The sequence below is a fragment of the Lathyrus oleraceus genome, chromosome 4, assembly GCF_024323335.1.
Source record: "Lathyrus oleraceus cultivar Zhongwan6 chromosome 4, CAAS_Psat_ZW6_1.0, whole genome shotgun sequence".
Classification (NCBI taxonomy): domain Eukaryota; kingdom Viridiplantae; phylum Streptophyta; class Magnoliopsida; order Fabales; family Fabaceae; genus Lathyrus; species Lathyrus oleraceus.
In genome coordinates this window covers 169564423-169852780 of record NC_066582.1, presented here as the reverse complement: position 1 = coordinate 169852780, position 288358 = coordinate 169564423, and the positions used below count along the sequence as shown (strand labels likewise).

General features: G+C 37.4%; 1 protein-coding gene and 1 non-coding gene across 2 annotated transcripts; both read left to right on the top strand.

Annotated features, from left to right (window-relative positions):
* The first annotated feature begins 103469 nt into the window (after nt 1–103469).
* On the top strand, nt 103470–104599 carry LOC127136554 (uncharacterized). The gene is made up of 2 exons (XM_051063100.1): nt 103470–103718; nt 103784–104599. The coding sequence occupies exons 1-2, from the start codon at nt 103470–103472 to the stop codon at nt 104597–104599; spliced, it is 1065 nt and encodes a 354-aa protein (XP_050919057.1).
* A 124864-nt stretch (nt 104600–229463) lies between these two features.
* LOC127077420 (small nucleolar RNA R71) lies at nt 229464–229571 on the top strand. Its single transcript, XR_007787233.1, has one exon. It is a non-coding gene; the product is annotated as a small nucleolar RNA R71 (small nucleolar RNA).
* The last annotated feature ends 58787 nt before the right edge of the window (nt 229572–288358 follow it).

Below are 288358 nucleotides of genomic sequence, written 5' to 3'. Positions count from 1 at the left end.
ATGTTTTATAATATTCCAAAATCACTTAAGAGCGTGGTACCTTACAATTTTTCCTATTCTACTTAAGTACACCGTACCTTACGATGTTCTACAATTCACTTAAGTGCACCGTACCTTACGGTGTTCCTTAGTTACTCTATCTCTCATCAATCTGTCCTTTTGTGTGTGACCCTGTAGGTTTTCGCGGCATTGGCAATTATATTAAATCACGCATTTAATATAATAAACAGTGAGCGGTATCTAGCAACACATCACTGCTAGCCAAGACACGAAAATGTCATGTGATCTGACAAATCCTTCTATGATAATACTTATGTGTATAATTACCCTTTTGCCCTTATGCCTATATTAAACACAAGGCATAGACCGTGTCATCCTTCTCCAGTTTAATATTGGGCCCATAGACATTTATCCTGTTACGCAGGATGGGCAAATTCCATCTAGGTCACTCATGTCCCTTAGCATGCTTCGTGGAGTACCCATCAACTGTCTTTATGGTTATCCAGTTACGGACAATGTTTGATCAACAATAAGGCACTCGACTCTACAACTAGGGTCCATAGTGTTTTCAGGTCGAAGGGTTGTATACACCATTATCACCATGAGAATAACTTATGACACTTTGCATAACATTCTATATAGTATTCTCATAGAGGGTCAATCCAATATAAATATTACTCTTAATATTCATGCCTATGTTTAAGACTTGATAACTCCTTATCCATGATCCATGAGATGTGATCATCAGTCTATATACATAATAATATTTATGCTTTAATGTTATCCCACTTCATAATAAAGCTCGACTACAGATACTTTAAGAATAGTGTCCTTATGTTTAATATGATCTCATGATTAGGTCACACTTGATACATTAAACGGACTAGCTATTCTAGGGACTTTATTAAACAAACATAATAAAGAAAAAGCCTTTTAATTATTAATAAATAATTCGATACAATTACCAAAAGTATTTGCCTCTAGGGCTTACACCAACAATCTCCCACTAGCACTAGAGCCAATCAGGCATACCCCTAATGCCCATAGATCTAGTATGGCCATCATGCTTCTGCTGCGCAAGAGGCTTTGTCAGTGGGTCAGAAATATTGTCAAGTGTAGGTACTCTGCATATTTTCACATCTCCTCTATCTATTATCTCTCGAATGAGGTGATAACGCCTAAGTATGTGTTTGGATCATTGGTGAGATCTAGGTTCCTTAGCTTGTGCGATAGCACCATTGTTATCACAATAGAGACCAATGGGATCCATAATGCTAGGAACCATGCCAAGTTCACTAATGAACTTTTTGATCCAAACAACTTCCTTTGCTGCACTTGAGGCAGCAATATACTCGGCCTCGGCTGTAGAATCAACAACTGTATCTTGCTTTGAACTTTTCCAGCTCACAACGCCACCGTTTAAGCAAAACACATAACCAGATTGTAATCTAAAGTCATCCTTATCTGTCTGGAAGCTAGCATCGGTGTATCCAATTACAGCCAGCTATTCCTGACCTCCATATATCAAGAATGAGTCCTTAGTCCTTCTCAAATACTTAAGGATATTCTTGACAGCTACCCAATAAGCATCACCAGGATCAAATTGGTACCTACTCATTGCACTCAAAGCATACGAGACATCTGGTCGAGTACATAACATGATAGATCCTATTGCAGATGCATATGGAAACTTATTCATGCGATCCCTTTCTTCCTTAGTTGAAGGGGATTGTGTTTTTGATAGACTCAGACCATGTTGCATAGGTATGAATCCTTTCTTGGAGTCATGCATATTAAAGCGTCTCAGCACTTTGTCTATGTATGTACTTTGACTTAGGCCAAACAGTTTTATGATCTATCTCTATAGATTCTGATTCCTAATATATAGGCTGCTTCACCTAGGTCCTTCATAGAAAAGCATTTCCCCAACCAAGACTTTACTTGTTGCAGGGTAGGGACATCGTTTCCAATGAGTAATATGTCATCTACATATACTACCAGGAAAACGATCATGCTCCCACTAACCTTCTTGTAGACACATGGCTCATCTTCGTTCTTGATGAATCCATATTGTTTTACTGTTTCATCAAAATGAAGATTCCACCTTCTGGAAGCTTGCTTCAATCCATAGATTGATCTTTGTAACTTACACATCTTTTGGGCTTCTTCAGGTATGTCAAATCCTTCAGGTTGTGTCATGTACACGTCCTCAAGAAGATTCCCATTAAGGAAAGCAGTTTTGACATCCATCTGCCATATTTCATAATCATGATATGCAGCGATAGCAAGTAAAATCCGAACAGACTTAATCATTGCAACTGGTGAAAAGGTTTCATCATAGTCAACCCCATGAATTTGTTTATATCCTTTTGCAACCAGTCTTGCCTTATAGGTATGTACCATACCATCAATCTCAGTCTTCTTTTTGAAGACCCACTTGCATCCTATAGGGTTAAATCCTACAGGAGGCTCTACCAAGGTCCAAACCTGGTTTGTGTACATGGAATCCATTTAAGATTTCATGGCTTCTAGCCACTTCTCAAACTCGGGACCAGTTATGGCCTCTTGGTAGGTCACAGGCTCATCTTGATCCATGAGTAATACATCACCTTGATCAGTTATGAGATATCCATATCTCTCAGGTAGGTGACATATCCTACCTAACCTACACTGGTCTTGTTCTACTTGAGCAGGTTGCTCTTCCACAACTACTTGTGTTTCCTACTCTAATTCCTCCATAGGTGTATCAATGCTTTGTGATTCTTGAATTTCTTCAATCTCTCCTTTCCTCCCACTGATTCCTTTGGAAATAAAATCTTTTTCTAGGAAAATTCCAGTTCGAGCGACAAACACTTTTCCCTTAGAAGGAGTGTAAAAGTAATACCCTCTTGTTTCTTTAGGATACCCCACAAATAAGCATTTTTCAGATTTGGGCTCAAGCTTAGTTGAAATTTGTCGTTTCACATAAACTTCGCAACCCCAAATCTTCATGTAAGACATATGTGGTTTCTTACCACTCCATATCTCATATGGTGTCTTCTTAACCTTTTTGGATGGAACACGGTTAAGTGTGCAAGCTACTGTCAATAGTGCATGTCCCCAAAAGGAGTTTGGAAGATCAACGTGACTCATCATGGATCGGACCATGTCTAACAGGGTTCAATTTCTTCTCTCAGATACACCATTCCATTGGGGTGTTCCAGGAGGAGTAAGTTTGGATAGGATCCCACACTCTTTCAGATGGTCATCAAACTCTAGGCTTAAATACTCACCACCTCGATCTAATCGAAAAGTTTTAATATTCTTACCTAGTTGGTTTTGTACTTCATTCTTGAATTCCTTGAACTTTTCAAAGGACTCTGATTTGTGGTTCATTAAATACACATAACCATATCTATTGAAATCATCAGTAAATATGATGAAGTACTGAAAACCTCCTCTGGCTGGTATGTTCAGTGGTCCACATACATCAGTATGTATGAGGGCCAAAAGATCATTAGCTCTTTCACATTTTCCTATGAATGGAGACTTTTTCATCTTTCCAATTAAACAAGATATGCATGTCTCATATGATTCATAACCAAAAGAGTCCAAGAGTCCATCTTTATGGAGTTTGGAAATGTGTTTCTCATTTATGTGGCCTAATCGACAATGCCAAAGGTAAGTTGGATTCAACTCATTAGGTTTCATTCTTTTAGTATTAATGTTATAAATAGGCATTTCAAGATCAAGGACATATAGTCCATTGTTCATTTATGCAGTAGCATAGAATATATCATTCAAATAAATTGAGCAACAATTGTTCTTTATTATAAATGAAAAACCAAACTTGTCCAAACAAGAAACGGAAATAATATTCCTGCTAATTGCAGGTACATAATAATAGTTCTTTAACTGAATTATTAAACCACTAGGTAAAGTCAATACATAAGTTCCTACAGCTAAAGCAGCAACCTTTGCTCCATTGCCAACTCGTACGTCAACTTCACCTTTTGCCAAATCTCTACTCCTTTTTAGCCCCTGCACATTTGTACAAATGTGAGAACCACATCCAGTATCTAATACCCATGATGCAGAAGTAGATAAATTAATTTCAATAACAAAAATACCTGAAGTTGAAGTCTCCACTCCATTCTTCATATCTTCCAGGTACTTTGGGCAGTTTCTCTTCCATTGTTCGGTCTTACCGCAATGGAAGCAGGTGCCTGCCTTTGCTATTCCTCCACTAGGCTTCAAAGTAGCAACAGTGGGTCTGGGTTTGGCAACTTCCTTGCCTTTCCCTTTATCACCCTACTTGGTGGGTCTTTTGTTCTGTCTCTTTCCATTTCCGATCATTAGAATGGACTTCCCTTTTGACTTCAGATTCTGCTCAGCAGTTCTTAACATGGCTAGCAGCTAAGGAAGAGATTTGTCCATATCATTGATATTGAAATTTAGGACAAATTGACTGAATCTATCTGGCAACGATTGCAAGATCAAATCAGTCGCAAGTTCCTTTCCGAGGGGAAAACCCAACCTTTTAAGGTTTTCCACATACCCAATCATCTTGAGCACATGGGGACCTACAGGGGCTCCCTCAGCTAACTTGCCTTGAAAAAGGGCTTTTGAAACTTCAAACCTTTCATGCCTTGCTTTCTCTTGATAGAGCATCTTCAGGTGTTCGATCATATTGAACGCTGCCATGTTCTCATGTTGCTTTTGCAACTCTGAGTTCATGGTAGCAAGCATGAGACAAGCAGTTTCATTGGCATCATCAACATGCTTCTTATAAGCATCTCTTTCTGCCTTAGGTGCAGAACTAGGAGGTTCCTCTTCAGGAACAGGTTTCTCCAAGACATACAACTTTCTATCATGTTTAAGGACAATCCTTAGATTTCGGTGCCAATCCAGAAAATTTATCCCAGAAAATTTTTCCTTATTAAGGATTGATCGCAAAATGTTGTTAGAGGTGTTTGTTGTCATGGTAAAATACATGAAATTAATGAAAATATAAGTATCAATAACATATTTAATTAGGCCTTTAATTAAATATGCTCCCACTATTTTACTCAAAACAAATGACCCTCACCATTTGATTCGGAAAATCCCGTTGGAAGATTTTCTAGTGGGTCGAGATCCACGTTTCACTTTGTTTTAAGTCCGTGTAGGCGGATTACACAAAACTAGGTTATTTAGGTAGGAACTCCTTCCAGTTGTGTCTAATACAACTCTCGAATATTTTAGTAGGGTGAATAACTCCTTATTTCAATCCATCACTGTCGCATTACGCGAAAAAACCGGCGGGAAACAAGAACAACAGAGCCGCCACCGTGCGTTATTTATCCCAAAAGAGGGAAAGGAAACGCTCGAAGTAAACCTGGAAAATACATGGTCTCGCGACCAAAGAGAATGGGTTCGGGAGTCAGTTATGCGAAGGGAAGGTATTAGCACCCCTACGCATCCGTCGTACTCGACGGGATCCACGCACAAAAGGAAGGATAAATGGTTGCTAAAACACTGCTCACACACACACACACACTGGCTGAAAGAGACACAAGAAAACAGACAAGACTGAAACTGACTCGGCAGGATATCGCATCCTGGGCCTACTTAGTCTATCAGGCATAGACATCAGAGTCGAAGTAGTTCGGACTGGGGAAACGACACATGCTCGCTAGGATGTCGCATCCTATGCATACGTATCTCCTTGGACGAAGGAGAATCAGAGCATTCGTAGCTCGGCTGACACGCACGCAAACAAACAAAGGCAAAGGCAAACATGGAGCCTGAATGCCAATCACTGGACTTACATCAGCATCCGAACCAACAAACACCAAGGAAACCAACTGCCAATCGCTGGACTTACGTCGGACTCCAACTAGAACACACACAAGGGTGGTTAAGACACAAAGGGTTGAAAAAGAAAAAGGGCGGAAAAAGAAAAAAGGCGCCCGGAGAGATCAGCTCATCTCCTGCCTACGTACCTCATCTGGTATGAGGATCAGGGCGACGTAGTTCCCCTACGCAGGGAAAAAGGACTAGCCTAACCAGATAACAGAGGGAGACACAACACTAGGGAGACTACGACTCGAGCCTAGATGTTGTCATGCAAAGTCGTCCCTAAGTTAAGGTTTCTAGCTAACTTGCACAGGAAGCAAGCCTATCCTAAACATGACTTGCACAGGAAGCAAGCCACACCTAACCTAACTTGCACAGGAAGCAAGGGTCTCGATTGCAACTAGGGCAAGAGAAAGGGGAGGTCTCAATCGCAACGAGGGCGAGAGAAAAGAATTAGTGTTAGTTGTTAGTCAAACTCGACAAGACATCGCATCTCGTGCCTACGTATCTCATCTGGACATGAGAATCAGAGTTGCCGTAGTTCGGCTAAACTATTCCTGTTGGTTTGTGTTTTTTAAGTGGACAACGTCACTGCGCAATCTACCTGATGCTCGACCTTTGGAGACTTACTCACCTGTAGTAGAAGGAGTTAACGTATCCTTAAGAGGGGATAATGTTTGTTTGTGTTTTAGGAAAGCTCAAGCAAGAAAGGAAGTCCTATACGAAGGAACCGTGCTACCTTAATTGACATGCAAACGAGACTACGCGGGGTCTAGCAAACCTAGGGGATACAATCACACCACACAAGCACATACAGCATGAAATAAACACACCAACAAGGGGCTCAAACATCAAGGCTAGGTTTTAGTCGAGGGGTCATATCAACCTCAACAAACAAACCACTGGAACTGGGTAGTGTTAGCTCTTAACCTTGCCATTGAGGGGCTAAGGTGAAGCAGATGAAAGGTGAGTGAAGATGAGACTTCACAGCTCTTATCCCTGGCCTGGGAGAGCTTAAGACAAGAATGTGTGGGTTCAGAAAGTGGGAACCCTTCTACACATTTGAAACTGACTCAACTGTACAATGGTACAAGATCTTGGGTTTGTATCTGCAATGCATCAACACAGCGGTGTGAGCAAAGTAGATGACACACAGAATAGCAGGGGATAGGTTGCATATCCCTTGGGTTCTGCCAATTGCCTCTTCACTTAGGAGGTCTTTGAATATGTACAGGGACAAATTGTAAACATACACAAACATTGCCTCTTAAGGAGGACTTCAGACAGTTGTCTGGCCAAGTAACAGGCCAGGTCTTCCAGACTACATGAAGATCAGAAGTATACCTCAATGAAAATTGCTTAATAAGCAAAGCAAAGCAAAAGTTCACAAGGAACTGAGCAACTAAAAGCACCTGAAATAGTCAAGCAAACATTAGTATGCAACTTCAAAACAAAGCAAAAGGAAACAGACATCAACAGTTAATCATAAGCAAGTGAACGTGCAAGGCACAAGGCTCAAGGCATGTGAGCCAAGCCACCTACAAAACAAACAAGTTAATCAATGATATTCAAGCAAGCTCAATCAAAAGAATTGGTCTCATTGGTCATTTGTTGGTCAACCTGAAAACATGAGCTCAAAGGTGAGTAACAGGACCACTAGGACAAGCCTAGGATCAAAAGGGTATGAAAAAAGTCAAAACAGCAAAGGGCAAGTATCCAAAATCATGTTCAAACAATCAAGAAACAAAACCAATTGGGTTCACATTCATATCAATCATCATCATCATTTCATGAACAAATTAGGTCAAAGCATGGCATTTAGAAGCTCATAGAAGTCAACAGCAAGACTTGAATCAAAATCAATCTCAAACATTTCCAAAAATTACCAAATAAACCATGATCAATCATAACCCACAGCATGGTAAGCATGTCAAATTTCGTCTCATTTGGACAAGTGGAAGGCAGCCAATGAAAATTAGAAAGGCAAGGCAATTTTGAACATGCTCAAAGAAGTCAACCAAACATGCATCAACTTGAAAAATTCATAAATCAGAGATGGCATAAGATAAATGAATGGGACTAAAACCATGTCAAATATTAAGATGTCTAGTTATCACATACCAAATTTCATGTCCATCTAATAAAGTATGAGCATTTAACAAAACAAATGGGCACAAGTGTCACACAAAGTCAACATATGATCAAACAGGGGACAAAAATCTCAATCAAATGGGAAATGCCATAAACAAATCCACAAAAAATCACATATAAAATAGACATACACAAGCTCAATCATGCAAAAATTCAATCCATTTTGAGGTCAATAGGCATGGCTATGAAAATCAACAAGTTGCACATCAATGGTGTGACACAAATTGTCACACCCTACTTCAAAAAATCATAACTCAAAATCCAGATAAGATAAATTCATGATCTTTATACCAAAATCACCAGGGATATGTCTAGTTTGTGCACAAAAAATTCCAAAGTCAAAGGATAAAGCATGACTATTTCACAATGGTTTTGGTAAAATGTGCAAAATGTGGATACATGTTACAAACCCTAATGCCAAATGAAATCCATTCATCATAAAAATCTGGAAAAAATATGACAATTAAGTAGAGACCATGATGAAAAGAATGCAAAAAATCCCATTCAAATTGGACTTAAAATGATGAACTTATGATTTTTACAAGTTTGGTGATCAAAAGTGAAATTAAAATGAAAAAACAACATATTTCAATATGTCACATGCCACGCCAGTGGCAATTTTGTAAATAGCGGGTCACTTAAGCAAAACGGACGCGTTTAGGGCAAGGGCATGAAATGTTCTGATTGGTTATCATGAAGCTACAGGACCATGCACGCACGTGGGAAAGAAAAATCTGGGAAAAGCTCAAGAACAACCTAGGGTTTATGTACAGTGTAGCAACATTCATCACTTCAAATCGCGAAATTTCAAAATGCCCAGAAACACAAATTGAAGATACCAACATGACCAGCAAGCAATGTACATGCATAATCCAAGCATCATTTTCATTGAATCAAAACAACACGCAAGCAATAGCCAAGAACAAGTTTGTACATGAATTTTAAAATCCAGATTTCTCTCAAAATATTCAATCATTTTTGATGGTTCAAAGCTCATAATGACCAGGGTAACAAAATCTACACATTGCATATCATGATTTTGAGAAATTAGAGATTCGTGTTCTTACTTGTTTTTGAAGAAATGAATGAAACAGTGGTTGTTTGGTGATGCCTTGCTGAAACAGGTGCTCTATAACCCTCCAAGTGATGAATGATGAAGAAGGTTTGGCTTGAAACAGCTTGGTTTGGCTTCAATCAAATTTTGCCATTAAAGGAGCTTAGCAAAAACAGTCCACGAAATGGCCTTCCAGTTGTGAAATGGAGGTGGAAACGAGCTCAAGATAGTGGTTAGATGATGAAGCAACAAAAGATAGCTCGAGTTCTCTTGAGGTTTTTGCAGAAAAATTAAAAATGCCAAGAATGGAGATTTGAGAGAGTGAGAGAATTCTGTGTATTTTGGAGGCAGCTAGGGTTGCAAAATGATCAGAAAATGAGTTAATATACTTCTGTTTTAAGTTGCATAAGTGGATGCTAAACATGATTAACTTAAATGAAGCATTTTGCTAATTGACCACTTTTGTTCACATGGTGAGGTGTAAGGGCAAAAGCCACAAATTTGGGCTTGCAACAAGTCATAAACAACATTTCAGACCTTATTTGAAAGGCCAAATAGAATGGAAATGGTTATTTGAAAATTTCACTTTTCACCCTTACTTGAAAATAAAACATGTAAGTGCAAAAATGCCATTTTGATCCATGAGGTTTTGGTGCATGAGGGTTACATTTTTGGAAAGAGGAGGTCAAATGTGACTTGTTGAAAAAAAACCCCACCAAATTTGGCCAAATGGTTTGAGAGATATGGCCTTTTGAAGTTCAAGAATTTTTGAAAATGAATTGATCATAACTTGCCAACCATACATGGGAATTGAGTGTTCTTGGACTTTTTGGAAATGGGAGAACATGATCTTCAACTTTCATGTTGGGAAAAAATTCATTTGAAGCTTTTATCATGATGTAAGTTTGGGATCAAGAAGTTTCCATTTTTGGCAAGTTTCAATTACAGGTCCAGTTTCTATTTTTGGAAATTTCTTGTCTGGCTTCCAATTCTTCAATAATGGTCTTTGACATGATACATGAGGCCTATTTGGACATGAATAAGCTCTCTCAAACCAAATCCAAACATCAAAACCATAAAATCAGACACAGTTGACCAAGTTTGACTTTTTTAGGGTTTCTGGCAAACTGTGCATTGACTGGAGACTTCTGAACATCCAATCCTTGGCCAAAACACTTCAAATGGATCCCCAAGGTCATGTGAACATGTTGGACCAACCCTAGGGCCTTGGCTCAATGAAAATTGTACTTGCTTGCTTGATTGACTGATCTCCTGACCAGTTTGACCTAATCTGACTGGTGATCTTGCACTTGGGGCAAAGGACAATGCAATGCTATGCAGTGGACTATGTTAAATGTTATGACCTAATATGAGAATGTATGTACAATGATAGGTGCAAATTTGAGGTGCTACAGCTGCCCCTATTCAATCAGCTGGGAACCCGAACGGATGATAGCAACGGCTGTCAGACTTTCAGGGTAAACAGGGATTGAATACTAAGAACCGTAGAATTTGCACAATGCAGGGATCCAATAATGGAAACGTCCACTGGGACCTGATACTTATTACTGGGTTTTTTTTTTTTTTCAAAGGATACGGCCACATCCAGACATCACAACGATGATGAATGGGAATAAAAATCACAACTAGATGCCGACGGACAACTAGGAAAAACTCAACGTTTACCAAGACCAACGGAGAGGTAACCAGACATTAATGAATGACTGGAAGAGATACAACCATACGTCAACGGACGAAATGGGAAAAACTCAACGTTTACCAAGACCAACGGAGAGGTAACCAATCATCATCGGATGAATGGAAAGAGATATACAACCATACGTCAGCGGACGTAATGGGAAAAACTCAACGTTTACCAAAACCAACAGAGAGGTAACCAATCATCATCGGATGAATGGAAGGAGATATACAACCATACGTCAGCGGACATAATGGGAAAAACTCAACGTTTACCAAAACCAACGGAGAGGTAACCAATCATCATCGGATGAATGGAAAGAGATATACAACCATACGTCAGCGGACGTGATGGGAAAAACTCAACGTTTACCAAGACCAACGGAGAGGTAAATCCACGTGGGGGCAGGTACAACTAGACGTCATAGGACAAATAGGAAAAACTCGACGTTTATCGACACCAACGGAGAGGAGAAAACTCAGCCAGACGTCATAGGACGAAAGGGAGACTCAACGTTTATCGACACAAACGGAGAAGGAGAAAACTCAACCAGACATCATAGGACGAAAGGGAGACTCAACGTTTATCGACACCAACGGAGAAGGAGAATTAACTGGGGACGACCCTGCGGGGAAAGATATCAACTATACGCCAACGGACGCATAGGAAAAACTCGACGTTTATCGACACCAACGGAGAGGAGGAATACTTCACTAGGGAAGAAGGACACAACCAAATCATCAACGGATGATCGGGAAAAACTCGACGTTTATCGAAACCAACGGAGAGGTAACTCTGCATGGAGAGGGGTACAACTAGACATCATCGGATGACTAGGAAAAACTCGACGTTTATCGACACCAACGGAGAGGAGGAAACTCTACTGGGGAGAGTGAACACAACCAAATCATCAACGGATGATCGGGAAAAAACTCGACGTTTATCGACACCAACGGAGAGGAGTAATCTTCACTAGGGAAGGGATAACGACGTTATGAACATCGAAAGAGGATGTTTACCGACATCAAAAGAAGACCAGACACTTAAGCATGACTGGAAATCATCGAAAGATGGTGTTTACCGACACCAAAGAAGACCAGACACTTACGCATGACTGGAAATCACCGAAGGATGGTGTTTACCGACACCAAAGAAGACCAGACACTTACGCATGACTGGAAATCACCGAAGGATGGTGTTTACCGACACCAAAGAAGACCAGACACTTACGCATGACTGGAAATCACCGAAGGATGGTGTTTACCGACACCAAAGAAGACCAGACACTTACGCATGACTGGAAATCACCGAAGGATGGTGTTTACCGACACCAAAGAAGACCAGACACTTGCGCATGACTGGAAATCACCGAAGGATGGTGTTTACCGACACCAAAGAAGACCAGACACTTACGCATGACTGGAAATCACCGAAGGATGGTGTTTACCGACACCAAAGAAGACCAGACACTTACGCATGACTGGAAATCACCGAAGGATGGTGTTTACCGACACCAAAGAAGACCAGACACTTACGCATGACTGAAAATCACCGAAAGATGGTGTTTACCGACACCAAAGAAACAACACACGCGGGTGCTGACGGGATACTGACATCCACAAGATGACAGGGCAAGGCTGAACACTTGTAGGGGGTCTCACTGGGGAGAAGCAGGCTTTCCTTTCACCAACGGATGAGGAAATAAACCTCTGTGGGGATTATCAACACCAAATGTTGACTGGAGCAACTGTAGCAAATGTGTTGTACAGGTTGAACAAAAATCCGTCGCTGCAGGGGATACGGTTTGATGGGGTTTCGAACACATGAATGCATATGTTTGAATTTTTCTATGGCGTAATGCTCCATATGGAATGGAAATGCTACGCGATTTGAGGATGCGATGATCACTACATGCAAAAATGCAAAATGATGAGAACTCCGCCGGGGAATACACAGGACGACTGTGCTGAGAAACCTTCAATACAACTCCGCTGGGGGAAGAACAAGGCAACTGTCGGGGAACCAATCAATACAACTCCGCTAGGGGAGGACAAGGCAACTCGCTGGGGAGTAATAAAGCAGCTTGCTACTGACAAAAGTAAAATTGCTGGGGATATCCCAATCAATCCACAGGTAGGATAAACTCCGCTTGGGGAAATAACTGCTCCGCTGGGGAAGATAAACCAGGCAACTCTTTGGGGATAAGGCTCATACCAACCTCAGGTGTGATAAACTCTGCTTCGGGGAATATCTGTTACTCCGCCGGGGACGACCCACGCAATCCACAGGTAGGATAGACTCAAGCTGGGGATGCAGATATCAGTCTGCTACGGGAATTCGTCCAATCCATTGGTAGGATGAACTCTGCTGGAGAAAACAATCGAGTGCATGAGATATATTATCTATAGCTGTCAAAAACGTAGATAATACACTCGCATGGAAAATTATCCATAACCGGGTTGCAGGTTGTTAAATGGATAAACGACCGAAAAGAAAGGCATCGGTACCAGGACTAGGTATGCAAAGATGACCAATCAAAAGAGGATAAAGTTGCTAACTCGGAGCAAATATCCAAAAAGAAGGGGAAGACCCAAAGGGGACAATACTGCTTGATCAAGGCAAGTATCCAGAGGGGAAAAGAATATCAACACCGCAAACCGGATACTGATAACTGCAAGGAGGGGATTACATCTACCGGTTTGTAGGTAGAAAACCACAGAAAAGTAACCAGTCATCGATAGGATGAGCACACAGGGTTAACTCCAACAAGGGGAGGAATGTGGGATTTTACAACTACCGGTTTGTAGGTAGAAAACCACAAAGATAGGACTTACAACTACCGGTTTGTAGGTAGAAGCCACAAACAGTCTGCTGAGAGACAGAGTGAGAAAAAGGATTTACAACTACCGGGTAGTAGGTAGAAGACCGAAAAATCCGCCAATAATCAGAATGAACCACAAAGGTTACCTCTGCTAGGGGATGAAAGTGGGATTTTGTAACTACCAGCTAGCGGGTAGAAAACCACAAAGATAGGACTTACAACTACCGGGTTGTAGGTAGAGGCCACCAAACGATCTGCTGAGAGACAGAGTGAGAAAAAAGGATTTACAACTACCGGGTAGCGGGTAGAAGACCGTAAAGAAAGGACTTACAGCTACCGGTTCGTAGGTAGAAGCCAACAAATTCCACTGAGGATAAGATGAATGAGCGCCGGTTAGTGAGCGACTATTCATTTATGCCCCAGGGAAGCACAGGAGACAGCCAACGGAAAGCCAATTTAGGATCGATCCAAAAAGGCAGACTGAATCAAGACTCGTCCTAATGAGGAAAGAACTCAATAGGGAAAACCCATCCCGTTATGTGTGGGAGGGAACGGAAACAACCGTCATCCACGAGGATGTATCTCAGTGGGGAAATGGCAAGAACGGGTAGACACTTTCTGCTTAAGGGGTTGGCTCTACATGGAGAGATCAGACACACCCACTTCTGCTAAGGGAAGATCTACTGGAGAGATCTGTATCAACAAATGGCAGGAGACAACCATCAACAGATACACGGCAATAGCTGCAACATGAGTATCCAAATGCTATGATTATGCATGTATGCATTATGCATGATGAATGTATGATGAATGCTGACAAACAGACATGTAAACACATAGGTCCAGGAATCAACCACCCGGTACCACTCTTCTTCCATAGGGAAGGCCAAAAACACCAGAGAGCAACGCTATCTGCTGGAAACCGGGATATCAGGGAACAACACCATTCTGCGGGGGGAGGAGAAGACTGCTCTGCTGGAGAGACGAACGCTAACGTCTTCAGTAAACACTCTGCTTGGGGAACTGCCCCACAAAACATTTCAAAAGCAACCTTGCTGGGAATGCCCCACGGTAGGGCTCGAACAATCCTCTACTGGAGATGCCCCACAATAGGGCTAACAGGGACTTGGAGAAAGAATGTTGTACTGCCGGGAACATGAAGATAAACAACTTCAACCAACACTGCACTGAGCAACCTTGCTGAGGAGAAACCAAAAGAGGTTCGACGGGAAAAAGATACAGTTATGCTCGAGACATGAACAAATGTCTTACCTGTTGGTAATCATACCACCCTCGGGAGAGCACTGCGGATCTCCTAAGTATCCTCCCATCATTGTGAATGTTCACTTTGTTTAAGAACAATTTTTTGAAAAATTTGTTTATTTTGAAAACAATGATACTTTATCAATTAAAACATGCAAAACATTCGTTGAGTTGAAACAAATAAGAGTGCAAATAATTGGATAAAAGCTCAAATTGATGTGATGGAATGGTAGTCTGCAAAGGGCGAGACTCCATAGATCTGTACAAGTTTGAAATCGGTGATATATATTGAAGAGGGCTACATTGAACATAATGACCTTTCCTCTACCATTCCGAATTTTCGATGTATTCGGAGCTTCAGTCGACGACGAATCGAGAACCCCTGACGGATGACAGATATAGAGCACAGTCTTGTCAAGATGCATTTACTTGCCAAATCCCTAATTTTTGCCTAGATTGCCCCAGTATGAGGTGATCAATCTAGCGGGATGCAAATTCTTTTTTCAATGTCTCTAACTTTTGCCTGGATCGCCCTTTCGGGTTTTCAATCCACCGAGACGCTCCTTTTTGCCTAAGTCACCCTTTGGGGTGTTCGACTTAGCGAGCTTTTGCTTTTTTTGTTTTAGGCGAAGTATTTCTTGACTGCATCGGAATTCACAGGACGAGTGAACTTCTCCATCCATTGTTGTAAGTGTCAAAACATTGCCTGAAAAGACTCTCTTGACAACATATGGACCTTCATAGCTTGGAGTCCACTTGCCCCTGGAATCGGGCACGAAAGACAAGACTTTCTTGAGCACAAGGTCCCTCGGAACACACAAGGCTTGACCTTCTTGTCGAATGCTTTCATCACTCTCTGCTGATATAACTGACCATGACGCATGGCAGTTGATCTCTTCCTTTCGATCGAATTCAGCATCAGTCAACTTGGGACTTTGAGGGTGCTATTTTTTCTTTTGTTTTCTTTTGATTTTGCTTTTGATTTCTTTTGATTTTGCACCCTCTCTTTCTTTGTTTTTTTTTTATTGACTTTTTTTCTTTTTTTAAATGCCCTAGTTGGCTGTTCTGCTGATTCTCGAGATGCAGCTGAGTGATCTTCTTTTCTTGCTCAAGAAGTCGGGAAATCTCGTCAGGAATCCCTTCAACATCATCTTCGTCCGCTTCGAATACAGGGATTCAAAATTGGGAGATGACGTCCGATCATTACGTTCAATGGGTTTAAGAGACAACCTGCATAAAGATTTTGAGTATAAAAGGCACTTTGAAAATTAAACAAGACAATCGTTATGCAGATGAAAAGATTGCTTTTATTCTTGTTTTTAGGGTCTTTTGTGATCACCAATTTCATGCAAAAAGCGAAAAGGGAAAACAAATGGAAAAACAAATGTTTAACATGAATTTGTTTGAATGAAAATATCATTGCACAAAATGTTGCCAACAATGTCATCACTTCTCCTTTTGGCATGGGAGAAGGGTTTTTAAACAAAGTGATTATTGCTCTGACTTATGAACAACTGTAGGAACGCCCACAGTGACCCAATTGTGATAGATCCCCCCAGGGATGACAACTGTCAATATCTTTTGCATCAGCTGCTTCTGTTTTTTGAACAATCCTTCGGAAGAAAAGTCGGCGCCAGCCCAGGACTTGTTATCTTCAGGCTTGATTGTCACGGGGACCCAAGTCTTCAAAGTTCAAAATACCTGACCTCACGAGGTCTTGAACCTTCATCTTCAACTGAAAGCAACTATCCACGTCATGACCAGGAGCACCCGAATGATACACACAATGCTGCTCAGGCCTATACCACCATCGAGGGTTGACGGGTATAGCCGGCGGGTCTCTGGGAGTAATCAAGTTCCGCTCTATCAACGAGGGATACAGCTCTGCGTAAGACATAGGGATCGGGTCAAAAATGATCCTCTTCCTCTCATTACCCATATTGGCTTGATTACTGTTGTGAGGCTGGTAAACCTGCTGTTGAGGACGATGTTGCTGATGTTGATACTGCTGAGTTGGCCTTCTCTGCTGTTGGGGTTGAGTAGCTGGGATAGTCACAGCAGCGACCTGACGATGTGGTCCTCTGTTTGCACTCCTTCGACGGTGCACAGCATTTGTTTCACTTTCTCCCCTTTTGGGTGCCCCAGAGGATGGCTTCTTAGAACTGGAAGAACTTGAAGAGCCAGGATGGCGAACCGGAGCGCGGGTTGCTCTGACATTAATAGTCTCTGCAGCAAGAGGTTGTTCACTGATTCTGATCCCCCTCAATTCATCACCCACGGCATGATCATTGACGAGAATAGTGACAGCAGCATTCTCATGAACGGGTACACCCACTGGTGAAGCACGGTGGACTGGTGGAATCACGGCTTCCAGTCTCTGGGCTAAGGCACGCAGCTCCTCTTGCCCCTGAACAACTCCTTGCATCATCGTCATAAACTGGTCCATGTTTGCCCTCATCTCAGCCAACTCTGTCTGAACCTGGTCCATAATCCTCTGATGATTGAGTCTGGTTAAGTACCGATGCGGACGACAATCAGCAATCCTGTCTCAGTCAGGAACCAGAGTGAGAAGTCCCTCCAAAGCATGTCTGTAATGCAAGGATGCTATGTGCATGATATGCATGATATGGGTATTATTTTGTCATGAATGATCCTGATAAAGGATATGCGTATGCGAGTTAACTTTTTCTGTTTTTTCATGCATTATTATTTTTTGGAAAATAAACATGCCATGATGCAAATGATGGAGCCAAGACTGGCAGGAACTGGCATCTGAGGAACCATCTGAAACCCCAAAGTCATCTGAGGAGCTGGCATTTGAAACCAATCTGAGGAACCAAGTCACCATAAATCCGACTTGGGGAGTTCCGAAATAAACGAAACTGGAGATTACATCACTATCATCACAGGAACATCCACTGAACGGATGACAGCCAGCTCCTCTGAACAGGTACTCTCAAATTCAACCCGGGGATCCGAAATAAACGGAACCCGCTGATAAACCACGGACAGAACTCCGGCGTCCCAAAAATAAATGTCCATAATTCATAGTCACCGTCAGTACCGAGAGTCACCAACTGTACCTGTTAAAATGATCAAACCCTCCCCACTCACGGGTGTCATCTAGGCCAAGGTAAGGTCGAGAGAAACGCAGCATAAATAACCTTTCGCAGAATATCATCCTGTGCACACCCGATGTATGCACCGATAATATCCCACCAGGGTCTGAACTGCTCGTGATATCAATGTTCCGCTAAGTGGCGTACACCACCCGCTTCCCATGAATCACTCTATTCCTAGGTTTCCTAGATTTCACTCATAGCCTGGGTATTGGGCCTTTTACCTCGAGTAACTCCCACCCCAAACAGAGAAACACAGCATAACCAGCAGATGAATATGAATGAATGCAAACATTAATGCAAACAATAAATGCAAACAGTAAATGCAAATATATACAAATGAATGCAATAAATAAAGCAGCACAAAGCAACCAAAACCCTAACCTAGAGAGCGCTAGGAGAGACTCGCTTAGGGAAGACGGACCAGCACAGGTCAACTTCTCTGTTTCCCCAGCAGAGTCGCCAGCTGTCGCATTACGCGAAAAAACCGGCGGGAAACAAGAACAACAGAGCCGCCACCGTGCGTTATTTATCCCAAAAGAGGGAAAGGAAACGCTCGAAGTAAACCTGGAAAAGACATGGTCTCGCGACCAAAGAGAATGGGTTCGGGAGTCAGTTATGCGAAGGGAAGGTATTAGCACCCCTACGCATCCGTCGTACTCGACGGGATCCACGCACAAAAGGAAGGATAAATGGTTGCTAAAACACTGCTCACACACACACACACACTGGCTGAAAGAGACACAAGAAAACAGACAAGACTGAAACTGACTCGGCAGGATATCGCATCCTGGGCCTACTTAGTCTATCAGGCATAGACATCAGAGTCGAAGTAGTTCGGACTGGGGAAACGACACATGCTCGCTAGGATGTCGCATCCTATGCATACGTATCTCCTTGGACGAAGGAGAATCAGAGCATTCGTAGCTCGGCTGACACGCACGCAAACAAACAAAGGCAAAGGCAAACATGGAGCCTGAATGCCAATCACTGAACTTACATCAGCATCCGAACCAACAAACACCAAGGAAACCAACTGCCAATCGCTGGACTTACGTCGGACTCCAACCAGAACACACACAAGGGTGGTTAAGACACAAAGGGTTGAAAAAGAAAAAGGGTGGAAAAAGAAAAAAGGCGCCCGGAGAGATCAGCTCATCTCCTGCCTACGTACCTCATCTGGTATGAGGATCAGGGCGACGTAGTTCCCCTACGCAGGGAAAAAGGACTAGCCTAACCAGATAACAGAGGGAGACACAACACTAGGGAGACTACGACTCGAGCCTAGATGTTGTCATGCAAAGTCGTCCCTAAGTTAAGGTTTCTAGCTAACTTGCACAGGAAGCAAGCCTATCCTAAACATGACTTGCACAGGAAGCAAGCCACACCTAACCTAACTTGCACAGGAAGCAAGGGTCTCGATTGCAACTAGGGCAAGAGAAAGGGGAGGTCTCAATCGCAACGAGGGCGAGAGAAAAGAATTAGTGTTAGTTGTTAGTCAAACTCGACAAGACATCGCATCTCGTGCCTACGTATCTCATCTGGACATGAGAATCAGAGTTGCCGTAGTTCGGCTAAACTATTCCTGTTGGTTTGTGTTTTTTAAGTGGACAACGTCACTGCGCAATCTACCTGATGCTCGACCTTTGGAGACTTACTCACCTGTAGTAGAAGGAGTTAACGTATCCTTAAGAGGGGATAATGTTTGTTTGTGTTTTAGGAAAGCTCAAGCAAGAAAGGAAGTCCTATACGAAGGAACCGTGCTACCTTAATTGACATGCAAACGAGACTACGCGGGGTCTAGCAAACCTAGGGGATACAATCACACCACACAAGCACATACAGCATGAAATAAACACACCAACAAGGGGCTCAAACATCAAGGCTAGGTTTTAGTCGAGGGGTCATATCAACCTCAACAAACAAACCACTGGAACTGGGTAGTGTTAGCTCTTAACCTTGCCATTGAGGGGCTAAGGTGAAGCAGATGAAAGGTGAGTGAAGATGAGACTTCACAGCTCTTATCCCTGGCCTGGGAGAGCTTAAGACAAGAATGTGTGGGTTCAGAAAGTGGGAACCCTTCTACACATTTGAAACTGACTCAACTGTACAATGGTACAAGATCTTGGGTTTGTATCTGCAATGCATCAACACAGCGGTGTGAGCAAAGTAGATGACACACAGAATAGCAGGGGATAGGTTGCATATCCCTTGGGTTCTGCCAATTGCCTCTTCACTTAGGAGGTCTTTGAATATGTACAGGGACAAATTGTAAACATACACAAACATTGCCTCTTAAGGAGGACTTCAGACAGTTGTCTGGCCAAGTAACAGGCCAGGTCTTCCAGACTACATGAAGATCAGAAGTATACCTCAATGAAAATTGCTTAATAAGCAAAGCAAAGCAAAAGTTCACAAGGAACTGAGCAACTAAAAGCACCTGAAATAGTCAAGCAAACATTAGTATGCAACTTCAAAACAAAGCAAAAGGAAACAGACATCAACAGTTAATCATAAGCAAGTGAACGTGCAAGGCACAAGGCTCAAGGCATGTGAGCCAAGCCACCTACAAAACAAACAAGTTAATCAATGATATTCAAGCAAGCTCAATCAAAAGAATTGGTCTCATTGGTCATTTGTTGGTCAACCTGAAAACATGAGCTCAAAGGTGAGTAACAGGACCACTAGGACAAGCCTAGGGTCAAAAGGGTATGAAAAAAGTCAAAACAGCAAAGGGCAAGTATCCAAAATCATGTTCAAACAATCAAGAAACAAAACCAATTGGGTTCACATTCATATCAATCATCATCATCATTTCATGAACAAATTAGGTCAAAGCATGGCATTTAGAAGCTCATAGAAGTCAACAGCAAGACTTGAATCAAAATCAATCTCAAACATTTCCAAAAATTACCAAATAAATCATGATCAATCATAACCCACAGCATGGTAAGCATGTCAAATTTCATCTCATTTGGACAAGTGGAAGGCAGCCAATGAAAATCAGAAAGGCAAGGCAATTTTGAACATGCTCAAAGAAGTCAACCAAACATGCATCAACTTGAAAAATTCATAAATCAGAGATGGCATAAGATAAATGAATGGGACTAAAACCATGTCAAATATTAAGATGTCTAGTTATCACATACCAAATTTCATGTCCATCTAATAAAGTATGAGCATTTAACAAAACAAATGGGCACAAGTGTCACACAAAGTCAACATATGATCAAACAGGGGACAAAAATCTCAATCAAATGGAAAATGCCATAAACAAATCCACAAAAAATCACATATAAACTAGACATACTCAAGCTCAATCATGCAAAAATTCAATCCATTTTGAGGTCAATAGGCATGGCTATGAAAATCAACAAGTTGCACATCAATGGTGTGACACAAATTGTCACACCCTACTTCAAAAAATCATACCTCAAAATCCAGATAAGATAAATTCATGATCTTTATACCAAAATCACCAGGGATGTGTCTAGTTTGTGCACAAAAAATTCCAAAGTCAAAGGATAAAGCATGACTATTTCACAATGGTTTTGGTAAAATGTGCAAAATGTGGATACATGTTACAAACCCTAATGCCAAATGAAATCCATTCATCATAAAAATCTGGAAAAAATATGACAATTAAGTAGAGACCATGATGAAAAGAATGCAAAAAATCCCATTCAAATTGGACTTAAAATGATGAACTTATGATTTTTACAAGTTTGGTGATCAAAAGTGAAATTAAAATGAAAAAACAACATATTTCAATATGTCACATGCCACGCCAGTGGCAATTTTGTAAATAGCGGGTCACTTAAGCAAAACGGACGCGTTTAGGGCAAGGGCATGAAATGTTCTGATTGGTTATCATGAAGCTACAGGACCATGCACGCACGTGGGAAAGAAAAATCTGGGAAAAGCTCAAGAACAACCTAGGGTTTATGTACAGTGTAGCAACATTCATCACTTCAAATCGCGAAATTTCAAAATGCCCAGAAACACAAATTGAAGATACCAACATGACCAGCAAGCAATGTACATGCATAATCCAAGCATCATTTTCATTGAATCAAAACAACACGCAAGCAATAGCCAAGAACAAGTTTGTACATGAATTTTAAAATCCAGATTTCTCTCAAAATATTCAATCATTTTTGATGGTTCAAAGCTCATAATGACCAGGGTAACAAAATCTACACATTGCATATCATGATTTTGAGAAATTAGAGATTCGTGTTCTTACTTGTTTTTGAAGAAATGAATGAAACAGTGGTTGTTTGGTGATGCCTTGCTGAAACAGGTGCTCTATAACCCTCCAAGTGATGAATGATGAAGAAGGTTTGGCTTGAAACAGCTTGGTTTGGCTTCAATCAAATTTTGCCATTAAAGGAGCTTAGCAAAAACAGTCCACGAAATGGCCTTCCAGTTGTGAAATGGAGGTGGAAACGAGCTCAAGATAGTGGTTAGATGATGAAGCAACAAAAGATAGCTCGAGTTCTCTTGAGGTTTTTGCAGAAAAATTAAAAATGCCAAGAATGGAGATTTGAGAGAGTGAGAGAATTCTGTGTATTTTGGAGGCAGCTAGGGTTGCAAAATGATCAGAAAATGAGTTAATATACTTCTGTTTTAAGTTGCATAAGTGGATGCTAAACATGATTAACTTAAATGAAGCATTTTGCTAATTGACCACTTTTGTTCACATGGTGAGGTGTAAGGGCAAAAGCCACGAATTTGGGCTTGCAACAAGTCATAAACAACATTTCAGACCTTATTTGAAAGGCCAAATAGAATGGAAATGGTTATTTGAAAATTTCACTTTTCACCCTTACTTGAAAATAAAACATGTAAGTGCAAAAATGCCATTTTGATCCATGAGGTTTTGGTGCATGAGGGTTACATTTTTGGAAAGAGGAGGTCAAATGTGACTTGTTGAAAAAAAACCCCACCAAATTTGGCCAAATGGTTTGAGAGATATGGCCTTTTGAAGTTCAAGAATTTTTGAAAATGAATTGATCATAACTTGCCAACCATACATGGGAATTGAGTGTTCTTGGACTTTTTGGAAATGGGAGAACATGATCTTCAACTTTCATGTTGGGAAAAAATTCATTTGAAGCTTTTATCATGATGTAAGTTTGGGATCAAGAAGTTTCCATTTTTGGCAAGTTTCAATTACAGGTCCAGTTTCTATTTTTGGAAATTTCTTGTCTGGCTTCCAATTCTTCAATAATGGTCTTTGACATGATACATGAGGCCTATTTGGACATGAATAAGCTCTCTCAAACCAAATCCAAACATCAAAACCATAAAATCAGACACAGTTGACCAAGTTTGACTTTTTTAGGGTTTCTGGCAAACTGTGCATTGACTGGAGACTTCTGAACATCCAATCCTTGGCCAAAACACTTCAAATGGATCCCCAAGGTCATGTGAACATGTTGGACCAACCCTAGGGCCTTGGCTCAATGAAAATTGTACTTGCTTGCTTGATTGACTGATCTCCTGACCAGTTTGACCTAATCTGACTGGTGATCTTGCACTTGGGGCAAAGGACAATGCAATGCTATGCAGTGGACTATGTTAAATGTTATGACCTAATATGAGAATGTATGTACAATGATAGGTGCAAATTTGAGGTGCTACAATCACATGGATCATTTCCAACTCTTGCTTCTAAACACATATAATCTTATTATAATTTGTTTAGTTAAGTTTGACCCATTGTTTTAGAAATTGGATATTACAATTATCTCATCGCACCTTACTAATATAGAACATGCACCTCACGTAGGTGAAACCTACATTATCCGATACTAGTCTTGATGAGTGCTAAAACATGGAAAGCATAAACTTAATATTTAATTTGAGGGCATTTGCAATTATTTTGATCTCACCGGCTTATTTATCATATAAATCGTCTCTCACATGCATCAACATTCATTCACATGCATCAACATACATAATGAAACCGTTATGCCCCCCTAGCGCAATTGTTCTCCCAAGCCAATGAGAGAACCTAAGCTAACCTAATAACGATCTAAGCTTCTCCAAGCAAGATCTTCAAGGTTGTCCTCCTTTGATATTTAATGCTTCTCTTTCTTCATAACATTACATTACATAAAAGAAACTCGTTTTGGATACGAGGGAGTGAGATGAGAAAAGAAGTTACATTAAGAGATTAAAAGAGAGGCACGACACGCAGGTCGTATTTTAAAATCCCAAAACAAAATAAAGGAAAACTAAGGCCATAACCGATCACCACAAGACAATAATAATAAACACATTATTATTATTAATTTTAATTCTTTTAATTAATTAAAACCAAATTAAGTTTCGGCGACCGATCATACTACGCAAAGTTAGCCGGGGTCCGCTGTCCGGTCACAAAACAGAAAAATAGAGAATACAAACTCTGTGAATGTGACGACCGTCACAAAGCATGTTACGACCGTCACAGGCCCATGACGAACGTCACGCGGCCAAAATCAGCGCTTTGAAACAGTCAACAGACGTGATCCAACAAACCCTCAATTCACAACTCTTTGACAGCATAACCCTTGTGCCGTCACTAACCCTAATGCACCAATTTCAGACCGTCAAACACACCTCGATTTTTGATTCAGTATGATTGATCAACAGGTCATTGCTTCACCATACTAATGTCGGATCAAGAAGCAAACGACCATTGATCGCTCAAAGGAAAACAACCATTAAGTATTTGAATGAACGAAACAGAAACAACATATCATATATACCGTATTTTGCATTAGGATTACTTATATCATATATATAACTTGATCGATCTTAATTGTGTAACCTATGGACGATCGATGTATCGCTGCTTCACCATACTAATGTCAGATTCAGAAGCATAGTCAACATGAATAATCCAAACCGTACACACATGATGCCAAATTTAATTACTTTTTTATTCTTTGATTCATTCTGTCTTTTAATCATATTAATACAGAAAATAAACAGCAATCACATGCATGGTTTCGTAAGTGGCTCTGATACCACTGAAGGAGAATAGCGATCCAAAACGCAACGGAATTTAAAATTTTATCCTTTAGTGATCCTTACGAATGGGCATGATCAGTGATAAAATTGTTACCTCTTGTGACGATTGAAACCTTTGATGCAGATTTACGGAGCAATCACGAACATTGAACAACGACAACTCCTCTACTCAGTCCCATCGAACGGATTCCTTCAATCTTAGTGTTAGCTGCTACGAATGAATGCTTTGAGTGAGAGAGAGAGAGAAACGAAATTGCAACTACACTAAATGCTTCTGTACAAGGGTTCTATTTATAGAACCACTTGTGTGGGCTGCAAGCTAAGAAGCCCACTTAAGTGTATGTGGCCCATATTTTATGATATGCCTAAATCACTTAAGCGCGTGGTACCTTACCATATTTCGTATTCTACTTAAGTACACCGTACCTTACGATGTTCTACAATTCACTTAAGTGCACCGTACCTTACGGTGTTCCTTAGTTACTCTATCTCTCATCAATCCATCCTTTTGTGTGTGACCCTGTAGGTTTTCGCGACATTGGCAATTATATTAAATCACGCATTTAACATAATAAACAGTGAGCGGTATCTAGCAACACATCACTGCTATCCAAGACACGAAAATGTCATGTGATCTGACAAATCCTTATGTGATAATACTTATGTGTATAATTACCCCTTTGCCCTTATGTCTATATTGAATACAAGGCATAGACCGTGTCGTCCTTCTCCAGTTCAATATTGAGCCCATAGACATTTATCTTGTTACGCAGGATGGGCAAATTCCATCTAGGTCACTCATGTCCCTTAGCATGCTTCGTGGAGTACCCATCAACTGTCTTTATGGTTATCCAGTTACGGATAATGTTTGATCAGCAATAAGGCACTCGACTCTACATCTAGGGTCCATAGTGGTTTCTTGTCGAAGGGTGGTATACACCATTATCACCATGAGAATAAGTTATGACACTTTGCATAACATTCTATATAGTATTCTCATAGCGGGTCAATCCAGTATAAATATTACTCTTAATATTCATGCTTATGTTTAAGACTTGATAACTCCTTATCCATGATCCATGAGATGTGATCATCAGTCTATATTCATAATAGTATTTATGCTTTAATGTTATCCCACTTCATAATAAAGCTCGACTACGGATAATTTAAGAATAGTGTCCTTATGTTTAATGTGATCTCATTATTAAGTCACACTTGATACATTAAACGGACTAGCTATTCTAGGGACTTTATTAAACAAACATAATAAAGAAAAAGCCTTTTAATTATTAATAAATAATTCGACACAAGTACCAAAAGTATTGGCCTCTAGGGCTTACACCAACAAGTCTCCCCTCTTTCATGGTATTGTGTGGAAACTTGGCCTTTTTTCCTTCCTTTGGAAGATGTCTTGGCTCAAGGATTCATGCTTGTGATAAGTGGGTTGAGTGTTCTCCAAAGAATGACTTAAAATGAAAAGCAAAAGCAAAACAATACTAACTTCTAACTCATTAACAACTAACATTTAATTTCAAGCCATATACTTTAATTCCATTTAATTTCAAGTCCATATTCATTTGCCATTATTCATACCATTCTAATTGTTTATGTTAATGCTATTTTCACTTTGTCCATTTGGACCATATTGTGTGATATATCTTGCTTGTGTATATTTTTGTTTGTTTGTGTGTCTTTGACCATTAATGTACATAATAACAACAAAAACCCTAAAAAACTTTTGTGTGGACTGTTGACTTGATCTTGGACAACTGGACTTAGAATTTAGTCAACATTCCTATGCTAAAGGATTTGGCCAATGCCAACTTTCATGTAACCAAGTGCTTGCAAATTTGAAATTTCATCTGATACATCATTGAAGATCCCTTTGAGTTCATCTGCAACATGATCATTGTGAAGCTGTTATTTTGAATCTTTGACTTGTGGGATTTGTAGCGGGGTTTTTGTTACCTTTAGGTTTATTGACTAAACCAAAAGTAAACATACAATTCGAGTCACCACCGCACTTTTATTTGTCCAAAGGAAAGGCTAAAAAGCGAACAAAAGCCAAGTAAGAAGTTTTTCAAATCAAAAACTAATAAAAATGTCAGAGATCTGGGTAAGGGGGTTGGTTATGAAATGGGAAGGTTTTACGCACCCAAAACATCCTTAATACTCTAATGGAACCCTTTTTGCAAACATGTGTTATAGGTTGGTATTTGTGAAAAGATTTATGCAAAAGATTGGGGGGATGAGAAGAGAATAGATTATATTTAAAAATTTTGTTGTTTGAATGGATGAACCCATTGCCTACGTACCATCACAAAGGAGGATCAAAACCTCGTAGTTCGGGGTAAAAATCTCAAATATTGGTGAATTGATTCGACCAAAAGTCTTAAGATCTTTTGTTATCAAAGGGAGAAAACTCAACCTAAACCAACAATCCACCATGTGAGGAAAGGTTCAACATACTAGTGAGGGGTTAACCCTATAATAAGTATGGAAGACTTATAATCCAATCACTAAGGATGAGGTGAGATTTACATCAACCACTATGATAACTCAAACCTATGACTAATGTTTATGATTTTTTTTTAAAAAGGTGGCCATTGGAACCACAAAAACAACTTGAAGTGAGTTACATTTACAAGTTAGATTTATTTACAAAATAAAGTCAAAGTTGGATTAAGGTTTATTCACAATGAGTATTGATGAAAATGGTTTTGAAAAGTCAAAGGCATAAGGCCTAGGTTTCTAGTTTTGAAACAATGTCAAAGTTTGAAGAAAAAAAGATTTTGGCTTGGTTAGAGTGGGGAGAAGAAGATAAGGGCTAGTCCTAAAGCAAACGAAGATAAGAGAGGAGAGATAAACCCTTGGAGTTCCTTTTCTTGAAATCATAAAGATGATTCAAGATGCTCATTTCCTTTGGACTTAGTAAATAATCAACCAATCAAACAATTTGGATTCAAGCTCCTAGGATCTCCATTTGGCTTGTCTCTCTTAACTTGGCTACTCATGACAATGGTCCTCTTTTCACAAACTCAAAGTAAGATCCCTATCACACAAGAGCAAACATCAAAAAGTTCATAAACACAATAAGGGGAATGGACAAAGAATAAGTTTATATGAAAAGTCCTTTAAAGTCAGCTTTGAAATTTAGCATTCTAAAGGCATGAGGCCTAGTTCCTCTTCAACAAGTTTAGCATTCAAAAGGCATGAGGCCTAGTTGCTCTTGAACTCCTTTAAGCATAGGTAGGTCATAATTCTAAGTCCTTTCTCCTTTTGCAATTTGGTTCACACAAAACAAACACACACAAAAAACACAAGACAACAATATATGTATATACAATAATGAGCTCAAATGAGCAAAAGAAAAATGACATAAGCATAAAATATGTGCTCAAGTGAGCAAAGGGAAAATCAATATGAATAATGAGCAAGAAATAAATGGCATTGAAAGTAAATGACGAGAAATTAAATGCTCAAATTAAAGTTAGTAATTAGTGGAAATTATGTTAGCTTATCATAAGACAATGTAGCGCTATGTTAAGCAATCGTAAGTGGACAAATGTAGTAGTCACACCTATCTGAGGCCGGTCAATAAAAATATAGGCAAATAACACAAGTTAGAGATCATGACTAGTAAGCCAAACTCCATAAACTTTCCATGCCAAAACAAAAAGGGAAGGGCCTTGTATGGACTTTAGGTTATTTGCTTGACCAAGAAGCAACCTATCTTGGACACAAAATAACTCATTTGATCATGGATCAAGTTGAGTTTGGTTTGGATCAAAGCAGGTTAAACCTCTCATTTGTCAAGACCAACCATAAGACATTAACTCATTAGCCATTAATGAAAAGAAAGGGATGAAGATGAAAGGGAGGGAAAAACAATACAAGTATCAAATCCAATTGATCAAATATGGATCAAACCAACATCAATCAACACCAAACAGAAAAGAAATGAAGATTAGAAGTCAACAAGTCAACCATAATTTTTTGGTATTTTTTTGAATTAAAATAAAATGCAAATAAAAAATAAATAAATAAGGTCAAACCTCAAATTCAATTCAAATCAACTTCAACAAGTCCAATTAAATTCTTATAGGTCTAACATGGTCAAAAAAACTTTGACTAATTTTCTCAATAATTTTGGAAATCAGAAAGTATTTAAAAATAATTAAAGACAATTAAAAATAGCACAAAATGGATTAAAATCTCAAATAAATCTCAAATCAAATAAGAAATTGATGAGACTATTTTTCACTGACTTATCATGATCCATAAATGCTAGGAAAACATTTTGGGATTTTTCAAATATCAGAAAGTATTTTAAAATGAATTAAAACTATTAAAAACCAAATAATTCACAAAAAATATTAAATGAAGTCACAAAAATAATTAAAAATCAAAATATGAAACTAGATTTTTCAAGAAATTTTTTGGAATTGGTCTCATATTTTTATGACTTCAAATAAATTTTTTACGAATTTTTGAAAATACAAGGAATTAACTGAAATTAAAAGAAAATAGAAATAATAGATAAAGCGCAGCCACAGGATCAGGTTCATTAATTGACGAGGCAGGAATTAAAGGCCCAGATTTGAGGGCGCATGGTGGACATAAGTCAAACGCGCAACAACACGTATTAAATGAAGTAAGCAAAATGAAAGATCAGGATTAAAACGTGACAAAGCAATCCAATGGTTAGAAAGATGCACACGTGGTGATGGTGGTGGAAACCACCATCTTCTCCGGTGAGCTACCAGAATCTGGCCACCACTTGCAAGAAATAAAAACTTCATGAAAATAAAAAACAAGGTCATGGAAATGACGCTCTTATGATGGAGATCAACACTATATCCATGGAACTTCCTCACTCTTCCTATATTGAGAGGAATGTGAAGTAGAAGATCATGGTGTTCAAACTGAAAGTGCTCGAAAGGGAAAATTGAAACCACCATTGGCTTGCCTCAAGTGTGAGGACTTCAGAAAAACACACAAATAAGAGAATACTACATTGAATTGCAAGTTCTAGATCCAAAAAGTTTGAAGTTATACCTCTGAATTGGAGCTCTTAAGGCCACGAATTCTTCAAGATGTTGATTCCTCTTTGTTCTAGGGATGCAGTTGAGATGAAAGGCTAAGGAATTGAGCTTTGAAAATCAACTAATGATGTTGAATTTCAAGCTTGAAAGTAAGGAAAAAAATATGGAAAATTCCTTTGGTATTGGTTAGGATTTCAGTGTTGCAGTGTTTCAGATCTCCAAAAGGCTGATGAATGAATGAGAAGGAAGCTTTATTTATAGCTGAAGAGGGTTGTACATCATGCTTCACTCGTGTGCATGGCAAATGGAAATTGGATGCATGGGCCTGTACAGGCGCATGTGAGGCCCAATGATGGGTGCAAAACCATGCTGAGTTCATTTGAAATGGAATTGGACGTGTAATTTGGAGGGAACTGTCTTGCACATTAAGTTTCATCATGAAATGCCAAAATGAACATAAAGAAAGAGGTCTCTGAAACCCACACATGGTAAATCCAAAATAGCATTGTGAGTAATGGTTGGAAAGCCCTTGAAATAAGGAATAAAAGTCATGTTGGGAAAAAAATCCATTTGGCATTTGGAAATTAATGAAAATTGGCCTGAAAGATCCAAGTACAAAACATGTTTAAGTCACCTTTGAAAATTTTCACCAAAAGCATGCCTATTCAAACCCCTTTGTTTGCATGATGAAAGCTTCAAATGGAAAATCCTCTAACATAAAAGTTGTAGATCTTTTCAACATGATCAAATTAGACTCAAATGTTTCATCATTTGGGTTTTCTATGACAAAGTTATGGGCGTTTAAAGTTAGGTACTTTTTCAAATTCAATGACTTAGGTCCAATATGACCTATAATGTTTTGTATTATCACATGTATTTATTTTAGGATTATGAAATTTTGTCCAACATAAAATTTTAAGTATACATCTCAGGCTTTCCAATTAATTTGGTCTCACCTTAAAATAATAAAAAATAAGGAAGTTATGACCTTGGTAAGTTGACCCAAAATTAGGGTTTCAGTCAAAATGACCTATAATGTTTTGAAATTAATGATGACCTTCCAAGTTTTAAATGGATTTGTGATTAACATGAAAGTTGTTCATATGGTTCTTAAGAACATTTTATATCTTGGGGTCATCTTCATTTGCCAAACACATAAGAAGTTATATCTCAGTGAACGTCAGTTTAGTTAGATGACTTGACTGGTCAACTTTTCAAGGCCAAACTTCCAATCTTGATGAATAAATGATTGAGGATCCTCAAATAGGATCATATATGCATAAAATAATTAATGAAAGAACTTACCTTGATTAAATTTGATCATAGGTTGAGGTTGCTTCATGGACAAGGCACAGTTGAATTAGGGTTTCCTTGGGAAACAATCCTCAAGCCCTTTGGGTTATATTGATCAAATTGGAAAATTGAGATACTTGGGAGACATATATGGTGATTAGGAGCTTTTTGGACCATTGCCATGATTTTTCTCATCTTCATCTAGCCATTTCATTGGGCTTAGGAACCTCCAAGGAGCATGGGAGTACATGATCACTTGAGTATCAAAACAAAAAGAGTTAGTGACATATTTTTTGTGCTTTTGGTTAGCAATTAAAATAAGAAAAGAAATAATATACAATGCAAGTATGCTTGGTGGTCTCAAAACCCGTCACACAAGTCCCTAACCCCAGGGTTAAGGAGCCAAACATGCTATGATCCTTGAGGCAATGCACTTGTGCAATAACATGATGCCATGAGGGATCTTAGGGTCAAAATTAGGGTCTTACATGATTCATCTGCTACATGGGAAAACTTGAAAGACATGATAGAGTGGCTAAGGCTTAGATGGGGCTATCTTTATTTGATGCCTTGCTCTTCAAGATAATATTGTATGCATTGTTTGTGGCTTGATTCTATATCCAAGGGAATTTGGGGTTTTTATAAGACATTCTTGTCTATTGGATTGCTACTCATTGGTTAGATATTTTAAACTCATTACTTTTAATATTGTGTATAGTATTAGTCTCTTCATCTCCTCCTCATTTCTTTAATTTCAAAATCTCTCCCTCTTTTTAAAAATTCTTCTTTGCTTGAACTAGTTATGTTCTAAACTTAGACCACTTTGTAAACTAGAAACTTTGGCCTTATGCCATTGCATTTTTAAACTTCTTTTCTTAATCAAACTTGTAAATAAACTTAATTATACTTGGCCTAAACCTTCAAAGAGCCAAAAAGAACTAATTCATTCAAACCATTTTTAGGCCTTTGTGCCTTTCAAACTTAATTTTTGTTAAAAACAATGCATCCACTTTGAAATTTATATAACAAACTACGCGGTTTTGATCCCTCATTTTTATGTTGGTACGTAGGCACAAGTCCGAAGGTCTTGTCAAACACAAAAATATAATTAATGAATTCTTTTCTCATCCCTCCATTCTATTTGTTTGTAAACATCACTTTGTCCAAAATACATATGCACACAAAAAGGGCTCCCTAGGAGTACCTAGGACACTTTGGGTGCTAACACCTTCCCTCTGTGTAACCAACCCCCTTACCTGTAATCTCTGACATTTTATTAGTTTTGATTTGAAAACTTCTTACTTTTGGGTTTTGTTCGTACTTTTCCATTTTCCCTTGGAAACAATAAAAGCGCGGTGGCGACTCTGGTTTTATTGATGTCGAGCTTATCCATAGCTTAATGATCATGAATTTACCGCTACAGTATAATAGGAAAAATAACACTAATGATTCATTGATATTATAAAAAGACTTATGTTGTGGTACAAAATATTTTCCCAAAGCAACTTATAATAAAAACGGAGGTAGTAGTTTTCTTTCAATCTTTGACATGAAGGTGTTAGGTTCTAAATTTCTTTGACCTTTTGACCTTTAGATCATAGTGTATGGTTTAATAAAAACCACTAACTTTGAGATCTCAGGTTCTAACTTTTACAAAAAGTTTGACCTTGAGGTCTTCGTAACTATATTAATCAGAACCTTTGACTTTTCTATTATTGACTCTGATAGGTTCAGAACTTTGATCCTTTCAGCAACACACACACTATATTCATTAACCCCTTTATTAGCATAGATTGAAGAAGGTGGTTCTAAGGGTTTCTTCCATGACAGGGTTTTGAAATTAAAACATTTTTCATGATAGCCCAGACCTTATCCTTTCCTCTTGCTTCTTCCATAGATCATGGATGCAATCTTAGTTCTGTTGAGACCTATTCTAAATAAATCTTGGAGAGCCATATCTTTCTCATTTAAAGGTTTCTTGGAATACTTTTTTTTCATTTGAGCAACTAGATTTCTTTCCAATGTCTTAACAGTTTCTTTAGAAGAATTTAATTCTTCTTTAAGAAAATCAAGTTGTTTCTTAACAACCTTTATTTGTATTGCCTTATCTTGACAATGGCTCATGAAATCATGAATAAGATCAGAATAAGATAGGTTTGAATATACCTTATTTTCTTATCAGATTCAGAGCCAGGACCTGACTAGGATTCTGAATCATAGAACGTGTGAGCCATCAGTACATGGTTGGCTTCTTCAACTTCTCTGTCAAAATCTTCTTTATCATCAAGTTCATCTTCTAGTCATCTTCCCTATTTCTGAAATTGGGACCTTTGAAGTTAGATCTTCTACCAAAGAATCTCTTATTTCTCTTGGTCAACTATAGAAATCTCTTAATGATGAAAGACATTTCCTCATCATCAGAGTCCTCATTAAAATCTTCTTCATCATAATCCTCTTCTAGTTTTCTGACTTTTCAGGATCTAGAAGTTTGATAAATATTCCTTTTAAACAAGCAGATCAAGATTAAATCCTGATTCTTGCAACAAGTACATTTCCCTCACAAGTTAGTCTTAATGATGAAATAATCCTTTCATACTTACAAAGTAAATGACTTAAAGCAGAAAAGGTTCCATGATTTCTTCAACAAGCACACTTGTTCCATGAGTCAGTCTTAAAGATTAAAAATACTTTCATACTCACAAAACAAATTACTTAGAGTAGAAACAAGTTTTCTTGATTTCTTTAGCTCATATTTCTTTACCTTATGTAGTTTGCATTCTTTGACTAACGAAGGAAACTTCAAAGAAAGCTGAATCGCTAATTGAATAACTTTTCTGACCGTATCTTTATGTTTCACTATTAAGTGACAGAGCACAACCAGACTTTGATACCAGTTCAAGGTGAGAAAAATATACACAAGAAGGGGGGTTGAATTGTGTAAATGGATATTTACTTCTTTTTCTTAAACTTGTTCAGAACCTGAGATGTCAAGCTTAGATTTTGATCCAAGTAAGAGTCTGAATCAGATTAGAGTCTGACTTCAGAGTTTTTTTGCAAATTTAGAAGTAAATAGAGAGACACACAATATATCATGGTTCCTCTCAAAGCGAGAGTAGTCATGTCCCCTTGCAGCATAAGATATTTTCACTATAATCAATTAGATTACAATTTGCTCAATCAAACTAGAAAGAGACTTCAGCTCAAGCCCTCAAGCAAGAGACTTCATTTCCTGAACAACCCATTCAGGACTTCCTGCTCAATCCCACACAAAGAGACTTCATGGTCAATCAATCATTGAAAGAGGCTTCTTATTCTACCCTTAAGCACAAGACTTCAATGCTCAATCTATCCAGAAAGAGACTTCTTGCTCTTCCCTTAAGAATTAGACTTCAATGCTCAATTTATCTAGAAAGAGACTTCTTGCTCTTCCCTCAAGCATGAGACTTTAATGCACAATCTATCCAGGAAGAGACTTCTTACTCTACCCTCAAGCATGAGACTTTAATGCTCAATCATCAAAAAGAGATTTAATTGCTCAATCATCAGAAAAAGACTTCCTTGCTCAAGAACTCAGCAAGAGACTTCTTACATATTATAAATAGTGGTTTATGATAGTAATTACAAATGCACTTAATACTTTTATCAGTGATGCATAGTTACAAAACAGATTCTGATGTCTTTAATATTTCTAAGATTAACAATGATAAGAAATCTTAAGACCCTATTGTACAAGCTAACAGATATACAAAAGTGTTCTTGCTTGTATCAGATCCTCTTTGTGATATGTGGTTATTTTTAAAGCTTATTCAAAGACTTCCACAATATTTGAATCTTTAGCATATGCATAGTTTTCAACCATAGTCAATGAACCCATATTGATCAACTTGATCAATTATCTTCACCTTCTTTACATCATTTAACTTCCTTTTATAGGACTAGGAAAATAGTCGTTGGAAGATTTAAATTATAAAGGGCAAGCTTGGTGAATAAGTATGCCAAGAGAGACATTGGAAACTAGCATCTGGTTTGAAGCTTTGTCCAACAGGTAGAGCATACTAAAGATGTCACATCTATATTTCTTGAGCCTTAAAAAATGAAACCCTAGTAGACTTTGTCCATACTTTTGAGGCTTTGATAAGACAAGACTGATTTGGTACAGTGTACGGATCAAATGCTCTTCAGTCTTTTAGAAGCTTAGATGTCATCAGAAGCTAGGTCGATACCAGAGTCTGAAGCCTTTAGGTGCTGATGAACAACTACAAATTCTGATCAATCAGAATCTGAATCACTTCTTTACGGAACTGGGTCTTTTGATAGGCTTGAAGCCTTGATATAGTTTGACTTCAGAACCTGCACACTTGAACAACTATTAGCAAACCCTATTGTTTTTTAAATACTTTGTTAGCATCAAAACCTTTTAAGGGCATGAACAAATCTTGTTCCAACAATCTCCCCTTTTTTGATGATGACAAACAAATGTATTTAGGAACGATGGTTGATGATTTAATTAACATATTCTAACATTAGAGTCTGAGGTTTGTAAGCTCCCCTTAAGTTAGACATTCCATTAAGGTGAGGTTTGCAAGCTCCCCCTAACTCTGATAGTCCATTAAGATGAGGTTTGTTAGCTCCCCTTAACTCTTTATCTATGTTAATTGAATCCTATAATTTTAATCAACAAATTCTAGCATCAGGGTCAGAGGTTTGTAAGCCCCCCCCCCCCCCCCCCCCCCTGAGTTTGACAGACCTTAGGTTGAGGTTTGTAAGCTCTTCCTTTAGTCTTACAGTTCATTAAGGTAAGTTGAGTTGTCATCAGAAGTTGGGTCAAGACCTTGATACAGTTTTGAAACCTTGATATAGTTTGACTTCATAACCTGCACACTTGAACAACTATAAGCAAACCCTATTGTTCTTGAAAGACTTTGTTATCATTAAAACCTTTTAAGGGCATGAACAGATCTTGTTCTAACAAGATTATATGAAAGAAATGCTCTCATTTACTATCGCTACTGGCCAGTCATACCAGGTAGATGTTATGACACGTCATCTAAAGGTCCTCAATCTTGGGAAGGTCCAACATCATCTAAGTAACCACTCTTAGTAACCATCCATACAATATCTAGAGAACTGCACCACCATTGCATTCTCTCTAATAACAATGACACTGGTGACAATGTTAGACATAAAGCATCTATCAATGTCCCTATATGGCACGGTAGGGAATGGTCTAGAAATGGCCTGGACATACCAAAATTGGCACATATACCACTTAGGGAAATATCTAGACAGAGAACTCTCCCATCGTAGATAACCCGAAAAAGGGCTATGTCATCGAACTCCAGATGCACTCTATGGTATACATATGATTTCCATATGACATCACCTACGGTCAAAGCATAGATTCTCTGCCTGTAATTCTAAAGAACGCCTGAATGATAATGTTTGTACCTCTTTTTGGTGGCCTCTAGGGAGCTATCAGTGATATGACCACGAACACGATTGTCAAAAATGGACGAGAAATACTCATATATCCAACACTGCATAAGAAACACAAATTACCTATACGAAACGTATTTGATAAGTAAATAAATAAAACATAATAAATATATATATGAATTGTTACACTTTCTTTGACAGTCATGCACATTCAATGCTTGGCATTCATGCATCTAACCCTAATACGCCTACTAGCTCAAGTAATGAACCAGTACATGATGAGGTATCATAAGAGTTGTCACCTGTAAATATCCAACAAGGTGCAGACAAACCTATCACCCTTACACCTGTAATGGCCTGCATTGATCTCTCTCCACATGTCTCACCTCAAGTGATGAACCAGTCCATGATGAGGTCTCATGGGAGTTATCACCTGTAAATATCCAACAAGGTGCAAACATAACTATTACCCTACACTTGCAATGGCCCCCTTTGATATCTCTCCACATGTATCACCTCATTATTCAAAAGACTCACCCCCTATCTCTATCCCTAATGTAACTGATTCCTCTACACATGAGCACATTGTGAACCATCTTCCTATTCTTAATAGGATCGGAATCGGTTACTATAAGCCTAAAGAATTCCTTTCCGTCGCTAAGCTTACTTGAGTAAAAGAAGCCTTTGCTAATCCTTAGTGGACCAAAGCCATGGGAGTTGAGTATAATGTTTTGCATTCTAATAAGACCTAGTCCCCCACCATACTTCCCGCACATAGGAAAGATGTGGGTTGCAAAGGATATTCAAAGTCAAAGAATACTCTGATGGAAATATTAACACGTATAAGGCTCGCTTGGTTGCTAAAGGTTTTCATCAACAACCATCATTTGATTACAATGAAACATTCTCTATTATTGTGAATCCTACTACAATTAGGGTTGTGTTAACTTTGGCTATCACTCATAAATGAGAGCTTCTATAGGTGGACATCAATAAGGCATTTTTGAATGAGACCTTACAAGAAGAAGTGTTCGTGATCCAACCCGCTGGCTTCTCAAGTTTTCAAATTGTATAAGGTCGCATATGTACTCAAGCAGGCTCATAGGCAGTGGTATGAGAAACTGCACCAGACCCTCTTTCAGTTTGGATTTATGTCAAACAAGTGTGACAATTCCTTGTGTGTTTATTCCCATTAAGGAATTGTGCTATATGCTCTTGTGTATGTTGGTGATATTCTTCTCATTGGATATTCCTCAGTCCTCATTCATGATCTCATTGATAAACTACATCATAAGTTTGCTTTGAAGAAATTGGGAAAACCTGAGTATTTTCTTGACAATGAAGTCATTCATCATGCCCAAGGATCCATGGTGTTGTGTTAATCTAAATATATTAAAGATCGTCTACTTCGTGCGCATATTCCTAATGCATATGAAGCTCTCACCCCTATGCTTAACACCCTGAAGCTCAGCAAGTTTCGCTTAGATGTGTTTTCATATCCTTGTCACTACAGGTCCATTGTTTGGGCATGACAGTATGTCACTTTAATACGCCTTGATATAACATTTAGTGTCAATAAGGCATGTCAATTCATGGCCTCCCCTCTCACTTTCCATTGGACAACAATTAAGCGCATTCATAGGTACCTCAATGGAACTATCCATTTTGATCTCAATCTTGTTCTTTCCAATCCTTTGCACACACGTTGCCTTTGTGAATACAATGATAATGATTGGGCCAGTGATGTGGATGATAGAAGATTTACATTTGGCTCGTACATCTTCTTTAAACCAAACTAGGTGTCTTGGAGTTCAAATAAATAATCCATCATCGCCAAGTCAAGCGTAGAAGTTGCGTACCATGTGTTAGCTCATTCAACTTCAAAACTCATGTGGCTTGAGTCACTATTCACTGAGCTTCTCATGCCATTTCTTCCTCCCATGGTTCTATGTGACAATTTGAGTGCAACTCATCTCTCTTACAACCCGATCCTCCATGCACACACAAAACATATGGAACTTGATATTCACTTTTTTCGTGAACATGCTGCCTCCTTAAAGCTTGTGGTTTAACATGTTCCGGCTGCCTTTCAAATTGCAGATGTGCTTACGAAGCTTCTTGGCTCTGTAACGTTTCATGACCTTCATATCAAGCTTAAAGTGGATTTTCCACCCCCTAAACTTGAGGGAGAGTATTATGAATGATGAAGTAAAATGAATTAGTTGAGTTAGTTACTATAATTAATATAGTGGTAAAAATTCAGTTAGAAAAGTGGTTACGAAGAATATAGTTTGTTATCTCCTAACCAACTTTTCTCTAAGTCTATATATAGATTGCCTCTCTCTTGTGTAAAGTTTGATCTTGAAATGAATACAATATAAATGAAGATGAATCAGAGATTCAATTCATCCAAACTCCATTTGAGTTTCAACAAAAACTCACGCAAAATCTGAAATGCCTTGAATTATCATCTCACGATGAAAGAACTATACAAAATATTATAAATAACTTTGCGAGACTTCTTGGCACTTGGAAAAGCAAAAACTCATTATGTTTTACAATAAACATTAGTCTTAATTTGGATTTATATTAATCTAATGATTATGCTTGATTTAAGCAAGATCATAACATCGACAAAAACATGTTAATTAATAAAATATCTCCTATGAAAGCTTCAAAATAATATGTCAGTAGTTGAGCTCCTTTGAGTCTTAAAAACCTTACCACGTATCATCCAAAATCACAATGTAAACACAAAATAAGAAAGTCTTGCTACTATGAACAATCACACCATAAAGTTAGACATATGTATATTGAAACTAATCTTGTGAAAAATGTTTTATGTATTGTTTCATTCAGTTGCCATCATGAAAATAAAATCATATATTCAAGAAATTATAATGAAAACTAAAATCCATAAGTGTCAAAATCTTGTAAAAACTAGTACAGAAGATCCTTTCTTCATTTGAATCACAAAATAAGCAAAATAAGCAAATTGAAAAAACGTGGACATACTCATGAGACATAAAACATAGTCACACTAGCACTTGTTTGACTATGCTCGTGCAACAAAAACAACTAGACTCAATTCATCTGAAGCAAAATTAAGGCAAGGAGTAGTAACATCACATTAACAAGTAAAATAAAACAAGATGTGTGACAAAACTTTTGTAAAAGAAAACATGATTGTGATACTCTTTATAAAGAGGATTCTATAGAACAAGTATTTTATATTTCTCAAACTGTTTCTCAGTTCACCATTTTTCTAAGCATAATTCACAACAAGAATCAATTCAGACTTAAACATACAAGCAAATAACTAGTAACATTTGGATTTTCTTCCTTGTGTTGATTCAAACTAATTAGGCATAAAGTGCATTGAAGCTTCCATGCATAATATCCATGAATTAATATAACACAACGGACATGGAGTTACACGTTTAAAGAATATGGAGTAATCCACCACCCTCATAATTTTAATAAATAAAAAACCTGTAACTTAGCATAAACTTCAATTTGAAAATAAATCAATGGAAAATTAAACCTAAAAAAATACATAAATAAAGGCAATGAACAATATGAAATATATGTTAACAGTTTTAACAACTTATTGATTAAAATAATACATATATAGTCGGTTACCTCTCCTCGTGTTCCTCCTCGTCCACATCGTTCTTGTTGCCATCATCATGGTCATGACCACACTTAATATGACCTACCTCTTCATCATGGTGACACGAGTAGAACAAAGGGGGTAGAACACACCTATGTTTAGCCATTGTAAGTAGAGCAAACATGACAATGACTCCTTATCAGGTCCTTCCCAATATAGATCCACAATTGAAGATTTAAAATATGTCACTGTTACACGATTTAGCATCTCTTTTTGTGTTAACAAAGACTTCCAATTCATGGAAAATCCTCTTGAGATGCATTAGAGTGTTGTCAAAGGTGTTATACGATCTCTAAGTGTGATTGTCACTCATGGTTTGACACTTACACCATCCAATCCTTAGCATAAGTTTTCACTAAGATTTTATAATGATTCAGATTGGGGAAGTGACCCTGATGATCGAAGATCAACTTCAGGATCTTGTGTTTCTTTTGGACCTAACTTGGTATCGTGGAACTCAAAGAAGCAATCTCTTGTGGCATGCTCAAGCGCATAAGCAGAATATCGAGCTTTGACTTACACAACTTCTGATTTATTATGGCTTGAATCATTCTTATCTAAACTTCATATTGGTTACTTAATGCCTATGTTACTATGTGATAGCCTCGGTGCAATTATGTTATCTCACAATCTGATTCTACATGCTAGAATAAAACACATATAACTTGATATCCATTTTTTTCGTGAAAGAGTGGTAGCAAGCAAGCTAGCTGCATATTAAAAATGTCTCAGTTCATTCCTAAATCACTGGTATGTTAACAAAACCACATCCAACCAATCTCTTCATTGGCTTCATAAACAAACTCAAGGTAGCTTCACTTCAACCTCCATGTGTTTGTGTGGGAGTGTTGGAGTATAGTCAATCATAAATATTATTGCAATGAAATGAAATTAAGGTTAATTCTATTGTGGAGTGCTTAATATAAGTTGTTTTTTCTTCAAGTTCCACTTGTTTTAATTATAAGTACCACGAGAAGTGCTAGTTAAAGTCAAATTTGTGTAGAAAAATAATAGTTTTTCTATAGATTTGTTTTGACCTTTAGAGTTAAAAAATAGCAAGTACAGTTATGGAGGACGAAGATCTGTTTCCTAGCTTGTTCTATATTAAGGTGGGATTACGGTCATGCGACCATAGTTGTCGGGTATTAATGGGGCTACTAAGTCCTAATTAATGTTATCCTTAAGAGGTTTATATAGGGTTAAATCTAAATTGTTGTTAAAACAAAAGGGAAAGCTAAGAGGAAAAAAGCCTACTACAATAGTAGATTGTTTGTCCTAAATTGAAATTTTTTGTACTTTATAAGACCTCGTTAAATTTTTTATATTGTTAACTATTTATTTTCTAATATATCTTTAATTATTTTATAGTTTTTTTTTCGGTAATTAATAATAATCCTAGGATGGTAAGATAAACTAATTATATCTTCTAAAGTACTATTCCGGCCTGATATATAAGAAAAAATATATTTTTCACGTTTATTAATAATGGTAATTAAGTGCATTTAATTTTCTTGATTTTATGTAAAAGACATAACACAATTATTAATATATCCTTAATTAAAATGCAATTAAATGCATTAAATGCAATTAGATTTGTTGACATTTACTTATATTTAAGGCCAAATTTTTTAAAAAACTTTTGCTTATAAATAAGGCTGGAGGGAGTATAATTTTTAAAATATTTACTATTTATTAATTTAATACCATTCAATTTTTTTAAATAATTTAACAAATTAATTATTTAGAGAGGAATGTAGTATTATAAAAAGGATTACATACTAGGAAAAAAGAGATAGTTAGTCTGTGAAACAAGTGTTGGTTGTCTAATAAGAAAAATAAAAAATAAAGGGCCAACCTATTAAGTCTAAAAGAACCTAAGTTGTGAGTTTGCCCAAGCCCTCCAGCAGGGCTCAACCTTGATGGGCTTTGCAGGGTTAGTTTTTTTTATTGATTATACCAAGCATCTCCTATAGTGTGCATAGCACCCGTACGCTTTTGATAATTTGACCAAAATATTCTTTTAATAAAGAAAAGTTAAATTATAAAAGTAAACTAAACATTTTAAATTTTTCAAAAAATATTGTATCATTTATTTTTTGTGTCGAATTATTCGAATATTTACAAGTAAGTATTTTTTTTAACTATTTAAGTTTTTATTAAAAATTTTGCATAAAATATCTGCCACAAATGCATATATTTATGCAGTTTTACTGAATTTTTAAAAGACCGGTATCACAAATATTGTGTTTTATCAAAATTTTCAACAAGTCCACTATAAATTTGTATGTAAGTACAAAGTTTTTCTAAAATTTTGGTATAAATGATTTGGTTTATATCGACTTTTTTAAAAATATGGTGAAAATGCATGGGAGACATCAGATTTTTTGAAAAATGCGGTAGTTTTGTAGGAGTGACACCAGATCTTTTAGAAAATTAGGTAGTTTTTTTTTTTTGTTTTTAGTGAGACAACGAGGAAGAGATGGTAAAATCATAGCTAGACTAAGCGACACACATGTTAGAAATGTTGCAGAGAGTTCTTGTGGAGACGGAGCATATGATGGTGATGGTCAATAGTGCACTATGACGAGTAAATTAGCTCACATCGGTTATCACCAGAGGAGGATCAAGGAGACTTGCGGGCCACGTACTATCCGCCGTAGAAGAGGTAGAGTTGGTCGCTCTAAAGGTGACGATGAGGAGGAAGAAGATGTTGTGACCGATTTTGTTGAGCTAAACACGCGTGTAAACGTGTCTGATTAGGCTATAGAAGTGATGATTGGGATGATCCTGCAGATGAGGGATTCCCTGGAGGGCTTTCCGACCTTACATTAATGACCAGGTATGCCGATAATGTTGCCTTCAGATTATGGTAGGGACATGTATAAATATTTTAATTTAGGTTGATTTTATGTATTAGTGATTATCCAAACCATACAAAAATGTTAGTGAAATCCTAACCATACATAAGTGTCGATGCAATCCCAATTAGGTTGACTTTCTAACTTTGTTTTCCTAATGCCTTATACACCCTGCATACATTATTTCCCATTCACTTGCACCTTCACTACATTTCTCTCCAACAGTTAGTGACGATAGACAATGGACAATTAGCCTTCAACTTCAATAGAACCAAGTGACTTTTGTTGACAAAACCAACTGCAATAAGTTTATGTCTATTCGCTGACCTAGATGGAGATAACACAAGCGCAAAGAATTTGATGTTAATGTTATGGGACAATAAGACAAATATCACATTGTGTCCTATAGGAATATAATAACTCGTATCAAGAATCATCATCCATTTGTCACACCCTTGAACACCCACGCTAGAGATTTATAATGAACTTCTAACTTCTAAAAATATGTCATAAAACATCATGAAAAGTGACTCTAAACCCAATGGGGGGATTGTAATATTCAAAATTCGTGAATAATTTGAAAAATATTTTACTTTAAAAAACAATTTATATTAGTATAAATATAAAGTAGCAAAAAATAGAAAGGAAAGAAATAGAGAGGAAAGAAAACAAAATGACAAAAAATAAAGAAATAGAGATAGAGAAGTCACACCAAGATTCATACAGGTTTGACCTAACCACTTGACCTACTCCTATCTCCAAGAATTTGATCTTGAGAGTTCCACTAACAAAATGTCTAGAGCTTTAAAGGAAATGCCCACAAACCTCTTTAAAATAGATAAGAGATTTTACACAGGCAGGTCCTCTAAACCAAACAAAGCTATTAACAGATGAGCTCATAAACCAAGCATAAATTTTAATCAGTTACCTTATGTTAAGACTAAGACCTTGTATTTAGAAGCTTGGAGTTTTGACATTTTCATTGAGTCTCTGGTTTTGGGTTTGTAATACTCTATTCTAGGGTTATCTTTCTAAGTTAGAAGAATATAATATATGTTTGGTAACTATAATTTATCACTTCATATATTTATGTAATTGGACAAACACTAGGAAAAGTGTTTGAGTGAAAGTGAGAGGGGACTCAGGTTCAGGGGGGGCCTAGATCGAAGTTCACAAGTAATATTAGGAAAAAAAAGGCATTGAACTGTGAGAATTTAGATAAGACTATTGAGTACCTTTGACTACTTAAAGTGAATTTCCTTTGATTGGGTTGATGCCCTATAGACGTAGGTGACTGTATAATGCTTGTGTGGTTTACTTACAGGAATTATGACTGATAACATAGATAGATTGAAGCACGAAAGAGTTGCGTAGTATGAATTAGTTATGAGGGAAAAAATTTATCATCATAGGCATCTTTCGTTTCTAGCACAGTTGATGCGGGGGTGTCAACTTCTACGGCTTGTGCATCTCCGCCTTTGTCTTCTCATAGGATACTGGTGTATCTTGAGAAATCGGACAAATTATTTTCCATAGATATAACAACATGCCGACAAAAGCAGGTGTTGTCCACATCTATCTATTTTCCATAGCTGTGTTAGAATTCTCGTAATAGAAGTGAAAGAATCATATGAATGTATCAGAGTGTGGACTATGAACCATAAGTCCTATTTGTCTTAGAGTATTTTAAGTGATTTTTATTTAATATATTTTTCCAAAAATGCTTTTTAATTTAAGTTGTTTTAAAAAACACATATTTTCGGTCACTCTAGATAACACCGATAGAACAAAATTCGGTAATCAACCTTTGGTCTATATGGTCCGATAACTCTTTTTACTACTTCACACAGTCATACACTTGCGGTGTGTCAAGACACTTTTCTGCTTCTTCCTTGTTAGAGGATTTCACATAATTGTCACCCCAAGATATGTAGGCTCTCTAAACTTCTTTTCATGGTTTCTTGGATCTTCTTTGATTTTGAGGGCAATTTGGTTTTATGGGCCCTTTCTTTCGCACAATAGAAAATTTGTTTTTAGTGCCTTAGGAACTCCTTGAATTTTTGAAACACAAGTTTCATGTATTTGTTAATCTCTATTTGACAGTCTTCATCTTTTGATTCCATATATTTTATGTTAGTAGTCTTTAGTGAAATATTTCCCTCATTTTTTTGCCATCTTCTTCGTCATCAACAAGTCTTTCCAGCTCCATCTCATGTTCCTGCAATTTACCAAAAAGAATGTGTGTGTGTGTGTGTGTGTGTGTGTATGTGTGTGTGTATGTATGTGTGTGTGTGCGTGTTTTTCCATGGTTGTTAAACCCATAGATTCATAAATCACAGTGAATTTAGGTTGTCAACTCCGATTTAGGCATCTAATAAATTTCACAACCAATTCCTCATTTGAAAACGTTTTGCATAAAGTTCTCAAATGACTCACAATATGAATAAATTATGTTTGCATCTAATTTATGTTCTCTTTAGATTTCATTATGAAAAGTTCATACTTATGAGTAAATGTACCCAACATTTCTATCCTTACCTCAGTTGTTCCTTCATAGGTAATTTGGAGGATACCCCTCATTTTTTTACAGTCTTATGTCGTACCTCAAAAAATGAGAACACATCGCTCATGAAGCATAATCGCACGCTCGCGGGATGGGCTAAACAGAGTACCCACCGAACTTTATTTATTCCCAAAGAGGTAAAGGAAAAATATTGATAAAATCCCTAAAACAAAGACAATGATATTGGTCATCACAACCAAATCAACGTTCGGGAGTCGGTTACGCAAAGGGAAAGTATTAGCATCCCTCACGTCAATTGTACTCAACGGGAACCGTTTGGTTAGTTGTGCATGTTAGTGTTAGCTTAAAATGTTAGGCTTCTCGAGTTAATAAGAGGGGGAAAGAATGGACAAAAAGGTTTATTTTTTATTAGGGTGCTTGTGTTGAAAAGCATATTTCCGGCAAATATTTTTATATCGTATCCACAGAGATTGGTTGATATTACCGCCGTTCTATAATTTTACTTGTTGTAAGTTTGAAAAGTAACCAAGTTGTTTTTGAGTGAATAGTTATCTCTTAATTAAAATGACACTAAGACAATGAAATTAGTTTTAATCAAATATAAAAGGCTTGTCAAGATTGGAGTTCACTATCCCAATTTCTTATGTCTCCTTAATGACAACTATATGGATTCAAGATTATTGATGATATTCAAGTATCCTCTCAATAACATTTATTTCTAAATGAGATTATGATAATCATTATATTAATCTTTAGACGATTTCTCCACCTAACTATTAATATAACAATCTTTAATGTTTGATACAAAAGAAGAGTAGTGTATAAATCTATTTCTACAATTTATTCACTACTTGAAAGCATATTTTAAGTCAAGACTTGAATAATCTTTCTCAACAATAACTCAAATCTGAATATTCAAAATAGGGTGAAAATATCAATCATTACATCAATAATCTTTTGTCACATACAAGATTCAATAGGAATACATAATCAATAAGGGATAGCTACTACCTCTAATCTTGACAAAGTGGGGTTTAGCTCCTCATCACCATGCTTGACAGCAAAATGGAATACACAAAATAGCCTCTGTTTTTCTTCTCCAAAACTTGTGAATAATTTCTCCTTTTCTCCCATTGTGTGTTAAAAGAGTTCAAACTTTCCCTAAATATCTCATTTTGGTCTAAAACAGAAAAGTGATCTCAAAATGTTCTAAAACTGGCACACTTAAGTTGGGCTACAAACATAACAAGTGGCCCAAAATAATTAAGGAGCTTGCTGTCTTCGCAGGGTTCGCGGCGCCAACAAGGATCGCGGCGCGAACTGAAGGAAGTTCAACTTCTTTGTCTTGCAAGCTTCCTTCACACCATTTCTTCTAAGCTTTGTTCTTCAAATGCTTCCAAAATGCCCATCAAACTCCTTCTAAAATTTTCTCATGCAATCCAATGCTCTCTTGTCCAAAATTTCTACAAAACTAACAAACAAGTGAAATATCTAATCAAAACATAATTAAAATAAACTTAATTGCATATTTACTAAATTGTGAGAATAAAAGTGTGTAATTCAATAAGAAAATGGTAAAAGGAACCAATAATAATATATGAAAAGTAGTGATAATTGGTCCCTAACACTTGACAAGACTTTGAATCTTGCTCCTACGTATCTCCGAGTGCGATGGAGAACTCAAGGCTACGTAGTTTTTGGTAGAAAATGTTTCTTTTTTTGTCGATTTTAGAAAAATCTACTTTGTGTCAATTGACAAAAAACATTGTTTGCTACCCAAAAGAAGTGAAGAAGGGAACATTTGCATCACGACCGAATGGATTTACAAATCAACATTCACGGGAAACGTCGCTAGCTTACTCACACGTTCAAGTGAACAAAACATTATTTTTGCATCATCTTGAGTTAAAATACCTTTCGTTTATGTGTTGGATGTATTTTGTATGATGGCAGGAGATTGGATGAGACATATCCATATTGAATCCTAACCTCAGGAGCTAGTGGTATCCACCACATTCCTTTTTCATCTTATTTACAAAAGGGTTTGATATTTTTAGATGTTTTAAGTTTTTTGTCTGAGAAAAGGTTTGAAGAAGTCGCATGGAAAGTTTTGAGTGATGGCGAGAACTTGGATGGGGAGATATACATCTTGTATCCTAGTCTCTAGAGCTCGTGGTATCCATCATGTTCCTTTTCCATCTTTATTAAAAAGTGTTTAATAAGAATTAATTGTTTTTGAATTTTTATTTGGGAAAATGAACTTGACGTTGGATCAACCATTTTGTTTGTGATACGAAAATGAAATGGTTTGAGAAATGGCTTGAGGTGCTTAATAAAGAAAAGAGCTTGGTGTTGACCAATTTGAATTTTTGAAAGGATTGATTTTATTTGTGAAAGTTAATGGATGTTAAGCGATTAATTTTGGTTTGGAAAGGTTTTGGTGTGATTTTGAAAAATGTACTTAATTTTGATCAAACACATTTGATTTTTAGTATTTTTTGAAAGGTTAATTTTAAGAGTCATTTTATCTTTTTGGATTAACAATTATGCGTCAACTAAAACTACAATAAAATAAACTAAAAAATAAAGCAATAATAAAAATAAAAAAAGATAAAATAAATAGTAAAAGGGAGAGGAAACACTATCAATACAAGAGGTAAAAAAAATCAAAAAAACTAAAGAAAATAAAAGATCAAACAAAAATAAATAAATCAATCAATAATAAGAAAACAATAAATAAAAAAATATACAAAAGACAAAAACATGGTGAAAATTGAGGGTGTAGCTAGAAAAATGTTTTAGGCTTAAAGGAGGGAGTCTTGCAGGGGTGCATTTAGCAATTAGGGGGTGTGGGGGATACTTCATCTTCCCAAACGAAAACGTAAAAACATCATAACTTTCTCAATTTTTCACGGAATTAAGTAAATAAATAATGAAAATTTATCTACTTGATCTCACAAACATAATGATATATTTAGAATCAACAAATAAACAACAAAAAAAAAAATCAAAAATCAACAAAAATGCAGCAACATATATTTGTTTGGTTCGATTATCTTATACACCCTCATGACAAATGAACTATGTATTCATGCTCGGAATGATGTTGGGAAACTATTAGATACATTATTTATGTAAAACAAACATCACTTTGCATTTTACCCTTTTTATTCATGGAGGTTCAAGAACACTTTAAACTCTTGATTTTGAATCAATGGAGTTTTCATACAAAATACTGGTGATTGATAGACTAATTAAGTGCAATAAGCATAATGATTCAAATAAAATTAAATAAATGAAAATTAAATCATATTGAATCACTTTTGTTCATGAAGGTTTAAGAACACTTTAAACTCTTGATTTTGAATCAATTGAGTTTCCATGCAAAATGGTGATGATTAAGATACTAATTAAGTGTAGCAAAAATAATAATGCAAAGAAAATTAAATAAACAAAAAGTTAAATCACATTTAATCAATTTTGTTCATGGTGGTTCAATAACATTTTAAACTCCTGATTTTGAATTAATGGAGTTTCCATGCAAAATGGTGATGATTATAATACTAATTAAGTGCAACAAGAATAATAATGCAAAGAAAATTAAATACATAAAAATTAAAAGTCTACCTAAATAAAGAAGAAAAAAAAGTGATTTGAAAGTTGGAGAGAAATTTGTGCAAAGTTTTGACTTATTCTTGTGAGTGATTCTTGGTGAGGTTTATGAATGAGATTGATTTTATTTATAGGCTCTAAAAGGATAGTTTAGAAATTATGCAAAGAGTGAGAGTGACTTCTAAAAAATTATTTTAATTAAATGGTGAATAATGATGTAATATATGCATGGAATAATGATGTAATATATGCATTGAATAATGATGTATGAAATGAGAGATATTTTGGACCTTTAGAAACATCGATTTTTGTTTTATGATGCATGAAAATGATTAATAAAATTCAAATGGATATTTTGATGATAAATCAAATGATCTTGAATTTATTTTTCAAAATACATAATGAAAGAAATGCAATTTTAGTCAATTTCTTCAACATATAAAATGTTGACTTTATGTTGACTTTTTTACTATAATCCATATATGCATGATTCTGGTGATTTTTTTAATGATAAAAATGTATATGGATAAAAATACAAAACTTGAAAAATGAACATGTATCAGATGAATTTAAAATACCCTGACAAAATTGAGGTATGACAGCTCCCCTATTTAAATATCTTCAACCAGAGAATATAAAAATGTCATTCTTCATATGATCGTGATGGGAGATAGTTAAGTACTAAAGGACCCAAATTTTGTCCCTTGATGAAATGATATGAGATGTTATGAATAAACGAAGCATTCTTTTTTGTTTTTGGTTTGTTAGGATTATGGTGTGATATGAGATGAACCCTAGTAGGATATTTTATGATGGATGATAAGTAGAATGGACAATGGAAGAAGACTCACTTGGGATAACAATCCTGCTAGAGAAATATATTGGGGAATATTAAAAGTGAGTTTTATCAATAGGTTCATACATGACCTGGCGACACCTTAGAATATGTCTGGCAGTTCTGGAGATTTCTCACAAGAAATTCATCAAATCAAAGATTTTGGAGATTCCTAACAGGGATTCCATCCAAACAAAAAGATCGAGAGTCTTCTTACGAGAAGATCATCCATACAAAATAAATTGGAGTTTTCTTATGAGAAAACCATCCAACAAACATGATCGAAAGTCTTCTTAAGAGAAGATCATCCATACTAAAAGGATCGAGAGTCTTCTTACGAGAAGATCATCCATACAAAAATATATTGGAGTTTTCTTACAAGAAAATAATCCATAAAATAGGATCAGGAGTCTTCTTACGAGAAGATCCTCCACACAAAATATATTGGAGTTTTCTTACGAGATAATCACCCAATCTTTTGGGTAATTCCTTCCAATGAAAGAGTCAAACTGACAACTTTCTAGGAAACATTAGGAAAAACAAAGTATAATTTATGAATATGCTAGACAAAGCTGGACTTTATGCCAATGAAAACCAGAATATGGTTCAAGGGTGCTAGATAACAACTGGACTTTGGGAGATGCCTGCGAAAATCGAACAAGGGTTTAAGGGCGCCAAATAACAATTGGACTTGAGACAATGAATTTCCAGATGAGAATTGGACTCGAAGGATAGATTACTAGACGAGAATTGGTGTTTTGTCTTATGTTTGTCATACGAGAGCCGACTTTCATATAGTCTACTAGACGAGAACTAGTTTCTTTTAATTTATTGTCATGCGAGAACTGACTTAAAAAAATGGGCTATCAGACAAGAACTGTTTTTGAAAAGAAAACTGACTACCAAACAGGATTTGGAGTAAAAAATAGGATACCAGACAAGAACTGGTTTTAAAAACTGATTGTCAGACGGGAACTGACTTTAAAAACCGTTTGTTAGATGAGAACTGACTTTCAAATTATTTACCAGACGATAATTGGTTTATGATTTTTTTATTTTTCATGATATGAGCATATGCTAGATGAATGAGATGATATGCATGACTTAACACTAGAGCTAAGAGACATGATTAATGCATGAGAATGATTATGCAATGACTTAAAGGTTTCCAAAGATTCCCTTGTGGTGGGTAATTCATGGAAGGTTTCTTTTGCAGCAAAGATTCTTGTCAGAAGGCAAAGGATTATTGGATGGGGTAATAGTATGATTCCTCAACACTCGTCTTGAACTCAATAGTTGTTGACGATAGCAAAGTTTGCTTGAGCAGCTTGAAGGTATGGAGAGAACTTCCCATCTATGGCTCATCTTGCCCTAGTCTGGTGGGTCTTTGAAGATATTCACCTCAAAAGGAGTTTGGAAGCAACTTGCCATAATGTGACCTTGGGGTAGCTTGCCCCAATGTTTGAATCTTGCAGTTGTATGCCCCTGATTAACCAATTCTTGGACAGGGAGACTTCTGTTTGACCTAAATTTAGATAGTTGGAATCATTGAGCTCTTGGTGGTAGCTTTCCCAAATCTAAGTCTTGAAGTGAATTACTTTCGACTAACCGACTCTTGGGTGGTTGGCTCGGATTGACCGACGCTCAAAGTGATTTTCCCCTGACTGGACTTCTTTCACGTGATCAAGTGCCTCAGATGAATGTACATTGTTGGAATTCCTTGATGTTAAACGCTATCTTACAAATAAAATTGTTCATTCAAAAATGGTAATTTTAATGCAATGTAAATGCAAAATTTGAAACCAATCATTATTGAAATAATGGTGATACACAGTGAACGAGTCAGTTATCAGAACACAATGTTAATCTAGCCATTAACATTATGAAAGATGATGTGATCAATACAAATGATTAGGAAAGATCTTTGGAGTTAGGTTAATACAACATTGCTATAACATGGTTTCAGAATAAACCATATCTCAATTAGGTCTTTCAAGGGTTGTAACGTGGTCTGGTTCACGTTTTTTTGAATAAAAGGATATAAGGCTCAAATTTTAATTTTATCCCACCTCTTCTTCATGATGATCTCCATTCCTACGTTCAGTTAATTCAACACACACACATTCAACTTCCAAGAGGATTCGAATGTGTGATGGTAAATATGATGATTCAAGATGAGATTTTCTTGAAATGGCAGTCACTTTATTTTGTTTTTGTTGAGTATTTGAATGACCTCTTTTGGTTGACTTTTTATTTTGACCCCTGATTTTCCTGGACTTCTTCTTTGAAGCTTTCGGTCCATCGGGATGTCCTAACTTTTGTCTAAGTCGTCTTTTGTGGTGTTCGACTTAGCGGGCTTTTTCTTTCTTTTCTTTTTTTTCTTTTTTATGAAATATTGTGACTTCCATGTTATTGGTTGATGAGGAACAACCACTATAAATTTTTGGATTTTTCATGTCTTCTTCGACACTTTAAGATGTGTGCGAAGTGTGTGGTTATCCTCATGTGATATGTTTCCTCTTGCAATTTGAGTGCAAAGTCAGATTAAATGAACAAACTACCATGCCCCTGATTAAGATTAAGGGTTTTTAGCTCCGAAAGAAAAACCAACTTCTATGCTCAAAGTGGTTGTCCAGGGATTAACTCCTTATCTCTTTGGTGTTTGAGGATTTGAAACAATGCCTTACATCATCGGCAAAATTCTGCTAGAAAGCATACCACAATAATTTCGGTATTTTCTTTTCATCACCCTCCCTCAAATATTTTCTTAAATAAGAGTTTGATAAAAAAGTGAATGGGATAAGAGTTGATTTTTTTTGCATGAATGAAGGGAAAATATCAAGAGTGAATACAAATGGGTTAATTCAAAAAATGCACGATCACTCCATTAATATTACCATTAAAAAGGAATAATAAAGTTTGAAAACAAGTAGCATTTAACAGACAAAGAAGATACAAATGCAAATAATAAAACAACCAAATGATTTCTAGTGCAGAGGAAGATCTCTGGTGCTTGATTCACTACTGGGTTAGCCCTCTTCAGATTCGGAGCTCGCCATGTTCATTGAGACTAGTATGATAATCAACTCATCACCTACTGTATGCAATTTCTTCTACAACATTGTCTGATGGACCTGCATGAACTGGTGAAGAATTGTTGTTGATTCTAAGGCCTTGAGGCGTAAAAAAAATCACTTTAGAATCAATTAAATTGTGTAACTTACTCTTGAGTGCTTTGCAGTCTTCAGCTGAATGTCCTGGTGCGCACCGTGGAAAACACATTGGGCGTTAGAGTCAAAGCCGAGTGGGTACGGAAAAGGCACTGGATTCAACTCCTTCGATACTATTAGTCCATAGTTGATCAAGTATTGAAGTATATGACTATATGTATTTGGAAGAGGATCAAAATATCTCTTTGGACTTTGAGTGTACTAGCGTTGCTGTTGTAGAGTATACTGATGTTAGTGTGGATGTTGATGTGACATTTGTTATCTATGATGCTTTAGAGCTTTAGCCAGTTGATCTTGTGGTCTTGGCCACTATCACTTGCACTGAGGTCTGATAAGTAGTGGCTACTGACAGGGTACACTTGGCATTACAAGTTGCTCATTTTTAACCATTTGAAGATTGGGGTCAGCAAACTTGTCCAAGTTGGCATACCGGTCTTCAAGTTCTTTTCCTTCAACCTTATCGATGGGAATAACCCTTTTTGATCCATATCCCACTTCTCCTTTGCTTCTGGTGGCGTGCGTCATGACATTGGAATTCCATCGTGGTATCGCAATGCTCTCACAAGGAAACAATGGTATCTCGTTAGTGACATCCTCAACCTTTTCCTTATGGAACAAAACCTTAAGGGGGTTTAGAGGTCCCTTGCCTTTCTCATTATTTGGCTCGAAAATCAAAACATTTGCACCTGAGCCTTCTTCCGTGAGTGCTGGTGACTTTATGTCAGCCAACTTTTGCAACTTGAGCTTAAAACTCTTGCATTCCTCAATGGAGTTCCCCACTATTCCGGTACGAAATTCGCACTTGACCCTCAGATGGTCTTTTTATAAGATTAGGCTCTTGTTGTTAATCAGATATCATACCAAGGATTCTAGCGCAAAACAAGTATCTAGATCGTGTCCTTAGGCCCCTTTATGGAACTCAAGTGTTACATTTGGATTGTACCATGGCGGGTATGGTGTGGGCCTAGACGTGAGAGCTCGAGGAGTCAACAAATAATTTTTGGATCATATGCAGGTAAAGCTTACTACAGGGCATCGGAATCGGTTCGATGTGATCTTTGTTCCCCTTGTTCTAATTCTGATTCTTGTCCTGACCCTGACTTCAACAATTTTGAGGAGGAATATCCAAAGGACGTTGATGTTCCAATTTGGTAGTCAATGGTTGAAGATGACATCCTGAGGGAGGGCCATATTTCATTTAATGAGGAGTTTCCAGATGGAGGTTCCCTTGACTTAGGTTAACACTGGATGGATGTAGAGCATTAGACCCCTCTGTTGTAGCAATGGGTACATGGTGGCCCTCTTTTCTTAACAAGGCTTGTAGGGTTTCCAAGACACATCCTATCTGACTCTTTAAAATGTCTACCTCTTCTTTCAATGCTTCATGACCTATTTTTAGCCCCTCCATCACCTTCTGAGACATGGTTCTTTGTTCTAAGTGTGTGTCGGGAATCACCTTGCTGGTCATGGACAAAGGATGGATGAGTTTTTTCCTTTTTTTAATGATATACAATGCATGATGATGAATGCAAATGTGATGATATATGAATGAATACAATGTGATGCCATGCATATTTTTTGTTTTTTTTGATACATGGGTTTAAAGGTCTGAGATAACAGATGAATTTGATTGCTCTTCCATGAAAGGGTTCTCACCAGGAATGGTCTAGGGTTTTTACAAAGGACCCCAGAGTCATAGGTCCATAAGAATGTTTTTCGCTTATAGAAAATACTTGTCAGCCGTCAACTCTTTCAAGGAAATCTATTCTGGGTGAGGTTCTCGTACCGACCCTTACAAGGTATCCACCTCGAGAATCTACACTATGCAACCATCAACTTCAGTTAGAGACAGGTTCTCAGAGTCATGGATTCGCAAGAATGTTTTCTGCTTATGGAAAATACTTACCGATCTTCAACCATTGTCCCATCTTATGTTTTCACTCTAGACTCGGGTAGAGAGTCTTTCCTAAAAGGTTTTTGCATTCAAAGTATTAATCAAAAACCACATCATAGTGGAACCATACAACATATTATATAACAATATAAAGATAACAAAATCATAATATAAATAAAAGGAAAACAAGTAAAGCAATCAAAAGGAACATAAACACACCAAACTAGGCTTGACTCACTTAGGGAGGAGTCCCCATCAGATTTGCTATCTGTCAAACCTCGAAAAATAAGAACATAATGCTCACAAAGTGCAATCGCATGCTCGCGGGATGGACTAAACAAAGTCGCCACCGAACTTTATTTATTCCCAAAAAGGGAAAAGTAAAACATCAATAAAACCCCTAAAAGAAAGACAATGATATTGGTTTTCGCAACCAAATCAGGGTTTGGGAGTCGGTTACGCAACGAGAAGGTATTAACACCTTTCACGTCCGTTGTACTCAAGGGGAACCGTTTGGTTAGTTGTGCATGTTAGTGTTAGCTTAAAAGTGTTAGGCTTCTCGGATTAATAAGAGGGGAAAAAAAGGGAAAAAAGGTTTATTTTTTTATTAAGGTGTCTGACGAGACTTTGAATCTCGCTCCTATGTATCTTTAGGTGCTATGGAAAACTCGAGGCTACGTAGTTTTGGGTAGAAAATGTTTCTTTGTTGATCAATTTTAGAAAAAACTACTTTGTGTCAATCGACGGAAAAACATTGTTTTCTACCCAAAACAAGTGAAGAAGGGAAAGTTTGCATCACGACCTAATGAATTTACAGATCGATATTCGCGGGCAACATCGCTAACTTACTCACACATTCAAGTGAACGAAATATTCTTTTTTGCATAGTCTTGAGACAAAATACCTTTCATTTATGAAAAGACTTTGAGAATCAATCGCGTGGCAGCGAGAAAAGATTTTAATGTGTTAAATGTATTTTGAATGATGGAGAGAGCTTGGATAGGAGAGATATCCATATGGAATCCTAGCCTCAAGAGCTAGTGGTATCTACCACGTTCCTTTTCCATCTTATTAACAAAAAGGTTTGATATTTTTAGATGTTTTAAGTTTTTTGATTGAGAAAAGGTTTGAAAATTTTGCATGGAAACTTTTGAGTGATGCAAGAATTTGGATGGGTGAGATATCCATCTCATATCCCAGTCTCTAGAGCCCGTGGTATCCATCATATTTTCCATCTTTATTGACAAATGTTTAATAAGAATTAAGTGTTTTTAAATTTTGATTTGGGAAAATGAACTTGACGATGAATCAAACGTTTTGTTTGTGATACGGAAATGAAATGGTTTGAGAAATGACTTGAGGTGCTTATTAAAGAAGAGGGTTTGGTATTGACCAAGATGAATTTTTGAAAGGATTTATTTTATTTGTGAAGGTTAATGGATGTTAAGCAATTGATTTTGGTTTGGAAAGGTTTTGGTGTGATTTTGAAAATGTACTTAATGTTGATCAAGCACCTTTGATTTTTAGTATTTTTTGAAAGGTTAATTTTAAGAGTCATTTTATCTTTTTGGGTTAACAATTATGCGTAAACTAAAAATACAATACAATAAACTAAAAAATAAAGCAATGTTAATTAAAAAATTGAAATATTAAAAGGGAGGGGAATATTATCAATACAAGAGGTAAAATAATTAAAAAAACTAAAGAAAATAAAAGAACAAACAAATATAAATAAATAAATAAATAAGAAAATAATAAAAAAAAGATAAAAAGACTAAAACAGACTGAAAATTGGGGGTGTAGCTAGAAAAATACTCTAGGTCAAGGAGGGAGCCTCATAGGGGTGCATTGAGCAATTAGGAGGTGTGGGGAATACTTCATCTTTCCCAACCTCACATTTGGTTACTATTCTCGTAACAAGAAAAATGGAAGAGAGTTTTTCCAACGGAAACGTAAAAACACTAATGAAATTTTTTCTACTCGATCTCACGAACACAATGATATATTTAGAATCAGCAAATAAACAACAAAAAATCGAAAGAAAAATATGTAGTAAATATATTTGCTTGATTCGATCATTTTATCCACCCTGATGACAAACAAACCATGAATTCATGCTTGGGGTGATGTTGGGAAGCTATTGGATACATTATTTATGTAAAACAAATATCACTTTGCATTTTACCCTTTTTGTTTATGGAGGTTCAAGAACACTTTAAACTCTTGATTTTTAATCAATAGAATTTTCATAGAAAATAATGGTGATTAATATACTAATTAAGTGTAATAAGCATAATAATGAAAATAAAATTAAATAAACAAAAATTAAATCATATTGAATCACTTTTGTTCATGGAAGTTCAAGAACACTTTATACTCTTGATTTTGAATCAATGGAGTTTCAATGTAAAATAATGATGATTAAGATACTAATTAAGTGTCACAAGAATAATAATGCAAAGAAAATTAAGTAAACAAAAGTTAAATCACATTTAATCACTTTTGCTTATGTAGGTTCAAGAACACTTTAAACTCTTGATTTTGAATCAATAGAGTTTCCATGCAAAATGGTGATGATTAAGATATTAATTAAGTGTAGCAAGAATAATAATGCAAATAAAATTAAGTAAATAAAAAAAATTAAATCATATTTAATCACTTTTGCTCATGGAGGTTCAAGAACACTTTAAACTCTTGATTTGAATCGATGAAGTTTCCATGCAAAATGGTGATGATTAAGGTACTAATTAAGTGCGATAAGAATAATAATGTAAAAAAAATTAATATACAAAAATTAAAAGTCTACCTAAATAAAGAAGAAAAAATATGACTTGAAAATTGGAGATAAATTTATGCAAAGTGTAGCGGTAAATTCATGACCATTAAGCTATGAATAAACTTAACGTCAATAAAACCAGAGTCGCCACCGCGCTTTTATTGTTTCCAAGGGAAAAGGGAAAAGTACGAACAAAACCCAAAGATAAGAAGTTTTCAAATTAAAACTAGTAAAATGCCAGAGATTACAAGTAAGGGGGTTGATTACACAGAGGGAAGGTATTAGCACCCAAAGTGTCCTAGGGAGCCCTTTCTTGTGTGCATATGTATTTTTGTACAAAATGATGTTTGCAATAAATAGAGTGGAGGGATGAGAAAAGAATTCATTAATTATATTTTTGTGTTTGACAAGACCTTCAGACTTATGCCTACGTACCAACATAAAAATGAGGGATCAAAACCTCGTAGTTCGTGGTAACAATTTCAAAATGGATGCATTGCTTTTAACAAAAATTTAAGTTTTAACAAAGGCATAAAAGGCCTAAAATTTTTTGAATGAGTGTTAGTTCTTTTTGTATTTTGAAATTTTAAGTCAAGTATAGTTAAGTTCATTTACAAATTTGATTTAAGAAAATAGTTTAAAAATTCAATGGCATAAGGCCAAAGTTTCTAATTTGCAATATGGTCTAAGTTTAGAAATCCCAAACAAGGAAGATTTTTAAAGAGGGGAGAGATTTGAAATTAAAGAAGTGGGAAAGAGATGAAAAGACTAATCCTAAGCAAAAATTTAAAAGTTAAGAGTTGAAAAGATCTGACCAACGGGCTGCAATCCAATAGACAAGAATGTCATATAGAAAACCAAATTTCCATTGGACTTTAGAATCAAGCAATATCAATACACAAATAGCAAGATGAAGAGCAATGCATTAAATAAAGATAGTCACATCCAAGCTTAGCAACTCCATGATCTTCTTCATAATCTTCCATGTATCAAATGAATTCAAGGATAGGCACTAGGCACATGTTCAAAGTAACAACTTCAATAAGACCATGTAGCAGATGAACTCAAATGGGATCACAATACTTGCTTCAGATGATGTTTTAATTCACAAGCACTTGGTTTCATGAAAGTTGGCATTGGCCAAGTCCTTTTGCATAGGGAGTGTTGCCTAATTCTAAGTCCAATGTCTCAGATCAAATCCAACAGTCCACACAAATGTCTTTTAGGTTTTTTTTGTTATTATGTATATTAGGGTCAAAAGACCACAAAAACAAACAAGTATATACAATCACAATATAATCACAAAATAAAGCTCAAATGAGCAAAATGAAAATGACATTAAAGTAAACAAGTTGAATGGTATGAATAATGGCAAATGAATAAAGACTTAAAATTAAAGTGCATAAAAATAAATGACTTGAAATTAAATGTTAGTTGTTAGTTGTTAGTTGATTAGAAGTTAGTATTCCTTTTGCTTTTGTTTAAGTCATCCTTTGGAGAACACTCAACCCACTATTCACAAGCGTGGATCCTTGAACCAAGACATCTTCCAAAGGAAGAAGAAAAGGCCAAGTTTCCACAAAATACCATGAAAGAGGGGAGACTTACAATCTCACTTACTAGAATGATATGCCTTTTGTGTCAACAATTTAGCGCTATGTTAAGCAATCGTAATTGGACTTATGTAGAAGTCACAACTATTTGAGGTCAGGCAATAGAAATTTTGGTGTTAATGCATTTTAGAGACATAGTATAATGAACTATGCTCCTAAAATACACCACACACAAAAAGAATATGCAAAAGAGGCGGATATAATCTCATCCATACTTATGTTGATTTTGCAATCAACTAGTCTTAGGATATAGAAATATCATAGGTCCATGACATGAATGAATAAAGAAGGGGATTGAGATGAAGAGGGAGGGGAAATGGAATCAACACAAATTGGTCAAAGGAGGATTTTTACCAAATTAAAATCATTCATTTATTTTGCGAGATGAAATGTTTATTTCATCAATCCCCTAAATCCAATGATTTTAACTCAACCAAGTCAAATTAACCTTGACCAAGGCCCAACAACACAAGTCCATTTCAACAAGTCAATATTAGAAGCTCAACACAATTTATTTAGCATTTAAACAATTAAAATCAATTAAAATATGCATTAAATTAAATTATGGTTTATCAAAATCCTAAAACCTCATCAAAACACCAAAGAAATGACCATGAGATTTATCATAGGTCAAAGGATCTTGGAGAGAAAAATTCATAATTTTTGGAAACTTAAAAGTATTTTTAAACAATTAAAAATATTCACAAAATCAATTAAATCATGAAAAATAGTAATAATGATCCAAAAAATAATTTAGTTCACAAAATGTAAGAGGAATTTATTTAAATCTTTTTGGTGAAACTCTCATATTTTTTGGATCAATATTAAAATTAATATGAATTAATGAAAATAAACCAAATAAAATGAAAATCAGAAAATAAGAAAAAACATGGACCACTTGATCTCCCTCATTAATTGAGGTGGCAGATCAAGTGGCTGCTAACATGCATTCCACCATGGTCATGAGTCAGCGTGCAACACAAGTGGTAATCAGTTCAACGCGCGAGATTAGAACATTTCAAATGGATCATGTGGTTATGATGAGCGCCAACGCATCACCGGAGCCAAAGCTCCGGTCTCCTTCTCCGGTGAGCTTCACCGGACTGGTTCACTCACAACCATCACCAAAATTAAAAATGAGGACATGAATTTAAAGTAAAAATGCTCAGGAGCTCGAATCTGGCCTCAATTTATCCTAACTTCAAGTATATTGAAAGATACAAGGAGTTGAAATTTGAGGTGCACGATCTGAGTTGCTTCGATTTGACCTCAAAGCAACTCAATCTTGTTGCCTACATTGGTAGGACTTTAAACAATCAAAGATCCAAGAGAATTATGGAGAATTGAGTGAGAATCAAAGAGATGAAAAATTCTGGAAAATACCTTCAATGCAGGTCTGTGCTCGATTGATCTTGTTCTTGCTTGCTCTTTCTGAGAACACTTGATAGAGTAGAATTGAATGGACAAAAGGCTCAGGATCCTTGGATATTTGAATCTCAAAACAATGAGATTCAAACTCAATTTCCGATGGAAATTATCTAGATTATCCTTTGAAATGAGAGGGTTTGGAACAAATTTTCAAGACTGTCGGAACAAATTTTCAATCGGACGCAATTTTCCCAAATACCGATTTTTTTTCACTTTTTATACTCTAAAACGCGAGTTGGGAAGAACCGTGAGGAAACTAGGACCTAGACGCATAGACACTAAACCTATGACTCTAAAAACGATTAATATAATCAAGAATCCCCCGCAACAGCGCCAATTTAATTCGATGTCGCGCGCGGGTCAAAACGAGTGTTTTTCAAAAACGTAGTACGACGACAGTTTTAACTCGGATATCGTTCTCACAAGGATTCTTGATTATTATTATCCAAAGGTAAATCGAATTAAGGGGGGTGGGGGGGGGGGGTTATTTGGTTTGGTGTTCGATTAAGAAAAAGTGATTATTAAAAGCAATTCTTGAAATAAGCTGTTATGAAATAAGTGATTATGAAATAATTCAATCTACCGATTCAGTTCCTACTATCATCGATTAATATAATTTTAATACCCTAAGCGGATTGTCTATTCCTATTTGGATACAAACTCAATGACAAACGCGGTGAAGTTTGTGAGATGTATGATCCTATTGTCCGAATTAAGCAAACGGGATAAGTTTTCATGGATTAAGCAAACATGATTGATCAGACACAAAAACGAATTAAGAAAACGTGACGTGCCTATGTTAGGATCATACAATCAACCAAATTGAATCAATATATTTCATGCAATCGAATTAAGCATACAAGAACACAAAATATCATTGAAAGGAATTAAACTAAAATTAACATTATAATAATCTCAAGTTTTGGAACCTGAAGTACGACATATCGAATAAGAGGGATTAGTTCTCCATGGAATTCGTACAAGCTTTCAAATTTTCATCAATAGTGATCCCGTGTATTGTTTTCGGCTGCTTAGGTTATAGGAAAAGTAGAATAAACCTAATTTGATCAAAACATAACCCAGACCCAAACTAAATAACCCAACACAAAATATAAATCTAGTGCTGAAGGCTTCAACGGATTTTTCAACCATGCTACAGTCCGAATTAGCTTCTGACTTCTTCATGAAAGTTGTAGCTCTTTCTCTTAGATTTCTAACATCTGGTAGCACGCCTCGATTCGATACTCCTAGCTCCAGTTATGGATTTATTTGTGCAGACTACTAATGCTGAAAATAAACTGTGAAAAACAAATAAGTGTAAAAATAAGATAAATTATAAAAACACATTAAAAGGGAAAAATAACCAAACTAAAACATGGAAATGCATAAGTATAAATATAGAAGAATATGCATCAAAATGCATTGATCAGTATCATTTTTGTTTCATCCTTTGTTATCATCAAAATCTTAGAGATACATTGTAGAACCAACTTTGTTCTTACAATCTCCCCCTTTTTGATAATGACAAAACAAGACAGAGTAGAGATGAAACAGTAAGAAAAAATCTCAGAGAAGATAAAGAAAGGGGACTCCCCCTGAGTTAGATCATTAAATTTAACAGAAGTTCTTACCGGACCTTCCTTGGTTTAGTGCCTTAGCTATTTTCCTGCATATCTTTAGTCATCAGTTTATTAATATTTATTAATGTTTGCAGTGCCTTGAGAGGTTTTAGTTATGTTTCCACCAGAGCTGTTTTAGTTCTCCCCCTTTTTGTCAGAATCAAAAAGACATAGAAAAACATAGGCAGGAATTGGATATTCATAAAGAGAAAACAGGTACACACATGTAGCAAAACAAACATAGATCAGAAGGTAAAAATATCAGAGGCAAAACAACAATCAAAATAGCCTAGGTGCCTAAGGGTTTGGGGGAGGAGGCATACCTTGGAGAAGCTGAGACAACATGTTCTGAATGTTAATGTTGACGGAATCCTGTTGATCCAACCTAGCTCGAACCACTTGTTGTTCCTTTTGCAATTCCTCCAGAGCCTTGAAGACCAGAGGGGCAAACCTAGAGTTGGATTGCTCCCCCTGAGTCAAAACATTAGCCCTGGCCTTGGCAGCTTCCTCTACAGCAACACGTGATGCTTTTTCAGCTTCGGCTTTAGCTTTTTCCTCAGCCTCAGCAGCAGCCGCAACATCAGCTTCAACAACATCCTTTTCTTCAGCTTCTTTGATCCTCTGTTCTTCTTCCAAGCGAACTTTCTCTTTTGCTTCCTTCCTAGCCTATTCCTCAACCTCTTTGGCAAGGTGACCTTGGAGCCTTATACCAGCATCTCTGATGAAGTCGTTACGGACTTGTTCAGAGAGGCCTTTTAGTTTGAAGGCTTCAAAGATCATCCAACTGATCACTCTGTTCCAGTGGATCCTTACTACAGAGGGATCATCACTGATGCCAGAGTTGATAGTCAGAGACTTGATCTTCTCTACTGAAGACTCTGCAAAAACATTTATTGCTTCTTCTAGGGTAGGGAAGGAAATTTCTGGTTCAGGGGCAGAGGTTGGGGAGGATGGAGAGGGTGGATTGGTGGCATCAAGGTTTAGAATGGGAGTGCTGGAGTCAACGAAAGTTGGTGGTGTAGGAATGGTAGAGGGGGATAATGTTGTTTGTTCAGGTTGTGGATTTGGTTGAGGTTCAGATGGTGAGTGGATTGGTTGTTCAGGAGGTGGGTTTGGTTGTTGTGCAGGTGGTGGTGTTTGAGGCTGTTCAGATGTAGTTGGATTTAGTTGTTCAGGGGGTGGAGAAGTGACTTCTGGTTCAGGTTTAGTTTGTGATGGCTGTTGAGAAGCCAGAGAACGAGCGTGGAGCTGAGCTAGAGTTGGGGATTGGGGGTCAGAGGGTTCGTTGTCAGAGGAAAGGATATAGTATGGTGGGGATTATGGTGAGGATGATGAAGAATGTGAGGTAGTTTCATTCAGAATTTCTGCTTCAGAAACAGGTAGTGTGGTGGTAGCAAGGTTGAATCTTAGAGAAGGTGGGTTAGAGGTTCTGGTGGTTGAGGGGGGTGTTTCAGATGAGGTGTATATGGGAGTTGTTTGGGGAAGAGAAGAAATGGGTGTCTGTTCCATTGAGTTCATCTGTTGAGAGAAGTTGTAGACGAATTGTTGTTGAGCATCCATGAAGAACAATGTTGAAGATGAAGGTTGAACGAAGAACTTGTTGAAGAAAATGATGAAGAACTGAGAGAGAGAGAGCGAGAGAGAGAGAGAGAGAGGGTTTAGTGTAGGCGTGAGTGTAAAGTGTGAGATTGTAATGTGTGAAAAGAATTTATACCCACATAGATACATGTAAAACGACATCATTAGAAGTAGTTTAGATGTTAAATAATTAAATGCAACACGTTAATCAAGTTGCACATTTGGAGGAGAATGATTACAGCCCATGATGGAGGTCTAATCCCCAAATCAGCACATTGCTCGAGGAGATTTCAAGAGTTTGTCTCTTGATTTCTGCTAGACAGATGTCTAGAAGTTTCAAGGTCAGACGCATGAGGCTCTACATGTTATTTTATCTGATCTTCAGGAATACTAAAGGGTTGGGTCCTGAGGATTTCTGATTCAGATGACTCCTAACTGGTAGAAGCACCAGAGTCCGATCCAGATACCAGATGTTTTAATTCAGAGTCTTATTCTATTATTTCAGAGAAGCACATTTATTCTGGACAAATTTGAATGTTTAAATATTTTAAGATAAAAGAGAATCTGTCTCCAGCGAGGGGTTTAGTAAAGATGTCAGCCCATTGATGGTCTGTATCAATAAATTTTAATGAAATTGCCCCTTTTTGAACATAGTCTCTAAGGAAGTGATGTTTTATTTCTATGTGCTTGGCTCTGGAATGCATAATAGGATTCTTACTTAAACAAATGACAACAGTATTATCACAAAAAATAGGAATGTTACTCTCAAAGATCAGAAGGTCTTCAAGTTGATTTTTCATCCAGAGCATTTGAGTAGTGCAGAGTGACGCTGATATATATTCTGCTTTTGCAGTGCACAAAGCTATGGTTGATTGCCTTTTGTTGGCCCAAGATATAAGATTATTTCCCAAGAACTGACAGTTCCCAGATGTACTTTTACGTTCCATTCTGTCCCCTGTATAATCTACATCACAATAACCAGAGAGCCTATACTCTGATGTTTTCTCATACATCAGGCAAAGGTTAGGGGTTCCTTTCAGATACCTGAGGATTCTTTTAACAGTTGTTAAATGAGATTCCCTGGGATCTGATTGGAATCTGGCACAGAGACATACACTAAATAAAATATCAGTGCGAGTAGCCATTAGATAGAGAATAGAGCCTATCATACACTATAGAGCTTCTGACAAACCTTCTGGCTAATTTCTTCTTTCTCCAGAATGCAGGTTGGATGCATTGGTGTCTTAGCAGGTTTGCATTCAGCCATTTCAAATTTCTTCAGAATGTCTTTTATGTACTTACTTTGATAAATGTAGGTAGCTTCTGAAGCTTGATTGATTTGAATTCCTAGAAAGAACTTTAGTTCTTACATCAAGCTCATTTCAAATTCGACCTGCATTAGCTCAGAGAATTCTTAACATATATAGGGGTTAGGTGAAAAAAAAATAATGTCATCAACATATATCTGGCATATCATGAGATCATTTATAATGTTTTTACAGAAGAGTGTAGAGTCAACCTTTCCTCTAATAAAATTATGTTCCAGAAGAAAGTTACTTAGTCTTTCACACCAAGCTCTAGGAGCTTGTTTTAAACCATACAGTGATTTCTTAAGTTTAAAAACATGTTCTGGACATTTAGAGTTTTAAAAACCTAGAGGTTGATTGACATAAACTTCTTCTGATATATAACCATTAAGGAATGCACTATTGACATCCATTTGATATAGTTTGATTGAATGATTCACAACAAACGAAACAAGTAAGCGAATAGATTCTAACCTGGCGACTGGGGCAAAGGTCTTGTTGTAGTCAATGCCTTCTTGTTGACTGTACCCCTGTGCCACCAGTCGTGCTTTGTTTATGACTACTTCTCCCTTTTCGTTCAGTTTGTTTCTGAACACCCATCTGGTTCCGATAATGTGAATTCCTTTAGGCTTTGGGATGAGATCCCAGACGTCATTCTTTGAGAATTGATCTAGCTCTTCTTTCATAGCCAGAACCCAATCATTGTCTTGAAGTGCTTCATCACAGGAAGTAGGTTCGATTAGAGATACTAATCCTAGAGGAGTTTCTTTAGAAACTTTGAATGTTGGCCTAGTTCTGACAGGTTCATACTTGTTTCCGAGAATCAAATCTTCAGAGATGTTGGGGTGACTTCTTGATCTTTTCTGGATAGTTGAGGCTTCAGTTTCATCTGGCCTTTATCTATCAGATACTTTTGGTGCTTTAGTCTTTTCGTCAGAACCTGCAAGAGTGATCTCCAAATCTGCAAGTTTCTCAACTAGCTTTGACTTTTCAGGGTCAAGCTTATCATCAAATCTAACATGTATTGACTCTTCCACAATTTTGGTTTCTGTGTTGTATACTCTGTATCCTTTAAAGCGTTTTGAGTATCCTAACATAATACCTTTTTGTGCTTTTGAATCAAACTTGTTCAGATGTTCTTTAGTATTGAGAATAAAACAAGAGCATCCAAAAGGATGGAAATAAGAAATGTTGGGTTTTCTTCCCTTACACAGTTCATAGGGAGTCTTTTCCTAAATAGGTCTTATGGAGTTTCTATTCTGAATATAACATGCTGTATTTACTGCTTCAGCCCAAAAGTGCTTAGCCACATTTGTTTCATTGATCATGGTTCTGGCCATCTCTTGGAGTGTCCTATTCTTCCTCTCTACAACTCCATTTTGTTGTGGAGTTATAGGACAAGAGAAATCATGGGATATTCCATTAGAATCAAATAGTTCCTCAAAAAATTTATTCTCGAATTTTCGCCACCATGATCACTTCTGACTCTGATGATTTTAGAGTCAAATTCGTTTTGCACTTTGGAATAGAAGCTAGTGAATACAGAGTGAGACTCATTCTTGTGCTTTATAAACTTTACCCATGTCCAGCGACTAAAATCATCAACAATAACTAGTCCATACTTCTTTCCATTGACTGACGCTGTCTTAACATGCCCAAACAAGTCAATATGAAGAAGTTCCAGAGGCTTAGAGGTAGAAACAATATTTTTCTTTTTAAAAGATGTTTTCGAAAATTTACCTTTCTGAAATGCCTCACATAGAGCTTCTGAAGAATACTTTAGTTTAGGTAGGACTCTGACTAACTCGAGTTTATTTAGTTGAGAGAGTTTTCTCATGCTAATATGGCCCAAGCGTCTATGCTATACCCATTGCTCTTCATGAACAGACATCAGACCTTTTACATTTTGATCTTTTAGGTCTGAAATATTTATTTTGTAAATATTGTTTTTCCTCTTGCCAGTGAATATAACTGTTCCATTATTCTGATTAATTGCTTTACATGTTTTTTGTTTGAAGATTACATCATAACCGTTATCACTTAATTGACTTATTGGTAACAGGTTATGCATTAATCCTTCTACATAGAGAACATCAGATATAGAGGGAAGGGTGATCGGTCACCATTTCCATTGAATTCCCACCGTTAATCTGACATATTTTCATCACTTTGGTAAGATTTATGTTTGTTTATAGTTGCTTCAGAGTCATTTATCATGTTTTATTGGTTTGGTATCGCATTGCATTTGATTACAAGTTTATGTCAAAAAGATCTCTTTTACGCTTCGTTTGGTAGTGTTATTGTTACAGGCCATTGCACAGGTTTAAAAGCATTAATAGTGAAGTTATGGATACTCAGAAAGGCAAAAATATGAAGAGACAGCAGGTCAATACGGGCACCCGTGTGCTACAACACTGCCCGTGTTGTTGGTCAGGCAAAGCAAAATGGGAGAAGAAAAACAGAGATCAACACGGGCACCCGTGTGGTGACACACGACCGTGTTGTTTAAAACAGTGCATTAACACGGGCACCCGTGTGGAGGAACACGGCCCGTGTTGTTGCCTCTGTAGCTTGATTTGAAGATGCCCATTTTGGAGAGCACACACGGGCACCTGTGTGTACACACACGGCCCGTGTTGTTGGGCGCGGCTTGGAAACCTAAACTTTTGCTTTGTGAACCTATTCTGCTCATTAAGGGTAGTTTGTACCTTTTGCTTGGAGGGGATTCATCTGAAGCTATTAGAAGGCTTGGAAGGGAAAGGAGAAAACACTTTTTGACGTACGAAAGAAAACACGACATTGAGAAGATAGCTACTACGGAGGATTCGAAGACGGAGAGATTCAAGGGTTCCGACCATTGAAGATCCAAATCTCCTAGTTCTTTGTAATGTCTAATTTTCATACTATGAGTTCGTTTCCTACTATGAGAGGCTAAACCCCCTATGTTAGGGGGGTGGTCCTGATTTGATCGTATGTTATGAATTTGAACAAATGATTTCCTTATTACTATGTTACTTATTTCAATTCAATTGTGTGATGTTATTATGCATTTGTATCGGACAAATACAAATTGATCTATGACTATCAATAACAGGATTGTGATTGTTAGGGTTTTCACACAATTAGGTTTATGATTGCATCATCTAGGACTAGTAACTTTTGTAAACCACCGCAAACCTTGATATTGTTTATGATTAAAACCAATGATTAATTGAATGGATATTTGAGTAAGAATTGGTAGTTTAATAGTTTCTTCCTTACGGACTTAAGGAAGAACATTCTGAGGTTAGGTAATTGAATGTGTCATATGTATTAAGGAAATCTTGACTGAATTCAGAACTGGTTAAATCAACCACTTCCCCTAGCATGCTTTAACTTAATCAATTACATTTTTACTGTCTTTTGTGTTTATTGCTGAAATTCCTAAAACAACCAAACCATTATATTTTTGTTCTGATAGAATCAAAGTTAAATAAGTATTTCCTACGTAATCCCCGAGATCGATACTTGGAAATAAAACTCCTTATTACTACATCGGTAAAAATAGTACACTTGCTATTTTTCCGATCAAAGGGTTCCATTACCAATAGTTCCAGAGCCTCTGATTCTTCCTTTCTGATTTCCTCCAAAACCTACGAAGCCAGCATCTTTAAGTTCCAGACTTTGGAATATATACTTTCTTCCCGTCATGTGTCACGAGCATCCAGAGTCCAGGAACCATGATTGGTGTCTTGACTCTACTGCATAAGATATCTGCAACATAAACAATCTTATCCTTTGGTACCCAGAATCTTTTGGGTCCTTTGTGATTATTTTTCTCAGAGTTTCTTAGAACTTTGGGTTTTCTAGCATTATCAAAATGTTGTGCTTGTGTATGTGTGTAGTGATAAGAAAAAGGAGATTTAGGTTTCTCATCTTTAGAAGACCTATCTTCACTAGGGACATACCCTATTCCTCTTTTATTATTCTGACTCACTCCATAAATCATGGACGCCATTCTGCTTTTTTCTATCCCATTTTTCAGAAACTTTTGAAAAGATTTTTCATATTCATATATTATTGTGTTAGAAGTTTGTGGGGCTTGAGATAGTGCTTCTTCAAATTTTAAAGATTGTTTATTTGTGGAGTCTCTCTCTTTTATCAAAGTTTGATTTCCATCTTTTAATTCTTAAGCAGTCATCTCAAGCTTATCACATTCTTTGATGGTTCTTTAAAGAACTCCTTTTAAAGCCTTAAATTTTTGTTTAAGTTTCTGATATGAGTTTAGATTTTCAGAAAGGCATGATTCAAGGTCAGAGCGAGAAAGATCAGAAAATACCTCTTCAGGATCAGATTCTCTATCTGATGAATTTTCAAAGGTGATAGCCATGAATGCAACATTTGCCTGCTCTTCAGAGTCTGATTCAGAGGAATCAGATTCACTGTCGTCCCAGGTGGCCATTAGTCCCTTTTTGGTTTTGAATGAGCTTTTCTAGAAGCTTTCTCTTCTGGAGCTCTCTTTCTTCAGCTTTGGACATTCGTTTCTGTAATGACCTATTTCCTTACATTCATAGCATGTTATTTCTTTGTTCGACTTACCTCTGGAGGTTGGTTCTAAGCGATCTCCCTTGGGTCTTGGTCTTCTGAAGTTTTTATTCCTTTTTCTCCAGAGTTGTTTTACTCTTCTGGTCAAAAGGGATAACTCTTCTTCATCGTTAGAGTCTTTCTTTTCAGAGTCGTCATTGTCTTCCTCTTCAACTTGGAAGGCTTTGTTCCTTTCTGGCTTGCGTCTTTTAGATATGGACTTCAGTGCTATAGACTTGATCTTCTTTTCAGGCTCATCTTCCTCAAGTTCTATCTCGTGACTTCTGAGTGAACTGACGAGTTCCTTAAGGCTGATATTGTTCAGATCTTTTGATAGCTTTAATGTTGTGACCATGGGTCTCCACCTTTTTGGCAAGCTTCTGACTATCTTTTTGACATAATCTGTAGTTGTGTATCTCTTGTCCAGAACTTTGAGTCCTGCAATTACAATTTGAAATCTAGAAAACATTACCTCTACAGCTTCATCTTCCTCCATCTTGAATTCTTCATACTTCTGAATTAGAGCCAGAGCCTTTGTCTCTTTGACTTGAGAATTTCCTTCGTGAGTCATCCTCAGGGAGTCAAGTATTTCTTTAGCTGTTTCCCTGTTGGTGATCTTTTCATATTCATTGTAGGAAATGGCATTCAGCAGTATCGTTCCGGCTTTGTGATGGTTTTTGAAGTCGCGCTTCTGATCATCTGTCATTTTGCTTCTGGAAATGGCAACGTCAGTGTCAGACACAGGAAGAGTGTAGCCAATTGTGACTAGGTCCCATAGATCAGCATCATAGCCCAGAAAGAAAATTTCAATTCTATCTTTCCAATAATCAAAATTTTCTCCATCAAAGATTGGCGGTTTAGCATTGTAACTATCTCTTTCATTGGTGTTGGCTATAGTGTTTTTCTCACGCTGGATCTCTCTACACTGTTAAGTGTTTGATTAGAAAATCAATAACAGAGCCGAAGCTCTGATACCAATTGAAGGTAGAGAAAAAAAAGAAAGGGGGGTTTGAATTGTTTGGAAAAAAAAACTTTTTCAATAACTTAGACACACGCAGAATAAAAAGTTTGACACATAATTTTATACTGGTCCGCTTGAAATTCAAAGCTACTCCAGTCCACCCGGCCAAGGTGATTTCGCCTTCAAAAAGGTCTTAATCCACTAATCTTGAAAGATTACACAAACAACCGTCTAAGAGAATTAATCCCTTAGCCCTCTCAAGTATTCAGACTTCACAGAGTCACTTGAGGAAATATCTCAGTAATAAAATGATTGGTAATGCACAGTGCTTCTAACAATAAGCAAATATTATAAAAATAATAGCCAGAGTTTTTCACGTAAGAGCAGCAGCTCGTGAGAGAGTGAAAGAAGATGATGGAGAATTTTGTATTCTTGTGTGTCTCAGGCGTTTTTCTTGAGCGACACTCCATCCATTATATATGAGTTTGAGAGGACCGTTGGGTGATGACAGAATTTTGGACATTGAAGAATGATTAATGTCATTACTCTCATTGTTTCTTTCCAAAACAGTTTTGGGTGCGTCATAACTTCCTTCTAGAAATAGTTTCTTTCTAAATGCAGATTTCTTCACGGTTACGCTTTCTGAGTCAGCGAATCCTGTATCCAGAGTCTTGTTTAGCAATGTTCATCTTTAGAGGGTACTTCTATCTGATTGAATCAGAGTTTCTCTTTAATCTTGACTTCTTCAGATCGTGCGTCTTCAGATGTCTGGATTCATTCTTCTTTATCAGAGTTTCTGACTTCTTTCGTTTTGCTAGTGCTTGTGTTTGATCAGTGTCAGAACCTTCTGGTCGCGTATTCTCTGAGTAGCGTCTAACGCTGGATTATGTACCTGATGATTTATCTATCTGATTGTTTGATCAAAGTCCTGCACACTTAGTAAAAATTTCGTTAGGGTACCATTTTTGTTTCATCCTTTGTTATCATCAAAATCTTAGAGATACATTGTAGAACCAACTTTGTTCTTACATAACCAACTAGAAGAAGGTAACATCAGCAAATACGAGGTATTATTGTAGAGTATGTGAATAACAACGATAACCTTTTTGGGATCGATGATAACCAAGAAAGACACACTTTAGTGATCGAGCTGATAGTTTATCAAGACCAAGAGAGAGATTGTGCATAAAACATGTGGACTCGAAGACTCGGGGAGGAATTGGGTGAAGTGGGGAATTAGGAAAAAGGATTGAATTAGGGATTTTATTGTTAAGGACATATGAGGGCATGTGGTTTATAAGGTAACATGTAGTTAGCACAACATCCCCCACAAACCGAAGTGGAACATTACCATGGAGAAGTAGGGTCAGAGTGGTTTCTACAAGATGAAAATTTTTGCGTTCGACTACCCCGTTTTGTTGAGGTGTATGAGGGAAAGATGTTTGATAGAGAATACCATTGTGTAAGACCCCAATTTTGACCCTAAGATCCCCCATGTTATCTCATCATATGCATTAGCATTGGGATCACAACTTGGCATCCTCCTTACCCCTCATTCATTGGGTTTGCATTGGGAGAGATCACCAAGCACATTTGATTGTATCATACTTCATTTTTCTTTGTTTACTAACCAAAATACCAAAAATATGTCATTTTATAGTTTAACTCTTTTCTAGGTAGTGTGTATGCTCACCTATGATCTATCAAGCTCATATCTAGGGTTTAAATCCTCATTGCAAGGATCCCAATCAAGTATTGGTCTACATTGGCTCTAATTATCATATATGGATCCCCATGATCTTAACATGTTATTTTGATCAATAAATCATCAAGAGTTTGGAGTTTGTTTGTCTTGGAAACCCTATTTCATCTGGGTATCTTATGTGACTTCTTCAATAAGTTTCTTTAGAAATTGATCAAATATTTCAAGGGATATTCCCAATTTCATCATCTTATGCATATATGATCCTTCATGAGTCCCAAAACTCAATAGATTGTCAAGCTAGCAAGATGGTTCATGGTGGTTGATAAGAGGAAATCAACTGGTCAAAACTGGGGTTCCATAGACCTTATCTCCTACAATTTTTGTCATATGAAAATGATTCTGCAACGTTACTCTAAATGACATTCCAAACAAATTTCATGTTGAGGTCAAGAGCTAGTTTTTCTTGGAAAATCATTGTTTATGGTGAAAGATTATATGTCATTTTGTCTAAACCTTAATTTGGAGGTCAACTTCCCAAGATCATACCTTGCTCATTTTTTATGAGATGAAACCCATTCAAATTTCATGATAAATTTCAAGATGTCTACTTCAACTTTTATGTTTGTAGTAATTGCAAATTCAACTTGCAAATGCATGTGCCAAGTGAAAACATTATAGGTCATTTTAGGCCAATACCATTGAACAAGTGATTTTCCCCAACTTCTAAAATGCATAACTCCTTCATGCCAAATCCAAATGGGGCCAAATTTGTGACCACATTTAAGAGGTTTGAAAGAGCTAGAACGTTTATGAAGTAACATTTCTCATTTGAAATCCATAGAAAAAGTTACTTAAGGTGGAAGAGGTGAACATATGGCTTGGTACTTAGAATTTTTTTAATATGTTTGATTTCCCAAACTTGCACCTCAAAATTCATCATGATTCAAGCTTCAAATGAAAAAGTGTCCAACATAAAAGTTGTTCCCCTTGATCTTAGCTTTCCAAAAAGTCCAAAATCATCTCATTTGGACAAATTATGAGGTAGTTCAGCATGGGTGAAAGTTGAAGCACCATTTGGATTTTTCAAGGTCCAATTTCCATTCACACTTGCATGAGATTCCAAGTTGATTTCAGTACATTTCACATTGGTTTATGGATCAGATGACATCATTTCATGGGACTCATGCACGCCCATGCAAACATGCAAAGAAGATTTTCAAATTTTTGCCAAAATTGGAAGTGTGCAAATATCATTCTCTATGGGTATAAATAGAACCTCTCTTGCTCAGAATTGAAGACCTCATGCCCAAGCTTTGATTTAGAAACCCCAAACCCTCACCATTGAAGGATAGGCTTGAAGATTTTCTTTGAAAATCGAGTTTCAAATCTCCAACTGTTTTGAGATTGAAACTCCAAGAGTCCATCCCTTTCCTTGATCCATTTCTCTTCCATCAAGCATCTGAAGCAAGGCCAAGCATAATTGAAAGCAAGATCGTGCCAATCTAAAGCTCCATTGAAGGTGAATTTTCATATTTTTCATCTCTTCGATTCTCATTCAATTCTCCACTATTCTTGTTGATTTTTGGTTGTCTGAAGTCCTACCAATGTAGGCAAGAAGATTGAGTTGCTTTGAGGTCAAATCGAAGCAACTCAGTTCATGATCCTCAAAATTCAACTCCCTGTATCTTCTCATATACTTGGAGTTAGACAAAATTGAGGCCAGATTTAAGCTCCTGAGCATTTTTCCTTCAAAATAGTGTACTCATTTTCCATTTTTCTTTGAGTTGAACTTGGACCAGTCCGGTGGTCCTCACAAGGGAAGATGACCGGAGCCAGGGCTCCGGTGGTGTGCTGGCTTGTCCATAACCCTTTGATGTGAGTCCCACGTTCTAATCTCAACCACCCAAAGTGTTTACCACGCGTGTGAGACATTTGACTAGGGAACATGTGGAAAGCACGCCCTGATCCATCTGATCTGGCACCTCAATTAACGAGGGAGATCAGATGGTCCACATATTTTTAAATTTCTGAATTTTCATTTTAATTGCTTTATTTTCATTAATTTATATTAATTTCATTATTGATCCAAAAAATATGGGACTTTCACCAAATTTTTTTAAATATTTTCCTCTTTCATTTTCTGAATTAAAATTATTTTTTGGATCAATATTGATATTTTTCATGATTTAATTGTTTTTGTGCATATTTTTAATTGTTTAAAAATACTTCTGACTTTTCAAAAATAGTGAAATTTTTTCTCCAAGGTCCTTTGACCTTGTTTGACCTATGATAAATCTCTTGGACATTTATTTGGTGTTTTGAAGAGGTTTTAGGTTTTTGATAAAACATAATTTGATTTAATGCATTTTTAATTGATTTTTATTTTGTTTAATTGAAAATAAATTATGTTGAGCCATTTTTATTGACTTGTGAGGTTTGAATATTGTGTTAGGGCCTTGGTCAAGGTTGATTTTACTTTTGTTGGATTAAAATTATTGGATTTAGGGGATTAATGAAATGTATATTTTCATCTCCCAAAATGAATGAATGATTTTAATTTGATAAAATTCCTCCCATGACCAATTTGTGTTTGTCTCATTTCCCCTCCCTCTTCATCTTTAATCCCTTTCTATCCCACTCCTCTCATTTACCAATGACATCTCAATATCCTAAGGCTAGTTGGTTCATGAACCAATACAAGTATGGATGAGATTAGGTCCACCCTTTTGATCATTTTCTTTTTGTGTGTTGTATGTTTTAGGAGTATGGTTCATTATACCATATCTCTAACATGCATTAACACTAAAAAAATTATTGTCCGGCCTCAGATAGTTGTGACTTCTACATAAGTCCAATTACGATTGCTTAACATAGTGCTAAATTTTGACCCAAAAGCATAGAATTCTAGTAAGTGAGATTGTAAGTCTCCCCCTTTCATGGTATTGTGTGGAAACTTGACCTTTTTTCCTTCCTTTGGAAGATGTCTTGGTTCAAGGATCCATGCTTGTGAATAGAGGGTTGAGTGTTCTCCAAAGAATGACTTAAACAATTAAAAAAGCAAAACTCCACTAACTTATAATCAACTAACATTTGACTAACTTTTAATTTCAAGCCATTTAATTTATGCAATTTAAATTCAAGCCATTTATCATTTGCCATTATACATATCATTTGACTTGTTTATGCTTATGTCATTTTCACTTTGCTCACTTGAGCCATATATTGTGTTTGTGTATCTTATTTGTGATTGTGGTCTTAGGACCTTAAAGTAAATAATAAACAACAAAAACTCTTAAAAAATGTTTGTGTGAACTGTTGGTTTTGATCTAAGCCTTGGACTTAGAATTAGGCAACACTCCTTATGCAAAAGGACTTGGCCAATGCCAACTTTTCTGAAACCAAGTCACTGTGAATTGAACTTTCATCTGATGCAAGTATTGAGATCCCTCTGAGTTCATCTGCTATATGATCTTGATGCAAATGTGACTTTGAACCTGTATCTAGTGCCTTATTCTGAGCCATTCAAGGAGTATGTCATCTGATACATGGGAGCTTAAAAAGAAGACTATGAAGTTGCTTGCTTGGATGTGGCTATCTTTATTTGATACCTTGCTCTTCATCTTGCTTGCTTATTGATATTGTTTGATTTTAAAGTCCAAAGGAAAAATGGGTTTCTGTATGACATTTTTGTCTATTGGATTCCATCCCATTGGTCAGATCTTTTCAACTCTTAACTTTTAAATTGTTGCTTAGCATTAGTCTCTTCATATCCTCCCATTTCTTAAATTTCAAATCTCTCCCCCCTTTCAAATCTTCTTTGCTTGTGATTTTCAAACTTAAACTTTATTTCAAACTAGAAACTTTGGCCTTATGCCATTGCATTTTTAAACTCTTTTCTTAAACTAAACTTGTAAATGAATCTAACCATATTGACTTAAAATTTCAAAAGACAAAAAGAACTAACACTCATTCAAACTCTTTTAGGCCCTTTGTGCCTCTCTTAAATTTAAACTTTTGTTAAAAGCAATCCACTCACTTTGAAATTGATACCACAAACTACGAGGTTTTGATCCCTCATTTCTATGTTGGTACGTAGGAACAAGTCCGAAGGTCTTGTGAAACACAAAAAATATAATTAATGAATTCTTTTCTCATCCCCACACTCTATTTATTGCAAACATATTTTATACCAAAACAAATACACACATAAAAAGGGCTCCCTAGGAGTACCTAGGACACCTTGGATGCTAACACATTCCCTATGTGTACCAACCCCGTTACCTGTAATCTCTGGCATTGTATTAGTTTTGATTTGAAAACTTCTTATCTTTGGGTTTTGTTCGTACTTTCCCTTTTCCCTTTTCCCTTGGAAACAATAAAAGTGCGGTGGCGACTCTGGTTATATTGACGTTAAGTTTATTCATAGCTTAATGGTCATGAATTTACCGCTACAGAAATTAAGTGACGACTCTAATGGGGAGTAGTCTCCGGTGGGTTTAGCCTACTTTTTTGTGTGTATATATTTGTATGTTTGATGTATGTATATTTGTTTGTATGATATAATCTGCTTGTTGTGCTTGGTGCTCTGTGAGTGGTGAGATAAGTTCTAACTCAAACTTGAGTGCAATTAAGTTAGGAGGATGGTATAGTCATGTTCGAATTATGTGGAGTAGTCCTTAACAAGTTGGATTGAGACCCATCTACTCAGTGGAGACCCTTTTGGAGTTATGAATGTCACACAAGTTATTTGTGGTTAGGCATTACTTTCTCTAATTTGGGGTTCGAGAAGTTGAGGACCGTAGAGCATCTAACCCCTCTTGGCCTATTTAGGACGTAGTGCGGAGACTGTTCAAGTGTAGACTTGATAACAGTTGTCACACGATACTACACTAAGACGAGTTTCTCTTGAGAATATTATGGGTTGATGAGTCAATCATCCTAACTTGTAATATCCGATAGATGGAATTAAGACTCTGGGAACTTTTTAGAACATGATCTACATGTTTTTATCCTTAGTACACTCCTTTGGGATGGTTCTTAACTTGACTCTGTGCTCGTGACTCACAATAAACCCTTGATTCTTGGTTGATCCAATCAAGTCTTGTCAATATCAATGGAACTTGGATGTTGATAAGGTGAAAACCATAATCCACCAAAGTGGATGATTGATCTTGACAATGACTTGATTCATCCCTTGACCTTTGTTTGTTTGCCTTGTGTATGAACCCTTATTTTTGATTGTTGCATTCATGCATTCATGCGCATCATAACATTCATCACACAAAGATAGCTTCAAGGAACTGAGGTTTTATTTGCAAATATTTTCAGACCATGGATCATGGATGAAGGAACACTAAGAAGTACAGTTTCAGATGTCCCGATTTGAAAGAGTTAAGGAAGCTATCGTCTTTTGTATTATATCCCTTGGACTTCAAGCAACGTCATGGGAAGCTTCTATCTGTGTTATCTGCTGATGTAGTTGAAGGGCTCTTGAGTGTGTTGGTTCATTTTTGTGACCCTCTGTACCATTGCTTCACTTTTCCCAATTATCAGCTTATGCCTACGTTAGAGAAGTATGCCCATCTCTTGGGAATACCTGTTTCTAACAAAGTGCCTTTTAGTGGATTGGAGGAGATTCCCAGATCTCATCTTATAGTTGAAGCTCTTCATATGAAGAGGTCTGAGATTGAGGCTCATTGGGTGAAGAAAAGAGGAATGTTTGGGTTGACTTTTGAGTTCCTTATTGGGAAATCTACTGCCTTTGCTCAAGATGGTAGTGTGGATGCTTTCAAAGCCATCTTTATGTTGCTCATCTATGGTTTAGCTTTGTTCCATAACATTGACGGTTTTGTTGATGTTAACTCCTTTAGGATCTTCTTGATTGGGAATCTAATGCCTACTTTGTTGGGTGATATGTACTTATCTTTGCATTTAAGAAATTCTAAAGGTGGTGGAACTATTGTGTGTTGTGTTCCTCTTTTGTACAAGTTGTTTATTTCGCACTTGCCTCAGACGCCTGCTTTTGTGGAGAACAAACAATGTCTACGGTGGTCTTAGAGACATATGTCCCTCACTAGTGATGATATAGTTTGGTATGAATCCGCATTGAGTATCTTGGATATTATTGATAGTTGTGGTGAATTCTTTAATGTGCCTCTCATTGGTACACAAGGAGGAATTAACTACAACCCTGCTTTGGCTCGTCGTCAACTTGGGTTCCCTTTGAGAGACAAGCCTAAAAACACTCAGTTAGAAGGTCTTTTCTATCAAGAGGGTAAAGATCCCCAACATTTGAAGAATAAGATGATACATGCTTGGCATAATGTGCATAGGAAAGGAAGATCCGAGCTTGGTCTGTGCAACTGTGTAGCTTTAGAAGCTTACACTTCTTGGGTGAAGAAGAGAGCTTTGGAGTTGAAGATGCCGTATGCTTGTGAAAGACCTATGTCTATGGTTGTGGTTGAGCCATTGACTCTCCCTAACCAAGATGTAGAGGAGTTGGAAGACGCACTCGCCAAGATGAAGCAAGAGAAGGATATGTGGGAAGAGCGGTTCCATGCTTTGAGCAGAAAGCATGAGGACTTGTAGCTTGAGTCTAAGGACAAAGATGCGCTTATCAAACTTTTTGAAGACCGAGTAGTGAAGAGACAGAGAGACCCAGAGGGTCCATCTTCCTCTAGTATGCCTCAACCTTCCGGTGCTTGGAAGAAGATTGTTGATCAGTTTTTCCTCGAGAAGGCTCAGATGAAGACCTCTTTTGAGTCCGAGATCTAACGCATCCGAAGGAAGTACGCGCCAACAGCTAGATCATCTGACACTGTTGTTAGAGGATCCTTAGGATGATTAGTTTCCTTTTCTCTTATATTTGTATTTTAGTTTCTGAAATTGTACTCGGTGTAGTCCTTCTAAATTATACGAATAAACGAGATTTTTATGGTCAATCAAATTGTTATTATTGTTATTATATATTTGCAAATAAAATAGTATGTTCCTTGAAAATAAAAACAAACAAAACATTGCATTTCATGCATCATTTGCATAACAGGTTTTTCTTCCGTCAGATGTCTTATTGATTATTATTTTGTGCTTCAGCCAAGATGACTCACTGATATAACACTCGCGCCAATCAACTGAGAATCATGGAACATTTGGAACAAGAGAACCGAGAGTTGAAGGACGAGATTGCTCGTTTGACTACCATGATGGAGTCTGTGCTAGCTACTCATAGTAAATCTTCTCCAACACCCGCGACTCCTCCTCCTTAGAGGACTGTCATTTCAGAAGTTGTTACTTCAACCATGCATGCCACTCAGTTTGCTCCTACTATGCATGCTGGATTCTCGTGGGGGATGCCGCCAAACTTTGTGCTCGAAGGGTTTGCGCCTACTTTTGCTTCCATGCCGACATCTAGCCCGGTCATGTCTGTTCCGCCTCCAGTTGTTCACACTCTGCCTCGTGTTGAGGACACCATCTACCATTCCAAGCCGTCTGAGGGTCCGGATGTTTATGAGAAGATGGATGAGATGAAAGGCCAATTCCTTGAGCTACGAAAGGAGTTAAAGACCTTTAGAGGAAAAGATCTGTTTGGTAAGAGTGTTGTTGAACCCTGCTTAGTGCCAAATGTCAAAATCCCGATGAAGTTCAAAGTCCCTGACTTTGAAAAGTATAAGGGAAATACTTGTCCACTTGATAATGATCAGTTATTAATTCACTACTTTCAAGATAATTTAACTGGTGCCGCTCTAAGGTGGTACATGGGATTGGATAGTGCAAGTGTTCGCACATTCAATGATTTGGGTGAGGCTTTTGTAAAGAAGTATAAGTATAATATGGACATGGCAGCTGATAGAGACCAGCTGAGGTCTATGTCTCAGAAGGATAAAGAGACGTTTAAAGAGTACGCCCAGAGGTTGAGAGAGCTTGCCGCTTAGATCAACCCTCCGTTGGAAGAAAAAGAAATGACAAAGATTTTCCTTAAGACCCTGAGTTCGTTTTATTACGACGCATGATTGCTAGTGCCCCCAATGATTTTCTTGAAATGGTAAACATGGAGATGAGGTTAGAATAAGGTGTCCGTGAGGGACGATTGTTTAAGGAAGAGGTATCGTCAAGAAATAAGTATGGTAGCAGTTTCGCTAGAAAGAAGGAAGGCGAAACCAATGCATTATCAGTTGGAAGGCATAGGAGGCCTCATGTCAGAAAAAATACGCAACCACGTCAACATCATCATCAAGTATCATCTGTTATTCCAGTATTTTCTAACAATCAGTCCATGCCAGTTCAACAACAACGTCAATAACAACCACAACAAAGAACAAACAACTACAACAACAACACCAACAACACCAACAATAATCAACAACAACAACAGAATTTTGAGAGGAAGAAAGTCTCTTTTGACCCTATTCCTATGTCCTATGCTGAATGATATCCGTCTTTGGTTCTCAAGAACCTTCACCAACCAAGAAATCCGCCGCAAATCCCAAAACCACTCCCATGAGCCTGAACTCCATTGTGCCTTTCATCAAGGAGCTCTCGGCCATGACATTGAAAACTGCTACCGGTTGAAGTATGAGGTACAGAAGCTAGTAAAAAGTGGGATGGTGTCCTTTGAGGACCGCGCACCTAATGTGAAAGCAAACCCATTGCCTGCTCATGGTAATTCCTCTGTCAATATGGTAGATGGTTGTCCAGGAAGTTTCCGAGTGTTTGATGTGCGACTTATCCATCGGCCCTTGGTAGAGATGCATAAGACCCTGTGTACTATTAGTGATTGTGAGCATGACCATGTCGGTTGTGCGATTTGTAGTGTAAACCCCCGTGGGTGTTCAGTTGTCAACAGAGATATCCAGAAGTTGATGGATGAGAATGTAATCCAGATTCAGCAGTTGAGGGATATAAATGATATGAACGTGATAGTGCCGGTATTTAAGACCCCTGAGTGGGTGGTAATTCAGTTTGACAGCAACAACACTAACAGATCGATATCGCCGATGGTAATACGGTTAGCGGGCCCTGTCCCGTATGCATCCGATATAGTTGTTTCGTACCAGTATAACGCTACTATGTTGGAGAATAGTCAAGAGGTTCAGTTGCCTACGGCCAATTCTATTGTGAACATTGTTGATGTTACGAAGGTGACCCATAGTGGTCGTGTTTTTGGTCATGTTTTCCCAAAAGAGGTAGAAGATGTTGGTAAGAAAGTTGAGGTACCTGCAGCAAATCCAGTTAGTGCTCCAAAGTGTCAGTCTGGTGAATCCAACAATTTGAAGCCTAATGATGATGATGAGGTACTGCGTTTGATTAAGAAGAGTGAATTCAATATGGTGGAGCAGCTGCTCCAAACTCCTTCCAAAATTTCAGTGTTGTCTCTGCTCATGAATTCTGAAGCGCACAGAGAAGCACTGCAGAGAGTATTGGAGCAAGCATATGTTGAACATGATGTAATAGTGGATCAGTTTGACCATATCATGGCTAACACCACTTCCTGCAATAACTTGAGCTTTTGTGAAGAAGAAGTTCCCGAGGGAGGCAGAAATCACAACCTAACATTGCATATATCGATGAATTGTAAGGAGGATGCATTGTCCAGTGTGTTGGTTACCGATTCTTCTCTGAATGTACTCCCCAAATCAACCTTGTCCAGATTATCATATCAAGGAGCTCCGATGAGATACAGTGGCGTGATCGTCAAAGCTTTTGATGGTTCTCATAAGACTGTGATCGGTGAGGTGGTCCTTCCAGTGAAGATAGGTCTGAGTGATTTCCAAATTACTTTCCAAGTAATGGACATCCACCCGGCCTATAGCTGCTTGTTTGGAAGGCCATGAATACATTAAGTTGGAGCTGTAACTTCCCTTCTACATTAGAAGTTCAAATTTATGAAGAATGGTAAGCTCGTCATTGTGGGCGGAGAAAAAGCGCTGTTAGTAAGTCATCTGTCGTCTTTCTCATATGTGGAAGCTGAAGATGAGATTGGAACTCCATTCCAAGCTCTATCTATTGCTGAAGAAAAGAGAGTTGGGGCACCTATGTCCTCTTTTAAAAATGCTCAGAAGATTGTTAGAGATGGCAGTTCAGATCAGTGGGGCCGGATGGTAGAGGTCGCCGAAAACAAGAACCAAATCGATTTGGGATTCCAACAAGGGTCATCTGTGATCAATGTTGAAGATGTGCAACCTAGTTTCCGTAGTAGAGGGTTAATTCCTGGTAATGAACAACACTCAACTGCAGTGATCAAGGGGGATGAAGATGAAGACTGCACCAATTTTGTGACGCATGGAAAAGCCTGCAACAATTGGATCGCTGTCGATGTTCCTGTTATTGTTCATCGCTCTAAGTAATTGCTTTTATTATTTTTGAAAATCCTTCTCCTATGCAACAATTGGGCATATTTCAAATTGATCGTAAATAAAATGCAATTCTATTCACCCACATCTATGATGTTTTATTTTTACTTTTCGCTTTTCTGAAAATGGTAATCACATAAAACATGATTAAATGTATAATAATTGCCCATCTGCATAATATTTGGTCACAATCCACTTCTCTAAAATAAAAATATCAAATCATTATGCAGGTTGGTTTCTAAACCCATTGAATACAATGATCCTACTCCTTCTCCAAACTTTGAATTCCCTGTGTTTGAGGCTGAGGAAGAAGGTGATAAAGAAATGTCCAATGAATTGTCTCGTCTACTTGAGCACGAGGAAAAAGCCATTTAGACGTTCGAAGAGAAGATTGAGTTAGTCAACTTAGGTTCCGAGGATGATGTGAAGGAAGTCAAGATTGGGTCTCAACTATGTCCAGAAGTTAAGAAGGGGTTGATTGATCTTCTTCGTGAGTATTCAGATGTGTTTGCTTGGTCCTATCAAGACATGCCTGGTTTGGATTCTGAGATTGTGGAGCATAGACTGCCGTTGAAGCCAGAATGCCCGCCAGTCAAGCAGAAATTGAGGAGGACTCATCCTGATATGGCAGTGAAGATCAAAGAAGAAGTGCAAAAGCAGATCTATGCCAATTTTCTTGTTACTGCAGAGTATCCGCAGTGGGTGGCCAATATTGTGCATGTTCCAAAGAAGGAGGGAAAGGTCCGTATGTGTGTTGATTATAGGGATTTAAACAAAGCTAGTCTGAAAGATGATTTCCCTCTGTCACACATTGATATGTTGGTAGACAATACAGCTAAATTCAAAGTCTTTTCATTTATGGATGAATTTTCCGGTTATAATCAAATGAAAATGGCACCCGAAGATATGGAGAAGACCATATTCATTACACCCTAGGGAACATTCTGTTATAGAGTGATGCCTTTCGGTTTAAAGAATGCTGGTACAACCTACCAGAGAGTTATGACCACTCTTTTTCCTGATATGATGCATAAAGAAATCGAAGTCTATATTGATGATATGATTTCCAAATCCAGCGATGAAGAAAAGCAAGTTGAGCATTTGTTGAGGCTATTCCAGCGTTTGAGGAAGTTTAAACTCCATTTGAATCCCAATAAATGTACTTTTGGTGTTCGTTCTGGTAAGTTGTTGGGCTTTTTTGTCAGTGAGAAGGGTATTGAAGTTGATCCTGCCAAGGTCAAAGTAATACAAGAAATGCCTGCACCCAAAACTGAGAAGCAAGTAAGAGGTTTTCTCGGCCGCTTGAATTATATCTCAAGATTCATTTCACACATGACTGTCACATGTGCGCCTATATTCAAGCTTCTTCGAAAAGACCAGTCTTGTGATTGGACCGAAGATTTCCTGAAAGCTTTTGACAATATCAAAGAGTATCTGCTTACGCCTCCGATTCTGTCTCCGCCTATGGAAGGAAGACCATTGATCATGTATTTGATTGTGCTTGATGAAAGTATGGGTTGTGTTCTTGGTCAGCAAGATGAAACTGGAAAGAAAGAATATGCTATTTACTACCTCAGTAAGAAATTCACCGACTGTGAGACTTGGTATTTTATGCTTGAAAAGAATTGTTGCGCATTGGCTTGGGCTGCTAAGCATCTGCATCAGCATATGTTGAATCATACCACTTGGTTGATATCCAAAATGGATCCAATCAAGTATATTTTTGAGAAGCCTGCTTTAATTGGGAGGATTCCCGTTGGCAGATGTTGTTATCAGAGTATGATATTGAATACCGATCTCAAAAAGCTATTAAAGGTAGTGTCTTGGCTGACCATTTGGCTCACCAATCGATCGAAGACTATCAGTCAATGTAGTATGATTTTCCTAATGAAGAGATCTTGTACTGTAAAATGAAAGATTACGATGAACCATTGCTTGAAGAAGGGACAGAACCTGTTTCCCGTTGGGGCATGGTATTTGATGGAGCTATTAATCAGTATGGTAATGGCATTGGGGTAGTGATCATTACTCCTCAAGGCACACATTTTCCATTTACAGCTAGATTGACTTTCAAGTGTACGAATAATATGGATGAATATGAAGCTTGCATTATGGGGCTTGAAGAGGCCATTGATCTCAGAATCAAGTATTTAGACGTCTATGGAGATTCAATTTTGGTTGTAAATCATATCAAAGGTGATTGGGAGACGAATGAACCCGGTTTGATACCATATAGAGATTATGCGAGGAGGATTTCAACTTTATTTATAAAGGTTGAGTTTCATCATATCCCTCGAGATGAAAACCGGATGGAAGATGCACTTGCAACATTGGCTTAAATGATTATGGTGAAGTATTGGAATGAAGTTCCCAATTTGATTGTGATGCGTCTTGATAGGCCAACTCACGTGTTTGCTGTTGAAGAGATCAAAGATGAAAAGCTGTGGTATTTTGATATCAAGTGTTTTCTCCAAAGTCAGATTTACCCGCCTGGGGCATCTTTGAAAGATAAGAAGACTTTGAGAAGATTAGTCGACAACTTCTACCTGAATGGTGATGTATTGTACAAGATAAACTTCGATATGGTTCTGCTCAGATGCGTGGATAGACACGAAGCAGACTTATTGATGACTGAAGTCCATGCAGGTTCCTTTGGTACTCATTGCAATGGATATGCTATGTCTAAGAAGATGTTGAGAGCAAGTTACTATTGGTTGACAATGGAATCTGACTGTTCCAAATTTGTGAAGAAATGCCACAAGTGTCAAATTTATGCAGATAAGATTCATGTTCCCCCGACACTGTTGATTGTCATTTCCTCTCCATGGCCCTTCTCCATGTGGGGAATTGAAGTGATTGGCATGATTGAGCCCAAAGCTTTGAACGGACATCGTTTCATTTTGATGGCTATTGATTACTTCACAAAGTGGGTTGAAGCAACATCATATGCAAATGTAACCAAGCAATTTGTTGTGAGGTTTATCAAGAATCAGATTATATGCCGGTAGGGTGTGCCAAGTAAGATCATTACTGATAATGGATCTAATTTGAACAATAAAATGGTGGAAGCTCTTTGCAAAGATTTCAAGATTGCAGATCATAATTCTTCTCCCTACAGACCAAAGATGAATGGGGATATTGAAGCTGCAAACAAGAACATTAAGAAGATCATTCAGAAGATAGTTGTAACGTACAAAGATTGGCATGAGATACTCCCATTTGCTTTGCACGGGTATCGTACATCCATCCACACTTCAACAGGGTAAACCCATTTCTCACTCGTTTATGGCATGGAAGTTGTGCTCCTAGTAGAGGTTGAGATCCCATCATTGTGTGTTTTGATGGAAGCCAAGTTGACCGAGGCTGAATGGTGTCAGACCAGGTTTGATCAGCTGAATTTGATTGAAGAGAAGAGATTAACTGCCATGTGTCATGGTCAGTTATATCAGCAGAGAATAAAGAAAGCATTTTATAAGAAGGTCAAACCTCGTGTATTAAGAGAAGGTGACCTTGTGCTCAAGAAGATTCTATCTTTCAAACCAGATTCTAGGGGAATATGGACTCCTAATTATGAAGGGCCATATGTTGTTAAAAGAGCCTTTTCAGGCGGTGCTTTAATTCTTACAACTATGGATGGTGAAGAGTTCACTCGTTCTGTGAACGCCGATGCAGTCAAGAAATACTTCGCCTAAAAAAAAGAAAAGAACAGCTCGCTAAGTTGAAAACCCGAAAGGGCGACTTAGGCAAAAATGAGCGTCTCGGTGGATTAAAAACCCGAAAGGGTGATCCAGGCAAAAGTTAGAGACATAAAACAAAAAAATTATCCCGAAAAATTGAGTACCCCACCTTGGGGCAATTTATGCAAAAATTAGGGATTATGGCAAGTAACTGCATCCTATTGATATTCAGTCTCGAATACATTCTTGAGCACAACCTTTAGTTCTGATTCGTCTTCAACCGAAGCCAAGAGCATAGTGGATATCAAAGTTGGTAGAAGGATTAGTGATCATTGTATTCAATGTAGCCCTTTTCCATGTAAATTACCATTTTTCAACTTTTTTAAAGATCTATGGAGTCTTGTCATTTACAGACTACCATTCTATTAAATAAAGTTGAGCTTTTATCCAATTGTTTCTACTCTTACTTATTACAACCAAATAGATTTAAATTTTATGATGATCATTTTGAAATTAAATCTTAAAGCAACATCATGTTTTCTTAAAATAATAAAAGAAGTTACTTTTTAAATCGATTTCATTTAAGGAATATCAATAGCAGTCTGAAAAAAGGTAAGCCCTAAAGACGAAGCACTGTTGGTTCTCCCCAAGCAGTTGGTGTGAGTTTTGTGTCCTCTCCAGCAGCATTTTAGCATCACCATCCGAGTTTTGTTGGTTTCCCCAGCTGAGTTTGTGAATGCCTCCCTCGAGTTGTAGGCACGTTGTCTCAGCAGATTCTTGTTTCGCCTCAAGTCTCCAGCAAATTTCATTTAGCACTAATTCTAGGACACTTGATTGGTCCTCTACAAGGTTATCTCCCATTTGATATGGTGTTGACCTAAAATTCTTCGCAGAGTTGACAATTCAGATTCCCAGCAGATCCGACATCTTTCCCCAGCCATGGTTGAGCCTTTGAGATGGATAGTTTGCATTCATCCTTCGCCTCTCTTTCTCCGGTTGATTCCCTCCTATTGAGATTGGTTGAGTGTTGTATTGATGATTCAGATCGGTGACATTTGTATCCTTTGTGATCGTTTTGTCAGCATAATCATATATATATATATATATATATATATATATATATATATATATATATATATATATATATTCATAAATTTCATTATTACATTATTACACTTGGTGATTCGTTATTTCTCCAATCCTCTACTATGGTGGTATCCTACCCCACACAGATATGGTGTGTCTGTCCTCTTTCAATTGTAGAGTATCAGCCCCTTAAGCAAAAATAATTTAACCTTTCTCATTCCCCACTGAGTTATTTCCTCGTGGATGATCATTATTTCAATTTCCTCCTCAGTTGGTTGTCTGGATGGAACCATTCCCCCTGAGCTATATCCTCATTGGGTCGAGTCTTTGATTGACCGTTTCTTTCTAGATCTTACCTAGACAGATGCTTCGGGTCCCCTGAGAGTCTATTACCTAGTAAATGGTAATATTCTTCTCAATTTGTGAGTATTTCACTTTTGCCACAATACCTGACAAAAGTAACCCATTTTTCCCGAGCGGACTCATTTTCACGTTTCCCTAGGAAGTCTATCCTTGATATGTTCATCCTAACCGGTGATGAATATTTTCTTCCCCTGCTTTGAGTCTATCCTTGATATGTTCATCTTAATCGGTGACAAATATTCTCTTTTTTTGGTATTCTACCTATAAGACCCCGATTTTGACCCTAAGATCCCTCATGCTATTCTCATCATATGCATTGGCATTGGGATCACACCTTGGCATCTGTTAGGGACCAATTAGTACTACTTTTTATACCATTTTATTGGTCCCTTTTACCAAGTTTTGATGTAATTACACACTTTTATTCTCACTATTTTGTATAAATGCAATTAGGTTTAATTTATTTTGTTTTGAATAGTTATTTCACATATTTGTTAGTTTTGTAGAATTTTTGGATGAGAAAGCTTTGGATTGCAGCATCATAATATGGAAGATTTTGGATGAAGCTTGCAAAACAAGGAAACTGAGGCAGCTTCAGTTCGCCCCGCGAACAAAGTTCGCCCCGCGAACTGCATGACAGGACCAGTTCGCCCCGCGAACAAAGTTCGCCCCGCGAACCCTGCGAATCCAGCAAACTGATTTTTGGGTCAAAAGTGCTGTTTTGAAGGCCAGCTGGTTTTGCCATTTTGGTGTTTGCCTTGGGATAGCTTTTTTGCTTTGGATGGAAATGAGCAATTGAGGAAATGTCAACTCTTTTAGGAGAGAAAATACATTATTCTAGGCATTCATTCCTTAACATTACACATTGATATTGGGAGAGTTTTTGAAGAGAGAAAAACAGAGTTTTTCTACTAAAACTTTCTGCTTTGTAACAATGGTGATGAGGAGCTAAACTCCCTTTTGTCAAGATTGGAGGTAGTAGCTATTCTCATCTATCTATGTATTAACTTTGATTTATATATGAGATAGAGATTGTTGATGTATTGATTACTGTTTTTGCTTTAAGTTGAAAACCAGATTTGAGTAGTTGTCGAGAGAGACTACTCGAGTTTAGACATAAAACAGATTTTCAAGTAGTGAATAAGTTGTAGAGATAGATTTATTCATTACTATTCTTTGATATTGAACATTCAAGGTTACTATATTGATAGTTAGGTGGAGAGATCGTCTAAGGATCAATATAGTAACTATCACGATATCATTTAGACATAAATGACTTTGAGAGGATATTTGAACGTCATCAATAATCTTGAATCTAATTATTTATCATAGGGAATCATAGATATTTGAAATAGTGAACTCCAATCTTGCCAAGCTTTTATATTTGTCTAAAACCACTTAATAGTTTTGTTAACATTTATTAACAAGATATTTTTCCAAACAAAACAACCCTGTTACTTTCTAAACTTATAACATTTGAATTATAGAACGGCGGTAATATCAACCAATCTCTGTGGATACGATACAAAAATATTTGCCGAAGATATACTCTTTCAACAAATTGGCGCCGTTGCCGGGGATTGGTGTCGATATTACAAGCATTGCAATAATTCTTTGTTTTAAGTTTTGTTACTTTTATTGTTATCCCTCTTTTGTTTCACTTGGCTTGTTAGTTTTGTAGATTCTAGTGCATGCAAGGAAAAGTGACCGAGGAGCAACTTCAATTCGATCCTGAAATTGAAAGAACACTTCGGAAGCTCAATAGCAAATCACGAAGAAGAAGGAAACTAGCCGAAGAGAGGAACCGGAGAGAAGAAGCATCTACTTCCGCACTTGTTCCAATCGAAGAAGTGGTTGTAGAAGCTTGTGAAGGAAACATGGCGGAGGATAATCGTACCGAAATGTCCGCTAATAGTCCAAGAAGGAATGCTCAATTTGCCCGTGGAGGAAGAAATACGGAGATGAAGACCGGAATCCTCCAACTTCTCTATGCAACTCCATTCACCGGAATGGATCACGAAGATCCGTATACCCATCTCATCAAATTCTATGAGATTGCGGGTTCTACGGGAATAGACGAGGCGGGTGAAGAGACGTTATTCAAGAGAATGTTCCCACACTCATTAGTGGGAAAAGCAAAGGAGTGGTACCTTGATCAAGAATCAAGAGTGATGACGGATTGGAATCTATTAGAAGAAAAGTTCTTAGAAAGATACTTCCCTCAATCCCGATTCATGGAAGCCAAGACGGCTATAGCGGTATTCACTCAAGGAGGAAACGAATCTCTAAATGAAGCTTGGGAGAGATTCAAATCAATGTTGAGGAAGTGTAAGGGACATGGTTTTGATGAGCTTACTCAAATCCATATCTTTTTGAATGGTCTCCAATCAACCCATAAGACACTTCTGGACGCCACCGCGGGTGGGTCGCTTATATCAAAAACTGCGGAAGAAGCTAAAGTCATTATTGAACGGATGGCCCGAAATGATCATCAAGGTCAACATGATCGTAGTCCTTCGCAACGTAAGCCTGGAGTTCTAGAATTAAATACCAATGATGCCATCCTTGCTCAAAACAAGTTGCTCTCTCAACAAGTGGAGCTTCTCACTCAACAAATGGCCAAGCTTCCACAGCAAATGAAGGAGATTCAAAGTTCTCAAGTTCGACATCAAGTAGCATGTTGCGAGTTATGCCAAGGAGATCATCCTACTGGTTTTTGCCCTCCGCTAGAAGAAGTGAGCTATGTGAACAATCAAAATCAAGGCTATCAAAGGAACAATCAAGGTTACCAACCAACAAGGTTCAACAATCAAAATTTTCAGCAGCAAAGTCCTTATCAACACCCCAATTCTCAAGGCCAACAATCGCAAGGAGGAAGTTCCAAGCTAGAGGACACTCTTCAACAATTCATGCAAGCTTCCATGGCAAATCAGAAGAGTAATGAAGCAGCAATCAAGAATTTGGAAAATCAAATAGGTCAACTTGCGAAACAGCTGTCGGAACAAACTGCAGGATCTTCTTTCTCCGCTAATACTCAAACTAATCCAAAGGAGCATTGCAAAGCAATTTTTACTAGAAGCGGTAGAGAGTTGACAAGTAAAAAAGGTGAGGAAATTACAGTTGAGAATGATATGGATGCTGTGCTGGAAAATGAGGATGTGGCTTGTGGGAAGAAGAAAGTGGTAGAAACTGCTCAGTTCGCGCCGCGATCTCCCTTCGCGCCGCGAAAACAGCAGAACCAACAACTAATGGAAGAGCAGCGGTGTGAAGCGGAAATGAATAAGGAAATCGAACCAAGAAATAAGAAAAAAGGAGACAAAGGAGTGAATGTCATTCCAGTTCAACATCTACCATATCCACACGCACCATCAAAGAAGGATAACGCTAGACACTATGCACGGTTTATGGACATCTTCAAGCAGCTTCAAATCAATATTCCATTTGCTGATGCATTAGAACAAATGCCACGGTATGCCAAGTTCATGAAGGACATTCTTACAAAGAAAAGGAGACACGTGGAAGACGAGACCATACTGCTTGATGCACGGTGTAGTGCTATCATCCAAAAGACTCTCCCAAGGAAGGAGTCCGATCCGGGCCGGGTTGTTCTACCGGTGACCATTGGAAGCACATACACTGGAAATGGTTTGATTGACTTGGGCTCTAGTATAAATTTAATCCCTCTCTCCATTGTTAAAAGATTAGGGAATGTTGAGATTAAATCGACGAGAATGACTTTACAACTAGCCGACAAGTCTACCACTTTACCATACGGAATTGCTAAAGACATGTTAGTGAAGGTGGACAAATTCTTGTTTCCGGTAGATTTCGTAATAGTGGAGATGGATGAGGACCGTGATGTGCCCCTAACTCTTGGAAGACCTTTTATGAAAACAACTCGGATGATGATTGACGTAGATGATGGACTAATGAAGGTAAGAGTGCAAGACGAAGAGGTGACCTTTAATCTTTTTAAAGCTATGAAGCATCCACATGACAAACATGATTCATTCCGAAATGATGCAATTGAAGAAAAATACCATGATGGAAAGGCCCGTCGCAAGGAGTTTCATGTCGGACAAATGGTACTGCTTTTCAAATCAAGGTTCAAGTTATTACCGGGTAAGCTGAAGCCAAAAGGGTCAGGACCGTTCGTTGTCAAGGAAGTACGGAATTATGGAGCCATTGTAATCGAGGATCCAAAGTCACACGAGAGTTGGACCGTAAATGGTCAAAGACTCAAAGTTTACCATGGTGGCGACATAAATCGTGATGTGGATGTCGTGTCTCTATTTAAACCGGGCTAATCAGTGGACCGTCAAGCTCAAACGACGTTAAACAAAGCGCTTGTTGGGAGGCAACCCAACGTTGTAAGTTTGTATTTTAATTTTTTTTCTGCTGTGTGAGTTTTTGCTGTGTTAAATTTTGAAAAAAATTGGGTTCTGGTTTTTACAGTTCGCCCCGCGAACAAAGTTCGCCCCGCGAACTGCATGACAGGACCAGTTCGCCCCGCGAACAGTAAAAAACAGAACTAATTTTTTTTGAAATTTCCTTCAGTTCGCCCCGCGAACAAAATTCGCCCCGCGAACTGAAAAAAAAAAAAAAAAAAAAAAAAAAAAAAAAAAAAAAAAAACTTTTGTTTTATATCATTTTTGTTTCATTCCTATTTTCACGAACTTAGGAGATTCTTTCAACAACCTCGCTACTCCACATCCAAACCTCCAAATTTCAAAACTTCCCCTTTCCATTCCTTTCTTAAGAGGATTTTGTTGATTATGCTAAGTGGCCTGAGGGCAGGCCAAAATTTTGGGGGGTGCAGGAGGTGGTGTAAGCCATGGCGATGAGTTGAAGGAAGATTGAGGAGTTTGTTGAATTTTAGAGTGTGTCTTGATAATTGCATGAATACTTTTTGAAATTTAAGTGTGTTTTAATCAAATATTGGTTTGCCAACATTTTTGTTTAATTGTTCTTACTCATAAGTCAAGCTTTAAGCAACCGAGAAATGATCGCAAAAAAAGAAGCATAGGACACTTCGAGTGGTGATGATAAGAATTAGTGTCGGCATTTCAAGGTACACTTTATCGCTTTCTAGACTTAACATGAGTAGTTTGATGGTGTGTGCAAATTCCATGTCATAAATTCATTGAAGTATATGTCATTTTTGAATCAAAATAGGACTTAGCCAGTTGTGAGGAGACTTTCCATTGTACACTAAAAAGTGGGAAACCGAGCATTGTTTTAACTCATTCTTATCATGCTAAATCATGCATCAATCCATTTTTGTGTGAAATTTTTGAAAATGATAGAGGCATTGTTTGTGAGAAAAACCACTTGACCAAAAAGTTTGAATCAACTAACCTTGTGAGGAATAATCCTTAGTTAACCCCCTTTGAGCTTAATTTAGGATTCATTTGATTGATCATTGTAAAATCAATTGAAATTGTGGAATAAATGAATCCTAATTTCTTTCGTATCAGTTGAAACCTCAAACCGAGTTGTTTGCAAAATTTTGCCTTTTGCTTATGTCTAAGTAGGGAGCATTATTGAATGAATTTGGTTTTGGAATCTAAAGTTGGGGAGAGTAAAGTGAAAAGTTGATTAGAAACTTGGAAAAGTGAGTTTCTATGAAAGGGTAAAAATATGAAAAGAAACAAGAAAAAGAAATCGCCCTTGAAACCATAAAGCATAGAAAAAATTAGAAAAAGAAAAGCAAAGGAAATGCTCATGGTTGTGTGGATTTGAAAAGAAAAAGAAAAAGAAAAAGATAGGGATCAAAGAAAGGGAAATTGTGTAGAGTGAATCTTTGGGAATGCTCCCTTAGGATAGGCAATTTGGTTGAATTGTCTTAATCATATCCTTTCTTGTAACCTAAGCCACATTACAACCTTTGAAAGACCTCTTGATTCTCATTTTTCACATGATTTGGTACTTGTTGTGATAACCGCATGATTTGAGTTGTTGTTGATTTAATTGCTTGGATGAGTGAAAGTAACCCTTCATGTTATTCATCATTATTATGATGTGTGTGTAAGCTTGATTCAATTTTGACATATATGGCTTTGAATTCCTTGGAATGATTTTTGCACTTTACCATTTCCCTTATTCATATTTTGTCTAGAATTGAGATAGGTGAATTGAGAAAATGCCAAACACTTTTGAACCATTTGAATGTTCTTGGTAAATCCTTGTTTCAATCTTTTGTGTCATTGCTTTGATTGTAAGGGTGGAAACTTTTGTTTAGGGACAAACAAAATGCTAAGTTGGGGAGAGTTGTTAGGGACCAATTAGTACTACTTTTTATACCATTTTATTGGTCCCTTTTACCAAGTTTTGATGTAATTACACACTTTTATTCTCACTATTTTGTATAAATGCAATTAGGTTTAATTTATTTTGTTTTGAATAGTTATTTCACATATTTGTTAGTTTTGTAGAATTTTTGGATGAGAAAGCTTTGGATTGCAGCATCATAATATGGAAGATTTTGGATGAAGCTTGCAAAACAAGGAAACTGAGGCAGCTTCAGTTCGCCCCGCGAACAAAGTTCGCCCCGCGAACTGCATGACAGGACCAGTTCGCCCCGCGAACAAAGTTCGCCCCGCGAACCCTGCGAATCCAGCAAACTGATTTTTGGGTCAAAAGTGCTGTTTTGAAGGCCAGCTGGTTTTGCCATTTTGGTGTTTGCCTTGGGATAGCTTTTTTGCTTTGGATGGAAATGAGCAATTGAGGAAATGTCAACTCTTTTAGGAGAGAAAATACATTATTCTAGGCATTCATTCCTTAACATTACACATTGATATTGGGAGAGTTTTTGAAGAGAGAAAAACAGAGTTTTTCTACTAAAACTTTCTGCTTTGTAACAATGGTGATGAGGAGCTAAACTCCCTTTTGTCAAGATTGGAGGTAGTAGCTATTCTCATCTATCTATGTATTAACTTTGATTTATATATGAGATAGAGATTGTTGATGTATTGATTACTGTTTTTGCTTTAAGTTGAAAACCAGATTTGAGTAGTTGTCGAGAGAGACTACTCGAGTTTAGACATAAAACAGATTTTCAAGTAGTGAATAAGTTGTAGAGATAGATTTATTCATTACTATTCTTTGATATTGAACATTCAAGGTTACTATATTGATAGTTAGGTGGAGAGATCGTCTAAGGATCAATATAGTAACTATCACGATATCATTTAGACATAAATGACTTTGAGAGGATATTTGAACGTCATCAATAATCTTGAATCTAATTATTTATCATAGGGAATCATAGATATTTGAAATAGTGAACTCCAATCTTGCCAAGCTTTTATATTTGTCTAAAACCACTTAATAGTTTTGTTAACATTTATTAACAAGATATTTTTCCAAACAAAACAACCCTGTTACTTTCTAAACTTATAACATTTGAATTATAGAACGGCGGTAATATCAACCAATCTCTGTGGATACGATACAAAAATATTTGCCGAAGATATACTCTTTCAACAGCATCCTCCTTAGCCTTTCATTCATTGGGTTAGCATTGGGAGAGATCACCAAGCACATTTTATTGTATCTTACTTTGTATTTTATCATCTTTACTAACCAAAAAACCAAAAATATGTCTTTGTATACTAACTCTTTTGTAGGTAGGGCATGTGCTCACCTTTGATCTATCAAGCTCACATCTAGGGTTTAAGACCCTCAAGGCAAGGAGCTCAATCAAAATTGGTTTAATATGTCTCTAAGCATCATATATGAATCCCCATGGTCTTCACATGTTATTTTGATCAAGAAATCACCAAGAGTTTGGAGTTGGTTTGCCTTGTAAACCCTAATTCATCTAGGTATCTTGTGTAACTTCCTCAACAAGCTTCTTCACCAATTGATCAAATATTTCAAGGGATACTTCAAATTTAATCATATTATGCATATATGATCCTCCATGAGTCCCAAAAGTCAAGAGAATTGCAAGTTAGCAAGTTGGTTGATGGTGGTTGACCAGAGGAACTCATCTGATCAAAACTGGGGTTCCCTACACCCTATCCCCTACAATTCATGTCATATGAAAATGATTCCAATATTAAAGTTACTCTAAATTACATTCCAAACAACTTTCATGTTGAGGTCTAGATCTAGTTTTGCTTGGAAAGTCATTTTTTATGGTGAAAGATTATAGGTCATTTTGTGTAATTTGGAGGTCAACTTCCCAAGACCATAACTTGCTCATTTTTTATGAGATGAAATATTTACAAGTTTCAAAATCAAATTCAAGATTCCTACTTAAACTTTCATGTTTTGAGGAAGAACAAATTCAACTTTTTTGTGCATGTGATATGAGGATACATTATAAGTCATTTTGGACCAATGTCATTGAACAAGTGATTTTCCTCAACTTCAAAAATGCAGAACTCCTTCATATTAAATCCAAATGAGATCAAATTTGTGACCATTTTGAAGGCCTTTGAAATAGATACAACTTTGATGAAGGAACATTTCTCATTTGAAGCTCACATAAAAAGTTGGCCAAGGTGGAATAAGTGCACATGTGGCTTGACACTTAGAATTTTTTTTGACATGTTTGATTTTCCCAACTTCCACCTCAAACTTCATCATGATACAAGCTTCAAATGAAAAAATGTTCAACATGAGAGTTGTTCCTATTGATCTAACCTTTCCAAAAAGTCCAAATTCATCCATTTTGGACAAGATTTGAATGGGTTGCACATGGCTTGAACATGAGTGATCATTTGGCACAAATTGAACTTGAACATTCCATACACCAATGCATAACATTCCAACATGATCTCATCAATGCTTGTATTCAATTATGGATCAGAAGAAGTGATTATATGGGCCTGTTACACGCCCATGCACCCATGCAATGTACATTGCTATTTTTGGATTCCATTTCAAGTGTGCAAATATCAATTGGTTTTGCTATAAATAGAGCCATCTATGCTCAGAAACAAGGACCCTGCATGCCAGCTTTGATTCCAAACCTCCAAACCCTCTCATTTCAAAGGATAATCTTGATAATTTCCATTGAAAATTGAGTTTGAATCTCACTGTTTTGAGATTCAAATCTCCAAGGTTCCTGAGCCTTTTGTCCATTCAATTCTACTATATCAAGTGTCCTGAGCAAGCAAGAGCAAGATCAATTGAGTACAAACCTGCATTGAAGGTATTTTCCAGAATTTTTCATCTCTTCGATTCTCACTCAGTTCTTCATAATTCTCTTGGATCTTTGGTTGTCTTAATTCCTACCAATGTAGGCGACAAGATTGAGTTGCTTTGAGGTCAAATCGAAGCAACTCAAATCGAGCACCTTAAATTTCAACTCCTTGTATCTTTCAATATACTTGGAGTTAGGATAAATTGAGGTCAGATTCGAGCTCCTGATCATTTTTACTTTAAATTCATGTCCTTATTTTTAATTTTGGTGATAGTTGTGAGTGAACAGTCTGGTGAAGCTCACCAGAGAAGGAGACCGGAGCTTTGGCTCCGGTGATGCGTTGACACTCATCAGAACCACATGATCCATTTGAAATGTTCTAATCTCGCACGTTGAAATTGATTACCACTTGTGTTGCACGCTGACTCATGCCCATGGTGGAATGCGTGCTAGCAACCACTTGATCTGCCACCTCAATAATGAGGGAGATCAAGTGGTCCACATTTTTTCTTATTTTCTAATTTTCATTTTATTTGGTTTATTTTCATTAATTCATATTAATTTTAATATTGATCCAAAAAATATGAGAGTTTCACCAATTTTTTTTAAAATAAATCCCTCTTTCATTTTCTGAATTAAAATTATTTTTTGGATCATTATTAATATTTTCCATGATTTAATTGATTTTGTGAATATTTTTAATTGTTTAAAAATACTTTTAAGTTTCCAAAAATTATGAATTTTTTCTCCAAGGTCCTTTGACCTTGTTTGACTTATGATAAACCTCATGGCCATTTTTTTGGTCTTTTGATGAGGTTTTAGGAATTTGACAAACCATAATTTGATTTAATGCATTATTTAATTGATTTTAATTGTTTAATTGCAAAATAAATTGTGTTGAGCTTCTATTTGACTTGTTGAGTTTTGACTTGTGTTGTTGGGCCTTGGTCAATGTTGATTTGACTTTGTTGAGTTAAAATCATTGGATTTAGGGGATGGATGAAATGTACATTTTATCTCCAAAAATGAATGAATGATTTTAATTTGATAAAAGTCCTCCTTTGACCAATTTGTGTTGATTCCATTTCCCCTCCCTCTTCATCTCAATCCCATTCTCCCCTCATTCATTTCATGGACCTATGATATCTTCATATCCTAAGGCTAGTTGATTGTAAAATCAACATGAGTGTGGATGAGATTAGATCCACCCTTTTGCATATTATTTTTAAGTGTGGTATGTTTTAGGAGCATGGTTCATAATACCATGTCTCTAACATGCATTAACACTAAAATTTCTATTGCCCGACCTCAAATAGTTGTAACTTCTATATAAGTCCAATTACGATTGCTTAACATACTGATAAATTGTTGACATAAAAGGCATAACATTCTAGTAAGTGAGATTGTAAGTCTCTCCCCTTTCATGGTATTGTATGGAAACTTGACATTTTTTCCTTCCTTTGGAAGATGTCTTGGTTCAAGGATCCATGCTTGTGAATAGTGGGTTGAGTGTTCTCCAAAGAATGACTTAAACAAGCAAAAGCAATACTAACTTCTAATCAACTAACAACTAACATTTAATTTCAAGCTATTTACTTTTATGCACTTTAATTTTTAGCCTTTATTCATTTGCCATTATTCATACCATTTTACTTGTTTACTTTAATGTCATTTTCACTTTGCTCATTTGAGCCATATCTTGTGATTATTTTGTGATTGTATATACTTATTTGTGTTTGTGGTCTTTTGACCTTAATGTACATAATAACAACAAAAAACCCTAAAAGACATTTTGTGTGGACTGTTGGTTTGCTCTGAGACTTTGGACTTAGAATTAGGCAACATTCCATATGCAAAAGGACTTGGCCAATGCCAACTTTCATAAAACCAAGTGCTTGTGATTTGAAACTTCATCTGAAGCAAGTATTGTGATCCCATCTGAGTTCATCTGATACATGGTCTTATTGAAGTTGTTACTTTGAACCTGTGCCTAGTGCCTATCTTTGAATTCATCTGATAAACGGAAGATTATGAAGAAGATCATGGAGTTGATAAGTTTGGATGTGGCTATCTTTATTTGACGCCTTGCTCTTCATCTTGCTATTTGTGTATTGATATTGCTTGATTCTAAAGTCCAAGGGAAATTTGGGTTTCTATATGACATTCTTGTCTATTGGATTGCAACCCATTAGTTAGATCTTTTCAACTCTTAACTTTTAAATTTTTGCTTAGGATTAGTCTCTTCATATCTTCCCTACTTCTTTAATTTCAAATCTCCCCCTCTTTCAAAATCTTATTTGTTTGTGATTTCTAAACTTAGACCATATTGCAAATTAGAAACTTTGGTCTTATGCCATTGAACTTTTAAACTCTTTTCTTAATCAAATTTGTAAATGAACTTAACTATACTTGACTTAAAATTTCAAAAGACAAAAAGAACTAACACTCATTCAAAACTTTTTAGGCCTTTTGTGCCTTTGTTAAAACTTAAATTTTTGTTAAAAGCAATGCATCCACTTTGAAATTGTTACCACGAACTACGAGGTTTTGATCCCTCATTTTATGTTGGTACGTAGGCACAAGTTCGAAGGTCTTGTCAAAAACAAAAACATAATTAATGAATTCTTTTCTCATCCCCCCTGTAACACCCTCTATTTTAAGTAACTAACTAGACTCATCTAGTTATTTAGTTATTTATTTTATTTAAATGGTTAATCATAATATCCTATTTGATTAATTAAATAATTAGAACCATATATTTTTTTAAGTGATAATGAAATCAAATATTTTATTCACTTAAGATAGTTAATTTAGCAAGGATTGTAATTCTCTATTTTATTTAAATAAGTAAAATTTTATATTTTATACATTTATTTAAATGAGTCAATCTAATGTGACTATAATAAATAATAAATAATTTATTAGTTTAAAGAAAAATAAATAATCTAATATTTAAAAATATATGTGTTATTGTTAGTAGCATTTCATAAATTAAGTTTGAATTAATATATTCAATAAGTCTAAAATAAAAGAATATGTGTCTTATTATTTTCTAATTTAAGTTTTAAGGAATTAAGTAGTGCATATGCTATTATATGAATTATGATAATTATGAGTGGGGAAAACAAAAGGATACATAACATGTGTATAGAAAAGTAATGTGAAATATCATTTGAGTGAGAATGATCAATTCTAGATAAGTGTGTTATGAGCACTAGGAATTGAATAGTTAGAATAAAGTAATATTGAATTAATTTAATAAAATGATACTATACACATTCCACTATCCTAAAACTTATAATTAATTGATTAGTTTTCTCTAGTGCTTCTTTTATTAGGAGCCACTCATATTCCTCTTATTTCCCAACTTCCACTTGTATAAATACTCACAAACTCATCTCATCTCACACGTGAAATAAAAAAAACACAAACAAAATCATCACTCTCTTTTTACTACCGCTTATCTTGGGCATTTCTACGGAAATTCTTAATAAAAGGGAGCACTATATTCATTTGATTCATGTATTAGTTGTATGTTGTTGATCTTATTTTAAATTTAATTGATTATGTTCTCAATATATTTTTATCTTGCATTTGATTAGCTATGTAACTTGTTTATGAGATACCATATGTTAATGGATACATGCACATTTTCATATATTGATAAAAAAATAAAATTTAGTATGCATATAAAGTTTTCCAGTATGGTAATGTAAGAGTTATTCATTTTTCTCATGATCTAGTTAGATTTCTTCATTTGTCTTTAATAAAAATGGAACTCATTCCAAGACATCATACCTTAATCCATGATAATATTAACCTTCTCAAAATGAAATAGACAGGGAGAAATGATTGAACATAAAGGTAGAGTAGATGTAGTAAAATAATTTGTACCAAAAACAAATGTGTGAGAAAATATGGCTTAATTATTATTATTAATTTGGTGATAGAAATTTTACAATTTCTACTAAAACGAGTAAATAAAAAAAAGAATTCATATTATATGTTCTATGATGATAGTTTTATTAATTATTTATCTATAAGAATGAAGTATATTATTTAAGTGCGAAGTTTCATTTCAATCTTGGTGGTATTGATTTGGATTGCTGCATGTTTATTTATTCTTTATTTTGTCCACCATATATTTTGGGGAAAAAGTTATATGTAGTATATTATTAAGTTGATACCTATATAATAATGTTATCACAAAATTTATAGATATTATAAATATAACTATATTGTCACAAAATGTATAGACATTATGAATATAATTATATTGTCCTAAAACTTGTGAAGATTATATCTCTCTATTGATGACTAGTTTATAAAAATCAAAGGAAAATAAAAATAGATAATGATAAGGACTAGTTTTTGGTAGTCTCTGGTCACCTGTACTTTTGGAGAATGACTTATTATATTATTAAGACATGCATCATATAAGATGTATAGAGGTGTCATTGTGTTAAGCCTTTGTGGCAAGTTGACGCTTTTGGCCTTTGTGGCAGTAGCCTTTGTGGCAAGATTGACGCTTTCGGCCTTTGTGGCAAGTTTGACGCTTTTCGGCCTTTGTGGCAGGAGCCTGTGTGGCAGTTTCCCATTGGAATAGGCTTTATTTATCCGGATCATTTGTGTGTGTCATGTAGTCACTAGAGTCATATTGCATTTCATATGATATAAAAAAAAACATTTTAGATGAAAGGACTAATAATTATATTTTGAATTGGTGAAGTTTTGTTATTATTTTGTGATATTTTCTTATGGTGAGTATGAATCAATATGGATAAGGAAATTGACCCTTTACAATTATGATTTTAGGTACAGAAGGAAAAAGGAATTATTGAATACATTTCTTGAAGCGTGCACGAGGGAAAACAAGGTTTTCCAAACTATTAGTATTTTATGTAATAAATAAAATATGACGGTACACTATTTATATTTCAATAAGTCTTTGCACTTTTAAACTCGTTTAGAATTGCGGACATGGATCTTTCCGCTAGGAATATTTGAACAACTTCTTAATTTTAATTAAGTTCACTTTCTCTAGTTATTTTATAAATACTCAAAGAAAATATATATATATCCATAAAATTTTAAATAATCTAAATATTACTAATATCTCGGATAAAATTCCAGGATGTTACAATTGGTATCATAGCAATAATCCATGGACAAACGTTTTAGGTGGGATGATCTTGTATGTCGCATGATTATGAAGATTGTTATGCATGAATTACTTATTTTAATTTTAATATGTTAAGTTAATGTTGTGAATCTTTATTTTTGGAAGAGGTTGTAAAATAGACTTTTACACCTAAAAGATTACTTTAGACACCCCGATATTTCTAACCCAAGCGTTGGAATGAGATCTTGAAAATCCTTTTAATGCAAGTGCAATTGTAGGAAGCTATGATGCCTCCACGAAGAGCTCCTACCATTCAACAAAATCCCCAACCAATTCCTGACATGGAAAGCACCATTCAGGCAATACATGCGATGGCCAAGGCTATGGCCCAACAGTCTGCAACTAGTGTTCAACAAGCAGCAAATTATGCTCAACAAGCTGCAATTCGAGCTCAACGTGAGGCACTAAGGGATCAGAGAGAGGAGGTTGTTGCTGCTGCAAGAGGACTGACTGATTTTAATCGACAACATCCATCAAAATTCAATGGAGAACATGGCCTAGATAAAGCTGATATATGGATACAGGAGATGGAGAAGATCTTCGAAATACTCCATTGTGAGGATGCTAAGAAGGTGGAATACGTAACCTTTTTGCTTAGGGAAGAGGCTGAATCTTGGTGGCGAGGTGCGAAACAGCTAATGGAGAGTAATAATGAAGCATTGAGCTAGGATGCTTTCAAGCAAAAAAATTTGGACAAGTATTTCTCATCAAGTGCTAGATCGGAGAAAGAGGCCCAATTCCTTAAGCTTTACCAAGGCAGCATGACTATAGCTGAGTATGCTGACAAATTTGACTCCCTAGCCAAACATTTCTGCTATTTCTGTGACAATGTGGATGAGAATTATAAGTGTGAGAGATTCGAACAGGGACTCAGATATGAAATTAAGGAGTCCGTGGAGCCCTTGGATATTCATCAGTTCCAAGCTCTAGTGGAGAAATGTAAGAAGGTGGAACGAATGAAACAAGGACGTCTGCATAGAGGGGTTGCTGGAGGACTGTTAAGACCCCAGGTGAAAAAAAGAGTTATTCTATAAATTTGTTGAGAATTTTCTCTCACTAAGACTTTTTCAAACAGGGACATCAATATCACAATAATAGAGGAAAGCATCAACAACCATACACCCAACCCCAAAGGAATGGTAGGGACCAACCTCGAGGACATTTCAAGGGAGGTCAGAAGCTGCAAAATTTAGGTACTATTCGATGCTACCATTGCAATAAGGAGTGGCATGTGAGTACTCAGTGCCCAGAAAGAGCAAGACTTTGTTATCTCTGTCAGCAACCAAGACACTTTGCTAAGGATTGTAGAGCACCAAGAAGAGATCACATACCATCCACCAATAACAATAATGACATCCCCCACCTTACTGCTAAGGGACACATCTATCACATTGGAGGAGAAGAAGCATCAAATGCCTCAGGATTAGTCCAAGGTGAGTGTGAAATCTCAAATAAACGATTTGTTGTGTTATTTGATTCTGGAGCTACACATTCTTTCATCTTTGTGGATTGTGTGAATTCTATAAAATTACATGTTACTGTACTACCTTTTGATTTGGTAGTCACCATACCGTCTGCTGAATCTGTAATCTTGAATGAAGCTTGTTTACAATGGCCCTTGAATATCTTGGGCATGAAACTTAAAGTCGACTTGATTTGCATTCCTCTCAAACATCTGGGAGTGATCCTTGGGATGGACTGGTTATCTAGTCATCACGTTGTTTTGGATTGTGCTCAAAAGTCTATAATCTTTCCAGACCCTGATGTTTCCCGATTCCTCAATATCAACCGATTGAAAATTTATTTAAAGGGAGGAATCCAGAAGTATGTATTCTTAAACTCTATCAACATGAGACCAGAAGTAGAAATTTCTGAGATCCCGGTGGTATGAGATTTCCCGGAAGTTTTCCCATCAGACGTGCCAGGGTTACCTCCAATACGTGACATTGAATTTTCTATTGATGTGGTTCCATGAACTGGACCTATTCATATTGCCCCATATAGAATGGCTCCATCTGAGATGTCAGAGCTGAAAAATCAATTAGAGGACCTATTGTCAAAGAAATTCATCCGACCAAGTGTCTCACCATGGGGAGCTCCTGTACTATTGGTGAAGAAGAAGGATGGAAAGTCGAGATTGTGTATTGACTATCGACAACTTAATAAAGTCACAATAAAAAATAGATATCCATTTTCACGCATTGATGACTTAATGGACCAACTGAGAGGTGCTGTAATATTCTCCAAAATTGATCTAAAGTCGGCATATCATCAAATTCGAGTGAAGGAAGAAGATATACCCAGGACAACATTTAGAATGCAATATGGACATTATGAGTATTTGGTGATGCCCTTCGGTGTTACCAATGCACCAACAATTTTCATGGATTATATGAGTCGTATCTTTCATCCATTCTTAGACAAATTTGTCGTGGTTTTCATCGATGATATCCTTATATACTCCCAGAGCAAGCAAGAACATGAAAACCATTTGGGCCTAGTGTTGCAAGTATTGAAAGAGAAACAATTGTACGCCAATTTGGAAAAGTGTGCGTTCTGGTTGGAGGAGGTGAAGTTCTTAGGCCATGTAATCTCCAAAGAAGGTATTGCAGTCGACCCATCCAAGGTTGAAGCTGTAGTTTCTTGGGAACGACCAAAAACAACCACTGAAATTAGAAGCTTTGTTGGATTGGCAGGATACTACCGAAGATTCATCGAAGGATTCACAAAGATTGTAGCACCGCTGGCACAACTCACTCGAAAGAACCATATTTTTGCATGGACGGAGCAGTGTGAGAAGAGTTTCCAACAAATGAAGGAGAAATTGACCATGTCACCAGTCTTAGTACTTCCACAATTAGGAAAACCTTATGAAGTTTATTGTGATGCTTCCTACCAAGGATTGGGATGTGTGCTCATGCAACATAAACAAGTTGTGGCTTATGCTTCGAGACAGCTGAAAACTCATGAGAAGAATTATCCCATACATGATTTGGAGCTTACGGCCATAGTATTTGCACTAAAGATCTGGAGACATTACCTATACGGTTGTAGCCTTGAAGTATTCAGTGATCATAAGAGTTTGAAATATTTGTTTGACCAGAAGGAGCTTAACATAAGGCAGAGAAGGTGGATGGAATTCATCAAGGATTATGAGTTCACTTTTCAATATCACCCAGGAAAGGTGTAAGACCCCAATTTTGACCCCAAGATCCCTCATGCAATTTCATCATAAACATTAGCATTGGGATCATACCTTGGCATCCTCCTTACCCCTCTTTCATTAGGTTTGTTTTGGGAGAGATCACCAAGCACCATATGATTGTATCATACTTGTATTTTATCATTTTTACTAACTAAAATACCAAAAATATGTCTTTGTATTTGCCTAACTCTTTTGTAGGTAGGGCATGATCATCAAAATTTATCAAGTTCACACCTAGGGTTTGAGATCCTCATGGCTAAAAGTACAACCAAGGATTGATCCACAATGTCTCAAAGCATCATATATAAGTCCCAATGATCTCGACATGTTATATTGATCAAGAATTCTTCAAGAGTTTGGAAGTGATTTGCCTTGGACACCCTAGTTTGACTACGTATCTTAAGTAACTTCTCCAACAAGCTATCTCACCATTTGATCAATTTTATAAAGGGACACTTCAAAATTAATCATCTTATGCATATATGATCTACCATGAGCCTATAAAGTCAAGATAATTGAAGGTTAGCAAGTTGGTTGATGGTGGTTGGCCAGATGAATTCATCTGATCAAAACTGGGTCTCCCTAGACCCTATCTCCTACAATTTGCACCATATGAAAATGATTCCAAGTGAAAAGTTACTCTAAATGACATTACAAACAACTTTCATGTTGAGAACTAGAGCTAGTTTTGCTGGGAAAATCATTTTCTATGTTGAAACATTATAGGTCATTTTGTCTAAACCCTAATTTGAAATTCAACTTCCCAAGGCCATAACTTGCTCAAGTTTTATGAGATGAAAGATTTCCAAGTTTCACAGTCAAATTCAAGATGTCTACTTCAACTTTGATGTTTAGAGGGTGAGCTAATTCAACTTTTATGAGCATGTGATATGAGGATACATTATAGGTCATTTTTGACCTATACCATTGAACAAGTGACTTTTCCAAACTTCAAAAATGCATAACTCTATCATTCTAAATCCAAATGACATGAAATTGGTGACCATTTTGAAGGTCTTTGAAAGAGATACAACTTGGGAAGACAGTTTTCTCATTTGAAGCTCACATAAAAAGTTAAGCAAGGTGGAATATTGAGATATATGGCTTGACACTTAGAAAATGTTTCAACATGTTGAAATTTCCAAACTCCCACCTCCAAATTCACCGTGATCCAAGTTCCAAATGAAAAAGTGTTCAACATCAAACTTGTTCCCCTTGATCTAAACTTTCCAAAGAACCTAATTTCATGCATTTTGGACAAAGTTTGTTAGGTTTGCGCATGGCTTTAACAGAGATGCATGATTGGAAGAAATCAAATGCCAAAAATCACATTTCACTTTGCCTTGACATCCAAGCATGATTTGAACTTCAGAACAGATACAAGTGGACTAAATTGGATTGCTTCATGGGTCTGTACACGCCCATGCAAGCTTGTGCATGAAATGTCCAAAATTAGCAATTTTTCAAGTGTGCAAATATCAGTCCCAATTGCTATAAATACAGGCCCTTGAAGCTCAATTCAAAGACACCTTGCGCGCCAACTTTGCCCCCCAATTCAAACCCTCACATTTCAATGGAAAACCTGATAATTTTCAACTTGAAAATTGAGTTTGAATCTCACTGTTTAGAGATTCAAGAACTCCAGGATCCAAAGCTTTGTACCATTGCCAAACCTCTCCTGCAAGCTTCTCAAGTGTGATCAAATCAAGGTTGAAGCAAGCAAGATTCAGTTATGCACAACATTGATGGTAAATTTCAGAAAACTTCATCTCTTCGGTTCTCACTCAATTCACATCAATTCAATTGGATCTTTGATTGTCTGAAGTCCTACCAATATATGCAAGAAAATTGAGTTGCTTTGAGGTCAAATCGAAGCAACTTAGTTGTCACACCTCAAAATTCAACTCCTCATATCTTTTTATATATTTGGAGTTAGTTGAAATTGAGGTCAGATTCGTGCTCTACACCATTTTTTCTTCCAGATCATATCCTCCTTTTTTATTTTATTTTGGTGATGGTTGAGGGTGTACCAGCCCGGTGAGGTCCACCGAAGAAGAAGACCGGAGCTCTGGCTCCGGTGGTGTGTTGGCACGTCTCCCAGCCACAGGATCCATTCAAATTGTTTTAATCTTAGGCGTTGGTTTTGATTACCACGCGTGTGGCGCGCTAACTAGGTTCCATCATGGAACGCGCAGTTGTGTCCACTTGATCTGCCACCTCAATTAATGAGGGAGATCAAGTGGCTCACATTTTTTTTTGTTTTAATTCATTTGATTTTCATTAATTCATATTAATTTTAATATTGATCCAAAAAATATGAGAGTTTCACCAATTTTTTTAAAATAAATTCCTCTTACATATTCTGAATTAAAATTATATTTTGGATCATTATTAATATTTTTCATGGTTTAATTGATTTTTTGATTATTATTAATTGTTTAAAAATACTTTTAAGTCTTTAAAAATTCTGAAATTTTTTTCCAAGGTCCTCTGACCTTGTTTGACCTATGATAAATCTCATGGCCATTTCTTTGGTGTTTTGATGAGATTTTAGGAATTTGACAAACCATATTTAATTTAAATGTATTATTTTAGTATTTTTAAATTGAATAAATGCCAAATAATTGTTTTGACCTCTTGTGATGGTTTGTGTATGTTTGACTTGTGTTATTGGGCCTTGGTCAAGGTTGATTTGACTTTGCTAGGTTAATATCATTGGATTTAGGGGATTGATGGAATGTACATTCCATCTCCCAAAATGAATGAATGATATTAACTTGGTAAAAGTCCTCCTTTGATCAATTTGAGTTTTGATCCATTCCCCTCCCTCTTCATCTACTTCCCTTTCTTTATGCATTCATCTCATTTGACCTAGGATATCTCTAAATCCTAAGGCTAGTTGATTGTAAAATCAACACAAGTAGGGATGAGATTAGGCCACCCCTTTCGCATATTCTTTTTCTGTATGGTGTGTTTCATGAGCATAGTCCATTATACTATGTCTCAAACATGCATTAACACCAAAATTCTACTGCCCAACCTCAAATAGTTGTGACTTCTACATAAGTCCAATCACGATTGCTTAATATAGCGCTAAATTTTTGACACAAAAGGCATAGCATTCTAGTTAGTGAGATTGTAAGTCTCCTCTCTTTCATGGTATTGTGTGGAAACTTGGCCTTTTTTCCTTCCTTTGGAAGATGTCTTGGTTCAAGGATCCATGCTTGTGATAAGTGGGTTTGTGTAAACAAGTGCTTGCAATTTGAAACTTCATCTAATACATCATTGAAGATCCCTCTGAGTTCATCTGCAACATGGTCATTATGAAGCTATTATTTTGAACCTATGACTGGTGGAATTCATCTACTACATGGGCTAATTTGAAAGAGATTATGGAATGGCTAAGGCATGGATGGGGCTATCTTTATTTGATGCCTTTCTCTTCAAGATAATATTGTATGCATTATTTGTTGCTTGATTGTAGTATCCAAGGGAATTTGGGGTTTCTATAAGACACTCTGGTCTATTGGATTGCTACCCATTGGTCAAATCCTTTCAACTCTTGACTTTTAATTTTGTACATAGGATTAGTCTCTTCATCTCCTCCCCATTTCTTTAATTTCAAATCTCTCCCTCCATTTGAAAAAATGTTCTTTGTTTGCAATAGTTTTATTTTAAACTTTGACCACTTTTCAAACTAGAAACTTTGGCCTTATGCCATTGCTTTTTTAAACTTCTTTTCTTAATCAAACTTGTAAATAAACTTAATTATACTTGACCTAAACTTTCAAAAAATCCAGAACGAAATAACTCATTCAAACCATTTCTAGGCCTTTGTGCCTTTCAAACTTAATTTTCAATTAAAAGCAATGCATCCACTTTGAAATTTATATCACGAACTACGAGGTTTTGATCCGTCATTTTTATGTTGGTACATAGGCACAAGTCCTAAGGTCTTGTCAAACACAAAAATATAATTAATGAATTATTTTCTCATCCCCCCATTCTATTTGTTTGTAAACATCACTTTCGTACAAAATACATATGCACACAAAAAAAGGATCCCTAGGAGTACCTAGGACACTTTGGGTGCTAACACCTTCCCTCTGTGTAACCAACCCCCTTTATTTGTAATCTCTGACATTTTATTAGTTCTGATTTGAAAACGTCTTACTTTTGGGTTTTGTTCGTACTTTTCCCTTTTCCCTTGGAAACAATAAAAGTGCAGTGGCGACTCTGGTTTTATTGATGTCTTGCTTATCCATAGCTTGATGATCATGAATTTATCGCTACAGAAATTAAGTGGAGACTCTGCTAGGGAGTAGTCTCCAGTGGGTTTAGCCTACTTTTTTGTGTGTATATAATTGTATATATGTGATATATGTATATTTGTTTGTATGATATAATTTGTTTATTGTGCTTGGTGATCTCTGAGTGGTGAGATGAGTTCTAACTGAACTCGAGTGCAATTAAGATAGGAGGATGGTATAGTCATGTTCGACTTTATGGAGTAGTCCTTAACAAGTTGGCTTGAGATCCATCTGCTCAGTGGAGACTCTTTTGGATTTGGAAATGTCACACAAGTATTTATGGTTAGGCATTACTATCTCTAATTTGGGTCCGAGAAGCTGAGGACCGTAGAAAATTTACCCCTCTTGGCCTATTTAGGACGTAGTCCGGAGACTGTTCAAGTGTAGACTTTATAACAGTTGTTACGCGATACTACATTCAGACGAGTTTCTCTTGACAATGTTATGGGTCGATGAGTCAGTCATCTTAACCTGTAATATCCGATAGATGGAATTAAGACTCTGGGAACTTTTTAGAACATGATCTACAGGTTTTTATCCTTAGTTCACTCCTTTTGGATGGTTCTTACCCAGACTCCATGCTCGTGACACACAACAAACCCTTGATTCTTGGTTGATCCAATCAAGTCTTGTCAATATCGATGGAACTTGGGTGTTGATAAGGTGTAAACCATAATCCACCAAAATGGGTGATTGATCTTGACAATGACTTGATTCATTCCTTGACCTTTGTTTGCTTGCCTTATGTGTGATCCCTTATTTGTGATTGTTGCATTCATGCATTCATGCGCATCATAACATTCATCACATGAAAATTTCAAGGAACTGAGGTATTATTTGCTAATATTTTCAGACCATGGATTGTGGACGAAGGAACACTAAGAAGTACAGTTTCAGATGTCCCGACTTGAAAGAGTTAAGAAGCTAGCATCTTTTGTATTAGATCCCTTGGACTTCAAATAACGTCATGGGAAGCTTTTGTCTATCTTGTCTGCTGATGTGGTTGAAGGACTCTTGAATGTGTTAGTGCAGTTCTATGATCCTCTCTACCGTTGTTTCACTTTCCCAGATTATCAGCTTGTGCCTACATTGGAGGAGTATGCCCATATCTTGGGGATACCTGTTGTCGCATCACGCGAAAAACCGGCGGGAAAACAAGAACAACAGAGCCGCCACCGTGCGTTATTTATCCCAAAAGAGGGAAAGGAAACGCTCAGAGTAAACCTGGAAAGAACATGGTCTCGCGACCAAAGAGAATGGGTTCGGGAGTCGGTTATGCGAAGGGAAGGTATTAGCACCCCTATGCATCCGTAGTACTCTACGGGATCCACGCACAAAAGGAAGGATAAATGGTTGCTAAAACACTGCTCAAACACACACACACTGGCTGAAAGAGACACAAGAAAACAAAACTGAAACTGACTCGGCAGGATGTCGCATCCTGGGCCTACTTAGTCTATCAGGCATAGACATCAGAGTCGAAGTAGTTCGGACTGGGGAAATGACACATGCTCGCTAGGATATCGCATCCTATGCATACGTATCTCCTTTGAACGAAGGAGAATCAGAGCATTCGTAGCTCGGCTAACACGCACACAAACAAACACTGGCAAAGGCAAACGTGGAGCCTGAATGCCAATCACTGGGCTTACATCAGCATCCGAACCAAAACACACACAAGAAGGCAAACATGGAGCCTGAACGCCAATCACTGGACTTACATCAGCATCCGAACCAACAAAACCACACTGGAACCCAAATGCCACTCGATGGACTTACATCAGCTTCCAAGCACACAACAAGACAAAACAAAGACACAGGCGCCCGGAGAGATCAGCTCATCTCCTGCCTACGTACCTCATCTGGTATGAGGATCAGGGCGACGTAGTTCCCCTACGCAGGGATAAAGGACTAGCCTAACCAGATAACAGAGGGAGACACAACACTAGGGAGACTTCGACTCGAGCCTAGATGTTATCATGCAAAATCATCCCTAAGTTAAGGTTTCTAGCTAACTGGCACAGGGAGCCAGCCTATCCTAACCATGACTTGCACAGGAAGCAAGCCACACACACACTTAACTTGCACAGGAAGCAAGCCAAGCAAAACCTAACTTGCACAGGAAGCAAGTCTAAACTAACCCTAACTTGCACAGGAAGCAAGTCTAAACTAACCCTAACTTGCACAGGAAGCAAGTCAAACAAACATACAAGCACAGATAGCACACACTATACACAAGCAAGTGGCTCAAACAAGGGTTAGGTTTTAGTCGAGGGGTCATATCAACCTCAACAAACAAACCTCTGGAACTGGGTGAATGTTGCTCTTAACCTTGCCATTGAGGGGCTAAGGTGAAGCAGATGAAAGGTGAGTGAAGATAATACTTCACAGCTCTTATCCCTGGCCTGGGAGAGCTTAAGACAAGAATGTGTGGGTTCAGAAAGTGGGAACCCTTCTACACATTTGAAACTGACTCAACTGTACAATCGTACAAGATCTTGGGTTTTTATCTGTAATGCATCAACACAGTGGTGTGAGCAAAACAGATGACACACAGAATAGCAGGGGATAGATTGCATATCCCTTGTGTCTGCCAATTGCCTCTTCACTTAGGAGGTCTTTGACTCTATGCAAGGACAAAATTAAACATCCACAAACATTGCCTCTTAATGAGGACTTCAGACAGTTGCCTAGCCAAGTAACAGGCCAGGTCTTCCAGACTACATGAAGATTAGAAATATACCTCAATGCAAATTGCTTATCAAGCAAAGCAAAGCAAAGTTCACAAGGAACTAAAAGCAACTAAAGTACCTGAAACAGTCAAACTAATCAGTACACAGTTCACAAGTCAAAGCAAAAGGAATTGGGAAACAACAGTCAAAATAGATAATGAACTGTGCCAAGCACAAGACTCAAATCATATGAGTCAAGCCACCTACAAAACAAACAAGTTAGACAATGATATTCAAGCAAGCTCAATCAAAAGAAATTGATCTCATTGGTCATTTGGTGTTCAACCTGAAAAACATAAGCTCAAAAGTGAGTACCAGGACCACTAGGGCAAGCCTAGGGTCAAAAAGGAATGAGAAAGTCAAAACAGCAAAGGGCAAGCATCCAAAATCATGTTCAAACAATTAAGAAACACAACCAATTGGGTTCACATTCATATCAATCATCATCATCATCATTTCATGAGCAAATTAGGTCAAAACATGGCATTTAGAAGCTCATAGAAGTCAACAGCAAGACTTAACTCAAAATCAATCTCAAACATTTCCAAAAATCACCAAATAAATCATGACCAATCACAACCAACAGCATGGTAAGCTTGTCAAATTTCATCTCATTTGGACAAGTGGAAGGCAGTCAATGAAAATCAGAAAGTCAGAGCAATTTTGAACATGCTCAAAGAAGTCAACCAAACATGCATCAACTTAGAAAAATCATAAATCAGAGATGGTGTATGATAAAAGAATGGGACTAAAACCATGGCAAAGATGAGGATGTCTAGTTATCTCATGTAAAATTTCATGTCCATCTAATAAAGTATCAGAATTTCACAAATGAAATGGGAACAAGTGTCACAAAAAGTCAACATATGACCAAGCAAGGGAGAAAATCTCAAACAATTAGGAAATGCCACAAATAATTCCAAGAAAATTCACAAGTCAACTAGACATACAAGAGTAGGTTCATGCAAAAAAATCAGATCAATTGGAGGTCAAGAAGCATGGTATCAAAAATCATCAAGTTGGACATCAATGGTGTGACACAAATTGTCACACCCTAATTCAAAAAATCATAACTCACAAACCACAAATGATAAATTCACAAACTCTACACCAAAATCACCATGGGTGTGTCTAGTTTGAGCACAAAAAATTTGGGAGCCATTGGATAAAGTATCACCATTTCACAAATGTTTTGGCAAAGTGTACAAAATATGCATACATGTCACAAACCCTAATGCCATTTAAAATCTACTCATCCAAAAAATCAGAAAAAATCATGATAAAAAACTAAGGAACCATATGAACACAATGCAACAAGTCCCATGAATTTTGGATTTAAAATGAACAAGTTATGATTTTTGTGAGTTGGGTGCATAAAATGGAATAAAAATTGAAATGAAATTATTTAAATGGGTTAAAAAAGAGGAACCGGTGGCATAACGGTAATTAAGGGCTCCCTTAAGTGAAACGCACCGTTTCACTTAAGGAGGTGGCAGGCGCGGATTGGATGCCTGTCCATGCAACGGTACGTTCACGCAAGCAAAAAATGTTCAACAGCCAAACACGAGCAGCAACATGAATTCTGGGTTTGGAAATAGGGTTTCACCACTGTTCATCACCATCCCAAATCGTGCTCAACAATTTTTTCCAGAAAATTCAATTGAATACACAGACATGATCATCTAACAACCAACAACAAGAATCCAGCATTGATTTTCATTAAAACATAGCCATATCCATGAATCGAGCATAAACATAAATCAACATCAAACTTGTTTTCAGCATAACTCGAGCAATAGTCAATCATTTTCAAAAACAAACACACCACGAGACTCAGCATGGAGAGACCTACCAGAAACATCTCATGATTTTTGAAATAGAGAGGGTCAAAATCTTACTTATTTTTGAAGCAAACGGAGAAACAGTTGTTGTTTGGTGTTTTTGGCCTAAAACAGATGCTCCTTAGGTCTTCAAATGATGAATGATGATTGATGTTTGGCTTGAAATGGCTTGGTCTGGCTCTAAATAGCTTCTGCCATTAATGAAGCTCTTCCAAAACAGTCCATGAACATGGCTTTACAGCTGCAGCATGATGGTTGAAACAGGTTCACAATGTTGTATGAATGTTGTTTTAGGCAAGGCAAGGCTTAGTCTCTTTGGAGTTTTTGACAGATTTTGAGAAATGGCCAAAAAATGAAGTTTGAGAGAATGAGTGATTTTCTGTGTTGGTTTGCAGCTGCTAGGGGTTTGTAACATGACAGAAAAATGATGAAAAAATCTGCTATGTTGTGGTACAAAATCAAGTTCATGGATATGTGGGATAGGGTTGTTGAAAATTGTACTTTTGTCCAAATTTCAAGCAACTTAGGAATGGCAACATGTACTGCACAAAAAGGACTTGGTAACATGACCAAAACATGATTTCTGAACTATTTCAAATGGCCAAATGGTTTAAAAATGATTATTTTGAAAAGTCAAAATTTCACTCACTTGAAATTAATTAAGGCAAGTCCAAAAATGCCATTTTGATTGGTGAAGTTTTGGCACATGAAAGTTACATTTTGGAAAGAGGGGATCAAATGTGACTTGTAGGAAGAAACCCCACCCAAATTGGCCAAATGGTTTGAGAGATATGGCCTTTTGAAGTTCAAGAATTTCTGAAAATGATTTGATCATAACTTGCCAACCATACATGGGAATTGAGTGTTCTTGGACTTTTTGGAAATGGGAGAACAAGATCTTCAACTTTCATGTTGGGCAAAAATTCATTTGAAGCTTGTATCATGATGTAAGTTTGAGGATCAAGACTTTCCATTTTGGGCAGGTTTCAATTACAGGTCCAGCTTCCATTTTTGGAAATTTCTGATCTGGCTTCAAATTCTTCCATGATGGTGTTTGACATGATATATGAGGACTATATGGACATGAATAAGCTCTCTCAAACCAAATTCCATCATCAAATCACTGATTAAATGGACAGTTGACCAACAGTTGACTTTTAGGGTTTCTGACTGACTGTGCATTGACTGATGACTTCTGAACATCCAATCCTTGACCAAAACACTTCAAATGGATCCCCAAGTCATGTGAACATGTTAGACCAACCCTAGGGCCTTGGCTCGATGGAATTTGTACTTGCTTGCTTGACTGACTGACCTCCTGATCAGTTTGACCTAATTTCTTGATTGGCTTGCACTTGAGGCAAAAGGGACAATGCAATGCTATGCAGTGGACCATGTTATGTTATGACCTAATATGAGAATGTATGTACAATGATGGGTGCAAATTTGAGGTGCTACACCTGTTTCAAGTAGGGTACCTTTTAGTGGATTGGAAGAGATTCCCAAATCTCATCTTATTGCTGAAGCTCTTCACTTGAAGAAGTTTGAGATAGAGGCTCATTGGGTGAAGAAAGGAGGTTTATTTGGGTTGCCATCTGATTTTCTCATCCAGGAAGCTACTGCTTTTTCTCAAGCCGGTAGTGTAGACGCTTTTGAAGCTATCTTTATGTTGCTCATTTATGGATTAGCTTTGTTCCCTAACATTGACGGTTTTGTTGATGTTAACGCCATTATACTTTTCTTGATTGGGAATCATGTGCCTACTTTGTTGGGTGATATGTATTTCTCCTTGCATATAAAGAATTCTAAGGGTGGTGGAACTATTGTCTGTTGCATTCCTCTTCTGTACAAGTGGTTTATTTTGCACTTGCCTCAGACACCTTCTTTTGTGGAGAACAAACAATGTCTACGGTGGTCTCAGAGACTTATGTATCTCACTAATGATGATATAGTTTGGTATGATCCTTCTTTGGGCAATTTGGAGATTATTGATTATTGTGGTGAATTCTCTAATGTGCCTCTCATTTGTACACAAGGAGAAATTAACTACAACCCTGCTTTGGCTCGTCGTCAACTTGGGTTCCCCTTGAAAGACAAACCTAATAACACTTTGTTAGAAGGTCTTTTCTATCAAGAGGGTAAAGATCCCCAACATTTGAAGCAGAAGATTGTGCATGCTTGGTATAATGTGCATAGGAAAGGAAGATCCGAGCTTGGTCCGTGCAATTGTGTAGCTTTGGAAGCTTACACTCTTTGGGTGAAGAAGAGAGCTTTGGAGTTGAAGATGCCTTATCCCTGTGAGAGACCTATATCTATGGTTGTGGTTGAGCCATTAACTCTCCCTAACCAAGATGTAGAGGAGTTGTAAGACGCACTCGCCAAGATGAAGCAAGAGAAGGATATGTGGGAAGAGTGTTTCCGTGCTTTGAGCAAGAGGCATCAAGAGTTGCAGTTGGAGTCTAAGGACAAAGATGCACTTATTCAGATACTTGAAGACCGAGTAATGAAGAGACAGAGAGAGCCAGAGGTTTCATCTTCTAGCATGCCTCAGCCTTCCGTTGCTTGGAAGAAGATTGTTGACTAGCTTGTCCTCGAGAAGACTCAGATGAAGGCTTCTTTCGAGATCGAGATTCGGCGCATTCGAAGGAAGTACGCGCCTGTAGCCAGATCTTCTGACGTTGTTGTTAGGGATCCTTAGGATGACTAGTCTCCTACTCTCTTGTATTTTATTTTTTGGTTTCTGAAAATGTACTAAGTGTAGTCCTTCCAATTATATAAATGAAAAGAAACTTTTATGGTCATATCAAATTGTTGCCATTATTATTAAGTATATATTTGTAAATGATATAGTAAGTTCCTTGAAAATAAAAATAAACAAACAAGTATTCCATTTCATGCATCATTTGCATAAGCAGGTTTCTCTTTCGCCAGATGTCTCATTGGTGTTTCTTCTGTGCTTCAGCCAAGCTGACTCATCGGTACAACACTCAGACTAATCATCTGAGAATCATGGAACATTTGGAGCAAGAGAACATAGAGTTGAAGGACGAGATCGTTCGACTGACTGTCCTGATGGAGTCAGTGTTGGCTGCTCAGAGCCAATCTTCTCCAACACCCACAACTCCTCCTCCTCAGAGGACTGTTATTACAGAGGTGACTACCTCTACCATGCCTTCTACTACTGCTCCCTTTGCACCTACCATGCCTGCCAGATTCCCGTGGGGAATGCCGTCTAACTTCATGCCTAAAGGCTTTGCGCCTACTTTTTCTTCCATGCCAACATCTAGCCCGGTCATGTCTGTGCCACCTCCCATTGTGCATACCTTACCTCGTGTAGAGGACACCATTTATCATTCCGAGCCGTTTGAGGGTCCGAATGTTTACGAGAAAATGGACAAAATGAAAGATCAGTTTCTTGAGCTGCACAAGGAGTTGAAGATGTTGAGAGGGAAGGATTTGATTGGGAAGAGTGTTGTTAAGTTATGTCTGGTGCCGAATGTGAAGATTCTGGTGAAATTCAAAGGGCCTGACTTTGAAAAGTACAGAGGGAACACATGTCCGCTCAGTCATCTAGTGATGTATGCCCGCAAGATGTCTACCCTAACTGACAACGATCAACTGTTGATTCACTATTTCCAAGACAGTTTGACCGGTGCTGCGCTCCGTTGGTATATGGGGTTGGACAGTGCAAGCATTCTCACTTTCAACGACTTGGGAGAGGCTTTCGTCAAATAGTATAAGTACAATATGGATATGGAGCCTGATAGAGACCAGCTGAGGTCTATGCCTCAGAAGGATAAAGAGACATTCAAAGAGTACGCGCAAAGGTGGAGAGAATTGGCTGCTCATATCACTCATCCGCTAGAGGAGAAAGAGATGACAAAAATCTTTTTGAAGACCCTGAGTTCATTTTATTATGAACTTATGATTGCTAGTGCCCCTAGTGACTTTACCGAAATGGTAAACATGGGGATAAGGCTTGAGGAAGGTATCCGAGAAGGACGTTTGTCAAAAGATGAAGCATCATCAAGTAAGAGATATGACAACAGTTTTGGGAAGAAGAAAGATAGCGAAGCTAATGCAATAACCAGTGGGAGGCAGAGGAGGCCTCATATCAGAAGGAATCAACCACCCCGTCAACACCATCATCAAGTATCTTCAGTCATTCCAGTATTTTCTAATAATCAATCAATTCCAATTCAACAACAACCACATCAACAACAACATCCACAACAACGAGCAAACAATTACAACAACAACAACAATACCAACAATCACCATCAACAAAACTTTGAGAGGAAGAAGGTATCTTTTGACCTGATTCCTATGACGTACGCTGAACTATACCCGTCTTTGGTTCTCAAGAACCTACTCCAACCGAGAAACCCATCGCAAATTCCAGAACCACTTCCATGGTGGCATAAGCTTGAACTCCGATGTGCTTTTCATCAAGGAGCACCTGGACATGATATTGAAAATTGATATCCGCTCAAGTATGAGGTTCAGAAGCTGATAAAGAGTGGAATGGTGTCTTTCGAGGACCGTGCGTCAAATGTGAAAGCAAATCCACTACCCGCTCATGGGAATTCTTCTGTTAATATGGTGGACAGTTGTCCTGGAGAGTTTAAAGTGTTTGATGTTCATTTCATCCGGAGATCCTTGGTGCAGATGCATAAGGACATTTGTATGGTGAGTGATTGTGAACACGACCATGATGGTTGTGTTATCTGTAGTGTCAACCCGAGAGGTTGTGAAAAGGGACATCCAACGGCTGATGGATGAAGGCATGATCCAAATTATTCAATCCCGTCATGTAGATAATGATGTGAATGTCATAGTGCCCATTCTTAAGCAACCAGAGAGATTGGTGATTCAATACGACAGCAGTAACAGTAACAACGTCAACAACAGATCAATATCGCCGTTGGTTATATGGTTAGCGGGTCCAGTCTCGTATTCATCTGATAAAGTTGTTCCGTATCAGTAAAATGCAACAATGATGAAGGATGGTCAAGAGGTCTCGTTGCCTACAACCAGCTCTGTAGTAAGCATTGCTGATGTTACCAAGGTGACCCGCAGTGGTCGTGTGTTTGGGCCGGTGTTCCCAAAAGATGTAGACAATTCAACAGTTGGTAAGAAGGTCGAAGTGCCTACTGTAGCGACTAGTGCTTCAAAGGGTAAGTCTGGTGAATCTAGCGATTTGAAGACTAACGATGATGATGAGGTACTTCGATTAATAAAGAAAAGTGAGTTTAATGTGGTGGAGCAGTTACTCCAAACCCCCTCAAAGATTTCAGTATTGTCTCTGCTTATGAACTCAGAAGCTCACTAAGAAGCACTGCAGAAAGTTCTTGAGCAAGCGTTTGTGGAACATGATGTTACGGTGGATCAATTTGATCATATAGTAGCTAACATCACTTCCTGCAACAATCTCAGCTTCTGTGATGAAGAACTCCCTCGGGAGGGTAGGAATCATAATCTGGCTTTGCATATTTCCATGAATTGCAAAGATGATACTTTGTCAAATGTGCTTGTTGACACCGGGTCATCACTGAATGTGTTGCCGAAGTCAACTCTGTCAAAGCTATCATATCAAGGAGCGCCCATGAGGTATAGCGGTGTAATCATCAAAGCTTTCGATGGTTCACGCAAAATAGTTATTGGTGAAGTGGACCTTCCAGTGAAGATAGGTCCGAATGATTTTCAAATTACTTTTCAAGTAATGGATATCCGCCCGACCTACAGTTGTTTATTGGGAAGGCCATGGATCCATGAGGCGGGAGCTGTTACCTCCACATTGCATCAGAAGCTCAAATTTGTGAAGAATAGCAAGCTTGTCATTGTTGGTGGGGAAAAGGCATTGTTGGTTAGCCACATGTCGTATTTCTCTTATGTTGAAGCTGAGGATGAGGTTGGAACCCCGTTCCAAGCTTTATCTATTGTTGCTGAAAAGAGAGTTGGGGCACCTATGTCCTCATTGAAAGATGCAAAGAAGATTGTTGAAGAAGGCAATGTTGATCAGTGGGGGCGCATGGTAGAGGTCTCCGACAACAAAGGCAGAACCGGACTGGGTTTTCAGCGAGGGTCATCAACTACAAGGTCAGAAGATATGCAACTTAGCTTCCGTAGAGGAGGGTTCATTCATGGCAATGAACAACACTTAGCTGCTGTGCTAGAGGATGACGAAGGGGAAAACTGCACCAATTTTGTGACGCATGGAAAGGCTTGCAACAATTGGACTGCTGTTGATGTTCCTGTTATTTTGCATCGATCTAAGTAATTGCTTTTATATGTTTTCAAAATCCTTCTCCTATGCCTAAGGGAGAAGTGAACATCGTTGGGCATTTTCAAATTGATCATTAATAAAATTAATTCTATTCTATCCACATCTATGATGTTTGTTTTTACTTTTTGCTTTATTCCGAAAATGGTAATCAGAAAAAACATAAATAAACAATATAATTATCCATATACATAATATTTGGTCCCAAATTCACTTCTCTAAAATGAAAGTATCAAATCATCATGCAAGTTGGTTTCTAACCCCATTGAATAGAATGATCCTTCTCCTTCTCCAAATTTTGAATTCCTTGTGTTTGAGGCCGAGGAAGAAAGTGATGAAGAAATGAGTGATGAACTATCTCGTTTTCTTGAGCATGATGAAAAGACCATTCAGTCGTTCGATGAGCAAATTGAGCTACTCAACTTGGGTTCCGAGGATGATGTGAAGGAAGTCAAGATTGGGTCTCGACTATATCCAGATGTCAAGAAGAGGTTGGTTGATCTTCTTAGAGAATATTCAGAAGTATTTGCTTGGTCCTATCAAGACATGCCTGGTTTGGATTCTGAGATTGTGGAGCATAGATTGCCGTTGAAGCCAGAATGCCTGCCAGTCAAGCAGAAATTGAGAAGAACACATCCTGATATGGCTGTGAAGATCAAAGAAGAGGTGCAAAAGTAGATTGATGTCGGTTTCCTTGTGACCACTGAGTATCCGCAATGCATGGCCAATATTGTGCATGTGCCGAAGAAAGATGGAAAAGTCCGCATGTGTGTTGACTATAGAGATTTGAATAAAGCCAGTCCAAAAGATGATTTCCCTCTACCACACATTGACATGTTGGTAGACAATACTGCTAAGTTCAAAGTCTTTCCGTTCATGGATGGATTTTCCGCATATAATCAGATCAAGATGGAACCCGAAGATATGGATAAGACCATATTCATTACACCTTGGGGAACATTCTGTTATAAAGTGATGCCTTTTGGTTTAAAGGATGCTGGTGCAACTTACCAGAGAGCAATGACTACTCTTTTTCATGATATGATGCATAAAGAGATTGAAGTTTATGTCGATGACATGATTGCTAAATCGATTGATGAAGAGGAACATATTGAGCATTTGTTGAAGCTATTCCAGCATTTGAGGAAGTATAAACTCCGCTTGAATCCCAATAAGTGTACTTTTGGTGTTCGTTCTGGTAAGTTGTTGGGCTTTATTGTTAGCGAGAGGGGTATTGAAGTTGATCCTGCCAAGGTCAAAGCAATACAAGAGATGCCCGCGCCCAAAACTGAGAAGCAAATCAGAGGTTTTCTCGGCCGCTTGAATTATATCTCAAGTTTCATTTCACACATGACTGCCACATGCGCGCCTATATTCAAGCTTCTTAGGAAAGATCAGTCTTGTGATTGGACCAAAGACTGCCAGAAAGCTTTTGACAGTATCAAGGAATATCTGCTTGAGCCTCCGATTTTGTCTCCACCTATTGAAGGAAGATCATTGATCATGTATTTGACTGTGCTCGAAGATAGTATGGGTTGTGTTCTTGGCCAGTAAGATGAGACTGGAAAGAAAGAATTTGCAATTTACTACCTCAGTAAGAAACTCACCGACTGTGACACTCGGTATTCTATGCTTGAGAAAACTTATTGCGCATTGGCTTGGGCTGCTAAGCGTCTACGTCAGTATATGTTGAATCATACCACTTGGTTGATATCCAAAATGGATCCAATCAAGTATATATTTGAGAAGCCTGCTTTAACTGGGAGAATTTCCCGTTGGAAGATGTTGTAATCAGAGTATGATATCGAATAACGATCTCAGAAAGCAATCAAAGGTAATATCTTGGTTGACCATTTGGCTCACCAACCAATTGAAGATTACCAGTCAGTGCAGTATGATTTTCCTGATAAAGAGATCTTGTACTGTAAAATGAAAGATTATGATGAACCATTGCTTGAAGAAGGGCCAGAACCTGGTTCACATTGGGGCATGGTATTTGATGGAGCTATTAACCAATATGGAAATGGCATTGGGGCAGTGATTATTACTCCTCAAGGCATGCATCTACCATTTACAGCTAGATTTACTTTCAAGTGTACAAACAATATGGCATAATATGAAGCTTGCATTATGGGGCTCGAAGAGGCCATTGATCTCAGAATCAAGCACTTAGATGTCTTCGGAGATCCGCTTTGGTTGTGAATCAAATGAGAGGTGAATGGGAGACGAATCAACCCGGTTTAATACCATATAGAGATTATGCGAGGAGGATTTCAACTTTCTTTATAAAGGTTGAGTTTCATCATATCCCTTGAGATGAAAACCGGATGGAAGATGCTCTTACAACGTTGGCATCAATGATCATAGTGAAGTTTTGGAACGAGGTTCCCAATTTGTCTGTAATACGTCTTGATAGACCAGCTCATCTGTTTGTTGTTGAGGAAGTCAAAGATGAAAAGCCGTGGTATTTTGATATCAAGTGTTTCCTTCAAATTCAGATTTACCCGTCTGGGGCATCTTTGAAAGATAAGAAGACTTTGAGAAGGTTAGCCGACAACTTTTAATTGAATGGTGATGTACTGTACAAGAGAAACTTCGACATGGTTCTGCTCAGATGCGTGGATAGACACGAAGCAGACTTGTTGATGACTGAAGTTCATGAAGGTTCCTTTGGTACTCATTCTAATGGACATGCAATGGCGAAGAAGATGTTGGGAGCAGGTTACTATTGGCAGACAATGGAATCTGATTGTTGTAAGTTTGTGAAGAAGTGCCACAAGTGTCAAATATATGCAGATAAGATTCATGTTCCTCTGACACTGTTGAATGTTATTTCCTCCCCATGGCCCTTCTCCATGTGGGGGATCGATATGATTGGGATGATTGAGCCCAAAGCTTCGAATGGACATCGTTTCATTTTAGTGGCAATTGACTACTTCACAAAATGGGTTGAAGCGACATCATATGCAAGTGTAACCAAGCAAGTTATTATGAGGTTTATCAAGAATCATATCATATGTCGTTATGGTGTGCCAAGTAAGATCATTACTGATAATGGATCAAACTTGAACAATAATATGATGGAAGCTCTTTGCAAGGACCTCAAGATTGCACATCATAATTCTTCTCCCTACAGACCCAAGATGAATGGGGCTGTTGAAGCTGCAAATAAGAACATCAAGGAGATCATTCAGAAAATGGTCGTGACATATCAGGATTGGCATGAGATGCTCCCATTTGCTTTGCACGGGTATCATACATCCATCCGCACTTCAACAGGGGCAACCCCTTTCTCTCTTGTTTATGGTATGAAAGTAGTTCTCCCCGTAGAGGTTGAGATTCCTTCATTGTGTGTGCTCATGGAAGCCAAGTTGACTGAGGCTGAATGGGGTCAAACTAGGTTTGATCAGTTGAATTTGATAGAAGAGAAGAGATTAACTGCCATGTGTCATGGTCAGTTATATCAGCAGAGGATGAAGAAAGCTTTTGATAAGAAGGTCGGACCTCGGGTGTTCAGAGAAGGTGACCTTGTGCTCAAGAAGATTTTATCGTTCAAACCAGATTCTAGGGGCAAATGGACTCCTAACTATGAAGTCACATATGTTGTCAAGAGAGGCTTTTCAGGCGGTGCTTTGATTCTTACAACTATGGATGGTGAAGAGTTCACTCGTCCTGTGAACGCAGATGCAGTCAAGAAATACTTCGCCTAAAAAATAAAAGAACGGCTCGCTAAGTTGAAAACCGGAAAGGGCGGCTTAGGAAAAAAAGGAGTGTCTCGGTGGATTGAAAACCCGAAAGGGCGATCTAGGAAAAAGTTAGAGACCTAAAATAGAAAGAATTTCCTGATAAGTTGAGTACCCCACCTTGGGGCAACTTATGCAAAAATGAGGGATTATGGCAAGTAACTGCAATCCACCGATTTTCCAGTGTTGGAAAGATTTTGTTGAGCACAAGGGTTGACGTCGATTCATCATTCCCGTTAGCGGTCAAAAGCACAACGGATATCAAGAGTTGGTGGAAGGATTAGTGGTTATTTGTATTCAATGTAACCCTTTTCCATGTAAATTACCATTTTCAACTTTGTAAAGATCTATGGAGTCTTGTCATTTACAGTCTACCATTCTATTAAATAAAGTTGAGCTTTTATCCAATTATTTCCACTCTTATTTACTTTAGCCAATAGTTTTAAATTTTATTATGATCATTTTTGAAATTAAAATTTTAATCAAAATCATTTTTTCTTAAACCTATAAAAGCAAGATTTTTTTTTCACTGCAATTAAAAAGAAACATCAACAGCATTCCGAAGTACAGCAAGTCTTAAGTGTGGAGCATCATAGGTTCCCCAAACAGTTAACTCTTCGGGAATCCCTAGCCAAGTTTGTTGATCCAGTTCCCCTGCGGAGTGTTTGATCCCCAGCGGAGCTTCTGTACTTTTCCAAGCTAAGTTGGTTGATTCGGTGCCCTGCGGAGTTCGTATCCTCGACAGAGTTTTTGCAGTCCCCAGCATATTTTTTTTGTGTATTCCTCGGCAGGGTTGGTTTCCCCAGTCGGTCACATTGGTTTCTCCCCCTAGTTGCCATCTGACTCGCTCCCATTCAGAGTTTCCTCCTGGTTTCTGAGCAGCTATTTGTGTTTATCTTCTGTATGGTTATCTCCCATTTGATATGGTGTTGACCTAAAATTCCTTGCAGATTCGATAACGTTTCCTTTCCCCAGTAGATCTCCTCCTTCCTCAGCTAAGTTTGAACCTTTGGGATGTTGATCTCTCTCCATTCTCTGGCAATTGTCTCCCTCTTTTGGTGGATTGACCGAGGATTGTACCAGTGATTCAAATTTTGTGACACCTTTGTATCCTTTGTGGTCGTTTTGTCAGCATAATCATCATATATACATATACATATACATATCATGTAATTTCATAATTGCATATTTGCATCATCATATTTGCTTAATCATTGTCTGAGATTCTTAATCTCTGTTATGGTGGTACTTTATCTCCATACAAATTTGGTGTTTGTCCTCCCTAAAATTGTAGAGTGTCAGCCCCTTAAGCAGAAAGACTTTAAACTTTCTCCTTTCCCCACTGAGTTCTTTCCTCATGGATGATCATTATTTCAGTTTCCTCCCCAGTTGATTATCTGGATGGAACCATTCCCCTTGAGATATATCCTCACTGGGTTGAGTCTTGATTGACCGTTTCTTTCTAGCTCTTGCCTAGATAGATGCTTTGAGTCTCCTAAGAGTTTATTACCCAGTAACTTGTAATATTCTTCTTAGTTTGCAGTTTGTTACTTCTTGCCCAATACCCGGCAAGAGTATCCCTGTTTTTCTCCTCAGTAGAGTCCCTAGTGGATTCATTTTTCTGGAAATATATCCTTGATATGTTCATCCTAACCGGTGACGAATATCTTTCTCTCCCCTGCCTGAGTCTATCTTGGATATGTTCATCCTAATCGATGGCGGATATTCTCATCCTTGGTATTCTACCCAGTAAAAAGATAGTTGTAATCCCTATTTTGTTCCCCGGAGAGTTACTCCTTGATATGTTCATCCTAACCGATGACGGGTTTCCTTCTCTTTGCGGTCTTCTACCCAGTAGCCGGTAGTTGTAAATCCTGCTTTTGCAGAGTTGATCCTTGATATGTTCACTTTAACCAGTGACAGTTACTCTCTCTTGGTATTCTATCCAGTAACCGATAGCTGTAATTCCTATTTTTTCTCCTACCAGAGTCTATCCTTGATATGTTCATCCTAACCGATGATGGATTTTCTCTTTGATGGTCTTCTATCTAGCATTCGATAGATGTAATTCCTACTTTTTGCTCAGTTGGTTTATCCTTGATATGTTCATCCTAACCGGTGACGGATATCCTCCTTGACAATTCCCAGGCAAGTCTATCCTTGATATGTTCATCTTAACCGATGACGGATTTTCTTCCCTGTTGAGTTTATCCTTGATATGTTCATCCTAACCGATGACAGATACTCTCATCTTTGGTCTCCTGCCCAATAACTGATAGTTGTAAATCCTATTTTTCTGCAGTTTCCCTAGCAAGGCTATTCTTATTCAGTAACCAGTAATGAATATCCCCTTGGAGGTTCCCAGCGAGTCATCCTTGATATGTTTATCCTAACCGATGACGGATGTCCTCTCTGTCAGATCTTTATTATCTCCTTACCCAGTAGCAGGTAGGTGATACTGGATTTTTGCTCCTCTTGCGTCGAAGTTTATTTCTTCCTAGTTGAGTTAAGCGCGTATTTCCTTAGTGAAATCGCTTTTCCTGCATGATTCAAGTACTTCAGTTTTATCCTGATCTATTGGTATTCCTCTGCAGATGTTTTGTTTCCCCGACTGAGTCTTTCCATTCCTTATGGAATTCCTCTAGTCCCCAAGTAGTTTTAAGTCGTAGCCTGACCTACGCATAAATTTTTTATCCCCACAGAGTATCTACTTCCCTAGTGAGTTTTCCTTACGGAATGGATTATACTCCTGTGGATTTTCGGTCTCTCTGATTTCTTTTCCTTTGTGGCAATATTTTCCTACAGAGAATTTGGTTTTACTTTCGCATCGTATGCATCATGAGGTCTCTTAGGGACTAAAATTTGTTTCTATATGTTGTTATTTAAGCCCATTCTACTGAGTCGATACGAAGATTTTAACCTTCATTTCCTCAGTTAAAATGTCCTTAAATAGGGGCAGTTGTAAAACCCCAATTTTGACCCTAAGATCCCTCATGCAATTTCATCATAAGCATTAGCATTGGGATCATACCTTGGCATCCTCCTTACCCCTCTTTCATTGGGTTTGTTTTGGGAGAGATCACCAAGCACCATGTGATTGTATCATACTTGTATTTTATCATTTTTACTAACCAAAATACCCAAATTATGTCTTTGTATTTGCCTAACTCTTTTGTAGGTAGGGCATGATCATCAAAATTTATCAAGTTCACACCTAGGGTTTGAGACCCTCATGGCTAAAAGCACAACCATGGATTAATCCACAATGTCCCAAAGCATCATATATGAGTCCCAATGATCTCTACATGTTATATTGATCAAGCATTCTTCAAGAGTTTGGAAGTGACTTGCCTTGGAAACCCTAGTTTGACTGGGTATCTTAAGTAACTTCTCTAACAAGCTATCTCAACATTTGATCAATTTTATCAAGGGACACTTCAAAATTCATCATCTTATGCATATATGATATACCATGAGCCTATAAAGTAAAGAGGCTTGAAGGTTAGCAAGTTGGTTGATGGTGGTTGGCCAGATGAATTCATCTAATCAAAACTGGGTCTCCCTAGACCCTATCTCCTACAATTTTCTCCATATGAAAAATATCCCAATATAAACGTTACTCTAAATGACATTTCAAACAACTTTCATGTTGAGACCTAGAGCTAGTTTTGCTTGGAAAATCATTTTCTATATTGAAACATTATAGGTCATTTTGTCTAAACCCTAATTTGAAAGTCAACTTCCAAAGGCCATAACTTGCTCAATTTTTATGAGATGAAATATATCCAGGTTTCACAATTAAATTCAATATTTATACTTAAACTTTTATGTTTAGAGTGAGAGCTAATTCAACTTTTATGAGCATCTGATATGAGGATACATTATAGGTCATTTTTGACCTATACCATTGAACAAGTGATTTTTTCAAACTTCAAAAATGCATAACTCAATCATTCTAAAGCCAAATGACATGAAAATTGTGACCCTTTTTAAGGTCTTTGAAGGAGCTACAACTTTAATGAAGACACTTTTCTCATTTGAAGCTCACATAAAAAGTTAAGCAAGTTGGAATATTGAGATATATGGCTTGACACAGAAAAGTTTTCAACATGTTGAAATTTCCAAACTTCCACCTCCAATTTCACCATGATCCAAGTTCCAAATGAAAAAGTGTTCAACATCAAACTTGTTCCCCTTGATCTAAGATTTCCAAAGAACCCAATTTAATGTATTTTGGACAAAGTTTGCTAGGTTTGCGCATGGCTTTAACAGAGCTGCATGATTGGAAGAAATCAAATGCCAAAAATCACATTTCACTTTACCTTGACATCCAAGCATGATTTGAACTTCAGAACAGATGCAAGTGGACCAAATTGGATTTCTTCATGGGTCTGTATACGCCCATGCAAGCTTGTGCATGAAATGTCCAAAATTAGCAATTTTCAAGTGTGCAAATATCAGTCCCAATTGCTATAAATACAGGCCCTTGGAGCTCAATTCAAAGACACCTTGCGTGCCAGCTTTGCCCCCCAATTCAAACCCTCATATTTCAATGGAAAACCTGATAATTTTCAACTTGAAAATTGAGTTTGAATCTCACTTTTTGGAGATTCAAGAACTCCAGGATCCAAAGCTTTGTACCATTGCCAAACCTCTCCTGCAAGCTTCTCAAGTGTGATAAAATCAAGGTTGAAGCAAGCAAGATCCAGTTCTGCACAACATTGAAGGTAAATTTCAAAAAACTTCATCTCTTCGATTCTCACTCAATTCTCATTAGATCTCTGGATCTTTGGTTGTCTGAAGTCCTATCAATGTAGGCAAGAAGATTGAGTTGCTTTGAGGTCAAATCGAAGCAACTTAGTTGCCACACCTCAAAATTCAACTCCTCATATCTTTTTATATATTGAGGTCAGATTCGTGCTCTACGCCATTTTTTCTTCCAGATCATGTCCTCCTTTTTTTATTTTGGTGATGGTTGAGGGTGGACCATTTTTTCTTCCAGATCATGTCCTCCTTTTTTGTTTGTAAACATCACTTTTGTATAAAATACATATGCTCACAAAAAAGGGCTCCCTATGAGTACCTAGGACACTTTGGGTGCTAACACCTTCCCTCTGTGTAACCAACCCCCTTACCTGTAATGTCTAACATTTTATTAGTTTTGATTTGAAAATTTCTTACTTTTGGGTTTTGTTCGTACTTTTCCCTTTCCCTTGAAAACAATAAAAGCGCGGTGGCGACTCTGGCTTTATTGATGTCTTGCTTATCCATATCTTGATGATCATGAATTTACCGCTATAAAAGGCATATGTAGTGGTTGATGCTTTGAGCAGAAAGTGAGTTCACCTCTCGAGTATCACAATGAAAGGATTGGAATTGTTAGAGAAGTTTCGAGATTTAGATTTGAACTTGAATTCCTCAACCAATAAAGTGCATTGCGGAATGATCACTATTGAGAATGAATTGATGAATGAGATCGTGGCCCTCCACGGAGCTGACAAAGAAATCCAAGAGAAGAGAAAGTTGATTGAGATTGGCAAGGCACCAAAGGTCAAAGTAGGATCAGACAATGTCTTGCGATGCAATGAGCGTGTATATGTTCCTAATAATACAGATTTGAGAAAGACTATTTTTGGATGAAGCCCACAAGAGTAATCTGAGCATTCATCCCGGTGTGACCAAAATGTATCAAGACTTGAAACATAGATTTTGGTGGCCAGGAATGAAAAAACATGTGGCTGAGTATGTGGCTTCGTGTTTGACATGCCAGAAAGCTAAAGTAGAACACCAAAAGCCAACTGGATTATTATAATCTCTAGATGTGCCACAATGGAAGTGGGATGACATTTTTATGGACTTTGTTGAGGCGTTACCGAGACTCAAAGAAAGTTTGACGCTATATGGGTAATTATTGACAGATTGACAAAATCAACTCATTTTATACTAGTGCGAGCCAATTATAATGTCGCCAAACTCGCAGAGATATATATTGCAGAGATTGTCAAACTACATGGAGTACCTTCTAGTATTGTGTCTGATAGAGATCCGAAGTTTACTTCCCACTTTTGGAGAGAATTGCAAGAGGCTTTGGGTACAAAACTAAGACTGAGTTCTGCTTATCATCCTCAGACAGATGGACAGACTGAGAGAACTATTCAGAACTTAGAAGACATGTTGAGGGCATGTGTCTTAGATGATCGGGGGAGCTGGGACAGTTTGTTACCACTTATTGAATTCACCTACAATAACAATTATCATGCAAGCATTGGAATGGCACCATATGAGACATTATATGGATGCAAATGTCAGACTCCATTATGTTGGTATAAGGATGGTGAAAACATTTTAGTAGGACCTGAATTAGTCCAACAAACAATTGAGAAAGTCAGGTTCATTTAAGAAAGAATGAAGACATCCCAGAGCAGACATAAGAGTTATGAAGACCAGCGGAGGAGACCTTTGGAATTTCAGGATGGCGATCATGTATTTTTAAGGGTGACGCCTACGACTGGTATAGGTAGGGAACTAAAGTCAAAGAAACTTAGCCCTAAGTTTATTGGACCTTTCCAGATCCTTAAGCGTGTAAGCCCTGTAGCATACGAGATTGTTTTACCTCCAAATTTGGCCAACCTTCACAGTGTATTTCATGTGTCCCAATTAAGAAAGTATATGGCAGATTCTTCACACGTTATCACACCAGTTGACATTCAGTTGAAGGATAATTTATCGTTTAAGGTCCCGCCAATAAGTATTGGTGACCGTTCAACTAGATTGTTGAGAGGTAAGGAAATTCCATTGGTCAGGATAATCTGGAACCAGAAGACCGGTGATGCTACATGGGATCGAGAGGATCAAATGATGAGGTTATATCCAGATCTTTTTACGACTGTTTAGTTTTGAGGACGAAACTATTTTAAGGGGGTAAGTATTGTAACACCATCTATTTTAAGTAATTAACTAGACTCATCTAGTTATTTAGTTATTTATTTTATTTAAATGGTTAATCATAATATCCTATTTGATTAATTAAATAATTAGAACCATATATTTTTTTAAGAGATTGATTTAGCGGTTTATTACACTCTCTATTTTAACTAAATTATCAGTTAATGATATCAAATATTTTATTCACTTAAGATAGTTAATTTTGTAATTCTCTATTTTATTTAAATAAGTAAAATCTTATGTTTTATACATTTATTTAAATTAGTCAATCTAGTGTGACTATAATAAATAATAAATAATTTATTAGTTTAAGAAAAAATAAATAATCTAGAATTTAAAAATATATGTGGTATTGTTAGTAGCATTTCATAAATTAAGTTTGAATTAATATATTCAATAAGTCTAAAATAAAAGAATATGTGTCTTATTATTCTCTAATTTAAGTTTTAAGGAATTAAGTAGTGCATATGCTATTATATGAATTATGATAATTATGAGTGGGGAAAACAAAAGGATACATAACATGTGTATAGAAAAGTAATGTGAAATATCATTTGAGTGAGAATGATCAATTCTAGATAAGTGTGTTATGAGCACCTGAAATTGAATAGTTAGAATAAATTAATATTGAATTAATTTAATAAAATGATACTATACACATTCCACTATCCTAAAACTTATAATTAATTGATTAGTTTTCTCTAGTGTTTCTTTTATTAGGAGCCACTCATATTCCTCTTATTTCCCAACTTCCACTTCTATAAATACTCACAAACTCATCTCATCTCATATGTGAAATAAAAATATACACAAACAAAATCATCACTCTCTTTTTACTACCACTTATCTTGGGCATTTATACGAAAATTCTTAATAAAAGGGAGCACTAAGCACTTGATCGTTCAAAGTTAGAAAGCACACAAGGTAAGGGCTTTTTCCCCATACACTCACGCTACATAGGACAATATTATAAAATGATAGTGAAATATTTATCTAATAAAAAAATCAAAATAAACAAAAAGAGGTATTATTATCTAACTATATATATATTCATTTGATTCATGTATTAGTTGTATGTTGTTGATCTTATTTTAAATTTAATTGATTATGTTTTCAATATATTTTTATCTTGCATTTGATTAGCTATGTAACTTGTTTATGAGATACCATATGTTAATGGATACATGTATGTTTTTATATATTGATAAACAATTAAAATTTAGTATGCATATAAAATTTTCCAGTATGGTAATGTAAGAGCTATTCATTTTTCTCATGATCTAGTTAGATTTCTTCATTTGTCTTTAATAAAAATGGAACTCATTCAAAGACATCATACCTTAATCCATGATAATATTAACCTTCTCAAAATAAAATAGACAGGGAGAAATGATTGAACATAGAGGTACAGTAGATGTAGTAAAACAATTTGTACCAAAAACAAATGTGTGAGAAAATATGGCTTAATTATTATTATTAATTTGGTTATAGAAATTTTACAAATTCTACTAAAACGAATCAATAAAAAAAAGAATCCATATTATATGTCTTGTGATGATAGTTTTATTAATTATTTATCTATAAGAATGAAGTATATTATTTAAGTGCGAAGTTTCATTTCGATCTTGGTGGTATTGATTTGGATTGCTGCATGTTTATTTATTCTTTATTTTGTCCACCACATATTTTGGGAAAAAAATTATATGCAGTATATTATTAAGTTGATACCTATATAATAATGTTATCACAAAATTTATAGATATTATAAATATAACTATATTGTCACAAAATATATAGACATTATGAATATAATTATATTGTCTTAAAACTTGTGAAGATTATATCTCTCTATTGATGACTAGTTTATAAAAATCAAAGGAAAATAAAAATAGATAATGATAAGGACTAGTTTTTGGTAGTCTCTGATCACCTGTACTTTTGGAGAATGGCTTATTATATTATTAAGACATGCATCATATAGGATGTATAGAGGTGTTATTGTGTTAAGCCTTTGTGACAAGTTGACGCTTTCGGCCTTTATTGGCAGTAGCCTTTCTGACAAGATTGACGCTTTCGACCTTTGTGGCAAGTTTGACGCTTTCGGCCTTTGTGGTAGGACCCTGTGTGGAAGTTTCCCATTGGAATGGGCTTTATTTATCCGGATCATTTGTGTGTGTCATGTAGTCACCAGAGTCATATTGCATTTCATATGATATAAAAAAAACATTTTAGATGAAAGGACTAATAATTATATTTTGAATTGGTGAAGTTTTGTTATTATTTTGTGATATTTGCTTATGGTGATTATGAATCAATATGGATAAGGAAATTGACCCTTTATAATTATGATTTTAGGTACCGAAGGAAAAAGGAATTATTGAATACGTTTCTTGAAGCGTGCACGGGGACAAACATGGTTTTCCAAAATATTAGTACTTTATGTAATAAATAAAATGTGATGGTACACTATTTATATCAATAAGTCTTTGCACTTTTAAACTCGTTTAGAATTGCGGACATGGATCTTTCCGCTAGGAATATTTGAACGACTTTTTAATTTTAATGAAGTTCATTTTCTCTAGTTATTTTATAAATACTCAAAGAAAATATATATCCATAAAATTTTATATAATCTAAATATTACTAATATCTCGGTTAAAATTTCAGGATCTTACACCCCCACTCTATTTATTGCAAACATCATTTTGTACAAAAATACATATTCACACAAAAAAGGGTTCCCTAGAAGTACCTAGGACACTTTGGGTGCTAACACCTTCCCTCTGTGTAACCAACCCCCTTACTTGTAATCTCTGGCATTTTATTAGTTTTGATTTGAAAACTTCTTATCTTTGGGTTTTATTCGTACTTTTCCCTTTTCCCTTGGAAACAATATAAGCGCGGTGGCGACTCTGGTTTAACTGACATCTAGCATATCCATAGCTTGATGGTCATGAATTTACCGCTACACTACCCAGTAAAAAAGGTAGTTGTAATCCCTATTTCCTTCCCCAGAGGGTTAATCCTTGATATTTTCATCCTAACCGATGACAGGTTTCCTTCTCTTTGCGGTCTTCTGCCCAGTAACCGGTGGTTGTAAATCCTGCTTCCCCTCGGAGTCTATCCTTGATATGTTCATCTTAACCAATGACGAATATTCTCTTTTTGATATTCTATCCAGTAACCAATAGATATAATTCCTATTTCTCCCCTCTGAGTCTATCCTTCATATGTTCATCTTAACCGATGACGGATATTCTCTTTTCGGTATTATATTTAGTAACTGATAGATGTAGTCCTCACTTTTTCCGACAGTTTATACTTGATATCTTCATCCTAACCGATGACGGATATTCTTCCCTTTGATTCTATCCTTGATATGTTCACTTTAACCAGTGACAAATATTCTCTCTCTTTGGTCTTCTGCCCAATAACCGGTAGTTGTAAATCTTATTTTGGTTTTTCCTCGACAGGTTATTCTTACCTAGTAACTGGTAATGAACGCACCTCATGTTTCCCTCGGCGAGTCATCCTTGATATGCTTACCTTAATCGGTAACGGATGTCCTCCTTGTCAGATTTGTTATCCCCTTACCCAGTCGCTGGTAGTGGATAATACATTTCAATTACTCTTGTGTTGAAAATCATCTCTTCCCCAGTTGAGTTTGAGTGCGTATTTCCTTAGTGAGATCGCTTTTTCCTACTTGGTTCGATTATTTCAGCTTTGTTCTGATCTACTCGTTTCCCCTGCAGGTGTTCTTTCCATCCCCGACTGAGTCTTTCCATTGATTTATTTTCATGGAATCTCTTATGTCCCCCAGCAATTTTAAGTCGTAGACTGGCCTACGCACAACCTTTTATCCCCCAAAGTCTCTGTCTCCCCAGTGAATTTTCCTTGTGGAATGCATTATGCTCTTGCGGACTTTCAGTCTCTCCGGATTCTTTTCTCTTGTGGCAAAATTTTCCCCACAAAAGTTATTTTTAGCATTAATATCATATGCATCATGAGGTCTCTTAGGGACCAAAATTTGTTTCTATGTTCTTATTTAAGCCCATTCTACTGAGTCGATACGAAGATTTTAACCTTCATCTCCTCAGCTAGAATGTCCTTAAATAGGGGCAGTTGTAAGACCCCAATTTTGACCATAAGATCCCTCATGTTATCTCATCATATGCATTAGCATTGGGATCACAACTTGGCATCCTCCTTACCCCTTATTCATTGGGTTTGCATTGGGAGAGATCCCAAGCATATTTGATTGTATCATACTTCATTTTTCTTTGTTTACTAACCAAAATACCAAAAATATGTCATTGTATAGTTTAACTATTTGGTAGGTAGTGTGTATGCTCACATATGATCTATCAAGATCATATCTAGGGTTTAAGATCCTCATTGCAATGAGCCCAATCAAGAATTGGTCTATATTGGCTCTAATTATCATATATGGATCCCCATGATCTTCACATGTTATTTTGATCAAGAAATCATCAAGAGTTTGGAGTTGGTTTGCCTTGGAAACCCTAATTCATTTGGGTATCTTATGTGACTTCTTCAACAAGTTTCTTTAGAAATTAATCAAATATTTCAAGGGATATTCCAAATTTCATCATCTTATTCATATATGATCCTCCATTAGTCCCAAAAGTCAAGAGAATGTCAAGCTAGCAAGATGGTTCATGGTGGTTGATCAGAGGAAATCAACTGGTCAAAACTGGGGTTCCCTAGACCCTATCTCCTACAATTTTTGTCATATGAAAATTATTCTAAGAGAAAGTTTACTCTAAATAATATTCCAAACAACTTTCATGTTGAGGTCAAGATCTAGGTTTGCTTGGAAAGTCATTTTTTATGGTGAAAGATTATAGGTCATTTTGTCTAAATCTTAATTTGAAGGTCAACTTCCTAAGATCATAACTTGCTCATTTTTTATGAGATGAAAGCCATTAAAATTTCATGATCAATTTCAAGATGTATACTTCAACTTTGATGTTTGAAGGAAGTGAAAATTCAAATTGGAAATTAATGTGCCAAGTGAAAACATTATAGGTCTTTTTGGGCCAATACCATTGAACAAGTGATTTTCCCCAACTTCTAAAATGCATAACTACTTCATGCCAAATCCAAATGGGTCCAAATTTATGACCAGATTGAAAAGGTTTGAAAGATATAGAACTTTGATGAAGGAATGTTTCTCATTTTAAATCCATAGAAAAAGTTATTTAAGGTGGAAGAAGTGAACATATGGCTTGGTACTTAGAAATTTTTTAATATGTTTGATTTCCCAAACTTCCACCTCAAATTTCAACATGATCCGAGATTCAAATGAAAAAGTGTCCAACATTAAAGTTGTTCCCCTTGATCTCACCTTTCCAAAAAGTCTAAAATCATCTCATTTGTACAAAGTATGAGGTACTTCCACATGGGTGAAAGTTGAAACACCATTTAGATATTTTCAAGGTCCAATTTCCATTCACACTTGCATGAGCTTCCAAGTTGATTTTAGTACATTGCACAATGGTTTATGGATCAGATGGCATCATTTCATGGGCCTCATGCACTCCCATGCAACCATGCAAAGAAGATTTTCAAATTTTTGCCAAAATTGGAAGTGTGCAAATATCATTCTCTATGGCTATAAATAGAACCTCTCTTGCTCAGAATTGAGGACCCCATGCCCAAGCTTTGATTTAGAAACCCCAAACCCTCACCATTGAAGGATAAGCTTGAAGATTTTCTTTGAAAATCGAGTTTCAAATCTCCAACTATTTTGAGATTGAAACTCCAAGAGTCCATCCCTTTCTTTGATCCATTTATCTTCCACCAAGCATCTGAAGCAAGGCCAAGCATAATTGAAAGCAAGATTGTGCCAATCTGAAGCTCCATTGAAGGTGAATTTTCAGATTTTTCATCTATTCAATTCTCACTCAATTCTCCACTATTCTTGTTGATTTTTGGTTGTTTGAAGTCCTACCGATATAGGCAAGAAGATTGAGTTTCTTTGAGGTCAAATCGAAGCAACTCAGTTCATGATCCTCAAAATTCAACTCCCTGTATCTTCTCATGTACTTTGAGTTAGAAAAAATTGAGGCCAGACTTGAGCTCCTGAGCATTTTTCCTTCAAAATAGTGTACTCATTTTCCTTTTTCTTTGAGTTGAACTTGGACCAGTCCAGTGGTCCTCACCGGGAGAAGATGACCGGAGCCAGGGCTCCGGTTGTGTGCTGGCTTATCTAGAACCCTTTGATCTGAGTCCCACATTCTAATCTCAGCCACCCAAAGTGTTTACCACGCGTGTGGGACATTTGATTAGGGAACATGCGGAAAGCACGACCTGATCCATCTGATCTGCCACCTCAATTAATGAGGGAGATCAGATGGTCCACATATTTTTAAATTTCTGAATTTTCATTTTAATTGCTTTATTTTCATTAATTCATATTAATTTCATTATTGATCCAAAAAATATGGGACTTTCACCAAAAAAATTCAAATATTTTCCCCTTTCATTTTCTGAATTAAAATTATTTTTTGGATCAATATTGATATTTTTCATGATTTAATTTTTTGTGTGCATATTTTTAATTGTTTAAAAATACTTCTGACTTTTCAAAAATAGTGAAAAAAATTCTCCAAGGTCCTTTGACCTTGTTTGACCTATGATAAATCTCTTGGCCATTTATTTGGTGTTTTGAAGAGGTTTTAGGTTTTTGATAAAACATAATTTGATTTAATGCATTTTTAATTGATTTTTAATTTGTTTAATTGGAAATAAATTGTGTTGAGCCATTTTTATTGACTTGTGAGGTTTGAATATTGTGTTTGGGCCTTGGTCAAGGTTGATTTGACTTTTGTTGGATTAAAATCATTGGATTTAAGGGATTGATGAAATGTATATTTCATCTCCAAAAATGAATGAATGATTTTAATTTAATAAAATTCCTCCCATGACCAATTTGTGTTTGTTTCTTTTCCCCTCCCTCTTCATTTTCAATCCCTTTCTATCCCACTCCCCTCATTGGCCAATGACATCTCAATATCCTAAGGCTAGTTGGTTCTTGAACTAATACAAGTATGGATGAGATTAGGTTCACCCTTTTGGTCATTTTCTTTTTGTGTGTGATATGTTTTAGGAGTATGGTTCATTATACCATATCTCTAACATGCATTAACACCAAAAAAATTGTTGCCCGACCGCAGATAGTTGTGACTTCTACATAAGTCCAATTAAGATTGCTTAACATAATGCTAAATTTTAACCCAAAAGCATAGCATTCTGGTAAGTGACATTGTAAGTCTCCCCCCTTTCATGGTATTGTGTGGAAGCTTGGAATTTTTTCCTTCCTTTGGAAGATGTCTTGGTTCAAGGATCCATGCTTGTGAATATAGGGTTGAGTGTTCTCCAAAGAATTGTTGGTGTAAGCCCTAGAGGAGAATACTATTGGTACTTGTATCGAATTATTTATTAATAATAAAAGGCTTTTTCTTTATTATGTTTGTTTAATAAAGTCCCTAGAATAGCTTGTTCGTTTAATGTATCAAGTGTGACTTAATCATGAGATCACATTAAACATAAGGACATTATTCTTAAAGTATCTGTAGTCGAGCTTTATTGTGAAGTGGGATAACATGAAAGCATTAAGACTATTATGTATATAGACTGATGATCACATCTCATGGATCATGGATAAGGAGTTATCAAGTCTTAAACATAGGTATGAATATTAAGAGTAATATTTATACTGGATTGACTCGCTATGAGAATACTATATAGAATGTTATGCAAAGTGTCATAAATTATTCTCATGGTGATAATGGTGTATACCACCCTTCGACCTGGAACCACTATGGACCCTAGATGTAGAGTCGAGTGCCTTATTGTTGATCAAACATTATCCGTAACTGGATGACCATAAAGACAGTTGATGGGTACTCAACGAAGCATGATGAAGGACATGAGTGACCTAGATGGAATTTGCTCATCCTGTGTAACAGGATAAATGTCTATGGACCGAATATTGAACTGGACAAGGATGACACGGTCTATGCCTTGTGCTCAATATAGACATAAGGGCAAAAGGGTAATTGTACACATAAGTATTATCACAAAAGGATTTGTCAAATCACATGACATTTTCGTGTCTTGGGTAGCAGTGATGTGTTGCTAGATATCGCTCACCGTTTATTATGTTAAATACGTGATTTAATATAATTGCCAATGCTGCGAAAACCTACAGGGTCACACACAAAAGGAAGGATTGATGAGAGATAGAGTAACTAAGGAACACCGTAAGGTACGGTGCACTTAAGTGAATGGTAGAACATTGTAAGGTACGGTGTACTTAAGTATAATACGAAATATGGTAAGGTACCACACGCTTAAGTGATTTTGGCATATTATAAGATATGGGCCACATACACTTAAGTGGGCTTTTTAGCTTGCAGCCCACACAAGTGGTTCTATAAATAGAACCTTTGTGCAGAAGCATGTGTGTAGTTGCAATTTCGTTTCTCTCTCTCTCTCTCACTCAAAGCCTTCATTCGTAGCAGCTAGCACTGAGATTGAAGGAATCCGTTCGTGTGGACTGAGTAGAGGCGTTGTCATCGTTCAATGTTCGTGATCGCTCCGTAGATTCAAAGGTTACAATCTCCACAAGAGGTAATGATTCTGTAAGACCCTAATTTTGACCCTAAGATCCCTCATGGCATCATGTTGTTGCACAAGTGCATTGCCTCAAGGATCATAGCATGTTTGGTTCCTTAACCCTAGGGGTGGGACTTGTTTGAGTGTTTTGAGACCACCAAGCATGCTTGTATTGAATATTATTGCTTTTCTTATTTTATTACTAACCAAAAGCAGAAAAATATGTCACTAACTCTCTTTGTTTTGAAGCTCAAGTGATCATGTGCTCCACAATGCTCCTAGGAGGCTCCTAAGCCCAATGCATTGACTAGATGAAGATGAGAAAAAGTATGGCAATGGTCCACAAAGCTCTTAATCATCATATATGTCTCCCAAGTATCTCAATTTTCCAATTTGATCAAGATAACGCAAGGGGCTTGAAGATTGTTCCCCAAGGAAACCCTAATTTCATTGTACTTTGACTGTTCCTTGTCCATGAAGCAATCTCAACCTCTGATCAAATTTAATCAAGGGAAGTTCTTTCATTCATCATTTTATGAATATATGAGCCTATTTGAGGCTCGTCAATCATTTATTCATCAAGATTGGAAGTTTGGCCTTGAAAAGTTGACCAGTCAAGTCATCTGACTAAGCTGAAGTTCAATGGGATATAACGTTTCATATGTTTGTCAAATGAATATGACCCAAAAATAAAAAAATTTCCTAACAACCATATGAACAACTTTCATGTTCATCAAAAATCCATTTGAAACATGGAAGGTTACCATTAATTTCAAAACATTATAGGTCATTTTGACTGAAACCCTAATTTTGGGTCAACTTACCAAGGGCATAACTTCCTTAGTTTTTATTATTTTGAGGTGAGACCAAATGAATTGTAAATCTTGAGATGTCTAATTCAAATGTTATGTTGGACAAAATTTCGTAATACTAAAAGAAATACATGTGATAATGCAAAACATTATAGGTCATCTTGGACCTAATTCATTGAATTTGAAAAAGTACCCAACTTTAAATGCCCATAACTTTGTCATAGAAAATCAAAATGATGTAAAATTGGAGTCTAGATTGACTATATTGAAAGGATGTACAACTTTTATGTTTTAGGTTGTTTCATTTGAAGCATTTATCATGAGGACAAAGGGGTTTGATTAAGCTTGGCTTTGGTGAACTTTTTCAAAATGATTTGAACATGTTTTGTACTTGGATTTTCACAGCCAGTTTTCATCAATTTTCACCTGCCAAATGATTTTTTTCCCAACATGACTTTTGTTCTTTATTTCAAGGGTTTTCCAACCATTACTCACATTAGTTTTTTGGATTCACCATTTGGGATATTAGAAATTCTTTTCACTTAGGTGCATTTTAATATTTTATGGTGTAACTTGAATTGCAAGCATGTTTCAGTCCAATGCACACGACCAATTGCCCTTCCCTTGATCTCAGCAAGCTTCTGCATTCATCATTGGGCCTTCCACACGCTTACACATGCCCATGTAATTCAAATTCCATTTGCCATGCACATGAACAAAGCATGATCAGCTGATGCATTCAGTTATAAATAGAGGCTTCCTCTCATTCATTTGCTAACCTTTTGGAGATCCCAAGTGATGTAAAAGTGAAAACATAGCCATCACTAAAGGAATTAATCACTTTTCTTCAATTTTTGAGCTTGAAATTCAGCATCATTAGTTGAGTTTTAAAGCAAAATTCCTTAGCCTATCACTTCCATTACATTCATAGATCAAAGAGGAGCAAGGATCTTGGAGAGTTCGTGGCCAGAAGTTCATCAATTCAGAGGTATCATCTCAAACTTTTTGGATCTAGAACTCTTAATTCAATGTAGTATCCTTGTGTTTCTGTGGTTTTCTGAAGTCCTCACACTTGAAGCAAGCTGTTGATGCTTTCAATTCTTCATTTCATGAGCAATCAGTATGAATACCATGATTTTCTCCTTCACATTTCTCTCAATATAGGAAGAGTGAGGGAGATCCATTGGTACAGTGATGATCTCCATCACACGAGCTTCATTTCCATGGCATTGTTTTTAATTTTCATTAAGATTTATTTTCCTGGAACTGGTGGCCGGAATTGGTTGTTTCGTCGGAGAAGATGGTGGTTTCCACCACCACCACGTGTGCATACTCCTGACCTTTGGATCTTGTGTTCAGGATCTAATCTCATGCGTCCGTGTTACTTACTTATTTTAATTCATGTTGTGGCGCGCTTGACTTATGTACACCGTGTTCCCTTAGATCTGGGTCGTGCCAAATGCCACGTTAATTAATGAATGTGGATCAGATGGCTGTGGTTTTTTCGCTTATTTTCATTTTCCATTTATTTTCTGTTAATTCATTTCATTTTCAAAAATTCATTAAAAATTCATTTGAAGTCATAAAAATATGAGACCAACTCCAAAATTTGCTTGAAAAATCTAGTTTCATATTATGATTTTTAATTATTTTTGTGACTTCATTTGATATTTTTTATGAATTACTTGGTTTGTAATGGTTTTAATTCATTTTAAAATACATTCTGACTTTTAAAAAATCCAAAAATATTTTCATAGCATCTATGGATCATGATAAGTCAATGAAAAATAGTCTCAATAATTTCTTGATTGTTTTGAGATTATTTGAGATTTTAATTCATATTATGCTATTTTTTATTTGTTTTTAATTATTTTTAATTACTTTCTGATTTCAAAAATTTGTGAGAAAATTAGTCAAAGTATGTTTGACTATGTTGAACCTATGAGAATTTAATTGGACTTGTTGAAGTTGCTTTGAATTGAATTTGAGGTTCAACCTTATTTATTTATTTTTTATTTGTATTTTATTTTAATTCAAAAAATGCTAAAAAATATCTTTGATTTCGTGACTTGTTATCTTCATTTCTCTTCTGTTTGGTGTTGATTGAGGTTGAATTGATTCAACTTTGATCAAATTCATTGAATCTTGTGGTTTGAAGGTCCTTAAGGACCATCACTTAGAAAGATGAATGAATTTGATCAAGGATGAGTTATCCCTTGATCAATTGGGATTGTTTGTTGACTTCTTACCCCTTCCCTTTCATCTTCATCCATTTCTTTCCATCAATGGCCAATGAGTTAAAGTCTTGAGGTTGGTCTTGACAAATGAGAAGTTTAACCTTCTTTGATCCAAACCAAACTTAACTTGATCCATGATCAAGTGAGTTGTTTTGTGTCCAAGATAGGTTGCTTTTTGGTCAAGCAAATAACCAAAAGTCAATACAAGGCCCTTCCCCTTTTGTTTGGCATGGCAAGTTTATGGAGCTTCGCTTACTAGTCATGATCTCTAACTTGTGTTCTTTGCCTATATTCTTATTGACCGACCTCAGATAGGTGTGACTACTATATTAGTCCACTTACGATTGCTTAACATAGCGCTACATTGTCTTATGACAAGCTAACATAACCTTACTAATTACTAACTTTAATTTGAGATTTTAATTTCTTGCCATTTACTTTTAATGTCATTTATTTCTTTCTCATTATTCATATTGATTTTCATCTTTGCTCACTTGAGCATATATTTTATGTTTATGTCATTTTTCCTTTGCTCATTTGAGCCCATAATTGTATATAAATATATTGCTATTTGTGTTGTTTGTGTTTGTTGTGATGTGAACCAAATGCAAAAGGAGAAAGGACTTATAATTAGGATTTACCCATGCTTAAAGGAGTTCAAGAGCAACTAGGACTCATGCCTTTAGAATGCAAAATTTGTTGAAGAGCAACTAGGCCTCATGCCTTTAGAATGCTAAAATTCAAAGTTGACCTCAAAGGACTTCTCATCAAACTTATTCTTTGTCCATTCCCTTTATTGTGTTATGAGCTTTTTGATGTTTGCTTTTGTGTGATAGGAATCCCATCTTAAGATTGTGAAAAGAGGACCATTGTCATGAGTAGCCAAGTTAAGAGCCAAGCCAAATGGAGATCCTAGGAGCTTGAATTCAAATTATTGATTGCTTGTTTGTGTGCTAAGTCCAAAGGAAAGGAGCATCTTGAGTCATCTCTATGACTTCAAGAAAAGGAACTCCAAGGGTTTTTCTTTCCCCTCTTATCTTTGTATGATTTAGGAATAGCCCTTCTCTTCTTCTCCCCACTCTAACCAAGCCAAAAATCATTTTCAAAAATTTGACTTTGTTTCAAATTAGAAACCTAGGCCTTATGCCTTTGACTTTTCAAAACCATTTTCATAAATACTCATTGTAAATAAAATTTAATTCAACTTTGACTTCATTTTTTAAATAAATATAATTTGTAAATACAATCCATTTCAAGTTGTTTTTGTGGTTCCAATGGCCACTTGTTAAAACCTTTTCAAAACATTAGTCATAGGTTTGAGTTATCATGGTGGTTGATGTAAATCTCACCTCATCCTTAGTGTTGGATTATAAGTCTTCCATGCTTATTATAGGGTTAACCCCTCACTAGTATGTTGAAGCCTTCCTCACATGGTGGATTGTTGGTTTAGGTTGAGTTTTCTCCCTTTGATAACAAAATACCTTAAGGCTTTTGATAAAATGAATTCACCAATCTTTGAGATTTTTACCCCGAACTACGAGGTTTTGATCGTTCTTTGTGATGGTACGTAGGCAATGGGTTCATCCATTCAAACAACAAAATTTGTAAATATAATCTATTCTCTTCTCATCCCTCCAATCTTTTGCACAAATCTTTTCACAAATACCAACCTACAACACATATTTGCAAAAAGAGGTTCCCTTAGAGTACTAAAGATGTTCTGGATGCGTAAAACCTTCCCATTTCATAACCAACCCCCTTACCTAGATCTCTGACATTTTTATTAGTTTTTGATTTGAAAAACTTCTTACTTGGCTTTAGTTCTCTTTTTAGCCTTTCCTTTGGACAAATAAAAGTGCGGTGGCGACTCGAATTGTATGTTGACTTTTGGTTTAGTCAATAAATCTAAAAGTAACGAAAACCCTGCTACAAAAAAGTGGCGACTCTGCTGGGGAATAAATTAACAAGCCCCGTGGGTTTAGCCTACTTTTCGCTTGTATGTGTTGTATGTTTATGTTTATTTGTGACATATTTTTGTGCAAATTTGGGATGAATGTATTGTTTGTAATGTATGAATTGCTTGATATATATATATTGCTTGTATGCTTGGTGGTTTCTTGTGAGACGAGTTCTATACCTAAACTCGAGTGCACTTATGATAAGTTAATGGCATAGTCTAGTTGACTTGTGTGGAGTTATTCCTTAACAAGTTAACTTGCAAGTCCATTCACTTGGTGGAGGTCTTGTTGGGATCACTAATGTCACACGAGTAGTCGTGGTTAGGCATTACTCTTTCTAATAGGAACCCTAGAAACCAAGGACCTTAGATACCTAGCCCATCTTAGCCTATTTTAGGGCGTAGTGCGAAGGTCGTTCAAGTGTAAAACTTGAGGCGATTGTTACGCGATACTACACTCATAAGAGTCCCTCTTGAGAATATTTTTGGAAGACGAGTAGTCGTTTTATCCGATAGTATCTGAAAGATGGTATGATGACTATGGGAACCTTTTAGACCATGATTGTCAGGTTTAATCATAGTACACTCCCGTTGGGTGGTTCTTAACCGAGACTCCATGCTCGTGACTTACAACAAACCCGTGATTCGCGATCGATCCGTTCTAGTATATCCTCAATATCAATGGAGCTTGGGTGTTGATAACGTGTAAACCATAATCCACCAAAATGGATGATTGATATTGACGATAACTTGAGCCATCCCGTGACCTTTGTGTGGTGTGACTTGCTTGATCCTTGAGTGTGTTTGTTGCATCCATGCATCCATACATTCATTCGCATTCATGTCATCAACAATAAAGATTTCACAAGGAACTTAAAAGGTCTATTTGCAAATTTTCAGACATGGATAAGCAAAGAAGGAATACTAAGAAGTATAGTTTTAGACAACCTGACTTGAAAGAGTTAAGGCGTCTGACATCTTATGTATTAGAGCCCTTGGATTTCAAAGCTCTCCATGGGAAGCTTCTATCTATTCTCTCTACCAAGGTGGATGAGGGTCTGATGAGTGTGTTGGTGCAGTTCTACGATCCTCTGTATCGGTGCTTCACTTTTCCGGATTTCCAGCTTTTGCCTACACTAGAGGAGTATGCTTATCATGTGGGTATACCTATTTTGGACCAATTGTCGTTCAGTGGATTGGAGAAGATTTCGTCTTCTCAAGAGATTGCTAACATGCTTCACTTGGAGGTATCTGACATTGTTGCCAATATGACTACCAAGGGTGGAATTCAAGGTCTCCCATCTGATTTTTTGATTGCCAAAGCTACTTTTTTGGGAAGGCCATGAGTAAGGAAGCTTTTGAAGCCATATTTGTACTCCTCATCTATGGGCTAGTGTTATTCCCCAACATCGACAACTTCGTGGATGTGAACGCTATTAGGATTTTCTCTTCTCTTAATCCTGTTCCGACTCTATTGGGTGACACTTATTTCTCTTTGCATATGAGGAATGCAAAGGGTGGTGGTTTCATTGTGTGTTGTCTGCCTCTGTTGTACAAGTGGTTTATTTCGCACTTGCCTCAGACGCTTGCCTTCAAGGAGAACAAGGGATGTCTACGGTGGTCCACGAGACTTATGTCTCTCACTAATGATGATATCTCTTGGTATAATCGTGTTTATGATGGAGTTTAGTGTATTGATTCTTGTGGTGAGTTCTCCAATGTACCTCTTCTTGGTACATGTGGTGGAATTAACTACAACCCTACTTTGGCTCGCCGTCAGCTTGGGTTCCCCTTAAAGGATAAACCTAACAACATTTCGATGGAAAGCTTGTTATTTCAAGAGGGTAAAGATCCCAAAAACTAGAAGGATAGGATGGTTCGCGCCTGGCGCAAGGTTCATAGGAAAGGGAGGAATGAGCTTGGTTCGAAGAACTGCGTTGCTTTGGAGCCTTACACTTCTTGGGTAAGGAAGAGAGCCCTCGAGTACCTCATGCCGTACGAGTATCCGAGGCCTACCCCTATGATTATGGTTGGGCCTTCAACCCTCCCTAATCAAATAGTAGAGGAGTTGAGAGATGATGACCGTTCGCGTGCTTGGGTTCGTGAGCGTGAGGAGCTTCTTCAGCAGCTCAACGATAAGGGTGCAGTGATCGAGTTTCTAGAGCATCAGGTTATTGATGAGCCTGATGATGTGGTTACTTCTCTCCTTCCTCATTCGTCTAGGTTTTGGAAGAAGAGATATGATCAGCTCGCCAAGGAGAAGGCCGACATGGAAGTAGCTTATGAGAGAGAGGTGAAGAGGCTTCGTGCGACGTATCTCCCGATCTCGAAGGCTTTGGACGATTGCTTCTAGGGCTCCATAGGATGTTTATTCTCCTTTTTTATCTTTTATTGTATTTGGTTACCGAGACTCTACTACTTCTTCGGTGTAAAAAGTTTCCAAATATTATATTGCTATGAGTATTCCACATATGTCTTAAAAGTTCAGTATTTTCAAAACATTTGCAGATAGACCTTTATAAAGTTCCTCTGATAAAAACAAATCATATGCACGAGCATTGAATGCATCATATGCATAAGCAGGTTTTGGTTCCGAGCTCCTCGATACAGTGGTCTAACTCTTTGCTCTTCATTTATTTTGAAGACAAGTTAACGCACCAGTACAACACCCAAGCAAATCATCAGAAGATCATGGAACACCTTGAGCAAGAGAACCGGGATCTAAAAGAGGAGATTGCCAGACTGACTGCGATGATGGAGTCAGTTCTTTCCGCTCAGAGTCAAGCTTCTCCTACTCCTGCAACTCCTCCCGCGAGGACAGTCATATCTGAAGTGGTTACCTCAACAGTGCCTGCTGCCACCGCCCACTTCCCTCCTAGTCTACTAGCTGGATTCCCTTGGGGAATGCCACCTAATTTTGTACCAGAGGGTTTCGCTCCCACTTTTTCTTCTTTGCCGGCATCTAGCCCGGTCATGTCTGTTCCACCTCCCGTTGTGCACACTTTGTCGCGTGTTGAAGAACCATTTATCATTCCGAGCCATCTGAAGGCCCGGGCGTTTATGAGAAGATGGAAGAGATGAAGGACCAATTCCTTGAGCTGCACAAGGAACTGAAGACGCTGAGAGGCAAAGATCTATTTGGCAAGAGTGCTGCTGAACTGTGCTTAGTGCCCAACGTGAAAATCCCAGTCAAATTCAAAGTGCCTGACTTTGAGAAGTATAAGGGAAACGCATGTCCACTCAGTCGTCTTGTGATGTATGCTCACAAGATGTCAACCCAGACAGATAATGATCAACTGCTGATTCAGTACTTTCAGGATAACCTGACAGGTGTTGCGCTCCGTTGTTATATGGGGCTAGAGAGTGCAAGCATCCGCACTTTTAATGATCTCGGAGAGGCTTTCGTGAAGCAGTATAAATACAATGTGGACATGGCTCCAGACAGAGATCAGTTGAGGGCGATGCCCCAAAAAGTCAAAGAAACCTTCAAGGAATACGCCCAGAGGGGGCGGGAATTGGCAGCTCAGATAGTGCCACCCTTGGAGGAGAAGGAGATGGCAAAGATCTTTCTAAAGACTTTGAGCTCTTTCTACTATGAGCGCATGATTGCTAGTGCTCCCTCGGACTTTACCGAAATGGTAAATATGGGGATGAGACTAGAAGAGGGAGTCCGTGAAGGACGGTTGTCCCGTGATGATAATTCGGCAAAGAAGTATGGAGGATTTTCCAGGAAGAAAGAAGGGGAGACTCATGTTGTTTCTTCCCATATCAAGAGAAGGCCCTCTATAAGGAGGAAGGAAGTACGACCAACTGTCAACCAACACCAGGTGGCTCATATAGAACCTGCTTTCAGAGAAGTTCAACAACCACAACAACAACCTCGTCAACAACAGCGAGCTTACCAGCCTCGCAACAATAATAACAACAACACCAGCAACTATGAGAGGAAGAGGGTGACTTTTGACCTGATTCCTATGACCTATGCTGAATTGTTTCCTTCCTTAATTGATAGGAAGTTGATAACTCCGCGAGATCCTCCTGTTGTGTCAGCCAATCCCCAATGGTGGTACAAGCCCGAACTTCACTGTGTGTATCATTCCGGTGCTCCCGGATATGATGTGGAGAGTTTTTTTCCGTTGAAGACCAAGGTGCAAGACCTTGTGAGGAACGGGATACTATTTTTTGAGGATGTAGGCCCGAATGTCAAGAAGAACCCATTGCCCGAGCATGGGAAGGCAGCTGTCAATATGGTTCAGGGTTGTCCTGGCAAATATAAAGTCCTTCATATCAACGACATAAGGCAGTCCTTGGTAGAGATGCATAGGTTATTGTGTGAACACAATCATTATGAGCACGATCATGATAGGTGCCATGTGTGCACTGTCAATGAAAGAGGATGCCATCAAGTGAGAAAGGACATCCAAGAGATGCTAGACCAAGGGATGATCGAGATACTTCAGAATCGTAATGAGGATGAAGTGGATGTTATCACTCCCATATTCAGGATTCCAGATCCTGTTGTTATTAAGTATGATGGCAACAAGAAGAAAGTGGTGCCAACTCTTGTGATTAAGCCAGCGGGCCCTGTCCCGTATGTGTCAGACAAAGCGGTCTTGTACCATTATAATGCTGTTATGCTGGAAGATGGGAAGGAGGTGTCGTTACCTTCAACCTCTGTAGTAAGCATTTCTGACGTTAGTGGAGTGACCCGTAGTGGTCGTGTTTTCTCGGCTCTGCCGAAATCCCATGAAGACGTCGTGAAGAAAGATGTTGTTAGTCCTGCCGGTCCTGTGGGGACTTCTTCTTCGAATCATTCTACTCCTGTTGTGAAGGGTGTTGACCCTGTTGTTGTCAAAGATGATAAAGCTCCTATCCTGGTTGGCCAGTCTGGCATGTTAAGAGAGGATGGTGATAAGATGCTAAGGCTCATCATGAGGAGTGAGTACAATGTTATGGAGTAGTTGCTTCAAACTCCATCAAAGATATATGTCCTATCTTTGTTGATGAATTCAGAGCCACACCGTGAAGCGTTGCAGAGGGTGTTGGACGTGGCATACGTGGATCACGATGTCACAATTGAACAATTTGATAGCATCGTTGCAAATATAACTGCCTGCAACAATTTGAGCTTCTGTGATGATGATCTTCCCGAGGAGGGAAAATACCACAATTTGGCTCTACATATCTCTATGGACTGTAAAGACGACGCCCTGTCCAATGTGGTGGTGGACACAGGGTCATCCCTTAATGTATTACCAAATTCCACTCTTTCCAAACTTTCATATTAGGGGCCTCCCATGAGGCAACGTGGAGTGGTAGTAAAAGCTTTTGATGGATCGCGTAAAACCGTGATTGGTGAATTAGACCTCCCGATCAAGATTGGACCTAGTGATTTCCAGATCACTTTCCAAGTTATGGACATACATCCATCGTACAGCTGTTTACTTGGTAGACCATGGATTCATGAGGCAGGTGCCGTGACATCCACCCTACACCAAAAGTTGAAGTTCGTTAAGAACAAGAAGTCGGTGGTGATAGGGGGAGAGAAGGCTCTCTTGGTCAGCCATTTATCTTCCTTTTCCTACATTGATGCTGAGGATGAGGTTGGAACTCTGTTCCAAGCCTTATCTATTGCTGAGCCTTCTAGGAAAGGACTTTCTTTATTTGTCTCCTATAATGACGCGAAATTGGCCATCGAGCATGGTCAACTAATGGTTTGGGGAAAATGATAAAGATGGAAGATAATAAGTCCCGGGCTGGTATAGGGTATTCTTCTGGTGTTTCTAATGATCTTGGGTTGTTTCAGAGTGGAGGTTTCATCCACACCGTTGAAGATCAGGAAGTTGCTGCCATCGTTGAAGAAGATGAAGAGGAAGACCTTGATAACTTTGTCATACCTGGAGAGATCTACAATAATTGGGTCGCTGTTGATGTTCCAACAGTTATCCATAAGTCAACGTAATGTGTTCATTTTGTTTAAAAACCCTTCTCCTACGCCAAAAGGAGAAGTGAAGACATTGTGTACATAATTGATTAATACAATGATATTCATTCAATAATCGCATGTTAAATGTTTGTTTTCTCAAATTATTTTTCCTTTTTGCTTTTTGCTTGAAATTGGTGATCACCATAAAACCCTAAAAAGAAAATAAGATCAATCTTTTCATCTGCATAATGATTTGCCTTGATTGAATTCTGAAATCTCTTTTATACTCAAAATCATTATGCAGGTTAATCAAACCCATTGAACATAATGATCCAACACCATCTCCCAACTTTGAGTTCCCTGTATTTGAGGCAGAAGAAGATGATGTTAAAGAGATTCCTGATGAGATTACCCGTCTGCTTGAGCATGAGGAGAATATCATTCAGCCACATCTTGAGAATCTGGAAACAATTAACTTGGGGTCTGAAGATCACATTCGTGAAGTGAAGATTGGGGCACTCCTTGAAGAGTCTGTTAAGAAGGGGTTGATTGAGTTGCTACGAGAATATGTCAACGTCTTCGCCTGGTCGTATGAAGACATGCCTGGTCTAGATACTGATATCGTGCAACATTTCTTGTCGTTGAAGCCTGAGTGTGTGCCTGTGAAGCAAAAGCTCAGAAGAACTCATCCTGATATGGCAGTGAAGATTAAAGAAGAAGTTCAGAAGCAAATTGATACGGGGTTTTTGGTGACTTCTACATATCCTCAATTGGTGGCCAATATTGTGCTTGTACCTAAGAAAGATGGAAAAGTCCGAATGTGCGTGGATTACCGTGACTTGAATAAAGCTAGTCCAAAAGATGATTTCTCTCTACCACACATTGATATGTTGGTAGACAATACGGCTAAGTTCAATGTCTTTGCATTTATGGATGGATATTCCGGTTATAATCAGATTAAAATGGTACCCGAGGATATGGAGAAGACAACATTCATCACACCTTGGGGAACATTCTGTTATCGAGTGATGCCCTTCGGTCTGAAGAACGCCAGAGCCATGTATCAACGTGCTATGACTACCTTGTTCCATGACATGATGCACAAGGAGATTGAGGTATATGTCGATGATATGATTGCAAATTCGAAAACGGAAGTTGAACATGTAGAACATTTGTTGAAGCTTTTCCAGTGTTTGAGGAAGTACAAACTCCGCTTGAATCCGAACAAATGTACATTTGGAGTCCGTTCCAGAAAATTATTGGGCTTTATTATCAGCGAGAGAGGTATTGAGGTTGATCCTGCCAAGGTCAAAGCAATACAAGAGATGCCTGCGCCCAAAACTGAGAAGTAAGTCCGAGGTTTTCTTGGCCACTTGAATTAAATTTCGAGATTTATATCCTACATGACTGCCACATGTGCGCCTATATTCAAGCTCCTCCGGAAAGATCAGTGTCATCATTGGACCGAGGATTGCCAAAAGTCCTTTGATAGTATCAAAGAGTATCTGTCCGAGCCTCCGATTCTGTCTCCGCCTGTTGAAGGAAGACCATTGATTATGTACTTGCATGTGCTTGATGATTCCATGGGTTGTGTCTTTGGTCAGCAAGATGAATCAGGAAAGAAAGAATATGCAATATACTACTTGAGTAAGAAGTTCACCGACTGTGAGTCTCGGTACTCAATGCTTGAGAAGACATGTTGTGCTTTGGCTTGGGCTGCTAAGCGCTTACGCATGTATATGTTGAATCATACAACTTGGTTGATATCCAAAATGGATCCGATCAAGTATATCTTTGAGAAGCCTTCTTTAACTGGGAGGATTGCCCGTTGGCAGATGCTGTTACCTGAGTACGATATTGAGTACCGATCTCAAAAAGCCATTAAAGGTAGTATCTTGGTTGATCATTTGGCACATCAACCAATTGAAGATTATCAGTTTGTGCAATATGACTTCCCTGATGAGGAGATTCTGTATTTGAAAATGAAATATTGTGATGAGCCTACGCTCGATGAAGGGCCAGAGCCTGGTTCCCGATGGGGTATGGTGTTTGATGGTGCTGTCAATCAGTATGGAAATGGTATTAGGGCAGTGATTATTACTCCTCAAGGCACACATTTTCCTTTTACAGGAAGGCTAACTTTCAAATGCATGAATAATATGGCGGAATATGAGGCTTGTATCATGGGTTTGGAAGAATGTATTGATCTTAGGATCAAACATCTTGATGTTTATGGTGATTCGGCCCTTGTTGTTAATCAGATTAAGGGTGAATGGGAGGAGGATTTCAACTTTCTTTACTAAGGTTGACATCCATCATATTCCTCGAGATGAGAATCAGATGGCGGATGCTCTCGCTACGCTCGCTTCCATGATTTCAGTTGAGGAAGTAAAAGATGAGAAGCCGTGGTATTTTGATATTAAATGTTTCCTCCAAAGTCAGATTTACCCGCCTGGGGCATCTGTTAAAGATAAGAAGACTTTGAGGAGATTATCTGGCAGTTTCTACCTTAATGGTGATGTGCTTTACAAGAGGAATTTTGACATGGTTCTGCTCAGATGCGTGGATAGACACGAAGCAGACCTGTTGATGACTGAAGTCCATCAGGGTTTATTTGGTACTCATTCCAATGGACATGCCATGGCGAAAAAGATGTTGAGGGCAGGCTACTATTGGCTGACAATGGAGTCTGACTGCTGCAAGTTCGTGAAGAGAGGCCACAAGTGTCAGATTTATGTGGACAAGATTCATGTTCCCCCAACACTTCTGAATGTTATTTCCTCACCATGGCCTTTCTCCATGTGGGGAATTGACATGATTGGCATGGTTGAGCCTAAGGCATCGAACGGTCACCGTTTTATTCTCGTAGCCATTGATTACTTCACAAAGTGGGTTGAAGCGACATCGTATGCAAATGTGACTAGGAAGGTGGTCGTGAGGTTTATCAAGAACCAACTCATATGCCGATATGGTGTGCCGGACAAGATCATTACTGATAATGGATCTAACTTGAACAATAAGATGATGAAAGAGCTGTGGAGCAAGTTTAAGATTGCGCATCATAATTCTTTTCCCTATAGACCTAAGATGAATGGGGATGTTGAAGCTGCTAACAAGAACCTTAAGAAGATTATTCAGAAGATGGTTGTTACTTACAAAGATTGGCATGAGATGCTTCCATTTGCTTTGCATGGCTATCGTACATCCGTCCGCACTTCAACAGGGGTAACCCCTTTCTCCCTTGTGTACGGCATGGAGGCTGTGCTCCCCGTAGAGGTCGAGATCCCATCAATGAGAGTCTTGATGGAAGCCAAGTTGAGTGAGGCTGAATGGGTTCAGAGTCGTCATGACCAGCTGAATTTGATTGAAGAGAAGAGGTTAACTGCCATGTGCCATGGTCAGTTATATCAACAAAGGATGAATAAAGCCTTTGATAAGAAGGTCAAGCCTCATGTGTTTCGAAAAGGTGACCTCGTGCTCAAGAAAGTCTTGTCTTTCGCGCCCGATTCCAGGGGCAAGTGGACTCCAAACTATGAAGGTCCATACGTTGTTAAGAGAGCCTTTTCAGGCGGTGCTCTGTTGCTCACAACTATGGATTGGGAGGATTTCACTCGTCCTGTGAATTCAGATGCAGTCAAGAAATACTTTGCCTAAAAATAAAAACAGAATAGCTCGCTAAGTTGAAAACCCGAAAGGGAGGCTTAGGCAAAAATGAGCGTCTCGGTGGATTGAAAACCCGAAAGGGCGATCCAGGAAAAAGTTAGAGACATAAAAAAAATGAATATATATATCCCGCTAGATTGAGTATCTCACCCTGGGGCAATCTAGGAAAAAATTAGGGATTTGGCAAGTAACTACATCCTGACAAGACTTTGCTCTATAACTATCATCTGTACAAGACTCTCGTTCAGTCATCATCAACTAAAGTTTCGAATACAGTGGATTCAAAGTTGGTGGAGAAACGATCATTATGTTCAATGTAGTCCTTTTCCATGTATATCACCAATTTCAAATTTGTAAAGATCCATGGAGTCTCGCCATTTGCGGACTACCATTCTCTTAAATAAATTTTGCCTTTATCCAATTCTTTGCACTCTTATTTGTTTCTGTTTAACAAATGTTTGCATATTTTAATTAATGAATATCATTGTTTTAAACAAATAAAGTTTCATGAATAAACTGTTTTTAAACAAAGTGAACATTCACAATGATTGAAAGGATAAGTGGGATGTCCTCAGTGCTTTCCTAAGGATAGTATGATCACCAAAGGGTAAGAAATTTGTTCATATTCTGGCATTCTCGCTCCTTATATCCTCTTCATCAGCTTTCAAGATGTCTCCCCAGCGAGCGCAGAAAGAATAGCACATCATTAACTTCCCAGAGAGTCTGGTATGAGAGATTCTCCTTGATGGCAGTGGTTTGTTTGTGAATGACCCCTTCTGTTCCCGTTTTTGCCTCGATATTTTAGAGATGTGTATCCCTCTTTATCAGGTACTAGCATTTGTGTTTTATATGGTTGTCATCCCTTATGTGGACTGACCTAAAATCCCTTATAGATTGATAAAAGTTGATATGCTTTGAGTTGAGAATTTTTCCTTGTCTCATTGTCCTGATTGTCTACTCACGAGGAAGGCTGTCTTCCCCAGCCTGAGTAAGAATCTCTAGCGGAGTAAGCATGTGTTCCCTGCAGAGCTATCTTTCCAGATATTTATTTCCTCAGCAGGAAGTTGCCCAGTGCAGTTGATGAAGGGCTTATTTCCTATTTCATTTATTTTGAAGAAGAGGTATCCCCGGTATGTCGCTTATGGACGAAGGAAGCATTTCCAATTTCCCCAGCCAGGGTAGTTCCCTCAAGAACATTTGCAGCTTGTCCCCAGTGGGGTTTCCAGATCAGAGTTTGATGTTTGTATCTTCTCCGGGTCTGAAGTTTTCTTCTAGCATTGAGAGCTGGTGGTGAAGATGTTTATTTTCTTCCTCAGTGGAGCAAAATGCTATTATTCCCCTTTGCAGAGTTTCCCCTCCGGAAGATAAAAGGAAGTGTTTTGATTGGTGTACATCTAATTGGTGGTTGTCCCCCATGGAGTTTTACATCATTCCTTGATAAGCTTCCCCAGTAGAGTTTCTTCCCCGGAGGATCTTACTGATATTTAACCACCTAATCCCCATCAGAGTTGAGTTCTCTGTTTGATTCTCTTCTTTCGCTGCTCCTGAATACATCTTCTTTGTATCCCCAGCGAGTGTAGCTTTGGGATAGGGTTTGATATCCCCGATGATTTATTTTCATCCTTCTCTCCGCTGCGTTTTGGATCACTCTTCTCCTTCAAGAATGACTTAAACAATAAAAAAAGCAAAACTACACTAACTTCTAATCAACTAACATTTGACTAACTTTTAATTTCAACCCATTTACGTTATGCAATTTAAATTCAAGCCATTTATCATTTTCCATTTTACATATCATTTGACTTGTTTATGCTTATGTCATTTTCACTTTGCTCACTTGAGCCATATATTGTGTTTGTGTATCTTATTTGTGATCGTGGTCTTAGGACCTTAAAGTACATAATAAACAACAAAAACTCTTAAAAATGTTTGTGTGGACTGTTGGATTTGATCTGAGCCTTGGACTTAGAATTAGGCAACACTCTCTATGCAAAAGGACTTAGTCAATGCCAACTTTCTGAAACCAAGTAATTATGAATTGAACTTTCATCTGATGTAAGTATTGAGATCCCTCTGAGTTCATCTGATACATGGTCTTGATGCAAATGTGACTTTGAACCTGTGTCTAATGCCTTATTCTGAGCCATTCAAGGAGTATGTCATCTGATACATGGGATCTTAAGAAGAAGACTATGAAGTTACTTGCTTGGATGTGGCTCTCTTTATTTGATGCATTGATCTTCATCTTGCTTGCTTATTGATATTGATTGATTTTAAAGTCCAAAGGAAAAGTGGATTTCTATATGACATTCTTGTCTATTGGATTGCATCCCATTGGTCAGATCTTTTCAACTCTTAACTTTTAAATTGTTGCTTAGGGTTAGTCTTTTCATCTCCTCCCATTTCTTAAATTTCAAATCCCCCCCAATTTCAAATCTTCTTTGCTTGTGATTTTCAAACTTAGACTTTATTTCAAACTAGAAACTTTGGCCTTATGCCATTGCATTTTTAAACTCTTTTCTTAAACTATACTTGTAAATGAATCTAACCATATTGACTTAAAATTTCAAAAGACAAAAAGAACTAACACTCATTCAAACTCTTTAAGGCCCTTTGTGCCTCTCTTAAATTTAAAATTTTGTTAAAGGCAATCCACTCACTTTGAAATTGATACCACGAACTACGAGGTTTTGATCCTTCATTTCTATGTTGGTACGTAGGCACAAGTCTGAAGGTCTTGTCAAACACAAAAAATATAATTAATGAATTCTTTTCTCATCCCCACACTCTATTTATTGCAAACATCTTTTATACCAAAACACATACACACATAAAAAAGGTCTCCCTAGGAGTACCTAGGATACTTTGGGTGCTAACACCTTCCCTCTGCTTTCTTTTCTCAATCATCTTCTCTTGGACCTTGGATCCTTAATTCCGGTGCGTCGGATCATGTTACCGGTAATAAAAATATTTTCTCTTAGTCTCTTTTATTTCAACATGGTATCTAGAGCCTGCTAAAATACAATTCTTTCTTCATCGTTCTTTACCCGGTTGACCCATTATCTTCCGGTGAGATTTTTTTTTGTAAACCGTGTCATCACTTCGGTTTGCCTCTCAATTTTTAAAATTGTTCGGTAACCTACCGAAAAAAGCGCCTCCTTCGATCCAGTTGTTCCCCACTTTTCACCGGTAGAAACCTCCACACATGACAGCACGTCCGACAACCTATCTCGACAATTTTCCCACCACTCCACTCTCCATAGGGAAACTGTTCCAGATCCGATAGTCATGGCTACTCCTCATAACTTTACGTCAAACTATGATGATTTCCTCATGTGGTATCAGAGTCTGGTTTAAAGATCCGGTGGGCCACCTACAATGAGGTTTCCGCTATCTGGCCACCCATCATTTATTCCCATACTCAAGATGTCCAGTTTTGGGTGTGAGGGGGTGTGTTAAGAGTCTAATATCGGACAATGTATGGCCTGAACATGTCTTTATAAGTGAGGATGATCCTCACCCTACAAACCAGTTTTATAAGGATGAGTTAGGCCCAATCACATTTCCTAACAAGTTCAAACCCTAAGAACCCTAATTCTTTCACCTTACCTAGATGAACCCTAGGGTTCATCATATGAACCTTAACCCTAAATCATACCTAGATCTTCATCGTGTTCATCATATACCTATGACCTTCGCTCCTCCAATCCCCAAACCTACCAAGAATTACCCAGATCAATCCCAAATCCTCTCCAAACCATGAATCTCGAGTCCCTGAACCCTAATCAAACATCAAAACCACCATTTATCACTCTAAATTATAAGTCGTAACTCAATCTATCCAAATCCTAATCCCTAAATTTAAACCCCAATTATCATACAAGCAGCAACATCAAACAATCAATAAATAAGCAAGCAAGCAAAATTCCACCAACCTACGGAATCGAGGAGTATTCCGGTTAAGAGGTAAATTCTGAATTGCTTTTCCTTTTTCAATTTGGTTGCCTTCTCTTCTCCCTTTAACTTCTTTGTTATGTTTCTTTGATGCGGGGTCATATGGAAGCTAAGCTCAGATGCTTAGGGTTTCGGTGTAAAACCCTAAGTATCAAGAAAATTGGAGCTTTGGTGAGGCTTTGGTTGTAGCAGCAACAAATTCGGGATCCCCCTTCTCATATGAAATTCTATGTATTTATAGATTTTTTTTAGGTTTTTAATTTAATTAGATTGATTTTGTTTAGTTAATTTTTAATCTGATTATAATTAGATTGATTTAGGTTAGAAATAGATTTAGGGTTTATAATTGTAATGTATATGGTCCGAATTACCTCTAATATGATTTTTGTAATGTATTTTATAATGAAAAGGGAAATATTTGATTCAATGCTTGCTCCATTTATATTTTCTGTTTGCAAGAATTAGGGTTTTTCGAATGGGGATGTTGGGGATGCTGGGAATGAACAGGGGTTGCATTTGACCCAGTTCAAGTGATGGATATTTGGTCTTGTTTGACCTAGTTGAAAAGGGCTTTGGGTTACTTGCTTAACCCAATGGGCTTGGACCAGGCTAGGTCAATACCTTGACCAATTTCAAAAAAAATCAATTAAAACAAAAACTAAAATCAGTAAAAGATACCATCAATTACATTGATTAATATTCTAATTAACTTAATTAATCTAATAATTTAATTATAAATCCAATTATACCTATTAATCTAATTATACTAATAATTAAATTATATAAAAAAACAACTAATTTAATTAATATCATGAATCAATTTAATTGATTAACCGGTGTTTAAACCGTTTGATAATATTAATATAATTAATTTAAAAACTACATAACTTAATAACCCTAATTAATCACCACTTTATTAATCTAATCATTAATGAAATTCAATTTAACCTTGCTTATACCAAATTAATCTAAGAAATTTTAACAATAGAGACCTAAACTAACAATCTTGATATTTTATTTAATAAAATTTGAAAAGATTTACAAATGTTAGTCTAAGCTCAATTAGCCCTAATACCCTCCCTAAAAAATATTTAAAACCTAAATAACCCTAAAGAAACCAAATAATCTTCATTATCTGATGACAATGTTAACCTATTAGTTATCCAGAAATGGGATCAATGGTTTAGAAAAGTCAAAATGGTCCTCCTTTGTTTTTTCAGGTCATTGGAGTTGACCTGGTGACCTGTATGGGAATCTGAATACGTTAGTGACTTACAACCTAAGTTAGTAGTAAGGACAAAGAGGATGGTCAAAATTTAGGGTACGATATGACATGTATCAAATGAATTTAAAATTCCCAGACAAAATTAGGGTATGACATCTTGTAGTGACAATTTTGCAAAAATTCATAAAGACCGAGAGCGCTAGTGATAACAGTTTTTTTCCTTCACGTTTCACTACACATTTTATTTATCATCTTTGGTCTAATCATTTTCAGGTTTGTTTACTGCAAAACCATAGACATGGTGTGTAGGAACAAATTGACCTTTCGGAACAACCTTCCAAATACCACGATTCATCCCTTCTGTTAAAAAAATCATTTTCAAATACCCTTTTCCATTAAAAGATAAGGGTTTGTTTCGTGAATAATTTGAAGTTATTTTTCCTCCTAGGACAATTAGTCTTTAACAGGAGTTGGGCTCCGATGCCACTTGTTGGACAAGCGACTTCAGGCATAAGAAGGAGGGTGAATTATGGTATTAAAAAGTTGCAGTTCCTTTCGAGTTTTGTTACTTAAGAAGAAAATTGTGTTAGTATTTTTAAATATCAAAATAAAAGCAACGATAAGTAAAAGTGTAGCGGTAAATTCATGATCATCAAGCTATGGATAAACTTGACGTCAAAAAAACCAGAGTCGCCACCGTGCTTTTATTGTTTCCAAAGGAAAAGGGGAAAAAGTACGAAAAAACTCAAAGATAAGAAGTTTTCAAATCAAAACTAATAAAATGTTAGAGACTACAGGTAAGGGGGTTGGTTACACAGAGGGAAGGTGTTAGCACCTAAGGTGTCATAGGTACTCCTAGGGAGCCATTTTTGTGTGCAAGTGTTTTGGTCAAAATGATGTTTGGTAAAAAATACAGAGTGAGTGGATGAGAAATAATTCATTAATTATATTTTTGTGTTTGACAAGACTTTAGGTCTTATGCCTACGTACCAACATAAAAAATGAGAGATCAAAACCCCGTAGTTCGTGGTAAAAATTTCAAAGTAGTGGGTGAGATGATTTTAATCAAAAGTTTAAAAGAAAAGGCACAAAAGGTCAAAGATTTGAATGAAGTTGTTAGTTCTTTTTGTCTTTTTGAAATTAAATTCAATATGGTAAAGTCCATTCATAAGTTTGATTTAAGAAAAAGTTTGAAAATTCATTGGCATAAGGCCAAAGTTTCTAATAATTAAAACATGTCTAAGTTGAAAAAAAACACAAATAAAGAAAGTCTTGAAAAAAGGGAGAGATTTTGAAATTTAAGAAGTGGGAGGAGATGAAGGGACTATCCTAGACAAAAATTAAAAGTTAAGAGTTGAAAAGATCTGACCAATGGGATGCAATCCACAAGACAAGAATGTCAGATAGAAACCCATTTTCCTTTGGACTTTAGCAAGTAACAGGCATAAGAAATATCCAAGCAAACCATATGAAGACCAGGGTATCAAATAAAGATAGCCATAACATCCAAACAAGCACTCCAATAGCTAGCGGTATTCAATGTCTTCCAATGTATCAAATGAAAATATTCCTTGGCAAATTTTTAGAAACAATCATCAGACATCAACAACAATAACAATATAACATATCTGTGAAGCATAGAGACAATGTAACAGATGAACCATGAACACTAAAGGCTTGCATCCGATGAAAGGCACGGTCAGGAATAACTCAGTCTCAAATAGTGGCATTGGCCAAGTCCTTAAAGCATATGGAAGTTGCTTATTCTAAGTCCAAAAGTTTGAATCAAGTCCAACAGTCCACCAAGATGTTTTTTTAGGGTTTTTGTTGCTATTAGGTATTTTAAGGTCCTAAAACCACAAGCAAAACAAAGTCACAAGAAAACAATATATACAATCACAAGATATGGCTCAAATGAGCAAAGTGAAAAGGGCGTGAAACATAAACAAGTTGCATGAAATGTAAATGGCAATGAATGATAAAGGTACTGAAATTTAAATTGCATTAAGTAAATGACTTGAAAGTAAAGCAAAATTAATAAGAAGTTAGTCAAAGGTTAGTGAAGATTTCAATTGTTTAAGGCATTCCTTGTAGAACACTCAACCATTCATTCACAAGTACGAATACATGAACCAAGACATCATCCATGAGAAGGGCTCCAACTTGGATAAATTAACAAGTATGCCACTAGCCCTCATGAAAGGAAAAAAGGTCAAGTTTTCATTCAATGTCATGAAAAATGGGAGACTTACAATCTCACTTACAAGAATGATATGCCTTTTTGGGGAAAATTTAGTTCTATGTTAAGCAATCACAATCAGACTTATGTAGAAGGCACAAATATCTGAGGTCGGGCAATAAAAATATAGGTGTTAATGCATGTTAGAGATTTGGTACAAAGAATCAAACTCCTAAAACATACCACACACTAAAAAAATGGGAGGGACCTATCTCAATCAGGCTCATGTTGATTCATCTGACACAAGGTCATTAATGAATCAACTGGTATTAGACATGAAGAGAATTCATTGGTCAATCATGGATTGGTGAAGAATAGGGATGACGATGAAGAGAGAATGGGAAATAGAAACCCAAATTATCATAGGAGGAATTTCATCTGATCAATACTATCCATTCATTTTGGGGGATGAAATGTACATTTCATCAACCCCCTAAATCCAATAGTATTGGTCAAACAAAAATCAAATCAACCATGACCAAGGCCAAATAGAAAGTCAAACATCACAAGATCAGTTAAATGGCTCAACACAATTTTTAAACAATTATTCAATTAATAATCAATTTTAAAATGAATAAAAATACATTTTTAAATGAACAAAACCTCAAATCCCTTAAAAATACCAAATAAATGGCCAAGGGATTTATCCTAGTTCAAACAAGGTCAAAGGACCTTAGACAAAAAAAATTAGAATTTTTGGAAAGTCAAAAGTATTTTAAAATATTTAAAAACAAGTCCAAAATCATTTAATTCACAAGAAATATCAAAATTAATCCAAAAAATGGTTTTAACTCGGAATATGAAAGAGAAAAATATTTAAAGATTTTTGGTGAAAGTCCCATATTTTTGGATTAAAAATGAAATTTCTATGAATAAAATAAAATAAGAGGATTAAACATAAAATCAGAAAATAAAAAGAAAATTAAAAAAACACGGGTCATCAGATCTCGCACATTAATTGAGGTGGCAGATCTGATGGCCACAACGTGCACTCCATCATGCACCATAGTCAACACGTGTACACGCTTGGTAATCAGATGCGAAGGCCAGGATTAAAACATTTGAACAAGATTAAATGCTTGGGGAGGCGCCAACGCACCACCAGAGTCATAACTCCGGTCTTCTTCTCCGGTGGACCTCACCGGACTGGTCCACCGCCAAATTCCATAAAAATGGAAAATGAATACACTAATCGAAAGGAAAAATGCTCAGGAGCTCGAATCTGACCTCAATTTCTCCCAATTCCAAGTATATTAAAAGATACGTGGATTTGAAATTTGAGGTGCATGATCTGAGTTGCTTCGATTTAGCCTCAAAGCAACTCAATCTTGCTGCCTACATTGGTAGGTCTTCAGACAACCAATGAACAAGCAAAATAGTGGAGAATTGAGGGAGAATCAAAGAAGAGAAAAATCTAAAAATTCACCTTCGATTTGCTTCAATTGAGCTTTATCTTGCTTCCAATTTGCCTTGGCTTGACTCTAACAACTTGCAGGACGTGGAATGGATGATTGAAAGGCTTGGATTCTTGGAGTTTCAATTCCAAAACAGAATGAGAATTTAAACTCGATTTCAAATTAAATCTTCAAGTTTATCCTATAATGGAGGTTATGGAAGCAGCAGGGCAAAGCTTGAGCAAGAGGGATCCATTTTCTGATCAACAAGGGCATGTATTTATAGCCTACACATTGCTTTCCACACCTTTTGAAAATTTGGCCAAATTTAGTAACTTGTGTGCATGGGTGCATAGGCATGCATTTAGGCCCAAATGATGATTGCATTGAGTCCAAATTCGTGCACAAAACATGTTGAGATCATAACATGAAGCCATGCAATGGTATTTGAAAATTGAGTTCAAAAGTTGTCAAAACAAGCCATGCAAAGTAACCATGCGCAAGTCACTCAAAAATGATCCAAATGCCATGATCTTGGATGTTTTGGAAAGCTAACATTAAGGGGAGAAAATTTTTTGTTGACGAAGTTTCCATTTGGAACTTTGATCATGATGAATTTTGAGGTGTAAGTTGAAGAAATCAAACATGGTTGGAAATTTTCTAAGTATAAAGTCAAATGACCACTTCTCCCACCTTGAATACCTTTTGCTATGAGCTTCAAATGAAAATGGTTACTTCATAAAAGTTGTATATATTTCATTCCTATTCAATTTGGTCACATACTTGACACCATTTTAATCTTTCCTGAGGGAGTTATGAATTTTAGAAGTTGAGGAAAATTGCTTGTTCAATGGTAATGGCCCAAAATGACCTAGAATGTTTCCTCTTGGCACATGCGCTTGAAAGTAGAATTTGACATTTATAAAAGAATAAAAGTTAGATAAGACATCTTCAAATTGATCATGAAACTTTGATGGACTTCATATCATGAAAATTGAGCAAGTTATGGTTCTTAGAAGTTGACATTCTAACTAGGGCACAGACAAAATGACCTATAATCTTTCACCGTAAAAAATGACTTTCCAAACAAACTTAGCTCTTGATATCATTATGAAAGTTGTTTGGAATGTCATAAAGAGTAACTTTTATCTTGGAATAATTTTCATATGATAAAAATTGTAGGAGATAGGGTCTAGGGGACCTTAGATTTAACTAGTTGACTTTCTTTGGTCAACTTCTTTGAACCAACTTGCAAACTTGAAGTTCCTTTGATATTTGGGAATCATGGAGAATCAAATATGCATAATATGATATATAATAAATTAATCTTTGATATCTTTGACCAATTGATGAAGAAGCTTGCTGAGGAAGTTACACAAGATACTTAGATGAATTAGGGCTTCCAAGGCAAACAAGCTTCAAAATCTTGATGAATTCTTGATCAAAATGATAAATTAAGAGTATGGGGATCCATATATGATACTTAGAACCATTATGAATATTTCCTTGATTGATCCCTTGCATTGAGGGTCTCAAACCCTAGTTGTGAGCTTGATGAGGCACAGGTGGACACACACACTACCTACAAAAGAAACAAAGCTACACATAGACATATTTTTGGCATTTTGGTTAGTAAACAAATAAAAACAAAGTATGATACAATCAAATGTGCTTGGTGATATCTCCCAATGCAAACCCAATGAATTAGGGGTGAGGAGGATGCCAAGTGTGTGATCCCAAAGCCAATGCAAATGATGAGATATCATGACGGATCTTAGGGTCAAAATTGGGGTCTTACAGCTTCCCCTATTTAAGGATATTCTAGATGAGGATGTGAAGGTTAAAATCTTCGTATCAACTCATTAGAATGTACTTAAATAAGAAACATCTAGAAACAAATTTTGGTCCCTAAGAGACCTCATGATGCATATGATATGAATGTGAAAATAATCTTTGTGGGAGATATATTGCCATAAAGGAAAAGAATACGGAGAGACCAAAAGTCCACAGGAGCATAATGTATTCCATAAGGAAAACTTACTGGGGAAACAAAGACTCTAGGGAGAAAAGTTATGCATAGGCCAAGCTACGACTTAAAAAATGCTAGAGACATGAGGGTTTTTTCCATGAAATAAATCAGTGGAAAGACTCGGTTGTGGAAAAAGGAAATCTGCATGTATTGGTATAACACCAATACAGCAAGAAACACCCGCTAGGGAAATGCGTGAATCAGGGCGAGGCTGAAATGTTCAAACGCGAAAAGGAATTCAATTTCTCAAAGAAATTCAAAACCAAACTCAACTAGGGAAGAAAAAATTCAACACAAGAGTAAAAAGAGATATATTATATACTATCGGTTACTGGGTAAGAAGATAATACACTCGAACAGAGGGACATCCATTACCGGGTAAGGTAAACATATCAAGGAAGACTCGCTGAGAAAAATGAGGCATATTCATTACCGATTACTGGGTAAGAATGACCTACTGGGAAAAAGAAATCAAATAGGATTTATAACTACCTGTTATTGGGCAGAAGACCAAAGAGAGGGTATACATCACCAATTAAGATGATCATATCAAGGATAAACTCAAAGGAAGAATATTTGTCATTGGTTAAAGTGAACATATCAAGGATAGACTGCCGGGGAAAATAGGAATTACAACTACCGGTAATTGGGTAGAATACCATAGAAAGAGAAAATTCGTCACCGGTTAAAATGAACATATCAAGGATAGACATAGAGGGGAGAATATGATTTATATCTACCATTTAATAGGCAGAATATCGTAAATAGGAATTACAACTACTGATCACTGGGTAGAACACCAAACTGGAAGAATATCTGTCATCGGTTAAGATGAACATATCAAGGATAAACTCCCTGGGAAAAGAAGGAATTACAACTACCTTTTACTGGGTAGAATACCAAAGAAAGAATATCCTTCATCGCTTAAGATGAACATATCAAGTATAGACTCAGAGGGGAGAATGGGATTTATATCTACCATTTACTAGGAAAAATACCATAAATAGGAATTATAACTATCGGTCACTGGGCAGAACACCAAACAGGAAGAATATTCGTCATCGGTTAAGATGAACATATCAAGGATAAACTCTCTAGGGAAAGAAGGAATTACAACTACCTTTTATTGGGTAGAATACCAAAGAGAGAATATATGTCATCGGTTAAGATGAACATATCAAGGATAAACTTGCTGAGGAAACAAAAAAATGAATCCGCCAGAGAAAACCAAAGAAGTAAATTACCTTTTACCAGTTACTAGGTAAATTAACACAGGTAAAGTACTCAACATCAAGAAGAATATTACCAGTTACTAGGTAATAAACTCTTGGGGGGCCAAAAGATCTATCTAGGTAAGAACTAGAAAGAAACGGTCAAACAAGACTCAACCCAATGAGGGTATAACTCAAGGGGAGTGGTTCCATGGAGGAAACAAAAAATAACAGTCATCCACGAGGAAATAACTCAGTGGGGAAGGAGAAAGGATAAACTTTTTTGCTTAAAGGGGCTGACACTCTACAATTGAAGGAGGACATACACACCAAATCTGCATGGGGAAATAATGTCACCAAAGCAGGGGATCAGAAGAAAGGTCAATGTGATAAAAATGCACAATGAAATATCTGATGTTGGGATTCATGCATGTATATGCATGAGTATGTATATCATTATGCTGACAAACGAGCACAAAGGATACAAATAACGAATATTTGAATCATCACAACCAGATACTCGGTTAATCTTAACAAGATGGAAACAACAACTGGAGAACCTGCTAGGGATGAAAATAAATCACCGAGGATATAAATCATACTGAAAATAATATTCCAATCAACTCTGGTTGGGAAGAGGCATGGAAAACATGCGTCCAACCTAAAATGTTGCGGACAAAAAAGGATCTATTGAGGATCCTATTAGAGAAACAAGTCATCACTACGGGGAATTTTAAGTCAACACCATATCTAATGGGAGACAACCTTGCAGGGGATACCACCAATACTGCTCAGAACCAAATAATGCATGAAGGAAGAAGTCTTCTATCAGAAAATGGAATTTCGCCGGGGTCTCAAGTCATAATAAGAGGTAAAACTCTGAGTGGGGAGAACCAGACGATCTACAGGGGATTACATCCAAAAAGACATCTCTGTGGGGCTTCATTGGGGATACAACAATCTGCCAGGACAAATCAAAGGCCACATGAGGATACAAATATCAGCAAAAACTTCCTCAGAAGGAAAGCAATAGACATCAGACTCTTCTTGGAGATTGAGAAATAAACCAATTTCAAGGTACCAAAATATCAATCGGATCTGTATACTCATGCAGGGGGAAACTGTCAGGGATACGCAACACACAAATAAAGTGTTGGGGATCTGGAGACCAAATAAAGGTTCCAAGATAATCCAGGGTTCATTCATTAATACACAAACTAGGAAATGAAAAAACATGAACACCTCATCTAGGGAAAGATGAATCGAATAGGGAACAACATATTATCTCTTCCGGGGATGAAAAACCCACCAATCATGTTGGAAATAAACAACAAACTGTTGTGGAGGTAAAGTCACCAAACCACTGCTCGGGGAAGGCTAATAATGCTTCACACACCAAGACTTATCGTCCTCGAGATTGTTGTTGACATTCCTTTTTGAAATTGATTATTCTTAAAGTAAATGCCTTATTATTTTAATAAAAATGATTGTTCATTGATTTATTTATTTCAAAATTATCATTATAAAAATTCAATTTTAAAATAGAAACAAATAAGAATATAAAATAATTGGATAAAAGCTCAACTTTATTTAATATAATTGTAGTTCTCAAATGGTGGAACTCCATGGATCTTTACAAAATTTCAAAATGGTAATTTACATGGAAAAGGGATACATCAAATACGATGACCACTACTTTCCCTACCAACTTTGAAATCCACTATGTGCTTGTCTTCGGTTGAGAATGGTAAATCTGAACCAAATGACTGCTCAAAACTACATTAATGATCAGGACCAGCCGAATGCAGTTACTTGCCATAACCCCTAATTTTGGAATAGATTGACCCAAGGTGGGGTACTCAATCTACTAGGATAAAGTTTCTGTTATATGTCTCTAACTTTTGCCTGGATCTCCCTTTCGGGTTTTCAATCCACCAAGACGCTCATTTTTGCCTAAGCCGCCCTTTCGGGTTTAAAACTTAACGAGTTGTTCTTTTCTTTTTTATGCGAAGTATTTCTTGACTGCATCGACATTCACAGTACGAGTGAACTCTTCACCATCCATAGTTGTAAGAATCAATGCACCGCCTGAAAAGACTCTCTTAACAACATATGGGCCTTCATAATTAGGAGTCAATTTGCCTCTAGCATCAGGTTTGAAAGATAGAATCTTCTTGAGCACGAGGTCACCTTCTATGAACACACGATGCTTGACCTTCTTATCAAAAGCTTTCTTCATTCTTTATTGATATAACTGACCATGACACATGGCAGTTAATCTTTTCTCTTCAATCAAATTCAATTGGTCATATCTGGTCTAACACCATTCAGCTTCAGTCGACTTGGCTTCCATCAAAACACGCAATGATGGGATCTCAACCTCCACGGGGAGCACAACTTCCATGCCGTAAACAAGAGAGAAAGGGGTTACCCGTGTTGAAGTTCGGATGGATGTAAGGTACCCACGAAAGCAAATGGGAGCATCTCAGGATAATCTTTGTATGTCACGACCATCTTCTGAATGATCATCTTAATGTTTTTGTTCGCAGCTTCAACAGCCCCATTCATCTTAGGTCTGTAGGGAGAAAAATTATGATGTGAAATCTTGAAGTCTTTGCAAAGAGCTTCCACCATATTGTTATTCAAGTTCGATCCATTATCAGTAATGATCTTACTTGGCACACCATAACGACATATAATCTGATTCTTAATAAATCGGACCATAACCTGCTTTGTCACATTCACATATGATGCCGCTTCAACCCACTTTGTGAAGTAATCAATAGCCACCAGAATGAAACGATGTTCGTTCGAAGCTTTGGGCTCAATCATGCCAATCATATCAATTCCCCACATGGATAAGGGCCATGGAGAGGAAATGAAATTCAATAGCGTTAGAGGAACATGAATCTTATCCGCATAAATTTGACACTTGTGGCATTTCTTCATAAATTTGCAACAGTCAGATTTCATTGTCAGCCAATAGCAACTTGCTCTCAACATCTTCTTTGCCATAGCATGTCCATTGGAATGAGTACCAAAGGAACCTTCATGAACTTCAAATATCAATAGATCTACTTCGTGTCTATCCATGTATCTAAGCAAAACCATATTGAAATTTCTCTTATAAAGTACATCACCATTCAGGTATAAGTTACCAGCTAATCTTCTCAAAGTCTTCTTATCTTTCAAAGATGCCCCAGACGGGTAAATCTGACTTCGGAGGAAACATTTGATATCATAATACCCTGGCTTTTCATCTTTGACTTTTTCAACAGCAAACACATGATATGGCCTGCCAAGACGCATCATAGTCAAATTGGGAACTTCATTCCAAAATTTCACCATAATCATGGAAGCCAACGTTACAAGAGCATCTGCTATCCCGTTATCATCTCGAGGGATATGATGAAACTCAACCTTTTTAAAGAAAGTTGATATCCTCCTCGCATAATCTATATACGGTATCAAACCGGGTTGATTCGTCTCCCATTTACCTTTAATTTGATTCACCACCAAAGCTGAATCTCCATAGGCATTAAGATATTTGATTCTAAGATCAATGGCTTCTTCAAGCCCCATAATGCAAGCTTCATACTCATCCATATTGTTTGTACATTTGAAGGTCAATCTAGCTATAAACGGAAAATGAGTGCCCTGAGGAGTAATAATCACTGCCCCAATGCCATTACCATACGAGTTAACAGTTCCATCAAATACCATGCCCCAATGGGAACCAGGTAATGGCCCTTCTTCAAGCAATGGTTCATCATGATCGCGACTTAGTATGTCTATAGGATTCGTGACTGCAAGTGCACGGTCGTATCGCGTAGTTTTAAAGATTATCGGACCCAAAGGACTAAAAATTGAACTTACTGTTATCTAATGTTACTACGTAAATCTAAGGTTGATGATTTCTCTTGGGTTTAAGGGACAACAAGAAATAAATATTAACAAAAGCTGAACTTTAATAGAAATATTTAATAGAGGGATATCGGTATATAACTCATCACACTTTGGGGATTCGATAAATAGTTGGCGTAATCTTAAATGTCAAAATACTCTTCAGTAGAAATTATTGATTTAAAAGACTTTATCTCACACTCTCGTGTTATTGACTCTGAATATACTCTTAAACCAGAATACTTCGCTCTCGCTGTCTCATTTGAATTAAAAGTAATTTTTGGAAATCAATAAGTTCTAATTAATCCTAAAGTGCTATCGCTATGTTTAGAATTAATGCCTGGTTTCAGCTATCCAATTAAAATCTCACACTTTCGTGTTTTTGACCATAACCTTGTTTGCATTTTACTCTCGTACAAAAACAATTTTAATTTTAGATTAAGAAACTATAACCATAAAAATAGTTTATGAAGATCAATGCCAATTATTAATGAATCCCATCATTGTGACTGTCTTTACATACCAATATCAAATGGTTTAGCCAGACACGTGTTTAAACATAAACATGCTATTACGATGATTAAACATAAGATGAAATCATAAACAATCAAAATAAACAACTAAAATGGAACCTGGAAAATAGACTGAAAACTGGAATTAATGCTGATACTTGAATTCAGAAAATGTTGGCACACTTGACAATCAGGTACAGAATTACAATCAAAATAAGTTCTTAAAACTAGAATTACAATAGTCTCCTAATGTGGAAGATCTATCACTTTTACAAGTAAATCTATTCACTTAAAATTATAAGAACAAAATTATGACTAAAAAAAATTGTTAAATTGAAGACAAAAACCCTAATTTATACTCCAATTCTTACCTTGAAAATTGCCTTGAAAATCTCATAGTTGGCGTGCATTTAGGGAGGTTGGTTGAACGAGAAATACGGAGCATGGAGAGAAATCGGGAGGAAATGGGCTTCGTGGCGGGTGCCACATGAGAGTGGCAGGCGCCACTCCTTTAGGTGGTGGATGTCACACCTTTCCTTAGTGGTGGCAGGCACCACACTTGGTGGTGGGCACCACCCCTTTGTATTTTCTTTGTTTTCTTTCTATTTCCTTTTCTTTTTTCTCTTTTTCTGCTTTGCTCGCACAGACACTTCTTATTTGATTAATACCTGAAATAAACACAAGATAAGGCATAATGCTATGGAAAAATAAGTAAAACGGCACTAGATTGCAATGCAAGTCAAGTCAAATATACGATATATTTTCGCGTTATCAAACTCCCATATACTTAAACTTTTGCTTGTCCTCAAGAAAATGTTGCACATATGAACAAAGGAACTTTGGAAAATTTTACAGCATATAGTATCAAGACTCGTGAAAAACACAGTTGCATTTGGATACTCATTCTAGGCTATAAACTCTACTTCGGTTAAAAATTGCATCCGTAGGTACTAACTTCCACACTAAGGGTATCATTGGAACACACTCACAATAATGCAGTCATAAGTCTCCCTCCTATACAAAACCAATATGAATCATGTCATCATGCCTAAACCTAACTTACTCATCCTTCTTTTTATCCTTTTTCATTCTAGTGCAATCACATTAAGCTCGTTATCCTTTCACATTCATAGAAAGATTATCTGTTAGTGACTACAATCTCATTATTATTTTATATTTTTTTTCTCGCATTTTGGCTCAAATAACAACTATAGAGGGTTGCATTGTTGGGTTAAATGATCGATTGAGGGTCACCTAACTTAGAAGGAACAATACTTTTCATTAATTTTGTCATTCTTTTTCTTTTAAGCCTGAGATCATACACGTATTTGCATCAGCTTCTTGGGTAGTGTGTGTTTAGGATGGTACTGACTGCTAGATAAACTACTTAAGGAATATTAAAGGATAGAATTTAAGGTTATGGCATGACAAGTACTCAATCCGATCTTATACTTGGGAGATTTAAGGTGTTAAAATGATACCGATCTTGTAATGTTTTTCCAAGTCTCTACAATCCAACCTAAGTTTTATCTATAGCTTAGAATTTTCAAAAGATGCACTTTATTTCTAAGTCAAGATTTTCACAAAAGTTTGGTATGGCTCAAGAAAATGGGAGAATCAATAAATAATGGAAACCACGCATAAAGACTTGACTTTTAACAAAGGAAATGAGAATAGTTAAATCTACCTAGAAAGCGATAAATAAAAGCGGTAAAGCTTCCTCCCCCACACTTAAATCGAGTATTGTCCTCAATGCAACGACATAAGGTAATAAAGGAAGGTAGAGCCTGGAATGCCTGCTACTAGTGGCCTCTGCCACGTGTTCGTCCACGTCCACCATTTCCAGGCTGGTGAGGTGGCGTACCCATATATGAGACATGGTCTTGGAGGTCCCCCGCACGTACTGTCAAATTTGCCATCTCATCGATCAAATCTGACATGTTATGTTCATTCCTGAAAGCATAATCATGTTGGTCGTGTTGGATCTGTCGAAGGATATGCATCGTCTCAGACTGCTGAGCTTCCATGTTTTGAATCCGTTGGTCGCGTTGAGCGTCTAATTTTCTACGTCACATCATTTCAGCATAAATTGTAAGAAAAAAGTTGGTTCTACAATATATCTCTAAGATTTTGATGATAACAAAGGATGAAAAAAAAATGGTACTCTAACGAGATTTTTTCTTAGTGTGCAGGACTATGAACATTTATGCAGGATTCTGACCATACATCAGATATAAAATTACATCAGATATAAAACATTTGATGATCAGATGCCACTCAGAAAGGTTGCATCCAGAAGGTTCTGATTCTGATCAACGCAGATACCAGCGCAACATTAAGAAGTCAGAAGCTCCGATAAAAGACTACTAAATCCAGACTCTGATACCAAAGAAGTCTAGAGCATTGAGAAGCTCTGATGGAGTCATGCATAATCATCCTCTGAAGACAAACTCTGATATATCAAGACTCTGACGTAGACTCACCAGTCCAGAACGCATAACCGAAAAGAATCTTAATATGGAAAGAAAGTATTTCAAGAAAGGAATAATGAGGCGTGCAAAACTGTTTTAGAAAGAAACAAGGAGAGTAATGATGTTAATCATTCTTCAATGACCAAGATTATGTCTTCACTCCAACGTTCCTTCACAACGACTATATAAAGGACGGAATACTTCATAAGAGAACACACCTAAGAAACACAAGAAATCTTATTCATTCTCTCTCATTTTCACGAGTTGCTGCTCTTACGTGAAAAGTTATTACTCTTATAATTCTGTAATATTTGCTTTTTGTTAGAAGCACTTTACATTACAATTTTCTCTTGCTTAAACTACTTCCTCAAGTGACTCTGCGTAGTCTGAATACTTAAGAGGGCTGAGAGATTATTCTCTTAGACGTTTGGTTGTGTAATCTTTCAAGATTAGTGGATTAAGTCCTTTTTGAAGGCGAAATCACCTTGGCCGGGTGGACTGGAGTAGCTTTGAATTTCAAGCGAACCAGTATAAAATTCTGTGTCATTTCCTTTTTATTCTGTGTGTGTTTGATTTCTGAAAAAGTTTTTTTAATTCCAAAACAATTCAAACCCCCTTTCTTGTTTTTCTCAACCTTCATAAATGTCATCAAGAGTGGCAGGTGCCACATTTCTTCTTTTGAGCCTACACCTGGATGATGTACCTACAACATTTTCAAAAGAAACATGTGTGGTGTATGTGGGTGTGTCAGTATCAAGAGAAACCTACTCCACCTGATCATAATCATGAGCAATGTCTCCGCCAGCAGCTACATTGTCTGAAATATGCGCGGGGACTGGGTTAGGCATCGAGTCATGAATATATCAATAGTTATCCGGATTGCGCACATCTGTGCGATTTGGGTTAGGGATAATGAAATCCGGGAAAACATTATTGGCAACCATTAAGTTAAATTTACCGTCTTTCCTTCTCTTTACTAATTTCATGCTCCTGGTCATGTAAATATCAATGGTACGGGACGGGAGTGGTGTTAGGGATGAGAATTTTTCCTTGAGTCCTAAGACTCGAGCTATGGAGGTTATTAATCCACCAAAAACGATTGCTCCTCTTTTCGCGGTGACTATTGCTTGCATGTGAGAAAACATGAACGAAACGGTATTAACCTTTTGTGGCACAAATGTGACGAACAGATAGAAAAATTCTTTCTCGTTCACTTTGTTAGAATTTGATCGGCCAAAAATAGTACAGGCCAATAGTTGGCGAAAATAATGTATGGCCGAATTGTGAATTAATGTGGCTCTTTTTCCCTCAAAATTGTGTTTTACGGTACCCGTTATTGCCCTCCAGAATGGTTGAAAAGCATGCTGGCAACCATCAGTATTTGGGACCTCACATACTACGTCATCCCCGTGGGGAAAATGTAGCAGGTCAGCTAGTTGGGCAAAACTAAATGCACACTCTACATTAAATAGACGAAATTGAACAGTCCCACTGGAACAACCTGTGTTGGGGTTGGGATTAAAAATAAGAGAACTAAGGAAGTCTAGTGTTAGCGGGACATAGACAGTGTCTTTAAAAGATAATAAATAATTTAAACTTAACATATTAAGCATATGGTTGACACTGTCAAGAATTCCTATTGCTATTAAATAAGGTTCATCAGCATACCCTGTTGACTCTATTTCTCTTTTGCATAGAGCCATGTAGATTTTTGTATGTATTTCACCGTGTTTGCCTTCTCTAAAAATTATTTCGTAGCTTTGCCTTTGTGCCATGATAGTAGCTCACAAAATTTGAGTAGTAAGAAGAAGAAGAAATTTGCTCATGAACCATGGAATGGAGACATGTTTGTGGAGTTATAAGTACAAAGTTAATATAGATTTAATATGGTAGTTGAAAGGTTTTGAATGAAATAAAGTAAAATAAATAGTGATAAATGTAGTGGTCAAAGAAAAAAGTAATGGTGTTTGAAAAAGTTTTGAAACGTGCCTGGCATGCAAGGAGAAAAGTTAAGGTGGCAGGCTTCGTGTTACGTGAGGGAAGGTGGCAGAAGCCACTCTTCAAGTAGGCGCCACATGATGAGTGTGTGGCAGGCGCCACATTGGTTATAGGTGGAAGGCGCCACAAGACAAAGTGTGTGGCAGGCGCCACAATCTATTGGTTGGTGTCGCATTACGCGAAAAACCGGCGGGAAAACAAAACAACAGAGCCGCCACCGTGCGTTATTTATCCCAAAAGAGGGAAAGGAAACGCTCGAAGTAAACCTGGAAAAGACATGGTCTCGCGACCAAAGAGAATGGGATCGGGAGTCGGTTATGCGAAGGGAAGGTATTAGCACCCCTACGCATCCTTCGTGCTCGACGGGATCCACGCACAAAAGGAAAGAATAAGGTTGCTAAACGCTGTTCACAAACAAACACACTGGCTGAAAGAGACACAAGAAAACAAACAAAACTAACTCGGCAGGATATTGCATCCTGGGCCTACGTAGTCTATCAGGCATAGACATCAGAGTTGACGTAGTTCGGGACTAGGGGGAAACGTGCTCGCTAGGATATCGTATCCTATGCATACGTATCTTCTTGGACTAAAGAAGAATCAGAGCACTCGTAGCTCGGCTAACGCACGCCAGACAAAACAAACACGGGAAATCGACTGCCAGTCGCTGGACTTACGTCAAATTCCAAACAAACAGGCAAACCTGGAATCCGAATGCCAATCGCTGGACTTACATCAGACTCCGAACCAAACACACGCACACTGGAAACCAAATGCCAATCGCTGGACTTACATCGGACTCCAAGCACACAACAAGAGGATACGGAATGCCAATCGCTGGTCTTACATCCATCTCCTGACACACACAAGAGACAAAAGCAAAAAGGGCACCTGGAGAGATCTGCTCATCTCCTGCCTACGTACCTCATCTGGTATGAGGATCAGGGCGACGTAGTTCCCCTACGCAGGGACAAAGGAGTAGCCTAACCAGAGACTGGGAAATGACATACTAGAAGGGAGACTAACTCGAGCCTAATAGTTATCATGCAAATTCACCATGGTCCTATGTCAAAGTTTCTAGCTAACTTGCACAGGGAGCAAGCTAAACCTAAACAGCACAAGCAAGGCAATCAATCACACAAATAGCACACACTATATACAAACAAAGTGGGCTCACACAAGGTTAGGCTGTGAAACACAAGCCAACTGGAATCAGGTGATGTTAGCTCTTAACCCTAACATTGAGATTTAGGGTGAAGCAGATGAAATGGGAAGTGAGGGGTGTGCCTCACAGCTCTTATCCCTGGCCTGGGAAAGCTTGACTCAAATAGAAGGTGTGGGAGTTCAGAAAGCATGAACTCTTCTATCCACATGACTGACTCAACAAGGATCTTGGGTTAGTATCCACAATGCATCAACATATAATGTGAGCAAAGGGATGACACACTGACTAGAAGGAGATGGACTACACATCTCTTTTATCTGCCAATTGCCTTATCAAAGGTCTTTTCCTGCTTGGCACAAAAACAATCCAACACAGTCAGTATTCAACTCAAATGAACTAAACAGAATTGTCAACAGTCAACTGTACACAGTCAAACAAATAAGCAAGCATTACACAATGCACAAGCTCAACTCAAATGAGCTAAAAGCCACCTACAAGCTCAACTCAACATTAAACAAATAAACCAACTCAAGCAATGTGAATCAATCCACCTAAGGCAATGCACTTCCTTAACCTGAAACCAAAACTCAACCATAAGCACAAACCACTAGGACAAGGCCTAGGGTCAAAGTTGGAGAAATAATCCAAAACAGAACATGAAATTTGACAAGAATCAAGCTTAATCAACTAAGAACAATATCCAAGTGGTACCATGTCAATAGCATCAATCAATTTCATTTCACAATGCACATAAGGCAAAGCATGCAAGTTGAAAGCTCATAGAAGCAAACAGAATGAACCAATCCACATCAACTCAAAACTGATTCAATAAATCCCAAGAAAAATCATGGCTAAACATCACACATCACATGATCATCACACCAAAATTCAAGGCATTTGTACAATTATAAGCATGGCAATTAAATTCATCAAGTCATGGTAAGCACAAACAAGCTCAAAGAAGGCACAAATTGATACATCAAGTTCACACAAGCCTAAAACAGAATCCACACATGATAAATGTCTCAAACCAAAGCCACAATAAACTTCAAAGTGTCTGGAATCAATGTGCAAAATTTCAAGTTCATATGATAAACATCAAGCATTTCACAAATCATCTAAGTTCATGACTATCCAAAAGTCCACAAATGGTCAACCAGAAAGGAAAATCTCAAACAAATCAAAAGTCATTCCAAAAATTCCACAAAAATTCATGATCAATCCTAACATCCAGAAGAAGCATCATGCAAAAAATCTCATCAATTGGCATTTAATTGGCATGTTAAAGAAAATCCACAAGTTGAGCAAGCAATGATGTGACACACATTGTCACACCTACATTAAACAGATCATATCTCAACAACCAGAAATGAGAAAAATGCAAACTCTATACCAAAATGACCATTAGGATGTCTATCTTAAGCATGCAAAGTTTCAAAATCATTGGATCAAAACTCATCATTTCACAATCAAAATGGCAACCAAGGTACAAGATAGCACATGTATACACAATCCCTAAGCAACATTAAAATCCATGCGTGCACAATTTCTGGAAAAATCATCAAAAAATAGTAGACATGATAAGGAACACAGTGCAAAAAACCTCATCTCATTTGGACAATCCATCAATGAGTTATGAATTTTTGAATGAATGAAAAAAAATAAAAAAAACATGTGAACAAGGCATATGAACATGGATAGAATAATGAACTAAAATGCCAAGGCCTGGTTTGAAAATGCTTGCGCCCGGAATCGAAGCGGGGGAGGATTTGAACTGAGCGCGCGCTACAATGAAACTCACCGTTTCATTAAAGCCTATGTGGCAAGGCTTAGCCTTCTCATCCAATCATAATGCCACGCTGACACCACTGTGTACCAATGCATGGCCATAAACAGAAAATCGCATGCAAATACGCGCTAAGGAGGATCAAACATGGATCTTGAAAAGAAACCCTAAGCTTCATGCAATGTTCATACGTTCTTCATGCACTCAAGAACACACATGTCCAGAAATTAAAAATGAATACACCAATAGATTCATCTTCCAACGTACATCAACAATCTAAGCTCAATTTGCCCTAACTCTCACTAACATGCCTGGATCGAGCAAGATAAGTTTCATACATCAACCTTAGATTCAACCTAACTCATTCAATTCTTAATGAAAATCAACGAAATCAAGCTCAGCATATTCAACATGGAAATATCTACCATAAACACATGATAATTGCATGAATCATGGAATTCGAAATCCGACCTTCAAGAGAATGCAGAAATGGATTCGGTTGATTCAAGTCCTGTAATGTCCAAACAGTTACTCTCCGATGCTTGTACAATGTAATGAAGGAAGGTTCAATGCTCAATCGTGCTTGCTATGGCTCAAATTCTCAACTGCCATTGATGATGCAACACTTCAACAGTTCCAAACCAGCTCGAAATTCTCTTGATCCTACTTCAATCCAACTCAGAAAATGTTTGTGGATCATAGATTAATCAAGAACACAGCAAGGTTTGTGAAGAAAATTAAAGAAAAGTTGAGAGGAAAAAAATGTGAAGCTTGGTGAATTTGAACTAGATCTGAGCAAAAAATGAAATGTTAACCCTGTTTTCTGTTATGATTATCTTTATATATGATGGACTAATGAAGTTTTTTAATCATGATTAAGCAATGCAATTAGATTAAGTGAAATGAAGGTGTTGATGCAAATTGTGCAATTCACCTCATGTGCATGAAATGGATGCTACAGTGCACGGTTTTTGTGCTAAATCACTTGCAAAACCTGTCCTGAGCCAAATGCACATGATTGGACGTGAAAGCAATGCCTATTTTTCAAATTGTAATTTTCCCTCCAAATTTCAAATGAAAATGCCAAAAATTTTGTAATGGAAATGCATGATATGTGATGCATGTTTTGGATAGTAGAAATCAAGAGAGAAATGTTCCCAAAAGAACCACTTCAATTGGCCTTATGGTTCAAAAGTTATGCACTTTGAATTTCAAAATCCTTTGACCCTGATTGATCCATAACTTCTCAACCATACATGAGAAATTCATGTTCTTTGACTTTTTGAAAAGTTGAGAGCAATATCTTCAACTTTCATGTTGGACAAAATTTCATTTGAAGCTTTCTTGATGATGTAAACTTGAGGAGAAAACCTTTCCATTTTTGGCAGTTTCAAATTATAGGTCACTTACTATTTTTGGAAACTTTTCATCTGACCTCAAATTCTTCATTGTTGATGTTTGAAATGTCAAATGAGACTTGTATGGACATGAATGAGGCCTCTCTAACCATCTCCCACCTTCAAATCCATGGTTGAATGCACAGTTGACTTTGGTTGACTTTCTAGGGTTTCAGATGAATTGATCAATGACTGATGAGCCTTGAGCATCCAACCTTTGGACAAACCACTTCAAAATGATCCCTAGGTCACATGAACTCAATGAACCAACCCTAGGGCTTTGATTCCATAGGAAATGCACTTGCTTGCTTGCACAACTGGATCTCCTGACCAGTCTTGACTGATGACTTGCACTAGGCAATGGACAATGCAATGTTATGCAGTGGACAATGCTAATGTTAATGACCTAAAATGAAAATGAATGTGCAAAATGGGAGGTGCAAATTTGAGGTGCTACAGCTGCCCCTATTCAATCAACTGGGAACCCGAATGGATGAGAGCAACGGCTGTCAGACCTTCAGGGTAAACAGGGATTGAATACCGAAGAACCGTAGAAATTTGCACTCTATGGGGATCCAACAATAACTTCAACTAGGGATCTGCTGCTTATTACTGGGGATTTTGATTTTTTTCTCTCAAAGGTACAACCACATCTAGACATCGAAAGACAATGAACGGGAAGAGAAATCACAACTAGACGTCAGCGGACGACCAGGAAAAACTCGACGTTTACCGAAACCAACGGAGAGGTAACAGACATCAACGGATGACTGGGGAAAATACATCTAGATGTCAACGAACAACTAGGAAAAACTCGACGTTTATCGAAACCAACGGAGAGGTAACCAGACATTAACGAATGAATGGGAAGACTCGACCAGACGTCAACGGACGAATGGGAGAAGCTCGACGTTTATCGACACCAACGGAGAAGGAGAAGCTCGACGTTTATCGACACCAACGGTGAAGGAGACCATACATCAATGGATGAATGGGAAAAGACTCGACCATACGTCAACGGACGAACGGGAGAAGCTCGACGTTTATCGACACCAACAGAGAAGGAGAAGCTCGACGTTTATCGACACCAACGGAGAAGGATACCAGACATCAACGGATGAATGGGAAAAGACTCGACCAGACGTCAACGGACGAACGGGAGAAGCTCGACGTTTATCGACACCAACGGAGAAGGAGAAGCTCGACGTTTATCGACACCAACGGAGAAGGAGACCAAACATCAACGGATGAATGGGAAAAGACTCTACCAGACGTCAACGGACGAACGGGAGAAGCTCGACGTTTATCGACACCAACGGAGAAGGAGACCCTACTGGGGAAGAGAGAAATACATCCAGATGTCAACGGACAACTAGGAAAAACTCGACGTTTATCAAAACCAACGGAGAGGTAACTCTACTGGGGACGACCAGGAAAAACTCGACGTTTACCAAAACCAACGGAGAGGTGACCAGACATCAACGGATGAACTGTGGGGAAGATACAACTAGATGTCAACGGACAACTAGGAAAAACTCGACGTTTATCGAAACCAACGGAGAGGTAACCCACTGGGGAAGAAACAACTAGTTGTCAACGGACAACTAGGAAAAACTCGACGTTTATCGACACCAACGGAGAGGTAAACAGACATCAACGGATGACCTGTGGGAAAGAGATACAACTATACGTCAATGGACGCATAGGAAAAACTCCACGTTTATCGAAACCAACAGAGAGGTAGCTCACTGGGGATCAAGGTCACGATAGGCAGCAGACAGGAAGGAACACCAAGGATACCGGGTTGTAGGCATAAAACAGGTGGCCAACCAAAGCGTGAATTGGTTTGTGTTCCAAAACACTCAACATTCTGAAGAGAGCTAAAAGCAATCTTGTTAAAGGATGGACATTCGATTCCACAAGGAATACGAATCGTACTCAGTTGGGGAAACAAACAAAAGGGTTCAGCCAAAGAGCGCATGAGATATATTATCTATAGCCGTCAAAACGTAGATAACATACTCGCATGGAAGATTATCCATAACCGGGTTGTAGGTTGTTAAATGGATAAATCGACTGACAAAGAAAGGCATCGGGATACCAGGCCTAGGTATGCAAAGATGACCAATCAAAAGGGGAAACCACAAACATTACCAGCAAACGGTGAATGAAAGAGGACCCACTGGGGATAAAGTTGCTTACCCGGAGCAAATATCCGGAAGGTGAAAGGAATATCAATACCGAAACTGGATAATGATAACCAAAAGAGGGGATTACATCTACCGGTTAGTAGGTAGAAAACCACAGAAAAGTAACCGTCATCGACTAGGATGAGCACAAAGGATTGACTCCACAACGGGGAGAAAAGAGGATTCATATCTACCGGTTAGTAGGTAGAAGACCACAAAGATAGGACTTACAACTACCGGTTAGTAGGCAGAGGCCAACAAATTCCGCTGAGGATAAAATGAATGAGTGCCGGTTAGTGAGCAACTATTCATTTATACCACAGGGAAGCACAAGAGACAGCCACAAGGAAGCCAGTTTAGGATCGATCCAAAAAGGCAAACTGAATCAAGACTCATCCTAATGAGGAAAGAACTCAATAGGGAAAACCCATCCTATTATGTGTAGGGAGGGAACGGAAACAACCGTCATCCACGAGGATATAACTCAGTGGGGAGCGCAGAAAGAAATGGTAGACACTTTCTGCCTAAGGGGTCGACTCTATATGGAGAGATCAGACACGCCCACGTCTGCTAGGGGAAATGATCCAAGCTTGCAAGATGCTACCAATTATGGGGAGTAACACTGCTGGGGGATACCCGCTCAAATACGAAGTCACCTGTTGGGAAAACACCAACCTCTCAACCATGATGGGGAACCCAATTCTGAAGTCGATCCAATGGGGATGCTAAAGTCTTTCCGACAACCTATTCTCAGATGGTCACCACGGCCTAGGGCTAATGGATATGTTTGCAATGCTGATGCATGAGTTTTTTTTTAGCGCAATGCCCCATGATCATGGAAATGCTACGCGCTAATGATGCAATATGCTATGCTTATCTAAATGATGAATGCATAAAAACACATCTCCTCCATAGACAACACTGGGGAGCTCCAGGAACTATGCTGAGGATTTCAATACCACGTCAATTTCCACCCTGCTGGGGAAAGACAAACCTTGCTGGGGATGACCTCCATCGAACCTGAACTGCTTGGGGATTACCCTGCTAGGGGAAAACACCAATGCTTATCTTTAATGGGGATAATTTCACCGGACCCGATCCGCTTGGGGACCTTGCTGGGGGAAAACCATCAACACAAACCCTCTGCTATGGAGATCCACTAGGGGAAAACACTCCACACCCTGATGGGGAAACGCATAACTCTGTTGGAGAAAGGCCTATACCACTCTGCTGAGGAAATAATATGCTAGGCCACACTAGGGATAGACATCCACAACCCCGCCGGGGGTAAGCGTTCACAACCACGCTGGAGATACATCCTCAACCCTTAGGAACAATCTACCCATCGACACTTCCACTGGGGTTACGACAACCTTCAGGCCCGCTGAGTAGACACCGATCTCGAATCTGCCAGGGAGATAACACTCTCAAGCCCACTGGGGAGATACGGCTTATTGGACACGGACCGCCCGTCGATTCGTCGAACACTGACATTCATCATCCAATCACAGTGTCGACTTTCCACTTTTGAGAACTCCCAGACTCGTCTGGACTTTTCTGATTCATCACCTTGTATTCCCGACTCCTCCGTACTCCGTGGAGATCGAACTCCTGAGATTCATACAAACTTTCCCGTCCTCAGACTTTGAAGAGTCTTCTTGATTATCCTCCTGGATCGTCGTCCTTCTTTCGCCGTCTTTCTATCCCCTGTCCCTGGTTTGGCTCCACGGGGATCTTTTGTCAAAATGTTACCCATCACAGACTGCCAGTGAGTGAAAACGAACTGACAGCACCTGCAAAGAGATCGTTAGATAAAAGCGTGCCCTAGGCGTGCCAACATTTCAACACCTAGGTCACTCAAACTTCCGAATAAGATTTCCAGACTTCAATCTTATAAGCATGCATCGGAAGGGACCTCTATGTTTCAAAATGAAAATATTCTTTATCAAACTAAACGGATGTTTTTGCAATCAAAGCGGTAATGAAAACAAAAAACAAAATTTATTTGACTGAACATGCATTTATTGACTGAAAAAAAGGTGGCTTGAAACCGAGCAACATACAGGAAGCAATCCCTAAAAAGAGGTGATTGCGCACAAAAGGAAAAATCTACCCTAATGGCAATGTGAAACCGTGATCTCATCGGGTTCCAACTCGGTTACACCCCATATGTCCTCAAGACTTTCCGCACTTTCTGTCTCCTAAACAAGACGCTTCCGATCGATCTCTGTCGGAGATTATCCAGGTCATTTCTCAAGTACAAACGATCGTGCTAGACGCAGTTGTTCGTTTCATTCCCTCTTTTGCCTAGACCGCCCTTTCGGGTTTTCAGTCCACCAGGATACCCTTTTTTTCCCAAGTCACCCTTGTGGGGTTTTCGACTTGTCGGGTGTACAATTTTTCTTTTCTTATCCCTAACTTTTGCCCGAACCTTTTTTCTTTTTTTCTTGGTTCGCCGGGATGCCCTTTTTTGCCTGGACTCTTTTATTCTTTTTGTCCAGCGGGTCTCTTTTACGAAGTATCTTTTAACTGCGTCCGCATTCACAAGGGATGGAAAATCTTCGCCATTCATGATCGTCAACGACAAGGCTCTACCAGAGAACGCTTTCTTGACCACGAAGGGGATCCATAATTGTATGTCCACTTGCCCCTACGATCGTCTTGAGGAGGAAGGATCCTTTTCAACAACACGTCTCCCACATGATACGCACGAGGTCGCACTTTTCTGTCAACCACACGCTTCATTTACTGGGTACAACTGCCCCATGACAAGTAACTGCCAGCCTCTTTTCCTTAGTCAGGCTCAACGTGTCATACCGAGTCCTTATCCACTCAGCCTTTTCCAATTTTACGTCCACCAGGACTCTCCACACTAGGATCTAGACTTCAGTAGGTAAGACCACTTCTATCCCACACACGAGTGAGCGCGACGTTGCCCCAATAGACGTACGCACCGAAGATTGATACCCAGGATACAAGCTTCGTACTCAACCACCATTGTTGGTGCATTCAAATGTTATCCGGGCAACGAAAGGTATGTGGGATCTTTTTGGCGTAACCAAAGCAGCACTAACTCATCCACATTAACCTCTCCCCATCAGACATCAGAATCCGTTTGGATTTAGGGTCAGGCCCCTCCTCCGAGATCGGTTCCTCACAATCTTTCGATTTGAGCACCTCGAGATGTCCTCATCAGGGAACTCAAACTTCCTTGGTTAATAATCCTTAATGGGTTGTTGTATATCATGAATCAGTCAGAATTATTTTCCATCCCGCAACCCGTCCGGTTGATACTAGCTTCTCAAGCACATACTTGATCAGATCCATCTTAGAAATCCACAAAATGATATGAACCAGCATATACTGTCTCAGTCGACGAGCAGCCTATGCCAAAGTACAGCAAGTTTTCTCGAGCAATGAGTGTATTGTTTCACAATCGATAAACTTTTTGCTAAGGTAAATTGCATGCTCTTTTCGACAAGACTCGTCATGCTGATCCAGTACGCACCTCATAGACTCCTCGAGGGGCTGTCAAGTACCAGATTAACAGTTGTTCCTTCCACGGGAGGCATCAGAATCAGAGGTTCCTGCAACTTATTCTTTTATCTCAATGCCCCTTGGCAATCATTATCCACCTGACCGTTTAATCCCTCTTTTTTTTTTCAACAGCCTTTTTCTTTCGGTTCAGGCGTTTCTTTGTATTGCTTTTTTCTTTTCTTTTTTCTTTCTTTTCTTTCTTTTTTTTCTTTTTTTTTCATCATTTTTTTTAGCAGGATCGACCTCGATTCTTCTTTTGTTCACAATAAACCTCAGCAGTTTACCGGACAGCACTCCACAAGTGCACTAATTCGGACTCAACCTCAGTCCGAGTTGTCTCAACCCGGTCAAACGACTTGCCCCGGGTCCACCAGATGCCCTTCTTCTTTTTGGGACTTTGCTATCATGTCATCAACATAGCATTTGATTCCACGATGAGTCATATCATGAAACAAAGTCACTCGGATACGTGGCACCGGCGTTCTGCTTCTCTAGAGGACAGTCTTCTCTCCATGGTAGCTTATGCCCAACGACATCGGTATCCAACCCTGGCATATCCTGACATGACCAGGCGAAGGTATCCACATGCTCTTTCGGCAGTGCTACCATTTTGCTCTCGGCATCTGCCTCTGAAGCGGCCTCGACTTTCACTTCCTTTCTTACCTCTGTGGTGCTTGGAGTAACAATCTTGAATCGCTCCTCGTGCGGTTGAATCACCCTCTCCTCTTGTCTTAACATCCTGGCTAATTCCAGCAGATCACAATCTTCTTCGCCTTATTCTTCGGCATGATAGATCGGATTGTCGAAGTCATACAGAGGTGTAACCGAATTGTTATCAATGAGATCAGGAGTATAGTCACTTTTGAGGTCGACACAAGACAAATCGAAAGGAAAGAAAAATGAAAATAAACATTGCCATTTTTATTTTTTAAAACTACAAAAATAAATGAAAGACAGGGCACACCGCTTTTAATCACAAAAACATCCATTTATTAATGATGCAAAATGTTGCAAAATGAAACACATGAGATGGCCCTTACAATGGACCATTACATTTCGGGCAAAACGTATGGCTTTCATGCAAACAAAATTGAAAAACAGGAATACTACTCTTCCGGACGAGTGACAGTGGTGCTCTTTGAGGCCTTCCAGTTCCCTGATACGCACGATTTTATCCACAACTCAAGCTCGCGGTCACTGTTGCTCTCTTCACCCACTGTACAGACGTGACCTGGATCCAGCATTCCCGCACTGACGAATGTGAACAGTGGACGTCATCCTTTGTTTTGTCTAGACGACTCTTGATCTGGCTGATAGCCGACCCCAAACATGTCTGCTTTCACCACAATGTCTATGATCTTTCCCCAGCCTAGGGCTTCTCGGTTCTTCACCACTTCTAGGGCCTGCTTGTAAGAAGAAATGGACAGCTTCTTATCTTTCTCAGCAAGAATGGCATTTTCCACCTTGACGGTTTCAACTACCTGACCTGGTGTTTCAAATTTTTCACCGTCCAGTTCTACTTCCTTCATCCTCTGGGTCGTGTCCCTCATCATTACACACCCCTTTGTGGCGACGACCGCACAACAATTATCAACACTAGGGAAAGCTCCATCCTTCATTAGAGGTTTCGGGACCACAGACATTGGAACCTTTAACTGATCCTCCTCAGTCACCTCCATTCTTCTCTTGTCCTTTTTCACCATCTTTACCCTTATAGGACCTTTCCTGGGTACGGGGTTAACATCCTCATTCATTATCTGTGCCAAGCTGATAACCTTGGAATCCACCATGTCCTGGACGACATGCTTGAAAGCTCTACAACCCTCAATGTTGTGTCCGGGTGCCCCAGAATGGAAATCACACTTAGCATTTTCGTCGTAGTTTGGAGGCCTCCGCTGCTGTTCCACAGGAATCAATATCCTCGGTCGAACTAACCCAAGATCCGTCAGCTTCTTGAACAGAAGGGTATAAGTCACGGGTGGCTCATCAAACAGACGATCTGTCTTCCCCTTCTTTACTTGGCTCTTAGCTTTCAGTGCTTTCTGTTGAGGTGGTGGTTGTTGCTGTGGTACAGGTGGATTACCAACAAGAGTGGTTACAGCGGCAGCATAAGGGTGATAACGATCCTTACCGCGTTCTTTCTTTGCCTCCACACCTCCTGATTCAACCTCCTTCTTGAGCTGACCCCTGCCAGAGGGTTTCTTTGCTACAGTACCAGAGGGGTTGTTTGCTTCGGATGACGGAGCCTTTCCCTGAACTTTCTCCTTGATAATCCAGCCTTCAATCCTTTCCAATCTCTCAGCCATTGCTTTCTGTCCCAAGGCAAGCCCTTGCACCACACTGAACAACTCCCTCATCATCTCTTTCAGTTCGAGGATATCGGCGCTGGGTGAATCCATTAGTCTGAGATATCTGAACGGAAGAGCCATGCGCACCAGTTGGATAGTGACACCTACAAAACAGCAAACAAATTAGTATGACTCACGCATGCAATGTCTATCCGTATGAGGAATGTCCTTTGATTCTAGCTTCATTGAGACGGATAATATTTCACCAACAACATTCTGACATCCGGATGTCTCTCGACCGGAATCTCAATCAAAAATGGACCCTGAGTACGGATAGACATGGGTTAACTGCATATGAATCCGAAATGGGAATGATGCAAATGCATGCAGGCAAGTCACTGTGCCACCAAGTCATCTGAAGACCCATCAAGTCTCTGAACCAGTCACAGTCATCTGAGGGACTAAGTCACCATAAATCCGACTTGGGAAGTTCCGAAATAAACGGAACCGGAGATTACATCACTTATCACCACAGGATCATCCACTGAACGGATGACAACCAGATCCTTTGAACGAGTACTCTCACATTCAACCCGGGGATCCGAAATAAACGGAACCCGCTGATATATATCACGGACAGAATTCCGACGTGTCAGAAGTAAGTACTCATAAGTTCTGAACCAAAGTCACCATCAGTACCCAGAGTCACCAACAAGTCACCTACAAGTCACCAACTGTACCTGTAATAATGATCATTCCCTCCCCACTCACGGGTGTCATCTAGGCCAGGGTAAGGTCGAGAGAAACGCAGCATAAATAACCTTTCACAGAATATCATCATATACACACCCGAAGTATGTAACGATAATATCCCATCAGGGTCTGAACTGCTCGTGATGTCAATGTTCCGCTAAGTGGCGCATACCACCCGCTTCCCATGAATCACTCTATTCCTAGGTTTCCTAGATTTCACTCATAGCCTGGGTATTGGGCCTTTTACCTCATGTAACTCCCACCCCAACAGAGAGAACACAGCACAGCCAGCACAGATGAATATGAATGAATGCAAACATTAATGCACACATAAATGCAAACAATAAATAAATGAATGCAATAAATAACAGCAAACAGCAACCAAAACCCTAACCTAGAGAGCGCTAGGAGAGACTCGCTTAGGGAAGATGGACCAGCAAGAGGTCAACTTCTCTTTTATCCCCAGTAGAGTCGCCAGCTGTCACATTACGCGAAAAACCGACGGGAAAATAAAACAACAGAGCCGCCACCGTGCGTTATTTATCCCAAAAGAGGGAAAGGAAACGCTCGAAGTAAACCTGGAAAAGACATGGTCTCGCGACCAAAGAGAATGGGATCGGGAGTCGGTTATGCGAAGGGAAGGTATTAGCACCCCTACGCATCCGTCGTACTCGACGGGATCCACGCACAAAAGGAAAGAATAAGGTTGCTAAACGCTATTCACAAACAAACACACTGGCTGAAAGAGACACAAGAAAACAAACGAAACTAACTCGGCAGGATATCGCATCCTGGGCCTACGTAGTCTATCAGGCATAGACATCAGAATCGACGTAGTTCGGGACTAGGGGGAATCGTGCTCGCTAGGATATCGTATCCTATGCATACGTATCTTCTCGGACTAAAGAAGAATCAGAGCACTCGTAGCTCGGCTAACGCACGCCAGACAAAACAAACACGGGAAATCGACTGCCAATCGCTGGACTTACGTCAAACTCCACACAAACAGGCAAACCTGGAATCCGAATGCCAATCGCTGGACTTACATCAGACTCCGAACCAAACACACGCACACTGGAAACCAAATGCCAATCGCTGGACTTACATCGGACTCCAAGCACACAACAAGAGGATACGGAATGCCAATCGCTGGTCTTACATCCATCTCCTGACACACACAAGAGACAAAAGCAAAAAGGGCGCCCGGAGAGATCTGCTCATCTCCTGCCTACATACCTCATCTGGTATGAGGATCAGGGCGACGTAGTTCCCCTACGCAGGGACAAAGGACTAGCCTAACCAGAGACTGGGAAATGACATACTAGAAGGGAGACTAACTCGAGCCTAATAGTTATCATGCAAATTCACCATGGTCCTAGGTCAAGGTTTCTAGCTAACTTGCACAGGGAGCAAGCTAAACCTAAACAGCACAAGCAAGGCAATCAATCACACAAATAGCACACACTATATACAAACAAAGTGGGCTCACACAAGGTTAGGCTGTGAAACACAAGCCAACTGGAATCAGGTGATGTTAGCTCTTAACCCTAACATTGAGAGTTAGGGTGAAGCAGATGAAATGGGAAGTGAGGGGTGTGCCATACAGCTCTTATCCCTGGCCTGGGAGAGCTTGACTCAAATAGAAGGTGTGGGAGTTCAGAAAGCATGAACTCTTCTATCCACATGACTGACTCAACAAGGATCTTAAGTTAGTATCCACAATGCATCAACATATAATGTGAGCAAAGGGATGACACACTGACTAGCAGGAGATGGACTACACATCTCTTTTATCTGCCAATTGCCTTATCAAAGGTCTTTTCCTGCTTGGCACAAAAATAAACAAACACAAGCATTGCCTCTTAAGGAGGACTTCAGACAGGTGCCTGCCCAAGTAACAGGACAGGTCTTCCAGACTACATGAAGTCAGAGAAGTTATACCTCAATGCTTAAGCTATCAAGCAAAGCAAAAGCAAGTTCACAATGAACTAAAGCAACTAATGTACCTGAAAACAATCCAACACAGTCAGTATTCAACTCAAATGAACTAAACAGAATTGTCAACAGTCAACTGTACACAGTCAAACAAACAAGCAAGCATTGCACAATGCACAAGCTCAACTCAAATGAGCTAAAAGCCACCTACAAGCTCAACTCAACATTAAACAAATAAACCAACTCAAGCAATGTGAATCAATCCACCTAAGGCAATGCACTTCCTTAACCTGAAACCAAAACTCAACCATGAGCACAAACCACTAGGACAAGGCCTAGGGTCAAAGTTGGAGAAATAATCCAAAACAGAACATGAAATTTGACAAGAATCAAGCTTAATCAAATAAGAACAATATCCAAGTGGTACCATGTCAATAGCATCAATCAATTTCATTTCACAATGCACATAAGGCAAAGCATGCAAGTTGAAAGCTCATAGAAGCAAACAGAATGAACCAATCCACATCAACTCAAAACTGATTCAATAAATCCCAAGAAAAATCATGGCTAAACATCACACATCACATGATCATCACACCAAAATTCAAGGCATTTGTACAATTATAAGCATGGCAATTAAATTCATCAAGTCATGGTAAGCACAAACAAGCTCAAAGAAGGCACAAATTGATACATCAAGTTCACACAAGCCTAAAACAGAATCCACACATGATAAATGTCTCAAACCAAAGCCACAATAAACTTCAAAGTGTCTGGAATCAATGTGCAAAATTTCAAGTTCATATGATAAACATCAAGCATTTCACAAATCATCTAAGTTCATGACTATCCAAAAGTCCACAAATGGTCAACCAGAAAGGAAAATCTCAAACAAATCAAAAGTCATTCCAAAAATTCCACAAAAATTCATGATCAATCCTAACATCCAGAAGAAGCATCATGCAAAAAATCTCATCAATTGGCATTTAATTGGCATGGTAAAGAAAATCCACAAGTTGAGCAAGCAATGGTGTGACACACATTGTCACACCTACATTAAACAGATCATATCCCAACAACCAGAAATGAGAAAAATGAAAACTCTATACCAAAATGACCATTAGGATGTCTATTTTAAGCATGCAAAGTCATTGGATCAAAACTCATCATTTCACAATCAAAATGGCAACCAAGGTACAAGATAGCACATGTATACACAATCCCTAAGCAACATTAAAATCCATGCGTGCACAATTTCTGGAAAAATCATCAAAAAATAGTAGACATGATAAGGAACACAGTGCAAAAAACCTCATCTCATTTGGACAATCCATCAATGAGTTATGAATTTTTGAATGAATGAAAAAAATAAAAAAAAACATGTGAACAAGGCATATGAACATGGATAGAATAATGAACTAAAATGCCAAGGCCTGGTTTGAAAATGCTTGCGCCCGGAATCGAAGCGGGGGAGGATTTGAACTGAGCGCGCGCTACAATGAAACTCACTGTTTCATTAAAGCCTATGTGGCAAGGCTTAGCATTCTCATCCAATCATAATGCCACGCTGACGCCACTGTGTACCAATGCATGGCCATAAACAGAAAATCGCATAATATGCGCTAAGGAGGATCAAACATGGATCTGGAAAAGAAACCCTAAGCTTCATGCAATGTTCATACGTTCTTCATGCACTCAAGAACACACATGTCCAGAAATTAAAAATGAATACACCAATAGATTCATCTTCCAACGTACATCAACAATCTAAGCTCAATTTGCCCTAACTCTCACTAACATGCCTGGATCGAGCAAGATAAGTTTCATACATAAACCTTAGATTCAACCTAACTCATTCAATTCTTAATGAAAATCAACGAAATCAAGCTCAGCATATTCAGCATGAAAATATCTACCATAAACACATGATAATTGCATGAATCATGGAATTCGAAATCTGACCTTCAAGAGAATGTAGAACTGGATTCGGTTGATTCAAGTCCTGTAATGTCCAAACAGTTACTCTCCAATGCTTGTACAATGTAATGAAGGAAGGTTCAATGCTCAATCGTGCTTGCTATGGCTCAAATTCTCAACTGCCATTGATGATGCAACACTTCAACAGTTCCAAACCAGCTCAGAATTCTCTTGATCCTGCTTCAATCCAGCTCAGAAAATGCTTGTGGATCATAGATTAATCAAGAACACAGCAAGGTTTGTGAAGAAAATTGAAGAAAAGTTGAGAGGAAAAAAATGTGAAGCTTGGTGAATTTGAACAAGATCTGAGCAAAAAATGAAATGTTAACCCTGTTTTCTGTTATGATTATCTTTATATATGATGGACTAATGAAGTTTTTTAATCATGATTAAGCAATGCAATTAGATTAAGTGAAATGAAGGTGTTGATGCAAATTGTGCAATTCACCTCATGTGCATGAAATGGATGCTACAGTGCATGGTTTTTGTGCTAAATCACTTGCAAAACCTGTCCTGAGCCAAATGCACATGATTGGAAGTGAAAGCAATGCCTATTTTTCAAATTGTAATTTTCCCTCCAAATTTCAAATGAAAATGCCAAAAATTTTGTAATGGAAATGCATGATATGTGATGCATGTTTTGGATAGTAGAAATCAAGAGAGAAATGTTCCCAAAAGAACCACTTCAATTGGCCTTATGGTTCAAAAGTTATGCACTTTTGAATTTCAAAATCCTGTGACCATGATTGATCCATAACTTCTCAACCATACATGATAAATTCATGTTCTTTGACTTTTTGGAAAGGTGAGAGCAAGATCTTCAACTTTCATGTTGGACAAAATTTCATTTGAAGCTTGCTTGATGATGTAAACCTGAGGAGAAAACCTTTCCATTTTTGGTAGTTTCAAATTACAGGTCACTTACTATTTTTGGAAACTTTTCATCTGACCTCAAATTCTTCATTGTTGATGTTTGAAATGTCAAATGAGACTTGTATGGACATGAATGAGGCCTCTCTAACCATCTCCCACCTTCAAATCCATGGTTGAATGCACAATTGACTTTGGTTGACTTTCTAGGGTTTCAGATGAATTGATCAATGACTGATGAGCCTTGAGCATCCAACCTTTGGCCAAACCACTTCAAAATGATCCCTAGGTCACATGAACTCAATGAACCAACCCTAGGGCTTTGATTCCATAGGAAATGCACTTGCTTGCTTGCACAACTGGATCTCTTGACCAGTCTTGACTGATGACTTGCACTAGGCAATGGACAATGCAATGCTATGCAGTGGACAATGCTAATGTTAATGACCTAAAATGAAAATGAATGTGCAAAATGGGAGGTGCAAATTTGAGGTGCTACAGTTGGCAGGCGCCACAATCTATGTAGGTTTGACTATCTTAAATGTATTTTCATTGGACCACTAAATTTTGTTAGTTGTTGAATATAATTAGTTGAAAGAAAAAAAACATGAAAGTGAAAATTAACTAGAATAAGGTAGAATTACTTTAAAACATGAAATCAAAAACTGAGATAAATAGAAATGGATTACATAATAGTTGTTGAATTGCTAGATGAAATTGAAAACAATTAGAAATTCCTAAATTAGAAAACTGTAAAAATAAAAATTCCTAAGTAGAAAACAGGGAAAAGTCTAAAATTAATGTCAGTCCTTTTTCTCACACTAAAGTCGGACAGTCTCCTCATTGTTAAATATGAGAGTCATGCATGCGGTAAAATTCAGATGCATTAGCCACTCCGACGACCGCCAGTAGGAGGAGGAAAAGAGTAAAAATGCTGATAAATGTGATCCAGATTCTCTGTCACTATGTCCATAAATTTGTGGAGATCCATGCGCAAAGTGCTTAATTCGCCTCTAATGTTAGCAATGTCAGTCTGGAATGCATTGATGACAACAGTGTGATCAATAGCCTACGCAGTAGGTGTAGCGGGGTATTCATTACCATTAGAGATATTGACTAAATCCAAGGTAATCCATACAAATCGAGTCACCACCGCACTTCTTTTTATCCAAAGGAATGATTAGAAAGCGAACAAATACCTAAAAGTTTTATCGAATAAAAAACTAGTAAAAATGTCAGAGATCTGGGTAAGGGGGTTGGTTATGAAATGGGAAGGTTTTAAGCACCCAAAACATCCTAGGTACTCCTAGGGAGCCCTTTTCATATTTGTCGTAAGGTTGGTATTTTTGTGAAAAATTGGTTTGTGCAAACATGATTGAAGAGATGAGAAGAGAATATATAAGTTATTTACATTTTGTGTTTGGATGGATAAACCCATTGCCTACGTACCATCTTAAAAGATTAGGATCAAAACCTCGTAGTTCGGGGTAAAAATCTCAAAATGAGTTGGTGAACTGATTGGTCCAAAAGCCTTAAGGTCTTTTGTTATCCAAGGGAGAAAACTCAACATAAAAACCACAAATCCACCATATGAGGATAGCTTCAACATGCTAGTGAGGGGTTAACCCTATAATAAGCATGGAAGACTCATTGTCCATCACTAAGGATATAGGTGAGTATTACATCTACCTCAAGGATAACTCAAACCTAATAGCTAAAGGTTATGAAATTTTTTGATTAAGAGAGTGGCCATTGAAGCCACAAAAGACATTTGAATGGGTTATATTTAACAATGAGAAGTATTTACAAAAATATGGTCAAAGTGGATTAAAGATTCAATTCAAAAATAAGTGTTATGAAAAGAAAGGTTCGAAAATCAAAAGCATAAGGCTTAGGTGTCTAATGTTGAAAACAAGTGTTAAATGTTTGCACAAACGTTTTTTGGCTTGGGTTAGAGTGGAGGGAAGAAGAAAGGCTAAATCCTAAACATACAAGAGGTGAGGGATAAGAAAACAAGACCACAAATGGAGTTCCTCTCTTGAGATCATATTGATGATCCAAGTAGCTCCCATCCTTTGGAATAAACAAGATATACAAATACTCAAGCAAGCCAGCACACAATCACAACAAGCTCCTAGGAATCTTCCAATGGCTTTTAGATCTCTCTCTCTTGGAAACTCATGGCAATGGTTCTTCAATTTGGCTCAATGTTGGAATCCCTATCACAAGAGGGAGTTTAGAATTTAATCCTTTCAATGTTCATCTTCAAGCTTTAAGCATTCTAAAGGCATGAGGCCTAGTTGCTCTTTGACATTTTAAGAACTCTAAAGGCATGAGACCTAGTTGCTCTTCAAACTCCATTATCTTGGGGAAGGTCCTAAAGTCTAAGTCCATTTGTCCATTTTTGCATTTGGTCCACAATAATCAAAACAACACACAAGCACAATAGTATATACACAATAATGTGCTCAAGTGAGCAAAAAGGCAAATTGCATTAACATAAACATGTGCTCAAGTGAGCAAAGGGAAAAGCAAATGAATAATATGTGCAAGAATAGTAAATTGCATAAAAGTAAAGTGCAAAAAGTAAATGTTAATGGTTAATGGTTAATGTTAATAGTTAGTGTGCCATAAGGCAAATTTAGCGCTATGTTAAGCAATCGTAATTGGACTTATGTAGAAGTCACAACTATCTGAGGCCGGTCAATAATAATGTAGGCAACAACACAAGTTAGAAGTCTTGATTAGTAAACCAAGTTCCAATAACTTGCCATGCCAAAAAAAGAAGAAGAGAAATGATCTTGTATTGGTTTAAGTCCTTTGCATGATTTAGGAAGCAATTTATCCTTAATGCAAAGCCATTCACTTGATCAATTGATCAAGATGAATTAGATTTGAATCAAGGAAGATTAAACCTCCCTAATCAATGCTAACTTATCAACCTTTAACTCATTGATCAAGAAAGGAAAAGAAGAAGAAGAAGAAGATGGATGATGGATAAGGGAAATGAAAAGAATAAAGTGCATTAAAATAAAATGGAATATACCAATCAACAAGTGTTGACCAATGACATTGAGGATCATGGTCAAACAATCAAAAACAGAAGTGGGATGAAGATTGGAAGTCAAGAAAATGAAAAAAATATTTTTGGCATTTTTAATATTTGAGAATAAACTTGAATTAAAATATTAAAGAAAAGTCAAACTTCAAAATCACTTCAAATCAACTTTGTAAAGTCCAAGTGATTTATCCCAAGTTCAACAAGGTCAAACAAAGTTTGACAAAAATTTTTAGCATTTTTAAAAGTCAGAAACTATTTTTAATCAATTAAAAATGAATAAAAAGAACCTAATTGAACTAAAATCTCAAATAAATCTCAAATCAATTAAAAAATTGATGAGAATATTTTTCATATATCCATCATCATTCAAAGAGGTTGAGAAAATATTTTTGTATTTTTGGAATATCAAAAACTAATTAAAATGAATTAAAAAACAACTGGAAAAGAGAAAATTCACAAAAAATATCAAAAGATAAAATAAAAAATATTAAAAATCATTTTTAGAAACTAGAATTAAAAAGAGAAATAATGTAATTGGTCCCATATTTTTTGGAATTAAAATGAAAGAGTTATGAATTTTTGAAATAAAATGGAATTAAAGAAAATAAAACAGAAATTAAGAAAAATAGAAAAATCAGGAGACATTAGATGAGATTTCATTAATTAACCTGGCACATCTAATGGTCCAGAGGTGCACGCTCACCATGAGTCCAAGTCAATGCAACCACACACCGAATTAAAATAATTCATAAAGATGGAAGGTGGAGATTAGATCTGGGAAACAGATCCAAGGGCCCATATTCAACCTGGCAAACGGACGGTGGTGTACACCACTGTCTTCTCCGACGAGTCCAGGGATTCCGGCCAAAGTTGCAGGTTCAAAAAACTTAATAAAAATGGGCGATCCTCATATCATTGGAAAGCTGGGGTGATGTACATCACCCCTGTACCATTGGATTCTCCTCTAGATCCTCAGAGAGAGAGAAATCAGAGAGAGAAAATCATGGTGTTCATGCTGAACTTCATGGATTTGTAAAATTAAGGTCACACACAAGTTACCTCTATTGAGAGGACTTTAGCCAAGCAAAAGGATACAAGAAACAAGCTATAAATGAAGAGTTTCAAAGCAAATAAGTTATGATATCCACCTTTAAAATGTAGATCTTGAGAGCAAGATTCTCCTCAACTAATGCTTGCAATAGGATCTAATGATGAAGATGAAGCAAGGTCAAGGAATTGTAGGTCTGAAAATCAACCAAGGTAGTTGAAATTCAGATTTGAATTTTTAAGAAGAAAGTGAAAATTCCTTTGAGTGTGGTTATGGATTTCAATCTTGCAGCATTTCAGGCGCCTTCAGGTTAGTTTAGAATGAATCTGAGCAGCTCTATTTATAGCACAAAGTGATGCAAGGCATGTAAAATTCGTGTGCATGAAGTGAGGGGGCCTCCATGCATGGGCCTGTACAGGCGCATGGGAGGCCCAAATGCAATGGCAAATGAGTGTTCAGATGTAAGCAAGATGAAATGGACGTGTACATGTGATTGAATTGGCTTGTGTAATGAGTTTCAACATGTTATGCATAAATGAGCCTAAAACTTCACCTCTTCGAAAATGCCACTTGAAAAATTGAATCATAGGCATGTGGGTAATGGTTGGAAAGGTCTTGGTATAAGGAACAACTGTTATGTTGAGCAAAAACTCATTTGAAGTGTGGAAATTTATGAAAACAGGCCATGAAGTTCATAGTGTAAAACATGCCTTTGAGAATTTTGTCAAATTGAACCAACTTCAAGCCCTTCGGTTTTGTTGATGCAAGCCTCAAATGAAAACACCTCCAACATCAAAGTTGTATATATTTTCAATACAATCAAAATGTACTTAAATTTTGCATCATTTGGATTTTTGATGAAGAAGTTATGGGCACTTGAAGTTGGACTTTTTTGCCTTTCAATGCATTTGGTCCAAAGTGACCTATAATGCTTTGCATTATCACATGTATTTACTTTGATATTTCGAAACTTTGTTCAGCATAAAATTTGAAGTAGACACAATAAGATTTCCAATGAATTTTATCCCACCTCAAAATCATAAAAAATGAATGAGTTATGTTCTTGGGAAGTTGACCCAAAATTAGGGTTTCAGTCAAAATGACCTATAATGTCTTGGAATGGGAGATGACCTTCCAAGCTTCAAATAAAATTTTGATGAACATGAAAGTTGTTCATATTGTCATTAAGAAAATATTTGCATTTTGGATCATCTCCATTTGACCAACACATAAAAAGTTAGGTCTCAGTGCATTTCAAAATAGTCAGATGAATTGACTGATCAACTTCTCAAGTCCACAACCCATATCTTGATGAATTGATGATTTAGGACACTCAAATAAGTTCAAATATGAATTAAATGATGAATTAAAGAACTTCCCTTGATTGTATTTAACCATAGGCTGAGGTTGCTTTCTTAGCAAGGCACACTTGGTACACAGATGAATTAGGGTTTCTTTGAGAAACAAACTTCAAACCCTTTGATTTGCTTTGATCAAAATGATGAATTGAGATACTAGGTAGGCATATTTAATGGGTGAGAGCTTTGGGAACCATTTCCATGCTTTCCTTCATCTTCTCTTGACCATATCATTGCACAAAGGATCACCTAGAAGCTTTTAGATCTTGTGATTGCTCAAGCTACAAATAAAAGATGTTAGTGACATATTTTTATGCTTTTGATTAGTAAACAAAATGAGAAAAGCAATAATACAATTCAAGCATGCCTGGTGATCTCAAACCACTCACAAGAGGTCCCACCCAAAGGCAAAGGGAACCAAGATGCTTATGATCCTTGAGGCTTTGCAAATGCAATGTTATGATGCCATGAGGGATCTTAGGGTCAAAATTGGGGTATTACAGTAGGTACAACAGAGGCACTTGAGTCAACATCATAGAGATAGGCATCGAAGGGGTCATAGATTTGGGGTGTCTATGGAGGAGAGGGTGGTGCATCTTGTGGTCCGTCCAAATCAAAGAGCCAATTGTTTCTATCATGTATACTAGTCTTATAGTTTGGTAAGGTGAACAGGTGCACAACTTGATTGTTGATAAGGAATTCAAACTCATTTGGGCCCAAGTTTCTAATAATGCTAGTGTTAAGAACTGAATATGCATGGGTCGGATCCCACCTAGAGGGTTAAGTCTAATGAGTGGTTGTCTCAGTCCAATAGCATTGGAAATCATGGTTACTAGGCCTCCTATTAGGATTGGTTCATGGGTTGCTTGTGCCATACGATCAAAGTTGGCTATCATAAATGTAGCAACATTAACGGGACTGGCTTGTGAAGCGCAATACATTATGAAGAGCTCATCTTTGGACATGGGGGTTATGTTTTCTTCTTTTCTGAATAGGGTGTGAGCTAGGATCTTATGAAAATAAGGGATCGTAGGATTATGAATGTTCTCATAATGCATGAGATTTGGCTCAAGATGGTTGTTTTAGGTAATGCTTCCCCAAAAATAGTTTAGTTCAAGGTCCGTGAGTAGTTCTTCTTGGGTGTCAGTAAAGACATCAGGGCCATTTGGGAATCCTAGGAGTTCAGCTATTTCTCTATGGTAATAGCGATAATCAACACCAAACATCCTAAAAGTGATAATGCCTCTATTGAATCCAAAACCATGGTTAGGAAAGTAAACAATGGATCTCAGGAATTCAAGGGTTAGCCTACAGTAAGAACTAAATCTTCTTCTGATAGCAAAATTATCCCAACCAATTTGGTTAAGCAGAAACATAACACTATCTCGGATTCCTAGCTTAGTCATGGTAAGTCCATCAGGATAGATAGTTATTGCCATCTCTCTCTGAGCTAAAGCTTCAAAGCGTCTCCTCTGACCTCTGCCTCTGAAAATGATATCCATATAGTCTACTTGTTGCATCGTGAAAGTTAGTAGTTAGCTAAAGTTAAGTTATCCTGGGAGTAAGTAGACAATAGTGCTAAGTCAGTAATGGTTAATTATAAAGAAAAGTACCGAGTAACTTTATGAAAGAGAGAAAAAAGCTGAAAAATAAGAAATAGTAAGGAATAATAATAGAGAAGCTAGAATTAATAATTCAAAATAAGATGCGGGTTGTCTCCCACCAAGCACTTTGTTTAATGTCGTAAGCTCGACAAAATTTAACAAAAGATTAAATTTGGAAGTGAGCGGGCAGCTCTACAAGCTTTAGATTAGTGGAATAGTCTTTGTTGTCAATGTTATGATAATGTTTCAAACGCTGCCCGTTTACGACAAATGGTTCACTATATTTGACCTTTATTTCTATTTCTCCATTTGGAAAAACTTTGGTAATTCCAAAGGGACCAGACCACCTAGAACGAAGTTTTCCTGGAAAAATTTTAAGTCAAGAATTAAACAGAAGTACTATGTCACCCTCATTAAACTCTTTCCTCGATATACGCTTGTCATGCCACTTTTTAGTTCTTTCTTTATAGATCTGGGCATTCTCGTATACGTCTAATTTAAGTTCTTCCAGTTCATGGATATCTAAAATTCTATTCTCTCTTGCGGCAGTATAATTTAGATTAAGGGTCTTGATGGATCAATAAGCTTTATGCTCTAATTCTACCGGCAGGTGACACGATTTTCCATAAACTAGCTTAAATAGTGTGGTTCCTATCGGGGTCTTATAAGTTGTCCTATACACCCACAAAGCTTCGTGTAACTTTGAAGACCAATCTTTCATAGAGGTGGTAATTGTTTTTTCTAAGATTTGCTAAATTTCTCTATTTGAGACCTCTACTTTCCCACTTGTTTGTGGGTGATAAGGTGTTGCTACGCAGTGTCGGACTCCATATTTCAGTAACAGTTTTTCAAAGATCTTTGAAATGAAATGGGAGCCACCATACTGATGACAAGTCTTGGCACACCGAATCTAGGAAAAATCATATGCTTGAAGAGCCTAATTACTACTCGCGCGTCATTTGTTGGAGGGGATACAGACTCGATCCATTTTGATACGCAATCAACAACAACGAGTATGTACTTGTTACCAAAAGAAGATGGGAATGGTCCCATGAAATCAATTCCCCACACGTCAAATACTTCTACTTCCAAAATTCCTTTAAGTGGCATTTTGTCGCATCTAGAGGTGTTACCAGTGCGTTGGCACCGGTCATAATTTATGACCGTGATGTGGACATCTTTCCACAGAGTGGACCAAAAGAGGCCAACTTGTAAGATCCTGGCGCAAGTCTTTGAAGTGCTTGCATGTCCTCCATAGGGAGCAGAATGACAGTGAGAAATTATATTTTCTACTTCATCTTCGGGGACACATTGACGAAAAATACCATTGGGGCCTCTCTTGAAAAGAAAAGGCTCATCCCAATAATAATGTTTAAGATCATGGAAGAATTTCTTCTTTTGTTGGTAAGTTAAATCTGGTGGAAGCACTCCAACTGCTAAGTAGTTGACAAAGTCAACATACCATGGCAGTGTGGTTTTAGTATAAATTTCTTCCATAACTTCATTTATTTCGGCATTACTATAAGTTAATGAGCATTCAACTATATTACTTTCCAACTGGGCTATGAGTCGTTCATAAGGGAAATCATCACTTATACGCACTCGTTTAGGCTCAATGCCTTCCATTCTTGACAAGTGATCAGCTACGACATTTTCAGTGCCTTTCTTATCTTTGATTTCTAAATCAAACTCTTTTAGGAGTAAAATCATCCTTAGAAGTCTTGGATTGGCGTCCTTTTTACTTAATAGCTACCTAATTGCGGCATGATCGGTATAGATAATTATTTTTGCTCCTACTAGGTAAGAACAAAATTTATCCAAAGCAAACACGACGACTAAAAGTTCCTTTTCCATGGTGACGTAGTTCATCTGCGCAGGATCTAAGTTTCTACTTGTGTAATAAATTGCATGAAGCTTTTTATCCATTCTTTGTTCTAAGACTATGCCTACGGCATAATCACTAGCGTAACACATGATTTCAAACGGTAATCTCCAATCAGGTGGTTGCATGATAGGTGCGGTGATGAGAGCTTTTTTTAATTGTTCAAACGCTTTTAAGCATTTGCCTTCAAAGATGAATTCAGCGTCTTTCATTAATAGGCCAGTTAGTGGTTTACTGATTTTGTAATGAATCGTCGATAGAAACCGGCGTGTCCTAAGAAACTTCATATTTCTCTTACGATTTTCGGAGGTTGAAGGTTTTCTATAACTTCTATTTTAGCTTTTTCAACTTCAATCCCCTTATCAGACACTATGTGTCCAAGTATAATTCCATGTCTGACCATGAAATGGCATTTTTCCCAATTTAACACGAGATTCACTTTTACGCATATTTCAAGTACCATTTCTAGGTTAGATAAACATCTTTCAAAACTCTGTCCATAAATAGAGAAATTCTCCATTAATACTTCCATGATGTCGTCTATAAAATCAGCGAAAATTGACATCATGCATCTTTGGAATGTTGCGGGAGCGTTACATAGTCCAAACGGAATTCATCGATAGGCAAATGTACCATAAGGACAAGTGAAGGTTGTTTTTTCTTGGTCGTTAGGATGAATAGGGATATGAAAGAATCCTGAATAACCATCTAAATAGCATAAGTGAGAATGCTTAGTGTAGCGGTAAATTCATGATCATCAAGCTATGGATAATCTAGACATCAAATAACAAGAGTCGCCACCGCGCTTTTATTGTTTCCAAGGAAAAGGGAAAAGTACGAACAAAACCCATAAATAAGAAGTTTTCAAATCAAAACTAATAAAATGCCAGAGATTACAGGTAAGAGGGTTGGTTACACAAAGGGAAGGTGTTAGCACCCAAAGTGTCCTAGGTACTCCTAGGGAGCCATTTTTTGTGTGCATATGTATTTTATACAAATGATGTTTGCAAGCAAATAGAATGGGGGGATGAGAAAAGAATTTATTAATTATAGTTTTGTGTTTGACAAGACCTTCGGACTTGTGCCTACGTATCAACAGAAAAATGAGGGATCAAAACTTCGTAGTTCGTGGTATAAATTTCAAAGTGGATGTATTGCTTTATAACAAAAAATTAAGTTTGAAAGGCACAAAGGCCTAAAAATGGTTTGAATGAGTTAGTTCTTTTTTGGCTTTTGAAAATTTTTAAGTCAAGTATAGTTAAGTATATTTGCAAGTTTGATTTGAAAAAAGAAGTTTGAAAATGCAATGGCATAAGGCCAAAGTTTCTAATTTGCAATATGGTCTAAGTTTAGAAAACTAGCACAAGCAAAGAAGATTTTAAAAACAAGAGGGAGAGATTTTGAAATTAAAGAAATGGGGAGGTGATGAAGGGACTAATCCTAAGCACAAATTTAAAAGTTGAGACTTGAAAAGATCTGACCAAATGGGTTGCAATCCAATAGACAAGAGTGTCATATAGAAACCCAAATTCCCTTGGACATTAGAATCAAGCAATAAACAATGCACAATATATCAACTTGAAGAGCAAGGCATCAAATAAATATAGCCATATCCAAGCTTAGCAACTCCATGATCTTCTTCAAATTTTCCCATGTAGCAGATGAATTCCACAATGCCATAAGTCACAGGTTCAAAATAACAAATTCACAATGATCATGTTGCAGATGAAATCAAATGGATCTTCAATGATGTATTAGAAAAAGTTTCAAATTACAAGCACTTGGTTACATGAAATTTGGCACTGGCCAAGCCCTTTGTATAGGGAGTGTTGCCTGAATTCTAAGTCCAATTGTCTCATATCAAACCAACAGTCCACACAAGATGTTTTTAGGGTTTTTGCTCTTATTATGTACATTAATGGTCAAAGACTAAACAACCAAACACAATATACACAAACAAGATATATCACACCAATATGGTCCAAGTGGACAAAGTAAGAATGACATTAACATAAACAATTAGAATGGTATGAATAATGGCAAATGAATAAGGCTTAAAAAATTAAAGTGAATTAAAATAAATGACTTGAAATTAAATGTTAGTTGTTAATGAGTTAGAAGTTAGTATTTCTTTTGCTTTTTATTTTATTTTTAAGTCATTCTTTAGAGAACACTCAACCAACTTATCACAAGCATGGATCCTTGAACCAAGACATCTTCCAAAGGAAGGAAAAAAGGCCAAGTTTCCATACAATACCATGAAAGAGGGGAGACTTACAATCTCACTAACTAGAATGCTATGCCTTTTGTGTCAAAATTTAGCGTTATGTTAAGCAATCGTAATTGGACTTATGTAGAAGTCACAACTATTTGAGGTCGGGCAATAGAATTTTGGTGTTAATGCATGTTAGAGACATAGTATAATGGACTATGCTCATGAAACATACCACACACAAAAAGAATATGCAAAAGTGGTCCCCTAATCCCATCCATACTTGTGTTGATTTTGCAATCAACTAGCCTTAGGATGTAGAGATATCATAGGTCCATGACATGAATGCATAAAGAAGGGGAATGAGATGAAGAGCGAGGGAAGATAGATCAAACTCAAATTGGACAAAGGAGGACTTTTACCAAATTAAGATCATTCATTCATTTTGGAAGATGGAATGTACATTCCATCAATCCCCTAAATCCAATGATATTAACCTAGCAAAGTCAAATCAACCTTGACCAAGGCCCAACAACACAAGTCAAACTTACAAAGTCAAACAAAATGGCTCAACACAAATATTTGGCATTTATTCAATTTAAAAATACTAAAAATAATGCATTAAATTAAATATGGTTGGTCAATTTCCTAAAACCTCATCAAAACACCAAAGAAATGGCCATGAGATTTATCATAGGTCAAACAAGGTCAAAGGACCTTGGAGAAAAAATTTCAGAATTTTTGGAAACTTAAAAGTATTTTTAAACAATTAAAAATAAACACAAAATCAATTAAATCGTGAAAAATATTAATAATGATCCAAAAAATAATTTTAATTCAAAATATAAAAGACGATTTTATTTTTAAAAAATTGGTGAAACTCATATTTTTTGGATCAATATTAAAATTAATATGAATTAATGAAAATCAAAGGAATAAAGTGAAAATACAAAAATACAAAAATACAAAAAAAAACGTTGACCACTTGATCTCCCTCATTAATTGAGGTGGCAGATCAAGTGGATACAAACGCACGTTCCATGATGGAACTTAGTCAGCGCGCCACACAACTGGTCATCCAAACCAACGCTTGTGATTAAAACATTTTAAACTGGATCAATGGTTCAGGACCACGCCACCTCATTGCCGGAGCAAAGCGTCGGTCATGTTCTCAGGCAACCTTGGTCGGACTGGTCCAATCATTACCATGACATAAATGAAAAAGGAGGACATGATCTGAAAGAAAAAATGGCGTAGAGCACGAATCTGGCCTCAATTTTAACTAACTCCAAATATTTAGAAAAATATGAGGAGTTGAATTTTGAGGTGTGTCAACTGAGTTGCTTCGATTTAACCTCAAAGCAACTCAGTCTTCTTGCCTACATTGGTAGGACTTCAGACAACCAAAGATCCAAGAGAATTGATGAGAATTGAGTGAGAATCAAATAGAAGGAAAAATATTAAATGTTGTGCGCAAAACTTGATCTCTCTTGCTTCAATTCTTGTTTGATCTTGCTCCAATAGCTTGCAGAAGTCGATTAGGAATGGTAAGAAGCTTTGGATCATGTAGTTTTTGAATCTCCAAACAGTGAGATTCAAACTCAATTTTCAAGTGAAAATTATCAAGTTTTCCTTTGAATTGTGAGGGTTTGAAGAGTGAAGGCAAAGCTGGCGCGCAAGGATCCTCTCAAATGAGCTCAGAGGGTCCTATTTATAGCAAATTCAAGTGTTATTTGCACACTTGCAATTTCTTCCAAATTTGGCAATGTCATGTTCAAGCTTGGATGGGCGTGTATAGGCCCATGAAGCAATGCACTAAGGTCCAAAACCAACTGAAATGAGGTCTGAATCAAGCTTGATTGGCAAGGCAATGTGAAATGATCATTTGAAGTTTTGATTTTGTCAATTGATGCAGGCCTGTTAACACCATGTGCAGCCCTAGCAAACTTGATCCAAAATGAATGAATTAGGACTATTTGGAAAGCTTAGATCAAGAGGAAAAACTATTATGTTGAACACTTTTCCATTTGGAACTTGTATCATGGTGAATTTTAAGGTGGAAGTTTGGAAATTTCAACATGTTGGAAAATTTTCTAAGTGTTAAGTCATATACTTCAATGTCCCACCTTACTAAACTTTTTATGTAAGATCCAAATGAGAAAAGTGCCTTCATAAAAGTTGTAGCTCTTTCATATAACTTAAAAATGGTCACCAATTTGACATCATTTGGATTAAGAATGAGAGATTTAGGCATTTTTAAAGTTGAGGAAAATCACTTGTTCAATGGTATTGGTCCAAAATGACCTATAATGTATCCTCATATCACATGCTCATAAACGTTGATTTAGCTCTCACTCCAAACATAAACGTTGAAGTAGACATATTGAATTTGATTTTGCAACATGGAAATCTTTCATCTCATTAAAATTGAGCAAGTTATGGCCTTGGGAAGTTGACTTTCAAATTAGGGTTTAGACAAAATGACCTATAATGTTTCAACATGGAAAATGACTTTCCAAGAAAAATTAGTTCTAGACCTAAACATGAAAGTTGTTTGGAATGTCATTTATAGTAAATTGTATCTTGGAATCATTTTCATGTGATGCAAATTGTAGGAGATAGGGTCTAGGGAGACCCAGTTTTGATTAGATGAATCCATCTGGCCAACCACCATCAACCAACTTGCTAACTTGCAATTCTCTTGACTTTTTAGGCTCATGGTAGATCATATATGCATAAGATGATGAATTTTGAAGTGCCCCTTGAGAAATGTGATCAATTAATGAGGAAGCTTGTTGAAGAAGTTACTCAAGATACCCAGACAAACTAGGGTTTCCAAGGCAAACCAACTCCGAACTCTTGAAGAATGCTTGATCAAAATAACATGGAAAGATAATTGGGACTAATATATGATGCTTAGAGACATTGTGGATCATTCCTTGGTTGTGCTCTTAGCTATGAGGGTCTCAAACCCTAGATGTGAACTTGATAGATCAATGGTAATCATGCCCTTCCTACAAAAGAGTTAGGCAAATACAAAGACATATTTTTGGTATTTTAGTTAGTGAAATGATAATATACAAGTATGATACAATCACGTGGTGCTTGGTGATCTCTCCCAAAACAAACCCATTGGAAGAGGGGTAAGGAGGATGCCAAGGTATGATCCCAATGCTAATGCATATGATGAAATTGCATGAGGGATCTTAGGGTCAAAATTGGGGTCTTACAGCTGCCCCTATTTAAGGAAATTCTAACTGAGGAGATGAAGGTTAAGATCTTCATATCGACTCGGTAGAATGGGCTTAAATAACAACATATAGGAACAAATTTTGGTCCCTAAGATACCTCATGATGCATATGATATGAATGTAATAGCAAATTCTCTATGGGGAAATGTTGCCATAAAGGAAAAGAAATCGGAGTGACCGAAAGTCCGCAGGAGCACAATGCATTCCGTAAGGAAAGCTCTTCGGGGAGACAGAGACTCTGAGGGGATAAAAGGATTATGCGTAGGCCAGGATACGTCTTAAAAACTGCTATGAAACCAGAGGAATTCTAGCCGGGGAAACAAAACATCTTGCAGGGGAAACAAGTAGATAAGGATAAAACTGAAGTACTTGAATCATGCAGGAAAAGTGATTTCGCTGAGGAAATGCGCACTCAACTCAACTGGGGAAGAAATAGACTTCAGCACATGAGGATCAGAAATTTATTATCCACTACCGGTTACTGGGTAAGGAGATAATAAAGATCTGACAGAGACAACACCCGTCATCGGCTAAGATGAACATATCAAGGATGACTCGCTGGGAACCTCCAAGAGGGAGTATTCATTACCGGTTACTGGGTAAGAATAGCCTTGCTGGGGAAAACTGCAGAAATAGGATTTACAACTACCAGTTACTGGGCAGAAGACCAAAGATGAGAATATCTATCACTGGTTAAGGTGAACATATCAAGGATAGACTCAAAGGAAAGAAAATCCGTCATCGGTTAAAATGAACATATCAAGGATAGACTTGCTTGGGGATGCCAAGAAGGATATCTGTCATCGGTTAGGATGAACATATCAAGGATAAACCAACTGAACAAAAAGTAGGAATTACATCTATTGAATGCTGGATAGAATACCATCAAAGAGAAAATCCGTCATCGGGTAGGATGAACATATCAAGGATAGACTCTGGAAGAGAGAAATAGGAATTACATCTATCAGTTACTGGATAGAATACCGAAGGAGAGAATATCCGTCACTGGTTAAAGTGAACATATCAAGGATATACTTCCTGGGGAAACATAAAAAATGAGTCCGTTGGGGACTCCACTAGGGAGAAAACAGGGGTACTTTTGTCGGGTATTAGGCAAGAAGTAACAAACTTCAAACTGAGGAATATTACCAATTACTAGGTAATAAACTCTCAGGGGACCCAAAACATCTATCTAGGTAAGATCTAGATAGAAACGGTCAATCAAGACTCAACCCCATGAGGATATAACTCAAGGGGAGTGGTTCCATCCAGATAATCAACTGGGGAGGAAACTGAAATAATAATCTTTCACGAGGAAATAACTCAGTGGGGAAAGGAGAAAGGTTAAAGTCTTTCTGCTTAAGGGGCTGACACTCTACAATTAAGGGAGGACAGACACCAAACTTGTATGGGGATAAGGTATCGCCATAACAGAGAATAAGAATCACAAGAATGAGTCAACAAATGTGATGATGCAACCATGAAATTGTATGAGTGTATATGTATATGTATATGTATATATGATGATTATGCTGACAAAATGATCGCAAAGGATACAAGGGTGTCGCAGAATTGAATCATCGATACAATTCTCGGCCACTCCATAAAGGAGGGAAACAACTGCTGGAGAAAAGTGAAATCAATATCCCGAAGGCTCAACCCTATCTGGGGAAATAAAGAAGATCTGTTGAGGAAAACCAGTATCCCCATTAGAGTCGCCACTTAATTTCTGTTGCAGTAAATTCATGATCATCAAGCTATGGATAAGCTAGACATCAAATAACAAGAGTCTCCACCGCGCTTTTATTGTTTCCAAGGGAAAAGGGAAAAGTACGAACAAAACCCAAAAATAAGAAGTTTTCAAATCAAAACTAATAAAATGCCAAATATTACAGGTAAGGGGGTTGGTTACACATAGGGAAGGTGTTAGCACCTAAAGTGTCTTAGGTACTCCTAGTGAGCCCTTTTTTGGGTGCATATGTATTTTGTACAAATGATGTTTGCAAGCAAATAGAATGGGGGGATGAGAAAAGAATTCATTAATTATATTTTTGTGTTTGACAAGACCTTCAGACTTGTGCCTACGTACCAATATAAAAATGAGAGATCAAAACCTCGTAGTTCGTGGTATAAATTTCAAAGTGGATGTATTGCTTTTTAACAAAAAAATTAAGTTTGAAAGGCATAAAGGCCTAAAAATGGTTTGAATGAGTTAGTTCTTTTTTGGCTTTTGAAATTTTTAAGTCAAGAATAGTTAAGTCTATTTACAAGTTTGATTTAAGAAAAGAAGTTTGAAAATGCAATGGCATAAGGCCAAAGTTTCTAGTTTGCAATATGGTCAAAGTTTAGAAATCAACAAACACAAGCAAAGAAGGTTTTAAAAACAAGAGGGAGAGATTTTGAAATTAAAGAAATGGGGAGGAGATGAAGGGACTAACCCTAAGCACAAATTTAAAAGTTGAGAGTTGAAAAGATCTGACCAATATGCTGCAATCAAATAGACAAGAGTGTCATATAGAAACCCAAATTCCCTTAGACATTAGAATCAAACAACAAAGAATGCAAAATATATCAACTTGAAGAGCAAGGCATCAAATAAAGATAGCCACACCCAAGCTTAGCAACTCCATGATCTTCTTGAAATTTGCCCACGTAGCAGATGAATTCCTTAATGCCATAAGTCACGGGTTCAAAATAACAACTTCACAATGATCATGTTGCGGATGAACTCAAATGGATCTTCAATGATGTATCAGAAGAAGTTTCAAATTACAAGCACTTGGTTACATGAAAATTGGCATTGGCCAAGTCCTTTGCATAGGGAGTGTTACCTAAATTCTAAGTCCAATTGCCTCAGATCAAACCAACAGTCCACACAAGATATTTTTTAGGGTTTTTGTTCTTATTATGTATATTAATGGTCAAAGACCAAACAACCAAACACAATATACACAAACAAGATATATCACACCAATATGGTCCAAGTGGACAATGTAATAATGACATTAACATAAACAATTAGAATGGTATGAATAATGGCAAATGAATAAGGCTTAAAAAAATAAAGTGCATTAAAATAAATGACTTGAAATTAAATGTTAGTTGTTAATGAGTTAGAAGTTAGTATTGCTTTTTATTTTTTTTTATTTTTAAGTCATTCTTTAGAGAACACTCAACCCACTTATCACAAGCATGGATCCTTGAACCAAGACATCTTCCAAAGGAAGGAAAAAAGGCCAAATTTCCACACAATACCATGAAAGAGGGGAGACTTACAATCTCACTAACTAGAAGGCTATGCCTTTTGTGTCAAAATTTAGTGCTATGTTAAGCAATCGTAATTGGACTTATTTAGAAGTCATAACTATTTGAGGTCGGGCAATAGAATTTTGGTGTTAATGCATGTAAGAGACATAGTATAATGGACTATGCTCATGAAACATACCATACACAAAAAGAGTATGCAAAAGTGGTGGCCTAATCTCATCCATACTTATGTTGATTTTCCAATCAACTAGCCTTAGAATGTAGAGATATCATAGGTCCATGACATGAATGCATAAAGAAGGGGAATGAGATGAAGAGGGAGGGAAGATAGATCAAACTCAAATTGGAAAAAGGAGGACTTTTACCAAGTTAAGATCATTCATTCATTTTGGGAGATGGAATGTACATTCCATCAATCCACTAAATCCAATGATCTTAATCTAGCAAAGTCAAATCAACCTTGATCAAGGCCCAACAACACAAGTCAAACTTACAAAGTCAAACAAAATGGCTCAACACAATTATTTGGCATTTATTCAATTTAAAAATACTAAAAATAATGCATTAAATTAAATATGGTTGATCAATTTCCTAAAACCTCATCAAAACACCAAAGAAATGGCCATGAGATTTATCATAGGTCAAACAAGGTCAAAGGACCTTGGGGAAAATTTTCAGAATTTTTGGAAACTTAAAAGTATTTTTAAACAATAAAAAATAAACACAAAATCAATTAAATCATGAAAAATGTTAATAATGATCCAAAAAATAATTTTAATTCAAAATATGAAAGAGGATTTTATTTAAAAACTTTTGATGAAACTCTCATATTTTTTGGATCAATATTAAAATTAATATGAATTAATGAAAATCAAAGGAATAAAAGGAAAATCATAAAATACAAAAAAAAAACATGGACCACTTGATCTCCCTCATTAATTGAGGTGGCGGATCAAGTGGACACAAACGCGCGTTCCATAATGGAACTTAGTCAGCGCGCCACACAACTAGTCATCCAAACCAATGCTTGTGATTAAAACATTTTAAACTGGATCAATGGTTCAGGACCACGTCACCTCATTGCCGGAGCAAATCGTCGGTCGTCTTTGCAGGCGTCCTTGGCCGGACTGGTCCAATCATTACCATGACATAAATGAAAAAGGAGGACATGATCTGAAAGAAAAAATGGCGTAGAGCACGAATCTGACCTTAATTTTAACTAACTCCAAATATATAGAAAGATATGAGGAGTTAAATTTTGAGGTGTGTCAACTGAGTTGCTTTGATTTGATCTCAAAGCAACTCAATCTTCTTGCCTACATTGGTAGGACTTCAGATAACCAAAGATCCAAGAGAATTGATGAGAATTGAGTGAGAATCGAAGAGAAGAAAAAATATGGAAAATACCTTTAGTGTTGTGCAGAACTTGATCTCTCTTGCTTCAATTCTTGTTTGATCTTGCTCCAATAGCTTGCATAAGTGGATTAGGAATGGTAAGAAGCTTTGGATCCTGGAGTTTTTGAATCTCCAAACAGTGAGATTCAAACTCAATTTTCAAGTGAAAATTATCAGGTTTTCCTTTGAATTGTGAGGGTTTGAAGAGTGGAGGCAAAGCTGGCGCGCAAGGATCCTTTGAAATGAGCTCAGAGGGTCTCTATTTATAGCAAATTCAAGTGTTATTTGCACACTTGTAATTTCTTCCAAATTCGGAAATGTCATGTTCAAGATTGCATGGGCGTGTACAGGCCCATGAACCAATGCACTAAGCTCCAAAACCAACTGAAATGAAGTCTGAATCAAGCTTGATTGGCAAGGCAATGTGAAATGATCATTTGAAGTTTTGATTTTGCCAATTGATGCAGGCCTGTTAACACCATACGCAACCCTAGCAAAGTTGATCCAAAATGAATGAATTAGGACTCTTTGGAAAGCTTAGATCAAGAGGAACAATTCTTATGTTGAACATTTTTCCATTTGGAACTCGGATCATGGTGAATTTTGAGGTGGGAGTTTGGAAATTTCAACATGTTGGAAAATTTTCTAAGTGTCAAGTCATATACTCCAATGTTCCACCTTACTAAACTTTTTATGTGAGCTCCAAATGAGAAATATGACTTCATCAAAGTTGTACATCTTTCAAATACCTTAAAAATGGTCACCAATTTGACATCATTTGGATTTATAATGAGAGAGTTATGCATTTTTGAAGTTGAGGAAAATCACTTGTTCAATGGTATTGGTCCAAAATGACCTATAATGTATCTTCATCACATGCTCATAAAAGTTGATTTAGCTCTCACTCTAAACATCAAAGTTTAAGTAGACATCTTGAATTGGATTTTTCAACTTATAAATCTTTCATCTCATAAAAATTGAGCAAGTTATGGCCTTGGGAAGTTGACTTTCAAATTAGGGTTTAGACAAAATGACCTATAATGTTTCAACATGGAAAATGACTTTCCAAGAAAAATTAGCTATAGACATCAACATTAAATATGTTTGTAATGTCATTTAAAGTAACGTTTCTCTTGGAAGCATTTACATACGGTGCAAATTGTAGGAGATAGGGTCTAGGGAGACCCGGTTTTGATCAGATGAATTCATCTGGCCAACCACCATCAACCAACTTGCTAACTTGCAATTCTCTTGACTTTTTAGGCTCATGGTAGATCATATATGCATAAGATTATGAATTTTGAAGTGTCACTTTAGAAATTTGATCAATTGTTGAGGAAGCTTGTTGAAGAAGTTACTCAAGATACCCAGACAAACTAGGTTTTCCAAGGCAAACCAACTCCAAACTCTTGAAGAAATCTTGATCAAAATAACATGAAAATATCATTGGGACTAATATATGATGCTTAGAGACATTATGGATCATTCCTTAGTTGTGCTCTTAGCTATGAGGGTCTCAAACCCTATATGTGAACTTGATAGATCAATGGTGATCATGCCCTTCCTACAAAAGAGTTAGGCAAATACAAAGACATATTTTTGGTATTTTGGTTAGTGAAATAATAATATACAAGTATGATACAATCACATGATGCTTGGTGATCTCTCCCAAAACAAACCTAATGAAAGAGGGGTAAGGAGGATGCCAAGGTATGATCCCAATGCTAATGCATATGATGAAATTGCATGAGGGATCTTAGGGTTAAAATTGGGGTCTTACACTTAGCCAACCGTTCATGCATTTGATCAATAAAAGGTAAAGGAAATTGATCCTTTCGAGTGGCTTTGTTCAATTTCCTATAATCAATGCATATTCTGCTTCCAATCACAACTCTTTGTGCTATAGATTCGCCTTTTTCGTTCTTAACAACTGTAACACCTCCCTTCTTTGGTTCGACATGTGCTGGGCTAACCCATTGACTATCGGATATCGGGTATATAATTCCTGCTTCTAATAGCTTTTGCATTTCTCTCTTGACTACATCACTCAGAACGAGATTTATGCTTCTTTGATGTTCTCTGGATGTCTTACTATCTTCCTCTAGCATAATGTGATGCATGCATATGGAAGGACTTATTCCTTTTAGATCTGAGATATTATAGCCTGAAGTAGTTAAATATTTTCTTAAAACATGTAGGAGTTTCTCAGTTTCTATCTGTCCTAAGTCTGCGTTAACTATTACAGGTCGCTCGAGTTTAATGTCTAGGAATTCGTACCTTAAATTTTTGGGTAGTGTTTTAAGTTCTAATGTTGGTTTCTTCGGGCAAGGAATATGATTGGGTGTTGTAAGACCCCAATTTTGTCCCTAAGATCCCTCATGGCATCACAACATTGCATTTGCATTGCCTCAAGGATCATTAGCATCTTGTTCCCCTTTACCTTTGGGTGGGACCTCTTGTGAGTGGTTTGAGATCACAAAGCATGCTTGAATTGTATATCATTGCTTTTCTCATTTTTTTTATTAACCAAAAGCACAAAAATATGTCACTAACATCTTGTGTTTGTAGCTTGAGCAATCACAATGTCAAAAGCTTCAAGGAGATCCTTTGTGCAGAGATATGGCCAAGTGAAGATGATAGCAAGCATGGTAATGATTCCCAAAGCTCTCATCCATCAAATATGCCTCCCTAGCATCTCAAGTCATCATTTTGACCAAGACAAGTCAAAGGGTTTGAGGTTTGTCCCCCAGAGAAACCCTAATTCATCTGTGCACCATAATGCCTTGCTCTTGAAGCAACCTCAACCCATGGTCAGATATAATCAAGGTAAGTTCTTTAATTCTTCATTTCATGCATATTTGAACTTATTTGAGTGTCCTCAATCATCAATTCATCAAGATATGAGTCATGGACTTGAGAAGTTGATCAGTCAATTCATCTGACTATTTTGAAATGCACTGAGACATAACTTTTTATGTGTTGGTCAAATGGAGATGATTCCAAAAGTAAAAATGTTCTTAAGGACAATATGAACAACTTTCATGTTCATCAAAAGTTTATTTGAATCTTGTAAGGTCATCTCCCATTCCAATACATTATAGGTCATTTTTGACTGAAACCCTAATTTTCTGTCAACTTCCCAAGGATATAACTCATTCATTTTTTATGATTTTGAGGTGGGATCAAATGAATTGGAAATATTAAGATGTATACTTAAAATGTTATGTTGAACAAAATTTCAAAATCTCAAAGGAAATACATGTGATAATGCAAGACATTATAGGTCATTTTGGGCCAAATGCATTAAAAGGCAAAAAAGTCCAACTTCAAGTGCCCATAACTCTTTCATCAAAATTCCAAATGATGCAAAATTTAAGTCCATTTTGATTTTCTTGAAAATATCTACAACTTTGATGTTGGAGGTGTTTTCATTTGAGGCTTGCATCACCAAAACAGAAGGGCTTGAACATTGGCCAAATTTAGAAACTTTGCCTTTTCATGTTTTGCACCTTGCACTTTAAACTCCAATTTCACCAATTTCCACACTTCAAATGGATTTTTGTCCAACATAACAATTGTTCCTTACATCAAAACCTTTCTAACCATTACTCACATGATCATGTTTGGATTTGGCAAATGGTATTTTCGAAGAGGAGAAGCTTTTGGTTCAATTATGCATAACATGGTGAAACTTCATATGCAAGCAATTGGAGTGCAAACCACACGTCCAAACCTTCTCCAAATCATTTCAGCATCCATTTGCATTTGCTTTTGGGCCCTCCATGCGCCTGTACAGGCCCATGCATGGAGGCCTTCAACTTTCATGCACACGAAATTCACCTTGCTTGCATCAGGTTTTGCTATAAATAGAGGTGCATACCTCCATCAAAAACCAACCTAAAGGCGCCTGAAACCTTGCTGAAGTGATTCCCCAACCTCACCAAAGAAGCTATTTCACTTTTCTTCATTTTTTTCAGATCCAAAATTCAACTACATCTGGTTGAATCCTTGGATCTAAAGCTTCTAGACCTTCATCCTTTACTCCATTGATCTTCTGTGTTAATACCTTAGGATTGGCATTAATTTTGTGAAACAAATAATGTAATCATCTCTGTTGTTTTAATATGTTGGGTTGAAGAAATTCAACATCTGGACCAACATGTCATGTACGATGTCACGACATCATGTCTGTGACATCGCACATGTGTAGAAGACTGAATTAATTAATTCAGTATATATTCTGGGATTAGTGAGGATATTTGGTGAATATCCTAACTCCCATGTGGAGGTCTTAAAGACTCAATTAGAATATATATAGGCTCAAAATAAGGAGATATATATGGAGAGATTTTAGGATTGAAGACCTTGATTGTAGCAGAAAGTTTCTGCTGACTTTGTAACAGCAAAGAACAAGTTTGCTGCGCTTTCTGAAGGCCCAAATCCAGTTGGGTGATTAGGTTATAAATAGCATATTGTAACCTAGTTTTTGTAAGCCTCTTAGAATGAAAAATTAGGGGTGTGTGTGAGGTAAACCTCCCAACGTGTGGGAAGGTTACCATGTATTTCTTAGTGTTCAAAGCTGAGAGTATTTGTAACTCAAAGCCTGTAGGCAAGAGTGATTATGTGCTTGAACGAAGCTGTTAAGCAAGTTCAAGTTGTTTAGCATTACATTGTATTTGTAGTGATAGGAATGGAAACTGGAGGTTTCTATCTAGGAGTTCCTAGGTATAGATTGCATTGGGTAGGGATTAAGTGAAGAGTTGTAAACGGGGGAGTTTAACTCTGAATTAATACTGCTGATAGTGGATCTTCTTCCTGGCTTGGTAGCCCCCAGACGTAGGTGATGTTGCACCGAAATGGGTTAACAATTTCCTGTGTTTGTTTACCTTCTGCATGTTATAATCCTGTCTGCCATAACTCAGGTTGTAATTCAGTCTGCTTATAAAGTTAATAACAGACCTGATAAATAACCTTTTGTTTGAATGTCAATCAGAATGTTTTGACAATCATCATTAACAACACATACTGAATAATAGGCATGTTGCTCTCAGTTCAGTATTTAGTTAAGTCTGGTCTTCAAGAGGATAACAGACCTGGCCAAAGGATCATAGTGAAACTGTCAAACTGGATGTCTTGACAGTTGTTCGTGTAGGTTGATACTGAAGTAGAGACTGGTTAGTCTTTCACAGTCTAGCAAAGTTAGCACAGTCTGTTTTCAGGAAATAACAGAATCAGCATGAGGTATATGTTCTGGATGTCAAACTGAATGTTGTGACATTCACACCAGACAGTTTGTGCTAAATTGTAGGATAATTAGTTTTTCTGTTTCAGCATTTTTCTCAGGCTATTCTTTAGGAATCCAACAGCTGAGCTAAAATCCAGGAAAATAACAACTAACCTACAATTAATGAACCTAACAAATAGCCTATTTGTCAGCTCCCTAATGTGTGGAAATTAGGTTAACTTGCTTGACTTTTAGTTTAGGAAACACGTCAGCAAACTGGAATACAGTAACAGGTGATGTTCAAACCAATATTGATATATCATGCTGATAACTGTACAAACACAACAGAAGTGTGGTGTTTGATCTATGTTGTGTCTTTGTACAAGAAGGACAGAACTAGGCGTTCTTCCTTTCTAAGTTACAATGTTGGATCAGATGTCATGACTTGGAGTAGAACATCTGAATTCTGACTATGCCAGAATTTCAATTGGTATCAGAGCAGGCATCCTGTCTGTCTCTGGATGAGATCCATGGGTGATACTTTCTGGTATCTTGCAAGGATTTATGTTAGTACTGATGCTGGAACCTGTGAAAGGTTCTGTAATTTCCCTGAATGGTCCCTTGAAGTAGGTGGATGGACTGTTCATGACAGGAATGGTGTGTACCTGTCTCTGGAGGTTGGCAATTGTCCCTTGTGTGGGACAGCTGTGCCAGTATTGAATCACATTCAAACTTGGTATGGTCTTGGAGGCTGATCTGGTGAAGTGTGTGTTCATAGGTTGAGTTGTATTATGATTTCCGCTGCATAATACCTGGCAAAACTCAAACTCTGATGTAGTTTCCCCTCATGTGGATGAAAGGCTGCTGTATTCAAGATTTCTTCATAATCTATTGAAGATGTCAAAGATACTCGAGTCTCCTCAAGACCACTCATCATGACGTTCTCACTTCAGGATGGTAAGAATCAACTGATCACTGATTCTTTTACTCTTTTGGGTAATGTACATGAAGACCTTGAAGAATTTCAAGGAAAGTTTGTCCCAAGTAGGTGGAACTAATGTTCTATGTGATGTTAGAACATGTTGCTCAACACGTATGCAGCTACTGGTTGAAGAGCAGATGTTTTTAGGTGTCAAACAAAGGGAGACCGTGTTTGGAACCTACTCCTGACCTGGAAGAGGAGACATATGTGTGTGCTAAGTTGACAAGGGTAGGGTCAACTGTGTGTATGCTCAAGAAGGTCACATGTAGAGGTTTGGTCTCTAGAAGTGGAGTTGGCTGAGATGTGACATTGTGCGATTTCCTGCTGCTTGTCCTACTCCTGTAGATTGATCAGGGCTGGATAACTGTTCTCTGGAGTACTAGGGTGTGTTGGAAGACAAATCCTCTGGATGTTAGAAGTCAATAATGGGGTAACCTGATTGCTAGGATTGGAACCATGAGTCTTGTTATTCAAACACCTCGCTCAGAAGTGGCAGTTTGTTCAAGAAGTGAGAATATGAAGATTCAGAGGTTGGTTGAGGTAGTATGCTCTGGCAATGCATATCTACTATTGACTGGTGTTGTTTGTCTCACTAGTACTTATAGTCAGCTGGAGTCTGATTGGTGTGATTGGAGTATGCATAGGTATAACTCATAGAGTTAGTTGCCACTAGTAGGGATAGTGTATGTCATGTTGAGACACTTGTGTACAATGCATGGATATTGGTGTGGAGTTTCCATGATTGGTAATTTGAGGGGGAGTTTTGGCTAACCTCCTCACGGTTGGTCAACCTAGGGTCTGGTTGGCTGTTGACCTATGTCACATGGGTTCTAGTTGTTGTGTGACACATCTGCAAGGAAGGATTCATCTCTCTCATTCCTAAGGGTGAATCTAATCTGGGAAGATTCTCAAATCTGTTGAGGTGCTTGCAAGCAGAAGATGCTGACACAAGAAGAGTATTTTCAAAATATTCTTTTGATGGAAGTATCTGAAAGGATAATTGGGAAAGGATTTAAGATCAATGTCTACTTGTGCCAAGTACAAGTATTTAATTGATTATCCTTGGAGCTCAAGATAGCTGATGTTCTTAAAGATGTTGGAACATCTCTTCTTCAAGACCCTGTGCAGAATCACAGGAAGGATAGTACATTGGCTTATGATCTATCTCCTTGGTGGCAGCAAGAGCATATGATCTCTGAAAAGGTTTCCTGGCAAGAAACATGTTCAGCCTTGTGGTGTACAAGAAGAAGAAGACATGATAGTCTTGATGCTGGTTACTTGGATCAGTTTATTTCTGATCTAGGTAAGGAAGTGCATTGGCTAATGCACACTGTGGAGTTAAGAATAAGTGGCAACATTCTTAACATCATGGAAACAGCTTTACCTTAGGAAGTAGAATCCTTGGTATAGCTGAAGGGTTAGTCTCTAACTGGTCCTTCTAAAGACTCATGCATCAGAGTGTCTGATGTCTTTGGAGAAGAAGCAGGAATTCATCAAGGTGTGAGCTTGGATGACTTAACTGCAAACCGGCAGGATGGAGGTTGTTTATTCAAACTTGGTTCCACAATCAAGTCTATGAGAGCATTGAACTCTTGTTCTGTGTAGGGAGGAAGTTCCTTCAAGTGGCAGAAGAAGGAGCTGAATTCAACAGCTAAATGTTGAAACACAATGTTGTGACATTTGGTTTAACATCAGAATCTTAGTTGGTGAAGTGACATATCAACTTAAGATAGAAGGGTCTACAGAGTTGTAGATTGGGTACTTCAAAAAGGCCATTCTCATTGCAGTTCTTTGGAGTTGCTGGATGGAGAAGATGTTACATGTTCATGTCTTTGAGAATCTAAGTTCTGTTTAACATGTAGCTTGAAGCTCAAGTCTCACTTGGAAGGTCAGCATATCTTTGGGAGAAGTCTGATAAACTTGGAGAGGTCAAAAAGTGGCATTTGACTTTTTCATATGAGGATTCATGAAGGAGGTAATCAACCAGTGGCATTTGGTCTATCTCAGAAGTGAGTTCGAAGGATCAAGATAATCAACATATGGCAGCTGATTATTCTTGAGGAAAGTCTGAGACAAATTACTTTTGAGCAGAAAAGTAGTAAGTTGAAGACAAAAGGAGGTGTTTTCTATTCATCTCTTGGAGCTTGTGGTAGGAGTTCTAAGCTATCTATGGAAGAGTATCTCTTGGAATGGGATGAGAATGTATATGTCCCAATTTGTGTCTGGTTTCTTTTGGATTAAGCTGGTGACTCAGTGATATCTGAAGATTATCAGATGGTGCTCCTTGTTATGCTGTGAGGATGTCCTAACTAATGTTAGAATATTCTATGGAGTGGTGTTCTGTTCTGGTTAGAAGAGAGATTGACACAGAGTGTGGATGTGTTCAGCCCAGAGGGTTGAACAGAGGGGGTGCTCTTGAAGACATGAAGATGCGTCTTATGTTTTCCATTCATCAAGTGGTCTGAGTTCTCTTTGAATCAAGAAGTATTTGAAGGTCCAACTCTGAGGTGTTGGATATGTTCCTGTGTGATCACCAAGTATCAAGAGGAGAGCTGGATGTTCATGACAGGGGGAGTTATTTCCTTGTGCTGCAAGTAATCATCAAGCTGGTGGTCTATGTGTTCTCAGATAACAAGGCATGGCACCTTGTTAGCTATTGGGATGATGTGGTGCATGTCAATGCTGAGTGAGCACAAGAATGTCTGACCGGATGTCATGACATTACCAGGGACAATAGTTTTCCTTCTGAAGCCCACAGTCATTAGGAAATATGGATGTGATGTGTCTAATTATGATATATCAGAATAAGCCTGAGTGCTACAGTTGTGTGGTACAGGGGGAGTAACCATCTACTGATGTGTGGGATTTTGGCTGTAGTGGTGCCTGATGTCAAGTTTCTACTGGAGGTACGAAAGTGGTCTTAGGAAATGTTGAGAGGAACAATAATTGAAGAATGTAGGCAAAAGCCACGTTGAATGTTAAGACATCACGTGCAACGTGACTGACTGCATATAGGGAATAGTCTTCATGCACTGGAACTGCTGTTATGGAAAAGAAACAGTCAAGAGCTATAAAAGGTATTCAAAGATAGTCTGAGATTTTGTTGGTGATTCTCTGACTGTTTCTTAGCAAATATTAATGAATCTTGACCAAGCATTTATTCCTACCGTTAATTCCTAAGCACGGGCTGGACTATTTAAAGGATGTAATAGCCCTCTTCTTCCCACAAGAGAAACACTCCATTCCCTCTAAATCATGGGGTATGTTAAGGTTTGGGCAAACAGCGCCTGGATCTGGTTTTGTGAGGGGTTCCTTTAAAAATGTTTAGCTAAAAAGGGGGAGAGAAATATAGTCCTGAGAATGTACCAGAAGCAAGTAAAATATGGTAGCAAGCAGAAGTTGGGTTCAGACACAAAAGTCACTAACAGGGTATACCTCTTGTGTCTTGTGATCTGAGTTAAGAAGACAGCTGTGTCTTGTGATCTGAGATACTTTGTCTATGTACTCAGCATTACATATTCTTCAGGAAGCCCTCCTGTTGAGGGGAAGGGTTGTGATGCAGCTGCACCTTGTACCTCTACTTCCTCATGTAAACCAACTTTGGTGTTTGTGGTGGTGGAGACAATGACAGAGATGAAGAGCATACCCATATTGGGATGTATTGTCCAATGTAATGTTTATTTGTTTTAGCTAAAATTTGCCAAACGGGGAGATTGTTAATACCTTAGGATTGGCATTAATTTTGTAAAACAAATAATGTAATCATCTCTGTTGTTTTAATATGTTGGGTTGAAGAAATTCAACATCTGGACCAACATGTCATGTACGATGTCACAACATCATGCCTGTGACATCGCACATGTGCAGAAGACTGAATTAATTAATTCAGTATATATTCTGGGATTAGTGAGGATATTTGGTGAATATCCTAACTCCCATGTGGAGGTCTTAAAGACTCAATCAGAATATATATAGGCTCAAAATAAGGAGATATATATGGAGAGATTTTAGGATTGAAGACCTTGATTGTAGCAGAAAGTTTTTGCTGACTTAGTAACAGCAAAGAACAAGTTTGTTGCGATTTCTGAAGGCCCAAATCCAGTTAGGTGATTAGGTTATAAATAGCATATTGTAACCTAGTTTTTGTAAGCCTCTTAGAATGAAAAATTAGGGGTGTGTGTGAGGTAAACCTCCCAACGTGTGGGAAGGTTACCATGTGTTTCTCAATGTTTAAAGTTGAGAGTATTTGTAACTCAAAGCCTGTAGGCAAGAGTGATTATGTGCTTGAACGAAGCTGTTAAGCAAGTTCAAGTTGTTTAGCATTACATTGTATTTGTAGTGATAGGAATGGAAACTGGAGGTTTCTATCTAGGAGTTCCTAGGTATAGATTGCATTGGGTAGGGATTAAGTGAAGAGTTGTAAACGGGGGAGTTTAACTCCGAATTAATACTGCTGATAGTGGATCTTCTTCCTGGCTTGGTAGCCCCCAGACGTAGGTGATGTTGCACCGAACTGGGTTAACAATTTCCTGTGTTTGTTTACCTTCTGCATGTTATAATCCTGTCTGCCATAACTCAGGTTGTAATTCAGTCTGCTTATAAAGTTAATAACATACCTGATAAATAACCTTTTGTTTGAATGTCAATCAGAATGTTTTGACATTCATCATTAACAACACATACTGAATAATAGGCATGTTGCTCTCAGTTCAGTATTTAGTTAAGTCTGGTCTTCAAGAGGATAACAAACTTGGCCAAAGGATCATAGTGAAACTGTCAAACTGGATGTCTTGACAGTTGTTCGTGTAGGCTGATACTGAAGTAGAGACTGGTTAGTCTTTCACAGTGTAGCAAAGTTAGCACAGTCTGTTTTCAGGAACATAACAGAATCAGCATGAGGTATATGTTCTGGATGTCAAACTGAATGTTGTGACATTCACACCAGACAGTTTGTGCTAAATTGTAGGATAATTAGTTTTTCTGTTTCAGCATTTTTCTCAGGCTATTCTTTAGGAATCCAACAGCTGAGCTAAAATCCAGGAAAATAACAACTAACCTACAATTAATGAACCTAACAAATAGCCTATTTGTCAGCTCCCTAATGTGTGGAAATTAGGTTAACTTGCTTGACTTTTAGTTTAGGAAACACGCCAGCAAACTAGAATACAGTAACAGGTGATGTTCAAACCAATATTGATATATCATGTTGATAACTGTACAAACACAACAGAAGTGTGGTGTTTGATCTATGTTGTGTCTTTGTACAAGAAGGACAGAACTAGGGGTTCTTCCTTTCTAAGTTACAATGTTGGATCAGATGTCATGACTTGGAGTAGAACATCTGAATTCTGACTATGCCAGAATTTCATTCTGTTTTGATAAAGAAAGCAAGGAATCAAGCTCAAATCTCCAGATGTCAAGTTTGTTCTTCAACTGGTATTTTCTTCGAAACTCATCATATATTGACCTATTTGCTTGGATCTTGTGTTGGCTGAAGTCCTCTCAATAGAGGCATCATGAATGTGCATTCAATTTTTGAAATCCATTAAGTTCATGATGAACACCACAGAACTTCCATCTCTGATTTCTCTCAATATAGAGATCTAGAGTGGAATTGAGTGGCACAGGGATAATGTACATCATCCCAGCTTTCCAAAGATGTATGGATCGTGCATTTTGGTTTCCATTTGAAGCTCTGCAAATTTTGGACATGGCCGGAGGTTGGCCGGAGAAGACGGTGGCGCTGGCCACCGTCTAGTCTCCAGATTCAATCAGGAGCGTCCATTCCTGTTTCCATATTGAATCTCATGCATCCAATATTATGACTTTTTTAAAGGCTATGTGTGATGATGTTGACTCAAGTACACCATGCGCGCGCGTCTCCCTGCCTTCAGATGTGCCACGTCAATTAATGAATCCAGATCTGACGCCTCTGGATTTTTGGCATTTTTGATTTTCTGATTTAATTTCTTTTATTTCCATTATTTTCAAAAATTCATATCTTCTTCAATTTAAATCCAAAAAATATGGGACCAATTGCATTAGTCTCCAAATAATTTCTAGTTTCTATTTCTGATTTTTAATATTTTTTATTTCAACATTTGATATTTTTTGTGAATTTTCTCTTTTCTGGTTATTTTTAATTCATTTTAATTAGTTTTTGATATTCAAAAAATACAAAAATATTTTCCTAACCTATTTGAATGATGATGGATCTATGAAAAATATTCTCATCAATTTTTTAATTGATTTGAGATTTTAGTTCAATTAGGTTATTTTTATTCATTTTTAGTTGATTAAAAATAGTTTCTAACTTTTAAAAATGCTGAAAATTTTTGTCAAACTTTGTTTGACCTTGTTGAACTTGGGATAAATCACTTGAACCTTTCAAGGTTGATTTGAAGTGATTTTGAAGTTTGACATTTTCTTTTATTTTTAATTCAAGTTTATTTTAATATTAAAAATGCCAAAAATATTTTGTTTATTGTTGGATCTCCAATCTTCATCTCATTTCTGATTTCTCATTGTTTGACTTTGACTTTCAATGTCATTTGGTCAATACACATGGATTGGTACATTTTTATTTCACCTTATGCATTTTGATCTTTCCATTTTCCTTATCCATTCTTCTTCTCCTTCTTTTTTCTTTTTGATCAATGAGTTGAAGGTTGATAAGTTGGCATTTATTAGGGAGACTTAATCTTCCTTGATTCAAATCTAATTCAACTTGATCAATTGATCAAGTGAATGGCTTTGCATTAAGGATAGGTTGTTTCCTAAATCATGCAAAAGACTTAAACCAATACAAGATCAATTCTCTTTTTCTTTTTGGCATGGCAAGTTGTTGGAACTTGGTTCACTAATCAAGACTTCTAACTTGTGTTGTTGCCTACATTATTATTGACCGGCCTCAGATAGTTGTGACTTCTACATAAGTCCAATTACGATTGCTTAACATAGCGCTAAATTTTCCTTATGGCACACTAACTACTAACACTAACCATTAACAATTAACACTTACTTATTGCATTTTACTTTTATGCAATTTACTATTCTTGCACATATTATCCATTTGCTTTTTTCCTTTGCTCACTTGAGCACATGTTTATGTTAATGCCATTTGCCTTTTACTCACTTGAGCACATAATTGTGTATATACTATTGTGCTTGTGTTTTGTTTTGATTGATATGGACCAAATGCAAAAATTGGACAAAGTGGACTTAGACTTTAGGACTTTCCCTATGCAAACTTGGAGTCAAAGAGCAACTAGGCATTGAGCCTTTAGAATGCTTAAGCTTGAAGATGAACATTGAAAGGACCATATTCTAAACTCTCTCTTGTCCATTCTTTGATTGTATTATAGAACCTTTTGATGTGTGTTTTCTTGTGCTAGGAGTTCTAACTTGAGCTTATTTGGGGAACCATTACCATGAGCTTCTAAGAGAGAGAGATCCAAGATGCATTAAGGAGTCTTTCCAAGAATCCACTTTGATTGATGATTGCTTGAATTTATACTTTGTGTGATTGCTTATTCCAAGGATGGGAGCTACTTGGATCATTAATATGATCTCAAGAGAGGAACTCCATTGTGGTTTTGTTTCTTTATCCCTCACCTTTTTGCTTTGCTTAGGATTTAGCCATTCTTCTTCTTCCCTCCACTCTAACCCAAGCCAAAACTTTTGTGCAAACATTTAACACTTGTTTTCAAACGTTAGAAACCTAAGCCTTAGGCTTTTGATTTTCAAACTTTCTTTTAATAACACTTATTTTGAATTGAATCTTTAAATCCACTTTGACCATTTTTGTATATACTTCTAATTGGTAAATATAACCCATTCAAATGTCTTTTTGTGGTTCCAATGGCCACTTTCTTAATCAAATTTTCCATAACCTTTAGCTATTAGGTTTGAGTTATCCTTGAGGTAGATGTAATACTCACCTATATCCTTAGTGATGGACAGTGAGTCTTCCATGCTTATTATAGGGTTAACCCCTCACTAGCATGTTGAAGCTATCCTCACATGGTGGATTTGTGGTTTTAGGTTGAGTTTTCTCCCTTGGATAACAAAAGACCTTAAGGCTTTTGGACCAATCAATTCACCAACTCATTTTGAGATTTTTACCCCGAACTACGAGGTTTTGATCCTAATCTTTTTTAAGATGGTACGTAGGCAATGGGTTTATCCATCCAAACACAAATGTAAATAAACTTGTATATTCTCTTCTCATCTCTTCAATCATGTTTGCACAAACAAAATTTTCACAAAAAACAACAACCTTACAACAAGTGTGAAAAGGGCTCCCTAGGAGTACCTAGGATGTTTTGGGTGCCTAACACCTTCCCATTACATAACCAACCCCCTTACCCAGATCTCTGTTTCTCTTTTACTAGTTTTTGTTAAAACTTTTAGGTTTTTGTTCGCTTTCTAACCATTCCTTTGGATAAATAGAAGTGCGGTGGCGACTCGACTTGTATGATTTACCTTGGATTTAGTAAATATTTCTAATGGTAACGAATACCCCGCTACAGGTGTCAGTGCTAGACGTTCACTTAAACTGTCATCTTGGTATTCCTCACGCCGATTTTCATCTTCAAAAATAGGAGGCATTGGAGTTTTCAATATTTCGGAGTATGAAGTTTGTTCATTTTCCATTTCTCTTACACATTCGTCGATGATATCTAGCAGATAACATGTATCGTCTATAGCTGGTGCCTCTAAGAATTGTGTCAAAATAATTTGACTTTTTCTTCACCAACTTCAAAGGTTAGCTTACCTTTCTTTACATCTATAATGGCTCTGGTAGTAGCTAAGAATGGTCTTCCTAATATGATAAAGATATTGAAATCCTCCTTTATGTCCATGATTATGAAATAAGTAGGAATATAGAATTGACCTATGCGCACTAGAACGTTCTATAGCATACCTACGGGAAATTTAATAGAACAATCAGCTAGTTGTACGGACATCCTAGTTGGTCTCAACTCTACCATTTTAAGCCTTTCTCATATGGACAAGGGCGTTAAGCTAATACTGGCTCCCAAGTCGCATAGAGCTTTGTCTATGACAAACTTTCTGATTACACAGGGTATGGAGAAACTTCCTGGGTCTTTCAGCTTATGAGGCATATTTTTTTGAATTATAGCGCTACACTCTGCAGTAAGTGTAACGGTTTTGTTATCATCGATATTCTTCTTGTTAGATAAGATCTCCTTAAGAAACTTAGCATATGAGGGAATTTGAGTGATAGCTTCTGTAAAAGGTATTGTGATATTCAATTGTTTAAGAAGCTCTACGAATTTCTGGAATTGCCCTACACTTTTGGGTTTAGCAAATCTTTGAGGATACGGGATATGAGGTTTATACGGTGGTGGAGGCACATATAGTTCTTCTTTCTCTATGGCCTCTTGGCTTTTATTTTACTTTAGTTCGTTTTCCTTCTCAGTTATTTTAACAGGGTCTTTGTGCATGACTGGATTTTGAAGTCTAGGGTCGGTTGGTCTGTCTAATTATGTCCCATTTCATAGTGTAATAGCATTTGCATGACCTTTCGGTTTTGGTTGTGGTTGTCCAGGAAATGTACCTGCAGGGGAAGCAGTAGGTGTTTGTTGTTATTCCACTTGTGAAATTTGTATTTCTAACATTTTGTTATGGGTGGCTAAAGTGTCTACTTTGTTTGCTAATTGCTTAATTTGCTCACTAGTGTGTATGTTTTGATTTAGGAAATCCTTATTTGTTTGGGCCTGGGTAGCTATGAAGTTTTCCATCATTATTTCAAGTTTTGACTTCCTAGGAGCATTTGGAGCAGTTGTGGAAGCCTTATGATATCCTGGTGGTACAGCAGGTGCTTGGCTAGGTGCATACAATGCGTTATTGTTTTTGTACGAAAAGTTTGGATGGTTCTTCCAACCAGGGTTATAGGTGTTTGAGTAAGGGTTTCCTTAAGCATAACTCACTTGGTTTGTGGAGATTCCTGTCAAAAGTTGACATTCATGGGTAGCATGCCTAGGAATACCGCATAACTCGTAGTTCGGAGCTACGACAACCATGGCGGATACGGGTGTTATGGTCAGGTTTTCTATCTTTTGAGTGAGAGCATATACCTTAGCATTGATATGGTCAAGACTGCTTATTTCGTACATACCACCTATCGTTGGCGGTTTCTCTATAGAGGTTCTTTCCCTTCCCCACTGATAGTGATTCTGGGCCATACTTTCGATAAGTTGATAAGCCTCATTGTAGGGTTTATCCATCGGTGCGCCACACACGGCGGCGTCTATTGTCAATATTATGTTGTACAAGAGACCATTGTAAAAGGTATGGATGATCAACCACTCTTCTAGACCATGATGTGGATAAAGCCTCATCATGTCCTTGTATCTCTCCCAAGCTTTAAAAAGAGATTCATTGTCTTTTTTATTAAACCCGATATATTTGGGCTCTTAGCATTACCGTCTTACTAGGTGGGAAATATCGTGCTAAGAAAACTTTCTTCAACTTGTTCCACGTAATGACAGAGTTGGATGGTAGAGACTAGAGCCAAGCTCTAGCTCTATCTCTTAATGAGAAAGGGAAAAGACGCAATCTTATTGCTTCAGGGCTGACACCATTTGCTTTCACTGTATCAGTGTATTGCAAAAACACTAACAAATTTAGGTTCGGGTCGTCCGTGGGACTACGGGAAAATTGGTTTTGTTGTACGACTGACAATAACGAAGGTTTTAGCTCGAAATTATTTGCCTCGATGGCAGGGGCAGCGATGCTATTATATGGTTCATCCTACGAAGGGAGGGCATAGTACTTAAGAGGACGGTTTTGTGCTCCTTCAGCCATCTCTGGTTCTACAACTAGTTTTTGAATAGAGATATTAGGATCGGGAAGATTGTACTTAATACGGTATTCTCGTATCCGATGTTCTAATCCTAGATAACGCTCTGGTTCGTCGATTGGTAGCTTTAATTCCTTGCCTTTAGAGCGAGTACTTGGCATACAATCGACAAATTTAAAAGGGAAATAGTTTTGTTTGCCTTAGTCTATACTGCGCAACACTGGAGTTACGATATCAACTTAATTAGTCCCCGGCAACGGCGCCAAAAACTTGATCGTGACTTAGTATGTTTATAGGATTCATGACTGCAAGTGCACAGTCGTATCGCGTAGTTTTAAAGATTATCGAACCCAAAGGACTAAAAGTCGAACTTACCGTTATCTAATGTTACTACGTAAATCTAAGGCTGATGATTTCTCTTAGGTTTAAGGGACAACGAGAAATAAATATTAATGAAAGCTGAAGTTTAATAGAAACATTTAATAGCGGGATATCGGGGATTCGATAAATAGTTGGCGTAATCTTAAATGTCAAAATACTCTTCAGTAGAAATTATTGATTTAAAAGACTTTATCTCATACTCTCGTGTTATTGACTCTGACTATACTCTTACACCAGAATGCTTCGCTCTCGCTGTCTCATTTGAATTAAAAGTAATTTTTGGAAATCAATAAGTTCTAATTAATCCTAAAGTGTTCTCGTTGTGTTTAGAATTAATGCTTAGTTTCAACTATCGGGTTAAAATCTCACACTCTCGTGTTTTTTACCGTAACCTTGTTTGCTTTTTACTCTCGTCCAAAAATAGTTTTAATTTTAGATTAAGAAACTATAACCATAAAAATAGTTTATGAAGATCAATGCCAATTATTAATGAATCCTATCATTGTGACTGTCTTTACATACCGATATCAAATGGTTTAGCCAGACATATGTTTAAACATAAACATGTTATTACGATGATTAAACATAAGATGAAATCATAAACAATCAAAATAAATAACTAAAATGGAACCTGGAAAATAGATTGAAAACTGGAATTAATGCTGATACTTGAATTTATAAAATGTCGTCACGCTTGACAATCAGGTACATAATTACAATTAAAATCAATTCTTAAAACTAGAATTGCAATAGTCCCCCGATATGGAAGATCTATCGCTTTTACAAGTAAATCTATTCACTTAAAATTCTAAGAATAAAATTCTGGCTAAAAAAAAGGATTCTTAAACTGAAGACGGAAACCCTAATTTATACTCCAATTCTTACCTTGATAATTGCCTTGAAAATCTCATAGTTGGCGTTCATTTAGGGAGGCTGGTTGAACGAGAAAGACGGAGCGTGGAGAGGAATCAAGAGGAAATGGGCTTCGTGGCGGGTGCCACATGAGAGTGGCAGGCACCACTCCTTTCCTTAGTGGCAGGCACCACTCCTTTAGGTGGTGGGCGCCACACTTCAAGTAGGTGGCGGGCACCACACTCCAAGTGGGTGGCAGGCGCCACACTTGGTGGTGGGGGCCACCCCTTTGTATTTTCTTCATTTTCTTTCCGTTTCCTTTCCTTTTTTATTTTTTTATGCTTTGCTCGCACATAAACTTCTTATTTGATAAATACTTGAAATAAACACATCATACGGCATAATGCTATGGAAAAATAAGTAAAAGCACTAGATTGCAATGTAAGTCAAGTCAAATATACGATATATTTTTCGCGTTATCACATCACAATCTTTCATCTTCAAGTACAAAAAAAAATCATCACGAAAATTATATTGCACTGACTGGTAATCTTCAATAGGTTGGTGAGCCAAATGGTCAGCCAAGACACTACCTTTAATAGCTTTTTGAGATCGGTATTCAATATCATACTTAGATGAGAACATCTGCCAACGGGCGATCCTCCTAGTTAAAGCAAGCTTCTCAAAAATGTAGTTGATTGGATCCATTTTGGATATCAACCAAGTAATGTGATTCAACATTTACTAGCACAAACACTTAGCAACCCGAGCCAATGCACAATATGTCTTTTTAAGCATAGAATACCGAGTCTCACAGTCGGTGAACTTCTTACTGAGGTAGTAAATTGCATATTCTCTCTTCCCAGATTCGTCTTACTGACCAAGAACACAACCCATACTTTCTTCAAGCACAGCCAAATACATGATCAAAAGTCTTCCTTCAACAGGCGGGGACAGAATCGGAGGCTCAAGCATATATTCTTTGATACTATCAAAAGCTTTCTAGCAATCCTTAGTCCAATCATAAGGATAATCTTTCCAAAGAAGCTTGAATATAGGCGCACATGTGGAAGTCATACGCGATACAAATCTTGAGATAGAGTTCAAGCGGTCGAGAAAACCTCTGACTTGCTTCTATGTTTTGGGCGCAGGTGTAGCGGGGTATTCGTTACCTTTAGGTTTGTTGACTAAACCAAAAGTAAACATACAATTCGAGTCGCCACCGCACTTTTATTTGTCCAAAGGAAAGGCTAAAAAGCGAACAAAAGCCAAGTAAGAAGTTTTATCAAATCAAAAACTAATAAAAATGTCAGAGATCTAGGTAAGGGGGTTGGTTATGAAATGGGAAGGTTTTACGCACCCAAAACATTCTTAGTACTCTAAAGGAACCTCTTTTTGCAAACATGTGTTGTAGGTTGGTATTTGTGAAAACATCTGCAAAAGATTGGGGGGATGAGAAGAGAAAAGATTATATGTACAATTTTGTTGTTTGAATGCATGAACCCATTGCCTACGTACCATCACAAAGGTAGGATCAAAACCTCGTAGTTCGGGGTAAAAATCTCAAAGATTGGTGAATTGATTTGATCAAAATCCTTAAGGTCTTTTGTTATCAAAGGGAGAAAACTCAACCTAAACCAACAATCCACCATGTGAGGAGAGCTTCAACATACTAGTGAGGGGGTTAACCCTATAATAAGTATGGAAGACTTATAGTCCAATCACTAAGGATAAGGTGAGATTCACATCAACCACTATGATAACTCAAACCTATGACTAATGTTTATGAAAAGGTTTTAATAAAGGTGGCCATTGGAACCACAAAAACAACTTGAAGTGAGTTATATTTACAAGTTAGGCTTATTTACAAAATGAAGTCAAAGTTGGATTAAGATTCATTTACAATGAGTACTGATGAAAAGAGTTTGGAAAATCAAAGGCATAAGGCCTAGGTTTCTAATTTGAAACAAATGTCAAGGTTTGAAGAAAAGATTTTTGGCTTGGGTTAGAATGAGGAGAAGAAGAGAAGGGCTAGTCCTAAAGCATGCAAAGATGAGAGAGAAGATAAAACCCTTGGAGTTCCTTTTCTTGAAGTCATAGAGATGACTCAAGATGCTCATTTCCTTTGGACTTAGCAAACAATCAAGCAATCAAACAAATATTCAAGCTCTTAGGATCTCCATTTGGCTTGTCTCTCTTAACTTGGCTACTCATAAGAATGGTCCTCTTTACTATCTCAAGATGGAATCCCTATCACACAAGAGCAAACATCAAAAAGTTCACAACACAATAAGGGAAATGGACAAAGAATAAGTTTTGGAAAGGAAGTCCTTTGAAGTCAACTTTGAGATTTAGCATTATAAAGGCATGAGGCCTAGTTGCTCTTAAACTCCTTTAATCATAGGTAAGTCCTAATTGTAAGTCCTTTCTCCTTTTGCATTAGGTTCACACAAACAAAGACAAAACAAACACAATACAACAATATATTTATATACAATAATGAGCTCAAATGAGCAAAAGGAAAATGACATAAACATAAAATATGTGCTCAAGTGAGCAAAATAAAAAGCAATATGAATAAATGAGCAAGAAATAAAGTGCATTAAAGTAAATTGCAAGAAAATTAAATGCTTGAATTTAAAGTTAGTAATTAATGAAGTTATGTTAGTTTGTCATAAGACAATGTAGCGCTATGTTAAGCAATCGTAAGTGGACTAATGTAGTAGTCACACCTATTTGAGGTCGGTCAATAAAATTATAGGCAAATAAACACAAGTTAGAGATCATGACTAGTAAGCCAAACTCCAAAAACTTGTCATGCCAAAAGAAAAAAGAAAGGCCTTGTATGGAGTTTAGGTTTTTTGCTTGGCCAAGAAGCAACCTATCTTGGACACAAAACAACTCACTTGATCTTGGATCAAGTTGAGTTTGGTTTGGATCAAAGAAGGTTAAACTTCTCATTTGTCAAGACTAACCATAAGACATTAACTCATTGGTCAAAAATAAAAGAAATGGGATGAAGATGAAATGGATAGAAAAAGAAATAAAGCATTAAACACAAATTGATCAAGTGTGAACCAAGTCATCATCAACCAATACTAAACAGAAGAGAAATGAAGATTACAAGTCAACAAGTCAAACATATTTTTTTGGTATTTTTTTGAATTAAAAATAAATGCAAAATAAAATAAACAAAATATGGTCAAACCTCAAATTCAATTCAAATCAACTTCAATAAGTCCAATTAAATTCTCATAGGTCTAACATGGTCAAACAAACTTTGACAAATTTTTTCAATAATTTTTGAAATCAGAAACTATTTAAAAACAATTAAAAACAATGAAAAATAACACAATATGAATTAAAATCTCAAATAAATCTCAAATCAATTAAGAAATTGATGAGACTATTTTTCATTTACTTATCATGATCCATAGGTGTTAGGAAAATATTTTTGGATTTTTCAAATATCAAAAAGTATTTTAAAATGAATTAAAACTATTAAAAACTAAATAATTCACAAAAAATATTAAATGAAGTCACAAAAATAATTAAAAATCAAAATAGGAAACTAGATTTTTCAAGAAAATTTTTGGCATTAGTCTCATATTTTTGTGACTTCAAATAAAATATTTATGAATTTTTGAAAATAAAAAGAATTAAATAAAATTAAAACAAAAATAAGAAAATCAGGAAAATCCAACGCCCTCAGATGGTTTCATTAATTGACGTGGCAATGATCTCATGGCTCAGAGGCGCGGTCACATGGTATGCCTTGGTCAAACGCGCAACACATGGACTTAAAATAAGTCAATACATGCAATGGCCAAGATTAAAACGTTTCATCATGATCCAAAGGCTCTGAAGCTCCCACGTGGGAATGGTGTGGAAACCACCATCTTTTTCGGCTATCTAACCAGATCCGGCCACCACGCACAAGAAATCAAATATTAATGAAAATGAAAAATGAAGGTATCAAAATGAAGCTGATGTGATGTACATCACCCCTATAACCATGGATCATCCTCACAATTCCTATTTAGAGATAAACATGAGCTTGAAGATCATGGTACATGAACTGAAATGGCAAGATTTGCAAAATTAAGACCACCACAGGCCTGCCTCATGCATGAGGACTTCAGAAAACAGCATAAACCAAAGAAATTCACATCATATTGCAAGATCTGAATCAAAGAAAATTGAGGTTCTACCTCTGAAATGCAGCTTCAAACAGCACGAATTCTCTAAGCTCTTGATCTACTTTTGATTTGAAAGTGTGATGATGATGCAAGGTTAAGGAATTGAGCTTTGAAAATCAACTAATGATGTTGAAATTCAAGCTTGAAATTGAAAGAGAAAACTAGAAATTCCTTTAGTGAGGGTTTGGTTTTCAATTCAGCAGCACTTCAGATCTCCACTTGGTTGCCATTTGAATGAGAATGCACTTCTGTTTATAGCTGAAATGTGATGCAAGGCAATGCTTGGCTCGTGTGCATGAAGTTTGAAATCTCCTTGCATGGGCCTGTACAGGCGCATGTGAGGCTCAAGAATGAATGGAAATCCATGCTGAGATCAAATAGAAGGGAATTGGACGTGCAATTGGCTTGGCATTTTCTTGCACATGAAGTTACAAAGTGAAAATGCAAAAATGAACATAAACATGAGCTCTTCAAAACTCACTCATGGAAAGTCCAAAAAATTAATGTGAGTAATGGTTGGAAAGACCTTGAAATAAGGAACAAAAGTCATGTTGGGCAAAAATTCATTTGGCAATTGGAAATTTATGAAAACTGGCTGTGAAGGTTTGGGTACAAAACATGTCTAGGTTCCCTTTGGAAATTTTCACCAAAAATAAGCATCTTCAAGCCCTTATTTTTCAATGATGCAAGCCTCAAATAGAAAAACCTCCAACATCAGAGTTGTAGACATTTTCAAGGTTATCAATTTAGAATTAAATTTTGCATCATTTGGATTTTTCATGAGAAAGTTATGGGCACTTGAAGTTGGGCATTTTTCAAATTCAATGACTTAGGTCCAAAGTGACCTATAATGTTTTGTCTTATCACATGTATTTCTTTTAGGATTATGAAATTTTGTCCAACATAAAATTTTAAGTAGACATATTAAAATTTCCAATTCAATTGGTCTCACCTAAAATTCATAAAAATTAAGGAAGTTAGGTCCTTGGGAAGTTGACCCAAAATTAGGGTTTCAGTCAAAATGACCTATGATGTTTTGAAATGAATGATGACCTTCCAAGTTTCAAATGGATTTTAGATGAACATGAAAGTTGTTCATATGGTTCTTAAGAACATGTTTTATCTTGGGGTCATCTTCATTTGACAAACACATCAAAAGTTGTATTTTAGTGATCCTCAGTTTAGTCAGATGACTTGAATGGTCAACTTCTCAAAGTCAAACTTCAAATCATGATGAACGAATGATTGAGGATTCTCACATAGGCTCACATATGCATAAAAATAATGAATGAAATAACTTCCCTTGATTAAATTTGATCATAGGTTGAGGTTGCTTCATGAGCAAGGCACAGTCAATGCACAGTTGAATTAGGGTTTCCTTGGGAAACAATCCTCAAGTCCTTTGGGTTATCTTAATCAAATTGGCAAATTGAGATACTTGGGAGACATACATGATGATTAGTAACTTTGTGGACCATTGTCATGCTTGTTCTCATCTTCATCTAGCCACTTCATTGAGCTTAGGAGCCTCCTAGGAGCATGGGAGTACATGATCACTTGAGCTTCAAAACAAAAGAGTTAGTGACATATTTTTGTGCTTTTCGTTAGTAAACAAAATAATAAAAGCAATAATATACAATACAAGTATGCTTGGTGGTCTCAAAACACTCACACAAGTCCCACCCCTAGGGTCAAGGAGCCACACATGCTATGATCCTTGAGGCAATTCAATGAGCAATGATATGATGCCATGAGGGATCTTAGGGTCTTACAGTAGGCATATCTTGTATTGCTTTGACCTTGGCAGGATCAACTTCAATACCCTTCTCGGTGACAATAAAGCCCAACAACTTACCAGAACGAACACCAAAAGTACACTTATTGGGATTCAAGCGGAGTTTATACTTCCTCAAACGCTGGAATAATTTCAACAAATGTTCAACATGCTCTTCTTCATCACTTGATTTAGCAATCATATCATCAACATAGACTTCAATCTCTGTATGCATCATATCAGGGAAAAGAGTGGTCATAGCTCTTTGGTATGTTGCACCAACATTCTTTAAACCGAAAGGCATCACTCAATAACAGAATGTTCCCTAAGGTGTAATGAATGTGGTCTTCTCCATATCTTCGTGTGTGATCTTGATCTGATTATAACCAGAAAATCCGTCCATAAATGAGAAGACTTTGAATTTAGCTGTATTATCTACCAACATATCAATGTGTGGCAGAGGAAAATCATCTTTCGGACTGGCTTTATTCAAATCTCTATAATCAACACACATGCGGAATTTTCCATCCTTCTTTGGAATAGGCACAATATTGGCCACCCATTGCGGATACTCGGAGGTAACAAGGAAACCAGCATCAATCTGCTTCTGCACTACCTCCTTAATCTTCACAGCCATATCAGGATGAGTTCTTCTCAACTTCTGCTTGACCGACATGCATTCTGGATTCAAAGGCAATCTATGCTCCACAATCTCATAATCCAAACCAGTCATATCTTGATAGGACCAAGAAAACACATCAGAATATTCTCGAAGAAGATCAACCAACCCCTTCTTAGCTTCTGGACACAGTTGAGACCCAATCTTGACTTCCTACACATCATCATCGGAACCCAAGTTGACTAACTCAATCTTCTCTTCACACGGCTGAATGGCTTTTTCCTCGTGCTCAAGCAAACGAGATAACTCATCAGATACTTCTTCATGATCATTCTCTTCCTCAGCTTCAAACATAGGGAAATCAAAGTTTGGATAGGGAGTAGGATCATTACATTCAATAGATTTGAGAACCAACCTGCATAATGATTTGATATTTTGATTTTAGAGAAGTGCAGTGCAAACAAATATTATGCAGATGGAAATATTATTATTTATTTATGTTTTTTTTGTGATTAACATTTTCAGAAAAAGCATAAAGTAAAAATAAACATTATAGATGTGGATGAATAAAATTGTATTTTATTGATGATAAATTTGAAATGCCCAACAATGTTTCACTTCTCCCTTAGGCATATGAGAAGGATTTTTCTTAAACTAATTAAAACAAATTACTTCGAACAGTGCAAAACAACAGGAATATCAACAGCAACCCAATTGTTGCAAGTTTGGTCGTGTGTCACAAAGTTGGCACAAGCCTCGTCTTCATCACTGTCTTCAATAATGGCAGCTGAGTGTTGATCATCCTTGTGAATGAACCCTCCACTGCGGAAAACTTCTTGCATAACCTTGACATTGGCGTTGAATGGCCCTTGCTGAAATCCCATCCCTGCTCTATTCTTGTTTTCAATAACTTCTACAATGCAACCCCATCTGTCGGTGCTAACATCCTAAACAACCTCTTTGGCATCCTTTAGAGAAGACATGGGTGCCCCAGTTTTCTTCAACTCATTAGCAACAGACAAGGCTTGGAATGGTGTTCCAACTTCTTCTGCAGCATCTACATAAGTAAAGGATGACAAATGGCTTTCTAACAGCGCTTTCTCCCCAACAACAACAACAAGTTTGTCGTTCTTCACAAATTTCAACTTCTGGTGCACTGTAGATGTCACAGTGCCAGCTTCATGGATCCAAGGCCTTCCCAACAAACAACTGTAGGTTGGGTGAATATCCATTACTTGAAAAGTAATTTGAAAATCACTCAGACATATCTTAATAAGAAGGTCCACTTTTCCAATGACAGTTTTTCGAGAACCGTCAAACGTTTTAACAACCACGCCACTATACCTCATCGAGGCGCCTTGATAAGAAAGTCTTGCTAGGGTTGACTTGGGCAACACATTCAATGTTGAACTAGTATCAACCAACACATTGGACAGATCTTCCTCCTTGCAGTTCATTGAAATATGAAGCTCCAAGTTGTGATTCCTACCTTCCTCGGGAAGTTCTTCATCACAAAAGCTCAGGTTATTACAAGAAGTAATGTTGGAAACAATGTGGTCAAACGGATCCACAGTAACATTGTGTTCCACGTAGGCTTGTTCAAATACTCTCTGCAAAGCCTCCCTGTGTGCCTCATAAGTCATCAGTAATGACAACACAGAAACTTTTGACGATGTTTGAAGTAATTGCTCCACAACATTGAATTCACTTCTTTTAATCAGGCACAATACCTCATCATCATCATTGATCGGTCACCATTTACATTGAATTCCCGCCGTTAATCCGACATATTTTCATCAGTTTGGTAAGATTTATTTTTGTTTTCAGTTACTTTGGAGTCATTTATCATGTTTTGTTGGTTTGGTATCGCATTGCATTCGATTACAAGTTTATGTCAAAAAGATCTCGTTTATGCTTCGTTTGGTAGTGTCATTGTTACAGGCCATTGCACAGGTTTAAAAGCAAGAATGGTGAAGTTATGGACACACTGAAAGGCAAAAATATGAAGAAACAGCAGGTCAACACGGGCACCCGTGTGCCACAACACTGCCCGTGTTGTTGATCAGGCAGAACAGAATGGGAGCAGAAAAACAGAGATCAACACGGGCACCCGTGTGCCACCACACGGCCGTGTTGATTAAAACAGTGCATTAACACGGGCACCCGTGTGTAGGAACACGGCCCGTGTTGTTTCCACTGTAGCTTGTGCTGAAAATAATTAATTATGAAGAACAACACGGCCACCCGTGTGCCACCACACGGCCGTGTTGATTGGACGCAGCTTGGAAAACCTAATTTTTGCTTTGTGAACCGATTCTGCTCATTAAGGGTAGTTTGGACCTTTTGCTTGGAGGAGATTCATCTGAAGCTATAAGAAGGCTTGGAAGGGAAAGAAGAAGGCACCTTTTTACAGACGAAAGAAAACATTGCATTGGAGAAGATAGCGAATACGACGGATTTGAAGACGGCGAGATTCAAGGGCATCAACCATTGAAGATCAAACTCTCCTAATTCTTTGTAATGTCTAATCTTTACATTATGAGTTCTTTAAGTACTATGAGAGGCTAAACCCCCTGATGCTAGGGGGTGGTCCTGATGTTATCGCATGCTATGAATTTGAACCAATGATTTCTTGATTACTATGTTACGTATTTCAATTCAATTGTGTGATGTTATTATGCTTTTGTATCGGACAAATACAAATTGATCTATGACTTCCAATAACAGGATTGTGATTGGTAGGGTTTTCACACAATTGGGTTTATGAATGCATCATCTAGGACTAATAACTTTCGTAAATCACCGTAAACCTTGATATTTTGTATGATTAAAACCAATGATTAATTGAATGGATATTTGAGTAAGAATTGGTAGTTTAATAGTTTCTTCCTTAAGGACTTAAGTAAGAACATTCTGAGGTTAGGTGATTGAATGTTTCATATGTATCAAGGAAATCGTGACTGAATTCATAACCGGTTAAATCAACCACTCACCCTAGCATCTTTTATCTTAATCAATTATTGTTACTATTTTTGTGGTTACTATTATAAATTCCAAAACAACCTAACCATTATCTTTTTGTTCTGATAGAATCAAATTAAAATAAGTATTTCCTATGCAATCCTTGAGATCGATACTTGGAAATAAAACTCCTTATTACTACATCGGTAAATATAGTACACTTGCTATTTTTCCGATCAAGTTTTTGGCGCCGTTGCCGGGGATTGCCAAACTACATATTTTAATTTCTATTCTATCGAAATTTTGTTGCTCGTCAACCAAAATTTATCTGTGACAATTTTGTTATTCAATTCTAATCTTTGTCTAACTTGTTTATGCGAGGTAAGGCCTCAGCGAATTTTTCTTTTGACGCAGATCCAGAAAGAACTCTTCGCGCTAGACTGAGACAAGCTAAGCGAGAAAAACTGGAATTAGTAGAGAAAGCAGGGGAGGAAGTTGTTTCAGTGCACTCAGAGAATTCAGACTCCGACGCGGAAACAGTTCCTGAAATCATGGCTGCAAACCCACCACCACCACCACCAGAGAGACTTCTCGGTGACTATGGTGGAACCAACACTCCGGGTAGTCGTATGACAATTGTAAACCAACCGGTCAATGTGGAACAATTTCAGCTGCATCCCAGCACCATTAATCAACTCGAAAGGCGGTCCTTTTCTGGAAGAGTGAATGAAGATGCCAACAAGCATCTGCAAAGGTTTTTAACTATGAGCACAACGCTGAAAATGCCTGGACATAACGAAGAAGCAATCAGACTTCATATGTTCCCATTCACTTTAGCAGATGAAGCCGAAGAGTGGTTCTATTCCTTACCTGCTGGTAGTATCACTACATGGGAGCAGATGGAAACAGCATTCTTGCAGGAATACTTTCCCGCATCTGTGTCATTGCGGAAAAGATATGAGATCCTAAACTTCAAGCAGAAGGAGGGTGAGTCACTAGGAGATGCCTATAAAAGATTCAAGAAAATCCTAGTGGCTTGTCCTACTCACAACATGGATGAAACTGAGCAGATGCAAATGTTTGTTAATGGTCTTCGAATTCAAACGAGACAAATCCTTGATTCAGCAGCTGGTGGCTCAGCTAACTTTGCAACAACCACTGGTATGAAGAAGATAATTGAAGCAATTGCCTCGAATGAGCATTTGGAGTTATATGATAGGGTGTCAAGCAAATCTGCAGTTATTGATTTGAAGCTTGAAACAAACAAACAGGTGAAGATTGAAGAAGCAGTTGCTGCGGAGGTAGAGAAAAGGTTGAAAGCACTAAACATAGGTGCGCAGAAGGTGGCTCAAGTGCAACAGGCACCAAACGATGTGTGTGGCATTTGTAATGGACCACACAATACTGTTCATTGTTTTGCAACACCACAACAGATAGAAGAGATCAAGTTTTTAAAGCAAAACAATCCCTATTCCAACATATACAACCCGGGGTGGAAGAATCATCCCAACTTTGCATGGAAGGATCAGATAGGGAATGGGCAACATCAGGTACAAGGTCAATATCAAAACCAATATCAGCAACAGCAACAACAAGTCCCAAAGAAGGCAGATTGGGAGATTGCAATTGAAAAGATGGCAGCTCAAAATGGGCAATTTGAAGAAGAGACTAGAAACAATCAGAAACACACCGCCGCATCCCTAAAGAATCTCGAAGTTCAGCTGGGGCAGATAGCGCAGCAACTGGCAAGTTCTCGAACACCAGGTTCCCTACCAAGTGAAACAGTTCAAAATCCGAGAGGTCATGAGAATGTTAATACTGTCACGACGACAGAGAAAAAGGATGCTAAAAAGGAAAAAATTATATCACCGAGCGAGCCGACTAAAGAAGAAACTACAAAAGGAACTAAACCGGTGATTAAGTTGCCCTATCCTCAGAGAATGACAAAGAAGGAACCTAGTGAGTCAGACTTGGAGAAATTCATGACAATGTTTAAAAGGATTGAGGGTCATATGGCTTTGTTTGAAACACTTGAAAGGATGCCCATGTACAAGAAATTCGTGGAAGAGGTAATGGCTGAAAAGAAACCAACCACTGAAGAACAGGTATCCGGTAAGGAACAATTTAATGCAAACTCCCTGGAGCAGAACATTCCTGACAAACAAAAGGATCGAGGAACCATCACAGTACCATGCACAATCAAAGAAAGAACCTTCAAAAAGGTACTAATAGATTCTGGAGCTAGTGTGAATCTGATGCCATTATCGATCTATCACAGGCTGGGTATTAAAAATATCTGTGATATAAAGACCAATCTGAAGTTTGCGAATCACTCAAGAAAAGATGCATATGGTATAGCTGAAGATGTGCTGGTAACAATAGCGGACTTGACTTTCCCAGTCGATTTTGTAATCCTAGACATACCTGAAGACAATGAGGCACCCATCATTTTGGGTAAACCTTTCATGAAGACGAGTCGATGCAAGCTCGACATGGATGAGTGCACGTTAACCTTGAAAGTTCACAACAAGGAAATAACATTGAATGCTATTGAAAACCAGGAGATGGAGGAAGATACAAAATCTCAGTATCAAGTAGGCTTAATCAGGACATTGAATACTATCAAAGTCTCACCACTGCCAGTAGCCACCCTAAATGGAAAGATTCCTAACACTGAAAGGATAGTTAAAAAGGAATCGTGGCACAAAGGAGTCCACACTGATAAAAGAGACAACGTCCGAGTTGTAGACAAGAGGTGCAACAAGATTTTGAACCTGAAATACCCCCCATGATAAAGGAAATGAACCGTCGAGCCATGCGACGTTAAACGAAGCGCTTAGTGGGAGGCAACCCACGTGTTTGATTTCTAATTTATTTCGTTTTTCTTTTTCTTTGTGTGTGCTAAAATTTTGTGTAGGGGAGGAGGAGAATTAAAAGGGCAAAGTCACCAACACCTCCAAATGGAAGGAAACCACACAAGTGCAGTAAACCAACAGTAGTCGCTGTGAGTCCCCTTTGTATCTGGATTTAAACATTGAGGTCAATGTTTAGTTCAGGTGTGGGGGGGGGGGGGGTTTCCTTTCATGTTTTATTTCCATCGCTTTTGTTTTTGTTGTCGTCGTATTGTTTTTGTTTGTTTTCGTTGTTTACTTGTGTGTACAGAGTGATGAGAAATGGTTGGACGAATCCGGGATCAATGGTAGTGGATGAAAGACACCCCTCATACTTATTCTGATAAGGCACCCCGGAAGTTGATGCAACCATGAGAAAATAAGTCGGACACAATTTGGGGACACCGGACCAAGAGAGCGGTATGGAAAGACCAAGTCAGAAAAGAACTACATAACATGAGGAGACTTCAGAGCTTGCAAGCTAACCAACATGGTGAGATCACAAAAAGCCAAACACGAAATATCAACATGAGCGTTCAGCCAGGTATGACTTTATCACTCTGATTTTGCGTATGTCCTGTTGACACGTCACAGCATGACAACACACACTGAGGCAAGTTGTTTGTTTAGCCAAGGCCTTTCTAGCCACCCCTATATGTATGTTTCCCTTCGTAAACCCCGTTGAGCCTTAGCCATTTTATTCATCATAAACCCCATGTTAACTTTTAAAGCATTATTCCTCATAAACCCCTGTTAACTTTTAATCATTCATTTCCTTTTGTGTCATAACTCGGTATGATTGTGTGAATTGCAAGATGTGCAATAAAACTAAGTTTGGGATGGAAATCTTGAAAAAGAAGGCAAGTGCATAATATGAGATCATACAAAAAGAAAAATAGTATGTATTTTCTTTAAAAGAAAAAAAAAAAAAAAAAAAAAAAAAAAAAAAAAAAAAGAGAAAAATGCACTTGTCGAGACCTAAGACTCTAACAGATATAAAATGCTCGGAAAATGTGAGTAGAAAAAGAGTCAAAAGAGTGAAATTAACCCCCAGAGTATACGTGATGCACGAGAAAAAGAAAAGAGAAAGAAAAATCACACAACATGACTACCGAGTTCAAAACCCTTTGTTATCCAATTTTTTTATTTATCCTACCGTACCCAAGCCCCGTTACAACCTAAAAAGACCTCAAAAAGTGTGTGGAATCGGTTGTGGTAGTGACATTAGAATGTATTCAAAGTTAAGAGTTTGGTATTGCATACTGTGCTGTGAGTGTACACACCTAACCCTGAGAGATATTGTGAGTGTGTGAAAAGCTTGCAGGTGAAGAGGTTTCTGATGTGGAAATGTGGTAAACTGCTTGAATCGGAGAGACCTGAAACTCGATTGGAAAGGAAGAACACAAATGGTGAAAGACTAGGTTGCATTGTGGAAAATGAAGTCGGGGTGACCTTTGTTTGGACTCAATACATCACTTGAGGACAAGCAATGAGACAAGTTTGGGGTTGTGATCGGTCACCATTTCCATTGAATTCCCGCCGTTAATCCGACATATTTTCATCACTTTGGTAAGATTTATGTTTGTTTTCAGTTGCTTTGGAGTCATTTATCATGTTTTGTTGGTTTGGTATCGCATTGCATTCGATTACAAGTTTATGTCAATAAGATCTCGTTTATGCTTCGTTTGGTAGTGTCATTGTTACAGGCCATTGCACAGGTTTAAAAGCAAGAATGGTGAAGTTATGGACACTCTGAAAGGCAAAAATATGAAGAAACAGTAGGTCAACACGGGCACCCGTGTGCCACAACACTGCCCGTGTTGTTGATCAGGCAGAACAGAATGGGAGCAGATAAACAGAGATCAACACGGGCACCCGTGTGCCACCACACGACCGTGTTGATTAAAACAGTGCATTAACACGGGCACCCGTGTGTAGGAACACGGCCCGTGTTGTTGCCACTGTAGCTTGTGCTGAAAATAATTAATTATGAAGAACAACACGGCCACCCGTGTGCCACCACACGGCCGTGTTGATTGGACGCAGCTTGGAAAACCTAATTTTTGCTTTGTGAACCGATTCTGCTCATTAAGGGTAGTTTGGACCTTTTGCTTGGAGGAGATTCATCTGAAGCTATAAGAAGGCTTGGAAGGGAAAGAAGAAGGCACCTTTTTACAGACGAAAGAAAACATTGCATCGGAGAAGATAGCGAATACGACGAATTTGAAGACGGCGAGATTCAAGGGCATCAACCATTGAAGATCAAACTCTCCTAATTCTTTGTAATGTCTAATCTTTACATTATGAGTTCTTTAAGTAATATGAGAGGCTAAACCCCCTAATGCTAGGGGGTGGTCCTGATGTTATCGCATGCTATGAATTTGAACCAATGATTTCTTGATTACTATGTTACGTATTTCAATTCAATTGTGTGAGGTTATTATGCTTTTGTATCGGACAAATACAAATTGATCTATGACTTCCAATAACAGGATTGTGATTGGTAGGGTTTTCACACAATTGGGTTTATGAATGCATCATCTAGGAATAGTAACTTTCGTAAATCACCGTAAACCTTGATATTTTGTATGATTAAAACCAATGATTAATTGAATGGACATTTGAGTAAGAATTGGTAGTTTAATAGTTTCTTCCTTAAGGACTTAAGTAAGAACATTCTGAGGTTAGGTGATTGAATGTTTCATATGTATCAAGGAAATCGTGACTGAATTCATAACCGGTTAAATCAACCACTCACCCTAGCATCTTTTATCTTAATCAATTATTGTTACTATTTTTGTGGTTACTATTATAAATTCCAAAACAACCTAACCATTATCTTTTTGTTCTGATAGAATCAAATTAAAATAAGTATTTCCTACGCAATCCTTGAGATCGATACTTGGAAATAAAACTCCTTATTACTACATCGGTAAAAATAGTACACTTGCTATTTTTCCGATCAATCATTAGCCTTCAACCTACTAGATTCACCAGACTGATAAGTTGGAGAACTAATTGGATCAACTGCAGGAACTTCTGCCTTCTTACCCACTGAGACATCTTCCATAACTTTAGGAAATACCGGGTTGAACACACGACCACTACAGGTCACCTTCACTATATTTTCGATCCTCACCACTGAATCTGCAACTGGAAGAGGAACCTCTTGAACATTTTCAATCATGGTAGCAATGTACTTGTATGACACAGCTTTATCGGATGAATAGGGGACAGGGCCCACTAACCGTATAACCAACGACGATACTGTCGCGGCCTAAAAAATATAGTATGCGAAAAAACAACCGGTGAAAAAGAATGACAGAAGAGTCGCCACCGTGCATTATTTATCCCAAAGGAGGGAAAGGAAACGCTCGAAGTAAACCTGGATAAAGGAAAGGAAAAGACAAGGTCTCGCAACCAAATCTTGGGTTCGGGAGTCGATTATGCGAAGGGAAGGTATTAGCACCCCTACGCATTTGTAGTACTCTACGGGATCCACTCTTGTTGTTCTTGTCTAAAGGGTGTGTGTATATCTAATATACTATTTACTAAAAGAGAGGGTCAAAAGAAAATGACTCGCACGGATGTCGCATCCACTGCATACGTATCTCATCTGAGTATGAGAATCAGAGTCTTCGTAGCTCGGCTACCTATGGGTTAAAGAGGAGTGTGCTCGCTAAGACATCGCGTCTTATGCCTACGTATCTCATCGGGAATGAGGATCAGAGAAAAACGTAGTTCAACTAACTACGGGAACAAGGGTCTCGATTGCAACTAGGGAAAGAGAAAGGGAATGTCTCGATCGCAACGAGGGCGAAAATAAGCAAAGATTAGTTGTTAGTTGTCAGTCAAACTCGGCAAGACATCACATCTTGTGCCTACGTATCTCATCTGAACATGAGAATCAGAGTTGCCGTAGTTCGGCTACATAGGGGTTGCCATCTGAACATGGACTTACAAAGGAGGACACCAGTTGTGTCAAAGGAGAGTGGGCAATGTGTTCACGTCCTAGCAGTAGGTGTCGTAGATCGCTGAATCGAGTCTTAGGCAGTTACCTCTTTGCAATAGAACGGACTACATGCCACAGGATCAGAGATGCACGGAAGGTCTAAAAAATGGGGAAAGCTCTGCCCTAGAGTTGTCATGCAATGTGGACCTGAGTGTTAGGATTTACAAATGGGAACATCTACCTAATGTTAGCATGCAAAGAAATAAGGGAATTCTACCTATGTTATCATACAAAAGAATATGGGAATTCTACCTATGCTATCATACAAAAGAATGAGGGAATTCTACCTATGTTATCATACAAAAGAATAAGGGAATACTACCTATGTTATCATGCAAAGGGTTCTACCTAATGGGTGCTACCTAATCGGAACAAGAATCGACGAATGGAGCAAAGAGAGAAGTCATGGGTAAGGGTGGATGGCGATGCACGAAGCAATCGACTTACAGGTGGTAGATGGCGATGCCTGAAGCAATCGACTTACAAGAGAAATGGCGATGCGTGAAGCAATCGACTTACAAAAGAATGGATGAATACGTGTTGGTTCTGTTAAGTTTTGAAAATGATTACTCGATGTTGGATCGAGGTTTTGATCTTGTTTTGAAATGGTTATCGGATGTTCGTTTTAATTCTTGTATTAACAGATGAATAAAGAATGAAAGAATAAACATTATACACTTCATGGGAGAGGGGTACATTTGTTATGAATGGGGATTGTTCATGGCAATCAAACAATAAAAATATATGCCTCATACACCAAACATCAATCATAGAAAAGTCAATCGAAAAGTCAAGTCAAATTAAAAAATATCAAATAAATAGTAAATTAATTCAATAAATTATGAAAAAATAAATTAAATGAGGTGGGGTCAGGACATCATCATCCCCCAAACGGATTTTTAAAATAATGAAAATTAGTATATAAATTAATTGAAATAAAACAGAAGTCAAATGAAAAGTCAACCAAGCAAACTAGGTCAAAAACAAATCCAAAATAAATTGAAAATGGGAAATAAAATTCCAATAAAAGGTCAGGTTGACCATGAGACATTGGTCAACCCTCATCCCAAAAATCAGAAATTAAAAATAATTCTAAGTCATGAAAATAAAATAAATGGAAAAATGTGTATTAAAATGGACTATTTGAAACAAATAATTAAAACAAAATATTAACCTTAAATAAAATGTGAAAATAAAAATTAAATAAATTAAATAAAACATTAAGGAAAGTAAAAAATATTTTTTGGTATTTTTAGGAATAAATAAAATATTTTTAATAATTAGAACAAAACAGAATATAAAAATGGAAATAAATAGAATAAAAAGAAATGAAAGAATTGTGAATGGACCAGGCAAATTGGGGGGCGGATAGCAGCGGAGCCAGGCCCGGTCCATGATGATTAATTAGTGTGACAGCATAAAAATAAATTCATTTAAATAAATATGTAATGTTAAATCAATTGGACAAGGTGAGTTTAAGTCACTAGGTGACAAAAACGTGAGCGACGGCCAGGATTTCAAATTGCTCACGCGATCGTGCGGTCACGAAGGAGACACGTACACGTCTCCCCATGCAGCATAAACCCAGCAACGTTACAGCAAGGAAAAACGCGAATGCCATGCAGTTTTTTTCTCCATCTTTCAACCAACGTTGCTCTCAGCTTAGTGCATTAAATGGCATGGTGTAAAAAGCAAAACTCAAGTACAAAATGAGAGGAACATCATGGTACTTTATTTTATTCAAAATAGTGACTTTAACATGAAGAAAAATGAACAGCAAGGCAGGCATATGAACATTGATATGAGTGAAAAAAATAACAACAAGAATTCCAATTCAAAACAAAGCCTCATGGTGAGGGTTGTATGGACAAGCATAGCATAACATTAACATAAAAAAGCATGAAGGAAAAAAAAAGCATGGCATAATGGAGAAGTAAGCATGGTAAAGGCATGAATAAGTGTGACAATGGCATGAACAACATGATGAACAAGCAAAGTATTCATGGCCATGGAAGGTTGGAATAAAGAGATTACCTAGTGGAGAAAGTCCACTGCTTCTTGTTGGGATGAGAGGAAAGAGAAGGAAGATATTTCAATGGTGTTGCAAACTTGAAGAATGGAAAATGGAAGTGAGAAACAACCTTGCCCTTGCCTTGCTCTTGCTTAGGTCGAAAATGTAGCAGACTCCCTCTCAGATTAGGGTTTCCAAGTCTTAAATATGTAGGGTTTTAAGTGTTTGAATGGGCTTAAGGGTATGGTTTGGTTCATGACACAATGATGCAAAAAGTGGTGCAAAAGGTGAGGTGTATTAGAAGATCTAATTGTGGCAAAGCTTAAGTGAGTTGACAACAAAAGTGCATAAAGCAAATGGCTAAATGAGGAAATGCAAGGGTTGGTTGGTTTATGCAGCAAGACATGGAAATAAGTCCAACAGGGTGACTTTAAAGCATTGTAACTTGATGAATACATGTCCAAATGGCAAGGCAATGCAAACAGTAGAAAGAGGGAATGAAACTTAACATCTTTCATGTTGAACACAAGTTAAAATGATGAGTGGAAGTAGGTGAAAAATGACCATAAAGTTCAGGTTCCAAAGCTGCAAAATGGTTGGGCCAGTTTGGCCTAAATGCTGTCAAAAAATTCAGCCTATGATACCAACTTTAGATGAGTGTATCTTCCAAACCAATTATCCAAATTAGGTGGTTCCAAAAAGGTTTGAAAGAGGACATATCAAGGTACAACTGTCATGAAGAAAGTGTTTTCAAAAGATGCCTTTAAGTGCAAGAAATCTGGCCCATAAGTCTTGACAAATTTTGCAAATTTTGGACTTTGAAAATTCTCTCTGTGTCCTAAAATAAATTCTTACTTTGACCAAGCATAACTTTCTCAATTTTAATACAAATGAAACAAACTTTATATCTCTAGAAAGCTTGGAACAAGAGGAACAACTTTCATGTTGGAGAAATTTTCAAATGGAGCTTGAATCTTGATGGAATATAGGCTTAAAGTGGGTGCAAAAACCATAAAAACTTGCCTTAAATGGAAAGTCAACTATTTCCAAATTTGGTAATTTTTCCAACTCCTGATTAAATGATGAATCCGTGATCCAACCTTTATCAAATTTCACATGTAGGCTTCCTTAGGCATGAATTTTGAGATTCCACTTTCAAAATGTCGGGAATTGACTTTTCTGGCCCCACAATTGACTTTTTGCCAATCTGTCTGGTTTCCGATTCCATTGATCAATTGAAGCACCTCTGGCTCAAATAAAGAGCTGATTTTTTGCATGTAGATCCTTGTGGACATATGGAGAGCCATGGAAATGAGTTTCACTCAAGGAATCAGAAACAAACCGATTTTATACCAAACCCTAGTTTTAGGGCAAAAATGACTAGGAACTGATTGCACTGATTGCCAATGGATCTTTCTATGATAATTGTGGATCTTCTTAGGCCAAGATGCCTCTATAATCATGACATGAATGAGCCCTTTCAATTCCAACCAAACCTTTCCTGTTGCAGATAGCCATGAAACCCTGATTTCTGATTAAATCCAGATGCACACTCTGAGAGCTTTGAATCTTCCACTGATGAACTAGGGACCATAATAAGACATATGGAACCCCTTGAGACTTGTATATTTGGAGAATGAAGTTCAATTCTCGATCTTGCCTTATGTGGGCTCCTTCTGGTAAGGAGTGGTCAATCAAACCCTGATTTCCCAAGTCACTGATGTAGTATGCAATGAGTATGACCTAGTATGATGCTAATGCAATATGAAACATAATCCCATGCTTCCATAAAAAATGAAGGTTAAATTTTGGGGCATTACAGATATCGATCTGTTTTCTTTCTTGCAGTTGCTATCAAATTGAATAACTACCCGCTCAGGGGTTTTGAATACCGGCACAATGACGTTCACATCATTTCCCATATACCTTGACTGTTGAATCTGAATAACATTCTCATCCATCAACTTTTGAATATCCCTTTTAACAATTACACACCCTCGAGGGTTAACACTACAAATAACATAACCATCATGGTCATGTCCACAATGGCTTACCAAGCACAAGTCTATGTGAATCTCCACCAACGACCTACGGATACGACGCACATCAAAGACCCTGAAATTCCCAGGATAATTGTCTACCATGTTCACAGAAGTGTTGCCATGAGCAGGCAACATGTTGGCTTTAACATTAGGTGCTCGTTCCTCAAAGGACATCATACCACTCTTGACTAGCTTTTGAACCCCATACTTCAGAGGATAGCAATTTTCAATATCATGACCAATTGCTCCCTGGTGAAAAGAACAATGCAATTCAGGTTTGAACCACCATGGCAACGGTTCAGGAATTTATGGAGTTTTCCTTGGTTGGATAAGATTCTTGACTACCAAGGAAGGGTACAATTCTGCATATGTCATAGGAATAGGGTCAAAATAGACCTTCTTCCTCTCAAAGTTCTGATGATGATTGTTGTTGTTGCTGAATAGGAACTGATTCATTTGTTGAATTATTGGTAAATACTGGAATTACTGATGATACTTGATGTTGATGTTGACGGGACTGGGAATTCATCCTCACATGAGGCCTCCTCAGCTCCATGCTGATACCACATTAGTTTCTCCTTCCTTGTTTTTGGAGAAGCTTCCATCATGCTTCTTGCTCGCCAACGTTTCATCTTTGGATAACCATCCCTCTCGGACTCCTTCTTCCAATCGCATCCCCATGTTCACCATCTTGGTGAAATCATTAGGGGCACTTGAGATCATACGTTCATTGTAAAATATACTCGGCGCCTTCAAGAATATCTTGGTCATTTCGTTTTCCTCAAGAGGTGGACTAATCTGAGCAGCTAATTCCCTCCATCTTTCAGTATATTCTTTGAATGTCTCCTTGTCCTTCTGAGACATTGACTGAAGTTGGTCACGATCAAGAGTCATATCAATATTGTACGTGTATTATTTGACAAAGGCCTCGCCCAAGTCATTAAAAGTATGGACACTAGCATTGTCCAAGCCCATGTACCATCTAAGTGCAGCACCTGTCAGACTATCTTGAAAATAGTGAATAAGCAGTTGATCATTGTCGGTCTGAGTAGACATCTTTCTAGCATACATGACAAGATGACTCAGAGGGCAAGTATTCCCTTTATATTTTTCAAAGTCTGAGACCTTGAACTTCACCAGAATCTTGACATTAGGAACTAAACACAACTCGACATCACTCTTACAAAATAAATCCTTCCCTATTAGGGTCTTCAATTCTTTGTGCAGCTCAAGAAACTGATCCTTCATCTCATCCATCTTTTTGTAAACATTTGGACCTTCAGACGACTCAGAGTGGTAAATGGTATCCTCGACACGAGGTAGATATACACAATAGGTGGAGGCACATACAGGAACAGGCTAGATGTCGGCATAGAAGAAAACGTCGGAGCATACCCTTCAAGTACAAAGTTTGGTGGCATTCCCCACGAGAACCCAGCAGGAATGACAGGAACAAACTGGCTAGCAACCACAGGCACAGGTGATGAAGTAATCTCTTAAATAATAGTCCTTTGAGGAGTAGTAGTTGCAGAAGGCGAAGATGGTTGGTTCTATGCAGCAATCATAGATTCCATCAAGGTTGTGAGTCTGAAAATCTCATCCTTTATCTCCCTATTCTCTTATTCAAGATGCTCCATTCTTTTCAGTCGATTAGCTTGGGTGTTATAGTGATGAGCCAGCTTGGTTGATACACAGAAGAAGAACTGATAAGACATATGGCGGAGAAAACATGATATGCAAATGATGCATATAATGAAATGTTTTTGATTTTTTTTAATTTCAAGGAACATATGAAGTCTCATTTGCAAATATTTTTAATTAGTAATAAAAATTAAAAATAACAATTCAATTAACCATAAAATCTATTTTTATTCATAAAATTGGAAGGATTACACTGCGTACAATTTCAGAAACCAAAATATAAATAAAAGAGAAAAAGGAAACTATCATCCTAAGGATCCCAAGAAATTGCATCAGATGATCTGGCCACATGAGTGTACTTCCTTCGAATGTGTCGAATTTCTGACTCAAAGGACGTCTTTATCTGAGCCTTCTCGAGGACAAGTTGATCAACAATCTTCTTCCAAGCACCGGAAGGCTGAGGCATACTAGAGGAAAATAAATCCTCTGGCCCTCTCTGTCTCATAACTGCACACTCCTCAAGAATATCAATAAATGCATCTTTGTATTTCGAATCAAGTTGCAACTCCTCATGCTTTCGTTTCAAAGCATGGAACCACTCTTCTCACAAGTCTCTCTCTTGCTTCATCTTGGCAAGTGCTTCTTCCAACTCCTCTACGTCTTGGTTAGGGAGAGTTGATGGCTCAGCCACAACCATAGACATAGGTCTCTCACAGGCGTACGACATCTTAAGCTCCAAATCTCTCTACTTCACCCAAACAATGTAAGCTTCCAAAGCTACACAGTTGCATGGACCAAGCTCGGATCTTCCTTTCCTATGCATATTGTGCCAAGTACGCACCATTCTACTATTCAAAAGTTGGGGATCTTTACCCTCCTGATAGAATAGACCCTCTGACTTAACGTTATTAGGCTTATCTCTCAAGGGGAACCCAAGTTGACGACGGGCAAATGATGTGTTGTAGTTGATTCCTCCTTGCGTACCAATGAGACGCACGTTAGAGAACTCACCATAACTATCAATAATATCCAAGCTACCCAATGCAGAATCATACCAAACAATATCATCATTAGTGAGAGACATAAGTCTCTGAGACCACCGTAGACATTATCGATTCTCCAAGAAAGCAGGCGTCTGAGGCAAGTGCGAAATAAGCCACTTGTACAGAAGAGGAACACATCACACAATAGTTCCACCACCTTTAGAATTCCTCAATTGCAAAGAGAAGTACATGTCACCCAAAAGAGTCGGAACAGGATTCCCAATCAAGAAAATTTGAATGGCGTTAACATCAACAACACTGTTAATATTAGGGAACAAAGTTAGACCATAAATGAGCAATACAAAGATAGCTTCAAAAGCACTCATGCTACCGACTTGAGAAAAAACAGTAGCTTTACCAATGAGAAACTCAGAAGTCAACCAAGAATCCCTTCTTTCTTCACCAGATGAGCATCAATCTCAGATTTCTTCAGATGAAGAGCTTCGACTATGACATGAGATCTCGGGATCTCCTCCAATCCACTAAAAGGTACCTTATTAGATACGGGAATACCCAAGATATGGGAATGCTCCTCCAACATGGGCACAAGCTGATAGTCGAGAAAAGTGAAGCACCGATAAAGAGGGTCATAGAACTGAATCAAAACACTTATAAGTCCTTCAACCACATTGATAGATAATACACACAAGAGCTTCCCATGACGTTGCTTGAAGTCCAAGGGATCTAATATAAAGGATGACAACTTCATTAACTCTTTCAAATCAAGACATCTGAAATTGTACTTGTTAGTATTCCTTCGTCCACAATCCATGGTCTGGAAATATTTGCAAATAAGACCTTAGTTTCCTTGAAAATTATATTTTGTGTGATCAATGTTATGATGTGCATGTATGCATGAATGCAACAATCACACACAAGGCAAACACAAACAAAGTTCAAGGGGTGGACCAAGTCATCATCAAGATCAATCATCCATTTTGGTGGATTATGGGTTTCACCTTATCAACACCCAAGTTCCATTAATATTGATGAGACTGATCGGATCAACCAAGAATCAAAGGGTTTGTTGCAATTCACGAGCATGAAGTCGGGTTAAGAACCATCCCAAAGGAGTGTACTAAGGGTAAAAACCTATAGATCATGTTCTAAAAAGTACCCAGAGTCTTGATCCCATCTATCGGATACTATAGGTTAGGATGACTGACTCATCAACCCATAGTATTCTCAAGAGAAACTCGTCTGAGTGTAGTATCGCGTAACAACTATTATCAAGTCTACACTTGAACAGTCTCAGTACTACGTCCTAAATAGGCCAAGTTGGGTTAAATGTTCTACGATCCTCAGCTTCTCGGACCCCCAATTTAGAGAAAGTAATTCCTATCCACGACTTACTCGTGTGACATCAGTAACTCCAAAGAGGTCTCCACTGAGTGAGGGATCTCATGTCAACTCTTTCAGGACTACTCCTTCAAAGCCAACATGACTATACCACCCTCCTATTTTATATTGCACTCAAGTTCGGGTTAGAACTTATCTCACCACACAGAGATCCCCAAACACAACAGACAGAGTATCATACAACAATATATACAAACAAACATCAAATATACAAATATATACACACACAAAAGTAGGCTAAACCCATTGAGGACTACTCCCCAACAGAGTCTCCACTTAATTTCTGTAGTGGTAAATTCATGATCATTGAGCTATGGATAAACTTGGCCTCAATAAAACCAGAGTACCACCGCGCTTTTATTGTTTCCAAAGGAAAAGGGGAAAAAGTATGAACAAAACCCAAAGATAAGAAGTTCTTAAATCAAAAATAATAAAATGTCAAAGATTACAGGTAAGGGGGTTGGTTACACAGAGGGAATGTGTTAGCAGCCAAAGTGTTTTAGGTTACACAGAGGGAATGTGTGCAAGTGTTTTGGTCAAAATGATGTTTGGTCAAAAATATAGACTGAGGGGATGATAAATAATTCATTAGTTATATTTTTGTGTTTGACAAGACCTTTGGTCTTATGCCTACGTACAAACATAAAAAATGAGGGATCAAAACCCCGTAGTTCATGGTAAAATTTAAAAGAAGTGGGTGAATTGATTTTAATCAAAAGTTTAAAAGAAAGGGAGCAAAAGGCCAAAGATTTGAATGAAGTTATTAGTTCTTTTTGTCTTTTTAAAATTAAAGTCAATATGGTTAAGTTCATTCATAAGTTTGATTTAAGAAAAAGTTTGAAAATTCATTGGCATAAGGCCAAAGTTTCTAATCATTAAAACATATCTAAGTTGAAAAAAAACAAAAACAAAATTTTTTTTGAAAAGAGGGGGAGATTTGAAATTTAAGAAGTGGGAGGAGATGAAGGGACTATCCTAGACAAAAATTAAAAGTTAAGAGTTGAAAAGATTTGACGAATGGGATGCAACCCACAAGACAAGAATGTCAGATAGAAACCAATCTTCCTTTGGACTTTAGCAAGCAACATGCATAAGAAATATCCAAGCAAACCATATGAAGACCAAGGCATCAAATAAAGATAGCCATAACATCCAAGCAAGCACTCCAATAGCTAGCAATCTTCAATGTCTTCCAATGTATCAGATGAAAATATTCCTTGGCAAATTTTCAGAAACAATCATCAGACATCAACAATAATAACAATATAACATATTTATGAAGCATGGAGACAAAGTAACAGATGAACCAGGAACACTCAAGGTTTGTATCATATGAAAGGCATGGTCATGAATAACTCAGTCTCAAATAATGGCATTGGCCAAGTCCTTAAAGCATAGGGAAGTTGCCTATTCTAAGTTCAAAAGTTCAAATCAAGTCCAACAGCCCACCAAGATGTTTTTTAGGGTTTTGTTGTTATTAGGTATTTTAAGGTCCTAAGACCATAAGCTAAACAAAGTCACAAGCAAACAATATATACAATCACAAGATATGGCTCAAATAAGCAAAGTGAAAAGGACTTGAAACATAATTAAGTTGCATGAAATGTAAATGGCAATGAATGATAAAGGTCCTGAAATTTAAATTGCATTAAGTAAATTACTTGAAAGTAAAGCAAAACTAATAAGAAGTTAGTCAAAAGTTGGTGAAGATTTCAATTATTTAAGTCATTCCTTGTAGAACACTCAACCATTCATTCACAAGTATGAATACATGAACCAAGACATCATCCATGAGAATGGCTCTAACTTGGATAAATCAACAAGTATGCCACTAGCTCTCATGAAAGGAAAAAAGGTCAAGTTTTCACACAATGCCATGAAGAATGGGAGACTTACAATCTCACTTACAAGAATGATATGCCTTTTTTGGGCAAATTTAGCCCTATGTTAAGCAATCGTAATTGGACTTATGTAGAAGTCACAACTATCTGAGGTCGGGTAATACAAATATAGGTCTTAATGCATGTTAGAGATTTGGTACAAAGAACCAAACTTCTAAAATATACCATACAGTAAAAACAATAGGAGGGACCTATCTCAGTCAGGCTCATGTTGATTCATCTGACACAAGGTCATTGATGAATCAACTAGCATTAGACATGAAGAGAATTCATTGTCCAATGATGGATTGGGGAAGAATAGGGATGAAGATGAATAGGAAAGGAGAAATAGAAACCCAAATTGATCATATGAGGAATTTCATCTGATCAATACTATTCATTCATTTTGAGAGATGAAATGTACATTTCATCAACCCCCTGAATCCAAAAGTATTGGTCAAACAAAAATCAAATCAACCATGACCAAGGCCAAACAGAAATTCAAACATCACAAGATCAATTAAATGGCTCAACACAATTTTTAAACAATTATTCAATTAATAATCAAATTTAAAATGAATTAAAATTCATTTTTAAATGGACAAAACCTCAAATCCCTTCAAAACACCAAATAAATGCCCAAGGGGTTTATCCTAGGTTAAACAAGGTCAAAGGACCTTAGACAACAAAAATTAGAATTTTTGTAAAGTCAGAAGTATTTTAAAATATTTAAAAACAAGTCCAAAATCATTTAATTCACAAAACAAATATCAAAATTAATCTAAAAAATGATTTTAATTCATAATATGGAAGAGAAAAATATTTAAAGATTTTTTGTGAAAGTCCCATATTTTTTGGATTAAAAATGAAATTTCTATGAATTAAATAAAATAAGAGGATTAAACATAAAATCAGGAAATAAAAAGAAAATAGAAAAAACACAGGTCATCAGATCTCCCACATTAATTGAGGTGGTAGATCTGATGGCCACAACGTGCGCTCCATCATGCACCATAGTCAACGTGTATACACGCTTGGTAATCAGAAGTGAAGGTCAGGATTAAAACGTTTGAACAAGATCAAATGGTTAGGGAGGTGCCAACGCACCACCAGAGCCCTAGCTCCAGTCTTTTTCTCCGGTGGACCTCACCAGACTGGTCCACCACCAACCTCCATAAAAATGGAAAATGAATACACTAATCAAAAGGGAAAATGCTCAGGAGCTCGAATCTGGCCTCAGTTTCTCCCAATTCCAAGTATATTAAAAGATACGTGGATTTGAAATTTGAGGTGCATGATCTGAGTTGCTTCGATTTGGCCTCAAAGCACCTCAATCTTGTTACCTTCAAAGGTAGGTCTTCACACAACAAAGAACAAGCAAAATAGTGGAGAATTGAGGGATAATCAAAGAAGAGAAAAAAATCTGAAAATTCACCTTCGGTTTGCTTCAATTGAGCTTGATTTTGCTTCCAATTTTCCTTGGCTCGACTCTAATAACTTGTAGGAAGAGGAATGGATGATTGAAAGGCTTGGATCCTTGGAGTTTCAATTCCAAAACAGAATGAGAATTGAAACTCGATTTCAAATGAAATCTTCAAGTTTATCCTTTAATGGAGGTTAGGGAAACAGCGGGGAAAATCTTGGGCAAGAGGGATCCATTTTCTGATCAACAAGGCATGTATTTATAGCCTACACATTGCTTTCTAGACCCTTTTAAAAATTTGGCCAAATTTAGTAACTTGTGTGCATAGGTGCATGGGCATGCATTTAGGCCCAAATGATGATTGCAAGGAGTCCAAATTCATGCACAAAACATGTTGAGATCATAACGTGAATCCATGCAATGGTATTTTAAAATTGAGTTCAAAAGTTGGCAAAACAAGCCATGCGCAAGTCACTCAAAAATGATTCAAATACCATGATCTTGGATGTTTTAGAAAGCTAACATGAAGGGGAGCAACTTTTTTGTTGAAGACTTTTCCATTTGGAACTTGTATCATGATGAATTTTGAGGTGGAAGTTGGAGAAATCAAACATGGTTGAAAATTTTCTAAAAAGTATAAAGTGAAATGGCCACTTCTTCCACCTTGAATAACTTTTGCTATGAGCTTCAAATGAAAATGGCTCTTTTGTCAAACTTGTATCTATTTCATTCCTATTCAATTTGGTCTCAAATTTGATACCATTTGAATCTTTCATGAGGGATTATGGATTTTAGAAGTTGAGGAAAATTGCTTATTCAATGGTAATTGCCCAAAATGACCTATAATGTTTCCTCTTGGCACATGCCCTTTCAAGTAGAATTTGACATTTCTCAAAGAAACAAATTTGGATAAGACATCTTGAAATTAATCATGAAACTTGGATGGCCTTCATATCTGTAGCGGTAAATTCATGATCATCAAGCTATTGACAAGCTAGAGATCAAGTAACAAGAGTCGCCACTGCACTTTTATTGTTTCCAAGGGAAAAGGGAAAAAGTACGAACAAAACCCAAAAGTAAGAAGTTTTCAAATCAAAACTAATAAAAACTCATAGATTACAAGTAAGGGAGTTGGTTACACAGAGGGAAGATGTTAGCATCCAAAGTGTCCTAGGTACTCCTAAGGAGCCCTTTTTGTATGCATATGTACTTGGTATAAAGTGATGTTTACAAAAAAAATAGAATGGGGGGATGAGGAAAGAATTCATTAATTATATTTTTGTGTTTGACAAGACCTTCGGTCTTATGCCTACGTACCAACATAAAAACGAGGGATCAAATTTTAGTTTGAAAGGCACGAAGGCCTAAAACTGGGTTGAATGAGTTAGTTCTTTTTGGCTTTTTGAAATTTTAGGTCAAGTATAGTTAAATTTATTTACAAGCTTGATTTAAGAAAAGAAGTTTGAAAATGCAATGGCATAAGGCCAAAGTTTCTATCTTTTTTTTTTGCAAAGTGGTCAAAGTTTAGAACAAAAGTAGTTCACACAAAGAAGATTTTAAAAGGTGGAGGGAGAGATTTTGAAATTAAAGAAATGGGGAGAAGGTGAAGAGACTATCCTATGTACAAAATTAAAAGTTTAGAGTTGAAAAGATCTGCCCAAATAGGTAGCAATCCAATAGACAAGAATGTCAATAGAAACCCAGAATTCCCTTGGACTTTTAGAATCAAGCAACACACAAATGCACAATTATATTATCTTGAAGAGCAAGGCATCAAATAAAGATGGCCACATCCAATCTTATCCATTCCATGATCTTCTTCAAAGTAGCCCATGTAACAGATGAATTCCACAAGTCACAGGTTCAAAATAACAGCTTCACAATGATCATGTTGCAGATGAACTCAAAAGGTCTTCAAAGATGTATCAGATGAATTTCAAATTGCAAGCACTTGGTTTCTCAACAAGTTGGCATTGGCCAAGTCCTTTAGCATAGGAAGGTTTCCTAGATTCTAAGTCCATTTGTCTAAGATCAAGCCAACAATCCACACAAAAGTCTTTTAGGGTTTTTGTTGTTATTATGTACATTAGTGGTCAAAGACCACACAAACAAGCAAAGTATACACAAACAAAATATATCACACAATATGGTCCAAATGGACAAAGTAAAAATTGAATTAACATAAACAATTAGAATGATATGAACAATGGCAAGTGAATAGAAACAAAAATTAAACGGCGTTAAAGTAGAGGACTTGAAATTAAAAGTTAGTAGTTAATTGGTTAGAAGTTAGTATTGTTTTGCTTTTGCTTTTTAATTGAAGTTATTCTTTGGAGAACACTCAACCCACTTATCACAAGCTTGGATCCTTGAACCAAGACATCTTCCAAAGGAAGGAAAAAGGGCCAAGTTTCCACATAATACCATGAAAGAGGGGAGACTTACAATCTCACTAACTAGAATGTTTATCTCTTTTATGTCACAAATTTAGCGCTATGTTAAGCAATCGTAATTGGAATTATGTAGAAGTCACAACTATTTGAGATCGGGCAATAAAATTTTGGTGTTAATGCATGTTAGAGACATAGTATAATGGACTATGCTCATGAAACATACCACACACAAAAAGAATATGCAAAAGGTGTGGCGTAATCTCATCCATACTCATGTCAATTTTTCAATCAACTAGCCTTAGGATTATGAGATATCATAGGCCAAATGGAATGAATGAATTAAGAAAGGGAATAAGATGCAGTGGGAGGGGAATGGATCAAAACACAAATTGGTCAAAGGAGGATTTTTACCAAATTAATATCATCCATTCATTTTGGGAGATGGAATGTACATTCCATCAATCCCCTTAATCCAATGATATTAATTTGACAAAGTCAAATCAACCTTGACCAAAGCCCAACAACAAGATTCAAACATAAACAAGTCATCACAATTGGTCAACAAATTTATTTGGCATTTATTCAAATTAAAATACTAAAATAGTGCATTTAAATTAAATATGGTTTGTCCAATTCCTAAAATCTCATCAAAACACCAAAGAAATGGCCATGAGATTTATCATAGGTCAAACAAGGTCAAAGGACCTTGGAGAAAAAATTTCATAATTTTTGGACATTTAAAAATATTTTTAAACAATTAAAAATAAATGCAAAATCAATTAATTCATGAAAAATATTAATAATGATCCAAAAAATAATTTTAATTCAGAATATAAAAGAAAAAGAATTTTAAAATTTTTGGTGAAAGTCCCATATTTTTTGGATCAATATTGAATTTAATTTGAATTATTGAAAATAATGCAATTAAAATGAGAATTAAAATATCAAAAAAAACGTGGACCACTTGTTCTCCCTCATTAATTGAGGTGGCAGATCAAGTGGTCACAAACGCACTATCCACGATGGACTCTAGTTAGCACGCCATAACCTTGGTAATCAGAAAGAACGCTCATGATTAAAACGAATTAGATGGATCCTATGGTTGTGAGAGATGCCAACACATCGCCGGAGCTGTAGCTCCGATCTTCTTCTCCGGTGGACCTCACCGGACTGGTCCACCTTCAACCATCACCAAAATTAAAAACAAGGACATGATCTCAATGTAAAAATGGCATTGAGTTCGAATCTGACCTCAATTCATTCTAACTCCAAGTATATTGAGAGATATATGGAGTTGAAATTTGAGGTACATGAACTGAGTTGCTTCCATTTGGCCTCTAAGCAACTCAATTTTCTTTCCTACATTGGTAGGACTTCAGACAACCAAAGAATCAATAGAATTGAGCAAGAATTAGAGAGAATCGAAGAGATCAAAATTTCTGGAAAATACCTTCAATGGAGGTCTGGATTCAACTGATCTTGCTCTTACTCGTGCTTGATCTCACTCCAAATCCTTGCAGAAGAAGGATTGAATGCTCAAAAGGCTGTGGATTCTTGGAGATTTGAATTTCAAAATAGTGGAAATTTAAACTCAAATTCAAGTGAATTTCTCAGGTTTATCCTTTGCAATGTGAGGGTTAGAGTTAGGGGATTAAAGTTGGCGCGAATGTGTGTGAAATGTTGAGCATATGAGGCTCTATTTATAGCTGAATCCATTGCTTTTTGCACACTTGAATTCACTTTCCAATTTTGGTCATTGATGATGCATGGGTGCATGGGTGCGCATAGGCCCATAAAATCATTGCTATAAGTCCACAAATGAGTGTGAGATGATCTGAATTCAGCTTGGATTACAAGGCAAGTGTTTATGAATATTTGAAATTTGATCCTTGCCAAGTGATGACACCATGTTCATGCCATACGCAGCCTATGCATTCCTTGTCCAAAATGGATAAATTTGAGCTCTTTGGAAAGGTGAGATCAAGAGGGATAACTTTCATGTTTAACACTTTTCCATTTGGAGTTTGTAACTTGAATAAATTTGAGGTGGAAGTTTGGAAATTTTTGACGTATCAAAATTTTTCTAAGTGTCAAGCCATATGTCTCAATATTCCACCTTACTTAACGTTTTATATGAGCTTCAAATGAGAAAAGTGTCTTCATCAAAGTTGTATCTATTCCAAAGACCTTAAAAATGGTCACCAATTTCGTGTCATTTGGATTTGAAATGATAGAGTTATGCATTTTTGAAGCTTGGAAAAATCACTTGATCAATGGTATAGGTCAAAAGTGACCTATAATGTAACCTCATATCACATGCTCAAAAACGTTGAATTAGCTCCCACTCCGAACACAAAAATTGAAGTAGACACATTATATTTGATTGTGCAACTTGGAAATATTTTATATCATAAAAATTGAGCAAGTTATGGCCTTGGGAAGTTGACTTTCAAATTAGGGTTTAGACAAAATGACCTATAATGTTTTAACATAGAAAATGATTTTCCAAGCAAAACTAGCTCTAGGTCTCAACATGAAAGTTGTTTGGAATGTCATTTAGAGTAAGTTTTCTCTTGGAATCATTTTCATATAGTGAAAATTGTAGGAGATAGGATCTAGGGAGACCCAGTTTTGATCAGATGAATTCATCTGGCCAACCACCATCAACCAACTTGCTAACTTCCAACTCTCTTGACTTTCTAGGCTCATGGTAGATCATATATGCATAGGATGATAAATTTTGAAGTGTCCCTTGAGAAATTTGATCAATTGGTGAGATAGCTTGTTGGAGAAGTTACTCAAGATACCCAGTCAAACTAGGGTTTCCAAGGCAAATCACCCTCAAACTCTTGAAGAAAACTTGATCAATATAACATCTAGAGAACATTGGGACTCATATATGATGCTCATAACCATTCTTGGATCAATTCTTGGTTGTGCTCTTTGTTCATGAGGGTCTCAAACCCTAGATGTGAACTTGATAGATTAATGGAGATCATGCCCTTCCTACAAAAGAGTTAGGCAAATGCAAAGACATATTTTTTTGATATTTTGGTTAGTGAAATGATAAAATACAAGTATGATAGAATCACAAAGTGCTTGGTGATCTCTCCCAGAACAAACCCAATGAAAGAGGGGTAAGGAGGATGCCAAGGTATGATCCCAATGTTAATGCTTACGATGAAATTACATGAGGGATCTTAGGGTCAAAATTAGGGTCTTACAGCTGGCCCTATTTAAGGACATTCTAACTGAGTAGGTGAAGGTTAAAATCTTCGGCTCGACTCAGTAGAATGGGCTTAAATAACAACATAGAGAAACAAATTTTGGTCCCTAAGAGACCTCATGATGCATATGACATGAATGCAAAAGTAAATTCTTTGTGGGGAAATATTTCCATAAAAGAAAAAAAATCAGAGAGACTGAAAGTCTATAGGAGTATAATACATTCCGTAAGGAAGACTCACTGGGCAGACAAAGACTCTGGGGGATAAAAGGATTTATGCGTAAGCCAGACTACGACTTAAAACTACTGGGGGACTCGAGGGATTCCATACAAACATGGAAAAGACTCAGCCAGGGAATAACCACATCTACAAGGAACATGAGTAAGTCAGGATAAAACTGAGGTACTCGAATCATGCAGGGGAAAAACGATTTCACTAAGGAAATGTGCACTCAACTCAATTGGGGAAGATAGACTTCAACACAGGAGAAGCAGAAATCTATTATCTACTACCTATTACTGGGTAAGGAGATAATAAAGATCTGACAGAGAGAACATCCGTCATCGGTTAAGATGAACATATCAAGGATGACTCGTTGAGGATTCCATGAGAGGAAATTCATTACCGATTATTGGGTAAGAATAGCCTTGCTGGGAAAATGCAGAAAAGATAGGATTTACAACTACTAGTTACTGGGCAGATGACCAAGGGTGAGAGTATCCGTCATCGGTTAGGATGAACATATCAAGGATAAACTCAACAGAGAAGAAAATCCATCACTGGTTAATATGAACATATAAAGGATAGACTCTGCAAGAGGACAAAGTAGGATTTACAACTACCGGTTACTGGGTAGAAGACCGCAAGGAGAAGAAAACTCGTCATCGGTTAAGATGAACATATCAAGGATTAACTCTCTGGGGAACAAAATAGGGATTACAACTACCTTTTTATTGGGTAGAATACCAAAAGAATGAGAATATCTGTCACTGGTTAAAGTGAACATATCAAGGATGGACTCAGGCAGGGGAAAGAAAGATATCCATCACCGGTTAGGATGAACATATCAAGGATATACTTCCTGAGGAACAAAATAGGGATTACAACTACCTTTTTACTGGGTAGAATACCAAAAGAATGAGAATATCCGTCACTGGTTAAAGTGAACATATCAAGGATAGACTTAGGCAGGGGAAGAAAGATATCCGTCACCGGTTAGGATGAACATATCAAGGATATACTTCATAGGGAATAGATCCACTGGGGACTCTACTGAGGGGGAAAATAAGGGTACTTTTGTCGGGTATTGGGCAAGAAGTAACAATCTGCAAACTAAGAAGAATATTACCAGTTACTGGGTAATATACTCTTAGGGGACCAAAGTATCTATCTAGGTAAGAGCTAGAAAGAAAACAGTCAATCAAGACTCAACCCAATGAGGACATAACTCAAGGGGAGTAATCCCATCCAGAAAATCCACTGGAGAGGAAACTGAAATAACAACCATCCACGAGGAAACAAACTCAGTGGGGAAACGGAGAAAGGTTAAAGTCTTTCTGCTTAAGGGGCTGACACTCTACAATTGAAGGAGGACAGACACCAGATTTGGTATGGGGATAAAATACCGCCATAACAGAGAATAAGAATCTCAAATAAATCAAATATGAGGATGCAGGATATGCAAATTATGAAATTATATGAATGTATATGTATATGTATATATGATGATTATGCTGACAAAATGATCACAAAGGATACAAAGGTGTCGCAAAGAATTTGAATCACCGGTACAATCCTCGGTCAATCCACAAAATATGGAGACAACTGTTGGAGAACAGAGAGATCAACACTCCAAAGGCTCAACCCTAGCTGGGGAAGGAGGAGATATGCTAAGGACAGAACATCCATTATGTGGGGAATTTTAGGTCAACACCATAAAAATGGGAGACAACCCTACAGAGAAAAAATCACAAAAAGCTGCTCAGGAACCAGGAGGAAACTCTGACTGGGAGCAACTTGAATGGCAATTGATGGGGAAACCAAAGCGATCTACTGGGGGAAGATCAACCATCTCTGAAGAACAACCCTGCTGAGGAAATACAAACTTCGTCGGGGAAGGCAGAAACTCTGTCGGGGAAAACAACACGTCGCAGGGTATCTAAATCAACCAAATCAGCTGGGGACGAGGAAAGGAATTCCACTGAGGATCAAACATTCCTCCGAGGAACTGAATCAACATAAACATCTAGGGATACCCAAAGGGTTAACTTCTTGGGGAACCTCTAATGTTTCGTACTTAAGGACTTGTTATCCATTGAAATGCTGTTGATATTCATTTTAATTGCTTTGAAAAATTCTTGCTTTTATATATTTTAAAAAACTGATTTTGATTAAAAAAAATTATTTCAAAATGATCATAATAAAAATTTAAAACTATTGGCTGAAATAAATAAGAGTAGAAATAATTGGATAAAAGCTCAACTTCATTTAATGGAATGGTAGTCTGTAAATGACAGGACTCCATGGATTTTACAAAGTTGAAAATGGTAATTTACAATGGAAAATGGTTATATTGAATACAATTGATCCTTAATCCTTCTACTAACTCTCGATATCTACTGTGCTCTTGACCGCTGCTGGGGATGAACTGATGTCAACCCTTGTGCTCAAACAAGTCTTTAAAATCTAAAGATCAGCAGAATGCAGTTACTTGCCATAATCCCTAATTTTTGCATAAGTTGCCCCGAGGTGGGGTACTCAACTTATTAGGAAATTCTTTTTGTTTTGTCTCTAATTTTTGCCTGGATCTCCCTTTCGGGTTTTCAGTCCACCGAGACCCTCATTTTTGCCTAAGCCGCCCTTTCGGGTTTTCAACTTAGCGAGTTGTTCTTTTATTTTTTAGGCGAAGTATTTCTTGACTGCATCTGCATTCACAGGACGAGTGAACTCTTCACCATCCATTGTTGTAAGAATCAATGCGCCGCCTGAAAAGGCTCTCTTAACAACATATGGGCCTTCATAATTAGGAGTCCATTTTCCTCTGGAATCTGGCTTGAAAGTCAAAATCTTCTTGAGCACAAGGTCACCTTCTCTGAACACTCGAGGTTTGACTTTCTTATCAAAAACTTTCTTCATTCTCTGTTGATATAACTGACCATGACACATGGCAGTTAACCTCTTCTCTTCTATCAAATTCAACTAGTCAAACCTGGTCTGACACCATTCAGCTTCAGTCAACTTGGCTTCCATGAGCACACGCAATGAAGGAATCTCAACCTCTACGGGGAGTATTGGTTCCATACCATAAACAAGAGAGAAAGGGGTTGCCCATGTTGAAGTGTGGATGGATGTACGATACCCATGCAAAGCAAAAGGGAGCATCTCATGCCAATCCTTATATATGACAACCATCTTCTGGATAATCTTCTTGATGTTCTTATTCGCAGCTTCAACAGCCTCATTCATCTTGGGTCTGTAGGGAGAAGAATTATGATGTGCAATCTTGAAGTCTTTGCAAAGAGCTTCCACCATATTGTTATTCAAGTTCGATCCATTATCATTAATGATCTTACTTAGCACACCATAGCGGCATATGATCTGATTCTTGATAAACCTTACAACAACTTGCTTGGTCATATTTGCATAAGATGTCGCATCAACCCATTTTGTGAAGTAGTCAATTGCCACTAAAATGAAACGATGTCCATTCGAAGCTTTGGGCTCAATCATCCCAATCATATCAATTCCCCACATGGAGAAGGGCCATGGGGAAGAGATAACATTCAATAGTGTCAGAGGAACATGAATCTTATCAGCATAAATTTGACACTTATGGCATTTCTTCACAAACTTGCAACAGTCAGATTCCATTGTCAGCCAATAGTAACCTGCTCGCAGCATCTTCTTCGCCATTGCATGTCCATTGGAATGAGTACCAAAGGAACCTTCACGCACTTTAGTCATCAATAAGTCTGCTTCATGTTTATCCACGCATCTGAGCAAAACCATGTCGAAGTTTCTCTTGTACAGTATATCACCATTCAAGTAGAAATTGCCGACTAATCTTCTCAAAGTCTTCTTATCTTTCAAAGATGCCCCAGGCGGGTAAATTTGACTTTGGAGGAAACATTTGATGTCGTAATACCATGGCTTCTCATCTTTAATCTCTTCAATAGCAAACATATGAGTTGGCTTCTCAAATACTTGATTCTGAGATTCATGGTCTCTTCAAGCCCCATAATGCAAGCTTCATATTCTGCCATGTTATTTGTACACTTGAAAGTCAATCTAGCTGTAAATGGTAGATTCGTGCCTTGAGGAGTAATAATCACTACCCCAATTCCATTTCCATATTGATTAACAGCTCCATCAAATACCATGCCCCAACAGGAACTAGGTTCTGGCCCTTCTTCAAGCAATGGTTCATCACAATCTTTCATTTTCAAGTACAAAATCTCTTCGTTAGGAAAATCATACTGCACTGACTGATAATCTTCAATTGTTGGTGAGCCAAATGGTCGGCCAAGATACTACCTTTGATTGCTTTCTGAGATCGGTATTCGATATCATACTCTGACAACAACATCTGCCAACGGGAAATCCTCCCAGTTAAAGCAGGCTTCTCAAATATATACTTGATTGGATCCATTTTGGATATAAACCAAGTGGTATAATTCAACATATACTGGCGCAGACGCATAGCAGCCCAAGCCAATGCACAACAAGTTTTCTCAAGCATAGAATACCGAGTCTCACAGTCGGTGAACTTCTTATTGAGGTAGTAAATTGCAAATTCTTTCTTTCCAGTCTCATCTTGCTGACCAAGAACACAACCCATACTATCTTCAAGCACAGTCAAATACATGATCAATGGTCTTCCTTCAACAGGGGGAGACAAAATCGGAGGTTCAAGCAAATATTCTTTGATACTGTCAAAAGCTTTCTGGCAATGTTCAGTCCAATCACAAGAATGATCTTTCTGAAGAAGCTTGAATATAGGTGCACACGTGGCAGTCATGTGGGAAATGAATCTGGAAATATAATTCAAGCGGCCGAGAAAGCCTCTGACTTGCTTCTCAGTTTTTGGCGCAAGCATCTCTTGTATTTTTTTGACCTTGGCAGGATCAACTTCAATACCCTTCTCACTGACAATAAAGCCCAACAACTTACCAAAACGAACACCAAAAGTACACTTATTGGGATTCAAGCGGAGTTTATACTTCCTCAAACGCTGGAATAACTTCAACAAATGCTCAACATGTTCCTCTTCATCAATTGATTTAGAAATCATGTCATCGACATATACTTTAATCTCTTTATGCATCATATCATGAAAAAGAGTAGTCATCGCTCTCTGGTAAGTTACACCAGCATTCTTTAGACCGAAAGGCATCACTCTATAATAGAATGTTCCCTAGGGTGTAATGAATGTGGTCTTCTCCATATCTTCGGGTTCTATCTTAATCTGATTATATCCGAAAAATCCATCCATAAATGAAAAGACTTTGAATTTAGCAGTATTTCTACCAACATATCAATGTGTGGCAGAGGGAATCATCTTTTGGACTGGCTTTTGTTCAAATCTCGATAGTCAACACACATGCGAACTTTTCCATCTTTCTTCGGCACAGGCACAATATTGGCCACCCATTGCGGATACTCAGCGGTCACAAGGAAACCGGCATCAATCTGCTTTTGCACTTCCTCTTTGATCTTCACAGCCATATCAGGATGCGTTCTTCTCAATTTTTGCTTGACTGGCGGGCATTCTGGCTTCAACGGCAATCTATGCTCCACAATCTCATAATCCAAACCAGGCATGTCTTAATAAGACCAAGCAAACACATCTGAATACTCTCGAAGAAGATCAATCAACCCTTTCTTAGCATCTGGACACAGTCGAGACCCAATCTTGACTTCCTTCACATCATCTTCGGAACCCAAGTTGACTAGCTCAATCTGCTCTTCAAACGGCTGAATAATCTTTTCATCTTGCTCAATAAGACGAGTCAATTCATCACTCACTTCTACATCACTTTCCTCCTCGGCCTCAAACACAGGGAATTCAAAATTTGGAGAAGGAGAAGGATCATTGTATTCAATGGGGTTAGGAACCAACCTGCATAATGATTTGATATTTTGATTTTAGAGAAGTGAATTTGTGACCAAATATTATACAGATGGACAATTTTATTTATGTTTTTTTGTGATTACCATTTTCAGAATAAAGCAAAAAGTAAAAAAACAGACATCATAGATGTGGATGAATAGAATTAATTTTATTAATGAACAATTTAAAATGCCCAAACAATGTTCACTTCTCCCTTAGTCATAAGAAAAGGATTTTAAAATCTAAAAGCAATTACTTAGATCGATGCAAAATAATAGGAATATCAACAGCAGTCCAATTGTTGCACGTCTTTCCATGCGTAACAAAGTTGGTGTAGTCTTCCTCTTCGCTATCCTCTAGCACAACAGCTAAGTGTTGTTCATTGCCATGAATGAACCCTCCGCTACGGAAGCTAAGTTGCATATCTTCAGATCTTGCAATTGATGAGCCTTTCTGGAACCCCAAACCAGTTTTGCCCTTGTTGTCGGAGACCTCTACCATGTCCCCCCACTGATCAACAGTACCTTCTTCAACAATCTTTTGAGCATCTTTCAACGAGGACATGGGTGCCCCAACTCTCTTCTCAGCAGCAATAGACAAGGCTTGGAACGGAGTTCCAACCTCATGCTCAACTTCAACATAAGAGAAAGATGACAGGTGGCTAACCAACAACGCCTTCTCTCCTCCAACAATCACTAGCTTGCCATTCTTGACAAATTTCAATTTCTAATACAGAGTGGAGGTAACAGCTCCTGCCTCATGAATCCATGGCCTTCCCAGTAAACAGTTGTAGGCCGGGTGGATATCCATTACTTGGAAAGTAATCTGAAAATCACTTGGACCTATCTTGACTGGAAGGTCCACTTCACCAATTACTGTTTTGCGTGAACCATCAAAGGCTTTGACGAATACACCGCTATACCTCATAGGCGCTCCTTGGTAAGATAGCTTTGACAAAGTTGACTTCAGAAGCACATTCAGCGACGACCCGGTGTCAACAAGTACGTTTGACAAAGCATCTTCCTTACAATTCATTGAAATATGCAAATCCAGGTTATGATTTCTTCCCTCCTCAGGGAGTTCTTCATCGCAGAAGCTCAGATTATTGCATGAAGTGATGTTAGCCATAATGTGATCAAACTGATCCACAATAACATCATGCTCTACGTATGCTTGTTCAAGAACTCTCTGTAGTGCTTCTCTGTGCGCTTCAGAATTCATCAGCAGAGACAACACTGAGATTTTTGAGGGGGTTTGGAGCAGCTGCTCAACCATATTAAACTCGCTCCTCTTTATCAATTGGAGTACCTCATCATCATTATTGGCTTTCAAGTTGCTGGATTCACCAAACTTATCTTTTGAACAGCCAATGGGATCTACATTAGGCACCTCCGCCTTCTTACCAACAATCGCTTCTTCTTTGTTTTCGGGGAACACCGGCCCAAACACTCGACCATTGCGGGTCACCCTCGTTACATCAGCAATACTCACTACTAAACTAGTCGTAGGTAACGGGACCTCTTGACAATTCTTTATCATTGTAGTATTGTACTGGTACGGTACAGCCTTATCAGATAAATACGGGACGGGGCCCGCTAACCGTATTACCAACAACGATACTGATCTTTGACTGACATTATTATTATCGTTGCTGTCATATTGAATTACCAACCGCTCTTGTTGTTTGAAAACGGGCACTATGACATTGACATCGTCATCTACATGACGGGATTGAACAATTTGGATCATGCCTTCATCCATCAGACGTTGGATGTTCCTTTTCACTACAACACACCCTCTTGGGTTCACACTACAAACAACACAACCATCATGGTCATGTTCACAGTCACTCACCAAACAGATATCCTTGTGCATCTGCATCAAGGATCTTCGGATAAACCAAACGTCATAAACCTTGAATTCTCCAGGACAACCGTCCACCATATTCACTGAATAGTTCCTATGAGCGGGCAAAGGGTTTGCTTTCACATTTGGCGCGCGGTCCTCAAAGGACACCATACCACTCTTCATAAGCTTTTGAACCTCATACTTCAATGGATATCAGTTTTCAATATCGTGTCCGGGTGCTCCTTGATGAAAAGCACAACGGAGCTCGGGTTTATACCACCAGGGAAGTGGTTCTGGGATCTATGGTGGGTTCCTCGGTTGAATTAAGTTCCTGAGAACTAATGAGGGATATAGCTTTGCATACGACATAGGAATCGGGTCAAAAGATACCTTCTTCCTCTCAAAGTTCTGTTGATGATGATTGTTGTTGGTATTGTTGTTGTTGTAGGTGTTCATTCTTTATTGCGGTTGTTGTTGTTGATGCTGATGTTGTTGTTGTTGAATTGGTGTTGCTTGTTGATTAGAAAATACCGAAATTACTTATGACACTTGATGATGATGATGATGACGGGGTGGTGGATTCCTTCTGATCTAAGGCCTCCTCTGCCTCCCACAGATTACTGTGTTGGTCTCACTATCCTTCTTCTTTCCAAAGTTGCTACCATATCTCTTGCTTGTTGACGCCTCATCTCTTGACAATCGTCCCTCACGGACTCCTTCCTCAAGTCCCATCCCCATGTTTACCATTTCGGTAAAATCATTAGGGGCACTAGCGATCATGCGTTCATAATAAAATGAACTCAAAGTTTTCAAGAAGATCTTTGTCATTTCTTTCTCCTCCAAAGGAGGAGTGATCTGGGCAACCAACTCCCTCCATCTTTGCGCATACTCTTTAAATGTCTCTTTGTCCTTCTGAGACATAGACCTCAGATGGTCTCTATCCGGCGCCATGTCCACATTATAATCGTATTGCTTCACAAAAGCCTCTCCCAAGTCGTTGAAAGCACGAATGCTTGCACTATCCAACCCCATGTACCAACGGAGTGCAGAACCAGTCAGACTATCTTGGAAGTAGTGAATAAGCAATTGATCATTGTCGGACTAAGTAGACATCTTGCGGGCATACATCATAAGATGACTGAGCGGACAAGAGTTCCCCTTATACTTTTCAAAGTCAGGCACTTTGAACTTCACCGGGATTTTGACGTTAGGCACTAAGCATAACTCAGCAGCACTCTTTCCAAACAAGTCTTTACCTCCCAGCGTCTTCAATTCCTTGTGCAGCTCAAGAAACTGATCTTTCATCTCGTCCATCTTCTCATAAACATCTAGACCCTCAGACGGCTCGGAATGATAGATGGTATCCTCTACGCGAGGCAAAGTATGCACAACGGGAGGTGGCACTGTAGCGGGGTTTTCGTTACCTTTAGGTTTATTGACTAAACCAAAAGTCAACATACAATTCGAGTCGCCACCACACTTTTATTTATCCAAAGGAAAGGCTAAAAAGCGAACAAAATCCAAGTAAGAAGTTTTTCAAATCAAAAACTAATAAAAAATGTCATAGATCTAGGTAAGGGGGTTGGTTATGAAATGGGAAGGTTTTACGCACCCAAAACATCCTTAGTACTTTAAGGGAACCCTTTTTGCAAATATGTGTTGTAGGTTGGTATTTGTGAAAAGATTTGTGCAAAAGATTGGAGGGATGAGAAGAGAATAGATTATATTTACAAGTTTTGTTATTTGAATGGATGAACCCATTGCCTACGTACCATCACAAAGGAGGATCAAAACCTCGTAGTTCGGGGTAAAAAATCTCAAAGATTGGTGAATTGATTTAATCAAAAGCCTTAAGGTCTTTTGTTATCAAAGGGAGAAAACTCAACCTAAACCAACAATCCACCATGTGAGGAAGGCTTCAACATGCTAGTGAGGGGTTAACCCTATAATAAGCATGGAAGGCTTATAATCCAACACTAAGGATGAGGTGAGATTTACATCAACCACTATGATAATTCAAACCTATGACTAATGTTTTTGAAAAGATTTTAACAAAGTGGCCATTGGAACCACAAAACAACTTGAAATGAGTTATATTTACAAGTTAGATTTATTTACAAAATGAAGTCAAAGTTGGATTAAAGTTTATTTACAATGAGTAGTTATGAAAATGGTTTTGAAAAGTCAAAGGCCTAAGGCCTAGGTTTCTAATTTGAAATAAAGTCAAAGTTTTGAAAATGATTTTTGGCTTGGTTAGAGTGGGGATAAGAGAGAAGGGCTATTCCTAAAGCATACAAAGATAAGAGGAGAAAGATAAAACCCTTGGAGTTCCTTTTCTTAAAGTTATAGAGATGACTCAAGATGCTCCTTTCCTTTGGATTTAGAACACGAACAAGCAATCAATAAATTGAATTCAAGCTCTTAGGATCTCCATTTGGCTTGGCTCTTAACTTGGCTACTCATGACAATGGTCCTCTTTTCACAATCTTAAGATGGGATCCCTATCACACAAAAGCACACATCAAAAAGTTCATAACATGATAAAGAGAATGGATAAAGAATAAGTTTAAGGAGAAGTCCTTTGAAGTCAACTTTGAGTTTTAGCATTCTAAAGGCATGAGGCCTAGTTGCTCTTCAACAAATTTCGCATTCTAAAGGCATGAGGCCTAGTTGCTCTTGAATTCATTTAAGCATGGGTAAATCCTAATTCTAAGTCCTTTCTTCTTTTGCATTTGGTTTACATCAAAACAAACACAAACACAACAAAATAGCAATATATTTATATACAATAATGGGCTCAAATGAGCAAAAGAAAAATGACATGAACATAAAATATGAGCTCAAGTGAGCAAAATGAAAAGCAAGATGAATAATGAGCAAGAAATAAATGACATTAAAAGTAAATGGCAAAAATTTAAAAGCTCAAATTAAAGTTAGTAGTTAGTAAGGTTATGCTAGCTTGTCATAAGACAATGTAGCGCTATGTTAAGCAACCGTAAGTGGACTAATGTAGTAGTCACACCTATCTGAGGCCGGTCAATAAGAACATAGGCAAAGAACACAAGTTAGAGGTCATGACTAGTAAGCCAAGCTCCATAAACTTGCCATGCCAAACAAAAGGGGAAGGGCCTTGTATTGACTTTTGGTTATTTGCTTGACCAAAAAGTAACCTATCTTTGACACAAAATAACTCACTTGATTATGGATCAAGTTGAGTTTGGTTTGGATCAAAGAAGGTTAAACTTCTTATTTGTCAAGACCAACCTCGAGACATTAACTCATTGGCCATTGATGGAAAGAAAGGGACGAAGATGAAAGGGAATGGGTAAGAAGTCAACAAACAAACCCAATTGATCAAGGGATAACTCATCCTTGATCAAATTCATTCATCTTTCTAGGTGATGATCCTTAAGGACTTTCAAACCACAAGATCCAATGAATTTGATCAAAGTTGAATCAATTCAACCTCAATCAACACCGAACAGAAGAGAAATGAAGACAACAAGTCAAGAAGTCAATGATACTTTTTTGGTATTTTTTGAATTAAAATAAAACGCAAATAAAAAATAAACAAATAAGGTTGAACCTCAAATTCCATTCAAAACAACTTCCATGAGTCCAATTAAATTCTCATAGGTTCAACATAGTCAAATAAACTTTGACTAATTTTCTCACAAATTTTTGAAATCAGAAAGTAATTAAAACCAATTAAAAACAATTAAAAATAGCATAATATGAATTAAAATCTCAAATAATCTCAAAACAAACAATAAATTGTTGAGACTAATTTTTATTGACTTATCATGATCCATAGATGCTATGAAAATATTTTTGGATTTTTTAGAACTCAGAAAGTATTTTAAAATGAATTAAAAACATTAAAAACCAAGTAATTCATAAAAAATATCAAATGAAGTCACAAAAATAATTAAAAATCATAATATGAAACTAGGTTTTTCAAGAAAAATTTTGTAATTGGTCTCAAATTTTTCTGACTTCAAATGAATTTTTAATGAATTTTTGAAAATGAAATGAATTAACAGAAAATAAAAAGAAAAATGAAATAAGTGAAAAAAAGCAGCGCCACAGGATGCACTTCATTAATTGACGTGGCACTAGGCAATGGTTTAGATCTGAGGAAACACGGTGCACATATTTTTGTGTTTTTGGTTAGTAATCAAATAAGAAATGCAATAATATACAATACAAGCATGCTTGGTGGTCTCAAAACACTCAAACAAGTCTCAACCCTAGGGTTAAGGAGCCAAACATGCTATGATCCTTGAGGCAATGCACTTATGCAATAACATGATGTCATGAGGGATCTTAGGGTCAAAATTAGGGTCTTACAGGCACGGACATGACCGGGCTAGATGCCTGCATGGAAGCAAATGTAGGCGCAAAGCCTTCGGGCACAAAGTTAGGCGACATTCCCCACGGGAATCCGACAGGCATATTCGGCACGAAATGAGTGGTAGCAGCAGAGATGGTAGAGGTAGTCACCTCTGGAATAACAGTCCTCGCGAGAGGAGTTGCAGGTGTTGGAGAAGCTTGATTCTGAGCAGCAAGAACTGACTCCATCATGGCAGTCAGGCGGGCGATCTCGTCCTTCAGCTCTCTGTTCTCTTGCTCCAAATGTTCCATGATTTTCAGATGATTGGCTCGGGTATTGTACCGGTGAGTCAGCTTGGCTAAAGCACAGAAGAAATACCAATCAGACATCTGGCGAAAACTTGCTTATGCAAATGATGCATGAAATGCAATGCTTGATTATTTTTATTTTCAAGGAACTTACTATATCATTTGCAAATATATAATATTTAAATGGCAATTGCAACAATTTGATATGACCAAAAATCTCTTTTTATTTATATAAATTGGAAGGATTACACTGAGTACAATTTCAGAAACCAAAATAATAAGATACAAGAGAAAAGGAGACTAGTCATCCTAAGGATCCCTAACAACAATGTCAGAAGATCTGGCTAAAGGCGTGTACTTCCTTCGAATGCGACGGATCTCGGTCTCAAAAGAAGCCTTCATCTGAGTCTTCTCGAGGACAAGCTGATCAACAATCTTCTTCCAAGCAACGGAAGGCTGAGGCATGCTAGAAGATGAAACCTCTGGCTCTCTCTGTCTCTTCGTCACTCGGTCTTCAAGTAACTCAATAAGTGCATCTTTGTCCTTAGACTCCAACTGCAACTCTTCATGCTTCTTGCTCAAAGCACGGAAACTCTCTTCCCACATATCCTTCTCTTGCTTCATCTTGGCGAGCGCGTCTTCCAACTCCTTTACATCTTGGTTAGGGAGAGTTAATGGCTCAACCACAACCATAGACATAGGTCTTTCGCAAGGATAAGGCATCTTCAACTCCATAGCTCTCTTCTTCACCCAAAAAGTGTAAGCTTCCAAAGCTACACAATTGTGTGGACCAAGCTCGGATCTTCCTTTCCTATGCATATTATGTCAAGCATGCACAATCTTTTGCTTCAAATGTTGGGAATTTTTACCCTCTTGATACAAAAGACCTTCTAACAACATGTTATTAGGTTTGTCTCTCAAGGGGAACCCAAGTTGACGATAAGCCAAAGCAGGGTTGTAGTTAATTCCTCCTTGTGTACCAATGAGAGGCACATTAGAGAATTCACCACAACTATCAATAATCTCCAAACTGCTTAAATACGGATCATACCAAACTATATCATCATTAGTGAGAGGCATAAGTCTCTGAGACCACCTTAGACATTGTTTGTTCTCCACAAAAGCAGGTGTCTGAGGCAAGTGCAAAATAAACGACTTGTATAGAAGAGGAGTACAACATACAATAGTTCCACCACCCTTAGAATTCCTTAGATGCAAAGAGAAATACATATCACCCAACAAAGTAGGCGCGGGATTCCCAATCAAGAAAAGTCTAATGGCGTTAACATCAACAAAACTGTCAATGTTAGGGAACAAAGTTAATCCATAAATGAGCAACACAAAGATAACTTCAAAAGCGTCCACACTACTAGCTTGAGCAAAAGTAGTAGCTTCCTTGATGAGGAAAAGGCAACCCAAATAACCCTCCTTTCTTCACCCTATGAGCCTCTATCTCAGACTTCTTCAAGTGAAGAGCTTCAGCAATAATACTAGATCGGGGAATCTCCTCCAATCCACTAAAAGGCACTCTACTAGAAATAGGTACCCCCAAAAGATGAGAATACTCCTCCAAGGTAGGCATAAGCTGAAAATCTGGGAAAGTGAAACAATGGTAGAGAGGATCATAGAACTGCATTAGCACACTCAAGAGTCCTTCAACCACATCAGCAGACAAGATGGACAGAAGCTTCCCGTGACGTGGTTTGAAGTCCAAGGGATCTAATACAAAAGATGCTAGCTTCCTTAACTCTTTCAAGTCGGGACATCTGAAACTGTACTTCTTAGTGTTCCTTCGTCCATAATCCATGGTCTGAAAATATTTGCAAACGATACCTTAGTTCCTTGAAATTTTCGTGTGATGAATGTTATGATGCGCATGAATGCATGAATGCAACAATCATAAATAAGGGATCACACACAAGGCAAACAAAGGTCAAGGGATGAATCAAATCTTTGTCAAGATCAATCATCCATTTTGGTGGATTATGGTTTACACCTTATCAACACCCAAGTTTCATTGATATTAACAAGACTTGATTGGATCAACCAAGAATTAAGGGTTTGTTGTAAGTCACGAGCATGGAGTCTGGGTAAGAACCATCCCAAAGGAGTGAACTAAGGATAAAAACCTGTAGATCATGTTCTAAAAACTTCTCAGAGTCTTAATTCCATCTATCGGATATTACAGGTTAAGATGATTGACTCATCGACCCATAATATTCTCAAGAGAAACTCGTCTGAGTGTAGTATCGCGTAACAACTGTTATCAAGTCTACACTTGAACAGTTTCCGCACTACGTCCTAAATAGGCCAAGATGGGTTAAATGTTCTAAGGTCCTCAGCTTCTCGGACCCAATTAGAAATAGTAAGGCCCAACCACAAATACTTGTGTGACATTTCCAAATCCAAAGGAGTCTCCACTGAGCGGATGGATCTCAAGCCAACTTGTTAAGGACTACTCCACACAAGTCGAATATGACTATACCATCCTCATATCTTAATTGCACTCAAGTTCGGGTTAGAAATTATCTCACCACTCAGAGATCACCAAGCACAACAAACATATTATATCACACATACATATATACAAACATCACATATACACAAATATATACACAAAAAGTAGGCTAAACCCACTGGAGACTACTCCCCAGCAGAGTCGCCACTTAATTTCTATAGCGGTAAATTTATGATCATCAAGCTATTGACAAGCTAGAGATCAAGTAACAAGAGTCGCCGCCGTGCTTTTATTGTTTCCAAGGGAAAAGGGAAAAAGTACGAACAAAACCCAAAAGTAAGAAGTTTTCAAATCAAAACTAATAAAAAGTCAGAGATTACAGGTAATGGGGTTGGTTACACAGAGGGAAGGTGTTAGCGCCCAAAGTGTCCTAGGTACTCCTAGGGAGCCCTTTTTGCGTGCATATGTATTTGGTATAAAGTGATGTTTACAAACAAATAGAATGGGGGGATGAGAAAAGAATTCATTAATTATATTTTTTTGTTTGACAAGACCTTCGGTCTTATGCCTACGTACCAACATAAAAATGAGGGATCAAAACCTCGTAGTTCGTGATACAAATTTCAAAGTGGATGCATTGCTTTTAACAAAATTTAAGTTTGAAAGGCACGAAGGCCTAAAAATGGTTTGAATGAGTTAGTTCTTTTTGGCTTTTTGAAATTTTAGGTCAAGTATAGTTAAATTTATTTACAAGCTTGATTTAAGAAAAGAAGTTTGAAAATGCAATGGCATAAGGCCAAAGTTTCTATCTTTTTTTTTTGCAAAGTGGTCAAAGTTTAGAACAAAAGTAGTTCACATAAAGAAGATTTTAAAAAATGGAGGGAGAGATTTTGAAATTAAAGAAATGGGGAGAAGATGAAGAGACTATCCTATGTACAAAATTAAAAGTTTAGAGTTGAAAAGATCTGACCAAATAGGTAGCAATCCAATAGACAAGAATGTCAATAGAAACCCAAAATTTCCTTGGACTTTTAGAATCAAGCAACACACAAATGCACAATTATATTATCTTGAAGAGCAAGGCATAAAATAAAGATGGCCACATCCAATCTTATCCATTCCATGATCTTCTTCAAAGTAGCTCATGTAACAGATGAATTCCACAAGTCACAGGTTCAAAATAACAGCTTCACAATGATCATGTTGCAGATGAACTCAAAAGGTCTTCAAAGATGTATTAGATGAATTTCAAATTGCAAGCACTTGGTTTCTCAACAAGTTGTCATTGGCCAAGTCCTTTAGCATAGGAAGGTTGCCTAGATTCTAAGTCCATTTGTCCAAGATCAAGCCAACAATTCACACAAAAGTCTTTTAGGGTTTTTGTTGTTATTATGTACATTAATGGTCAAAGACCACACAAACAAGCAAAGTATACACAAACAAAATATATCACACAATATGGTCCAAATGGACAAAGTGAAAATTGCATTAACATAAACAATTAAAACGATATGAACAATGGCAAGTGAATAGAAACAAAAATTAAATGGCATTAGAGTAAAGGACTTGAAATTAAAAGTTAGTAGTTAATTGGTTAGAAGTTAGTATTGTTTTGCTTTTTCTTTTTAATTGAAGTCATTCTTTGGAGAACACTCAACCACTTATCATAAGCATGGATCCTTGAACCAAGACATCTTCCATAGGAAGGAAAAAAGTCTAAGTTTCCACACAAAATCATGAAAGAGGGGAGACTTACAATCTCACTAACTAGAATGCTTATCCCTTTTATGTCACAAATTTAGCGCTATGTTAAGCAATCTTAATTGGACTTATGTAGAAGTCACCACTATTTGAGGTCGAGCAATAAAATTTTGTTGTTAATGCATGTTAGAGACATAGTATAATGGACTATGCTCATGAAACATACCACACACAAAAAGAATATGCAAAAGGTGTGGCCTAATCTCATACATACTCATGTCAATTTTTCAATCAACTAGCCTTAGGATTATGAGATATCATAGGCCAAATGGAATGAATGAATGAAGAAAGGGAATAAGATGAAGTGGGAGGGGAATGGATCAAAACACATATTGGTCAGAGGAGGACTTTTACCAAATTAATATCATCCATTCATTTTGGGAGATGGAATGTACATTCCATCAATACCCTAAATCCAATGATATTAATTTGACAAAGTCAAATCAACCTTGACCAAATCCCAACAACAAGAGTCAAACATAAACAAGTCATCACAATTGGTCAACAAATTTATTTGGCATTTATTCAAATTAAAATACTAAAATAGTGCATTTAAATTAAATATGGTTTGTCCAATTCCTAAAATCTCATCAAAACACCAAAGAAATGGCCATGAGATTTATCATAGGTCAAACAAGGTCAAAGGACCTTGGAGAAAAAAATTCATAATTTTTGGACATTTAAAAATATTTTTAAACAATTAAAAATCAATGAAAAATCAATTAATTCATGAAAAATATTAATAATGATCCAAAAAATAATTTTAATTCAGAATATGAAAGAGAAAAATATTTGAAAATTTTTGGTGAAAGTCCCATATTTTTTGGATCAATATTGAATTTAATATGAATTATTGAAAATAATGCAATTAAAATGAGAATTAAAATATCGAAAAAAAAACGTGGACCACTTGATCTCCCTCATTAATTGAGGTAGCAGACCAAGTGGTCACAAACGCGTTATCCATGATGGACTCTAGTTAGCGCGCCATAACCTTGGTAATCAGAAAGAACGCTCAGGATTAAAACGAATTAGATGGACCTTATGGTTATGAGAGATGCCAACACATCGCCGGAGCTGTAGCTCCGTTCTTCTTCTCCGGTGGACCTCACCGGACTGGTCCACCTTCAACCATCACCAAAATTAAAATCAAGGACATGATCTCAAAGTAAAAATGGCACTGAGTTCGAATCTGGCCTCAATTCACTCTAACTCCAAGTATATTGGGAGATATATGGAGTTGAAATTTGAGGTACATGAACTGAGTTGCTTCGATTTAGCCTCTAAGCAACTCAATCTTCTTACCTACATTGGTAGGACTTCAGACAACCAAAGAATCAATAAAATTGAGCAAGAATTAGGGGATGAAAGTTGGCGCAAATGTGTGTGAAATGTTGAGCATATGAGGCTCTATTTATAGCTGAATCTATTGCTTTTTGCACACTTGAATTCACTTTCCAAATTTGGTCATTGATGATGCATGGGTGCATGGGTGCGCATAGGCCCATAAAATCATTTCCATAAGTCCACAAATGAGTGTGAGATGATCTGAATTCAGCTTGGATTGCAAGGCAAGTGTTTATGAAGATTTGAAATTTGTTCCTTGCCAAGTGATGTTACCATGTTCATGCCATGCGCATCCTATGCATTCCTTGTCCAAAATGGATGAATTTGAGCTCTTTTGAAATGTGAGATCAAGAGGAATAACTTTCATGTTCAACACTTTTCCATTTGGAGTTTTTAACTTGAAGAAATTTGAGGTGGAAGTTTGGAAATTTTTGACATATCAATATTTTTCTAAGTGTCAAGCCATATGTCTCAATATTCCACCTTGCTTAACTTTTTATATGAACTTCAAATGAGAAAAATGCCTTCATCAAAGTTGTAGCTCTTTCAAATAAATTCAAAATGGTCACATATTTCATGTCATTTGGATTTTAAATGATAGAGTTATGCAATTTTTAAGTTTAGAAAAATCACTTGATCAATGGTATAGGTCAAAAGTGACCTATAATGTAACCTCATATCAAAGTTGAATTAGCTCCCACTCCAAACATAAAAGTTGAATTAGAAATATTGAATTTGATTGTGCAACTTTGAAATCTTTCATCTCATAAAAATTGAGCAAGTTATGGCCTTGGGAAGTTGACTTTCAAATTAGGGTTTAGACAAAATGACCTATAATGTTTCAACATAGAAAATGATTTTCCAAGCAAACCTAGCTCTAGGTCTCAACATGAAAGTTATTTTTAATGTCATTTAGAGTAAGTTTTCTCTTGGAATCATTTTCATATAGTGAAAATTTTAGGAGATAGCGTCTAGGGAGACCCAGTTTTGATCAGATGAATTCATCTGGCCAACCACCATCAACCAACTTGCTAACTTCCAATTCTCTTGACCTTATAGGCTCATGGTAGATCATATATGCATAGGATGATGAATTTTGAAGTGTCCCTTGAGAAATTTGATCAATTGGTGAGATAGCTTGTTGAAGAAGTTACTCAAGATACCCAGTCAAACTATGGTTTCCAAGGCAAATCACCCTCAAACTCTTGAAGAAAACTTGATAAATATAATATGTAGAGAACATTGGGACTCATATATGATGATCATAACCATTCTTGGATCAATTCTTGGTTGTGCTCTTTGTTCATGAGGGTCTCAAACCCTAGATGTGAACTTGATAGATTAATGGAGATCATGCCCTTCCTACCAAAGAGTTAGGCAAATGCAAAGACATATTTTTTTGATATTTTGGTTAGTGAAATGATAAAATATAAGTATGATACAATCACAAAGTGCTTGGTGATCTCTCCCAGAACAAACCCATTGAAAGAGGGGTAAGGAGGATGCCAAGGTATGATCCCAATGCTAATGCTTATGATGAAATTACATTAGGGATATTAGGGTAAAAATTGGGGTCTTACAATATCATAAAAATTGAGCAAGTTATGGTTCTTGGAAGTTGACCTTTTAACTAGGACACAGATAAAATGACCTATAATATTTCACCATAAAAAATGACTTTCTAAGAAAAATTAGCTCTTTATGTCATCATGGAAGTTGTTTGGAATGTCATAAAGAGTAACTTTTCTCTTGGAATAATTTTCATATGACAAAAATCGTAGGAGATAGGGTCTAGGGAACCCTAAATTTGACCAGTTGACTTTCTCTGGTCAACTTCTTTGAACCAATTTGCAAACTTGAAGTTACTTTGATCTTTGGGGCTCATGGAGAATAAAATATGCATAATATGATTCATAATGAAGTATAACTTGAGATCTTTGACCAATTGATGAAGAAACTTGCTGAGGACCCAGATGAATTAGAGCTTCCAAGGCAAATAAGCTTCAAACTCTTGATTAACTCTTGATCAAAATGATAAATGAAGAACATGGGGATCCATATATGATACTTAGAATCATTTTGAACCTTCCCTTGATTGATATATTTCATTGAGGGTCTCAAATCCTAGTTGTGAGCTTGATGAGGCACGGGTGGACACACACACTACCTACAAAAGAAACAAAGATACACATAGACATATTTTTGGCATTTTGGTTAGTAAACAAATAAAAACAAAGTATAATACAATAAAATGTGCTTGGTGATCTCTCCTAATGCAAACCCAATGAATGAGGGGTGAGGAGGATGCCAAGTGTGTGATCCCAAAGCCAGTGCAAATGATGAGATATCATGAGGGATCTTAAGGTCAAAATTGGGGTCTTACAAAAATCAATAAAGTAAATAGGAGAAAATAAAAGATAATGGTAGAGAGATGACACCAGATGATTATCTAGGTTCAGCTGAACGTCAGCCTACTACTGTCACGAAGAGATCTTCTTGAGATTTGACTATAAATTTGAGATTTTTACAGGTTATGCCCACCAACATTTGTTACAAATAGATCTAGAGATTTTCAATGGATTATCCCCAACCAAAAAAATGATTTTCCATTGGCTAAACTAACTAACCAATTAGAGATTTAACATGTTGATCTTAATAACCAAGCAAAACTTTTCCAACCTAAGTTCTAGAACCAAACACATATTTAAAGAATGGTAAATCTCAAGAACCAAACTCAACTCTTCAAGAGTATCACATTCTTGAAAATAATGAGAAATGCCACCAAACCAGTACAACTCTTTTCTTAGAAGCAGTTTTCACTCACAAGGCACTAAGGCAACTTTGGTGAAACGAAAATATTTAGAGAGAGAGAGAGAGAGAGAGAGAGAGAGAGAGAGATGTTAAAGAATTAGAGAAATCTTGAATTCTGGTGTGAAATGAGGAGGAGAGACACCTCCTTTATATATGAGAAGAAATGACTAAAAAAGTAAATGATCCATGGGCTAGTTAACTCACTTAATCGGTTAGGTCCTAAGCCTAATCGATTAGGTACCACAAATAATTGATTATTTGAGCCCAATTTGGAAAGTTTGGATAGACAGTTTTTAATAAGCATTAAGACACTATGATAATCAATTATGTAATCGATTTTCTTTATCTAATTGATCAGCTTTACGATCTAATCGATTAAGTAGTTCAAAAAAATTACTTTTAATGAAGATAACAGCTTCCTAATCAACTTACTAAGGTTTAAAAACATTTTTAGGTGTTGTATTAGTTAAAAGGAGGTTTTAATTTTTTTTTTAAGTATGTGTGTAAGTTTCTTTAGTATCTTAGGAATTACTCTCCTACTTTCACAAGACTCTGGTCACTCAAACAAACACAACCAGACGAGTTTCACACTTCCGCTCTTTTACAACTCTAAGGCTCTCAAGTTCCTTTTCCAAATACATTGATCATATAAGCACTTCAATGGAACTTTAAGTCTCATACTTTATGAGGCTTAATATGTCTTTAAGTTAATCACCATCAACAGAGCATTGGAAATTTTTTACAACTGCCTTCAACAATCATTAGTGTTGTCGTCATGCAAACACTTAGGAAGGTTGTGAACAGGATCATCATCTTCATACTTGCAAGCATATAGATCCATATTAATGACATTCTTAAAGGTTTTTTGATGGTTGTTTAAAGGAAACTATTAGTTATCCACTAGTAGAGTGACCTTCAGGAACAAATAACTCAAGTTTGAGAAAAGAAGCTCGGTGTGGTGGAGTAAGCTATCAACATTTCTATGACTCAAATAACCAAACATATACATCCTTAGAGCTTTGAATCGTCCAAGCGAGAGATTTGTATGAAGGAATATTTGAGCTTAAAAAACCCATACAATGAAAAATCATGAGGACACCACTATCATTGCACGAGGAAGGGAGACACAATCAGAAAATCCATAAGCAACACACAGGCCTAACAACTCCATAGGAAATTTTAGTCGATGGGATGATCCTGTCACTGTTTTGAATCCCCTCAAATACATATACACCTCATGAGAAATCCCCCATATCAAAGCGTCAAGGGTATACAAGTCAGCAAAATAGAGTCATGTGGGAGTAGTTACGTCATCTCAATAGGACATAAAAACTGTCGTGACATACTTTGCACTAGAAATGAGTAAAATCATGAGAAAGATTGAGTTTCTTGAACAAACACAAGAAACCCTTGTTACGTTTACGAAAGAGAGGAAAAGGGGAATAAGAAGAATTGGTTATAATCATTTTACTACTTACTTTCGCAATTAGGAAAAATTGTTTACAAGCAAATATTAAGAAACCTTAACCCCCTCTCAACAACTTGAGACTGAAGGTAAGAAAAGTACACATCAAAGGGGGGTTGAATTGTATATTCCAAAATCGTTTCGCTTATGATAATACAACTTCATAGTCTGAACAGTTTTCATAGTCTGATATCATAAATGGTAGCAGCAGCAAAAATAATAAAGATCAGTAGTAAAAGCAAGCAACATACAAAGTTTATCCTGGTTCCTCTCCTCAATTGAGAGTAGTCCAATCCCATTGCCTCACAAGAGCTTTTCACTATAATCAACATATTACACTTTACTCAAGCACACTTGCAAGAGTTTTCACTTGCTCAATCAACCTATAAAGAGACTTCTGCTTAAGACACATTGCAAAATACTTATGCTCAATCAACCTAGAAAGAGACTTCACTGCTCAAGTGGACAGACAAGAGACTTCCTTACTCAAGCACACAGGCAAGAGACTTCTTCTACTTTAAATAAATAGTTTAGTAGAAATGGTAACCACTATACTTAGATACACAATCAAAAGTATAACAGTTGTGCAACAACCACAGAGGTTCTTAACCTCTTAAGATTTCTAAGATATACAAAGATAAGAAATCTTAAGATCTTATGCAATAATAGTTACAAATGAAAGCTTAGAGTTATGCTCAAGATATTGTATTGCGTTGTTATTGTACACCTTTCTTCAAATCTTAAACTTCCTTTTATAGAGGTAGAGAAAGAGTCATTGGAGAGTTTGAATATAAGAGAAAACTTAGTGAAGAAGCATGCCAAGAGAGACGTTGGAGAATGTATCTGGTTAGAAGCATTATCCACTGAATAATGGCATTGTTCCTAGAACCTTTCGAAGTATTATGTGTCATACCCCAAAGTTTACCCTCTCCTTTTCATTTCTATCTAACCTATTGGTTTAAGATTCCATTTGCATATCCATGACATCATAGTACATTCATTGGCATTGAGAAACTCAAGATCATAGATTCAAGGGCCTTGATTACACAAAGTATGGAAGAGAGGCTGGGTCCCCAGGCTAGGGTTCATGTTGATGACCTTGTTTGTATTGGAACCCTTCATCTTATTTATCTTCATCATGGAGCATATGGGAAACCCTAAGTCACTAGTTTTGGATTGTAAGCATCATCAAAGTCGTTCAGTCCCTGAAACATTAATATCTAGTTATGGCCCTATCATTTTGTCATGTGTGTATTTAAG

Bases quoted from the DNA above. Each gene is read 5' to 3' on its own strand.
- LOC127136554 (XM_051063100.1), top strand. From the start codon at position 103,470: ATGACTATAGCTGAGTATGCTGACAAATTTGACTCCCTAGCCAAACAT. The intron at 103,719-103,783 runs GTGAAAAAAAGA...TTTTTCAAACAG, and splicing joins GAGGACTGTTAAGACCCCAG to GGACATCAATATCACAATAA.